We start from the raw sequence: 288358 nt of genomic DNA on the forward strand, positions 1-288358 counted from the left end.
AACTCAAAGTAACAAAGTAACTAAAAGTAACTAAAAGTAACTAAAAGTAACAAAGTAACAAAAAGTAACAAAGTAACAAAAGTAACAATACAACTAGTGCAAAGTAACGCGATAAACGTAACAAAGTAACGATAGCAAAGTAACGCAGGCGGAAGTAACGTAGCAACGCAAACGCACGCAACGTAACGTAACGTGTATCGCAACGTAACGCAACGCAACGCAACTAACGTATAGTAACGTAACGTAGCAACGTAACGTAAAGTAATTGTTTTATTTTTCCTCTTTATAGATGTTTTTTCATTATAAATTCATTATTAATCTTTCCTCCTCCTCTTTTATAACGTGCGAACGAAAGTAACGTAAAGCAACGTAGTAACGTAAAGTAACGTAAAGTAACGTAACGTGCATGTAATGTTTTCGTTTGTAACGTAAGCAGCGTAACGTAACGTAACGCAACGCAACGTAACGTAACGTAACGTAACGTAACGTAAAGTAACGTAAAGTAACGTAAAGTAACGTAAAGTAGATAGATAGATAAATAGAGATCGATGTAATTTTATTGATCCCAAATTGGGAAATGATTGTGTTACAGCAGCATGTCCAGGGCGTTGCAAATAGAGTGAAGAACAAGAGACACAATGGATTCTTTGATGCTACAACGTGATATGATAATAATCTAAACATCTAAAGTGTTTAAAACATTAGTATAGACCTGTATGGCTATAATGACTTAGTTTAATCTTTACCTGTGAACAATTACAACATAGAAAGTATTATCAGCAGCAAAAGTTTATTTTGTATTTGTGTATTTTTGGTTTTCCAATGCTTGAATATCAAGCCTCATGTCCACATTTGAAACAAGTTATCACAAAAACCACAAATCAAAATCGTTTCAATATTTTGTTCATTTCCCTTGTGACAGCATTGGTTCATAAATAAGTGATTTAACTCCGACCTTGTTCATTTGCACCTCAGTGAAAGGATGGATTTTTAAAGTGACAGGATTTTTAATGACCTTCAAATCTACATCGTCATCATTATTACATTAGAGAGACAGTGGGAGATGATATCGAGCTTGTGTGGTGCTTTCTGTTTGAGTGTGTAAGCAGCTGGGGTCGTGCACGTCAACCAAGAAATCAAACACTTTCTTGTTTCCAAACTTTGATGTCATTACACTTCTCCCTCCAATTAGTATGGAGCTACAACAGTACCAAACACGGCATCCCATCTGTTTGCATAGCCTGTTTGTGTTTGATCAGTGTGCGATCGTGCGAGTGCATATGAGGGAGGACGGGGGACACATTGTGTATTTTGGAACAAGGTGTCGCAAATTCCTCATTTATAGGAATCTGGAGCATCTGATTCACTGCATTGTTCTCCAAATCTCCAGAGAGGATTCTACATCCTTTGTGTGTGCGATGACAGCTGATTAAGTTTGTCCTTTGTCGGCCTCCTGACAGCCTGATATTAAACAAATGAGCCACGGTTCACACTTTAAACAAATGAAAGGACAAATCAGGCGGACTCCAGTCTCAACATCTCATATGGCGTCTTTCTGTGTTGAGAAATTTGACTGCGCTATAATTATTAATCCTCTTAACGAGCTGAATGTAAAGTGGAGCCCAGAGGAGCCCGGCCGCGGCCTTATCTTTGACAAACGGCTGAGCATCCTAATTGCACTGACAGATCTGACAGGATAAATTTATACCACTAACGTGACTCACAGAGAGCACAGAGACAAGCTGGAGTGTCAGTTCTACTTTAACTATTTATTTCTGTACCGTAGCCTATATATCTTTTATTATATCACAGTCTTATAATTACAACTGAAAACCACTGCATCAAAATTGAACATTTTGAGTCATATTCATCCCTGATCTCATGTGCAATGAGTTATTTAAAGTTATTTTGACAAAGCGTTAGTGTAGTGTCATATACTAGGGTTGGGCAGTGAAGGAAAAAGTATTCAGTAGTTTACTTGAGCAAAATTAGTAGAAATACTCAGTTACACGTAAAAGTCCTGCATTCAAATTTGTCCTTAAATCAAAGTACCAAAATATGAGCATCAAAATATACTTAAAGTACCAAAAGTGAAAGTACTCATCACACAGAAAGGCCCATTTTGGACCATTTCAGTATTAAAATACCCCCATCAGGAAGCTATGCTTTCTCCTCTGTCTGTTTTCATTTAGTTAAAACTACACAACGGATTTCCATGAAACTTGGTGGAAGTATGGGACATTAGCCAAAAAAGAATTGGGCGCAGATGGAAAAAAAGGATGGATCCAGGAATTACATTGCATTTTTTGACATTTTCACCAATTTCGCAGGGAATAATTAAATTAAAAGACCAGATATGTTTAAGGGACTGATATCTATGAGTGTTGGCAATTTGGTGCAGATCCCAATAAAAATCTAGTGGTTTCTGTGTGGGGCAGGATTTTTTAAGCCACTGCACAATAATACATTTCTCTGCAGATCCAAACAAAGGTTTAACATTGTGAGGTAAGAACCTTGATGGAGGTATGTGCTCCATTCTAGATATTTATGAAGTAATGTGTGTACTTCCCCTTCAATGTTGCATCTGATAAAGATGAAGTACATTTTAACAACTTTATGTACAGCTGGATATCTTAATCTATGCCATATTCTACTTCTTAATTGACTTTGAATTATTAATCCATAAGTGCAAAGTAACCGAAGCTGTCCTGTAAATGTGGTGGAGCAGAAAGAACACTGATTAAAAAAGTGCTTGTAATTTTGAACATAGGATATGCACTTTATTTTGTGAAAGTTTTAAGCTTAAACTTAAACTTGCTGTAACACTGGGTCATAAATAATCACATATTTGAAAACTGTAAATGAAAAAATAGTATCAAATTAGACAGTTATATATATATAAAAAGAACACTAGGTCAAAACCATTTGTACCAGATAAATTGTACTGCTATACGAACCCCACACTACATGGATTTTGTGTTTGTGTTCATTTAATGACTGAAAATCACAGTATGCACTGGGCAGCATATTGAGGGATTGTGTAACAGGAGTGTAATATCCTTGTTGATGTAGATAACAAGACGTGATAATAGGATTAGGAGGAAATTATACCTCTGGTCTATAAAGATCCCGAGTCTGAGCACATGTTGGGTGACAGCAGCCGGCCTGATTAAAGTGACAGATGTGGGTGCAGACATCTTCCCAACAACCCTCATTAAAATATAACAACAAACATTAGAAGTCCCCTGCATGAATATGACCCCCCCAGTAAATCACACACAGCTGCTTGTGGTGATTAGCTGAGGGTGTCACAACCGTTTACGACAGTTTGGGGCCGATTTCATCACGGTAGCTTGTTTCTATGCCGTCCACAGATCGGCTGCAGACAAGGTGAAAACAAGGAGGGAGTCGATCTCTCATGTTTGCATTAAAGGGCGAAATGAGTGCACATGATTCAACCTCATCCACAGAGCACAGACGGCGAAACTTCTGGATCTGTTAACAACAATTAACTGGTGGAAATCTTTGTGAATTCAGATTTACTTGGATGAGATTTCCAGTTTGTCTACTCTCCTCCCACCTGCTTTGCCCCTGGAGCCTTATCAGGATGCAACAAGCATCTTGCACTGGCAGGCAGCTCTCCTGTATCCTGACCCAGCCTGTAATCTTCTGACTCGCAGGCTGTCACCCAGACAAAGACACAAATGCCAGCAGGAAATGAACAGCATCAACTTTTATTATTTTGATTAATTTGTCTTCTTGGCAGGTACAACAGAAAATAATGAAAACCGTTCTTGTTTCTAACATTCAAAAAAGGGGAAAGAAGAAAGTCTTGGATCAGATGTCGGAGCTGGTTCCAGGGAGCTTTAACGCTTGTATATTAATGTGTGGTAACCAGCTGAGGTTTCTCCTCTGAATAATAAAAAATGAATGCACACTCACATTTGATGAACAATGTTGATGTTTGGTTTCCCACTCACAGACACCATGAAAAAATGATAAGGCAAAAGTAAACTCCTCCTCACAGAACAACCCTTAATGTCTGGAAGCTGCGGAGTCACGTGCAGCTGACTGAGGAGCGAACAGGATCTCCGGGGCCGACCGTGTGTAAGGGCGAATAACTGGGCTCTAATATTACCAGATTCATGCATCACCACGCTGCTTCTTTTAAATAGAAGCATAGCACTTGGCAGCACCACATGTACAGCAGCATACACGATAAGTAGAATATGCGGCTACTGGTTGATTGACAATCTTGATAAAATTTGTATCGGCTGTGTGGGACATTTTGTATCCATCCCTGTGTCGTACAGCCGCTGAAAGTATAATTACAGTTCAAGAGCACGGGGCTCCCAAAATGTCAATGTTGTTGCTTGCAGCTGTTAAATTGCAGCAAAAATGAACGGCTGCAGCAGATAAGCAATATCTAGTTATTACCAGCCTCCTGCCCTCAAACCCCTCCACGTAATGCTGATTCAATTCCAAGAAATCGCTGTATGAAGCAAAACACTCGATAACATGTTGATTGGAGGAACCAGAGATAGCGACACGTCTCGGATGAAGTGTGGAATCCTCAGACAAATTTTCTGAGCGCTACTCATGATTAGTAATGAACATTTTACACAGTATGTGAAGTTGAAAAATACATTGCTTTGCCAAAAAAAGACAAACGAAGGCTTCAGAGAAGAAAATTCACAGATGAGATGATATTCACATTTTATTTATGCTGCGATAACTAAATGGACCAGTCTTTTACCTGGAGGATGAAGACAGGATCATCAGGCAATACTGAGTATGTTTTATATGAAAGAAAGAAACAACCGAAAAACTGTTGGATCAATACGATATTAATAATATGACAATATATCAAGAAGAATAGTACATTTTCTTTTACATCACCTCTACATACTGGCGGTATTGTGCTTTGATAAGACTTTTGCAACTAGAATACAGATACAGAAATAAAATTTAAAACCCCCACAAAAGAAGAACTAAAAAACGACGTCACCTCATCCAGGAGTCGAGATAAGAAGAAATGAAGTCGAACGAAAACGCTTTAACTCATCTGGCACATGTGAAAACGGAAATAAAATAAAACGGATGACAAATTAAATTTAAATTGCAGCTCATCCAGTTGCAAAATAGAGTCTCGCTGTACCTGCTTGGGTACTGATGTTGGCACACACACACACACACACACACACACACACACACACACACACACACACACACGACTCACGCACACGGAAACATACATGGGATGTATCATCTGTCTATCATTGAGGCAAACTTGGTAATTATATGTATGTTCAAAATAAAAAAAGAAATTAAAAAACATGCACTGGACGAATACAAGCATGCATTTACATGATGAGACCTGAAATCTTCACCAGTACAGGTTTTAAATGGTAGATGATGCAAACTCTACCACTACCACTGCCGCCACGACCCCCCCTGAAAGTATCCCCCGCCCCACACCCCCGACTACACTCACTGGGAACAAAGATACATTCGCAAACAAACTACACAAAGTCCAGCTGTTGTTTCATGGAGAGCACTGCAACGGTTACAGATGTTGCTACATGTACAGTGGAGTAAGCAGTATGGGTGTGTGTCCCACCAGCAGGCCAGTGTCGTGTGAAACAGTTGTGTTCTGCTGTGTTTATATATAAAGGCATGGGGGCTCTTTTTTCTGATAATGGTGAGATAACTGTACATTTTCCCTTATTCATTTTTTTTTTTTTACACTTTTTTTGTCTTTTGAAAGAGAGAGGTCCGTGTTGGCAAGGTTCCTCCATGAGCATCCTTTGCGGCAGTATTCCAGAGGAAAACACAGAGACAGAAGAGTTAACTGACAGATTTATATTTGGGATATCCTCTCCACTTTGCCTCAGGTGAAAGTTTCTTCGCCGTTTTGGATTTGTCCTCCGTTTCGAAGAAAAACAAAGTGCCTCTGTTCGACTTCGTATCAGTTCCTCGCACTTCCCCCGTGTTGGATAGTTCTTGTTGTGTGGTTGGCTTTGGTTGCATAACACGCACTTTGATGCTCCACCTCGGGGTCTGCTCAGCAAGTGAAGTCTTCAAAGTTACCCTGGGCCGGGTGATGAGGTAGCATGTTGCCAGGATACGTTGATGGTGTACGCAGGTTCTCGCAAGGAGCCTGACAACGAGAGAGAACGCACAGAGGTAAGATGGAGGAGAGAGGCGGATGAAGAAGAAGAAGTGATGAGCAGAGGAGGAAGCGGTGAGATAAAGGGAAGGAAAAAGCGCAGCGGAGGTGGCATCACATCCAGAACAAATTGGAGAAAACCTTAGTCATAAAAACACATGACATGAGCAACAAGCAGGGCCAGGAGGCAAGAGGAAACTAATTCATGACAACTGCACAGAAAAATAATGAAAAAATAACCAAGTAAAGTCATGAGAGCAGCTCAGATTAGCAGCTCCTCCCTCCCTGTTTCTGTGCTCGGGCTCTGACTTATAATTAAAGTGATCTAGCTGCATTTACACTGGGAAATAAGTGAGCTGTCACACCTTCTAAGGCTCTAATTCCAGACTGTCCCTGCTGCTCCTGTCCCCCAGCTTTGATTAAATTCAAGCCACTTTCCGCTCTCCTACTTCTCTCTCGCTCTCTCTTTCTCTCTCTCTCTCTCTCACTCTCAATTTTCGCTCCCTCACATCCCAATCTCTCCATTTTCGTGTCTCTCAAGTCTTTTCCTCCCCCCCCGAATTCCTCCGTCTCTATCCCTGGACTCTTTCGTTTGCTTCTCCCTTCCCTCCATCACCACCTCCTTCACTCCGGCTGCAGTCTAGACCAGTGAGGACAAAGGGGAGAGTGTGCCCCTGTCAAAGCCAGTGAGACACAGTGAAAGTACTTAGCAGCTGCCTACTGACATGGCGTTTCACATCATCCAGGCTCAGCACAGCTCCCCTGTCATTGTTGTTGTGGCCTTTGTGTTTCTTCTTCACGCAGCGGCACATCTTATACTTGATCACCTGAAAATAGGCAAGCACACACATCACTGACCTTCTGGGATCAAAACACATTATTACCTCAGTTACCTTAGTTGGTTTGTATGTTTGTTTCTAAGCAAGATTAGGAATAACAGCTTTCCACGAAACTTGGTGGAAGGATGTGATATGCGTCATGGAAGAACCTGAAAAAACCTGGATTAGGGGGCAGCTCCGGGAATTAATTTTCATATATAATAATAATCATAATCATAATTTCACAAACTTCCCAGTGAATAATTAATGGTTACAAAAATATATTGTCAAATTTTGGACTTTGGTTGGTGCAGCTTGACTGAATTTAAGGGGACCATTGGGCCTCGGCAGAGGTATGTGTCTACTGAGTGTTATTCCAGTTTGTTTATCCGTCTGGCAGCAGGATTATGCAAAAACCGCTATCTGAGACATTTTGTGTACGGGTGGGGAATGACCCAAGAAAGAATTTCAGAGCATATCTGAATAAACTTGCGGAGCCAGGCTTTTTTCCCAACTTTCTTTACCATGGTAAGACTGGGCATTAGCCTTGGCGGAGACTCAAATGAGATCAATTTTATGCGTCTATAAACATGTTTCTCCATCGATCCTGCACATGAGCTAGTGCTGCCTCTCATCCTGTCCACCTCCAGCAGCTTAAATCAAGGACTAACAGACTCTGGAAGAAGAGAGAGTAAAGAAGAACCACACAGCCCAGGGTAACCCTAACGAGAACAGACAGAGACATCCTGACTAATCTAAAACATAATACAGCAAAAATGTTAATGTATTCAGCGTTGCTGCAGCTAAGATGTGAGTACGTCACAGAGATGAGGTGCAGGCTTGTGAAGGACGGAGTTAGTCATGCGCACAAAAACACGTACTGGTGTGAAAAAAACTGTCAGTCCAATACTGGACAGTACAAAATGAAACAAACAGTGTCTGCTCCCATCATGCTAAGTGACGAAGATATACAGTACGTCCAGCTCCAGCTGTTGTGTAACAACATTGACTGTACCACAGATTTTCATTTTTAATCAAAGTAAAAGGCTCCAGATAATGCGAGAGGTTTTTCTAAAATGAGATATTCTACCTCATATAGATAGTCGAAGAGTTCAAGGATGGTGAGGATGCTGGCTCCGATGAAAAGACCCATCTGACCTCCAATGTCCCCTGGAAAGATAAATCAAAAATCACAAATAGTAAATTAATAAATGACCAATGGTGGAGTGAGTACACAAAAGTACAAATAAATAGACAAAAATGTAATCAAGTTAAAAGTACCATATAACTTTTCAACTTGAGACTGAAATAAGTAAGTGTTTGCGTTTAAATATAACTAGTGCTGCTGTAGGAGGCGGGGTCTAAGCTACTTGCCCACTGATTGGATCAGTGAACTAATTTCCCTCTCGTTATTTATAACTTATAAATATATATAAAAAAACTATCTGAACATATAATGCAATGCACTGTCAATATGTAGTGGAGTAGAAAGTTCAGATATTTGCTGATAAACGTGGTGGAGTAACATTGAAAAGTTCATGAAAAATGTACTTAGGCTTTAAAATGAAAAGCCACAATGATGACACAAGTCTTTGTGTTACTGTCACTTTGATCAAACACATCTGCCATGTTGCACACTGAGAACTATACATGACACCTGACAGTTCCTTACCCAGAAGACCGGCCAATTCATAGGCTTTCTTTTGTTCAATGGTCTCGTAGTTCAGTGCTTCAAAGTAGATATCCAGCACCAGAATGTTATCACTGCAAACAGAGCGGGAAACACACAGTCATAAGTCACATTATCAAATATCTCTTCTCATCAGAGATTTAAAGGAGAAGACGACGACTTCCTGCTGATAGCAGAGCGGACGCATCAAGTGTAGCAAATAACCTGCTGCAATTTCCCAAAGGTGGGCCTGGTCACTGAGGAATACAAGGGAAATGATGAGAGCTGTTTGAGTCTGTACCATGTTAAAGTTTCAAACTTGTGACTTCAGCAGAAAGAAAAAAGGGACGGGATTAGTGTAAAGGCCCAGGGCACGGCAGTCGGTTATTTTGACTCCTGAATATCCTCTCTGAGTCTGACTCCACACCCCCCTGGAGTTGAGATCAAAACCTCGTATTGACTTTGTACTTTCCTTTTTGTGCTTGGGGGCGCTGGTTTACTATATTTAAGTCAAGTTGATCATTATTAACTGTCAGTCTCAAAAGAAATGAGATGGAGATGTACTTTGACAACATTGACATGCAAGGTACACTTTTATATTCAGCTGTTTATTGATTATCGTTTTTGTATTTCAAGTCCCTCTAACTTTCTAAAACTACTTACTTTAATTTATTATTTCATCAGTTTATTCACACTTTTTAACTATTACACAATTATTACACTTGTTTATTATTTTACATGTGCTTCATATTTTCTTGCTTTAAGCTGTTTCAACTGTTCATTACTTTTCGCTGTAGCTCAGCTATTTATTCACATCTTGAAAAAAAAAAATTTGAATTATTTATCGACTGTATTTTAAGCATTCATCCAGTACTTTATGCAAATTGTTGAGATATACACACTCAACCAGTCACGACTCAGTTGCAGCTGTCAATCATGACTTTTCCAGACGTTTTGACTGCATCAAATGAAGAATGTGAACCAAACTTACAGGAAAACGAGCACTTGAACATATATCAGAGTGATGAGAACTACCGAACTGACAAGAAACCATCTTTGAGAAAAAAATATCCAACGTGTACTTTGACTTTATATTTTGGTCCCATCCATTAACATGGAGGAGGCTGGGTTTATGACCTATAGTGCAGCCAGCCACTAGGGGACGTAAAGACGATTTGACTTCACTTTTTGGGAGCGGTCATGTCATCCATCTTTTTATATAGTCTATGGTTTAGACTTGTCACTTAAAGCTCCTTAAATGTTTCCATGTACCTCAATGGGAACAAACAGTTACCCCCTGTGGTACAAGTGGTCCTGGTTCTAAGTGTGTGTTGTTGTCACTGATTATTCTGAAGTGTTTTCTTATGATTCATACAGGCGCGTCTATGTGAGGTGTCATCTCACAGTTTGCTGTCAGCTGTTCGTACTGTGAGTGAATAACCTGTAATACATCTGATCAGAGCTACTATCCACAGCCCATAATGCTGTGTGGCTGTGTGTCCCGTGGGGAAAGACGGTTCACTGCCACAGACGTCAGTTTCACACCAGTAAACACTCGCTCGGAAATACAGCCAATCCAAAAAAATTTGACTAGATGAACTCACATCTGTGCTCAGGGAAAAACCTTCAGAAGGGAGAAGGGGAAGGTTTGTGCATCGCTCTCAATATTCGTGTAGGAAAAAAAGTGATTCAACTGTTATTGTGTCGTCTCCTTATTTCCCTGAACTACTTTGAGCTTTTCAGTAGATTTGGCAAAGACACACTCAGTACTTGGCTGATTAAGTTAATCTTTGACTGGAAGCTGTATTTTCTATTTCCTTATCTCAGTGAGAAAAAGGCAGGTTTGAGTTGAGCGGGTGATCTGGTTACAGCAGTTACTGTGCAGCCTTCGAGCCGACACACTCGAGATCAATCAAATAGAAAATGTAACTTGGCTTTGTGAACTTTTTTCCTTCTTGTTTATGCTGGTGACTGACATAGATGACACGACCTTGTGTATTGAGAGAATTACAATGCGGCTTTAAAGCTGTTTGTGCGATAAAGAGGTTTAATCCGATTAAAACGATGGTAAACATCAGGTTTTAGCCTTAGTGCATCATCATCGAGACCAGGAGCACATCTGAGAATTACCAGCACTGTGTGGCTAAACAGGGATACAGTGAGAAACCCATTAGTGAGGAGAGGGGACTAACGGCAGAAGCATAAACCTGCATTATCAACTACGGGTTTTTCATTCCTAGAAATTCTCTTGAAATCATTTCACTGCTGTTACACAATTTTCTACAATCAAGCCTGGAAACAACATGAAAAGAAGTCCATTATTTCTTATCTCCACCAAGGAGGTGCTGTTTTCCCTCCTGCTGTTTTCCCCACTACAGAGTGGATTTCCACAAAAAGGTGGAAGGATGGAGCATGTCACAAGAAAACCTATTAAATGTTGGCACAGATTTCTTTAAAATTGTGAGATCTGGTGTTTTTCAACATTATCACCGACTCTCCAGGCAATAATACATGAATCTCAATGAAAACATTCAGAGGCATATTTAGGGGACTGATATCTATGAGTGTGTGGATTGTGGTGCGGCTTGATTGGTTGCAATGGGACAGTTGGGCCTTGGCAGAGGTGTACGCTCTATGGAGAGCCATTCTAGTTCATTATGTGATGATTTAAGGGCTTCACCATTCATAAAATGTCATTAATTTAATATAAATTCTTCTCGATGGATGATTATCAAATACTTGAGATTTGTTTTAGGAGGTGAGGATATTTTTTTGAGGCAGACTTTCTGTCTTTTAAGTAAATGTGTGAACATGTCTGGAGAATTCACTTCAAAATCCTGCTGTTGGTTTATGAAGCACTGAATGGTTTGGGGCCAAAAATACACTTCTGATCTCCTGCTACGTTATGAACCATCCAGGCCCCTCAGGTCGTCTGCAACACGTCTGCCTTCTGTACCCAGAGTCAAAACTAAACATAAAGAAGCAGCTCCAGCTTTTATGCTCCACACATAGGGAACTGCAGGTCTGCCGCACTTCTTAGTTCTTTTAAATCAATGCCAACGACTCTGTTGTTTTCCACTAAAATCAAATAAATAATCATCTTTTACACTGCACAGTTACTCTCACTCTTTTATTTCTTATGTCATTTATTCTATTCTATATGTAACTCTTTAAAATTTATTTTTAAAAGCATCTTTTTTTGTATTGTCTTGTGTTGCTTTTACAATTTGACATGATGCCTTTGATATTTTATGTAAAGCAATTTGAATTGCCTCGTTAAAATGTGCCATACAAATAAACTTGGCTTTTTGAATTCTTTTGAAATACAGAGTAAGAAACAATAAAGGAAAACATAAGGAGACAAAGGAAGCTGGTAGAAAGTTGGCACAAAATATAAAGCAGGGCTGCGTAATGAGGCTGAAGGGAAATTTGTTTTATACACTCGGTACAACTTGCTAAAACTGAGTCAGCCTGGTACAACAATCCTGCAGTAAATCCGAACTTCAGGACAGGCATCATGTTCAGTTCATTTTGAAACTGTTTCATCAGGGCGATGAATCACCTGCATGATTGTTGTGATGACTGGAGCTGGTTGCAGGCATTTCTATTACTGTGTCCAGTGAGGGGAGGTGATATAACAGATCTCATCTCCGTATAATGCAACAAACTCAACAGCACCACAAGCCACATCCTCTAAAACTGCCATAGGTCTGAGTCATCCCCTCTATAAAACAGTTTCAATAAAAATTGAACATTAGAGGAGGGATTCATTTCTGATGCGTTGTATTAGTTCTGGCCAAGTATACACAATAAATTTAGCAAATGTATGAAAAGTCACATGAAAATAATCGAATTGCTGTAAAATACAATGAGTTTTCCTTCTACTGTTGCACAATAATTTATTTGGACACATTTTATGAAACAAAAACTGCAGTGAAATTCCATGAATGGTAATAATGAATTCCTGATCAAATATATAACACTGATAGACATTTATTTTTCTGCTTCTGTTCTTTAGCAGCCAGCAATTCTAGACTGGTTGTACCGAACAGCACCGAGATGAGAACGTGTAAAAGGGAATAAAAAGTGAAGTGTAATAAAAAAAAAAATAGGACAGACAAAGGACAAATAAGACATTAAATCGGTGACTTACGCTATGTACTGCTCTGTCTTGTTGAATTTCTTGGCAAGATACTTGGCCGAGGCTTTGCTGGGTATCTTGACAAAGGACATCTCTTTACCGAAGCGCGTCAAGTTGCACGGCGTCTCGCACACGCAGTAGTCATTATCCCTCTCGACAAGAAAGTCTGGAAAAAACGAAGTGGACAGGGAGGGAGAGAGAAACAGAGGGATTGAAAGAGAGCAGCCATAGGGGCCGATAGATTTGTTGTCACCCCAGGATGACAAACAAAATGCCAGCAGAGCGAGAGGCATCAAAGAAAACTTGTGAAAGGAGTTGAGACCCAAGAGACTCTTATAAGAAAAAAGAAAGAAGACAGGCGGCGACAGAGGAGGAAGGACAGCAGAACCAGCAGCAGCAGCAGCAGCAGCAGCAGCCACAGGCCAGCGTCATGAGATTACAATTCAATAAAAGAAAAAGAAAACAGGCAACACACATGAAAAACCTGAAATGTATCAGCTGATGGAGAGACAGGGGAGGGTGAGAAGCCTGGCACTGAGAGTCTCAGTGCCAGGCCAGACGGGGACTATTTGAGAACGGCTGCCATCGGGCTGAACACGTTATAGCATCTGTTATCAACCTGGATCAGAGGCTCCGAGCAATGGGGCATAGGCAACACAATGAACAGTGTATACGCACACACAGCACAGACACACACACACAGACACACGGAGCATGCTGGGTTATCTCCTTACCCAAGGCGGGATCTGCACACTCTTTGTACTGCTCCGGGGTGCAGTACGGGGCATCTCCTGAGGACAGGCAGAAGAGACACAGCGTTCACAGTCCGAACAAAAAGAGGCAGCGAGGGAAAGAAGATGCACCAACGACAAGGAGATCTGTGCTTATAATTTATTCTGCACACGATGTCATTACTCTCCTTATCATGATTGGATGTTACATCCTTGATCTCATCTAGTAATTGATCTAACTTTTTTTTTTTTTGTACTTTCGCTGCCTCTCATTAGTGTCCATCACCCTCTCCGTCTCTCTGAGCCGTCCCTCTCCCTTCTATCAGGAAAACACGGGGGGGAAAGACATGTCCTGGATGTTGAGTAAATGAGTTTCCCTCTGCACTGATTCTCTGCGTTTTGGTTCTTCCTGACACGGAGATAGGAGAGATGAATGGGAGCGGAGCACAATCTACACTGGATTTTAACTGTATTAATCAACTGCACAATCATTGTAAGGCAGCAGCTAATCCTGATTATCACACTGGCAGATTGTCTGGCTCCCTTCATGCAACACGCTGCTCAAAGTGACCCTGATTGAGGATAGAGACATTAACACTTATTGGACAGGAGAGTGAAGGTTAACGGAGGCTAGATCCAAATGTTTCCTCTGAGCCGAAGCCCTTTTCAATTTGCCATCTCAGATACCACACAGTGATTAAATGCAGAGGGTCGACAGCATCACTGCACAAACACAAAGCGAAAATAGGGGAGTTTCTCGATTCGCTGGAGTGTGAAAGTATCTGATTATCTGCAGTCGCTGACAAAAAGCTTAAGAGTTGTTCAAACGACAGGACTTCCGGCCACAGCTGCAGACACTGTGGATCTTCTTCAACAAATACAGAGATATCCAGTGATGAGATGCTTCCTCTGGGGCCTACCGGGCATGTGGACCATCCTGCAGTTGCAGTTCTCCACCAGGTATCGCGTCTCGCAGTCGATGCGACAGGCTGTGATGCTGTAACTGCTGAAGAAGTCAGAGTCCATCGCTGAGGCCTTGCAGTCGCCCCACGGCGGAGGCAGGTACGTCAGCTGAGAGAGAGAGACAGAAGCAAAACCACTTTAATTATAAAACACACCTGATCTGTGCCCTGTTAAAGCTTTCTGTCAATATGAATATAAACTTGTTGCTCTGCGTATTACACATTTACTGTATTTGGTACAGAGAGTGAATCTCATTCTTCCTCCATGGTAAATACATGTGTGCAGTGGTGCTTATTGTGGGAGCCTCTCTCCTACGCTTCTCCTATTCCTAGTCTCACTCGGTGCTGTCATTGTGCAGCCCACTCTTCATGCAGGAACTGAATCAGCTGTGTAGTAGAGCTGTGATGTTCTCAGAGTTTCATTCTAAACAGATTCACTTCAGGGCAAAGCGTTGTGCCATGTTCCTTGTGTTTTAAAGATGGACGACATGGCGCCTCCCAAAAGGTGATGCCAAAACATCTCGATTGCCCCCAGGATGCTAACGGCAAGACATAAATCCTGCCTCCTCCATCTATGGGACATGGACCAATTTAAAAGGTCAAAATGCAAATACATTATTCTCAAAGATGGTTTCTGTCATTTCAGGTAGTTCTTATTACACCAATGTTATTGTGCAACCACTAGGCCACTATACAGTTTTGAATTGTTTAGAACTTATATTAGATATATTCATGTTCTTTCATGTTTCAGCAGGCTGCATTTTGCAATTTGAATATCATTTTACAATATTAGCTATTAATCATTCATTAACATTTCAGCCATCTTACAGGAAAAAAAACGAAAGGGCAAAATTTGCTGCATGATATGAATTAGGAAGCTATAAAATAGCCCGTGTGTTTTTATCTCATCAGTCCAAACAGTGCATCACTGAGTGCTCACACAGCAATAAATTAAAGGCCACTGTTGTCATTTAGAAAACTGCGTTTTACAATTTGTTCTGAAGTGCAGGAGGCAGCCATGTGTGTCAAATACTGGATTTGGTTACTAATAATCCACGGCGATGTTCAACACGCACATACAGTATTCATACACATGCAGAGGTACGGTACAGCGCACTAAAGAAAACCAGATATCTCCAACTCCAATCTAATCCGGAGACTTTAATGATTTCACTGCTGTTTTCCACATGAAGGACGTTTGCCAATGTCAAATAAAACATAAAAGCCATCAGTGCTCGGTAAAATGTGCTAATCGATAGTTACGTATTTATTCAGCTCATCACAGGGATTGGACCAACTGGTGGAACTATATGACTTGATAATGGCTCTCTCGCACTCAGAGGTCCCTATTTCCATTCCTCCGCATTCTCTAAAGCCCCACTCAGCCGGCCTAAACCACCAAGTGGCAACATTACTTCCACCCTGATTAAACTTCTGCAAAAGCTTAATTCTGTCTGCACAAAAAGCGAATCTGGCATGAGAGATTTAATGACATTTTAGTGTGCGGTTAGCTGTTTAATGACCATGAAGACTAAAACAAATCATGGAAAGATTGCGACCTGAAGTCCCCCCTACATTAACGGAGCGAGGGAGCGCAAAAATGAAAGGGTAAAAGGTGGGAAGGAGAAAGTCAGCATGACTCAGTGGACAGCAGCACGGGAGGACGGAGAGGAGCTGGGTGAGGAAACATTTTGAAGTTGTTGCTTAATATGTTAATTGGGAGGAAGCACTACAGGACTGCTGAAGCACAGAATGGAATAAATGTGACCGAGCTGCATTAGATTAATGAAGAGCGAGCCTGCCAGCCAATGAAATAAATAAATAAATAAATAGGGAGGAAGAGAAGAGGAGCGAGAGAGGTGGAGAATCATATTAAAAAGAGAGTAACAGTATTACAGGAATTGTAATGAATGTCGGAGACGGAAAAAGCAAAAGGAGCCTGTGAGATAGAGAGAAAAACAAAGAGGGACAGTCTCCTACAGAGGCGACATTGGCAGCATGCAAAGTCCTGCTGCAGCGCGTCGACACTGGAACACACTCACTAGTGGTGTGGACGTGGAAGGACTGAGATCTCGCCCAAATTCAGCCCTTTTCTCTCCTCCATTCATTTTGCATGGTTTTGTAGCATATTACGAGTCATAGCATAAGATTTGTCTGGCTGCATGATCGCCACCATGCCCTGCAGGATTATTCACATTTCAGAAGAATAACCGACACACATTTTTGTGGGACAGAGTTCTACAAACTGACAGGGGAAAGTTTCTTAGTGTTGTTAAGGCCCCAGGTGTTTAACTCAGTAGACTGCACATGGGCCCAAGGTCCCCAAGGGGCCCCACAAACACAGTTTCTCTCGCTGTGGGATTGGTGGTGTAACACTGGAGGCTCAGCATTCGATTTTCAGCAATCAAAATAGTCTTTTCAACCTCCATCACATTAAAAAAAATAATAGCAGCTGTCGCTCCAACTGCCAGGTTATTGATGAGCCTCGGGCAGACTTTTTTCCTTCGAGGAGAAAGAAACACAGGATTGATTCAGCCTCTCTTCTGTGAAAGTGGAGTTGCGTTTGTCCTTGAAATCACAGCATTGTGCTGATAGTGCAGTGCTTACAATGTGGGGAGGCTCGCTCCAACTCCCTGGGGTCCAACAGAGGCCGTGAGTGGGTCCAGTGACAAGTGTGTAACTGTGATCTGTGGTGAGGTCACTGACGCACATACGGTGAATCACACTCGTGAAAATCACTATGTTCAAGAAAAAGTATCAATACAAGATTCAAAATCTTAGTAAATCTTTTATAGTAAAATTTATTTAAAATATGATGAGAATAATAAGTCTTTTTGTTAAACTTCCAGGAAAATGTCTCATGTTAGAGATAAATGACGTCATTAGTTTAATACTGATGCAATAATGTGTAAATGGTATTTTATTCTTGTAGCTGGTTGAATATTTTAGTCCAGTGCTTTGGCCCCCTCCAATCAGAAGATGTGTGTGAGGGGTCGTGACATGATTAATGGGTTAGGAAAGAGGAAAAGAGAAAACTCTGAAAAACCTGTCTGTATTCATTTTTTGTATTGAATTTGTTTGTATTTTATGTTTTTCTTTAGTCTTTGCTCTTTTGTGAAATATTACACTAAACTTTAATCCACTTTGGACCTTGAAAAGTAGTTTAAATAAATCTCACAGACTTCTGAACTGTGAAAGAGGGACACAATCACTGCTTTTCTGTGCGCAAGCCGAAAAAGTTGTAAGCAGTTGATTCAGTCTTGCACAGAACATTTTTCTTTTTATATAAAATCTTAGATTAAAAAGTGATTTGTTAATACGTGTGTATAGAACCATATTTTCCTAGGAAATGTGGTAGAGTGGAAGTATAAAATAACATTACATGTAAATTATTAAAGTAGATGTGCAAGTACAAGTGGCTGTTTACTGATTGGAAATGTTTGTAAGAGAGAAAAATAAATTTCTCAATGAACTGAGCTGTGTTGCTCTTATAAAGGCATCACAGTATTTCACATTTACTCCAGGTTACGTCCGTGTGTGAAGCAGGAAAACTAATAACAGTCAGCTACCAGAAGTTAGAATCTGAGCAGAGCAGGGAGTTGTGTGATAATGTTTTCATTCTTTTTAGCACCAGCCACCTTTTCACACTACAGAGAGTCATTAAAGTCAATATTCTCTTCAAACATCACTTAGTGGAGCTTTAAATAAATGAGAAATGAGTAATATTTGCCTTGACACTGGTAAAAGAGAGAGAGAGTTTCTGATAAGCCTGCAAAACTGAACAGCTGGGGCCGTCTGTTTAAAATTTCAAAAGACAGAGATACCAAGTGGCTCAGAAAAAGTCCAGTAAAGCTCTCAGTGTGTCTGCTGGGAGTGACAGGGGGAGACGCGAGCAGAGCCATCAGGCGCCTCAGAGCTCAGCAGGGAGATCCTCCAGATGGTTGTGGATCAAGGGGAATGAGCAGCAGAGAGTGAGTGCTACTGGGACTCCGGCCAGGGCTTGATCATCGCTGGAAGGGTCACCTGGCTCATGCAGGATGTTGAAAGCTCCAAAATACCCTCAATGATTCCAGGATACATCATCGATTATTACGGTCACTGTCCCAGGTGACGTACTTTACGACTACACTGTAAAACATGTTGGCAAGGTGATTTTTTTCAAATTTTGAGAGTGTCCATGTACAAATAAGCTGCTTTCAAACATGCCCTGAAGTGTGAAATATTCCAGAGGGGCATGGATGTGAGAGTGAAAATGTCCGAGTCAGTTGCTCTGGATATTCTCTGGAACGAGTGAGCTTATGTGAGAATACAGCAGGGAAATTCCCAGAAAATTCCCAGCAAGCGAGTGAGCGTAAAACTGGAATAATATAAATATCACAACACGTTGAAGACACGTAGTTGGAGATAAGGGTCGATGCCTGTGGCGATGTGCTGTGAACAAAAACTGTGATTTCCTGCCTCCTGATGCTCTACTCAGGCGCCACCCCCCGTTTGAATGTTGCGGAAAGTTTCCTGTCGTTATGAACGTGTCTGACCTTGAGATTCTTCTGTGAATTCTTCATACGTGAAAGGCAAAGTCTGGAAAATGTCCGGACCCAATCTTTATGGAGTTCATGTCTGAAAAGCTTTGACTTTGACACTGAAACATGTTTGCTTATTGAAAGGTTTTCTAAAGTAGACTATATAAAAAAAAAAGCTGAGCTAAGACAACTTAACAGAAAATAAATCCTAATTGGTAAAACCCATGCTGACACACCTCCACTGTGAGGATTAGAAAATGGGTGACTTTCTAAATGGCACACTCTAATGATTGTCAGAACTCTGCTCAAAGCCATAAGAAAACTTGGCTGAAGAAAATGTAACATCATTTTCCTCCCATTGATATGTCAATGACACACAACATTATTTTTGGATCATTTAACACATCAGAATTTAATGCTAAATTTGAAAACCTGCTACCCTCCATTAAGCCAGACATTTAGGACTTTGGTTTTAATGTCAGTGTTCAGTCCTGTTTTTATGAACGACTTTCATCATTCTCTGAAATCTTTTAATCATTACATTTAAATCACGCCACGCTCCAGCATACATTTGGGCCCCCAAACTCTGTAACAGCCTTTCAGCTGAAATCGACCTTGTTACATCAATGCACCAAAAAGCTTTAGAAATGAAGATTTTCATTATTAAAGCTGAAGGGGAAATTATTGTATTTATAATCATAATTTATCTTTGAATTGCCAAACGTTAGATTGACTCATGTTAAGTTGCAGTTTCTTGCTGACAACCTGTGCAGACATATAATATTGTACTTTCTTTATTTCTTTTCTTTTCTGCCGCCCCCCCAAGACGTACCCGTTGTTCTTGACAGGATACAAAGGTCTGAAACCCGGGTGCTACTCCGAAGCCCAGCTGGTCGATGAACGGCGGCTCTTCCTGGGTGTGGATCTGAACTTTGATCCCGGCTTCGAACGACGTCTCGTCTGTTGACAAGAAAAGGTCAGGACATTTACAACAGGGATGACGATTTGTATGCACACATTGTCAAGATAAAAACAAAGTCTAAAAAAACAATGACCTATGAGAACTTTTGAAAATGCATTTAGCTGTAGCCTTAGTTCTAAAGAACCGCTAACAGGGGCTCTTTGCTTTTTCATTACTTAAACCAATGAACTTGCAGAGTTGACAAACACAATGAGGTGTTTCAGGAGTTAACGTGAGCTGGTGGTCCATAAAGGAGACGGACTTCCTTTAATATGCGCCCCAGAGGAGTCTTATTTACTGCAAGGGGAAACAAGAGTGAATGGATAAATTAATAAATAAATGATGATGACGATAAAAGGAAAATCAATACAGCTGACAGCTCCCTTCGCTGCAGCATTCCGCTGTATAGATTTCAAATGACGCAGATGGGCCTCTCTGATACTGACATCGGGGGGAACATCACAATGACATGGTGGCTCAAACCTGTACTTGCTCAAACATATTTCTATCACAGTTGCAGTTACCCGGCTGTGCTTGTTGTGCCGATGGCGGGCAGGATTCAGAAGATTCAGTCCCTCTGAGCACTGCCTCAGGGATAAAGTGGGATGCCTGTTTCCTGCTGCCTTTCCTCCCCGGTTGTCACTTGGTGTCGTCTTCCAAGCGCCAGGCTTTCTCACTATTTTCAATTAAAGGGCTCAGGGATGCGGCTGGAATTTAGCAATTGCTCACATCGCTCCTGTGAGACTGGAAACAGAGACGTTCTCAGACGCTGCCAAGACAAATGCTGAAGGCTCGGAGCAGCACATATACAGTGCATAAGTAGCAACCCGGCTTTCGCTCTTGGTCATGGCCATCTGTCATCCCTATACAATTGCGATAATGAAATTTGGCCAGAATCTCGGAATGAAATGGAAACTCGATCATACTCGACGCTGTTCGAGCACGTTCAGGCGCCTCCGAGTTATTTCATTGTCTGTGCTTTGTTGTGAAATAATTCCAGGTATGCAACAATTACACAGAAATTTGCTTGGCAGAGAAGTCAATATAACCAGCAGTGGTTTTAACAAGCAAATTATAACCTTGTCACAGCCGCCAACGCACACGTTTTCTTGGATCTCACTTTCATTGCAGCCTGCTGTGCTCGCCTGTGATTTTCTGATCCTTACTGAGGCAGGACAGGGGGGGGGGGATCTGTGGTTATCTTGAGCCAACATGCCTGGCAGTATTGTTCCTGTGTGGAGTCTGTGTGTTCTCTCTGCCTGGGTTTCCTCTGGGCGAAACCGTTTCCACCCACAGTCCAAACACGAGCAGGTCAGGAGAGGCACAAACTCTAAACTGCCCGTAGGTGTGAATGTGGGTGTCTATATATTGATGGACACTTTCACTCTCCGGCGTACTGTCCCTCATGTAACCTGCCTCTCACCTGATGTTTGCTGTGATAAACTCCTGCCCTTTGCAACATTGAAGAGGAAAGGTAGCTGTAAAAAATGGATTGATGCAATATTCAGGATTTTGTTTTTAACTGGTAACCATTAGATTAGACCTGATGGTGACAGTATGTACCCAAACACTTTCAACACGTGCTTATGACTATTATCAGCTGTTGGATCTGTTTCTTTTTTAAACAGTATTTCATCCTCCCAATACCAAGGTTCTTTTTTATCTGTAAAATCAGATTAAAAAAAACTTTTCTTGAATGCATCCAAAGTTTTTCCACCATATGGGCTCTACCATACCCCCACTTCATCTCTTGCAAACAAATCATTACTGATCCTTCAGCGCGGGAATGTCTCCAAAGCCACCAGATTTAAAATACAGAGATTTACTCGGCACTGATACTTCACTGTGTGAACTTGTTGGCAAAGGCTTGAATGTAATTTATATGTAAGAGTACTCCAGCTTTAAACCTTGTTTCCACTCATTTGTATGCACAGGAAGAATTTATCAATTTCTTATGCTTAAAATTCTGTATAATTAGAACCACTTCTGACCAGATGTACTGACAAACCTCCAGCAATACACAGGTATAATATATGAAAACTGATTGATAAAGTACACATAAACACAGAACTCTTACCCGTGTAACAATAGATAAACTGTAGCTGTTGTTCCTGAGGACATTTTAGTTGTTATTTAGAAAACAAAATAATCAATGTTTCAGAATAAAACTCTGCCTTATATGCCTCTATTATGTCTGGATTCTCTTACATGCATAACTTAGCATCTGTGGAGAACATGATGTAAAGAATGTGTTTAAATTTACAAATCAGTGTTCAGGATTAACAATTAATTGCTATCAAAAGAGTAGAATTGTGTCAGTTGATGCTATGTGTGAAGCAAATCATGTGGAAATCAACTTTTATTTTTGGACAAGCCAGTTTGACTTGGCATCATTTTTATTTATGATTCTGGTGATCTCAGGTTCTCACGTGTAAAACGTTAACGGAGATGTTGGACATTGTACCGTCGATACACTAACAACAACATGAGCTTTTCCAAAGGCAAAATTTCACATTTTGCAACACTTGCAACATCTCATGCGGCGTGACCGCATTTGCTCAGAATAATTAACTGTATGGTAACAAAGTAATGCTATAAATAGTAGACATATTTTAAAACACAAAGCAACAAAAACAATACCAGTAACAATGCAGAAAAACACACAAGGTGAGACTCAGGTCCATAAATCTTTTGGAGGTGCAGCTCTTTCTCATGTGCTGCTTTAGTCCATAACATGTAACTCTCCATTAAGGCTAACAGGTTGATTGGCATTCTGAGTGTGATTATGTAAATGCATGTGCACAAGGAGATGGATGTAGAACATGTAAAATTCATCAATGTTCAATGTGTGAAGATGTGCATGTACGTGTTTGATAAATACCTAATTTCTTTTTTCTTACAGACACAGACATGTGCACTTAGAACTTTTTTTTATGTGTGCTTTGATAAATGAGGCCCCAGATGTTTGTCTGGCACATTAGGCACTGCGGGGCATTCAGCCAGATTAAAAAACAGGTGCTAAATGCTGTTGTAATGGGATTAATCAGGGCCAATCTGTCTCATTTCGGAATTAATGGCAAAAGCATTCAGTCTTTAGAAAAACTGAATACGATACTAAAGGAATCGGTGGGTTGATATTTTTTCCAGAGATCCACCACAACAACAACAATTTAGTTGAAGGAAAAGGGCACTCTGTGAAGAGCGTTCCTCTGTCAAGGCCAAACAATCCTACAGAGAAAGGCAGTAATCTGATCATCTGCACCAAACTCATAGGTCTCATCATCTTGATGTCGGATTTGTTTTAAAAAAAAATCAAAACCCATTTATGATTTACTGAGATGAAATGTCCTATCTCACAAGGTTAGAATAGAACAGTTTAGAAAATACTTTATTGTCTACCTTTGTCGAGGCCGAAATTTGTCTTTGCTTACATGTGCAAAAATTGTAATGTGGAAAACTGTGGGTCTGCCCTTTAACCAGATCAACACTTAATGGGTTCCTCTCTGGCTCGTGCACCATTCCTCCACCAAGTTTGGTTCAAATTGGTTCAAGACTTTTTACATAATCTTGCTGAACAATACAGAAACAGACACAATTGAAAACATAACCTTGGTGGTGAAGGTACAAATGAAAACTACGTGACAAAATCACTGTATTATAGTGATGGGATTTTTAGTTTTCCACCATATCTGCTCTTATAAAAGCCTTTCAACATTAAATAATCTTACACAACCAACATTAAAAGTTATTAAATCATTTAGACTTGGAGTAGATGCAGCTTCATATTTAAATATTACATTCAGATCACAGCCTTCTGCTTTGTGCTTTGTGTGCAGTGTTTCCGTGACCACACTGAACTCTTTACATTTATTTCTCAGAGTGAATTAAATATTGATACAAAAACACAGCAGCGGGCGCGGCAGCATTAAAAATCTGACGTTCAGGGTCTCCTGGAGCAGCACCGAGGAGACTCCACTGTGTTGATGAGGGGTTGACCCCGAATGGATGAGGCTCCAGACTGCATTGATCTTATATTGGGCATATGGTTCTCTGCTTGTTTGATTCATGTGCCCTTTAAACCTAGCAGACAAGTGACACAATTAAATTCCAATGAAATTAAATTCTCCTCAACAATGTCGATATGTCTTTAAACGGTTTAGTCAATATTATCCATGGACACAGTGAGAGGATCTCAAATGATCCGACCATCTATTCATCAGGATCATCTCTCATTATTAAGGACAATGTTTCACAGAAGTGTCTCATCCATATGTTTAGTTAAATTACTTCTTGTTCCCCGTTTTATTTTAAAATTCACATCAGGTCTCTTCACTTCTGATCCTCCGGTGTCTCCTGTGCGTCTGATACCCACACCTTCCCTAATATGTCACACCTGTGTCTCATTGTCTCTCCTCCTTTTAGAATTGAGGGCACGGTCACAAATATGTGAATGCGAAGCGAATATCGAAGGTCAAAGTTCACCAAAGTTGAACTCCACGCGAAGCCATGCTGCAATTTGCTTTTGCAAAGAAAGCAAATGTTTTATTCACCTCCTCGCTCGCACAGATTGAAAGTGAACCAAGAGGCAAAGGTTTGCCGCTGTTACATTCCCGTAGGTGTGACCGTGCCCTAAGTCTTGCGGTGTCCTAATTCAGGGGCCAACTCCTTCGAGGACTCTGTCTGCGCCTCCTTCGTGGTTCGCATTGACCATAAAGGCTGAGCCAAAATAAGATTGTCTGGTTGACAGAGGAGTTCCTGGATCGGCATCAACAGCTTGTTCTCGCCCTAAATGCTGTCGTCTTGCAATGGAGCTGTAGTTGGACACAATGAGAACGTTTTGATGTCCCTTGGTTTTTTGAACATAGGTACCGGTAGCTGTTTGTTTGAGTTGAAGCCTGATACTCAAGCATCACTCGTCTCATTTCCATTACCTCTTTGAAAAATACTTTGTCACTAAAGCACAATTAATCCTGGGACAGGTTGACCCAAGGAGGATCCACCCAATGGAGCCTTTGTTTCTCATGGATGGAAGGACACATTTGACGGTGCATTTGTCGGAGCCTTCAAAGTAAGAAAGCCTAGTCTCGTCGGCTGTGACGCAATCTGTCATCAATTGCAGCCGCCGAAGGATGCAACCCCTCAATTGAGACACAGTATCTGTGTGTTCCTCCTGTGTTTGCCAGTTCATCTTGTCAACTTAGAGTACATCGTCCCACATTCAGTTCCTACGTGTATGACCATTATCTTTGAGAGTGTAAATTTTGGCACTTTTGATTCTGTTGGCCTAATTCCTGTGAACTGAGCTCTCTGCATTAAAGACAGTGTTTTTTTTTCATCCTGAACCTGCTTCTGCGTCTGACTAATGTGAAAAATTCAGGTGCATAGTAAGTGTAAATTTAGGACAGATCTTATTTAGCCGTAAGTATGCATATGTTCACTGCAGTGAAATGGATTTATGGTTTTACAATTACATCAAAAGGGACTTGCAGTGAGTACAGTATAGCTGAGTCAGGCCTCCATATGAGGGATAAGAGGGAAATCACTTCTTCCCCCTGAGACTTCTCAAAGCACCGACACTGAAAATAAGTTGCTCGTTTGGTATTAAACTGATTTAAAATTCTCTTTATAACTCAACTCCTTATAGGCAAACATACACATCATGTGGTTTTAGCTGCAGTCTTTAGAACACGGGATGTTTCATATGAAGTATCCTCCAGGTGAGCTTACCAGTCTCTCCCCACACGGGCAAGTATTCATCCTGCTGGATATCCAGCATCAGCTCCAGGCCATTTCCCATCCCTCCCTTCATCGTCACCATCAAGGGTCGTCCATCTTGGCCTGAGTTAAAGGTGTAGCATTTTCCGTAGCGTGTGAAAATCTGAAAAACACAGAATAAACAAGGATTTTAGTGAGTTGACACAAGAGAAAAGTAAAAGGTAGGGCGCATCTCGACCTATAACTCTCATCCCTGACCCTGGAGTGAAATCTCATTTTCCAGCTATACATATTTAATCCTTGAGTAGTGCAGATAAAGGGGGTGCTGAGTGGGAGATTGTTTCAGAAGCAAATAAAAAGCACACGCAGTAGCCCCCACCCATCGTCACAAACCTCAGAGGACTTACACTGTTAAGATGCTGTTGATATACAGTACGGAGCTCTCCCCACTCTCGGTGCTGTGTGATACACTGTGTGCTTGAGTGAGCTTGACACGACTTTTATTCCGAACTGGGATATCCTCTGCCTGAGCAATCTCACACACAACAACAATGACAGCTGGCATCAAAACAAATCTCCCAAAAACTTACTGCGGTTTCTTTTCTATTTCAAACACAGACTGTTGATGTTTTAAAGAGAGGTAATGACTCGTGTTTCATAACTATGGATCATTATCGGAGCTGAAACTATTATTAAATGAATCAATTATGCACTTGACAGATAATTAAACATCTTTAATCATTAAATAAATAAATATTAAAAAACATTCATTGGTTCCTGCTGCTTAAACATCAGCTTTTTTAAACGCCTGTTTTAAACAAAAATACATAGTGTAGTTTTTGTGGATAAATCATTAAAACCATAAGCAGGTTAATTGAAGACAAAAACAATCTTTGTTTGCAGCGCTAATCATCATCAAATCTTAACCTGCAGCTAACGATTATTATTGCTTTTGATAAATTTGCTGATTATTTTCACAAGCGACTATGTGGTTCACAAAAACTGTAAGAACCGTTTACATAGTGTTTACAAAAATCATGTTTTATCCACCCAACAGTCCAATAATACAAAACATATTCAGTTTGATATAGTAGAAAACTTAATAAAACAGCAAATATTCACTTTTACAAATCAGGAACCAGTGAATCTTTGGCATTGGTGCTTGAAATCCACTTAACTGCTTCAGCTTTAATCAAATCATCATCTGGCTTCGTCTTTACCAAATGTATTCAAAGCATCCGATTGAATTAGCTCAACATGCTCCAGTTCCACTTTTATCTCTGCGACACACGGCCACCGATGCAAACAGGAAGGCACACATTGTATAACAGGATGTGCTGGAGGGATGCTGAGGAGCGCAGCAGGGATCTGCGACCTATTGGCAAAGACATGATTGCCAGTGAACTAATGGATGTGTAATCAAATCATCAGACATTAGGGGATGGAAAAGCATGGGCGGGATCCAAAATAAAACATTCCCCTACTCCCGCTTGTCTGGCTGCACAATTGCGAGCCCCGTATCACAACAACCTAGCTCCCAATCAACTCACCATTAACCTTCAACGTTCTGACATAAATAAGACAAAATGGTAAAAAGAAACAAAAAAAGGGGTTTGTGTAGAATGAATAAGTCTCATACTTCCACTCTTTGTCTGTATTCACAACATACATAGGAGACAAGGCTCCGGTGTAACATGGCAGTAAAAATAACCACATTACGACACAAATGGCTTGTTTTTCTGCTGAGGCGGCCTAAAACAGGTGGCAGCTTCCTATCATGTGAATGTGCTGTGTGAGGATCTTGGGAACACACAGGGAGGCGTTTATTACACAGGCTGACTTATGAATCAGACGTTAGCCGTGCGTGACAAATTACTCAGATGTCACAGACGGCAGATGCACGGAGCGGAGAGAAAAAATTGCAGCCATGTCTCACAATAAAAAAGTTAGGATTACGTGATACCTGGACAGTGAAATGTGTGGGGGGAGAATGAAGCATGAGCCACGATAGATTGCCTCCCATGGCGCGGTTATATAGGAGCTTTTAAGACGCAAAGTGGCGAAATGTAATAAAAAGCGGTCTGATAGTCGACACAATATGAGATGTGACCTTTCAAGTGCGTAAGTGGAAAAACTGAGTCAAAAGCAGCGGCTGCAACACCCGCCTATGTGCGGTGACTCCAGAGCAGACTCCAAACATCAATAAAATGGCCCTGAAATCCATCTTAGTCGCAGAGTCGTCTCTCGCCAAAATCAGATCACTGTATATCATTGCTCTTTGGAATATAAACGCAGGGAAATCTTATGAAATCAGAGCGGCACTTGCATCCGCAACTTAGGGAAAAGCCTGCAGGAAGGAAATGTCTACTGCTTTTTAAGTCTCAGACTGGATTTTTCCCCCCCATTAAATCCTGCAACAGCCAAACAAGCCATGTTTTATTTAAAAATCTACAACTAATTAACTTGTACGGACGATTTCTTTTAAAGGTTTTACCCATTTACAGCTCACAAAGACAGAATCTCCAAGAGACAAGTTAGAACATTTAGAGAAAGAGGCAGCGTGGATCACACTGAGAAGAGAAAAAGCATTTGGCGGATCAAGACAACCGTGATAAGATCGTTTGTGAGTGTGTGTTTATCTCTGTGCATGTCCCCAAGTGTGCATACACATACAACAATGTGAAAAAGCATGCATGAATATGGGTGAGTGTGTGTGTGTCTGTGTGTACAGTTTTTGCATGGAGGTGTACGGCCACCCCTGCTTGCCATCTGCGTGTATGTGTTGATAATGTGGTGACTGACTGCAGGAGGCTTGTATAGTCAGAGTTGCTGTGGTAACCAGGGGATTGTGCTGGCTGCATCGAGTGAAGAGCAGCGGTGGGTGCCGGTGGTGACCTTGGGGAGTCAGGATCTTCACTGTGTTCTGAGGCTCTGAGGTTAACGTTTACTCTCAACATGCTTCTTCTTGTCTTTCTATCAAGCGGTCTCTCTTATCCTGTGTTGCTGACAGTGTTTTACAGTGCTGTGCATTATTTTGGTAAAGAGAAACCTTTTACCTGAAGCAGAAAGCCCATTATCACCAAACACAAAACCGTTCCTTGGATAATATTTCAAGAAAAACTAATTAATTCTCGGCAGCATAAGTGCAGTTTATAATTGCTCTACACCGTGATGGTAAACATTAGTAATCTGTTGCTGTTAACCTTTTAGTTCAAGTACATTAAGCATTAAGGGTGAACAAATATTTGCGTTTCTTAAGCAGCTTTTCCCGAGTGAGTAAATCCCATATTAAGGTTGGTTCTTGCGCCGCTGAACACTGAGCCCTTCACATTGCATCAAAAAAAGAGAGGCATGATATCTCTGTAAGTTGTAAACACAGAAGTTAAATATTGAAATCGCCCCGACCTGTGTGAGGAACGCTGAGAGAGACATCACCCTGTGTCCTTCTAGCAGGGTGTGGAAATGTCACTGTCTCTCTCTTTCGATAAAAAATTCACAGACAGACAGGCCGAGGCTGTTGAGATGGCCCTTGGCTATCCTCACATGACAATGTGACGAGGATGCACAAGCTGTTCCCTAAAGTTCCCCCGAAGAACCACTTTTTCTCCTCTCCATTGATTTCGAGATTGGTTCTGAGCACCGAGGTGCAATGTGTTATGACAGTTACAAAAACACCACCTATGAGAGATTGTCGGGGTCCAGCGTGGCAGTGAATCAACTCAGATTTGTTGATATTGTCACTGTGGTATAAAGGCCATTAACTAGTGTTCGAAAAATGAAAGAATACACAAAAACTCTGCATCCACACTGTGCTACATCTATGGGAAGGGAACATAGAATGTATGTAAAGATGAACAGTTCGTCTCCACATCCTCCCACTATACAGAAATTAAGCATCCCAGATATGAATGACACCATATTGTTGGGGGGTATTAGTTCCACATTTGGAACCAAAGTTTGTGCCGTAGCGATCAGGGGATGGAGCCACCGTGGCGAGGTCCCGTCCATACACACGCTTAACCAATCACGAGTCAGTCTGTGCTGTCCATCCAGACCTTATTTTTATAGTATCCAATAACTAACAAAACCAAAGTTACTAGAACAATGAACCCTTCAGTGTTATAAGAACTACCTGTAATCACAGAAACCATCTAATTTATTTGATGTGTTCTCTATAATTTTTTATAGCTTAGTCCATGTCCCATCCACTAACAGGGAGGAGGCTGGGTTTATGAATTACCTTAGAAATTGAATATATTCCATGGGGTTATTTCGTCAAACCTCTAATAACGTTTCTGAAATGCCTCTATAGTTATCAGGGAGCAGGTCTGAGCTAAATGTGCATGTAGAGAGAAAGCGAGAGAGACACGGGACTCACACCTGTTGAATAAAATGTGTGTGTCTGCTCTGCCTTGTGGACTAATGAAGCTGCAGTTGGCAGATAGAGAGGTGGTGGAGTTTTGCCAGACAGAGTAGAACGTGCAAACTTCTACTCTGCAAAGTCTAGAGGAAGCTGTGTCTGAACTGAGAGTCTGGTGAGAGCAGATAAAGAGCAAAGCACAAGAACTGTTGGGGCGGATGTGGATCAGGAGGTAGAGTGGATCCAAACTTAGTGGGAAAGGTTGATGGTCCAATCCAGGGCTCCTCGAGTCTACATGTTGACGTGTCCTTGGGATAGACACATGATTGAGTGATAGAGAAGTGCTACATATATATAATCACTGTATGAATGTGACTCACTGTAAAGAGCTTCAAATGTGTGTTAAAACTTAAGAGTTATGGAAATGCAGTCCACTTACATCTTAAGTATTACGTATAGCATGAGGCATTTTCTCTCAAAGTATTTATGCACTAAATTTACAATAAAAATAAAAAAGCATCCACTACATTGATATTTCAGACAGGAAATAAAAAGAGAAAAATGGATCTCCATTTAGATTCCCCGGTAAGATTCAAACTGTCAGTCAATCGGGAACATGGGAGGGACAGAGGCTGGCTGTGTTCTCGGGTCGATTTCGTTACTGAAATCAATGTTCAAAATCTGCGAGTGAGGACCGAATGAAGCATGTGTGTTGTTCGAGCACAGATAAAGAAGGATTGAGCAGCTGCATGGAGGGAAGGATGGATTGATGAGGCCGAGGGGGGGGGGACCAAATTTACGATTTCCATGAGAGACCCCGGCAACATGGGGGGGTTCCTGCACAAAAGTCAATAGATCCCGAAGCCCATTGTACGTGGACAGGTTCGCCTTCCTATTCCACACCTTACTTCTCAAGTGTGACTGATTCTATTGGCCTGACTCATGCCGACAGCTCATCTTGCTCACCCAGAGGCCAAGCATCGATTATCTATGCACTAACATATCCCCCAAACTCAGAGCTTGGCTCAATGTTTATCTCCGAAACAGGTTGCTTCTGCTTGGTCACCCTTTAAAATGCTCTACAACAACAACACGGAGTGTTCCCAAAGATGCTGGTGAGAAGAAATGTGTTTGTCTGTGATAACTTGCCTTGTGGTTCCAGACGTGTTGCATTTAAATCTGTGTGTACAAGAGAGGCAGATTCTTTGATGCATTATTTGAGGATATGTTTTGATGCCATAGAGGCCGAGAGTTTCAGATACAAATAAGAAATAACACTCGGTCACATCTGCTGCTGGAAAAAAAAAAGAACTACAACCAAAAAATATCTAACTATTTCAAACAATACAAGAAATTCTACTTAACTGAAAATTGAATTGGTTAAAGAGGCGGGAGAGAGGGACAACGGTTTTCCTATTTTTCTCCAGTCAACAGTGAAGAGCAATCAATGGGGCAGCAGTTTACCAGCGAGCCCGGCCCTAACTGCTCTTCATCCCAGTGTCAGGGAGCATTTTAAAGCGTTGCTAAATTAATCAAAAGTCTTCATTAGGGCCAGATTGGTCTCTTGTGAGCACAGGATTGTACACACATTGATCCGGAGGTAATGGACGACAGACTAGAGACCAGTTCAGACCGTATGGGGGGGAAGCAGAAACCTGCTGGGTTTTTAAATGGTCTCCAATAAAATGAGTCAACTTTTGATATTAGTTGATGTTGAACCCGGACGTTCTACAGTGTCTGTGGGTGAATAACGAGACTAAAAGAGAGCTGGATTAAATGTGAACAAGCAAATATTACATCAAGTGTTGTCAACTCAGGGGATTTAGGGAAAACCACAGGAATATTAGAGCAAGTATGGAGCTATATTGTCAGCAGAAATACAATTATGTAAAACAAATCACTCAGTGCTCAGCATGAGACTACGCAGGAATGTAATTGTTGCATTTACATGGCCGCAGCTTAAGAGCTATGAGAGAGTTAATTGAACTAGTGAGGCACATAACCAAGCAACAGTGCAGAGATGTGTGCACAGCCTGCTGATTGCACGGCTTCAAAGCAAATTAATTACACAGCCACTTGATATCTATCCACGCGACGCATAAAAGATACTGACAGGCAATTACAACCAGTTCACCTTGCGACTCAGCCTCATGCAAAAGCTGCATCCACCTCTGAAAGCTGCATCAACCTGTTGGGAGGGGGTGGGGGCGCATGAAAAAGGCAAAAGCAGCAGAACTTTGGCGACACACTCACGGTGCTGAAATTACGCGGCCCGCACATCTCTCCCTGGTACCGACAGTACAGCAGCATCTCCTCCAGCTGGTGTCCCAGTCGGTCCAGCAGCTGCCGCATGGACGGCTGGGACTCCCGGGGCGGGGGGAGAAAGTGGTTGAAGTCCAAAATCCGAGACAGCGGGGACCAGGACGGCTCATCTGGCGCCGCGCTCCCTCCGTCGTGGCCCCTCAGAGGAGTGAGCGCCTCCCTCGCAGCGGGGGACACCTGCCAGTTCCTCCCCAGGAGCCCCAGCCACCTCCCCGCGCTGAATATGTCCGTCTTCTTCATGCGCCGCGGCAGCAGCAGGTTCTGGTTGCAGATTGTGACCGCGGGGAAGACGAGGCGCTTGGCGTACACCATGTGCGCCTTGGTGTACACGGGCGAGGAGAGCAGGTAGCGCACTCTGTTCGAGGACCAGGTGAAGAGCAGAGCCAGGGCGGCGAGGAACGCCAGCAGCCACGCGACCCTCCGGGGGTAGGAGCCGCTGAGGAAGATGTGCCTCAAGCCGTGCAGGGTGGTGTGTTTCAGGAAGAGCTTCCCGGCTTCGGCGAGGGAGCCCGGTCTCGGTTTCGATCCAGACGCGTCACACTGGCACATTTTGGAGGGACGCAGGTGCGCGCTTCCAACATTGGGTCCCGCCGTGTGTGGCACACAGTGGCTGTGCCGAGACTCGCCCGTGCGCTCTCAGATGGCTGCTGCTCGTGTGCGTGTGGCTGCGAGAGGAGCGCACGCAGCTCTGCTCGGTGCTCTCGGGCTCTGAGCAGCAGCTTGTGGCGGTGATGGGGGAGTAGTCAGTCGCACAGCGCTCCCCGAGCTCGTCCTGCGGGGAAGCGAAGTTCTTCTCAATGATTTAGTGCGCCACTGTGCACCAAATTCAGTCCAGGGGATTATATCTTCTAAATTGCCAAAGATGTGGAGGAAATGCCCCAGAGACTGTGGATTTAGTGAAAATCCCAGAGTCATATTGTAATTACATGTTTCTCCTGTCTGCTCCCCCATCCCACACAATTCATTCTCACTTTCAATTTCAGCCTCCCCTTCCTCCTCCTCCTCACACACACATAATCCCTCCTGGCTCCTAATAACACACACAGGTTGGAGCAACTATCCCTTTTAGGACTTTGCATTGACTTCATTGCGGACAGCCTGTAACCAAAACCTTATCCCCAACCTTAACCCTGACCAATTCATGACTAACCCTAACCTGAACCTAACCACAATTCACATCTCACCTCTAACCTTAATCAGGACAGCAGAAATGAAGGTTTGAGACACCATTTGGTGCCCATGAGGTCAACTGGTCCTGGCAAGGTCAGTGTTTATGCTGAAAAAGGCCATAAAGAGGCACCAACACACACACACACGAACCATAATCCCTAATGTTTGCACAGAACTTTGCATTGATTTCCATTCATTGTGGACAGATTAACCAAAACTTTATCCCTTACCATGATTCACATTTTACCAACCTCAACCAGGACCTCAGAAATGATTTTTGCCCACACACACACACACACACACACACACACACACACACACACACACACACACACACACACACACACACACACACACACACACACACACACACACACACACACACACACACACACACACACAGACAAAGAGACAGACTCACACGCACAGAATGGATGCTGATGCTTCAAGATAATTTATACACACACACACACACTGCATTATCCTATAGAAAGTTGTACTGTATAGAGACTGCAGTCTCTTTCATTACTCTTCCACCAGTTGAATTTTAAATGTTTAAGATTAAAAGTTTAAAAAAAGAAGAAAAGATTCACATCCATGGGGATTCTCAGGATAATCCTGACTGTCAACTTTCTGATGCGTTTCACAGTAAGATGTGAAACTTTATGGGGAAAACAAAAAAGGTCAAGGTGTCTCTGGGAAACTGATGCAAATCACGTGGAGAGTCTTTCAAGCCTCTCCTGAATTCCTGAAGAGCCTAACTCAAATTTAATGGGGGTTTCGACCCTGCAGTGTCCCAGTTTGGCTGCGAGGAGGGAGACCTGTGTGTGGCGAGCAACAGAGGCTTGAATGCACCAAGCGTTTTATAAACACCATCTTTCTCTCTTGGGGTGTAGGTTAAGTGGAGGTTCATGCTTGGTTGGTCATCATCACTTTTTGTTCACAGTAAAAGCTGTTTCTCATGCAGGCCTGACTCTCACCCTCCGTCCTACATTTTGGGGACAGTGTGTATTAATGTGTGTCTGGGAACAAGGTGCCATCACTACAAAGAAGTCTGAATTTAATCGAAGGAAAAACTGAGCAAACTGTTGGTAGTTATCCATCCTTGCACAACTCATAAAGGTCCAGGGTCAACACGTAATGCACGTTAAACCGTAACGCCTTCCTTTTGCCTTCCTCTTTTGTTTGGCTATCAGGGGGCCGGGCTACTGGCCGACCAGGCAAACAGGGCAACTGCTACAGACCTGAGGCTTAGCAGCAACTTCAGTCCATTCCAATGTAACCACTGCAATTAGTTGATTGGTTTGTGTGGTGAAGTAAATATTTTTTAACCACTTTCTGGTGAATGGTGACCGAGAAGTCTCTTAAGTGCATTAAAGCAAAAGACGAATCCAAAAGCCCCAACCTGCAGAAGCCACAACGAGACTGCACAAGCCCCACAACAGAAACCGAAACACAACCACAACGAAAGAGAGCGACAAGGTATGTTTACAGTCTTTAAGAAGCTCCTGTTTCTGAATCTTCATCATTTCAATTTTATGTTATGTTGTTTATTTCTAAAATCATACCCATAAGACCAGGTAGTAGAGCAGCATAGACAAACTCTCCACATTTCCCAGCTCGTGTAAAGTCAGTTTTGGCCCCATGGCCCCTGGCAGATTAAACAAGCCATGCCGGGAGGTTGGTTAAAAACCCATCAGATTACTCTGCCCCGTCAGAGGACTTCGTGATATGCAGTGTTTTCTCATCTCAGCAATTAACCTGGTCTGCACAATGTTATCATATTAAATAAATTGATAGAAAAATACAACCTGCAATGTTGTACGAGGATGTCCGATGCCAACACTTTTCCAGCTCTTGCCTTGTACAGTGTCTGTGCATGGTATGATGAAGTTCGGTATAATTAAGCCACTACATTGCAGTGAGGTGAACTCTAATTGCAGGTCAGTGAAAGGGCGCAAACTCCAGCCTTCTGCATTAAAGGTAAACGTGCTGCACATGAATCAACCAGCCTGATTCTCACATCTTTGATTTTCTGCCTTGCTACACAAAGGGCTCGCTTCATCCTGCATTCACGGGAATACTGAGCTGCAGACTCGATTTTAACCGACTGCAGTCTACTTGATAGCACATAAAGATAGTACATGACACAAATTTGAACACAACAAGGAATAGAAGATGACATCAGACGGGTTCACACAGGACACCGCCTGCTTACTTAGACTTTTCGTTCTCATTCCCTCCACGGCAGTATACTGTAGCACATACCATTATGTCCCTTCTGAGGACAATCGAGTCATTTACTCGGGTGATTACTCATGTTTTAACAGGTGAGGGTGTCATGGGGAATGGCTGCTCTTGGGCCCATGATGACGGTTGAGTGAGATCCCACCGTCGCATATACAAGGCTTGTACCAGTATATGCTTGATTCAGTGCAGTTGGATGTCATGCATAGAGAGCTAACACGTCTGTGAACAGGCGAGTACGAAAATGAGGGGACAAGACAAACCAACATGAATGAAAATCCAACGCAAAACAATGACTGAATTCTAAGCGTTAACGTTGTGGTGTGAACATAGATTATTTGTAATTTATGTCTGAAAATACTGCGGGTGGTGCATTAGAATTCACCTGAGATGGAGCCTGACACTTCTGGCATTCAACAGCATTTGTTTCAACACCGTCTCCCCGGCCAACTCATCAAGACAGAGAGAGGAGAGGAGAGGAGAGGAGAGGCTCTGTGGGACGAGCTAATCCGTCTGGATGAAGGGATAATGATGCACCCGCTTGACAGGGAAACACAATCCCACAGCAACTTTAACAACAACAGAATAACAAATGCACGCTGATGTGAAACTGCAGTTTAAGAGTTTCACTAATGTTCCCATTATGGAAGCAAACAGGAGTATTTGTTATGGGTTCAAGCTTTAGTCTATTAATAACTAAGAATCGGAGACGTAAATAAATATCCTGTTTGATTGACTAGATCATAAAATACATCATGAATCAACAGTGGACTGGAATGGCGATCAGTAGATTACATACCTCTGCCAACGCCCAACACTCCCCTTAAACCCAATCGAGCCTTATAGCTAAGCCAAGGAAACAACACTAAACTACCACATTTAAATCCACTACATCCTGCTTTTTATTTGGATACACACCAAAATTGCACCTTCATAGATATAAGTCCCCAAATATGTCTGATTTCCATGAATTATTTGGATCGGTGAAAATAGCGGTGTCTCCACTCAGGGGCCACATCCCTCAGAGGCTGCATCTGAAGACAGATTGTGTCATTGTCCCATTTCAAAGGCTCCTTCAAATGCGGTCGGCAAATGCGTCCGTGGATCCTTCTCGGTTCAACCGATCCCAGGATTAATTGTGCCTTGATGACAAACCGCTTTTCAGAGCCAGCAAGCGATGAGACTTCAGATGCTTAAATATAATGCTTCAACTCACTCGAACAGCAAACACATGTTAGGAAAAACCATGGGGCATTAAAACTTTCTCGTCGTGTCAAACTACAGCTCTATTGCTAATCAAAAGCAGTACGAGTGGGACAAGCTAGTCACGGCGATCACAGAAATCCTTTGTAGAGCAGTCTGTCTCCTTCGCGGTCTACACGGCCCCTTAAGGAGGCGGTCTTCATCCTCTGAAGGAGGTGGTCCCTCAATTGGGACACAGCTATCGTCTCGCGATCCCGTTATGTTAAAGAAAGTCCTAAAAAATTTCTGCTCCTTTCCCGTGATTTAATGAGTTGTTTATTGGCCCTTGACCCATCCTCCCACCAGGTTTCGTGCAAATCCATTCAGTTGTTTTTACATAATCCTGCTAACAAAAAAAACAACCAACAAACAAATAGGGTGAAAACACAACCTCCTTAGTCGAGGTATTACAGGGAAATTAAAACATAAATCCCATAAAAAAGCAGTTTTCTTCTTTCTCAATGTAGACATTGGCTTAAAAAACCCACTGACTTTCCAAAGTTTATATTCCCACAGCAGAACTTTTGAATGTATAAAAGTACATCACCTTTCTCTCCAAAGCACAAGTTCAGGCAGCCTAGGACTGTTACTTTAAATGGAATTACAGTGCGACATTCTAATAATCACAGACAGTTCAATCACCATTTTGTGAGTGTGAATCTGTCTCTTGCCAAGTAATTTCAATGACGTTATTGAGACAAATCTGAGAACCGCTGAATGGTGCGTTGATGGGGACTTTGGTTAACACCCTGACGGCGTGCGGTGTAAATTTATGGACACGTTTTTGAAGTCAGACCTGTCAGCCGCGCCACAGTCAAACAAAAAGGGACGCAATTACGGAAAACATTCTCAGTTCACAAATGTCAGTATCTGTTGGAAACTGAAGTCATGAATTTCCATCGCAGGCTATTAAACACTACAGTGTATTAGTTGCTTGATCGCTGGGAGCTAATGTGAATGGGAGTAATCACTAGATGGCTGTTTTTTCAGCTTTGACAGTTCCTCCAAATGAGAAAAGGACCTCAATTTCAATCAGGTGTGACGAACGAAGCATTTAAAGGTTAAAGGATAAATGAAAATGGCAGCGACAAGCACAGAAATTGAATAGCTGCCACTTTACGTCATATCATATCTTGTCATTTTAGCGAGCTAGCCAGGCTACCTTTTTGCAGGCAGTGTGTGCCATGCTCGGGGCAGAATTACATGCAGTAGTTTTCCTTAAAACCACCACAATTAGTATTCAAACCGGGGGCAGATATTTGAAATTTTTTTCCCATCTTTAATATATTTATATAAAACAATGAAAGACATCTTTGTCTCTTTTATTACTAGCGTTTTTTGTTTGCTTTATATATTTATTTCCTTAGAATTTCTTTCTTTCTCTGTTTTACACTTTCCCCAAGGTCTTCATGCAGAAATGCCTATACTTGAATAGATGTGCTGAGAATAATACAGCCTATAATACATTGCTGTGTGTTTACAGTACAGGCACTGCAGACTTATATAGGGGCTTTAAGTTTATTTTGATAAATCTGCATGTTGATGAATCTGTAGATATTTGGAAGAGAAAGTGTCTGTGGGCTAAGTGTCTGTGGGCTCTCACTTACCCCACAATCCTCTGATTGGGAGTCTGGGGAACTGGGAATCAGAATTAGAAATACTTTATTGATCCCTGAGGGGAAATTGGGTTTCATTACAGTTGCAAAACAAAAATAGAAATTTATAAAAAGGAAACATTACAATAAAAATATAAAAAATGAATGTAAAAAGAAGAAATATGTGCATTTTGTGAACTGTACTACAATGTGTATACTATCATACAGTATATACAACAGTAAGGTGGTTACTGCAGATAGATTGTAATAAATGATGGTGCACAGAGGGAAACAATCTGCAGTTGTGATCACAGCATGATGTAATACAGCTCTTTAAAATGCAAATGTGGTACATTCAAATGTGCTGTTATCCATCGATCTATCTAATCTTAATTAAAAAAAATAATTGATATATAAACTACATTGAGCCTGTGGATTGCAATTATTGCGATCACAAATCAATGAAAATGTATTAATTCTTAATTTGAATAGGGAGGGAAAGAAGCAACATTAATATCCTCTCTGAAATGTGGAGGCTGAGGAGAAAATGAGCCTCTGAGGTCCACGTTGCTCTGTTTGTCTGGCTGCCTGCTCGGATGCTGGAAGGCATGTTTGCGAGAGCTCGGGGTGTCGAGGTGCTCGGCAGTTAATCAAACTGTCATTCTGGGTCCACACTGGGGTGGTGCTGGCCACCCTGGACCTTGACATGAGTAGAGTCAAAATACATGCCACCAGGCAAACAACGCTGCCCAGCTCCCCTCCCGACCTCTCTCCTCCCCACTATGTCTTAAATCTACTTGGCTGTACAAACTCTAGCGCTATCATTACTTCTCTACACTCACTGTTTACCCTCAGTACTTACAGTACAAACCCCCAGTGTGTTTGTCAGGGTATGAACACAAAGCACTTTCCCTCCTTCTGCCGTTCTCTGCTGTGTGTCTTTACATTATATGTCAACCTTCCTCGCACACACCATTGTTCTTTACTGTGCTTCTCTCTTTCCCCCTCTCTCTGTGATCTCCATATTCTCTCTGGCTCTTCTGGTTACTGCAGTCTCTTCTCTGTCTCCCGCTGGGGGATGAGAGCAGGCAAAGAGAACGCAAGAGAGGGAGGGAGGGAGGGAGGGAGGTGGGGAAGGATGGAGCAAAGGAAGAGAAATGGGGAGGAGGCATGGAGAGCAGCAGTGGCAGTCATGGTCCTGTAGCTGCGGGGGCTGACAGAGGAGCAGGTGGTGATTTACAGAGACAATTTTGAGGATAATTGTGTACATGATCTGCTATAAAGGGACAAATGTCACAAAAGCCACTTTTCCTGCAGCCTCTCAATCTCTGGGGCTATAAGAATGAATTAAATAACTTGTCAAGTAAGTGCTACTCTACTGTAAGAACAGTGTGAGATGAGAGTCAGTGGTAGTAGCTCAAGAGCTGCTCTGCAAGCCTGTGAACCCAGAGCTTCAGGCTGACACTGAAACAAAGCTAAATGTTGAAGAACGTCATCAGAAACACTCTGCTCTGTGCTTGGTTTTTAAAGTAATATAATTTGATTTAACGCAGCATAATAAGTGTCGTGAACGAGTAGAACCTGCTTAAATGCTGCTACGTACACATCATCCATCCATCTATTATCTATACTGCTTTTCCTTTCAGGGTTGTGTGGGAGCTGGAGCCAATCCCAGCTGCCAGTGATGGAGACGCAGGGTACACCCTGGTCGCCAGTCCCTGTCAGGTCTGGTAGAGACAAACAACCATTCACGCTCACATTTACACCTACAGACAATTTAGAGACTCCAAAGAAGCTAAGCTGCATGTCTTTGAAGAGAAAACCCAGACAGACACAGGGAGAACATCCCCACAGTTGTGAGGCGACAGTGCTAACGACTGCACCGCAGTGCCAACCTGAACACAACATAGTTAATTATAGGGTTCATGCTGTGAATGAGTAATGTCTGTTGGAAAGTTATCTCTGCTTTTTGTGTGATTGGCAGCGTCATACTGGAAACTATTGTGAAACTAGTGAAACTACTAGATAAAGGGCTAATCCACCAATTTCACACATATGCAGGGGTGCATCTAGGGGCAGGGCGAGGGGGGCACTGGCCCCAGCTGAAATCTGATTTTTTTTGCTAATTAATTTCTTGTCAGGCTCCTGATTTGATGGTAGTGCAATTGTCTTTTTTTGGAATACTCCATAAATAGTTCAATACCATGAACATCAATTATGTTTAGTAATCCTGTACAAATTCTTATTTTAAAACCATCTCTGTTCCACAAAATCTCATTGCTTGTTTCTTTCACGACACGTATTCAAGTGTCAAGAGAGATAAATGCAGCTTTTTTCAGAGGCTTCTCCATGTAGACAAGAGGGAAACAAACTGGCAACCAAAACATTTCCGGCATCAATATGGTCCGATTTAAAACCACCAAATAAAAACATTTAAACTCCTTTGGGCCTTTAAAAGCCCACGTTGTCCCATTTAGCAGTGATTGTACATTTAAGCAGCCTTTTTAGGCACTGTGTGAAGTCTGTGAGCTGTAAAGTAGCATGTAAAGCGCCGCCTTGGGAAGCGTTTTACTGCATTGAAAACACTTAAAAAACGAATATAGTGACGGTGTGCACAAGTCAGCCTCAGACCAGATGGTTAAACACTGTGAATAGCTGGTGTGTGCGAACAATGCGCAGGATACCAAGCTCGGATGGTTTCCAAAATCTCCCTTTTTCAGGTTGTGAAAGGATCGACTGTGGCAGCACCCCCATGAATGGCCACCTGTGGTACATCAATGCACTTATCTGAAAATGGATTCAGGAGTCTTACTGTATAACTATTGTGGATGGATGGAGCAGGTTTATATTTACAGCCCCAGGGGCAGTCAGAGTATCCTTCTACCCGCACAGGGAAACACAGGATGACACAACTAATTCATCTCGGCAGCATCATGACAGCTGGGCTGGAGAGAGTTTGGGAAAGGGGAAATGGTTGTGATGAATGACTTTCAGAGTGCGGCTCCTGGCTATAGCAAACAGTCACCCATTCCCCGCAGGCCCGATGCCTCCTATTTGCCGCTCAGAGAGAAATGAATGAATGGGCCTTTGTGAAATAAATGGTCCCTTTCTGCCTGACATTTACAAATGAATCATTCTTGTAAAACCAAATCCTTCCATTTGTTTTATTATTTGTGGAGGTGTGTGTTTGCTGCGCTGGAGCTCAGAACTGCAGGGTTGTCAAAAAGTGCACACATAGCGGTGGGGTTTTAAGAAATGTATTAATAGTTCAACATTTTGGAAATCATGTGCTTTCAAAATGCGACGGAGAGGAAAAGATTGATCAATCGTGTCAGGCACGGGTCTGGAGTCATGATATTTTAACCAGGAGTGGGTGCGGTGACAGCATGTAGCAGGTTTGACACCAGTGACTCATTGCCAACCAGCGCTGTAGCTGCAGATGATGCACAGAAGTGTTGGGCAGACAAATAAACTGTCGTGTGACAAGTCATCGCTTCTCTACATAAAAATCACAAAAATTTGACTTTGGATTAAACAAACAACATATCATGCGTTAATTTATGAGCTTTAAGGGTTTGATATACTTCTTGTTACTCAACTATATTCTCAAATACTGATATATGGGTAATAAGCTAAAAGGGGTCCATATTAAGTTGGACTGCATCAATCTTCCTTATATCACTCTTGGAAATAAAAGCAAATTTGTATTCTTTCCAAAATGTCACACTATTACTTTAATTCCTTAAATAACTTGGCAAGGAAGACAATAATATTAAAATCCTTAACCTTTTAAATGTTCCTACATATTTTACTGATTCTTACCACAGACACGTATACCTTCATCACACATGCACACTTCCCTCTCTTCATGATAATATATATCCTTAAATATATATACCTTTTTTTTTTTTTTAAAGGAATACATGCTCGAGTACCACCTGCCCTCTCCCTGAGAGGCAAGTTGAATCATAAACGTCTTACCCTTTCAAAATATTACACCGAGTTGGCTTTTGATGTTTAATTCTGTATAAGTACGATCAAGAACCTCTCAAGCGGTGATCCTCCACGGATATCCTGCCACGTCCTATTAATTTCAGCCCCTGCCCAGCTTAAGATCAGTTTATAATCACAGGGCTTATCAGATGCTATTAACCAGCATATTCTGACAGATGAAAAACAAAGAAACAAAACACCTCATCGATTTCTTGCCTGGACGCATTGCTTATATTCCAGCTCCGTCGCCGCAATTTGTGTACGTCCAAATTCTGTGTCTGTTCTCCTTGTCAGGGGGATGTCAGACAAGCAGGGGAAGCAGGGCTAACGAAGGAGGGTCGATAGAAGTCCAACTGGCTGACAAGTCTGTGGGAAAACTCACACAGCGCGCACACACACACACTGTGGAAGATCAGACTGCCAGAAAAGATGAAACAGTCCAAACCCAGTTGGGTTGCACCTAAATGGATCTTTCATTTTGATTTCATTTCAGTCTGCACTGTGACGGTTCCTCTGGAGATACATGTACTGAGAGAAATATGATGGCTGATGGCCCCCATGAGTGTGTGTACCTTATATCTGCAGGTGTGTGTTTGTGTGCAAAGTAGGCTGCTAATTGCCGGCATGATTTATTTGCTTTTGTCCCCCTAATAACTCCAGGTCCGAGGCTGACTGAACAGGGAGGTGGAGGTTGGAATTAAAAAAGACACACCTCCCTGCTGATGAATATATTTCTTTCACTCGATCTCAATCTTGGTGTTAAGATTTACATCAGTTGTGTTTCACTGTGTGTGGTGCTGAATAACACATTTCAGCCCTTTCTCCAGCTTTGCCCAAAGGTGCCAGCAGCCGACCTGCCGTGATTGACTCTCAGTTCCTGGGATGAAACAAAGACCAATCAATCAATAGACCTCCCGCTAACATGAGCTCAGTGCAGGTGTGTTAACAACTTTGAGCTCATTTACATTTCAGGTACTTTGCCACAGAGGTTAACCGGGGTTAATCTGGCTACATCCATACTAATACATTTTAAAACAGTGTTTTAAAACTCTCTGTCAACGTGGATAAATGTGTGAGGTAAAGTGTCCTGCTGATTCAATGTGCTTCCTAATGGAGTCCCGTTGACCACAACAGATGTAGTCACCTATGAAACCCTGGAGAGGGGAGGCAGAAAATACCATTTTGTCCATAAACACCAATCGCCTTTAGGCATCCACCTGCACACGAAGCACACACACATCCCAACGTGGGGACACACAGAGACAGAGACACTAAAGAAGACAGTGGAAAAGAGAAACACGGAGCCATTCTCTGAAGCTGAAGATACCTTTTCTCCCTACGGCTCCTCTGACATCCTTTCTGTCATTTGGAGCCAGACGTCTCTTTTTTTCCCAGCTCTGATATGAAGGACAACCCTGTAGGAAGCCATTAAAGACCTCTCATCAGCCTAATGAACTACTTGTAGGTGGCTATTGGCTCTGTTCAGGACACTTGTCATATGTCTTATTCATATATAATTGCTCCGGCAAAATTGCAGTGTCCCTCATTTACACATCATTGTGTCATTAATCTTAGTTGACGAGTAAAGTGAAAGGTCTGTCCTTCCATTTATGCCACTTTAATGATCAACTATCATTTGTGTTATGAAGTGTTGGCTCATGCTGGAGAGAGGTATATCCGTCCAATTTAAATGAGGCCGTCTTTATGTCCTAACGGATTCGTTCTAACAGGCTGCTGCTGTACAGAGGTTTAATTAAAACGGGTGGGATCTGAGGCGAGTCAAACAGACAGATAAAAAGAGAAGAGAAGGTGGAGAATGAACGAGGGGATGAGTTTCTGTCAAGGCCGTCCGTGGCCACAGTAAACAAACCTCAGCTCGTGTTGGAATTTGTAATATTTCTTCTTTTTTTTTAATCCCCACAACACACAAATAGAGTTTAATCCCTCGGGGAATGGTTCTTTTAAAAAATGCAACTGCTGGCAGCAATTCTGCACAACGCTTTAAAGCTGCAGTAAGCAAAAATCTGGAATAAGCAAAAATAAAAAAATAAACTCTTCTCCTGCAACTCTCCCCCCTCTGTTCTAAGCCCCTTCCACACAGCGTGGCCAGATGCGCACGCTACACATGCACACGCAACACACAAGCTTGACCAGAAGTAGCTGGAGCCAGGAGTTTGTCAAGTCATCTGGGTTTTTTATATCTTCAAAGATTACCTTCAACGCCATGGTCGAAACTCCACTGAGACCTCAGACATCTTCACAAGCCTCTATTTGTGTTGTGTAAACTATTAGCAACATTCAACACAGCCACTCATCATCTGATTTCATGGTAAATCAACCAACACAACCTAGTCAACCACTTAACACAGAACCACGAGGAGGTGCAGAGGTCTAGTTTCATCTCAGACCGTTTAAAATAAAACTTGCTGAAAGGTTATTATGGATTTTCTTTTACAGCCTAACAGTCGCTGCAACTCAGAGATCCTGATGTCCTACTTAGTGGGAGTCAAATGATTCTATAAAAGATGGGATTACGTTTATTTGTTATAAACAAAAAGATAAAAGAAACTGCATTCAGCACATCAGAGCCAGAGGCTCCATGAAAGCCAGTTTATGCTCAAAAATACATTGTGAAACACTGCCCCCTTGTGACCACTTTCTGATATAAGTGCATGTCAGCAAAAGTGGAATAACATGTTGAAAAGCCTTGAAATCAAAGTAGAGCTTTGATGAATATCAGAGTTTTCACTGACAGATCATCAGACTTTTTGTAATGAGAAGTTAGAAGAGAAATATTAGATCAAATGGAAGTTACTGTAAATATAAAATTTAAAATCTAGTTGAGCCTCAGCCCACAGACTTGCAGTAAATGTAATAGTGATAAGCTATAGCTGTGCTTAAAAGAGGGCACCTCCGAACCTGTGATCTGAGAATAATGGCCAAGCAGATGAGGTAAGTCACAGACAGCGATCTGCATTTCAGTGTCACCATAAATATTTGATGGTCTTGTGCTGTCACCTCTCAGAGGGGAGGGGCACTGCGTTAAGGGCCACTTTCTGACTGAGCCCATACTTTTTCTTAATCAAACTCATTTCCATAACCTGAAATTTTAAATCCCTCATCTCATTTCACTGTGTTCATTAAGAGGTCAGGGGCAAAGAACTAAAACGACACTTGCATACACTACGTGCACTGAAGAGGCAGTTTGTTATGCACAGATGCATTTATATCCACTTATTAAGTGTGTTGTTGTGCCACCTGCATTTTAAACAAAGTAATGAAACAGTGAGAATTGAACATCCATCAGGCTGCATGAAAGCACTTCACTTGTACAAAGACGGATCAAATACATCACAAAATGATTCCACATTACAGAGAGACGCAAAAAATCAATTTCCATTTGAAGAAGTGACAGTTTAATTAGCCTAACTGCACAAGGTGTAGAGCAACTGTTGCACCACGAGCGGCAAGAGCAGCCTGAGTTCAGCACGCACTCAGTGTCAGCGGCGCAATATTCATTTAATCTATATTCTTTGTGATGTTATAATTTATTTAACCGTTACATCGTGATTTACCATGCTGTTCTTTTAAAGACAATTTGTGGACATCTAATTTATCATGGCAAATGCTCGAGGATAATTACATTACAGTTTCCCCGATACGATCTCTGCCCAAAGGCAGCTTAAAAGAAATGCTGAACCGTAACAAGCATTCACAGCAGATGGTGAGGCGAGCTCTGGCATTTAATTTGTCCTTTCTGTGAAAATAAAATATTCCCTCTCTGTCGGGTCTGGGTATCTGTCCGTTAGAGCCTGAGCCTGGGGTGCACGGATGGATGCTCTTGACAAGACAGGAGAAGGGCGTAACCGGAGCCACTGGCTGGTTCTGTTGACAATGCTGAGCTGGGGAGAAAGGGAAGCTGAATCTAATGGGCTGTGGCTCGAGCAGGAAGCAAGGGTTTCGATCACTTCTCTGAGGGAGGCTCACATTCTGCTCCGAGACAGAAATGCTGCAACCCGAACCGCCTCTTTTCAGGGCGTTAGCCGAGCTTCACTACTGATCCAGCCCTGAGCAAGACAGACAGACACACACACACTCATGCTCACACACACACACACACACACACACACACACACACACACACACACACACACACACACACACACACACACACACACACACACACACACACACACACACACACACACACACACACACACACACACACACACACACACACACACACACACACACAGACTAACATACTTTCAACCACCAGACTAAGATGTTGGACAGAGAAACGGAGAGGGAAGAGCGATGGACAGAAGACCCTGGAGACAGAGAGAGACAGAAACCAATCAATCAACACACTTTATTCCCCCCCCCCTGAGTACACCAGCAGTGAAGGCTGCAGGAACATTAGTGGCTCTTTAGTAGATAAAATAAACAGGCTCCAGCAGGAGTTCAAGGTTCTCCACACTGGGACCTGTGGCGTTGCAAATTGCCACATTACACAAAATAAATACACTCTATTGATTTTCTTCATAGGAAAATGACAGCGGTAATCCATAATGCATGCTATGGGGTGAAGTTAGGCTGCTGTATAGATATAATCAAGCCTTTCCTAAAGGCCATAAGGGTTTAGCGAGCCTGTTAGCATTAATGCTGGTCTCTCTTTTTTCCTGTATGTGATTTGCAAATGTCATATTGTGGCACCACGTTCTAGTGCAGGATTTAAAAGCTGTAATCATTTATTGATTCTTTATTGATCACTGATAAAATGTTAATTACATTTTGGGGTTTCAACTCCTCCCTAAGGGATTTTTTGATCACTGGAAAAGGCTTCAGTTCATCTAGACTAAAATCAACTTATAAACTGCTGAACAACATTTACAACTTTAGACTTATTGTAATATTATCCACTATTAACACTGAGTTCCATAAGCTGCTGCCTGCAAAAATTAATGTATCTAGTACATTTGTAAGGAGACCAATACAGTTAATGTGAAATGTTGGTCAGGGTTAGAGCTGTCCATTATATTAATGGCTGTTGGGCAATGTCTCTGTATCTTAACCTGAGCAAAGACAACACAGATATAAAGGTTGACGCTGCATTTAGTCAAAGCGTACATTTTTGCAGTGTTGGGGTAAGTCACAGCAGCTCAGGTTAAGCTAATATGATTTAGATACAGGGACAGGTCAAGCCACTGAGTTTACTCTTTGCGTGGGTGAGAGCAGGGGGTAAAGAATACATTAGATTAGAGAGAGAATAGTGTTGCCTGTCATGGGGCCCAGCACACTTATGACAATAAACAGCCTGATACTGTCATGACCAGTGATTGGTTGAAGACTATTAGGTTGCAGTTGTTTGCAGTTAAAAAGGCTGGTAAACCACTAACAAGAGGTCTTGAGTTTCTCAGTTTCTAGTGAGTCATTAGTCAAGTTAGTCAGTCAACTGCAATGATAGATGTTGATGAGACAAAGTTTTCAGGAGTCATCAGGGTGTGTGTATCTGAATGTATCATGGACTTTATAAAGATGGACGATGCTGCCATCTTGTGCTGACGTTATTTGTTGCCAGAGTCTGCGCAGTAGTGGAGCCACGGTATTAAGGTCCGACCGGTGAATGTGGTAAACCAGAGAAACCATCTTCGAGAAAAATGTGTTCTTTGACTTTTTAGTTTGGTCCATGTCCTATCCACTAACATGGAGGAGGCAGGGTTCATGGCCTCTCCTGCAGGCAGCCACCAGGGGTTCAATCGAGATGCTTTGGCTTCACTTTTGGGGAGCTGTCATGTCGCCCGTCTTTATATAGTCTATGGTCTACATATAGGCACTGCCATACACATTCTGTGTGTTGCATTGCATCTGGTACAGGTAGAAAAAAAAAAGACTGGATTTCTAAATGTTCAAAGATATCCTTCATCTTTGATCCTGACACGTACGTGGCATGTGTATGTATATATATATATATATATATATATATATCAGCATACTTTTGCATTATCAATGTGCCTGTTGAGCTACCAGTTATCTACACACACAAAATCACCAACCAAGTGTCTTAGAGGGAAAGCTTTCTTAAATAGCTGCTTATCAAACCTGTACTGAACAACGTTAAGAACATTTTAACGTTGCTATGGAGACAAATTACACAAACAGGGAGAAAACCTTGACTCATTAGAGCTGCATGAAGGTGCATGAGCTGAAGGAATAATCATGATTATTTTAGAGGGAGGCTGCCTGTCATACAGAAGGATTCAAGTGAAATTGTCAACAGAGGTATTATTAGATAATAGATTATTTCCTAAGTACTCATTAGCAAAAATTACCAAAAAGGAAACGAGTCTCATCGTCTTTTTGAGATCAAAATTTAATAATCCACAACTTCATCAAATGTTCATGTTGATAGTTAGAGTCTTTCAGAAATGACGCGGAAGAGGTTTTGGAAAGGCTTCATTGCGGTTTGTTCTGTTATCAGTTATCTCAGATATAGTTTCCCCTGCAACTCTAAATGGACAAGCCGTATAGATAATGAATGGATGAATGGGTAGAGAGTATATAAGAGTGGTATCCAGTAGAGCACATACTATTCCTCCACCAAGGTCCAACAGTCTCCTTAAGAAACCACATGTACATCTCCTAGTTCTGGATCTTTATTTGGATCACACGTAGATAACAAGAATCACCAAGATCCATTGGTTATTCTCTGGGTAATTGGTGGAAATGTCATAACAATGTAACTGACTTCTTTCTTTGCTCAAGTCCTATCCTCCCACTAAAGTTTTATGTAAATTTGTTCAGTAGTTTTTGCATAATCCTTCTTAGAACCAAGAAGAATCAGCCAACCAACAAACCAACCAATCAGCCAACCAACCAACCAACCAACCAACCAACCAACCAACCAACCAACCAACCAACCAACCAACCAGCCAATCAGCCAACCAACCAATCAACCAACCAACCAACCAACCAACCAACCAACCAACCAACCAACCAACCAACCAACCAACCAATCAGCCAACCAACCAACCAACCAACCAACCAACCAACCAACCAACCAACCAACCAACCAACCAGCCAATCAGCCAAATAAACAAATGAAAAAAGGTTGAAAACATTCATAAATGCGCCCTTACACAGGTATAATATATTTGATACTAATGCAGTTATACAGTAAATGTAACCTGTTTGTATCTTTCTGATCACACCTGATAACATGTTTACTAAATGTGGGGGGTGTAAGAAACTGTAAAAGACAGTTTAATGATATATTCGAAACTTTGTACTTTTTATAAAAACTACTTATCGTGGGAAGTTTGGATCAATGATACTTGGTGCAACAACAGATGTTCTACTCATTTTCATCCAGAGCCTGTCACAGCTTCATGATAATGTGATCCAAGAAGCATCCCCAGTTAATTCAAACTAAGACGTTATGAAAGCAAGAATGAGTTTTAAACTGCACCAAGGCGGCAATATCTGTCACTGAACACAGTCTGCTCACTGCCTCCCCACGTGCTAATAAAATGGCAGACTGCACTGCAGTCACAGCACTTTGTCTAAAAAGGGATATCAACAGAGGATGACAGCTGGTCCTATTTCACCTCAAGGACATTGTCCGTACACCCAACTCTTTTTCATTTATGATACTGATTGTCAGTCCTGGACATATTTCAGGTTTTTGCCTGGAAAAGATAATGAAACCTGACTAAAAATATGTAAAGTAAGATCTATAGTGAGCTGTCAAACCTAAAGTTAACCCTCTTTTTTTGCCGAGGATAAATCATGCTGGCTGTTTGCGTCAACATGCAGGATAGCCTCACAGTGAAGGTACATTTGTAAAGTTTCCAAAGACAAAAAGAGCTCTGTGAGGCGACACTACTTTCAACCTTCATAAAGTTAGTTTTGTTGTTTTCTACTTCACCTTCTTCACTGCGGCAATAATTCAGTTTTACTGCAGAATCATTAATTTTCTTTTTGCTTGCACGCACTGTACCACGCAAATAAAGAGACTGACTTTAATTATTCGTACCTTTGTGGAACCATCTGCTGTGGCTGATAAAGCTTATTCACACGTCTCATTTACTTTTCCAGGTTTCACCTCCACATTTTCACCATCCAGGACCTTCATTTCACATCCACACTCTTGTTTACCCTAAACTCAGAGTGTGTGTGCTGGTTGACAAGATGCAGCCCTCCACTGCTCTCAACTTCTAAAGATCCCAACCTCATAATGTCAGAGCTGCTTTCATTCCGTGCTGATGCTTTGAAACTTCCTGATGAAAATCACCCATTGAGACAGATCTTCAGTGTTTTATGTCATGTCACTTTGCTCGTCTCTGTATTTTTATCTTTCCTGTGACATGTAAGCACGTCAGTTTAAGACACATATATATGTCTAATGCATAACAAAGCCTCAATAACAGAAAAGACAACAATAGATCAAAGTTAAGATAATAAAATATGTATAAGCAACACAAAAATGTTAGTAAAACCATACTCGTAGCTATGATTATTTTCATTTTTGATTCACTTGCAATTTATTTTCCTAATTTTTAAAATCACATCTTATCTATCTAATCAAAGATCTCTATTCAATACTAATTGATAATAATAAAATTGACATATTTAAATTCTGTGTTTTATCAAGACCAATGTTCCAAAACCCCCAAATTAATAAGAAAATAAGAAAACAAGTCACATTTAGAAAATCAATACAATTTTCAGCAATTTTGCTAAAAATAACTTTAATGAATAATTTATATTCTTTTATATAATAATCCAAAAAGTTTGCTTATTATATGTGTATAAGTTCAGTTTTAAACTTCACAGTGGCAGTAATTTCTGTTGTTGACTAAAGCCTCGGTGCCTCTCTCATGCAAACTGGCACAGAGCACTGCAGTCACAGCACTTTGTCTAGAAAAGCATATCAACAGAGGACGACAGCTGGTCCTATTTCACCTCAAGGACATTGTCCACACACCCAACTCTATTCCATAAATGATACTGATTGTCAGACCTGGGCATATTTCAGAAAAGATAATGAAACCTGAATAAAAATAAGTAAAGTAAGATTTATAGTGAGCTGTCCAAGCAAAACTGTTCTCTCTTCCCAACAAATGATGAATATTGTTTTTGTTGATGACCAAAATATTTATTTGGCCGTTGGTTTAACAACTTCCTTCACTGATAGTCAAATAAGTAATGATAAAATCATGATACAAATAAACGGTACATTAACACAACAACACAAAATCCTGATGAGATCAGCTCTAAAATTAGATTAATGTGTCATGTACTTGCTTTTACACGCTGATATAATTGCGGCTCATGTAACGCTAGTACATCCATTAGCAGTCCGCACATACCTATCTGTAACTGTGCAAAGGTCAAGCAAATCAATAGGCCAATAGCTGGATATTGTCAACACTACTTGGTAATTCCGTGTTCCTCCCGAGTGCTCTCTGGTGTGCATGGGGCAGCAGTTACACAACCAAAAATTTCCAAATAACAGGAAATGTGTGACTTGCATCAGGCTGCAGTTAGATTTGATCTGAGCAACACGACGACTTCTCCAGTGCCTGTTTAATTCAATAAAAACAGCTGTATGCCAAGTATACCAATTAAGTAATGGAACCTGATTTTATTATGTCTACTCCTTTGTTATTTACAATGGCGTTTCATTAAAGCAGATACGCTGACTTGGAAAATTCACTTTTATTTATAGCAATGACTCAGGATTGTAAGTAACTGTATAACTGCAAATTAACGCTTTCTTCAGGATCAGTGATTTTCTACAAAATTCCCTTCTCTTTTCACAGTTTCAACTTGATTGTAGATTTTCCAGGATGTTGTCATTTTATTACAATGAAATCCCGCAGGTGATCGCCCTTGTTGAAATCAAGCAGCCGCCCTGTCTTCATTTTTTGGGCCACATTCCAATTTTAGATCCCAAAAAGAAATATAACTGACGGAACAAAACCATCAATTCTACCAGACACATTTAAGACACCTGCTGTAAATTAAGTGTCCAACTAAAACTATGTAGGTTCCCAGAAATAGTAAATATTTCAAACTATCTGGTACGCATTTCTTACCTCTTTGAAGTTCTCAGGACCACACTCTAAACCTCTGAAGTTACACTCCAGCAGAATGTCCTCTATGCGGTGACGAGTGCGGGTGTAGAATTCATCCATGCTGAAGCGAGAGCCCGGCAGACGATCGGGCTCCACGGCAAGTGGAAACCCGGGGGCCATACCTTCCTCGAAGCCCAGCAGAGGTCCCATGAAAATCAAGTCACTGAAGCTCATCTGAGACTTTCGCACAAAGTTGTAGTTACATAGGGTGACCGCCGGAAAGGTCATGTTCTTGGCAAATTGTTCATCCAGCATGGTGATGTGATCGTATGAGAGGTAGTATATGATCCTGTCGGCCACCTGGAACAAGAACGCAGACAGCGCCACGGTGAAGACCGTCGCCCACAAACCCTGACGAATCCCAAACTTCTTGTCTTCCACGAACACATGGTTGGCGCCGTGGAGCGAGCAACCGCTGCAGAAAGTGGCCAGGTCATCCACCTCCCCGACTTCGTCCTCTTCTTCATTGTAATCACCCACCTGACTATCCAAGTAGTCCTGCGTGTCCCTGTCACCGTAACCCTTCTTCACGCGCTTGTAGTGGTCATCAAATGGGTCTTTGCCATATCCTCTGCTGGGCTCGTCGTCCGCAGCAAAGGAGATGGTGCACATGATTCGGACCGGCATGGTGGCAGGATGAATAAATTATAATGCATAGAAATATTAAAGCAATAAGTCTGGTCCTTAAAGAGTCCAACGTCTTCAAAGGAATTAAGTTATTCAAGAACAGAAGTGGTGACGCAAGACCATCAGTTGAAATAATCCTGGAAGTCACCAACCAAACACCACTGGAAATGTCAGGAAAGTAGGAATTCTGCTTCAAAGTAGGCTGACTCGAAGTGTGTCAATCAAAATACAGACCGGATCAAACACACTGTCCTAGCTGACGTCAAAACATCATGTGAAGTAAAGAACACAAGATGAAGCTCAAACCACACACACACCGCTCACCGACACTCACATCTACTCTGAGTTGAACTGAGTTGCCTTGCCTGGGGTTTGTCCTTGTGTCTCTGGGGCAGATCCATCCCTTAGTGCAAATTCACAAAGAGAGAAGACGAGGGGAGTAGAAGAAGAAGATGAGGAAGAAGAAGAGAAGGAGTAGGAGGGGGGTGAAAGAGGAGGAGAGCAAAGAAGGTGAGGCCATGGGGAGTATAGGAAACAGAATACTCCCGCAGGGCCCAGCCACAGGTCACCGTGCCGGGGCAGTTTCACCATTTACAGGAAAAAAAACACAAGGTTTCACATGGTGGAGGAGAGAAAATGAAAGAGAAAAGCAGCCGGTGTACAGTAGCAAAAGCTCTTGCATAGGCTGTTTATTTCTGCTGATTTGACTGTGCGGCGTGACCTCACTTCAGAAAGAAAATGAACTCAGCACAGTTGTGTAATTGAATGCAAATAATACTTAGCCGTTACTGAAATCACCTCAGACGAGCAACCGAAAACGATTCTGCCCCTGGAATATGTCAGAACACTTTATATGCTTTACAAGATCTGATCTGACGATGTGTGATTTTAGGGAAATCAAAGCGAGCCAGTGATTTCTTGTCTTGTAATAAGTAAAGTGAGGGGAACAGACCAGGGAGGAAAATCAAGGAATCTAATCTAATTCCTCTAATTAACAACAGATCACTTTCGAATTACAAACCCTCTGCTTTACTGAAAATACATATGAACAAGTAGGACAGAGAGAGAGAGAGAGAGAGAGAGAGAGAGAGAGAGAGAGAGAGAGAGAGAGAGAGAGAGAGAGAGACAAAAACATCATCTTAAATTGATCCTCTCGTTATTGACTAGGGAGATAAATGCAGATTCCCAGAGGTGGTGTTGGTTGTGATATGAAAAGGAAATGTAAGAGACCGATCCATCCGCATTGATCCACCTCCATTAGACTGCTGAGATTATTTTCAGAAAGACGATGGTGCCAGAGAAGGAAACCTTAGACGCAGTTTGGGGGGGGGGGGGCATGAAAGCATTCTTTACAATAAAAACCTACAGCTAATGATACCACAGATACCTCAGAGGAGCAGCCACATTAAACCTGTAAAACCAATGGAAAGCACATTACACAAACCGATCCATCGTGTTGAGCTTTTAAAATCATAACAACCCGCCGGCGTGTTTTCATCAGGCGGAAACCGACATGAACTGAGAGGGTGAGAATGGCAGCAGACTTGGTCAATATGTGTTTAGCTACAGTTTTGAAGCTTGAAGAGAGCAAACAAAAGCACAGAGGCCTCGACCTTGATCTGGCTGAGTCGTGGAGCCTGCTAAACAGCGCCTGGTGGTAGCCGCTGGTTTTTGAATATGTACGGCTGTAGTGATTACTAGATAGCCTCTGGCATTCAGCCTGACCTAACAAGAAGGTCACAGCGCTCCCTCAGCTGCAGCGTCTGGACCTTCTGAGAGGTGCCACCGCATGAATATTCACACACGCTAACATCCCAGATGTGGCACAAGATGGCTGCTTGTGAAACTGCTGCAGGGGAAATTATACTGTGCGAAGGCGTTCACTGACCCCCTGAATGAAATCTGATGATTGAGGTTCACGTCCGTTCTGCCAAAATATCTTAATTACGTTGTCAGGGCAGATTTATTGATGCGTACAGGGTGGCAATAAATCTCTGCTTTGTTTTGACTTCTATGTTCCTCTCAAAGAAATAAATCCAGAACCAAACATGACTGTCTTGCTCAATTCTACCCCATTTAACTATGTTTATTCACCCCGGCCTGTCATTACTCATTGCTCTCACATCATGCTCTGCCTCAGTGTGCATGTTGATGTCCACCAGGGGGCAGCAGCAGCACATTTAATTCTCCTCTCTTTGGGGCTGAAACTGTTATGACAAGGCATCTGAGGAGCTGACAGGCATCAGTGTGAAGGTAAAATGTGATGACAACAGCACTTTCTGCTTGTGTTTTGTATGTCTCACTATGTATTTTTTGTTAATATTGTCACGTATTCTGAGCAAGATCATGTCTCTTTTTTAATCATGATGTTTGAAGTTCATATCAAAAGGAGCTTCCTGTGTCAAACACCAAATTAAACTTGATGAAAGTTTTCAACTACATAAAAAAGGTTAACAAAGCTACAGATTTCATTGAAACAGCCATTGGATTCATCCACTGACAAAATACAGCTTTGGGCTTTTAAATCAACAGCAAATTGTCCCTAAAAACACATTTCATCTTGACAGGAATTAAACAGCAACACCACTTTCGTGTTGGACCATTAACCCGCCCTGATTCACATCCAGCTGGAGACCATCTTCATCTCCTTATCCCCTCATTTCCTGTCAACTCTGTCAACCCTCTAAAAAAAAGCATATAAATCAGAGAAGTAATGTACTGGTACTTTCAGCCTTCGGGGGAAATCATTTGTTTCAACACACGACCCCTGAGCCAACTTACAACACAGAAAACAATACAAAAACAACAACAACAAAATTATGAGAACGTTTAGAGGGTTCATTTTCACATTAGGTCAAAAGGTGGCAGTGTTGTGATGCGAGTGTCCTCGGTCACAGCTAAAGTATGTAACCCCTCGGGCCGGGATTCCAACAGGGCCGCGCATCTTGCCATGGTCAGAGTGAGAAGAGCGCAGGCCAGATGAGAGGGGAGGTTTAACGCTCTCTTTCAAGTCCTCCTCACCAGCTCCGCTTTCAGCTAGGATCGACCTGGCGTTGCCATGGATACATCCTGGCCGTCAGCAACAGAGGATGCACAAAGCCCATTACTCAGAACATGCATATAGTCACACATGCACATGGGCGCGCACACGCACGCACGCACGCACACACACACGGACAGAGAGACAGACTCACACGCACAGAATGGATGCTGATGCTTCAAGATAATTTATGTGACATATCTGTCCTGTGCTTCTATCACACACACACACACACACACACACACACACACACACACACACACACACACACACACACACACACACACACACACACACACACACACACACACACACACACACACACACACACACACACACACACACACTGAATGGACACGTGATGCTTTTCAGATAATATCTGTGAACCTCATAAATCTTCTTTCAATCAGAATTTGAATTGAGGCGAGAAGGAGAATCAAGATGACAAAATAAAGATATTACAAAAGGAAAAGACTTGACGCACAGAGCCAACGACATTTCTCCCTCAAAGGCAGTTTTCAATCAATAGCCTAGCATTCATATCCTTATTGCAGGATTCAGTGAATTCGGCCTGCACATGAAATACAATGAGCGAATAAACAAGAAAACGAGCTCAGTCCATTCCCAGAAGATGCTGTGGTAGAATGAGGAATGGGCCAAAGGCAATGATGCCGTTCTCCAAAACACAATATTCCGTCTTAATCTTTCAACATGGGGATATCTGATACACACAGCTTCATACGCTGAAGCTCCCCTGATAGGAGGAAACAATATGGAGATAAACAATGGCCTATGTTTTAAGTGAGCTGTTGTGGCCCAACAGCACATTTCTCATTTAAAGTAGAGCAAAGGTGACTGAGCCCACGATTCAGATGATAATTCGTAGATTTTCGTAGATTTTCTTTTCAGCTACCATCAACTCTTTCCTGTCTTGGGTTTCCTGCACAGTATCCTTAACTGATATTTACCCTGCATGAAAGATGATGTTAATGACTCCAGATGGTATATACTAGGTTGGCTAACACATCTATATAGTGCCTTGTGAGCTCCCTCTCACATGAAGCAAAGCTCACATTCAGAAATCAATATAAACTCTGCATATTCCTCTGTGTGTGTCAACTTCCCCTCTGATGCATGCTGAGAATGAACGTTGACCCGGTGCTGCTATTCAAGTGCCTCGACTGGGAATCATCGTCTTTCGTGTCTGACTTGAATCTTCCTCATTGAGAATAATCATCTCCAGCACATTCTCCAAGATCTCTGCCCTTCAGGAAACCAGTTCTATATTTAAAATACACAGAGTTAGACATGTGTGGCTGGTAAAAGATGACAAGTTGAATCATGTTTTTGGAACAGAGGTTTTTCAAGCGTGTCAGGAGGCTCTTGACGCTGGTAGTCAAACCTCTGGTTATATATATCTATATCTATATCTATATAAAGAAGCGATCATTGGATTGAGCCCAAACAAACAATTGTTCATGATAGATATTTGAGCCTTGTTATATATTTTGGTTCCTCATGTTGACTAAAAAGCTGCAGCTTACCTGTCTATAGGAAAAGCTTCCTTGCTTAACAGCGTTTCACATCTCTTGATATCAGGAAGAGGAAAGCAGTGAATTTCTACACCTTATTTTCCCATTCCCCCTTTCCCAAATTAATCATTAATCCGTGGTGCACTGTAAGACTAAAACCCAGATATGCAAGGTTTGTTTATGTCTGCTCTGCTGTCTTTTAAAACTAAGTTTTCCCCAGATTGTGAATATAGGTAGATGCAGCTATCAAAAACAAAACAAAAGGTAAAAAAAAACACCAAAGCACAAAGCGAGAGGTTTAAAGTATATACTGCAGCTGTACTCGAAAGAAATATGAGGAAAACACAGTGGCAGCAGAGCACTTCCTTTAAACCTGACCTTGACTGATAGCAGACTCGGGGACAATGATAAAATGACACTCACTGTAGCAGATTCGCTGATAGGTTCACAGTCGAGCGGGTGAACCGGTAAGCTATCATCAGAGGAATCTGTCTACTATATGATCTGGTTGTGCATCAGGACATCGTCATGTCTGGCTGGGAACCATCCTCACCAGCATGTATCCAGGCTAAGGTAAGTGTGATATCAGTAAAAAATTACGCAATATACTGTGAGGCTGACCCGGGTGCCTCAAAGCTTTGAGCCGTTGCCTTGGTAATCCGCATCCAAATAAGTATTCTATAATTATATATGTTATTACTGAAGAACTTTATATCGTTTTTTCTTTCGACCACTCAAAGCACTTTACAGTACAAGTCGCCTTCACCCAATCACATGTACAAACAGGGCATCTATACACAGCACTTCAGCACAGCACCATTCATTCAACAAAGTAACATGGAGGAGGTTGATTTTTGTCCTTTTGTCCATTTATTATGATTCACTCAGGGCTTTGTCAACTCAGCTAACTTAAGTTGCACATCATAAAACAGACCTTGCCCAGAACTGTTGTTCCGCTCCACTCCACTCCATCAAAGACCAAAATGCCGGAAAATAATCTCGAGGACCAAACAAAAATGAGGTGCCCCTGCTCAGAATTACTCACAGACTGATCATGGTCAGCAGTAAATTCAATGTCAAACACAATCTGGCTGGTTCATTTGTAAAAGCCAACAGCCTTCAAGGTAGAAAACCGCTCCCTGAAGCAGCTGGTTTGTGTCACTGCCTGTTTAACAGTGCAAAGCAGATCTTGGTGTGGACACCCGCTGACTCTACCATCTCAAGCCTTCAAAGAAAGGACCTCTTTCTTTCTCCTGCACACTGCAGCGACGTGGCTGCAGATGACAGGAAAACAGACGGGGGCTGCTCAGTGGACGGTGAACAGTTTTAAGAGGGACTTCATTGTGATGCAGACTGAAGTCGAAGACGCTGGCAAATATTTGCTCGTATGAGAGCGAGCTACAGGAGGCGGCGGCTGGCGTTATAGCAAGCATGAACATCAACTGAAATCAATGGAGATATCATGCGTCTACTTTTGAAATCAATGGACTCCATGGAAACACCAGTGTGTTCGGTCAGAGTCAGAAACCTGTCCTTTTTTTCTCTGGCTGTGACCGACGTGTTGAATGTGAGCAGTCGGGTCACGGGGCCACGACAGCCGCTCTTTGATTGGCTGTCTGTCCTGCTGTATAACAAGGCGGCACTGGCTCCCCTCTGAATGTAATTATCATTTAGTCCAACCTATTACCTCCATGGTGAGGTCCTCTCTGTCTCCTGTCGTCCTCTGCACACATTCCAAATCAGCCTTTTCTCCTTCAGTCTGTTTGATCCACTGTGACTTTATCACTCTCTCTCTCTTTCTCTCCCTCCTGCTTCTACCTAACCACCCCTGCTCTCTCTCTCTCTCTCTCTCCCCTAAGAGGAATACTAGCTGGGCATGCAGGCTGTCTTTTAATACAAGAGCCGAGAGGGACACAGCTATCAAGCTGAATGGTTTAAATATGTCACTCGGTGGCATTTTCATAAAGCCAATTTATCAGGGCAGGCCCAGAGTCACACAGCTTGGGGATCTCGCCACTAATATCAGTGATTACCGAGTCTGCTTTCAGGACCTCCATCTGCATTATTTCATACATATAAATGCGCAGCTAACTCCTTCTGTATGGAGGCATGTATTCAGTCTAAACCCCTTAAGTAGACAATAAGGATTATTTTTGCAGGTTTTACCAGCCATATTGCATGTTTATTGTAATACATGGAATTTTCTGACTCAAAAAGGGTTTTGACTGTGTCTTGTCTGACATTAATTCAAATAACACAGAGGAATCGCGGTACATATTGTGCCTTTTATATGTATTTTAAAAGCCTTTTGAAAGTGTTGTTACTGTATATATTCTACCAGAAATTAGTCTGCATAACTTTTATTTCATGCTAAAGATATATCATTAATTTTGCACTGCTCTAAAATAAGACTCAGTCTACTCGAAACTCAGCGTGAGTTGTGACTCAACGTTCTTTGCGTGCGTACTCTTGGTCTTCCTCAGGCTTGTCGTGCTTTTTTCTTCAAAGTTTTAATCCTGTGACACCAACACCCCCAGTTTTTCTTTATAAAAACAATAAATTATGGAAATCTACTGGCCTAACTTTGTCACACATGGATTTAAAGTTTTAATTTACTTTATTGCCACAGTTTGCAGTCGTGTAACCTGAGACAAGAACATTTAATCTTGAGCTGCTTTCAGGCATGCACTGAAATCCGGAGGTTCGCCGCAGTTTCTCCGGAGGAGGTGTGCGTGCGTGTTTTCGGACTTTCCCAGCCAGGCCCCCGAGTATAAAGGCAGCAGAAAGTCTGTAGAAGTCCATGTGAAAACAGATTCAAGGCTAGCGATTGAGGGGGTTGATGGCACTTCTAATATATATATATATATATTGCGACATACGCAAAAATGAAAAAAACACTAAGATATGAAGAGACTTGATGAATGGAGCAGTGTCGATGTAATGTTAACAAAGTCACGTGATCTCCGCAACAGAATTAATATGCAACATCCTGCCTGTGCCACCACCCCTCACCTGAATCCTGTGGAGTTTGTTGTTGTTGTGAATGCGTCTAAACAGAAAGTAAAAGGAAAACTGCGCCCAGACCCAATTCTCCGGAGTTCCTCAGCAGGATTTGTCTGAACACGGCGTATGACTCCAGGAGGTTAGCCCCCTCTGTCCAATGCAACTCTATGAGAGGGACAGACTGCTGTATAAATTGATGAGTTAATCTCTCTCATTACCAGAGGTGAAGCAAAGGGAGTCGACTGATAGATACAGTGCAGATGGTACTTTGCACAGTCTGTCACTACTAACCAGCTGGCTAACTAATTGCATGTGGGGAGATTATCTATATATTTTTTTATAATATCATCAACATCAGTTTTTCCCATGAACAATTTGTATAACTTGCTTTGTATTTCCCCAGATTATTTTTGGGGTGAATTCCCCAACCTTAAAGTTCCACTTGCACCTGTGGCATTTCTTGTTGTAAATGAGTTAAACATGAATGTAATTTCAAGTAGACAGTATTACCTTCTGACAAATGGTTACAGAGCTCGGGCAATAATGTCCACTGTTGTACTGATCATGCCATGATGAGTCAGAGCTTGGCAGGCACCAACTCATGTCGGCACTCTAATCAGTTATGAACTAGAACACACATTGCTGCTTTACCCGAGGCCAGAGCGCTAACAAGGCCCATCAGAGCAGAGTTGTATACACACATGTCAAGGCCCAGCTGGGAGCGAGTACGTGCACATGTTGTAAAAGCATAGTCAGCACCAATCTGAGTTTATTTTTTTTCCCTGTCCCTTTGTCCTTCAGTCACTCATACGTACACACAGTCAAACACATGCTGACAGCCGCTCCATCACTGCTACAAAATGTGCAGGACCCTTTCAAGTGCTAAACAAACATTCTCTACGGTCCCGCCGCCATTCCTTGACACATGATGGACACTCAGCTGAGCCAGATTCAATGGTCTCATCACGGCCAATCACGAATGGATATCTGAGCGAAAGCACCTGGTGCATCTCCGTTCCCACTTTATCGGCGGGAGTAGGAGAGAAGGAGAGAAGGAGGAAGGAGGTCTGAAGAGGGGGTGGTTAAAAAAAAAAAAAGACAACAGAGAGCAGAAAGGGTGCCAGAGAGGGAGGGTGGGAGCCAGATGCCAGAGCTTGGGTCTATTTGTCATGTCAGATAATATGACAAGCGCTCCAAGGGGGAGTTTATAACTAGATTATTGAGAGTACCTCAATTTATTTGCAGGACTAAGAGAGCAAGCACTCACAGGACTGCGCCGCCCTCATCACTTTTTAAAACAAGATTAGATTTTTGCTCATTTGCTAACCACATTACATTGTATCATCAAGTAAACCCAAAAATTTATCAAAGAAGTGGATAAATTAGCTTATTGCGGGGAAGGATCTCTGACAGCTCCTGATTTTTCCAATTTCACTAAGAGGGTTGCTCAACAGCCTGTAGCCCCGGAGGCTTTAATAATGCATGCTCCCACCTGGCCATCCATCCATCCATTCATCCATCCATCGACGTGATCAATCATCAGTCTGCTACATTTACACACTCACCGCTTCCATGACCACGTTTACTGTGGTTAACAAATGCCGCCACGTCTGAAATTCCCATCCGGGGCAAATTAATTTCCATCCCACAGTGGAGCAGAGGTTCAAGTGGGTGGAAGGTTTCAGTCACACTTCAGTCAGCAAAAACCCGGTGTTCAATAAGCTCGTAATGATTCTGTCATCATGTGACCGTTTGCTCCTTGTGTAGTGTAACCTCCAGGGGTCAGCTTAGGAAAAAGAAAGTGTAGAAAACAAATGTGGGTGCACAATTCACATTCAACAAAAACTTCAAAGTGACCAATGACGTCAAGAAAACAACAGTAAAGGAGATATATGAACTCAAGGAAAGCTGTTATTTTCTTTGAATTATAAGAACGTAGGGAAAGGTCATTTCAAAAGTCTGTTCTTAAAGGGACTTTGTTCTATTGTCGAGGAATCTGTTAACAGAATAATGAGTTCTGTTGTTGTGAGCACATACCGCACTATCTTAAAAGAAATGGGAAAACGTATTCAAGGCATGTTTTTTTGCTGCTGTGTCATATCCAAGCTGTGAACAAAACTTTCCTTTATTAAGTTCCTGAGAATGTCCTGAGAATTAATGCGATGTTTAACACTGTACATTTACCTCCTCAGCCTCTAATGAGTTATAGATGGTGAAAAGATTAGAGAGCCATCAGCTAGTGAAGATTAGGATCCGGACAGGCCCTGACAGCAGCTCGCTATATGAGATTTACCATTTCTTCATCCCAAATAAGGGCCTGACTGCTGATGAGAAGGGGGCAAAATCAATATGCCCTCCCCATTCCCATGCTCAGCTGGAGCACGAGGCACTAAAAGAGGGTCAATGATTTAGAGCATCTCTCGCCCAAAGAAATTAATAAACATGAGGCTGCAGGCTTGTGTTGTGGCATGTATGCCGTACACATCAGAGGAGGTGAGAGTGATGGGGGAAAGTTAATTCAGCCTCCGAAGACGGCCGGCACAGAGAGACACAAGGTCACTTCTATTTCGTGGTGGTAGATGAGACGGTTCTGACCCTCATCTTTTTTAATTCTTTCTCACTCGGCATCTTATCCTTGGAAAAAGTTGCAAAAAATAATTATTCAACTGCATAAAACCATTAGTTTTTGCTTGGTTTATAACTCAGATGTATTTTAACATGCAACTTTCCGCTTCATATGTGTAAATTAACTTGTTTGCGGCATCTTGAGGCACACAGCATGAAGATGATGCAAAAAAATAAATAAAATAGACATGTATTTTCAGGGGAAAGAGGGAACACAATTGAGACTGTGTATTAGAAATATAGCGGCGCTTGATGAGTAAACCCACACGGCGTCGACATCAAAAAGAGCCAGTGATTAAACTATGTCCCAAGGAGGAGCAGTGACAGCATCAAGTAGTTTGCTATTATACCACCATGGCCAATTTACAAGCCAGATGATATTTGCATCAGAGGCAGTGAAAACTCCTCAGTGAAAACACAGCTTAGGGAAGCAAAGCATCTTCTGTTATCAGACTGATAAGGACAGTACTACTCGCATCTTGCTTATTTTATTTGAATTTTTTTTGCTAGTTTTCCTTGCGCCTGTAAGCTCCTTATATGTTTCTTTCCCACTAAATATTAGATGTAGAGAGCCCAAAACCGGTCGTATGGCCACACTTTATTTCACTGATTAAGGGCTTAGGTAGGTTTGGGTTTACCCTACCATGGTTTAGTTTAATAAAACTAGTCTTTAGTACTTTTCTGCACGATGTTTCTTATGCAAGGGAATGAACTGACTGCCCTCATCGGTTTTTGAAGTTACTTTGAGACACTGTACTTAAGGGAATGAAATGCTGCCAATAAGGGATGGCACCAGTCCTCTTTGAAAAATGCTGCGAGCAGCTACCTGGCTGGATGATTTAAATTCAAAGAGAAAAAAAGAGTCCATACTGTACAGAGAGTCCTGGTTCATTAGGGTTCTGTGCTGAGAAAGCTGGTTATTATAGAGAGGAGCTGGATGATAAATAAAGTCACCGAAATGAAAACCGAGCTTGTTTCTGTCAGGCAGCGCAAAGCTGACGCTAACCAGGAATTTCCAAGAGAATGACTGTGGGAAGCTACTTTGATGTCATTGACGAGGATCCAGTAATGAGGAGGTTGACTTTGGTCTCACTGGTCCCCCCCTTTCCTCTCTGTGCATCAAATGACTGAATGTCAGAAGGGTGATAACGCAGGTCTGTCCATTAGTTGCTACTGGTCGTCTGCACGTTTTCCCGACCAAACACCAACTGCCACTGTTTGAGCTGGTGGGTCACATTAGCCTCACGCTCAGGGCTAAATACCTTCACCAGCTGGACGAGTCTGTGCAGCGAAAGTAAATAAGACGTCATCTGCCCTGACACATAAAACCCACACAACTGTACTTGACCCAGCTCTTGAGCCAGGCACTTAACCCTGAGCTGCCCCAGTTGAGTCAGGAATGCATTTTTATCATGTGTGAACGTGAGTGCACTGAAAACGTTGTGCATGCTTATCTGGAATTCATGAATCAATGACTCTCTGCTACTAGTCCTCACATACTATGGCTGCAACTCAGGATAATTTTTCTTATCAAGTGATCTACTGATTATTTTTTCAATTAATCCATGAATTCAGTTTGGTTGCTCGACAAAAGTCATTATATATTGTAAATTACAATTATAATTTCTCCCAGAACAATAGATAAGCCTGGTCAGCGATCTGAAATTAACACTTATGGAAAACAAAGAAACAAAGTAAATCCACACATTTGGCATTTTTGCTTACAAAACACTTAAATTACCTTTTATTTGTATTTCATGCTAAAAACCTGATTCATCAGCGCTGCAGTGACAGTATCACTCTTGCATATTTCATCATTTCGGATGCTTGACTGGGTTTAGCTTCAGCAATGAAGACAATAGAAGATATATATGGACGTAAAGGGGTGAAAAACAGCACACTTGATTTTAGTTAAGAAGCACTGCCTGCATTTAAGACTAGAAAGACCCTGCACTGAAATGAAATGCGTGAAGGAAAGTTGGAGAAGCACAAAGGCTAAGAAAACGGATGGTGATGTTATTATAGCTGCTCTCTGCTTCTTTTGACTTCTGTGTCTGTTTAACTGGAATCAGATATGGGTCACATCCTGGAATAGGTACAATCATTCATCCACAGGATAGAAAACAACAACAAAAACATGAGCAGCAATTCAGAAATAAAAATCCACAGTGTGAATAGAGCCTCAGTAAAACATTGCAGGAGTGTCAGTGTTTATTACAAATGAGAACAAATTGCATCATTGTTCTCAGATGATAAGAACAATGGTCTTTGCTGGTTATTGTTAAAGGGACAAAATAAAACAACAGACACCTCAAAGGCTAAAACTTCTTTGTGCCTTAAAGTGGTGTCGTGAGAGGGAGTGAAGGGCTGTGATTAAACAGGAACAAAGTAATTGATATTCCTTGCAGGACCCCAGGGCTCTGCCAAAAGAGAGACGCGGGAAGACAGAGAAGAGGGGGAAAAGCGGAAATGTATTACTCAACGTCAGTAATGACCATAAACATATAAATCACGGGGAACTGAGGCTGTTACTGGGAAAATGAATCAGGCACTCCTACGAGGGGGGAAGGTTGAAGGGAGGTGCATGAGGGATGACGGAAGGGATGGAGGAGCAGGAGACGCGAGGAAATGGGGGGAAACTCGCAGGCTTAAACAACACTGCACTGCAGGGTGTCGACTGGTGTTATATCACCTCTCCATTACAATTACTGACAAGGCTCTGCAGAGGATTTCTTTTGATAACCAATACTTGAGTCGTGATATATTAAACCCTGACTTCATTTTTCCGATGACGCGCTAAAATACAGCCATATACGGATCCTTTAATTGCCTTAGTGACATTGCAGGACACATTTAAAAGAGAGTCAATACTAGTCGACCCATCTGAGAGGAGGGAGACTAACCTTGTATGTCATTATCACATAGGAAGGACCAGCTGGGACGGTTCAGCCCAGTGATGTCAATGGAGCCAATCAGGTGACCAGCAGCAAATCGATCGTGATTAGCTGGCTTAAAAAAGATCGATGGAGCTAATAACCAGTGTGACTTTGTCTGGATCCACATGAGAAAAGAAGGACATGTACACGAGGGGCACGGCTCGAACACATCACCTCTGCTGTCCCGTCAGTGTTTCATTAAACACTTTTTGAATATGCTAACTACAGTTAACGATTGTAATGAACGATTATTCATTCAACTGCCGATTCGTTTATCAATTAGTTGATTCATCATTTTGTCTTTACATTGTTAGAGAATATTAACACTGTTCCCCCACAGATAATGACGATTTGTTGTTGCCCTACATTTAATGATGACAACGATGGACTAATCTTCTGATTATCCTCTTAATTAATCAATTAAAACTATAAAAATAATATAATAATCCCAACAGCCATATTAAAATCTATTTTCCAAAACACAACAGAATTCAATTTACTATCAAGGGAGATAAATCCTTATATTCTACATAATGGAGTATCAACTTTTTTGATATTATTGCTTGAATTTCTTTTTTTGATAATTCACTGATCATCATTTCTGTTCCCTGATTCTAATTTGTATTGGTTCGACAGCATCATGATCAGGGAAGGTTTCGGTTCCATGGAAAACAATTTAATTTGCTCGCTTGTCCATCTTCAGTGTGTGTTACTAGTTTTATTATTTCTGCAAATGTAGGTGAATGGTGAGAAGTTTATTTTATCCATGAAAGTTGTACATACAAAAGCCAGACTTGTCTATTGCTTGGCCGATTACAGAGCAGCTGATATGAGTCAGTATATCTGTGTCCATGTTATGGAAGTCACTACGAAAACTTATATTTTACAGAATAAACAATGCAGGGAATAATGTTTACAACTGTAAAATATCAATCCTAGGTTACATTTGTTTGTCATATGGGTTTGATAATGACATCTTAATAATCATTGCTATTTTTCTTCTTATCAGTTTGAATATCTGCCCGACTGCAGTAAAAGATAACAGCATGAGGCAAATTAGATATAAACCATATCTGCGAGAATGCAATGAAACGTCGCTGGCAGCCTCGGAGCTTACACTGCAGGCGCCCAAACACAACCTTAACACTGATGCCACATCTTGATAGGTATGTTACTACAAGCAGCAAATATGTAGCTTAGTGGAGAGACTCAGTGATCTTTGGCTTCTCCTTGGAGGGTAAACCCTGAGGGGAAAAAACTGCCATGGACAGAAAATACCAACTGAAAAAAAAGAGAAATCTGCTTCAGGCTTAAAGGAGTCATTGGTTGCTGACAGCTGAAGTGACAAGGAACAGGAAACAGACATGTGGAGGAAGCACCTTTTTCAGACGTGTTAGCAAAAGACAGTTTGTAAATAAACAGAGGAAAACAGTGAGTATCTTAAATAGGTAACATGACTACGTGAGTGTGTCAGGTTTGAGTGTAGGATCTCACTCAAGTTCAGGGCTGAATACAGGCGCTCCTGAATTATCTATAGACTTCTTAAAGGGATAGTTCACACAAAAATGAACATTCACTCTTAATCTACTCAGCACTATAGAGATGGAGGGGTGGGTGAGAAGAGAGTGAGACTCAAAAATTTGAATTCATTCCCTACCCTCAAGCTGTTCTTAAGATATCAAGGTCATAAACATTAACATACTTTGTGAGGACTGTGATCTTGACCTTTGAAATTTGGCTACAAAAATCTAAAGATTAAATACAAGTGTCCAAATTAATGTTTGTGCCAAATGTGAAAGTATTCCTTGATGGCATTCTAGAGATACTATTTTCACCTTTGCTTTGTGAGGTCACCTTGACCTTTGGTCTTTCCCCCAAAATCTGATCAGATCATTCTTTAGTCCAATTGAGTTTTGTAACAAATTTGATGAAATTCCCTCAAGGCATTCTCCAGATATAGCGTCACGAGAATGGGGACGGTCTGACTGTCTGTCGCCGGCACGGAGGCATAAAAATCAGGTATGGGGTCTGAAATCTATGAGTGTGTGTAATTAGTGCAGCTTGATGTAATTTAAGGGGATTGTTGGGCCTTGGCGGAGCTACTGACTGTTTTTTCATGTGCTTCTCAGAAGATCCCATTTATTATCCCAATTATCAAAGATAAAACAACAAAACTGACCTAAAACGAGAGGCTTGACATATATTTTCTTTGTGTTTATGGATCAACACACTGGACTCCCTGATTCATTATTTTTGTGTAATCACAACCACAAAGTAATAGCTGCAAATTGTTGCATCATATAGTTTAACAGCAGATGTTTCCTGATGTAAGTATAGATACTCTCCCTGAGTCGCTGGCCACTTTCACTGAGTTGTTGCTGTGGATTAAAAGCTTCAAATGAAGAGTAGCCTCATGTGGTTTAATGAGCTGCAGTTTTAACTCTGTGTGCTTTTGTTTAACTTAGAGTTATCGAACCTGGATTGTGTCTTTCACAACACAGTCACATAGAAGGACAAACATCACAGAGAAATATTATTAAAAATGTTAACGTTTTCTCTAGATTAAGCAGTGACAATCGGATGAGGGCATTCAGGGGAAAGACCCAGAGAGAGTAGCAATGACGCACAGAGAGAATATACTGTTTATATTTAAGATGTTTACTGAACAGTAATGACTATAAAATCTTTAGTGTTCATTCTTGACCTTGATTTTAATCCTGAGGCAACACTTAAGACTTGTTTTTGTGTTTCACACTCACCTAATTCGATTGTCTCGGCTTTATCTCACAATTTTTTCCTGTTAAGTCACATACCTCCGCCAGAGGCTACTATTCTTAATGTACCAAAAAAAGTAGACACAGATATTACACCTGTGTGTGTGTCAGTATTACTGCAACAATTATCTCTAAAAATGATCCAGTCGACAGATTCTAACTTTATAAACAACATCATCTCACTGCCACAGGGCACAGGGCAAAACTGAAGTAAAACATTGCAGACATGATAGTAAAAAACACGACCGTTTTTCACAACACTGACACCATCATTTTATGTGGCCTTGATGTATTGGATTTGACAGCAAATCAGGATTGAGCTGTAAGTGTATTTTTTCCCACCATGCCTTCGACAGATTTCAGGCAGAGTGCAGCTCTTTCTTGAGGAAATCTTTTGAAGAAACGCTCCTGGAGGAAATCTCTCATTCTTTCATTTTCATCCTCTTGTGGGCTTTTTTCTCCTTTGTGCGCCATATTTTTCTTATTTAAGCATTTGTTCATTCGCTCCCCCTTTCTTCCGCTTCCAACATCTTCCTATTTCACCTAGAACACAAGCTTTTCTTCTACAAAACTGTTTCTTCTCGCTCATTTTTCTTCTCCCTCCACCCCTTTCCTCTGTCTTACCCTACACTCCTACCTCTATTTTTGAACCACACCTCCGGGATGTAGCTGTCCAATCTGATTGAGAACTGGTCTTTCACCACTGTTTTTTCTCACAGAGATCGTGATTAGATCAGGTTGTTTTTTTTCCTTCCATCTCTTGCAGTTGTTGTTTTTAATAGAGAGACCCCTGTGGCTAAACTTCCTCATTAGCCGGCCTGTGGAGTAGCACAGCAGACCTATACCTGCAACAATACGTCTCCATTTAGCCCTCTCCCCGCCCGCAGGCCTTACAGCTCACCAATCACTCTTTCTTGCCTCGCTAAACACAGGTACGGATACACATCTATATTTGGTTGCACTAGCTCACAAAATGTATATACACACTGGTGTATAGATGTATATATACTAGTGCAGTGCCCATTTTAAACACGCCTGTCTGGAATAGTCTGTTTGCTTGGCCTGTGTTAAAGCTCTGGAGCGTCAGTCCTCCTCAAACAGTTCAACAATAGTCTGTCACTTTGTTATTGTTTGCATGTTGGATATTGTGTGCAGAGCTTTTTATAAACAGTCTATGGTGCAGAGTGAAGGTAGAAAACTTTGCATTTATTCTACCTGGTTTATCTGCAATGGAGATTTGAGTGTTTATCATAAAATGAAACAGATTTTGCTCTATTATTGTTAACATGTGTCCATTTGATTGATTTATTTTACTGCAGATTTTTTTTTTACATTGCAAGTCGGCTATTTCCGAAGTCTGCACAATCAATATAACCTTTAGAGCCTAGTTCACAACTTTTCAAAATAAAAGCTCTGTAATTCTGCTCAATATAAAGCATCACGGCACCAATAAAACGACCATTGTGCTTTTACTTGAAAGACAAATTGCCAAACAGGAAGGGATTCTATGAATGTTGCTGCCATGACAGAGATCCACACCTAAGACACCCCTGAATGTCTTTGTCCGTCCAATATGTTGGAATAAAAATTATAAAATTCTGCACGAAGCACTGGCCTTTAACAATACACATGTGAAGGCGATTAGATGAACTGTTTGTGAGATATGCATTCCACATACAGACAGACAGACAGACAGTTGTGGAATTAGTGGGTAGATTCCATACATTAAGCAGCTGCTGGGGTCCAACAATCTCTGAATATATATGAAGTTGAAATTCTGAGCATGACTGAACTGCAACTTTTCCCGCAGGTAGCAGAAAACTAATCCAGACATCCATACACCAACACCGCTCCCAGATAGTGACACGAGTGGGATAGTGATCAAATATGAGGATGCACGTTCAACAATATGCCTGACGGTTCACCTGGGAAGAAGATAAATTGAATCCATGTTCACACAGCGAGCAGCATGATCGACAAGTCAAAAGAAAAAGAAGAAAAAAAGCTCCTATCGTCTAAAGCTGCGTGACCAAGGTAACTCGTGACCGAGTGAACTGCTGACAAGCTTGTTAGCTGAGACACGTCTACCACAGACAAACTACTCAGAGCCACCCACTTCATTGCTGCAATTAAGTTTTTAAAGAGCAGCAGAAAGCACAAAATGGGCATTAAGTTGATTGGAGGCAATCAAAGCTGCCCGGCTCTCTACAACATTTATTTGGCAGTCTAATTTAAGAAAAGAGAAGTTACACTCAGAAGGCAAGTCTGCCCATTATTAAGGAAAATGTAATCTTTGAGATCAAAGCTTAAAACTAAACTATGGAGGGCTTTTGTTCATCTGATTTATCTGGAAAAACGTAAGTAAAAATCAAAACCTTTTCACATGTATGGTATGATTTGGCGCTACACAAATAAAATTGAATTGAATAAATATATGGTAGATATAACTTGGTGGAAATCACAATAAGAGGCATAAATGTATAATATAATGATATAATATAATATATGGATAATGCGCAAGAGGAGTTAATTCCGATAATTTAACATTGCAATAGTGCAAACAGGCGAGACTAATCTAAACATTATGTTATGATATTTTACTCTGAGCCCTAACTTGATTGTCACTCACTCAGCTGGATCACCAATGAGCAGCACCTCTCCACCATCCTAAACCTCAACACATTTCAGAGTTACAAATCATGTTTTATTAATTTCTGGGAATTCCCAATTGAGTTTCTACTCTGTCGTGCATTAACCTTATTATGCAGCTAATGAATTAAAAATCCACTTGTAAATGAAGCTCTGGAGCAGCACGCTGGAATGAATCACTGACTCGTTCCCACCTTTGCATCGCTGTAATGATGGCTGTTATATTAGCGTGAGACAGATTCTCCAGAGCGCGTTAGAAGGGTATGGAAATGAGCCTCTGTGCTACTTTACTCACTCAGTCTTTGATGTGCGATATCACAAACAGGTCTGATCGTGTTGTATTGTAACTGGCACACAAAGGGAGAATGGAGGGGAGGGGGGCGAGGGAGGAATATTTCTGATGAAGTCTCGCTTGGGTTGCTGAGCACAGTGTTACCTATCTGATGTGTGTTATGCGCTTGTGTTTCCTTCATGCCTTCTCAGGAGGGAGAGACTCGTCGCATTTGAGTGCTCAGTGGGTGCAAAACCCCACCTCTGAAACTGAAATTAATGACATTCAAGAAGAGGACAGTTCAGAGACGACATTAACATCCGTCCTAAGAGATTCGAACACAATGGTCAGCTCTAGTTTGGTCTTCTGTGACCACTTGATCAGATCTTACTTCCTTCAATATTTTTCACACACTATTTCAGTTCGCTAAGACCAAATGATGTTGTTTTTACCCAGTCTGAGTTGTGTCAGACGTGTCCGTTATCAATGTGTTTGTGTCACGAGTGAGAAATAGAGAGAGTGGAGTTAATAGGTGCTGCGAACACCTCTACGAGACATTAAGAGTCATTTTAGGGTGATCAGCGTTTAAACTGTGGTGATGCCCTTGACAAATCAACACATGGGTGCTCTGAGGCGTAGAAATACTTGTATCAGAGGACATCAGTTGAGTAGTGGGTTCTTTATATGTGACCCAGAATGCATTTCTGTTCAAAAAGCTAAAAGAACGGCCACATGTGTCCCAGACCACCTATAATGTGTCTGAGTGATCGATTCTCAAGACACATTGACGACACGTTCGGGTGAATCCCACCTGCACTTAGTATGGTCCACTGCAGGAAGGATGTTAACAGGTCTGACCCGGGATCTATACGACGTTAACCAGCCTTCGAACCAGAGCACATTGGAAGTGCTGGATTGGATCAATAGCTTCATCTCCTCATGAGCACTGGTTTCCAGTTGGACGCCTGCTTTTTTTTAGTCCAATTTGCCACATCAGTGACAGGTTTCGGTAGAAATGCTGTGTGATTGTGAAATAATTAGCTGTTCAGCGAGGGCCATTTAAACAGCAAAGAGTGATGCCCCCCCCTGGCCTGCCTGGCTGGCTGGTGTACCACCCCACTCATCCTGAGTTTACTTTGCATGTCCTCATTGACTAAATGCTCACAGCCACTGCTGAGGAGTATGTCACATTTTGGGGAAAAAAATAAATAAATAAACGCTGATCCGGCACATGCCCTTGGTAACAAAACCTCCTGGTGAGATAGCATCAGAGAGAGAGAACAAGGGAGGGAGGGAAAGAGACGGGAAGAAGGAGGTCAGAGAGAAATACAGATTAACTGTATAAATAAATGTATGTAAAGTAGTTAGATAACTATGTTGTTAGTTCTTAATACTCTTCTTTTTCTGTTCAGTCAAACAACACAGGCACTTAACTTGGAAAGTATTAACTTTCATTTCACATAAATGTCTTGTGTCTGTGAATATTTGCAGACAGAAATTACAACCTCAGGAGTATTCCTGTGAGACGGAGGAAGGCTCAAATCCTTTTGCTTGTATAAGCTTCTCTAAAACCCCAAACCTCCTATTTGGGAAGCTGCATTCTATGCGTGAAAATGGCTTAGAGTCCTGTCAGGCTCATAGGTTATGCAAACCACAGCAGAGAATTATCTCTGCGAGCACAGTGAGTGGAAATTCATTACCTTGACCGGTGTCTCTCTTAGCAGCTTCTTCACAACTCAATTTGACAACACAATGGTGAGAATATGCTGTGATTTATATAAGATGCCTCACATGGGAGCAGAGGTGGCTGCGAGGGAACGTCTTGGTTACTGACTTCACGTGGAGTATACGCTGCAGACTTTCAATGTTATGTGACATCACAGAAACAAAAGATGAGCCGAAGCCCCCAGAGTGTCCCCTCTGAGGGCCGTGTTCAATTAATGTACAATTGGTGAATGGGAAAACACAATTTTCTCTCCGTTATGGGGCTTCAATTTACACAAATAGACAGTGAATTACCTCATATAGTGGAAAGAATACAGTAAGGGTCACCACTGACTCACTCATTGACATACACGGCAGCCTATTAACCAGATAGTGTTTATACTAATTTACACACATATTTGTCGAACAACAGAGAAAAATGTCAGTGACAACACCTGTATTTTCTTCCTGTGTGGAGACATAAACGTCAAACGGCTTATTCTTGTTTATTACAGGGTGCTGAGGTCTCAAAAAACATTCTGTCTTTTAAGAATACATGTGTTTACTGCCTTGACTGAAACAAATTAAACTAAAATGATATAGCTTTTTAGATATTGACATTTTTAATCATTTGAAATATTTAGGGGCTGCAACTATTTTATTATATAGCCAACACAACTTGTTTTGAGGCAAATCTGACATTTTCAGCTGCTTTTATCAGATTGTGTTTGTGATTCTGCACAAGCAGCTTTTATTTTCCCAGAGAACCCTAAAAGTGCAGCTGTGAATCTCTCCAATTCACTTAGATATGAGCCTGGTCTTGTTAGCCTTAAATAAACCCCTGGGGTTTTGCCAAGAAGGCTGCAGCCTTGCCCATGAGGACATTGGCAAATACATTTTTTTAGCATTGTGCTTGTACAACTATACAAGTTGTACCTCGCATAAAAGTAAATATACTGTAAATAACTAAGTACAGGGAGTGTCCTCCCTAGGGGAAGGACGGCATTATTTCAGATGGTGCCTAAAAAGGCCCATATTTATGCTACTATGTCAAAAACAAAGTGAGGACAAGATAAAAGAGCACCAGGCTCAGTGAGTTGCTCTGACATGGAATAAAAGGAAGCCAGCAGGAGGAGGAGCAGAGATGGCGGTTGATTCTGTGGGCGGCTTGTGTTGCACAGAGATACAGAGGGAGCGACAGACAGACTCAGACGGAGGCTGACAACAGCTCCTGCATACGTTGCTTTATCTCTCCATCACAGTGTGTTGCTGATAAAAACACGCTGCTCTGACTTTCCTCTTTGTACAGAATCAAAGGGCAGTCACACACACTGTTGTACAGATGGAAGAAAACGGTGCGGTTATCGTTAATTAATAAAATTCGCAAAAATATCAAAGCGTAACCTGTGTATTTGGCAAGCTACAGTTATTGCAATCGATTCCTACAGTGTAGCTTATGTCAAACATAAGACGAAAAGATTTTGCATTTGTCAGATCTCACTGTTCTTTAATGGGTTCTTGGCACCTGAACCTATTGCATAATGAGGGAACACAAGAGACTTCTTTCCTTTCACACTTGGCAGAGGTAATAGTTTGAAGCGGAATGGAAAGGTCAAAATGTACTTTCGAGTGCACCTGAAGGGTAAGTAATATGCGTTTGTGTGCAGAGGAGAAAAGCAGGTGTAGATGAAAGAAGTATAAGGCAACATCACAAAAATCAGGAATAAAAAAAACTAAACAACCCAGATAATTACAGGGAGGTATAGGTCATATCACTGCATGGGGCGGGCAAGTGTGCGGGTGTGTGTGCACGTGTGTGCATGTGTGTTCGCACGTGTATAATAGGCTACCTTCTGACACAAATTTCAGACTTGTTAATTGGGGACAGTTGGTCATGTCCCCACTTGGGAAAAGCAAATGCTTGGGTGGTCAAGTTCAGGGGCAACGTGAGACAATCAGTGGAGGCTGCATTTGAAGAGCAACTACATCACAGTGGCACAACTAAATGGTCCCATTAGAGCCTCGTTCAAAGCGATTGACAAATGCAACAAAAGCAGCCAACATGTGGATCTCTCTCGGCCAGCCTATCTCAAGGATTCACTGCATGCCAGTGGTGAAGCTGAAGAGCTACGTACGCAGCCGGCCAAGTAAAAGTCAAGTGCAACAGCTCAAATTAGCTAATGATACAATGGAAAGAGCAGGAGCCGGTGACGCAAAAATATATCCTCCATAGACCAGAATGTCTCATTTTGGTTTGGCCTTCGTAGACCAAGTCCCCTAAAGACTGCAGACCCTGACTTGAGACTTTGTGTAAGTGTGTATACAGTGTGTCTGTACAATTTGCAGAGCACTGCAGAGAAGATTAATGAAATGGAACAGTTGCAGCATCCAGCCATGCAGCAGAAGACCACCTCCGGTCTGGCCAATGACTGAGCCCCGTCTCCCAATCAGCCATGATCGAAGGCCGCTGTGGCAGATATGCTGCTAAAGGTCATGGCACTCATCAAGTGCCCACTGCCTCCCAGTTTGATGGAGTGCAGTCTAAAGATCAGATGTCTGGCTGTTAGGCCAGCTGTTCAACTCTATTTATTGCGCTGAAAATGCTACCTGAAAGACGCAAAGATTGGTGTGAGCTGTTTACTGTTATTCAGTGAGGCAATGAAAGCAAAGATTTATCTCATGAGAGATTGAAGTTGTTCCTAAAAACTGCTCCGCTGAGGAGAAATGTGTTGTATGTGTTGATCTTTTGTCTGTGGGTAGAAAGGTGCAGTTGTTAAGCTACTGTGCTGCTACCACGACGATTGGTAAATAATAGCTTCGAGTCGTAGTGGCCAGTAGGTGATGTTTAGGTAGACTGAACACCAATTCATTTCATTTTTAATCTATGAGAAAAAAAAGCTTCATAGGGAGGGAGAAAAAAGGAGCGGAGGAGGAGGAGAGAGGCACAGAGAAGCAAATGCCAACAGGTCAGTAGTGGACAGCCCGGGGCTGAGAGCCACAGACGCAGAGCTCATTAAAAACAGACAGACTTTTCTGAGCAGGAGGACAATATGGACCGAGAGAAACCCAATGGCACTTATCTTTTCTGTGAGGAAGAAGGATAGTAAGGGAAACAGACAAAACAACAACAGAGAAAAGAAGACAAATGGGGAATGTGGAGCGGAGACATGGAGGCACAAGGAAACACAGTAGGGTGGATAAACTGCAATTTCCTTGCTCTCAAGAAGAGTAAGGATGAAGGAAGGAAGGAGATGTCTTAGAAAAGAGGGAGAAATTGTCCTTTGAAAATGTGAATCGGTGTGACCACAAGTCAGAGTGTCAGTGTTTCTCTGTCTAGATTCCCTCTCAGTAGTCAACTACACCAGAAAACTGAAATTCTGTCGCCCCTCCTTCCCCTCGCCGCATTGAAAAAAGTTATTTTTGTGTTTGCTCCTGAGAGAAATAACATTAAAAGCTTCTATCATGACATACTTTATAAAAGCTACAAAAATCAAACCCAAAATCAAACACAAACATGAATCTGTCACTACATATTCGTGAAAATAAAGCTAAACTTTTTGACTTTTTTGTGAATTTTTCTGTTAGCCGATACATTTTGTATTTTTCTATGCATCTTCTCTCCACATCCTCTCAAATAGTTCTCAACACGTCTGGAGGTGCAGGTGCATCTTCTCAGCACCTTCGCCGTGAGCAGTCTGTCAGGCCTGCAGATATGTTGAAGGTTAAGATGGTGATTAGAGTGGGAGATGACTCCTTGCCCTTTGGTCCTCTGTCTTTGTATTGATCGCTACACCTTTTGAGGTCCCAATTGTATAAATGAGCAGTCTTTGCTCACTTACACATGGTTATCTGAACACACGTGCACACACACACAAAATGTGCAAATCCACATCCCAGGGGTCTCCTTAGTTCTCTTGTGACGTCTGTGTGAAGCTCAGCTCCTAAATATAGAAGATGAAATAACTGAATGTCATTGCTTTCCCAGCAGACCATCAGTCTAATTGTGTGTTTTCTCCTCTGTCATTTATTATTGTGCTGGTGCGGCTTAACTGCTCCTAATGAGAATCAGGAAAAATATTGCTTTTATCTCACATGAGGCCGTGTGGGAAAGTTTCTCAATAGTGACAACTCCTTAGATAATGAGATAAGCATGTGAGACATAATTACAGTGAAAGACAGGACACAGTCAGAGTCCTCTGATACTCACTGTTAACTGTCATGAAATACACTGTGATAACATATCCAGAAAAAAATAAGCGCAAGAGTGACGATGCATACCCTCCGTAAACGTTGTGTATACTATAACGTTATGTATACAATATAGACACTGTACATAGTACTGTATTTGTCCTGCTTAACCCATAATGATATGAAAATGATAATGGTTTATTGTAGAGCTGTGTGGAGTGCTCTTAACCTAACCGCACTGTTATCCTCTCTCTCTCTCTGTCAGACTGACCATCGGCAGCACCAGGAGAAATCCCACCCATAACCTATTAAAATATCCATAAAGTCAAACCATTAACCCAAACCATCCTTGGCAGGCAGCAAGAATTTGAAGAACATGAAGAACTTGACATAAACCCGCTTTTGGTACATTTAAGGGACAAACATACAGTTCAGTGTCATCGTCCCCATGCTCCCTGGCTGTGAATAACAACAGGAGAGAGTAAATGAGATTTTTCTATGTAATGTTTTATACATACAGTATGTTCAGCTCATTTCTGATTTTCAACAATGACAACTATGTTAATGTTGCTTGAAATGCACATTAAATGAGCCAATGCAAACAGCCAATTAGCCAGGCTGGTTTGAGTATTTCTGAAATTGCTGATCTCCTACAATTCTCAAACACACCCGTGTTGAGTTTACTCAGAAATTGTAGTGAGTGGCTGTTCGGTGTTGTTCGTGAAAGGGTTAAAGAGAATGTCCATGTTTAAGCTGACAGAAAGGCTACGGCAACTCAGATAACCACCCTTTTACAACTTTGGTGAATAGAAAAACATCTCTGAAAAAACCCGGTTTTGTGTCAAGTTTTTGACATTTTGATGGACAGGCTACATCATTACAGCAATCCTGTCAGCCAAGAGCAGAACTCTGGACTGCAGGGGGAACAGTCTCACAAATACTAACTTGAAAAACATGGTGTAGGATATTTCTGAGTAGAACACTACAAACCTAAATGTTCCTGAAAGATACCTTCAAATGTTTCACCGTCACTTTAACACTATTTCCTTTACCACAGTTGTAAATTAGTTACGAGGCCATTTACTGCTCTGACCAGATACCACAGAAGATTGGTGTCCACATCAAAAGACAATCTAAACCCTCTTGGAGGAGGTGGAAGATGGGACCAGATTAACAAGTTGCAGCTAATGGCCCTGCAGGGCTGTGTTTGAGATTGCATTGGTCACTGTAGCAGCGGGGGGGCTGCTGTTTGTTAACTTGTGGCAAGTGTTTCAACACTAGAACATTCTTTCCACATGAATGAAAATTACAATTGGAAGAATATCAAGATCTAGACTGTCATGCTTATTTATATTTGCAATTTGCTTGTCATTTGCTCAAATTCTGTAAATTGCATGCCTGTTAATCTCATGTGTCAATGATTGTATATTAATTAGCTTTTTTTATACCTCATTACAAGATCCTATGAGATTGTTTCCATTGACCAAAGATGAAAGGCATTCCGTTTATGTCATATTTCCCACAATTAGGCAAATTGTCCCAAGTAGCCTGATCGGATGAATCTCAATTATTTCTGAGGCAAGAAGATGGTTGTCAACAGCATAAATCCATCGTTTGAATGCCACACACAATCTGAGTGCTGTTGCTGACCATGTGCATCCCCTAACGGCCACAATTTACCATCTTCCAAAGGCTGCTACAGGCATGATACACCTTTTTGCAATGTGAAAGTCATCTCAAACTGGTTTCACAAACATGACGATAAGTTCTAAGCACTTCAGTGGTTTCCCCAGTCCCCACATCTGAATCCAATAGAAAACCTTTGGGATGTGGTAGAACGGAAGATTGGCAACAGGAAATGTGCGGCTGACAAATACGCATCAAATAATTATGTGATGCAATCTTGTCAACATGCAAGGAAAGTTTACAACGTCTTGTAAAACTCACAACGCAAAGAATCAAGGCTATTTTGAGATGAAAAGGAGGAACTATACGCAATATTAGTACGTTTCTTTCCTAAGAAACTGTTCAGGGATTGAGTACTTGAAATCACACATCAGTGGTGCGTAAACACTATGAAAGCGTTAATCTGTCCAATCCACACCTACTGGACACCAGAGCTGACAAAACCACCTGTCCTCTCTGTAGCACAGCTCCTGAGATTCAGCTGCAGACAAACTGTCCTCATGTGAGATTTCAGGATAACTAAATTCCGTGGTAATCTCTTTAAACCACTTTGTGTTTCTCCTTTATTCAACACAAAGACACCGTGATACCAGAGCAGGTTGCACAGCAATGGATACAAAGGAAATTTTACTTATTCTTACAAATAGATATAAGTCAAAAGTCTCGGGTTGACCCAATAGCTGTATGCCTTCCCTTCTCCCACATTCATCACACATCTCCAAGAAAAAGTAGTAGTGTAAGCAAGACTTCTTAAAACTTGACTTAAGATGATGTCCTCCAGGGCTTGCATTTATAGTATAGTATGAAACACGGCCTTTATCAGACAAACACTGACAACATGCTTTTAGTGGGTAAGATATGTTAAATTAAGTTCAGTTACAAGCTTGTGTCAGGCTGAAAGATGATGGTAATTGGAAATTTTCCGCAGGCCATCACAGAGATGACACGTCCATGTAATCTCATAACATCATACATGTCCTTCAAAAATCCACACTATTACTCCCTTCAGAAATACACAGTAATGCAATGTGACCACATCATTGAGGGGGATTGTAATGCAACTCATTCCACAGGCTACTAGACCGTTTCAATCTGGGAAATGTTAGTTCATTCCATGTCAGCTGGAAGCAATTATTAATGGTGTGGTGGTGCCATTACATGAACTAATGTACATGACGCTTTCAGTAGAGACGAGCTTTCTGATCCTCAAATTAAACCACCAAGTACTTTTACCATGAGGAAATGTATCCATCAACTGTACATTAGCACATTAACTTCTTCCCTCATCACCATCCTCTTGACTTCGGATGAACATGCAACACATATGTGGCATCAGCTGTGTTAATATGACAATTTTGTTAATTCAGTGAATCAATCTATCTAACATTCCAGAAATCTCTGTTTGTATGAAGGGCTCGCATATCTCGGCTTCACACTAAGGTGGTGTGTGTATTGTTAAGGGCCCAAGGAAGTGCAGGGTTGAATTTGGTGCGATTACGACACACCTTACATTCAATGATAATAAACTTTGAATAAACCAGCGCTCTGCAGCGGTCGCTTGAACTTAAATGACGTAGATCACAACAGCAGCTTGTTCACTAAAACGGCTACAACAACAGTTTGGCGTTCTGCGTACTATAGTTTTATATTTTATAATTTATATAATAATCTTGATTAGTTTCCTCGATGTAATTTGTGAATTTATCAATGCCCCATGTGACAGAAGGGAGCCGTGAATCACTACACTCATTTATTGGCCTTACACTGCAGTTTGAGCTGAATTAGAAAAACTCAGATTTGCTATGGTTTCATTATGAGAATGCCAAATAGAAGAGAAGGTATTTGTAGATTAATCGTTGAATCTATGGACAGACAATTAACAAGCAGCTTTTACAATAATGTGTTAATGATTGATGTCATTTTTCAAGCAACAAAACTAAACATTCATTATAGATATTTAAATAGGTTGATGCAGTGCAATACCGATATAAGACTCACAATCCAGATGACTCCTTCAGATAGAAGCTAAACAGTTTGTAGTCCTGTAAAGTTCTAATGCCCTGACCCACCGTTGAGCTGATATTAGAACTAGGCACAGAAGAATAAAAAGGTGTTACCAATACATCCATACTGCCGAGATAGCCTATTAAGCTCAAATGTGTCCGTAATTACAACACTCAGTGATGTGTGTTATTTCTGCTACGAGTATGGACACAGAAAATGAGCTGCTGGGTGGTGAGAAGAGGTCAGGGGGCGTAACCACAGTGTATCTGCCTGAGACACATAATCACACCTTTACTGTTCTTGTTGTGCTGGAGGTGATAAAGCAATATTATGACAAGCAAAAATCCTGCCATCCTTCAAGATGTCATTTTGCTGCAGTGACATAAAAAGTATTCAAGGTGTGTGTACAGCGCAAACCCAAATAAACGCACTTGTTGTGTGTGAAGGACACTTAAACAGTGCTTTTGAGCTTGCTTTGAAGTTGCTCATTAAAGAGGGGAAAAAAATCTATGTGCTTTCCACTGATGGATTTAGCTGTTTTTGTAGTTTTAAAGCATCGCCGGCTCCTAAAACAGGAGACAAAGCACCTTTAGGTTGATGCTATCGAGGATTTAGGAGCGCCTACAGTTTCCTTCCCTTCTCCATTTTCACCTTGAATATTATAATTAGTTCTGTGACTTTAATCTTTACAGCAAACTTCGATTCATGCAAAGTACGTGCTTTTCAATAAATCTCCAAACCATTTAACAAAATTAATGCAGTCACTGTGAGCCAACAGCGCTATACATTTTCTTAAGAGTGGAAAAAAAACATATAAATTAAGGCAATGAAAGGCCTTACTAATTAAATTTATCTTAAGGTAAGCTGGTGCAACAAATCAACAAATCAAATAGCATTACTCAATAGCTATTAAATTTAAATTAAGTTTTGCTCTCAATCTTATTCGTGCATGGTATCGGCACCTGTGGATTCAGTTCTGCAAACTGCATCTCTTTAATTTTCAATTATCTAAAAAAACAGAGTGTCTCATTCATCAGTGTACGTGACACTATTAATTATAACCGAGCTATGTGAGGAATGACAAACTGTGATGTCCATTGAGTAGTTGGACGGTTTTGAATTCAGATGCATATAATTAGTGTAGTCCATTGTTTGAACTGTAAATCATCACACTGATCCAGCAGAGACGTTTGCATTATAAAGACAATGCACACTGCCATGTATTTGTATAGATAACCTGTAATTCAAAACCTATGCAAAGAAAACACGGGATTTTTATATAATATGTTAAAGGAGTTATTAAGCATGATGATGAATCATGTATATCTGTACAAAATTTGTCCTGCACCAATGAATGTGAGGCTGTGTAGCTGATTCTATTCTATCACGGTACTTTGGTACAGATTTAATATGCATTGTGAATTTAATATAATATATAATATAAATAATATAATTTATTATATATAATTAAGCTAAAGGACATTATAATAACTTAAGTAACCAAACTACAGAACAAATTGAAATTTCATTGTGATTGCATAAGAAAAGTCAGGGGATCACTATTGTCGTTAGGATTATTAACATCACCATTAATAAGTGGCGTCACACAAATATTAACAGTAATATCAATCAAAACATTTTAAACTCAATACTCTAACTAATATAATACAAATGTAGATAATGACCTACTTTTGTAGAGTTATTCAAAAAACATACTCTAGCCCCGTGAAAGAAAAATATCATAGGTTTCTACTGTAGTAACAAAGTGATGAAACAAAGGTTCTTGTACCCCCATCATCAAAAAGCACACCCAGTAGGATAAGACCTCCTGATGAGACTTTTTTAAAGATAAAACAAAGCTGAGCTGAGAGTCTGTGAGTGTGGTGAGTAATCTGGTGCCTGTCTCCCTGGTGCAACTCCAGGGTGGATGACAGACATTGTTTTAGTGTACATGTGATGTGCTACATTGTCAGTCATACCCACAACACTGGCACCTGCAGTACACCTTCACTGAAGATGGCAATTATTGAAAACATGGGAGTGGGCAGCCAGCTGCCGTCTGTATCCACGGAACATGATAGAGAAAAGGCGATTACACAGCCCTGAATATCAAAAAAATGTTCTCTAGGGAATTTTATTATGAAATACAAAGGCATAGCATCTTTAGAGAATGAGCCTCTTTTTAGAGAGGATTTGAGATCGTATTATTGGAGAGATACTGTCAAAGCAGGAAGATTTATCACAAGTACACTCTTGTATGAAGTTTATACACCATGCAAACTGTGAAGAAAGAGCCTTCTCTTTGCTTTAAATGGGAATTCAAGTACTTCTTGTTGAGCAAGACATATGTAATGTTGCCAGACTCAACAACAATATGCGCCTTTTAATTCGTGGAAGATAAAATAACTTTTATTGGACATTAAATGGACTATCGCCCCATAAGATAACATCGTGGCTGCTGGCGGAGGCGATCTACGGCTCCCATTCTAAACATTTCCCCATTCATTTACGCATCCACATTTACAGGCATAGGGCCCAGGTTGAAAAACACAGGGGGTCCCCTTCATAACTCAGTACTCATAATCACATGTATTATATTATATACAAAATATATATAATTCACACATACCAAGCACACACACACAAACAAACACGCACACATAAAATACATAAGAAGTTTGTCGCAATTGTTCAGTTGTTGCGCCAGCGGAATGTAACTTTGATTGGAAGTCTGACCAGGAATCCACAGTGAAAGAGAGACGTGAGCAGGGTGTAAGTGCTGTTGAAATGTTAAGTCTGTTCACTACAAATCGACTCTGACCTTCACTGGACGTTTCTAATCAGAACCAGCTGTCTGTCTGTCTGTCAGGAGCACAGAGGAGCGGTGAGGAAAGTGGCTGGACAAACTGTCTCCACTAGGCTGACAGAAGCTGATCAATCATATATAAATATATATATATATATCCCATTAAACACATAAATATTAAGAGCTTTGTGTGATTTAAAAAGCTGTCTAGAATGATCCACTAAGTGTGCCAGAGGGGAAAGAACGACTGTAGGCGTAAAGAAATAGTTGATGGTCTCAGGGTGAAGGGTGAGTGACATGAGTACAAACTGCGAAATGTATTTAGGAGTTTATATGTTTATATGTACGATTAATACGAAATTCAGCCCAAGCATTGTCTATTTTCTATTTCGACAAAGGGATTGTTAACACAACAATGACAATTAAAAGTTAATCACGCTGTGCCAATGTTGTATGAAAACCCCCCCCCAGGAAATTACCATGTTTTAGTTTTTTAATGTTTTTAATTGAATGACCATTTATTGATTGCTTGTGTTATACTTTGATGGGTATACCGCAGAATACTGAATGTGCATGTCAGTGTCATTATAAATGCAGCAAACAATGTGTAAATATTAAAGACAAACAGAACATACAATGTGATCACACCAGTCGAGACGCCCATCAACAACAACAACATGACATTCTGACCCACGGTGAGTAGTCAGTAGTCATTTTTATTACACGAGTACTCTGAGAGTTCACCATAAGAACTATGTCTGTATCTTGATCTCAATTACACCCTTGTAAAGTTTCATGACTTTATCTTGCACTGTTGTAACTCTGTTGTGTCTATAAAATCCGTCCACTGACACATAAACACACAAACTTCTTTAAAGCAGCTCTGTGGTCACTCCCCGCTACGGTCGAAGACTTCAGGACCACGTTTGGTCACGATGATACACCGACAATAACAGCAGCCACTCTGTCACAGCCGGTAACCGCGGTACAGCGTGTAAAGATGGAGCCAGGTCATTCCTCTATGCCATGCACTCAGACACTGTCAATGAAGTGTCTGAACTCAGGGTGATCTACTAGCCAGTGCCCACGTCCATCAGTATGAGTGCAGTATGAGTGATATATGTGGGCTAAGCAGGGTCATCCAGGGTGGAGGGGTCAGAGAACAACATGTCAGAGCACGACCATAACAGCAGGACTCTCTGACTGATTGGTTGCCTGACAGCACCTACTGCACTAAGCACTGATATAAAAATCACAGTAACTGCGGTGTGGAGTGACAGGGAGTAATGGGAGGCTCTGGTTTCAATACAGATATTCAGACAGTACTTGTTTTTACAAACTATATAAATATCCCTCTTTATTTGCCCCAACACCTCAATTGCTTCAACATATTGTCTACAAACATGGCATATTATTTTTTCTTTGAAGCAAACTATCATCTTTCCTGAGAGGAGGGTGGGTGCAGCCTGAATATTCCATCTAATAGACAAACCTCATTTGGCCTCCAACAGTACAAATAATGGGTTTATTTCTCAAATGTAGATTGCAAACCTCGCAGATTCACTTCAAAAACTGAAAGAAAAGAGAAAACAAGCAGCCCTGGTTCCTCTTACTAATTACTTTATAACAAAATGCCCAAATCCACCATATGAATAACTTCTGTATCTTCTTTTAAAATTGTTCTTATCTTCTAGAATCGTTTTGAATCCCTGTGTTAAATAGTTGGCTGCACAGAGCTTGTTGGTATAATGAGTACAGCAGCTACAGACATCAACTCTGGGAATATACTTATGCCTTAATTATGATAGCGGGGACCAGATAACAAATTTGTGCATTTCATGTATGTTAGTGGAATAATTGTTTTTGCAATGAGGCAGGGACGGAATGAAACAGGGCAGTGGTTTAGTGGTTAGCACTATTGCCTTCCAGTTCAGAATCCCAGTTCAGCCTGGGTCTGTCTGTGTTGAGTCTGTATGGGATTTCTGTATGGGATTTCTCTTGGAACTAGGGTATCCTCCTACAGTCCAAATACAAGCAGAATGGGGTTAGATTAACTGTCTCTAACTGTGGTTGTTAATGTTTTGTTGTATGTTGGCCCTGAGATGGACTGGTGACCTGTCCAGGGTGTACCCCTGCCTCTTGCCCAATGTCAGCAGGGATTGGCTCCAGCTCCACCTGCGACCCTCGATGGGTGAATGGATTTTTGGAATGGCCTCATTTCAGAGGAGCCAAATGAATGCACATTTAAAACCACCATCATGATCTTTTAACTTGAATGTGTGGTTTGTACACTCTGTGCATAGGTTTTAATGCATTCTATCTCTTTTATCCTTTGCTATTCTTTAGTCTTTGCTATTTTCTCTCAATTTCACCTTCCTATGAAGCAATTTGTACGACTGTTCTGAAAAGTGACAGATGTTAAGATTTTTTTACACTCATGTAATATTTACCAAGATCCACACATTCACATTCACTTCTACTCATGGCTTGTAAATATCTCCACGGAGCAAAACATAGAGCTAACTGCCTTGCTTGGGGATTAGAATGCCTTAATCCTTCATTTGTCCTGCCCTGAACTTCTTGCAGTCCAGACGTTCAAAGCAGCTACTCTAACGTCTAAAAGCAGAGAATCTCCTTTTGGATTCATAAAACTCACTAAATGCGATGGTGGTTTATCAATACGATGAAAGATATTGCATGCAAATGTGGGCAGATGCTAAACATCAGCTATTAAATACAAAAGAGAGTATATGAATCTCTGTATGTGATTGAATAAAAACAGGTTGCTGATCATGGTTCAGGAGCTTGGTGACTCTTCACCTGGGCTCAGCAGCCGGACTTTTACAAATGTGCCGTTGTATCATTATCGAGGTAGCAGGAGACCCATTATTGTTGATCTCCAGCTGCCCTTTTCACAAACAAATAAAGATCATCCGTCCCACTCGACGACTCCATTTCATAAGGTCAACCTGTCCTTAGGTCTGAAAGGTGTGCCACTTCACATTAATATAATCTAAATTCAAACGTGAGTGGTCAACATAATCATCAATTAGAATATCAATTAGTATATCTGAACACCACAGCAGCTGGAACTGTGTGAGTAGAAAATATTAAAACTGACGATCAGAGGGTATTCGAAACATATCTCTGTTCTAATTACCTCAGCTAAGAAGGATATGTCTTTATGTGTCAGACATTACGCATGAGACATGGGTCGGGGAAGAACACAATATATCTTGGTGCAATTCTGGAGTAGATCCAGTAATTACTTTTAAATCACGTTCCCTAACAAAAGAGGGCATTTCGACTTCCTTGGGGTCTCAGGACATATAATGTTTGACTGTTGATGTTAAAATTTGACATATTTATGGCGTTTAGATCGATGAGGTTGTACAACTTTGTGCAGACAATCAGACTATTTCCTTTTTCTATTATAAGAGCTAGACAGACATATGGAGAAGTGTTTGGCCTTGTTGGAGGTATGCATTCTCTGGTTCCAGTTCTAGAACTAACGTTTTTTGCCATTTCATTCCTATGACAATAATACAAGGGTGTTTAAACGAATGCACACAATTACATACAGATTATTCTTGAACATCAGTACATTTTTTGTTGAATTAGGCCTCCTACCCCCAGTGACACAGCCTGTGTCCCTGGGGGTATTTGTCAAGATACTCAACATGTCTGGATTCCAATAAATATGAACTATTGAGCTTATAAATGAAAAAAGCCAGGAAAAACGTTATGTATACTACTGGCCTTTTATTAACTTGTGTCCTAACATTACCTTTTTTGTCAGTCTCCATTCACATTGTAAACAGAAAAAAGGTGCAGATAAAGATTTTTTCTCTATTTAAATTGCAGCTCTAGCTCAGAGTCCAATTAGGTTATCTCTGCTGAAGACATTGGGTCAGGATTAGACATTTTATCAGGGGACAGGGGAGACAGGTGGTGGAGCGGTTACCTCCTCTGATTATGTCGTGCCTGAACTGGGTGTTTCACGGCCGGGGGACAGATGTGACGGTAAATCCGAAATTCAATATTTCTTTAATTTTGAATTACCAGTGCGATTCAAGAAGTACACACTTTCATAAACACACTCTTTATTTTTTTTACCCCACTCATAGCAGGGTCAGATCCAATCAGAGGCAGACTACGGGCGGGTCATCGCGGACTGCTGGTGGGGAAAACAAATAAAGCTACACACATACGCACACGTAGACAGACCTGCTAAATGTCAGGCGCACCGGTGCAGCCACAGAAAATATTTAGTCCCATTTGCAACCAAGACGGTCACACTCTGAAGCTGGGGACACCAATTTCACTTTTAGTAGTGAAGTTTTTATGAGCAAGTGGAAAAAGAACAAGTGAACAAGTTGCAAAATATTATTTTCAACTTGGGGGGGGACACACTTACTGTGGGTTGTGCTAACTTTGCTCCACAAAGTGTGAAGTCTGGCATAAAATCATACATAACAACACAGCCTTTTTAAAATCTCTCAAATAAATCTACCTGCCCAAAGATTATATGAAGTGCTTGCAAAATTGAAATACAACAATAAGCCCTTATCCCTGAACCTAGGTGGTTATCTGGATGCAGTAAAACAAATATTCAACAGAAGAGTTTAAAAGTTTATTATCATTATTCCACATTTTAGGTCTCTGTTTTGTTGAATTCCATTTCAATCTCATTTTTAAAAAAAACTGCTTCCTTCCATCACCTGTTCATTTGTCTGGTTCTTCCCTCCCAGCAAGATCAGAGCAGTGCCAGAAGCTGTGGGTCTGCCACCATCTGCCACAAACAGGCTGGCAGGACTAAGAGCACTTTGCTTGAATGTGAATGTGTGTGTGTGTGTGTGTGTGTGTGTGTGTGTGTGTGTGTGTGTGTGTGTGTGTGTGTGTGTGTGTGTGTGTGTGTGTGTGTGTGTGTGTGTGTGTGTGTGTGTGTGTGTGTGTGTCTGTGTTGGTGTGTACGGCCACCGCTGCTGTGAGTAATGAAACGGACAGAAAGTGTTGCTTGAGTATCTTGCTTGTATTTGTGTAATATATGCATTCCTGCTGGCATTGGAAAAGGGATGTCGGAAGATGCAACAGTGCATTAAGTGTATGTGTGTGTGCGCGTGTGCGTGTGTGTGAAGGGGGAGGGAACCGAAGAAGAGGCAGGGAGTGTGATGATGCTACTGCTGTGGCAGATTGATGGGAAAACCAGTGGAGCATCCCTGCCTCTGCACAGGGTAAACAATGATGAGAAAGCAACTAATGAAGGCCTGTGTGTGTGTGTTTGTGTGTCTAATGCATCACATACATTTAGGTCCATGTGTGACAACATGTATGAGTGTGTCAGTGTTGGGGGGGGGGGGATGGTAAATCAAGAGGAAGCACCAGAATCATCTTTATCACCATCTGTCGCTAGGTGTTTATTTCCTTGCATTTACATTACCTGTAACGTTATCTAATCCATAATCCATTATTCTGCATCTGCCAAAGTTTCATGATCAACCATGATTCACCAACAAATGTAGAAATATCATGGACAATGGGAAAAATAATCCTTTAAGAAAATTAAGAGTCAATTGAAAAACTGATGAGCCAGAAAGTAAAGTCATTAAAAGAGACTTGAAGAGGGATTAAAGACTTCACATCTAATACAGCCATTCAGCGGCAGTTCCCTTGTTATATATGGAATATGGCGAATATCAATCTATTGGTAAAAACCATGTTCAACATGCATCTAAAAATGTAAAATAAATATTTTCTAAATGATTTCACTAAATTCAAAGTTCACAGTTGAGCTGTGCCGGTATGACAGTATGAAATCATGGCTGATATTATAAACATGTTGCTACCTGACAAAATCCCTTTGAGTTAAAGTCAATGGCTGTGCTGTGAATTCAGCAACATTTACTTGTACAATAGTGTTGTAGTGATCTCCCAGAGCCCATCATGTAATTTATCCCGGTATTGAAAAATGCAAACAAACAGATGCATGCGTGTCTCTTATACTCGACTGTCAGTGACAAACACACGCAGAGTAGACGGCAGAGAGAATAAGATTGATGATCTCCATCACCAAAAGAGGAAATCAGCAGTAGATTACTTTACATATTCCAAAAATGGTCATTGACACATAGTGGGTCCCAAAACAGGGAACACTTCCAACATGTTCATCCATGTTAAAGAGCATCATCCCTCCGTGCAGGCCTCCACGTGTGCCCCACTCGTAACTTTAATACACAGTGAAAACACATTATAAAGGTGAACCATGAAACAAGCTATCTGAAACATTTTTCCACATCATGGATACTGGCTGCATCTCTGTTGTCTCTTCAGTCAGTAAAGTCTGACTTACAGACGCACACACTGCCCCTGATCTGACCCCATAAAGAAACACACACACACAAACAAACACAAACAAACACACACACACACGACGCACGCCGCACATACGCGCACGCGCGCCGCGCGCACGCCGCGCACGCACGCACGCACGCACGCACGCACGCACGCACGCACGCACGCACGCAACGTTACCGGCTCAGGGGGCTGACACAAGTGGCTGTGTGTTTAAATGAAAGGTTCAGACTGGATGGGTCTGGCTGTACTGTCACAAACTTGCATTGAATTTGCAAGTATTTTTAATAATCGTTTGTTAATCGCACTTGTGATGGCATTTCCTACTATTTTTTAACAAAACAAATAATCAATCAATTAATAGAGAAAATAATCAGATGATTAATCCATAATAAAAATAATCTTTATTGCAGTTGGATATAAAATACTAAATATAATAGTCTCAGGGGACATTTTTCTGCCTAGAGTGATTTAAATCTATTTTATTTTAATACATACATACATGCATACATGCTTTCAATTAACATTTGCAAGTACAATGTGGTATTAGTACTTTTACGTAAGCATGTGATTATTTAATACACCCCTGCTGCTTACATGCAAACGAACAGTATCAGTGCAATGATAATCATAATATTAAGTGTGAAAAACTGTCAAACTACAACTGAAATCTTACGTGAAACTATCAAACCTTGTGAACTTGCCGGGCTGCTGTACAATAATCACTGAGAGGCCAGGTTGACAGTTCGTTCATGTCTGTGCCAGTTGTCGTGCAGTGGATTGAATGAGATGCATTAGGGCAATTTATTTTGAAACATTAATGACCGAAACACTCGGCCAATGGTGTAACTTTGTCCCTGAGTCAGTCAATCTGTCGGTAACACGAAAGCTGAAGGAGACTTAATGGACCTGCATGTGTTTACGCTGGGCACATTTCCTTACCTCTACCTATTTTCCACCACAGAACGATGGCTAACAAGTCTCTAAACACTGGGAAGCCAACAAATAAATTCAGTAGAAATCTCGACGAATGGGCGGCCTGAAGGCTAAGGGAATGTGTATCGCGCTCTATGCTCAATGGCCTGCTCGGATCCCACTAGACTGAATCAAACTTAGAAATAAATTGCATTGAGGAGGCAATCTGAAGAGGGAGCTATCCAGTGCCACCCTTCCTCTCCTCTGCTCCTCTGTCACTCAGACAGTCATTGCTACTCCGAACATGTCTCAGCCCCTTCTTCCAAAGCTGTTGCTACCACTGCCTTTTTCAAGGCAAATGTCATTTTGAAGACACTTGATCCTCACAGCTGCCACTCACTCATTTGAGGACATTTATATGTGGAGATGAGCCAAATGTCCCTCCACCACGGCCATTCTGTATTATTCATGGTGGCATTTCAATTAAATCAAATTCACTGAGTGACGGTGGATGAGGGGATGAGTGGTGTAACATGGATAGAGAGACTCATAAATACAGCGTGATGGCTTTAAGTGATGTTCAGCCTCACAGAGAGTAGAAGTCAGTGTTTTCAGGTGAAAGACAAAATAAAATGGAGCACCTCTTCCACCACTTGTCATGTATTTATGTACGACACTCTCACACATACCAACACGTGCATTAACATATGAAACCTTCCTTCTGAGGCTTTTATTCTTTGTACGTGAGCAGGCAAACAGCCCATGTGAAAACAGTTGACAGATATTTTCAAACATTAACTTTCAAAGAGTTTGGTAAAGTAAAAAAAAAGTGTTGTTTTTGTCTCTTTGATGAAAAGACTTTGCTTTCTGAAACTGCTTGTTTCCTTTAAATGTGAGGTTAACTTTGATCACATTTTATCACATCCATCCCCGAATAATCTGGATTTGTTTGAGTGGTTAGACTTGTTACAAATCATCTGAAAATCAGGTAGAGTACAGGCCTGGGGATCACTGTCCTCTGAGCACCATCAATGTCTGTACAAATTGTTATATTAACCCTTCAACAATATTTCTATCTACCATATTTCTGACCCAAATCATACAACAACCATATAATATATAAAAATACACATAAATATATACATTAAAATGGACATAGACTCCAGCCAATACAGAAGTACCTTAAACACTCCCTTATAGACTTGATTTATCAATCAATCAATCAATCAAATTTTATTTGTATAGCCCATATTCACAAATCACAATTTGTCTCATAGGGCTTTAACAAGGTATGATTTATAACATCAGTAAAGCATTTCCAAAGAAGTCTATATGTATATTTGCCATTTTCAAATCGTTTTCAATATGACATGTACGTTTTGTCACCAGCAGCGATAGCAAGTGAGGCTGAATCCAGAACCTCCATCTCCAGCCTCTGTTCTGCACCAATGTTGACTTTTGATTGTTATCTGTTGTATGCTACATTGTTACTCACTCATTTCTCTGGGCTGCCTCCCGGATCTCTGTTGCACTGTTGCCATAGCGCCAACGCTGTGAGCTGCTAAAGGATGATGAGAGAGAGGCTGTGTTCACACAGGAGACAAACATGGTTGCTCCATCTTATGGGAGAGCTGAAACCTTCATTCACAGCTCATAGTGACAACTGACCTCAACATTTAACGTCACCATGTGTTTAACCATGGTTTTTCAATGATGGCTGATTCTCTAGCTGGGGAAATTGAGATGTCATTGTCCAGGGGCACATCTCCTTCTATACATGATGATTGCAGGTTTTTATGAGACAACTTAAAATATAACTAGTCTTACATTAAATACGTGCAAAGTGAACTCATCCTTGTAACCACTTATTGTTAACTGTTGTAGTCGTGCACACCCTCAGAAGCTGCAGAAAGCCAAAGACAGCTTTAGAAAAAGCACTGAAATCATCCAACGTCAATCACCCTAATTTCTACACTGACTTTCTCTTCATGGGATTTAGACTGTCATAGACATCTTTTTTAAAACCCTTGTCACCTTCCATTGTAACCCACTTCTTTCAGTGCTTGTTAATACACGGCAACAGGATCTTCTCTACAATTATTACGTATGGAAAGTAAGTGGGAATGTTTTCTTTAAATTAGGTTTACAAGTCATCTTATACTTAAGGACCAGACATTTATGTGGTCATTCATTACAGCTATTCTATTCTTTTTGAATGAACAGTAAATGCTTAACTTTTGTATTTTACACCCACGAGGTGTAATTGTGGGTTACTCGTAGCCTTAATCGAGTTGGTCAGCCATGAAAGTGTTATTAACCTGCAGTTGTATCTGGAGGATGGTGTAACATGTTCTGCTGCAACAAAGAAAATAAATGAATTATGGGTAAAGATGAGTTCATTGCGTCTCTGGATGTCTCAACTGCAGAAATGAAACTGGGGGAACATCTGTCAAACAGCCCAGATTTATGTGTGTCACAGATGAAGAGATGGGGGAGCTGGGCTAATGAAGCGTTGACTCTTATGTTATGAACACGCATGCATTATTCTTCTTTGAGCACCAGGTGCACATAGAGGGCAGGTTTGCCTGTCTCCTGTCTGATGAGAAATGTATGCTTGTTTCCAGAGTGAATACACAGCAAAAGCATATGCCTCATTCTGTCTGGCTGTAGAGGATGGTAAAATCTTTACAGATGTTATGAGAGAGAGTTATAGCAGGAAAAAGAGCAGTGTGGATATCTCTATAACTAAGCCCTACAATAAAGCAACAGCACAAAACAGAGATCTTTTATTTTAAGGTTACATTGTCTCCAGTGGGAGAAATTTGTTTTGGATTACGGAGCGCCGCTGCATCAAACCAGACGTTGAGTAAATATGTTAAATAAAGGCATAACATTTTCTTGAGATAAAACATTTTATTATGAGAAGTGTAAGTAATGTTTAGATCATACCGGCAGGACAAATAAGACTTTGACGAGCTACTACAGTCTGAGAAGTTAATGGGAAACACTGGTTATGTTGTCACATTCACAGCTTAGGAAAAGCTTGTGGTTTGGTTTAATACAGAAAAAGTGACTCGAGACACAATGTGTTCATTTACAATGGAGCACTTTGTTACCAAAAAACTAACCTAAGATCAGGATGTGAAGTCTCTGGTGTGACAGTTATTTGCCCAGACTTCCTACTAGTGACTCTGCCTTTTATAAAATGATCACTTCATTAAAAGTTGCCTTTCAATATAATGTAGCTAGCGGATATTTTTCTAACCACAAAATAATTAGGAATACAATTTATTAAATTAATCATTTAACAATTAAATAAATCAAAAACAAGTTCTTTGAGGATGCAACTTCCGAGACAGGGCTGTGCAATCTCACACTTTTATTGAAATCAGAGGTTTGTGTAGGAGACACAAAGAAACCTTTGTTTCCACCTTATTCTTCTCAAAATATATATGCAGTCAAAGGCCAAACAATTTGTATGTGCTTGCAAGACTAATCACGAATGCCGAGGTTGTAGACATTCACATAAACAGTTTTAGGTCTTGTTTACCTGAAAGCCATCAAAAGCCCAGTAGGTGTGCTCATTGGTCTATCATGTTCCTGAGGTCATGACAGACTCCTGGAGGGATGTTTGTGAGTTGTAAAAGGTCACAAACACAGCCAGAAAGTGTAAGAGCAGTATGCCTGTAACAGCAGCTCAATGCCACGCTCAATAGAGCGTGCAAAACACACACATTCACAATTTATACCACACCACTCTGTGATTCAGGTCGGTGTCTGTTCAAGTGGTGACTGCAGACGGAGAGCGGTGGCTGCATCGGAGCCGAAGTGGTGATTTTTTAAACTTAATACATTTTATTGACAAATGGATTTAAAACAAAGTTTCTAAAATCCCATAAAAATGCTGAATGTCAGAGCCAATATTATGAATCGGTCAACCTTAGTCTGTAAAGGCAGTGGTGAATGATGGTCTCAGCAGAATAGGTGTCACTGGCCTCTGTCACTGTTCATCACGCTGGCCAACAGCAGTGATTGTACGAAGAAACTCGGAACAAAATGGGCAGACTCAATCTTCACCTTGCTTACTACAACTACAGCAAATGTTTATTTATTTTCAAGGTACTTTTTATGTGAACATACAGAATTTGTCTACACACATATAGATATTTTCTTAAGATTAACTATGTCTAATGCTATCTCTAAATCATACCATAATAAACTTTACTTATTTAACTTTGGTAGAGGAATTAGGAAAAGATAAAGCTGAGGGATAAAAACGTGGCAACAGGTTATCTTTATCCACAGTACCGCACAGTGAACTGCAGCACTGTCTGTGAATATTTAACCTCTTGGATCAGGACTACATGTATGATGAATTAGAACGAAGACTGAGCCAACGAGGAGACTCGGAGGAACTCACAAACAGTGTCAGACTGGAGGGTCTGCGTCACTGGGAGAGGAGCTCAGCAGACTGAACTGGTTTAATCTAATTAAACATCAAACTGCAGTGTCTGTGAAATGGAATTTGTTTTGCAGCCAGAACCCTCATATTTATTTGTACTGTGTGCTGCTTCTTTCCATGCGGTCTCCACAGTATATAAACACACTTTATCAAATGTGTACTTTGAATCCCTCTTTTTTAGCAGGGTGTGTTTATAGATGCCATTTGAATACATAGCACATGTCTCAAGTGAGATAAAAAGATAAACCACATGTTAGTCCATTATAAAACTCCATTTTGTTACTCAACTCAATTACCTTGGCCATAAAATAAACTAAACGTCAAAGACACCTGAAATTAACACCTTCTACACCTACTTAAACATCAGATTATCTTGTTACCAGAAACAGGAGATTATCATTTGGCCAGTGACCCATTCACCAAGCACATCTATTAAAATGTGCGTGTTTTATAAATGCTCCCAAAGATGCTAGAAGGCTCGTCCTCACCTTGCCCTCTTCTGCACATGCAACACCACACATGCATGCATTTTATTGTTAGTTGAACGTCACATAATTAACACTGAGCACAGACCTCGGGGGTTGCCATGAAACCACTTTAAATTGGGTGAATCGCACCTTAGAGGCAACACCCTCAATTAAAATGCTAGATTCATAATAATATTATTATGGAACAATGCAATCGAGAGTGAGAGGAGAGAAAAACAAACACTAGGAAAAAACAAAACAAAACACAAATTCGTCTGCCAAGAAAAGTCTATGAAGCGCAGCCAGAAGGGATGTTGCTCCCAAAAACCTGTCTTCCTCCCTTGAGTCCTCTCTTCCAACATAATGAGGTGCCCAGTGAACACTGCCTCCAAACCGAGCATTCTGGGAAATACGCCCACACAGAGGGGGGGCTCATAGGTCAATTCACTTACAGAGCAGAACCACCCTGAGCGGATCCAGCAGAGGTGAGCGAGAGACACATGGATGCATGTCTTTAAATGACTGCCTGCAGGGGGACACGCAACCAAAAACAAGCCAAGCTGAGCAAGTGGAACACGCAGAGAACAGATGGGCAGGGGGAACCCAGGCTGAATAATATTTCAAGTGCATCGATGCTCGCTCACACACATGCACGCACGACGCGCCGCACCAGCGCACGCACGCACGCACGCACGCACGCCCGCACATACACAGTCATGGAGCTAGGGGGTGTCAAATAATTCAGCTCTATTACGTCAACCGCCTCACAAGCCCTTATTTAAGACGTATCTGAACAAACGCCACCAATTAACATTGTCAAATGGAGACAGGAGTTAGATAAGTGCGGCAAAGTTATCATGCTGGCAGTGGCCTTTTCATATAGATGTCACATTCACATGAGATGACAGGGCTTCTGCGTTCCACCTGACTTAAGTGCAACACCTACCAGTTCATATACTATATGAACACACTATACATTACAGTTTGATAGGCGTATCGGTATGTGCTGTAAGTGGAGAACATACAAACACCTACATGCCATGAAGAGTGTGTAAATGAGCCACATTTTCTACCGATTACGCTCATAAGGTGTTGCTGGCCGGTGACAGCTCTGTGAGATCCCCCCCCCCCTGCAGAGCCTCCAGTCACCAATCATCAGCCCCTGGTGCCAGAAACGGTGTCGTAACGTGATAATGTGGCTTCATACATTCAGCTGTGATTCCTGTGGCAAACCCGAGCGACGGGATCCGCTGGGACAAATTTAGAGGCATGAAATGACTACATCAAAGCCTCCTGCAGTTTAATGCGACTTGCGCTTCGCTTGCAACACGTAACTACACACACGTCTTGAGATCTATAAAACTGTAAGGTGTCGTGTGTTGATCCCGGGAGTACACATATAAATGTACATGCATAGCTTATCCCTATAGCAGCTATATGTGAAGCAGGCGCTGCGTTATGTTCAACACCTCATACAGAGCTTTCACCACTCTTATCTATATGTATAAATGCTGCAGACCTCAGAGTTCATCTCACCCAACTTCTAGGAACAAAGAGCACTAACTAAGACAAGTGCTGGATCATGTTAAATTAGCCAATCGAAGCTTTCTCTGGTGAGGATCCTCAGTTAGTTTGTTCCCTCTTTCATCCCCTGTTACTATCCGGTCTCCTTTTAATTCCACACCGCACCTCTGTGCCGATCCATTCTTCAACTTTACTCCACTACCTGATCCTTGCCCAACTCCTCCCCCTCCACTCCCCTAACCTCCCCTTCCCGTCTCTCCTCTTAAGTTCTCCACAGAGAACAGATCATTCATTACTTTGGCAGGAAACAACCTACCAGGGCCCTCATTTAATCAAACTAGCAGAGGGATTCTCACTCACACACACTTAAGCCGGTTTACGAAACTAATTCTGGACGATGCCTGCAGAATGGGGTCCGTAGGAGGCTGGCCGGAGAAACTCCAGAGAAAGTCCAGAGCCTTTCACTCGGACATTTGCTCTAGAAGTTTACAGACACTCCACGTACACACACGCCAGAAAATCAGCAGGACTTAGTTCATCTAAATCACATTGCTCTCAATTAAAACTTCTTTCCCATGTTTGGCTTGTACAAATGCTTCTTGTGATTAAAATATCTGACCATTCCACTGTTACAAAGTCAGACTGAGAACACGGCTGACAAAGGGCTCTCAATATTTATAAGACCATAAATGTATGACAGTGCTTTCTCTGCTGAAATGTCAGTTTGGGCTCGGCTTAAACAGAGTTTCATGGTATTCAAAATGGCACAAGACATAGTGGGTCCTTAATCAAATGTTACAGAAAAGCAATTCTCTCCAAGGTGACCTGCGTTGCTTTGCACCATGTCACAGTAATGAGCATTTTAAAGCCAAAGCAGAGACAGGTAACCCTCATTCTTCTCTTCAGCTCTGCATCACTGACACATTTGCCTCAGTCTCCAAAGGAAAAAAAGGCAACAAACAAATACGGCGCCCATTAGGTATCCCACCAACACCCAATTCAAGTGTAAGATGTATCTGTGTGAAATAGGAAAAGCATAAAATCTCAATTTACAAGTTTTCTCTTCCCGTTCGGGAAAAGTACCAAAACTCATTGTGGAACGAGCCGGAGGTTGTTTACGGAGTAAACACAGACACACAGTGAATCTGCTGTCATGAAGAATAATAGTCATTAGTTAGCCAAGAAATAACCTAATCACACTGAGCTGCCTTCAAGCCTGTTTTGATGAATACAACACCAACGCTTAACTGCGGTGGCGACGCCATTGCAATAATCATTGCGGGGCTCTTTCCCTGATAGCAGACAAACATGACGTGGAATCTTTCAGATCCATTTGTCTTTTCTCTCTCTCTCTTGCTCACTGCTGAATCCTTATTGAATAAATGTTAAGGCGACCTAGGCAGAGATGACACATTGCAGTCTACAAAGCAGGCCCTTAATTGAAGCCTATTTATCACTTAGGATAGCTGTGCTGCCGATGAGGGGGTGAATAGGAGAGCTCGAGGGAAGTGAAGCACCTAACGGAGGCAAGGGCAGAATAAGAATGAAACAGAAATTAATCCTTTATTATTATTCTGTGATCACTAGCCCAAAGTTTAATAATATTAATTCATTAATTAGGAAACATTTTAATATAAATTATGTAGTTTGTAATATGATTATTTTGCATAATAATGCATTTAAAATAAAGGTGGGAGGAAGATGATGGAATGTGTGCCTTCATTTTTTTGCTTTTCATTTTCCAATATTCTGAGTTTTATTTATAAAACTTGCTATTCTTATTTTTTCATTAATGAGAATACATTTTAACAAAACTAATATATTTGTGTATAATATGATTATTTTATGTGATACTTCCGTTTTTTTTCTTTTTCTTTCCCAATGCTCTATTTTCTTTTCAGATAAAACTTGGTCAGATGCCCAGCAGATATCTAAAATACTGAGACCAATTTGTTGTTTACTATTCCAGCGGCGGACTGAATCTTTTGGCAAATGGGTGCTACCGTACCATGCATGAGTGGATGCAGTATGTTATGCTAATGTTTGTTTGTATTTCACGTGTTTGCAGTAGCAGAGGAAGCATCTGCATCATGTGTGCAGACTTATGGTTGAGTTGTCATGTGTCTGTATGTATGCATGAATGTATGCTGCTGGAGTACGCCTCATGACATGGGCCTGGAGTGTTATTAATCAGGCTGGACAGGTAGCACATCAATCACCGCTTTCCGTGACATGGACATACAGACATACTCACGCACACACACATACACATACACACACACACACTTAGAAAGACACACATACTGACACTGCAGGCACACTGGGAGACTGAGGCACTATATCTCAGGCGTATTTCCCAACACCTCCCTGTAGGTTTCTAAGAACGGAACAAAAACGCAGACAGACAGCCTCAGGGCCGACCAGCCCAGGCAGTGAGTGACTGCCTGTGCAGACATCATCTTCAGTCCACATGTTACATGTTGTCAGCAGAAGATACAAACTCAGTCTTGCTCCTTGTTTATTTATTTTATATTTAGGTTGAAATAGAAACTTTGCAACTTTCCAGAGTCTCAGTTTTTTCCCACTTCTGTGTCCACTTCAGTGCATTTTTTCAAACAAAACCTTCAAAAACAGGTCACAAATATAGAGTTTGAATTTATTTTAAAAAGGCTGAGTAATGCTGTAAAACAAAAAGAGAAAACTACATTTGCTGGGGACACTTTTCAGCAAATAAGCGTTTGGGGATTACTTACAACATCAGGAAAGTGTACGTGGAAATTAAAACTCCACCAATTCACACCATAGACTGTACATAAAGTTTGACTACACGTCTCCATTCCCTCCCACTAGTTAAAAATGAAGCCAAAATCTCTCTGTTACGCTGTCATCTTGTGCATTTGAAGGCAGAGCTTTGGCTTCATTTTTTGGGAGCAGGCATTTTGTTTATATATATATAGTCGATGGTTCATATATATATAGTCGATGGTTCATACTATATTCACAATGATAAAGGAAATTGTCACCTGGTTCTACAATGTTGCTCACTGATGTGTTTTTAGTTTTTGGACACCGGTGGCACTCTGTAGCACAAATTAATAAAATACATCATGAATTGGCTAAACAAAAAATTCTTAACAAATTAAGTGTTGGCTTTTGAAATGTCTCCACTGCTTGTTTTCAAATGATCTAAAAAAAACAGGCCCTCAGTTAGCACAGTTTCACAAGCATGAGGAATGATGTTCAAGGGGAGCCACTGTGCTGTGTGTTGTTACTCTGTGTGTGAATGTTTAAGACGGAGAATGAAAGGAGGCAGAGAGACGGATAACTGCTGAGTGTGTTGTCACCCGGCCTTGTTTGTATGTGTGTGTGAGACAGAGATAGAAAGACAGTGAAAAGAAGACAAAGGGAGAGGAGGGGAAAGATATACGTTGGGGGAAATCAGGAAGACACCGACAAACAGCCCAGAGACGGCCCATCACAGAGGCATATGGACGTGGTGGAGATAATACCCAGCAGTGAGCCACCACACAGCCAGTACACTGTGGCTGCAGGCAGGCAGGCCAGCTCTGAGCTGCCAGTGAAAGGAGCCATTGGACTTCATGTGTTGTTTATGTAGATGTTTCACAGCATTTGTGGCAAGACAATACAGTGGGGCTTCAGTAAATCCCTGGCAGAGCAGACAGCAGTGGGAACAGGGAGCTAATGGCTGTTGGGTTCGTTGTGTTGTCTCTTTATCAGATATGTTCACTGGTTTAGGAGGCGGTGGCAGCTCACACATGAGAGATGGGGGTTTCTGAGTTAAAGCTTTATGCAAAACAAATAAATTCTAAATATCTTAATCCACATTTTGTTATTTTTGCTGCTTTTTTGTTTAGTGTTGCTGAAAAGCATGTGTGCGATTCTAAATGCTCAGCAGTGCATTGTATACACATTGCATTGTACTTTGCATAGGCAGAGTGCCACAATAGTGTTGGGCACTGAACTCTGTACTTTTTAAGGGTGGTACAACTGAGTAACGATTTTACACAAATGTGTAGGACATAAAGTTACAGCTGATATGTCAGGAAGTTTGATGTGTGAAGCTCATGACAGGAGTGATTAGAAGATAGTGCTATATTGCTGTGCTGTGGTCACTCAGGTGTTCACACACACTCATCAATTGTAAACATCATACTTGACTGACACCTTCGAGACTCTCCTGTTATTTAAGTCTTTCCTGTCAGGAGAAGACAGCTTATACCTTTCTCATTCTTTCTGTTGCATGGATTTTTTGAAGTTTTAGGTAGTTCCTATTATAGACTCACCCATTTCAACCCGAGGTCCAATCAGCCAAAGTAACTCAAATACGTGTGTGGGCGTGCAGGGCCTTGAAAGTCCAAATTTGCTGGGCTCCTCTGAGAGTCAATAAAGACCCTCCTTGGAGGTTTGCTCAAGCAGAGCCACTGGCATCTTGACACATTACTCCACCACTAACAGAGTCTAGGGACAAGATTGGTGTTTCACAATAACCCAGTAGTGGATTGTCGATAGACTCACTGCGGGGTAACAGGGAACTGGCATTATATTCCAGAAGTGCAATTTCTTGTAAGGTGCTTTCCTTTTCCAACTCGCGGAACTACAAACATCTCCAGTTTTACTTTTTACACAGTGACACAATGTAAACACATGCTAACAATGCGGTGACCAAAATGCTGGATCAGTATGTAAGTCACAAGGAATAGTGTTAATATTGTTATGAAATTGTGACAACACAACTCTACAAATTGGGATACAATATACATGGTGTATCCCAAATGTAAATCAGAAAAATAAGTTGAATAAATGTATTTGTATGTATGTATTGTCCAGTATTTTTCTGCATGATGCAGACACACACATTGAGAGCAGACCCAGAATTGGCTTATGAATAGAGGTGAACCAATGGCAGAGCCTATGGGTGGCCAGAGCAGGACCATCCTACCTTCACAGTGGTGAGTCAGCACTTTAACATTGGTACTGAACTTCAGAGTCATGGCGAGCTGGTCAAGACGAGAAAGAAAGCGGAGTAGAGATGCACTGATTTATGAGCCAAACATGGAAATCAGCCAATATTCGCCCTAGTTGCCAAGGGCCTTTCACAACTGAGATAACATTCACAGATGGCAGTGGCTGATGTTTATATGTAATTTTGCATCAGTTTTGCACTTAATAAATTTTGTGTTGGTTATTTGCAGCCTCTCGTCTACCTAGCTCCAGAAATAAGTACTATAATCTTAGATAACAGCCACTGGTAATCATTTGAAAGAAGGTTATACTAAAGGCTGTTTCATATATTAGTGTATAATTCAAAGATTATGTGATAAAGGCCTGACACAATTTGAAACAGTTCAGCTATTTTACAACAATTTTCTTGCTTCCCTGTTTCGAAAAAGAAATATCAAAAACAAAGCACACAAACAGACAAATAGTGCTATTGATATAAGCCATCAAAACAAAGACTTTCACAATCAGGTCATTACAAGAGCAGAGATTTAAAAAAACATCACCACAGTCCAATTCAGTCCAATTCAGTGCCCTGATGATGCCGGCATCATCAGGGCACTGATGTTAATCTTTCATCAGAACTCAGACCATAGACTTTATATAGAGATGGAGGATGCATCTCCACGTCCTCCCACTGTACAAAATAAAGCCAAAATATCCCTGAAAACAAGTGTTCGACCAATCACAAGTCAATCTCAGCCTTCAATCATTTTTCACCTTGTTTTTATAGTATTTTTCACCTTGTTTTTATAGCATTAAATAACTAATTAAAACCAAACTTTATATTTTTTAAAGTGTTCTTTTAATTGGTCCCATCCACGAACACGGATGAGGCAGGGTTTTATGACATATACTGCATCCAGCCACCAGGGGACGATCAGGTCACTTTTACTTTACTTTTGGGGAGCTGTCATGTCGTCAATCTTTAAATAGCGTCTATGACTCAGACCTTCCTTTTCACAGCGGACACTGTGACTCGCCATATCGGGAAAAGGAGAGGGGGATCTAATAACGTTATTGATGGATCTATTCCAGTAAACACTGGGACACAACACAGAAATTAGCGATGCTAGTTACAAGTCAAACTGCCTGCTGCAAGTCTGCTCAATTCTGCTTTTGGCTCAAGCTGAGATTTTAGGGCTCCAGTTTGAGAACCATTGTCGTAATGAATGACATTTGTGATTAGATAAAAGATTAATTTCCAGAAGACTCTTGCAAAGCTTGTGCTGAGCCCAGTGCAAGAAGATGTGAAGTAATTACATTACAAACTACATATTGTCTCTAGAACTGAATCAATCAAATTATATCAGGTGTGATGGCAGCACTGACTTCCATTGTCTCTCTCATGGCGTAAAATATGCTTGTTTGATTTGGGCTAGAAGAGAGAGAGGAAAGGCAACATGAAAGGATATTGAAGTGGATGAACAGATGTAACTATAAGCACCATTCAATGTTTATGTGCTTAGTGTAGCTGTTTTTTTTTAAAACACGTGGCGTTCCTTGGCATCTGGTGCAAACATATTCAGTTCACGCTGCACAGATAAGCAAGTACACACATACATACAAAAGACACGCACACACTTTTACTTGGAGAGACAGTATGAGACACCCACAAGCACAGATAAACAAACACTGGAGCGTAAAACACGACAGGGGTCACATCCAAACAAGATACCGTGTATTGATACTAAAACACACACGCACACACACGCACACACACACACACACGGAGGAGATGTCCTTCATGTAGGACCTCAGCAGGTGGAACGCCCCTTGATGTCTGCCACCCAGTGCCTCTGCAGTATTCTGTCTGGTCCCAGCCCATCTGATTTCCTCTGTCTGCCCCTGTGTCTGTCTTCCTACTTTCTTGTCTGATTACTTCCAACCATCTTTCCCTCTCACCATCTCTCTCTCCTTCTCTCTCTGTCTAAACATGTCTGTGCACCCGTCTCCACAGAATCAGCAACTGGAAGGTGATGTATTTACACAACACGCTACATTAAGGTAGAAACGGTAGGATTTCATACAGGACAGCAGATTGACAGTGTGTGTGCCGTCCTATCCATCTGTTCATTCCTCTTTTCTGTCGCCATGCTTGCCTCCCAACCTTCCTCTCTGCAGTCATTATTTGTTTCTTTGCCAGGCCATATACCTTTCCTTCTTTCTTGTATCCCTGTCTGCCTCTCCTCCCGTCTCCCTGTCCAAATAGCTGTCATTTCTGTCTGTCTCTCGGGTTTTTTCCCTCCCATGCTGACCCCAGCTGTTTATAAGGCCATTAGTCCTTCAACCTGTTCTCTTGTCATCTGCCTCATCATCAGACTTAAAAGCTCCTGCAGTGCTGAGAGAAACACACAGACGCTGAAACACAAACAGAGTCTGGGGGTGAGGCGGCGTCTTTGTCTCTGTTCACATTCAAAGACTCTGGAACTACAGTGGGACAAGCTTGCTGGCTTGAGTGATGGCTCTAAACTTATATGCAGTTCTAGAGTCATATTCAGTTGCTGCTGTTATCAACGCTACAAACCCAGATTGTTCCTGCCTGACTCTTGGCTGCCCGATAAACTGCCTGCAATTCTTTAGTTTGAAAAAAAAACAGAGCAACAAAATGTTTCCTGCCTCGTACACACACTGATAACAGAGACAATGATCATGGAAATCACGGAGGACACAGAATCAAAAGCTTTTTCAAAATGATAAAACTGGTTGTAGTTTTTGAGGAGATTATCCATCGATCGTAAATGATAAACAGTGTTTCTCATGATTGCAAAAAGTAGCTTGAATAAAAAATGCAGTCAGCAGGCAATGCTGGACACAAATGCTGCTGTATTGAGCTGAATTTGATCTAGTTGTAAACATGCTCGTGTTGGCCAGTGAGCCTAATGAGCCAAAACAGCTGATCATAGAAGGTTTCATGCCTCTGTGTGTTACTTTAATATTTGTTATAGTTTTAACAGAAAGCTCATTTTGAGATAAAAACAACTCTCCTTTGTGATTGTAATAATAGTTGTTGTATCCCAGAAATCACTCATGATATATTATTTTTTGTGAAATTAGACAAACACAAGCTCATACTTTGTGTTGCGTAGATGTACACAAGGTTTTCTTTTATTGGTGACTAAAACTAGACCAACAAATTAGGAAGTAAAGTAAAGGAAAACTTAAAAACAACCTTAAATCCTACAGTCCTTTAGTTTCATAGTTCCTTTTTAATATTAATAATATAAGTATGAAATTGACAAAAAATGATCAAAATTCACATGTTGATTATAAGAAAAAAAAACGGAAAAAAAACACCACAGCCGGCCTCCAATTATAACCAAAGAACTGTGGGGAAAAAATATGAGAAACAACATTTTTTTCAGATTTTGTATTTTATATTTAATATACTTCCATCTGTCATTATTCAGGAAAATTACAAATGCATTTACAACACTGATGCATTAATTGGTAATACATGGAAGAATACAAGTTTAACCTAAACCTTTCAAATTGCTGCGTAATGCATTTTGGTTTAAATCAATTAAACATAATATCAAAGAGTTAAATTTAACACAAAGACAAAGTGGATTAAATTAATTGGTGATATTTACAAACACTTGATCTGCCATATGTAGTGTTAGGCCAGAATACCCTTATAATTTTCTTTCATCCTTCCCTTGTCATTTCATTTCACCACTGCCTCCTTCCCTGTCCACCTAATCTCTTCTCCTTCACTTCCATCTCTCTGTGCTGTAGTTCACCTCAGCTCTTTTCTGTGACAGTGAATGAGAGATGGGGGTCAGCGTGTTGATGCTGGTGTCAGTTAAATCTTATCGACTCACCGCAGCTTTGAAAACAGAAGTCGCAGCGGAACACCTGTAATATTCCATCTGCACTCGTTCCAAGACAGCATTTGAAAACCACACATCTAAGAAGGTGAAAGATCAGCTCAGAGTTGACGTCCGTCTCTTAATAGCAGGGACATTTCCTCTTTCTCTGTCTCTCTTGTGATCTCTCATGTGGGGATAATTGTGATTGATACATCTATTGTGCAGAACAAATTCTGTCAGTTTAATACATATCCAAGAAATGTGGGTGAAATATGAAAGAAAAGTTGCTGAGCACATCAGATAATAGCAACTTGATTTTAAATTTGTATGTGATTCATGTAACATTTAAAAAGTGGGACACCTCAGTGTGGAAATTTCTTCCCCTAACCCTAACCCTGAAAACAATGTAACACCCACTATTCCAGCAACCCTATTCAACAGCCATAATTAAAACATCATGTTACTTTTGAAACATTACTTCCCAGCCTCCAGCAGCTCATACTGGTAGGTTTTGTACAACATTTGTAATAATACTAAATGGTACAACAAAAAAACAGCTGGCTAAGGAGATACATCATTCAGATTTTCTTTCAACCAAAGAACAAAAAAATTATCTTAGCAAGAGGAAACAACAGTGCTCTTACTTTTTAGACAAACTCTCACCACAGATTACCTTTACTTCCTAAGTAGCTCTCACAAACAGTATGTCTCCTCTGTGTAAGAGTGCGCACCATCTGACAAGCAGCTTTGGTATTGCAGTGACACAAACATTTGAAAACTGAAATTACTGCATGTTGTGCAAATAGGTTGAGGCTTCCAGTGGTGGTGTAATGGTGTGGAGAATATTTTCTTGTTGCACATCGGGCCATTCCAAATGAGCATCATTTAAATGCCACAGCCTACTTGAGGTGACAAAGCTGCCATCGCGCCAGCATAGACCAGAATCTTTATGCAGTTTCCAGCAATGTGTTGAATCTGTGCCACAAAGAATTTAGCTTTTCTTCCTGTTAAAACTATAATGAATGATAAAAAGAATGATGTAATCAGGTATTGATACATCATATTATTGTGACACATGCTTGCTCAAGTTATTATCGCCTCCTGTCATCATGAAACCACTTCCCTGACCTCTCCTTGTCCAGGTATGTTGCCTGTTGCTCAGTGTCTTCGAGGTTTCATTTTCACTGTCCAGTGTTTCTGATGCTGCATTCGCACCTGTAGCTCGGAGCATTTGGTCCAGGAACAAATCTCCCACATGTGACTATTAGTTGTAAACCCCCGTTTCCCAAAAGCGTATTAAGGCTTAATATCGTATAATCCATTTTACAAGCCTTCTCAAGGAACCATCATAACTGGAGACACTCTTAAAATATGACTGTAGATTAATGAGCATCTCCAATACACTCATCATAATTGAAGAGTCTTGGGGTGGGGGGAGGGCACATGGGAAGGGAGTTATGTAGGATGTATTTCAAATGTTGACTCTGTGAATTATCCATGTAAAATTCCAATAAACAGAAGTTGAAAAAAAAAATAATAATAATAATTGAAGAGTCTCTTAAGAAGCTATGGAAAGAAAAATATTGTTCTTGATGATTTTTAAGCACATATTCATATCATGAAAATAGATGCTCATTTGAAAGTGACGTTTGATCAGAGATAAGAAAATTAGAAAATGAAAACAAAAAAAATGTATTTGCACAATTAATCTGCCAGTTTCTGTTGTATCATTCTCCTCGTCCTCTTCCACACCGGCCAAAACAAACCAAACCAAACTGTGAAGCAAATAGTTTAGGTCTGATCAACAACAACTAAACCTCTTAACCATGTCATTGAGTTGCCATCACATGATGCTGATTAGACATTTGCCTTAATGAGCAGGTGTAATTAAGTAGCTACTGATTGTAAATGAATGATCAAATGGCTCAGACTTGAGTCCTTCTTGTGCTCAGATCTGCTTCAGTGTGCACATGAAACTTCTGCTCTCAGATTTCTGCGCTCCCGATTTTTATGAAATGACCCTGTGAATATTTCCCAGCCAATAGAATGCCAGGTTTGAGATAGACCAATAAAATCTGCCTCATTGCAGGAGCACTTGTTTATCCTCTTACAGCGTCCATTACGAGCTGTTTAACCGCTTTGAGCAGGGGCCGAGCAAATTTACACACGAGCAGGGGCTGTAAGAGAGAAGGACGACCACACTCTTAAAAATGAGGATAGGAAAGAAACTCCATGCAGGATCCCATTAATAGTACCTGAAAAGTTTGGATATCCCACGGATTTTATGTATTTTTGGATATTCAAAACAAATGTAATGATATTTGGAAAAGGTTTTTTTTTGAATATGTGATATCACATTTATATAATGTAACAGCCGGACAGATATGGGAGTATTTTATTGTAAAAATATATTACAGATATCCACATATCCAAAAATTGAATTATGCATATGTGGAACTCAAAGTCCAATACACATGAATTGCGAAAGTAATATAATTTGTCCTGGGAAGAATGATCACATAAAAAAAAGGCAATTGTAGGCAAGGAGAATTGTGGACATCTGATATGTTCTTTTTGACGAGGAAGAATTAAATTCCAAGTAAACCTAATACACATTAAAATAGAATTTTTATATATCCTGGGTTTTTCCTGCATTGAGAATTGCGAGTCGGTCGCCTCCATCAAATTTCGTCCCGCCTCCGCCTCTGGACCAAATTCTAGTACAGTGGAAACTGCTCATAGTGATCACGTTTGTCCCGGGCAATATTTATTATAAGCGGTTGATTAATAACGAATTGCATAGCTTCTGTAGGATAGTGCTGGAACTTGAGGGAAAGGTAATGGCGCCCCTAAAAATAACTTTTTTACAGTTCAAAGTTGTATGAAAAGACACAAAATGAACACTGTGAGCAGATAATTTTTTCATGTATATCTTTATTACCGTTCTCACCAGGGAGATTATAGTTTTGATAAGAGGAGCAATGCTGTAATGGATACCTCACAGCCCTGTTCCCATGGGAACACTTTTGTGCACATGGAGTAGGAATGGTCTCTCGCGAGGATGATTTTCCGCTAGCGGTTGCTCTTCTGTGCACTTGTATCACGTGCACGCCTGCATGTGGTGTTAATGTGCGCTGGTTTTGAGACTGATTAAAGTCATAGTCCCAGTGTCACAGCTCCTTGGAGAGAGAGAAGCTGAATCATTTCAAATAGTCCCACAGCTGCTCTGGTCCTGCTGGTATGACAGTGATACATTGTAATGGCCATTCTTTGCAGCCATTACCCTTTTATCATGTCTGTACCCTAGCTGGACACCCTTTATCAAAATACTCCCTTGTTCTCTCTTTTAAACATTCCCACTCCTTCTTTCTTTTCCTCTCCGCCTACCCTCCCTCCTCTCTTTGGGACATCTCTCCAGAGACATGTGACAGACTGTAATGGAATTTTTCTATCGTCAATCTACGGGGGAGTGATGCATGGCTCCAATTTCCCCCCCGCTGGAGCCACCTGAGTGGGCGGTTGAATGACTGTTGGGTCCAGGGATGGTGCTGGATGGCCTTGAGACCCGAGAGGTTAGAGAGGGAGAAGAAGTTGGATAGAGGAAAGGAAGCTGATTGGAGGAGGAGAAAGATTGAAAGAGCAAAACGTTTACTCACACTTTGTTTTCCTCTGGCTTCACGAAACTTGGTGTTCAGTCCACCAGGCAGAAAAAATGCCCAAGTTTAACAGAATGGGGGCAGATGGGCTGAGACTAATGCTGAAGTGGACACAGAACTCAACATAAAAAATAAAAAAGAACTTCAGGAATCTGGAAATCTTTAACCTTCGTAAGAACTGATGTTTGCCCTAGATTATCTGGTGGTGTACGGGGTCACAGAGTCGTCCTTAAACCTCCTGAACTGCCTGCAGTATAATCTGTGCCACCCCGATAATTATCAAACGTTCCGAGCTGATCTACAACAGCCAACTAGTGACACAGACAGACCAGAATTGTTTCTACTTGTGTTTGTTAACGTTAGAGCAAGTTGTCACCATTTTGTTTACATCTGCTTCCCAAGGAGGTCACATTAGGTGAGTGGGCTGCTGCCACTGGAGCATTAATCATAATATTATCCTGCAGTGTGTGATGTACCATTACTTTCCAATTTGTAATGTGGGCTTGTTTAAGATTATAGAGAAGAGTATCTGAAGATGATCCTTCTGTTATTGAGGCAAAATTGTTTTGTAAAACTCCTGGGAGAGGTCGACTGAGGAGCGAGAATGTAAAGTAAATAAAGACTATGCTGAATGTGGATTTGTTTTACCACTTTACTAACAGAGATCCTTTGTTAGTGTCATTGCGACACTCTTTGTACTGAGAACAACAGTTAACACTCAAGCCAGTGCTCACCAGAGATCATAACAAAGTGAGTCACTTCTGAAGGCCATATTTTGATAGCAACAATATTTCCACATGGTTTATATCTTTTTCTCTTATCCTCTCATCAGGGGGCCTTAACCGGTCAAGTATGTTTCAACATCTAGCTTTTGCCATTGGGACACCATGACCGGTTTCAAAAGACCCATCTGTACAAGGCAACATCTGGATGGCTATTAAGGACACAAAGAAGGATTAAGGATTGAGAAGAAAGCTAAACAGGAAGACTTTGTTGGTTCTAGGTTTGGGGAGAGATAGATGAGGTGTAGTTTTTCATGAACAGAGAGTGCCTGAGGAGGAGAGACACACAGAGCAGCAGGATAGAGAGAGGATCTGAGAGGAGAGAAGGCGTAACGAGCCCAAGGAAAACAAGGTGGAAATTATTCATGAATTAAACTGACACAAATTTAACTGGGACTTTCAGGATTTCAAATAACCTATACATTATGTATAGGGATGTTGGAAAGACACCTCCCAGGACGGGGAAGGCCGCTCAACACACCAAGCACAAATTGAAATTAAACTCCCTGCAGTAAGACATAGTGGACTCTAATGCAAACTATCCAAGCTGAAGCAACATCCTCTGTTGTGGAAAGGGTCTACATTACATTCGGTGGGAAGACGTCCTTTTTGATTTTCTCAGCATCCATTTATTATACATGAGGTTAAGTGAGGTAGTCTGTCTGCAGATTGCCAGACATTCAAGGGGAAAGTAAAATGGACACGTAATACAGATAACTTTGTCTGAGTAGTTGGAAAAAATAAAGCAGGCAGCAGTTCCTCTAAAACCATTTCTTCAAATATATTAGGTTTTGCTTTATTTCACTCTCCTCTGATGTCTCTTGTCCTTGTTAACGTTTCTCTCCAGGCCAGAGTGTGCTCTGCAAGTCTTCTGCATGCTAACAAGAGCACGGGGGGAAGAGATGATAAAAACAGTTAGAAGTGCTCTTATTTAATCTGCATGAGTCTGAATGGTCTTAAAGATAGAGAACACTGACAAGAGCAGTGTCTCATGTCTGGGGATCCCAGCAAGTTACTTAAATGACAAAATATTTTCTTTGTAAAACCTTCGAAAGCATAACCCCTTTCTGTTCTGGCAATTCTGAAATTAGTGCTTTGCTCGGTCATCAAGAAAGCTACATAAATACAGACCATTTACCATCTTTGGAGGAGTCAGCATTTAAAAGAACAGCTCACAGCAGCAGGTTGTCCCAAACAGAGATGCTAACTTCACTGCATTTCTTCCTCAGAATGACAACCTCATCAGGACGTGCATACAGTCTGTTGAATTCTGCAGAGGGAGGTCATTGTACCAAGCTTGGAAATCGTCATTGCTTTGCAGCTCAAGGAATTCTTGTTGCATGTGATCAGGCTCATACGCTGGTTTACCATTTAACAGCTTATCAAATATATTCACTTCCTTTTGTTTAATATTCATCTATCACACAAAATGCATTAGCAAGTTTTGCAAGCACACTAACATACTCAAATATTTGTAGTAGGAAAATGCACAAGGTTTGCACACAATGCATAATTTTACCTCTATGCAGTGGCACCAAGTCAGCCTTCAAATTCTCATTCTGAAGAAGGTTTCAGCTTCTTAACTAGTAGCTCATAACAAAACATGCGTACTCTACATTTCTTCTGTCACAATGTGGAAAAAGGTTCCCTACCCCTGGGTTAAATGTTGGGTAATATAATTAATAAAAATTTGAATTATGCTAATATTGTCTTAAAAATCACAATTTCCTCCATCTCTTTCACTATTCATCTTTACTAATAGACACAAGTTAAAGGAAAGGCAGAAAAATGTATTCTATTCCTTTACTTTTTCCCATCTTGTGTATTGTAATGTCTGTCCACATCACAAGTTGCAGAAGTAAAGGAGAACCTGTTGGAGACCACCCAGCTCTTGCATATTTTATTCAAGCAAACATCCTCACTCTGTTTACATGTTTACTCTGCCCTCTGCAGTCTGCCATAGAAAGCAAGCGCTCATTTACATAGAAATATCAAAAATCCAGAATGCTGGACCGCTGACATGTATTTCTACACATCCAAACCCTCACAGAGACCTACACCAACCAAACACCCAAATAGTGAGAGCCACAAAGTGTTAGTCTGCATTTGCAGAAGGTGAGAAACAATCTCCTGGGTTATTGAGCGTGAAATAAATTGAGAAGAGAGTCATCACATCTTTTTTTTTTGTGGGTTTGTAATAAAGGCAAAACTATCTTGAAAATTAGTGGGACTTGATTAATATATTTTTCAAAAATATATATATATTTCCATAATGGGAGTTTTAGAATTTTATCAGTGGGGTAGCAATTACTTTTTCCTCCTCCTCAAGCTGAAAACACTTCTGGCTGCAAAATGTAAAATATGTCATTCATGTAAAAAACTAAAACAATGTAATTTTTGAAATTGATCATTTTACAGGCTACGTCCACACAGTTGGACTTTTGGAAATGCTGCTGGCCCCGATTCAGTTTGAAAACTCCACGGTTGCGTTTTGGCCTGGACTGGCAGAAACCAAGACATTTGGAAACTATAACACAGACACCTACATTCACTTCCTGATTTGGTCTTATTGATCAATCAACTACCATTGGTGAATGCAAAGCGTTGCTAACATTTACTTTTACAAAAAAGCAAAGAAATCCCTTGTCTTACTTTTCGCCATTGGTGTCTCTTGTTGTATTTTCTGCAACAAAGCATCAAACTGCAGAGTAAACAATCTGCTTTCTGTTTTCAGCGGTACACACATGACCACCATACGTGATGTTTTTTCAGGTGTATAAATATAGACGGTGACTACTTCTATTATTGAGCTAAAACATTCGTCTGGATGGAGTTTGTTCTAAAATGAAAAGCTATTACTGTGATGACCTGCACCACATGCCTGCATGTATACATATGCACACACACTTAGTGGCCATCTGGCCGATTGGTAGTTCAGCTTTTTTCCATCACTCTTTCAAGTTTTAATAAGATAACTTTCATCAATTTCCCAGCCCACATTATTTATTTATTTTTGCCTTGTATATTTAATTTCAGCCATCGGGACACTCGTTCAGTCTGTCAAGTGAGACGGATTGAGGAGAGAAAGAGAGAAAGAGAGAGAGAGAGAGAGAGAGAGAGAGAGAGAGAGAGAGAGAGAGAGAGAGACGGTGGGGGGGGGGTGGGCGTGATCCTTGTCCGGTGCAATCTTCTGCACTTTAATGAAGTCCAATCTGTGAACACACTGTGGTCCCGTGCCCTAAGGCGATCATGGCCTGTCTGCCACACAGGGAGACACATAATAAGCGAATAGCTCCACTGCCGGATGGATTGAGAGAGAGCCTGAATTCTTTGAGACGTTCCAACTGTACAGACATGAAAGAGAGAGACGACTTGTTTCAAATTCTTTTGTGTGATCAAACACAGTTTGTCTTTAAAGGTGAGAAGTGTCTCTGAGCCAAACAGGAACGAAGCCAGGTAGTTAATCACATTCTCAAGGTTTGTCTGCTGTAGTTGAATGATTTCATTTTATGTAACATAAAACTATATGCAGAACATCGACGCCCCTCAGTAAAGGGCCACTGCATCGCTTGTGTCGTCATCACTCCAGCTGCTGCTGCCAGAGCCTGTCACATGAAACAAGTTCATCTCAGGCTACTCCATCTTTGAAATATCAGTGTATGTAATTTGTAGTGCTCACACATGGATTATAAATGATGCTGTTTTTGGCGGCAGGGGATGGATTTCATCACATACAGCATATATAAATATTCAAGCCAGAATTCAAAAAAACCAAGACCATCATTCACTCATCGACGTATTGACATCACTTTCAAGCTTGTGCGGCTCATAACTTTTTTTCTTTTTAATAACCCCCAACTGACAGTGTTGACTCCACTGGAGCTTTAAAAGGTCCTTCCCCCATGTCTACAACCTTATATAATAACCTTTAATTAAAGCCACATTCCTTCATTTTTCTTCTCTTTCTTGTCATACAAAACATACAGTATATTTTAGCACTATTAACCAAAAGCAGGCCTCTGTTTTTAATGTGTCACTTCCTTTTGATATGCGATTGGACTTTGTAAGTTTTCACCATAAGGATTGGTATAAAAAAATTAAAAAAAGGTCTGCACTGATTAATATATTCTGTGTGTAACATGTTCATAAATACTAACGGCACTGGAAAGAGTCGAATAGTCTTGGAAAGAGTCGTCTTTCCAAATACTGAAAGTCAACTGATGACCTATGGCTGCAAATACAAGGAGCAATGAGTCAGGTGACGTTTTAAAGGACTTAGTTGATTCATGAGAAAACATCTTTTTAACTTGAACGTGCTCAGAAACAATTTTATGGGATAATTAGTTTGATTCTTTAAACCTTGAAAGGGCTGCGCTCTTCTCAAACCCTCCAGTGCTTTATAAAAAGATGTATTCAGCATTTACTGTACGTCAAAAAAAAAAAAAATATTTATATTTTATTATATTACAAATGTGTAAAAAAGTCACTGTCTCCTTCACTGATACAACTGCATTATAAAGGTGCTTTTCTAGCCTTAACAAACACTCGGAGCACTACTAGTAACACACACCATATATACTCAACACATGTCGGACACACACTGATGGCATCACACTTTGACATGTGCACTGGAGGATCTGGGGATTGAACCACCACGCTTCCAATTATTTAACAACCTTATGATTGGTGGACAACTCACTCTAAATCCTGAGCCAAGGCTGCCCCCCAAAAAGTACGATGTAGTAATGAGATCTTGTGATGAGGTCATGTGACCTTTCTTGTTGTGTGCTCCCACATTTAATTTAATTCTACTTAAGGTACTGATTTCCACAAGTCTCCTGAGGACATGCCACAGATTTAGTGCAGTGAGGTGCGTGGAGCGATAGTAGCACAGGAACAGCCGTAACAGATTTTCTACTCAAGGAAAAGTGAGAGTCACACCCTTTAACTAAGATCACAACATATCATGCATTTTGAATGTGTTATGAACTACTGAGAATTCTGTCATCTGAGGTATTACTGATACAAGAGTCCCAAGGAAAGAAGATCAAGGAAATTCTGTCACCGTCTCCTCCCAGACTTCTGTCAGGAACTGAAGTTTCACTGGGAAGCTAAAGCTTTTGAGAGATGTCATTTCACAGTAAAGAAAATAAATTTTTTAGAGATAGCTGTTCTCACTGTTAGATCCATTTCCCAGTTACACTTTAAACGGATTTTGGGGATTGGGAAATTGATAAATACTGAGAAGACAGTCCACGTTTGTCACTGGACAGAAAACTGATCTACACTCTTGTTTTATGTCCTTTACTTTTTAAAATGAACCTCAAAGAAAATTATTGATCCCTTGTTTTATATATTATATATTATAGTAACATGTTTTCAATACAATTCACAACAAATAATGCTGACAGCTTATATAGATTTCACAAGACAACCACGATGTCTGTCCTCTCATCGAAAACACAGCACTGTCCATATTTGCCCTCAGTTGAAGAGGGGTGGTCAATATTTGCTGTGCATTGATAGGTTCTAAATTAAGAATAAATTAGCATTTGTGTACACATAAGTAGGTTTGCACTGAAGCAGCAATGTCTGTGTGCACAAATGATCTGTACTTGTCAAGATAAAAAGTCCTCAGCAGCACATACAGTGGGAGGTGTGTGTGTGTGTGTGTGTGTGTGATGGTGTACAAGAGGAGTGTTTGTATCTGAATGATTGTTTAAAAAAAAAAGACATCTTCTGGTTAGAATGGTGATGTGATCTTAACATAGTCTTTTGGGGTATATTTGGTGAAGTACAAAGACAAAGCGAGACAGATTCTCACACACACACACACACACACACACACACACACACACACACACACACACACACACACACACACACACACACACACACACACACACACACACACACACACACACACACACACACACACAATCTGGAAAAATGCCTACTATCAGTATCATGCATAGTGTGTTTTCCAAAATGTAGAGAGTAGACTTAGACGTAATCATGTTTTTTTCAGCTTAAATCCTTTGAATCTCTGCGACTGAACTCTTTTAAATCAATACATATTTGTCAAATTACCATTTGAAAAATTCAAAACAACAAAAGTGTCTTTAATGTTAAACAAAATATCACTCTGAAGATGGACAAATCCAAACATTGCTCTGTTGCTTGTCCCCATTGACTGTTTTTATCACTACTGAGTTAAAAGTGAGAGCTTAAGATAACATTAAAAGATTTAATGTCAGGTTGGATATTAAGGGGAATGATGACAACGGAGGGAGAGCAGCAGGGTGGTGAGGAGAAGAGCTGTGAGACTGGCAGAAGCATCAGCTCCCTGGCATTTCTCTGGTGTGCTGTCTGTGGGGGCCTTAAAAGCAAGGAGGATAAAGAGGAAATAAAGTAACAAACTTCCTTGCGGGTTAGGGTTAGGGAAGTTTGTTACTTTATTTCCAAATACCGAATTACCTTTACCAAAAGTCATCTATCTATGTACAACATTGTGAGCCACAATCAACTGAAAAAAATATTGCAACTACAATTCAGGCTTAGCCCGGAGAAGGGTATTGCTTTCACCCCTGTCTGTGTGTGTACAAAATAACAAATAATTCTCACCAAACTTTGTGAGGATATTTCTTGAAAAGGTGTCTACAAATGATAAACTTTTAAAGATGATCTTTGTGGGGCGGGGGCACATGCACACAGCACACTCTTAAAAAGCAGGGCAGTGTTGAGCTGAGGTTTCATTGCCTGCTGAGAACTGTATCCCACACAGGGAAAGTGGTATCTGCCAAGTTTATCTTGATTCCTTCCTGGCTGCAGAGGACAGTAAAACTTTATGGATGTTTTAACAGTGAAGCAACAGTGCAAAAACACTAAGAAATCTTTTATGTTATTTAAGAAACTTTAATATCATTATGAAACTGTGGTGAGTCAAATATACATAGTGTATATATTGTATGGTTGCCTATAAACAATGTGTGTACAGGATATGCCCAGGTCCTGCCAATGCTTTTCATTCAATATGTTGCTGAACAGTTTTTTTAATTCCTGGTTTGAAAATAATTGTCGGGCAATTTTTACATTATCAAAAATATCTAAGCCTAGTTAAAAGGTATCTTTCCTATTCCCTGTATCATTATACTGTATACAGCAGTTTCTCAAATACCATTAAACCGTTGTCCAAAGCACTATCAACCAACCTTTTAGGAGGGTGAAAAGAAGATTGACAAACTGCTCAAAATAAGCTGCACAAGATGGACTGATGCATGTTGTTTGAGTGACACATGACACAGGGCTCTCATCACTTGTCTTTAAATGTATGTGAAGGGATACTTGAGTAACTGATGACAAGATGTTATTTTCCCCTTTTGTTTCAAAAGGTAAAACAGAGATTTACTGGAAACGTCTAATAAAAGAAAGTGCTAGTAAAAAACAGAAGTGACGACGAGAGCCTGAGACCATTTTCACATTTAAACTTTCAATCCAGAAGCCTCATTTCAAACCTGCCTTTTGACATTTTCAATGATGAAACTACTGAGGTTATTGCACTTCAATACACCAACAGAGACCTAATATGACACTCCAAAGCCCTCACTTTGAAAAACTTTGTGATATTCATCCAATCTCAGTGAGTAGGAGTGTGTGGGATGGATGCAGTCTCTCATGATGACCTCTGAGAGTATACTGGCACGACCCTCAGAGGGCAAATACCAAATGGTCTGGCTGCAGGCGAGCCTCTATAGGTCCACGTCCTGCAAAGCCCATTTCAAGCTGCCTCTACACGCTGCTCCCTTCCCCTGCCACTGCTGTTCACTCTAACACAGAGACAGAAGGGTTTCTGCCCTGAAGATATGGCCTGGTTGTCAAATAGCAGAGAACGATCCAATGTTGTTTTTCTTATTGCCAGTTTTACCATTTTAAGTGGTTGGGTTGATGTGTCTGGCCGTACTCCAGAACTCCAATGCAAAGCACAGACATGGTCCAAGCCACAAGTGACTCTTAATGCTGATCCCTGTCCTATGCTGTTGCGTTAGTGGTGTTTCTCTGTGTAGGGTGGGGATATGACAGCGGCTGAAAGCTGATGTGGGGGGACATCCACGGCACCCCCCCAGGGCTCAGACCGCAGCTTTATCTTTGCCTAAGGCGGCGCGGTCCAGCCGAGAGGATGTACCCGGACAGCCAAATGAAATAAATCACTAGATATTGGCTTTACAGAAATGGCCGGGGATGGGCCTGTCTGAAAAGGTCAGTGGTGCAAATGCTGTGGCCGGAGGGGAGCTAACACATATCAGAGGTCTACACAGCTTGTCCTCCTACAACTTAGAATACCTAGGTATCAAAAGGCCATGGCTGCATCACACTTTACTAGCATGGCATGATACGAGTATCTGTTTGAGTTAGTGTATGTAAAAAAGATGAATGGGCATCTGTGTGTATGTGGGACTGCAGCGTGGGTGTAAACTAACAGTTTGCGACAGGAGTTACACCAGATTTGTTCAGAAACATGCACCAAGCCACACATCAGCATGTTCTCGCTGTCATTGTAATTAAAGGTACTGACAAATATGTGACAAAGGGAACAAAGACAATATAACAGCACCACCTCAGAGACACGGTGATGCAAAAAAGGGTAAAGGTTCAGTTTAGTTCAGTCTGCAGGAAGAAATCACAAATCCAGGGTAAAACCAGATCAAGTAGCTTAGTCCTTTCTCAAATCTGTGCTTTTCCCAGGGGGTCACAACTTTTCTTCAGCCTCAGCTAGGTTCAACAATTAGGAGTAGGTTTAACTTATCCTTCAGGCCAAAGTACCAACTCTTTACACCCCACCAGTGGTAGCTGCAGGCGAATTGGCAAAGCTACTTCGGAATACCTCGAAAGAAACCGACCAGAGAGCAAGGAACGGTCTGTGATGTTTTACACAGCGGAAAATAAAACAAAGAATGCAAAGTGTGTAAAAGTGAAAGAACGAAATGGCTTCTTTCTCCCTTTATTCATTCCTTCCACCAATGTCAGGCTGACCAGAGACGATGGGATACAGGTTTTGAATCAGTTATACAACCTCAAAGAAGCAACAGTCAGGAGGAAGAAGATCCAGAAGAGATTGGATAGGATAGGAGAGGAGAGGGGAAAAAAAGGTATCAGAGGTGAGCAGGAAACAACCGAGGAAAGGAAGATGACCTCGGACCTTGCAACGCTCTGCTTCGCATCTCAATCATGCTACTACATGAATATCAAAGCAGAGCTCTTGATGGACAACCCGGGTTAAACAAGAGAGAGAGATGGAGGCAGATCTCTGAGGTAATGATGAGGCAGGAGAGACAGAAAATAAGTGCAGATGCATCTTTTTTCGAAGATCAAGGGGAAGGGAGATGAGCAACCTTCTGCCTGCTTCACCACATCCATATAAATGTGTATAATGATGCTAGTGAGAACAGGCATATACAAATAAACTTTTTGATCTACTGCATGTTCAGTTTTATGATGTCTCCTTAGCAGTAAATGAGTGAATGGGATACATGTTGCCCTGTTTAACATGGATCCAAAGACGATGGTTGGATCCCGGTTCCAACTGCTTTTTTCTGTTATCGGGAAGAAACAAAAAAAAAAGACTGGGTATACTTTAAATTTTTCGCACAGACCGTCGTTTTCAGCAATGACAAATACGCACGCACACTTAGGAGGAGCTTGCTAATACCACAACAATGTTTGCTGGTGGGCAGCTCGGTTGGATTAATTAAGATCACTGCCTTGCTCTGAGGCATCACAGCGGTAGTTGATCAGTAAATGGAGTGTGTTCTCTCGCATCTCCTGCTAGGCATTTCACAGTCGGACAAAAAATCTCACCAGTGACCACAAGCTTATTATCCTCACCTCTTGGCTACTGCTACCTCATTAAAAAATCCCCATTGAAACAAACAGATTCCTCCTTGGGGAATCTTATTGGCCTGGCTCATCTAAAGTTAAATATCAGTGACTGAAAGTGGGAACGCATATAGAGGGATAAAAATCCACTTACAAAAGTAATAACAGCATTAAATTAGTGATGGCATGAGAGAGATGTCATTTCAGTTCACCTTTCTCCACTTAGCCATCCTTGCATGACCCATCATCCCTTTAATGGTAAAAACCAGCCTCTTCATTCTCTTTTCTGAAAGAAAAGGATGAATAAAAAGGGGAGCAGAGGGCCAGTAAATATTCTCATAAATGAGATTTGATTTTGCCCTCCCTTCCCTCATTCTTCTCTGTTAATTAACATTAACTTCCTCGCCCTTTTCTTCCTGTTCCTATCGCACAGTCTCAACTCCGTCTGGCCCATGTGACACAAAAGGACACTATAAAAAGTCCACAGTGTTCGCACCAGTGCACTCAAAGATCATATCTGGCGGCACCATAAAGAAAGGCACCAGCACCAGGCTGTCGCTCTCGTAGCACCACAGCCCAATGCAATTATCAGTCAGCGGTGATAATAGAACTCATGGGGAGGTGTAATGGCTTTTAGATTTGCACCTCATCATCATCATCATCCCAGCCAGGGCTACAGGAAAGCCAACTGCATTACCATAAACCACTGTATGTATATATGTACACACAGTATATGTATTCCCTTCTACAAGAATATATAATGTTCTCCTCTTTGGCAATTTTTTGATCCAGTCTTAGCTTTTTTGACACAGTTGCACTGCAATAAATAGAAAGGTTGCTACTTACTGTGTTGCACCCAACACACAGACACACACAAACACACAAACTGACAGATAATCTCTCTCCTTCATTCTAAACCATGCACAGTGGCTACACTGATATAATCATCCAGTCGGAATACGTAGGCTTTAGTGTGGTTTGTTGATAAATGCCGAAAACATGGAAAACAAATTGCATTGTACGCGAGATGCAGTGGGACACAAATCTGAACTTGGAGCAGAGTACAGAATTTAGGCATCCTCACAAAAGGCTTATTGTTTGGCCTGTGTTCATTATTTGTTTATTTGCAACATACTGCATTAAACTGTAATGAGGAAAACGAAGGAAAAACCATTTGTCAATTATAATCTCTCTGAAGAAAACAGGGAGCATGATTTTTTTTTTTTCCTCTAGTTCCTTTCAGTTTTACCTTATGATGGAAATTATACAGACAAATCATAAACCACAACCAAATGATGCTGTCATGCTTATTTATAATCAGTCCACAAATCAAAACAGGTTAATAACATATTTGAAGCATCACACATACCCATTCACAAAAACAAACATCTAGTACAGACATCAATATAAATAGTGATCATCCAAATGTGTATAAACACACACAATGCATTTGGCCTACTAAAGAATGGCACTTAAATTACCTCCACCCAGGCCCAACAGTCCTTAAATTCAATCAAGTTGCACCAAATTACACACAGAGATCAGACGCTTTAATATTCCGGATTTTTCATAAAAATCCATAAATTATTACCTCAGAAATCAGTGAAAAACGTTTTTTAAAAAGGCCCTATCTCGCAGGCAATCTTCCGCCAAGATTTGATGGATTCTTCCTTGGTCCATACCCCATCCATTTACCATATTTCAAGAAAATCTGTTCAATTGTTTTTGAGTAATCCTGCTGAAAGACAGACAAATGGACAAACAGCAATGCTTTCCTCCTTTGTGGAGAAGATAAAAGCAGCAAAAGAAAGAGCAGTTAGTAGATAGTACAACCTGAACCTGAAAAGATGCTTCCTCTCAGGTAATGCAGGGGTGAGAGACAAAAACATGCATGCAGACAAGAGAGGCAAATAAATAAAAGACAGGAAATGAATGAAGGCAGGAAAGAAATATATAAAGAAGCTGCATGGGCACAACTAATGGTGAATTAACATCATAATGCAATAATGATTTTAAAAGAAGATTGTTGTAGCTAAGAGTTGTTCATAGCTAAAGAGGAGTACTAGTGAGTACTAGTATTTATTAGTACTAGTGATATTATGTATAGGAGCTCTCAGAGATGAATTAGGAGTAGTCAAATTAGTAGCAGTCGCAAAGGTAGTACAGAGAGTAATATGCAGTATTGAGGTATGTTCAGACTGAATGAGAGATAAGTTGTTGTAGATTTGACCTAGAAAACATTGACAAAAAAGTACTTGCAGGCAAAGTAGATTCCACTTCATGATTGTAAATGAAACCTTGACTTTGACATTTTCAAGCTAAATGTAGAGTTGGAAATGTCTCAAAATATATAGGTTTCAAAAAGCTGAAACGAAGAATGTAGGTATGTTTGAAAATATAAGGTTTCATTTTACAGACATCTACAAAGGTGGAAAGTTAACAATTGAAAGTGAATTTCTCTAATCAATCAACAATTTCTATTTTTCCTTTCTTGGTTTAGCAGCTGCTGCTCAGACACGTAAAGACCAAACCTGCATGACCTCTTGTTTCATGACCTAAAACACAGACGTGTCTCTGCAGCCTATCGTTGCTCCTAAGGGCCAGAATCGGCTTTGACAGAATAATATGTTCATTTTTCTTTAAGTGTGACTGAACATTTTCATTACATTGCGAAACATTAGGAGTCCCAACACCCTGAAGGAAACCAGCAACAGATTCGTTTTTTTTTCTATATAATGATGTCAACTGACCCTGAGGTGGTCTGGGCTTACATATAGTCATAATGGACCGTTTGTGGCTTAATGTAATATGAGTCAATAGATGACAACCAACTCGTTCACTGCCCCCCTCTTCTTTGAAGAAATTGTAATATATTCCCCATCCGGCAGGTTCATGTAAGGCCTTGATTCACTTCATAAAGTCTGCCCTTAATTCTGAGAGCATGTAGGATCTGCTGCTGCACGACCAGCAAATATCTGAGCAGACTAAGCTGCTGGTCGTATCTCAGCTGCAGAGGCTGGATTCTAATTACAGGAATGAGGGGTAAACCAGGTCCTGGGTGGCTAATGATGCAAGGCTTTTGGCTCGAGAAGCAGCGAAGGAACAGGCACTGAGGCTAAGTCGGATGGGTTGGCTGTAAATTTATGCATATGCAACTGTTTGTGGGTTTAAAGGAGCTGATGAATGGATACATAAGGCGTTTCTGCATTATTTGCGTATTTATTTTGTTTTGGGGGTTAAATCAAGATTATGGTCACATTTTTTAGCATGTGTGACCTATTTCAGGAGCTCACTTCAAATTGTGTATTCATTATTCAATCACAATTGTTAGATATTATCATTATTACTAACGTAGTGCCCGTTCTAAACATGCCTGTTTGGAAAAGGCTGTTTGCCTGGCCTGTGGTAATGCTTCTGAAATATTCCTTGCCATTAGTGAGTCCTCCTCAAACTGTTCAATATAAAGTTACTTTTTTATTGTTTGTGTGCTCGACAATGTGTGCAGAGACAGTCTATGGTGCAGAATTAAGTTTGTGTTAACCCTACCTGGGTTATCTGCAATGAACATTTTATAATAAATGCATTTTCATAAAATGAAACTGAATTTGCTTCATTGTTGTTCACATGTACGATTTACTTGACTGGTGTTAGTTTTTCATATCACATGTTACTATTTCCGAGGTCTGTTAAGCAACCTCTTCTGACTGAAGTTCACAACTTTTCAAAATAAAAGCTGTGTAATTCAGCTTGACATAAAGCATTACAGCAACAAAATGAAGGTTGTGTTCTACTTTGAAGACAATTTGCCAGAGTGCTGGTCGTCTATCTATTCACATTTTTATTGATAACGTCTAACGTGTCCAAATTGCACTAAACTAGGTACAGCACTTCCCTAGGCCATTAACAATACACATGCCAAGTATGAAGTCAATAAGACGGATGGTTTGCAAGATACATGCTCCACATTCAGACAGAGAGACAGACAGACGTTTGTGGAATTAGGTAGATTATTAAATACATCACACTGAATATGCCATATTGCTACTTCCTTTGTGAATACAGGCATACACAAATACAATCACACACATCTCTAATGTGTCTGGCCGTCAAGCTGTTTGCACTGACCTATTGGGAAGCCTATTTCCCTCACTAAGTGAGAGACAATAGCATGTAAACCACACCAAGAAGACCATTATTAGGATGGATTACTGCCTTCTTCAGCCCCAGAAACTTCATTACCTGCTCACACGATGTGATTAACAACAACAGTGGAAGAGGATTCGATGAAATGTAATACAAGAGACACATTTTCAAAGCTCCAACTTCCCATCCATATACCCACTCATCAGCTTCCAACGTTCAATACACTGGAAGGAGAAACATGACATAGGCCCCATTCCAGTTGAAGTGTTAGTCAACCACTAAATGCTCCATTCTATTTCAACAACCTTGTTTTGCTTCGACCGGATTAGCTGTTTAATTGCCTATTATGGTGTCTTTGCAGAGAAGGGGAGACTCATATTACCCCCATGGGTGTTGGCTGAAGTGCTATGTGTACGTTTGGTGTGAGAATGCTAGATCACAGTTTCACTGCCTCACGCTCAATAGCTGCAGCAGACACTGGGATATTCATGACACCCATGTGTACCATGCCGCGTGACAAACGCCTACCTCGGTCAGGACACAAGTCAGAGTCTGTGGTCTTTGCTGTCAGGGTGCAACAGAGAGAGGAAATCTGACGTCCCCGTCACTGTGTCACCAACAGCTGTCAATGTTGAGCTGAGGATTATGGATAATAGACATTGTTTTTTTTCTTGTTTATTATCTCAAACGCAATGAGCAAGCAAGACGAAGGTTAAGATTTATTTATGAGACTTTTCTACTCTTCAGTCTCTGTGTTTTAAAAGCTAAATTGGTGAACACAGCTAAAATATTAACGTGGAAAACTATCTGCTTGTATTAATTTAGTGTTGGAGCACGAATAAGGTAACACAATTCAATTAAGTTTGCATATCATCTGCAGCCAAAGAGGGAATATTAAATCACATTTCCCTCCGCTGTCTGACACATCCATTCATTTTACCCACTTAGTTTCAGAGGCCCGCCAGCATTGCTTATTGCTCACAAAGTATTACTACATTTTGTGTAATAGTGCAACTCTGTAATACACAGAAGTTTATTTTAAAAGCACAAAAAGTGATAACATTATGCCAAATATGCTCTGTGCCTCATAACAACAAATGCCACAATTTACATTATTTTGGAGGAAAAAGTCATGCTTTGTTCATATGAAAAGAAAATCCTTTAATATGAATAAATCTGGAAACTGTTGAATGGCCACACAATGTTTGTATTGCATCTGCAAAGAAAAAACATTTGTTTTCCCTAATATCAGCTCGTGAAAACTGAAATATGAATAACATTTACTTGTTAGGCCTGTGCAAACTGAAAGCTCTTTATTTCTGAGCAGTCACTGCATCACATCTCACTCTTTAATTCAGCCTTGGGTTTTAAAAGCCGATATCTCTATCTGTGGCAACCCACCGTGGTTTCTCCTATTGGTTTTGCCATCTTACCACTTTGCCATTAAACTACATCTGTTTTCACTTGTCTGTCTTCTTGGCCTGTGTCTTTTCACTGGAACACCAGCTTCTTGCAACTGAGTTTCTGCTTAATCTTTGTTTTCCTGCCTGTAGACAATGATCATGCTGCTTAGCCAGTGTTAATCAGTTTTCATTACACTCTCTCTTCAGAGCATGATCAGTATATGTTTGTTCTTCATTAAATGCAATGAGAATACCTGCGCAGATTTTCTGAAGTCTAAGACGGTTGATGTTCTAGTAACAGCCTTTAAAAATCATCAATCGCATAGTGTACATGAAACTGTGTTTGCTTTCTGTAGATCTGAGAATAGACCAGTTCATGCATCAAGTTTTAGTGAATGAATTCATGTTTGAAATAAATCTTTCATGTACATAGATACTCAAGTGAGACGGATGAAGTATGCAAATTGCTCCCTCACAGTAAACATTTGTCAGGTATTACATATTCATAATTATAAATTGATTGCCAATGCTGTGCAACGTAAAAGGCTAAATTGACTCCTTGCATGTCTGGTATACTTATTATTGAGTGAGCTACTTGGAGCTTTTGGAAATTCTAAACACTTTAGAGAAAACATTGATTTCAGTAATGTTTGAATTTCCTTAACGACACTGCTCCGAGTCACAGAGGTGATTATATACAGACAGAATCATCATGGTGGAAAGTGCCTATGAGCATTTACTTTACAGATGCATTTCAAAAAGCCTCTACCCAAGTAATTTATATATATTTGTGTTGGAAATCTGTCTGTTCTTGCAATATGAACTTATCAGGTCATGTAAGGATCCTGAGAGGGTGTTTGTCTGGTCCCATATTAAAATGGGCTTGAAAAACAAGCACGTAATTTGAGATAAACTGCAGGGTGGTCGGCATTAAATTGGCTCACTTGGGATTAGAAACCGGAGTCTGTGGAGTGTTGACCCTCCACTAAGCTATTTGATCATAAACTCAAAGAAATTAAGTTCTCAGGGCCGTAAAGTCTTCGCAATTGTCTAGGATACAAAAAATAGTTCATAACATAAAACTTTCCTGTGTATCTCAAAAAACCTATATTCAAATATCCTCAGCTTTCATAAAAATCAAACTGCACCACTGTAAAAAAGATATAAATATAAAAGATTTCATTTCCATTTGAATCCCTACTTGAGGCAAAAAAAATATGCACTTTAAAATAGACTGCGGGTGATGACATCCTGCCATCATTGATTACATTCCTAATACAAATGACAAAACCTTTTCATCATATTATTTTCCTCCTCTCCCTCTGCACTTATAGGCTTACCAGTATTTTACTGGTGGCCAGCGATCACGTTTTGGATTCAGTGTCTTCCTCAAGGTTATTTCAGCTCTAGATGTTGAGGATTGTTTCACATTTATTTTCTCAAACCAAATTTTCCCAGCGAGTTAATAAGACAATCTTTCACTTACTAGCTCGCTTCTCTAAGCTTCATTCTATCGCCCTGTGGTTGTATCACAGCTGTGGAAAAGACAGGACATCCAACAGGAAGAAGGTTTAGTGGTTTATAAATATATATATATATTCAGCAGATTGTCTGTGAGATGAGAAAGATTCCGTTTTCCCCGGCCATGATGACCAATGGGACAATGACGCATAGTGGCTGGTGAATGGGTGCCCTTGAAACATACATGTATCGTATCATGGTCAATGATTTTTTGGGTTTCCTAACGGCACAGAAGAGTGTATCCACAAGCACGCAATGAGCTCATATGTAGGTTTATACTGTCCATGAATTAATGGCCACTCAGACACAGACTGAGAAGAGAGAATAGCTCCTCTGTGCATGCTGGATTATGTCAGTTCTGTACTTTTAGCAAGAGAAACATAATATGCACATGTCATGCTTGTGGTCAACCTATGCAATATTGATGGGAGGGAAAAGGAGGAGGGAATAATATCAGGACTAATACCAGGAAATGAAGCCTATTCCCAGAGACAGGCAAGGGCAGGTTAATGACAAAGTGGACCCACCACGCGCTGCCATTTGCAATGTTTGCCATTGTCCCTCTCTGCCTCACGGCTCGCCGCCTCATTACCCAAACGGTTCATTAAGACCTGTTTAACTGAAAAATGATGCCTTTTTGGTATCCCACATTTTATTATATGACACCAATGGGCGAGCAGATCCACTCGGACCAAAAGACAGGCAGTAATTGTAATGCGAGTCCAAACTGTGACGGTGCATAGTAATGGCTGTTTACTGCCGCTCTCTTCACTCCTGATAAATGCGAGAGGTCTCCTCTCTCTCTAGAAAATCTGAGGCGCACTTCAGTGCACTGACCTATGGCACTCCTGCTGAAAGCTTTGGGGATATGCATACATGTAATCATGCATATGAGCACACACAAATTGTAAATTCACACACCCGCATTATTATCTACTCGAGCATGCAGCACACTCAGGGTATAGCATAAATATATCAATGTGATGCGTTTGATGGTGGAATGACAATTCTTGATAACGACCACAGATAGTTTTTTTTTAGGCATAGTATTTGCATACTAATACCAACCTCAGACTAGTGTTTCTAGCACCAACACCAAAATGACCTGAAGCTTATCTAGATATAAAACAATATATGATCATACGGACGAAATTATGTAATTACATCACAATGAAGTTCAAAAATGACATCATACAGAGACATAGTCTACAGCCTGTTTCATTGTTGCTTTCAGACATGCACTGAACTCCGGAGAACCTCCGGCTCATTCTCCGGAGGGGCTGTATGTGAGAACACAAATGTCCAAGTGAGAGCCTCTGGACAATGTACACACATTCTCCGACTGGTACCAAGTCAGAAGAAAGTCCAAATGAGCTTCTGTGAGAACACAGCTAGAGATCCTCCGCAGGATTCACCACGAGTGAGTGAGCAAGTTTCTAACACTCGCAGAAATGAAAAAACAAAAACAATACAAATATCTTAGGATGAAAAAGGTGGTGCCTGGGGTATATGCATTTGTTTATGTGTGTATTTGTCTCTTTGATACCAAGAGTTTCAGTACAGATATACATGTACTGATACATAGTGGATTATAAATTCATTCCTGGACATCGTCATGAAGTAGACACACATGATGATGGGAAAACCAGCACATGCCCATCTCTTCGACACACTGACCCTCCTACCTTCAGTCAGCTGAACATAATCTGCAGGATGAAGTCATGCACAGCAGTGTTAAGTGGAAGCTTTTTATTTCTCTGGCACATGAAGTGACTCTCGGCTCCCCGACTAAACCAGGCTTTGAACTGGAAAACTAAGCTTGGCTACATTTTGTGTCTCAGGGAAAAGACACTGCGACACCCAGACATGACAGGAGCAGGACTATCAAAAAATTATTCGAAACGCAGGTCCCTCTCTTAGCACCAACCATTATCCTCTTATAGCCTGTTGGACAAAGTGATTATTCGAGCTGTGACTCTGTGCAGTGCCTTGAACCCAAAAAACAGAGGCTTTAGTGTCCATCTGGTAAAGGTTAAGTGTTGAAGCTAATGTCAGAGGACAGGCTGGTTTTGAGGACCTCAGGCTGATAAATATCTAGGAAATGTTGCATAAACAAGGAGACAAGTAAATTCTTCTCGTGAAATCTGTAATTTCCAGTGATTTAACCTTCATCATTAAATCGAAAAAAAAGCCTGTTATCTTATAACAACCAATCATTTCCCCAAGAGGAACCCTGCTGCTTTCTAACTAACACACGCAGACTTTTAATTTCCAACCGTCAATAGAAATGTGGGTGAATTTATCCCAATTGTTTGTAATAATCTGAAACATGTTTTATGACAACCAATATCTGGTTTTGCAGAAGTGAAACTGATTTTATTCTCATGATAAGACATCAAAAAGAACCATTTTGTGAAGGAGGTGTACAGGTACATGCACAACAACATAAAAACTGGCAAAAAGTGTCCTTTCATTAAAGTGGCATTATCTGGCCAAATACTTAAAGTTAAGCTTTAATACATAACCAGAAAAAAGGAAGATTTTCTTTAGTGTACACCAATTGTAAGACTTGTATTAAATCACCTCCTGCTCTTTCAGTCAGTCACAGAAGTGAAAGAATAAGTTCCTTGGAAAATGAATGTTTAATAAAAGCCAGAGCACGGCTGGTTGACATGACCCAGGTGACTGAAATGAAGCACAAGGCTTTCAGCGATTAAACAAATACCTTTGAGGGTAGAACGACAAAGGGTCAGTGGAAAATGTGCTGTCACAGTTGTTAGGCTTTTTGTAATTACCAAGACACAGTACGAAATAAACTGTCAACAGAATTTGTGACTAAGCCAAGAGAAACAGTTCCCAAGGTTGCATGAGTGGAGTAAGACACTTGTCAGATTCTGTCTCTGCTGTATAGGTAATGGATCTGGTTATTGTAACTCTACTTCAACCTCCCCCCCCCCTTCCATAAACAATAATCTCAGTACTCATCTGCCCAGCTGTTTGCTCTTCGGGTACTAAAAGCAGGAACGTAAACTCTGTGACAAAATAACTGTGCAGCCACAGTATTTTAGCTGGGTCCACTCGGCTGTCATCCCCCCCCATCTACTGATTTGTAACCCAGGCTTGGCACATTCATTTTCACTGTCAGTCTGGAATTAGGACAAAATTACTTTCCCATATTATATAAAAAAATGCTGCGGTGGCCAGAGCTGCAGAATAACATAAATGGTTTTCCGTTGCCTATATGACAGCGGCATGAGGCGGCCTGGCTCAGGAGGCAGAGCGATCGACTAGTAATCAGAAGGTACCCGGTTCCCCTCCGGCTCTTTCAGAGACTGCCCAAGTGTCCATGAGTAAGACATGAACATCCAGCTGCACCAAATGCTGAATGTGTGTATATGAATGAATCATAAATTGTAAAGCGCTTGGGAGTGGTTGACAGACGAGAAGAACAGTGTCGAGAGTAAAAGACAATGTCTGGAAAAATAAACAATATAATGTTTAAGAGTAAACATAAATTACAAACAGATGCATATACGACACACTTGCATGAACTCAATCACTAGGAAACAGCTGGAGAAGCAAAACTGCTCCACTCTAGTAAATTACAACTGAAAAAATTTGCAACTTTTCTGCTTAAATGTTCCTCAAGTGTAGAAGAGATAAAAAAGAACATGAAGTAGATTTTTGGGAGGTTTAACCGACAAAGTTGCAGGTCAGCATCTTACTGTATAGCAGAAGCTCTAAGAGCTGGATATTTTATATTTGGAGCTTTATACTGAGGGTGACCTGTTTCCATGCACACGTGCATACACACACCCAGCCACCTACACACATATTTAATACTGAAGAAAGCCATAAATTAGATGGACTGCATGAATATGCTGCCTGCACCTTTCTGCGGTCTGCATACACTGAACTGGGCTGGTGCAAACTGTACACTCAGCAATCTGTACGTGATTTCTGATGCTTTCAAACTCCATCACCAACCCCTACTGCTGGTTTAAAAAAAAGAAAGAAAAGAAAAACCCATCGCAAGGGAATGGTGGGATAAAGAGCCTGAGAACTGAGGAAGCTTGACATGAAAAGATAATGACTGACAGTTGTCTTAAGCGAAGAGGAGGAGGTTAGGAAAGAAAGTAGGATACAGCACCAGGGTTACGGCAGTTAAAAGTTACTTTTTTATTTAAGGAATTGCCAAATGTGGTTAATTAAACATTAAAAAGTGACATTCATACGGTGTACAAATGAGGCTGAGAAAAAAAAAAAAAAGAATCTCTTGGGATCCTGCAGGCGGAGGATAAATATTGAAACCCTGCTGGAAGGTATGCAGATTTGTTCTCGTGAACGTTTGATCTACTACTACATGCCCATGTCCAGATACTAATCACTGGAGACCTGAGTCAGTATCTTCACACAGGACACCTTGAACTTGAGAACAGTTTTCTTTGACCCTCAAGTGCTCAACAGTGTTACTCTAGGGCTAAAGATATTGATGTTTGCATGGACAACCAGATACACTCGGAGCGTAATTGTTCACATACTTGCGGTGTGTACTCTGCGAGATTTGTACTGTGCATATAATGTTGTAGAAGATTTCTCGTGAAGAATACACAGAGGCTGAATCGCAGTGCAAAGGGGTCTTTTTATTTCAACATCTGCACCAGTAATTTTTGTCCCTCGATCTGAGTCTTGTTGCCAGTGCTGACGTGTGCATGTGCATGTTCTCCTGGAAGTCTCTACCCAAAGTGTATGTGAAGTGCGTCTCATCCTCACATTGTGTGTGTGTTTGTTTGCTTCCTGATGCTCCAACATGTTCTTATATGGAGTGTGTTCTTAGGTATGTTGTTTTGGTTGGATAACGATACAAGTGGGAGTTGGTTGTCCCCATACTGCAGCCAACATTGTTCATTCAGAGGTCCAGGTGACCGCAATATAATCCCCCCCTTTGGGGTCCCTAGACACCAAACTATCTGTTAGCAAATCATATCACAACAACAAAATTTCACTCAACAATTCAAATATTTGGTAAGGCCCACAAATCAATGATGCTGTGACCAAGGTGAGTATCTGCCTCTGCACTGCCCCTACTGTTCATGTGCATATTGCATCTTTTTTGATGCACAAGTACGAGCGCAACAGATTGCACCAAACAGATGTAGGATACACGAGGCAGCCATGATGCCTATGATTGGTTATAAGCAAATACATCTCCTAGTAGTAGTAAAACCTGAGAGGTCCACTGTGTTGAGTTGCAGTCTAGACCTCTGCAGAATATTAGGATGTCATGGTGAAGTGTCATCATTTTATCCCAAGGGACACGTGTATGAAATTGTGTCAAATATCATTCTGTTCACGAGAATGTGATGGATGGATGAACAGATGGATGAGTGGATGGAACTCATAATGCTGAAAACACAATGCCTCTAGTCACAACTGTCACCGCTGCAGAGGCATAAAAACAGAAAGCAACACAAGCTGCTATGAAGAATTGTCTCAAAAATCTATTTCTACAAACAAAAGTCCATGTTTGGTCACCAAAACAATTTGAGAATTTCTGAATCTGTTCTTCCCCTGAGATGACTGAGATGCCAATATTCCCAATGCCCTATTTTCACTGTCAGGCACAGCCACAGCACTATAATTGTGTTGCAGGATCCAACAAACACATAAACTAAAAAACAGACAGGTGACTGGGGTAACAAATGCTATAGACAATGGATGAGCTGTTGCCTGAGTGAGTAAACAGAAGACAGGGACACACGGAGGTTGATTCAGTCTTGAGTGACAAGTCCCTTTTTTCATCAGGAAGGAATCTCAAGCATATTTTATTAATCCAGTTGACAACTGTTGACTGATGAGTGACTAACGGGGGCTGCTAAGACGTGCTGCAAACACATCAGAGCCACATCATCGTATCACTTCACAGCGAGAGAATCTGATGTATTCAGCAATAAACATCAAAACACCACAAGATAAAAACTTATCAGAAGAGGAATGCTTTGTTGCGACTCTATAGCATATTGCTATATGGTCTTCCCTTTCACCTGTTCTTGAAAAACTATGTCTGGTTATCCCTCCGCTAACAAACCCATTAAATCTCAATTTCTGCCCGTTTTCAGAAGCGCCAGGCGCATCCTGTCACCAAGGTGCCAAAAGCGAGTCCGTGGGTATAACTGCAATCCACACATCACTAATGCACATGTTGATGCATTCAGGAAAAAATATTTGTTATGAAGTAAATGGTTTGTTTTTCAATCGTGCAACAAAAACACAATTAACGATTCGTTAGTGTTTTATATGTAGAAGCACCACTGACTCAAAAACCTCTCTAGTCAAATGAAAGTCGATGCAGTGTTTTTAAAAGAACTGGATTTACCCAAGAGACGAGGAAAAGTAAAAAATAACCAAGGCAGTGACTGGGAAGATGAACAAGCTGCATCCCAAGGGGAGCTGGTAGTGTTACAAATCCACCAACTATTCCCAGACGCTGGAGCGCATGATGACAGTATCTGTACCCTGTCGTCTGTGAAATAATAAAACACCTCTTTGACATGTCTGTCGCTTGCCTTCCCAAGTGTCATATTTAATGTTACTGTTGAGACAAAAGCTACATCGTGCAACCATGGGAAACAGAACATAGGTGTACTCTCATTCATCAATCAGCTGATATAATTGTAAGGATCAACTTTAAATACCTAAACCATTAATCATGATTTCCAGTGATTTCTTTTTTAATATATGCAAAAGGTTTTCATGAACCGGAGGGAGGAGTAAAATTTACAGAAAGTAATGTACCGAGGCAAATGTAACAGGTTTCCTCCAAATTAATACTTAACTACTAAAAAAAAGGAAAAAGGAAAAATTCAACCCTGCTAGTATGACTCTGGGTGGTAATTAGCTGACTAATGCAGCAGTGTGCCACCTGCCAGTGCTGTGTGAATAATCACTCCGACTGTCTGCACAATCTGAACCATACATCCGCTGTTTGCAGTCAAGTGTTGCGAACTGAGAGAGAGCTGAGAGCTTTACACACTGTGCATGCAGGGAGGACCTCAGCACACGGAGCCCAGAATACCCTGCTTCTCATTCAGCTGGTGCGCTGCAGCTCTCCCTCAGTGTCTATCAATCCCCACCTCCTTCCTCCTGTTACCACTCGAAGCGCAGCACCACCAACCCAGAGCCAAACAGAGACTCCCCCCGCTGGCACACACTGACATTCTTATTTCAGGACAGTTTTCCTGCCCCATCCACTTTCTATTCCTCTCCCTCCCCCAAAAGCCCTACGCAGCCATCCTTTGCTTCTGATCTCAACCAAAGTGTTTATAATTGATTCTTTAAGGGATAAGTTCCCTCCCTTTCTTCCCCTACCCCCTTTATTGCACAGCTCCCTCACCCAACTCATTATTAAAAATCATTTTTATAAGGGTGGGAGCAGTGACAAGGTCACATGGAATAAATGGATTCTCTGATCTCCCCCTGAATGTGACTAAATTAGCCTTGATCCACGTTTCCCTCCTATTCTCACCTTTTGTCCAACCTGCACCTCACACACCAGAAAACTACTTTGTCAAAATCGTCTTTCTCTACTTTGCAATTAAAAATACAAAAAAGAGGTGAAAGTTGCCTTTCTGTGTATTTGTAAAAGGGGTCAGGGGACAAACTGCAGTCAGGCCTTTTAAAAGCACTGTGACAGAAAATTACGCCTCTTATGATTCCCTGCATTCCTTGTCACAGAACCAGCGAAAACTAGGCTATGGAGCAGGATGGGCTGCTGTCAAATCGCTCAGTGTGGTGTTTGCTCTTGTATTGTCAATTTCTACTTTAAAAACCATACATTAATATACTGTGCGCCAAAATCACCAATGTCAGACAGAGAGCAAATACAATTATAAAGCCACACCGTGTTAATTTAATGTTGTGTAATTCTAAATGTTGTTTACATACATAAATGATATAAAAATCAATGTATGTCACAAACATCTTTCCCTTCTAAAAACTACTGTTATCACAATATGTTAAAACTTATTCATAACTGATTAAACATTTGGCAAGTTTTATATAGAGTACACACCTCCGGCTCAATAGATCCCTTGAATTCAATCAAACTGCAGCAAATTGCACACTAAGAATCAGCCCCCTCTTTTTCATCAAGATCAGAGGAATTACTCCCCGAGTTATCAGTGAAAATGTCACAAAAAAATGTGCAATATTACAGAAAGTGATAAAAAAAACATAACGAAATTGAATGGGTCCCTCCCTGATCCATTCCACCTCATTCCACCAAATTTTGTGAAAATCCATAGAGTAATTTTTGTGCAATCTTGCTTACAAACAAAGAAGCCAACCCCAAAAACAAACTGATGTGCAATACTGCCATTCCAAGTAATAGTAGAAAAGATAAGAAGACACATGGATTACACATGGGCAATGAATGAAGAACATCTGGTTTAGCTTTCCAGTTTAAAAAAACAACAAAACATTAAACAGAACACAAGGTGGTTGTTCATGAGAAAATATATATTTTTTCCCGCACACCTAAAATGGCTTTGGTGTCAATTTTTCAATCAGCATTTTGATTGGCTGAAAAAATGTTTTCAATGGGCCCCCTACATAATGTGTATTTCCTAAAGATTAAATTCCTAGTTTGAATTGCAAAATGATGAGACTGAAAGACAAGTTGGTGTCAGGGAGAGCCACTGGCCTCGTTACACTCTGAGAGAAGGAATTATTTTCATTAGGGATGCATCCATTACTCAGCAACAACCTAATTGATCCATGTCTTTAAGAGTCCTACAGTAATAGCAAATTGATTGATTTATCCTCAAGAGAGAAAGCTGTGGGAACTGTCCGGCCAAAGAGAAGGGCAGAATCATCGGCTCTGAGCTGATGGATGAGACGTGAATAGCAATGACTAAAAAAGGGTGGAACAAAGGTGAGGTGTGTCAAAAACAGCTGATGAGGAATGGGAGATTACAGCAGGGTTGAACTTTTAGAATCACAAATGGCAGGTGCTCCACTCAGCCTCAACAGTCATCACAATTCAAAAGTCAGTATAATCAAATTGCATTACATTGGGGTTTTTTTTATGCTTATGAAATCAGAAGTGAAGCTGCCACAGCTCAAAGTCTAAACCATTAAACTTACACCGCCGCTAAGCAATGAAACACAGTCCCTGAAAACACAAAGGGAAAAAAAAACACCCATGCTACTCATCTGAGGGATCACTTTACATGAGCAGGGAGGAGGAATGATTGCATTCATTAAGAAGTAACGATTGTGAAGGGAGCGTTATGTTCAAGAAAGACTTCAAAATCGGCATTGATTACAACGGGGCTTGTGAAAAGTGATCCATGAGCAGGTGTCTCTTAAAAGCTTTCTCTATTGATCTCATCTCATTACCGACACTTATCTGTAACACCGAGGGTGGACTCTGGTGGTCAAGGTACAGCTCAAATGGAGACAATAGCTCAATAGAATGATCAGTGATTATGTAAGAGTCTGGGTAGCAGAAGGTGGAGGGAGGTGGTGATGGGGGCGAGTCACAGATTTGACAGGGAATTTAAATGGCAGGACTGGAACTACTGAAAGGCTATGAAAACATCCAGATAAACCTAAACCATGAGACTATAAACAAAAGAAAAAAGAATTTAACCTAAAATCCATGAGTAATAATTAATAGAAAACAGTATTACTTAATCACTTAAGCCATCTTTAAAACGTTTTTCACTTATCTGCATGACAGGCTAACATTGATGAAGGTCACATTATAGTTTAATGCTGATAAAGTTAAAAAAGTATATGAAAGGAGATATAGAGATGTAGTTGTAGGAGATAAGAACAGGTCTTGTTATAATTTCAATGTTGTTCAAAGACAATTGTGTCTCAGTTCAATTAAGCTTGAAAGTCTTAAAATGTCAAGTTAATAAATTTTAACAAAACCTATAAATTAGCACTTTGATACACACATAAAAATTAATGATCTAAGGACGTCCTCACGTCTCCGAAGTGAGCTCGCCTCTCGCAGAGAGAAACTGAGATCATTTCTATATATCACTATGATCTACATGGTTTAGAATATTATTATTTTCTTTTGTGTAAAGGGTTAGAACCATAGACTGTGTATAGGACACGTCTCCACATCTTAAATATCTTAAATTTCCCGTAATATGCACAGTAGCAATCATGATGTGAAGCCTTGGTATCACAGCTGTCCATCATGACCTTTCACCCCATTTTTATAGCCTCATCATCTTATTCAAACCAAACTTGGGCAGCTGAATAGCTACAGTCTTCTGCAGCGGTCGCTAGTTAGATTCCCACTTGAAGCCCTTTACTGTGTGTCTATCCTCTCTCTCCCCCTTTCACACTTACTCTATCCTATCAAAAAAGGCAAACCCCTGGGGAGCAATACAAATTATTTAGCCTCACTTTGAGTGATCTGTCATGTCGTCTTTATACACAGGTTTCCCTTTTTAACTCAAATATAGGAGTGGATAGGAGGAACCTGTTGAGCGGCCATGCTTCTTTGTGGCACTGGCCAGCTGGAAACGGGAGATACAGCCACTCTGCAGCGTCTGAGAGTAAATGGGCGCAAACCTGTGTCTCCTGATAGTACTTCTACTGCTGCTGCTGCTGTGGCAGGTACTGTTCTGTGTTTTTGTATTTCTGTGCTGTACTTGACCATTATGTTCAGTTTCATCTCAAGGACTTTGTTGTTACCTGGGCCTCATTCTTTCTGCTCCTCCTCCTCCCCCTCCTCCTTCTTTCTGGTTCTTATTTTCTCTCTCATGTCCTAGCTTTCCCCTCTCTCTCTCTCTTTTTCCCTGACGTTCTCTGCTAACCCCCTCGCCTTCAGCGTTGAGTCTTGCAAAGTCTGTCAGAGTTTTCCCTGGCGATTGAAATCAGACGTGGGTGTCTTGAAGTGCTCAAGTTGGAATAGCTTAAACACTGTGACATCAATCACCTATCAACATGTTATCTGCAGATAATCGCTTAAGGATACAGTGAGAAGGACTAAAGTGTGTACTCAATAACATTATCTACATGTGTGATTTATCCATGTGTCAGTATGTCAGCGTTTCTTTAAAAGGTCTTTGTATTTGACTCACTTTTTGTATAGTCTCCTGCAGCTTTGAATCAGGAGTAGAAGGCCATTAATTTTGGGCAAAAATGTCTTCCCTGCTGTTCTTTAATATCAGCCAAGCCTTCTGCATTGCTAATTAGTCTTTCAGAGGAGAACGACGAGGCAGGGACACAATGAGTGGAACTGAGGGTGTCTAGAGATAGAGGGTGTTAAGTAATTCTTAATGCTTCAAGAAGCAATGACTGGAAATTGGTTATATAGTACTGCGTGTCATTGCGTACTTGGACCAGTGACGTTTAACTGATAGAGACAGAGACTGTACCTCTGATTGGATAATGGCCGACTCAATACCTGCATGTGAACCTGAAAACAGTGTGAAATCAGTTCTGACTCAGTCGAAACTGTCAAGTATCAGAAACCATACATCCATCAGAAGATTACATGGAATTACATACCTCTCACTTTCCCATCTGAGACGACCTCTATTCAGCGTTTCTATAGCTGCGGCCTGACTCCTATTTAGCACAGATAAAACATTGCATTGCAACTGGAAGCCTGGATGCCATATGTAGAGAGACCATTTGTTTCTGGCTATCTTCCACAGGCAGGGAGCAGCTAGTGAGGCACGGTGGAGATGCCAGGGGTAAACAAGCAGAAGCTGCCGACAGTGTTAATCACAGTTTTACTGCTTCCATGCTCTGGGGTTCGGAGGCAGAGGGTGGAGGGAGTGTTCATCGTCCTTTCTTTATTCTTTTGCTATCACACTGAAGATTCTTTCCACCCCATTAGTACTCTCTGCTGAGCTGTTCCATCCAGGTCCACAACTGTATTAATACAGTAGAGCCCTGCGACGCACCATCTGCCATAAGCACAACTAACTACAGTAAATGTGGACACATCAGCACATTACAGGAGCCGTACCAAGTGGGCCGTGTTGCAGCCCACTCCTGTACTACATGGTTTTACGGTATACAGGGCGGAAATCCTCAGAGCATGAGATATTCTACCTCTAAGGGCCACTGAAGGACAGAGTAAGGAGTGAGACAGAGGGAGAGAGAGATTTACACTCGTCTTCAGGCACATTTTCTGCCTACAGACATTAACGTTATTTATCAAATTGGTGCACTGGTCTGGAGGAGCACTTTGCTTTGTCATGTGAAGAGCACCTTTATTGTTATGAGTAAAAGCAGGAGGCCTGATTTTTAAAGTTAGCTAAGCACTCTGCTACACTTTAAAAAGCTCAGAGAGTTTGTGAGGGTCAGTTCTGTAAAAAGAGTCCATTATAAGAATCTCCAGTTTATCTCCAAGACGGCTGTGACAGGTTTGACTTTACAAGTGACAGCAAGGTGAGCACGACACTAAATGGTGTTCACAGGAGCTGCACTGAATCCATTCAGAAGCAAAAAGTTCTACTTTCTCAAGAAAAAGCATGCGGTTAAATACTAAGAATTTTTTTTCCAGTCAAGGACCCCTACAAAAGACAATATTCTGAGGATCCTCATTTGTGTATGTCCCTGGGAGAAATTTGACAGTTATTTTTTTAACATTTCCACTTATGTAAAGAGAATCTTCCTCAATAGATATTAGACATTAACATGTAAAGTTAGAGTTTGGTAAAGTTTCAGGTTAGAGTTGGATAGTTATCGATTATGTTTAGGGTTAATGCAAGTCTCCAGAAAAATAAAGTCTATGTAAGGTCCAGTTGTGGAGCTGTGACAGTGTGTGTGTGTGTGTGCGCGTGTGCGTGCGTGTGTGTGTGTGTGTGCGTTTGTGTGTGTAGAGCTGGGCTGTAAATCAAAAAGCTGGATGGTGTTTTATTACTTGACTATTTTGGTACATACATCTACCTGCCAGTGGGGCGGTTCGTCTTCTGAGATTTACTTCCCAAACGGACAATCTGCCCACATCTGGCACTTGACAGGTGTTAATTTCGGACCCTGACTGTATCGCACATTAAATATATGGTTTAGAGTCAATGTACTTATCAACTCCATTTCCAGCCGTAGTAAGAAGCCGCTGTCAGACAAAAAGCCCTGATAAAAACACTGTGCACTCCTTGTCCACCACCCAAAAAAAAACAGACTTCCAAATGTCTAACAAATAAACAAAATATTTGCAAGTAAAGTAATGATCGTTTTTGTTAATTTCTTTGTATCAGCAAAATACACATTACAATAGAAATGAGTGTATTGTGCAGTCATCATTTTTATCATTGGAAGCAAAAATCCCCGCTATTATTATACAGACATGAAATAAAATCTAAAACCAAACTGATGACAGCCATAAGATGACTATCAGGACAAGGTACGCTCCATGCACTTCAGGCAGCTTAGGGGTTGTTACTGCAGCTGTATCTGATAAATCTGTATACTGTACAGCAGATATAAAAGGTCACACAGGTTCCAGGTAATAAAACAAAAGAAAAGAAAAAAACAACAGTCGCACCAAATCTCCCAGAGCAACAGATTTTTTAAACTTCTTACTCATAAAGCAAGTGTTATGGTACTGACCCAGGGTTCAGCAAAAGAGCAAGTTTCAATCTTTCATGAGAGGATTGCTCAGCCTTTCAGAGACTAAACTATCACACTAGGGCCAGCACAACATCAGGCTTGCACATAGTACAATGATATACTCTCAAAGTGACTCCACCACAGTGGAACACAACGGTTCTCAGTCCTTCTGGATCTGGACTGATGGGGTCCACAGATTGAATTGAAAATAAAATCCGTCCATACAATTCAATATCATCTATATCTTGACCTGTCATTTCCCGAAAAGCAATGATTGCTCAACAATGCTCAAAATTATATAGACGTCATAATAAACTCTATCAGCGCTGACCTTGAAATACAAACGCGCTCAGCTCACCCTGGCGTTGGCAGGCCTCAGCTGGCACTGCAGAGGACATTTAACTGTTGACATTCCAGACTCACCACTTTGAAGTCTTCAGCACTGCACTCCATGCCCCGGTAGTAGCAGGAAAGCAGCATCTCCTTGATGTCGTGGCCCGTTCGGTCGTAGAATTCACGCATGTTGAAGGGCCGGGGCTTATAGTTGTCAAAATCGGCCATTTCCTTCAGGACTTGCATGACATTTTCTTCCACCATGTGTGGGTCCCGGATCTCATACCTGGACAAGAATGTTATGGAATTACTTAATGTGAACATGACGAAGCACCTTCATAAACACACAAGTATATGCACTAATCCTATAAATCACCTGGACCTTTTCTCAAAGAATATCCAAATATGAGCTTATCTCCTTTGTCTTATCTCCTATCTCTTTTTTTAGCTTCTCTCTTCCTGTATGAGATACAAAAAAACTGTTTTTGAAAGGGCTTACTCCAGATATGAATAGCAAGAAACACATCAAACAAGTACATATCAAAAAGGTAAAACTAATTTCCACTGCAATTCTCAACAGTCTCCAATCACCATCTTCAAACAGATACAGAGTCGAGGAATAACCAGAGACAGGAGAGCATAGAACACTGAAACACCTGAAAATACAGTACATTACATGACCATTCACAGATGGCAGACATGCTGGTGTAAACAGGAAGCAGGTTGTCTACTCTGAAAGGAACATGAGTGTAAGGACACCATATTTGAGTGGTACTTGGAGCATTATGCATCGATGGAGGAAAGCATCGGAAAGGAGCACACACAGAAAAAGGATGAAATTACAAAAAGGTGCGTTACAACTCAGGGAGAATATGTCATGACTGAAGGTCCCAATCAGCCAGCAAACTGCGTCAGCATTTCCATTTTCTGTCCATGTAGTCTAAAACACTAAGGCTAAGTTTTCAAACTAAAATGTGTCATGCAGCATTTACAAAAGTCTCTGTTTTAGGGACTAGTTGGGACGCCAGGTGTGTTGCCTTTTAAAACTTAAATGGATTAGTGGGGATTCAGCCTTAGCTGTAGGTCAAGACCCTGTAAAAATGCTAATTTAAAGAGTTTGGCAGGGAGATGAGCCATTTTGGCAGGTCAATGGAGATTCAACCATAGATATGACAGCTCCCCAAAAGTGGAGCCAAATCATCTGGATCTCCCCCTGGTGGCTGGCTGCAGAATGATTCACAAACCCAACCTCCTCCATATTAGCAGATGGGATATGGAGCAAAATATAAAAATCCAAGTGAACAGCAGACTAGTTCTTCACTCACTAATGTTGGTTCATATTTCCTGTACGTTTGGTTTTAGCTGTTTGATTTCATGCAAAAAAAAAAAAATGGGTGAAACAACATGATAGACAGCTGAGACTGACTCGCAATTGGTTGAGCACGTGTAGCACATGACCCCGATACCGCAGCTTTACTCCACAATCACTACTGCGCAGACATCTGGCTCCAAATGATGCCAGAAGCACGAGATGGCCACACCTTCATCCAGAATATGTTTTACTTTGTTTTTGTACAAGTCATCCATCTTTATATACAGTCTATGAGATTAACATGTAAAAAATTATTAGATAAGCAGCAAAAAGAGCATATTTATAATATTCTGACAAAAACCAACACATGTTGTCTGAAAGTGGCAGCCTAGCTGCGGTGTGCCAGCCACAACGGGCACTGCTGAGTGGGAGAAAATAGCTCATTACTTAGAGAAGGGGGAATATTTCTTTTCACACAATCATGTTAATCAATCTGCCAAATAATTAGGATTAATTGTGGTGGCAGTACATTTTCACGTCGTAAGCATAACAATGCTCATAATGCTGTAATTCATGCTGAGGATTCTGCACACTCTGGCAAAGCCTACATAAAGTTCAAATCAAACAAAACGCTTCATCTAGCATCTGCTGCAAAATGTAATGAGGTGTATCATGTAGGGAAGCATATACAGACACACTTGAATTTCTCCTGTTCTGTGTCTCTTCACTCCAAAACACATGACAAAGTTGAATTAATTTTGTGTGTATAGACACACACCAAACTAAAACTCAATCACCACACTCACAGAAGGAAAACATTGGGGGGGGGAAATCATTTATGACATGCCTCTGCTGACAACCACCATCATCCTCCAGCACCTGCCCACAGTCACTCCCAGATACAAATTAACCTCAATTAACTAGTGTGGCCCCGCTCGGAGAAAGGACAGCTCATTGATGACCCCCGCTGAGCAATGGGCCATCAGTGGTACACGCATCCAAATTATGTACCGCCAAGATTAAGCATTACTGACAGACACTTACGAGAACAATTTGTTAGGACACACGGAGTCTATCAGAGTGAACAGCACAGAAAACGCGTGTTTAATGGTTTTGGGAATTAAGCAACACAGAGGTCAGTCTGTCTGTTACTTCTGAAGTGGGGTGTAGCTTTTGATATGAAGTCATGAATTTGTGTGGGATGCCTGAGAGCAGCAGCCATCTTATAATGGGGTTCATGTATTGTGCTATTGCAATAATTATGGACAGCTCAATTTACATTCGCAAACATGAATAAATCTGGCCCAAGCTGAGGAAAACCAGAATTAGAATTGAAAACCATGAGAGACAACGGCATACCCCTCTCCTCTGACAATAAATCTGTGGATGCTTACAGCAGAGTTATTTCTCGTGGATATCGGTACTATTTCAAATGGTAATTGGTGGTAAATCTTCACAGATTTTTTTAATTACACAAGGTCAAGCTTTTGTCAGTGCTCATGAGCAAGATTTTGTCCCTTGATGATGGGAATAATGTAAGTTGATCCATGAATAAAATATGAAATACTAGATTCATTATTTTGTGAGAACTGCCTTCATATTCAACTGGCGACGAGTTCTCAACTCATGTTCCGACCAAATTACAAGAAATGTAATATGTTCTGCAGCTGCAGTGTTGTTTACCTGCTACAAACAGAATGAAATAAAAAATATTCACCACGTGAGACTCAATGTTCTGTCATTTGAAATGAAGACGGTTTCTCGCTGCTGTGCTCATAACACAGACGTGAGAGGTGAATCTGTCATGGTTTTTCTTAAGCAGTGCTGTTATAGAGAAGATTCAGAGTATTGTTCTTAACAAGTGTTGAATTGAATGTCACGCAATATCCCCGTCAAATTAAGCATAAAAAATAAACCAGAACCATTTAAACAATTTTTTAAGATAGCGTTTGTCACCCGCTAATTCCAAACATATTTTATCAAATAACTAATCAAAGATTCAACTATCACTCCCACTAAACAGTAACATCAGTGATTAAGTGTTTTATTTTACATTTTTATTAGGAAAAACAGCCAACATCCCTTTACTCATCTTTTCAAAGCAATGTAAGAAGAATTAGCATAAACAACACAAGCTATATGGCATAAAAGAAACCACTTTGCTCATGGATTGAATATACGATAAATTAAAGAATCTGGCTGTTGTTGAAATTTTATCAAGGCAAATTAAGGTTGTGTGGGGTTAATGGGTAATGGATGTGTGCAGTGAGGGTGTCGCCTGCAGCCCGGCTCACTGTGGTTGCTCCTTCTTGTTCCATTACTTCCTACAAAGATTTGAACTGATCTGCTGTCAAATAAATGATGAAAATGGCCGTTGTCTTCGATGAAGTTTTGATTAACATTAGCAGTAAGCGCCAAGCTGACAAACACATGGCATTTCCTGTGACTACTTCATAACAAAAGTTGACTTGTGTTTTGTTTTAGTTAAATGCTTTTAATGTGAAGCTGCAGCAGTAGGGATTATTTGTTTTAGCAGTGATTTCAGAACAAACCAACTATTGTCTGACAGCAATTTAGTATTCAGCATTCATATACAGATATCTGCTCATCGAGATTACATTAGCAGAACACATTATTATTTCCAGGAACGTCACCACAGAAATACAGCTCATAAAACTGCAAATTAATATAAACACTGCAGGGCTCATTCACCATTGTCTTACCCCAATACGGACATTTATTGAAAATTTTATATTTGCCGGTATCAAACCAGCTATTACTAGCTGCTGTTTGGAAGTGACACGAATGGTAATGACTGAAAACACACAGCTCTGTAAATGACAGGTCAGATTAAATCACGGAAAAAGATGTGTGATGTTTGATGGCAAAAGAAAAATCTCAGCTCGAAACTACTTCTCGCCCACACAGGCACTGCATCACGATACTGTCATGCTTAAGTCTAATAAGAAGATACGGCCTGATGTTGTATATACTGAACTTAATTGAATTTTATCCTGAGCCTGTGTCTTATAGGCAACACAAAGCTGCCAGGAGAGCACTTAAGACGCTGTGCTCAGATCCCCGAGTCAGGAGGCTTTAGTTGAAGCGCATACAATCACAATAATATGGGTAGATTTTTAATATTGCCCTGCCACTGCTCCCTAAAGCAATCACAGCAAACTCGCTACATAGGGGTGGGGGAGGCTAAATTGGATTACGGGCCACAACCACTTTAATTTTCTTGTGGTGACTAAAACGAATGAAGGAACATCTGCATCACTTCGCGCCTAATGAGAGGAGCGAGGGTGCAAGAGCAACTGCTGATTGAACTTTGATGGTGAAAATGTTGTCATAAAACTGTACTTTGTCAAAACTTTACTTACTCACTTATACATGTTTATATAATCAAAAAAACAATATTCCTCCACTGGAAATTGTATTAAGATGTGTTAACATCTCAAGGCAGTGTGACACAACAATGAACACATCTTGATATAATATCAGGTAATTATCCACTAAGCACTAATTGAAGTCATACGCTAACGAGGACTGTATTGTTTGTGCAGTGTCCTTGAAAATGCAATAACTGGAATGATTCCTGGTGGCAGAGTTTTGACAATCACATCTTAATGGCAATGCAGCACACACTGCCATTCTGGACAAGATCATAGAAATGCAATCAAGTGCCACTGAGAGGTAGGGTGAACCCAAGGACACAAGTATATTATACTGATGAGCAACTGCATAAACAAACAAAAGAAGCAAAATACACTTATCACTCGTGTTGGGTATCGTTTGGGTTTTGTCCCGGTGCTAAATCTATTCTTAAAAAATGGTACCGGTGCTTAAACGATGCTTTTTTCTTTAAAAAAACGCTCAAGATAAGAATGGCTTTTGTATTTCTAAGGCAAATCAGACATTGAAATTTAACATATTATCTATTAACTGTTTACAGTACACTTAACTTAAATATAAAACTACAAATATGTTATCAATTTACTCCTGGCTGCAGGGGCCATGGATGCCCACACTGCCTGCTGATTGGCTTGCTATGGGTTCACACAAACCACACTTGTGACCATTGAGCTATAGGCATTTTGTTGACTAGAGTTTGAGGTAGCTACTAGCTAACTGTACGTGCTACCAGAGCCATATACAGAGTGTGTTGCAACCACAATGTATTGTTAACTGGGCACATGAGGTTTATATCATCTGTAAGCAGGGCGACTATTTCAGTACATTGCTGAGGCACCGAAATGAGGCACCTACAGTGTATCTCTGAGAGGTGATTCGGTCCAGTAGGAACCAGTGCCCAATTGGCAGTGATTTTCAGTACTAAAGAACTCACATTTGATCTGTTAAAAACCTTAATAAATACTAAATTGCCTACTTATGTCTGTCCATTGGTAATCCTCTCTCTGGAACACAATTACTACAAAAGACAAGATGAATAAAAATGAGCCCACATCCGAAAAATCCGCTTTAGAGGCATCACTCTGCTTTTCTGTTATCTGCATAATGATCTGGCTTCCCTCCATCCTCTCCCCAGCACTTTTGTCTTTACACCAGTCAAATCCTGGTTAGGAGCTGTGATCTTGCTGAGGCAGATAACACAGTCAAAGTTATCGAGTGTCACATTTTGTGGCACTTCACACACTGCTTATGTGACTTTTCAGCATGTTTGCAAGCTCAGGAAACATGTTAAAGCTTGAGAACTGTGCAAGCACAGGACTCGCTTCTCTGACTTTCATGAGCTGATTCAACGCTTTTTTGGCAGCATGCACTACATCACCAACACCTACTTCCAAAGTGACCTCTCTTTTATTAATTATCATATAATTGCCATTGCAACACAATACAAATAAAACTGAGCAATTTACTCGTAATTTTCCGCACTACCAAGTGTGACTCCAACCGGCAAAAACAATAAGAAAAAAGGGATCTGTTTTTTTTTTGGATTGCTTTTTCTTTTTGCATGGAGACTGCGGGAGTGGAGTTAAGGTGAAGTTACTCACAGTTCAGCTATGAATTTCATAGTATCTAAGACAGCCTGGCATCAGTGATACCGCTGCTTCCTCCTGACAAAGTGATGTACGCCGTCTCACAGTGGCATAGCACTTTGTTTTTCTTCTACCGTTTTCTAACAAAGGCAACAGCACGCTGCCTGATATCTAGAAGTTTGCCACTAAAGTGTTTTCCACCCAATCAATGTTTAATTTAAAAGAGGAAACCCTGAGAACTTCTTTATCTACAAGTTAGATTCAAGTTCTTCTGTTATTACTCTAAAGTCCTTATCACACAGTATCTTTTCTACCTCTGGACTGTGAGAGACTGACCTACCAACAAAGCTGGCTTTGTAATAATTTAAGAAAATATCACGTACTGAACCGATCTGTAGAGGAAGTAGAGGGGTGTGTGGCTCGTGTAAGGAAAGAAAGGGGGCTAGGAACAGTGAGCCAGAGTGTTAATCAGCGGCACAACTCTGTAGCTTAACAAACAGCACTAATTACACAGGGATAAAGACTTGTTCATCACAAGCTTACGAGACACAAGTTAATTGCCTCTGTAGTCCCCTCCCTCCATCAGAAGCCAGCTCGCTCCAAAGTCACTTGGAGCAAGTGCCACTGCTTTCATTTTTTCTGTGTCCTCCCTCTTCAATATTCACTGCTCTTGCCCTTATGCTTTTCACATCTCACTTCATCCGGGATATCTGGCTGGACCTGCACTAGTAAATTCAGCATGTAGATATTTTAATGGTTTGCCATTACAACAGTCTGTGCAAACACAGAGAAATGAATCCACGTAGGATGTAGGGACACTGGTTGAAATCTACACCATAAAGCTCTCGAACTGCAGCCCCGAGCAATGGAATCCATTTCTTTCCTGTAAGGTTATCACCTGTAATATGGATGCATATATAGAGGTCACGGAGCAGCAATATTCAGTATGAAAATGGGAAAATTGAATTTATGTCATTCTAGCATGTAGCACACTCCAGCTGTGCCTTAGGCTGCAGAGCTGTGTGGATCAATATGATAAAAATACACTGAATAATGTGTTGAAAACGGTTTTTAGACGCATTTATGTGTTGGAGCTTTTATTTCTACATAAGGGCAGTGAGCAGTGTTTGTGTGTGTGTGTGTGAGTGAATTTCACACGGCTTTAGCTGCGAGTATGGAGTGGAGGACGGTCATCTGTACTGCGCTGCTAAACGTGATCAGAATAAGCTGGGTGGCTTAGGAAAAGAAAAAGTGAGGAAATTTTAAAGTCAGAAGTTTGAATATCGACGGCAGTGAGCTTGTCACGGCTGCCGAAAAAGACTGAATGATCAAAGCACAGCAGAAAACAAGGAGCGTAAAGGGAGGGGATGGCAGCTGTGAATCACACACGTCTCTCTGCACTTTGTCGGCAGGGGATTTAAAAATCTACTCATCTACTTATCCAATATTGAGGTATGCGTATCACATGGACTGTAAAATGATGAAGCAAAGAAATGCACCGGCGGCCTTTTCTTCGTCATCATTTTATAACCACTTAGAAATAGCTCCTCCATTATCAGTTACCTGTGGGATTCACATGATCTGTGATAAAAATGTGTTCCTGCTCACTCTTTCAAATTAAAAACTGTATCAACATATTTCAAATAATTGATGTTAGGGGGTACATTTCATGTTGTTAGATAGGGTTTCATACACACAGCAGATTACATGTGCAATGTGGATTTCAGCAGACAGGATCTGTAATGTCACCACATTATTAAATCATCAGTTCTAATGCTGCCTTCCACACTCTCAGAAAACACCCTTCAACCCCTTCTCACCTCAGGCTAATGTCAAGTCCAAGTTCACATTCACACAGACCCGTGAAAGATTCAACATGTTTTTTCAATCATGTCCGAACATCTCTCAGCGGTCTGCAGCAACAACCTGTGACACAGGTGCAAAAACACTTCCTGGCACTTCCATGTGACATTTAGGATTTCACCTGAGACTTTTCAGACATTACAGTGCATCTATAAAGTTGCATTTCCACCAAGCTTAAAGCCAAAGTTCAACATTCACTAGTACCTCAGAGATTTAAACTGCTGGGCCTTACAAATAAAGCATCAACACTGTTTACTACAGCTAAAGAGGGAGTTTCAGGGAATTAGTCATCTATTGGTCTTCAGCTTTGGGATAACTGCAGAAGAATGTACCCAAATTAAATATGTACCGCTTCACCCAAACGTTTCGGTCTTATCGCGGTCGCCTGGTATTGTGCATTGGACACGATCAAATCCCGAATCAACAACTGCTAAATCCTCACAGATGGGTTTTCCCTGAGGAGAAATCTTATCATCCAAGCAGGCACTGTGTGTCTGTTTGTGTGTGTGTGTGTGTGTGTGTGTGTGTGTGTGTGTGTGTGTGTGTGTGTGTGTGTGCTGAATATGAGTTTGTTTTATCGTGCATGTTGGAAGAAAGTGGCTGTTAAAAGGTGGCTGGGTAATTCCATGGCAGGAAATCAAAGATGAGGAGTTATCTGTGGAAGACATGCATACACCAACAGGTAGAGCTGCTCCATGTGGCAGCTCTGAACGCACAGTGTGAAGCACAATGGGGAAGTGAACACACACACACACACACACACACACACACACACACCTGCCGTTGAGCAAGGCAAGGAGCTCCCCGGCGTGGTACAGGTCGTTGCGGGTCACCCGGTTGAAGCGGAAGGAGTTGAGGTTGCAGAAGGTGACCGAGGGGAACACCATCATCGGGGCCGCCACCTCGTCCAGCTTGGTGACGTGTGGGTACTGGAAGTAGAACTGCACGCGGTCCACGCACACCAGCACCAGCACGCTCAGGGAGCCCAGGAAGAACAAGATCCACAGGCTGCGCTTGATGCACATCCGCTCGTAGGTGAACATGTGCGAGATGCCGTGCAGCGTGGACCTGCTGGCGAAAACTTCTATGGGAGCCGGTCGCTTGTAGTCCATGTCCTCCGAGTCCGCTTTGAGATCCATGATGATGAGTTTGGGTGAATTCAGGGGGATGGCGGGTGGCTGGGTGGCTGGGGAAGGGGTTTGCAGAAGGAGCCTTTATAGATAAGCAGATGCTTTACTAATGGTAAAGGATGTTAGTGTCTGCAAGTTCACGCCCTGCGACGCATGTATTTCTCATGCAGCCCGTGTGAGATGTTGCGTCACTGGCAGCCTTTTACGCATTTTACGCCAGATCTCCTCAAAACACCTCCAGCGTACACAAAAACACACAAAAAGTGAAGGTGGGGGGAAAAAGCATGTGCGGTACCTCGGCTGAGGAGGGAGGGGAGGAGGAGGAGGAAGAGGAGGAGGAGGAGGGGGTCACACTTCCACGATGAATTATCCCGGTGTGGAGCGCGCACGGACAGATGTCCTCTCCTCGCACACTTTCCCCGTAATACCACAGAGTTGATGTTGGGTTTCACGCAGAAAAAACACCGGGCAGGTCTGTGCGACAATAAAAAAAATAATAGTAATAATAAAAGATCAGGCTGTGCAGGGAGAGAACATGACGGATCACCGCGGCGAGGAAGAACAAGACAATCTGATTCACAGAGGCAGCGGAGCGGCGGTGCGATGCTCCCTGTGTGCGGCGTGGAGGAGGCTGCTGCTGCTGCTGCTGCTGGATACACGGCTTCCCCCGCTCATCGTCGACCCCCAACACGTGTGCACAATGACAAACACCCGCTGGTTCCTCGCCTCCTTTTAGCGGTTTAATCGCTGCCGACGTCCCGCGTTGTCCACAGCTGCATCACAGAGGAGCTCGCTCCGTCACAGACCCGCTGCTGCCGCCGCCGCCTCGGTGCGCCTCCGCTCGCCTGCCCGCATCCATCCCCTCCTCAGGGCTGCTGCCTCCACAACAATGCGGGGATAATTGGCCGGTTTCGTCCCTCAGTGCCGGTTGGTTTCTCCTCCAGTGCGAGTGTTGTGGGGAGAAATCAAACAATGGCTAATGTGGGATCAAATCCTGGCTCCACAGAGAAGCCTCGGCGCTCTGGATTCAGGGGGAAGCCACCTCGCGGTTTGCCCGGATCAATTAAATTCGCCCCCGGACAGGAGAGAGCACGGATAGGACGACGTGTGTTCTCCACCGGGTGACGAAGTCCAGCGTCGGTGTCACTCCGACAAGTCTCAGCCTCCACCCAGGAGACATATTGTACTAAAACACACAGTTACATATATATAAATACACAATATGTCTGTTAACTCACCCCCTGCTCCTCTGGTCCAGCTAGCTAAGATGTTTAAAAACTAGCTAGCAGCTAGTTTTTTACTTTCTGCCGGTGAAAGTTACTATATTTATTTATTTTGTAAAGTAAATAGTGGACAAAACGTCGCCTGTAGTCACGTAAACGAGAAGCACAATGCGTTAATCTACCTGGTTTTTAACGTTAAATTCTCTTTACATTTTAAGAAAATGGCGACTTTCGTACGTTAACTTAATCAGTGATAGGTCAGTAGAGTAGCTCAAGTATGGAAGCCCCTAGGGACAAAAATAAAGAGTGCATTTTGAAAGACAATTGATAAAAACTATAACAGGATAACTTGACCAACTTTAGTTCTGTCAGGGGTTCTTTGTTTTGTATTATAAACTTTTATCCATTTGTAATTCAAAAATTCTTTGTTGCCTTTAGTACCATTGCTTTTTTTTTTTATGTTCCTCTGAGCTCTGGGCGGATGGATTGTACGGGATCGATACTTTGATACTCACAAGCTACTCATTTGGTATTGATTCCATTTAAAAAATATCAATAAGTATAAAACATGGGTGGCTGCATCACTTCCAAACGTTTTCAGTCGTTGGAAGTTTTGTGACAAAACAGATGTAACATGTTAAGTTGGCTTGTGTCACATGATCGTGGAAGCCAATGAGACACGAGAACTGAGCAGGTGCTTTTTCCGTATATAATTCCCAAATTAATTGTTATCTTTATCTCCATTGCTTTTTTATGATGGTGTCCAAGCTAGCTGATATGGATAAAAAACTAGCTAGCACAAAGTATTACTTTCTACCGGTGAAAGTTACTATGTTTATTTTGTAAAGTAAATCGGCAACCAAACGTTGCCTGTATTATGTACAGGAGAAGCACAGTGCGTTAATCTATCTGGGTTATAATTGTTAAATTCACCCTAGTTCTGAGAGAATTTACAAGAGGAAGTGGAATTGGTTTTGAATTGTTCAGCATTAATAAAAAAAAAAAGGAATATTCTCCACCATGCAGAGCTTTGGCAAAGTTGTTTTCGCATTTCAGTGCATTTCTGAAGCTGATCATCATCTACAAACCAGAGGCATTTTGGCAGCTGGTGGTGGAAGCACATATGGCACACAGGGACTCTAGTTTAATTTTAAAAAAGAAATCCAAAGAAACCCATTATTTATGATTTCATATCGAGTGTCAATGCATGCATACACACTATTTTACACAGACTCACACAAATCCCCAAACAAATCTATTTTCTCCCTTGACCAATTCTATGTCGCTGACTGAGTGGAACATCCAAGTATGTCAGAGTGAGTGAGTAAGCCAAACATAGGCAATAAGGCAGATGTGTCGCAAGAGTGCCAGTGCCAAATCTGTCATAGAAACCATATTGCCAAGATGCGAGGGGAGCTCACCCATGAAATTGTTCATAATGCGTCCATAATTGCGATTTGCCATAGTATTGACTGTGACAACGTGGCAGTCGTCTATAAAGCCTGCATCTCATATTGATCAGCAAGCAGTGCGAGGAAGATGAGCCACGCTCTGATCTAGTCAGGTGATGTGAATTCTGGGTAGAAGCGGTGACACACATGGGTTTGATATTACAATAGATATTGAATTACTGAGGTGAACTTTGATAGCAGGTGCTGGGTTGTTCATTTAGCCAAATTTAGGTTTTATGATAGTTGTCTATGCCACGGTGATGATGGAGTTGCTTACTGAGATGATACTTCTGTCCACTTGCATTAGTTTGAAGACTGATGTTGTAACGCTCCTCAGAGGAACCTGGATGAAGAGGCCTGTCTGACGGTCATCGCTTTATGCTGCTTTCTTTACAGGCTGTTCAGCTCTGTTTCAGCGTTCCTGCTCATGAATATATTTCCATCCACTGGCACCATGAAAGTGGCTCTTTATTTTTTTACAAAGGACATCTTGAAAGCTCAGAAGTTGAAAAGAAATATTAGATTTTCCATGAAAGGAGGAAGACCTGATTATACTAACAGATTATCAAGTAAGAGGTAGGGTAAAAATGTGTGGGTCTTGTACAGATAGGCAAGATGAACTTTACAAAAAACAACTGTAGTCCTCCACCTCCTGACCCACAAATGATTCAGCTGTTTACTACACCATCGAGAACCATTTGGACTAGATTAAAACATTACTTTTCATGACAGGAGTAGCAGCAGCAAATCCCTCTTAAATGCGGGTCCTGTCCTGTCTCATGATTTCAGCTGCCTGTCTTTCCTTTTTCTTGTGGTTTCAGATTGATATTTAACTTTCTGGAAGAACAGCCTGTCTTTCCTGAAAGTCTCTCTCCTTCGTATTTTATCACAGCATTTTAACATGATCAATTTGTGAGGCTTTGCTGCAAAAAGTCAAATACAGAATTGGAAAGAGCCATGACTCCCAAATTGGTTGTATGGTCTTATATATAGTTACAGACAAAAACTAAATCTTATTTTTGTTACACTGATCATATAAAACGGTTATTTAAATCGATACTTGTTGTAAATACAGGAGTAATTATTGTTAGTCATAGGGAAGACCAAATGCATTTTTTTTAAACCAAGCCTTTAAATGCATGACATAAGAGTTAGAAGGGACGGGGGTGGTCTCACAAAGTGCCACTGTGAACAAGCAGGAACAAAATACAATAATGGCAGCTATTCCTTTTTGTATGGTTCCTCAAAGACATATAAATATAAAAAACAGATGTTCCCGTCTGTGTGCTCCCTCAAAGATGATGATTCCTTTTTCTTGGGGTTATTTGCTTTTATCCTCCATGTCTACTGCTGTAAACAACAATGTCAACAGCCTCTGTCATGATTGGTCAGTGCACGTGTTTATGTACTTGTGATGGCAGCCAAAAGGAGGTCTTGTTCCAGTGTGGCAGCTTTTGCAACAGGCCATTTTCCAAACTCCTGTGATTATTCATCAACATCTACCATTAGGCATGTTTTCTTCACTTTTCAAAACTCCAAAATATCCAAAAGCAAAAGCCTGTTCAGTGGCTGTTCATAATATAAAATCAAAAATCTGTTTTACTACAACAGAAAACCCTGTTCAATCCTAGAACTGTCAACTTGCTATAGATGCTGGATTTTTTTTAGCAAAAGCATCGGTTAGTCCCCATCCTCTCAGCCTTTTCCCTTGTCAAAGTGAAAAATATTGCATTAAAATATGAGCGCAATGAAGAATAAACCTTATCTATGTGTTGCCCTGTAATTCTGTTTTGTTGTTTTCTGTTTTGTCCTCATGTCGCTTTTCCCATCTGTTTCCCACTGAGTTACTGCTAGCTTAATTCATTAGCGAGCTGCAGCCTACAGCTGATAATATCTGACTGTGGCTGTCTGCCTTTCAGCCGATGAAACCGAGTCATCAGATAGAAATGAAAAAATCTTCTTTTCCCACTGAAAACCTGCTGAAACCGAAGAACAACCGTTTAAAAAATGATCCTAACGCTGGCTCAGAACTGAGTTGTAAATCTGCTGTTGGTATCTTTGCAAGCACACTGCAGTACGTGCTAGCGTGATAGCCGGGGCGTTCACTGAAAGGAATGGGGCTAAGCTAAGGGTCGATTATTAGCTTCTCACACCTTATTAGCTAACTGCTAAATAATGCAATCTGTGTCAATACTGATCTGCATATTGTAAAGTTTATTACATAGTGTAGGGTAGAGCCCTCACATGGAAAACGGATTCATGCTGGCACATGGGAAACAAGAGGTTTGTCTCCATAACAGTTTGTGAGGTCAAGTCTCCTTTAATATTTCATTGGGATTACACGATTGGCGAGAGTAAATCTCTCCTCTCCTCTCTTGTGTCCTCTCTGCTCACTCCACGCTGACTGGCTTTTACTTTGGCCAAGGCTACGTGGTGTGCCAACCCGCTCACAGGGAGCTGGCAGGGGATAGGAACACACTCTGGGGTCCCATTGACAAGTCTTTTTAGTTATCGTCAGGCAAGCGGGACACAGACGGAGCAAGAGGCTCTTGACCCCGATGATTTAAGTCCTTTTCAAGCCCACACCCAGAACCTGCTTCCAAGCAACTGTTGTCCCGGCACTGGTCCAGGGCATGACATCATCAAAAGGGTGACAGACAAGGCCTTCACAGACAGATGGTCGTTAGATCTAATAATGAGTATCTGCAGGTCCCAGCCCAGACAAATGGGTACTATCCTACTGGGCAATCATCATTATCAGTCAAGGACGCCTTTATTGAAAGCAGGGGAAAGCCTTGATATTCCTGTTGAGCTCTTTGTGATGCAGTTCAACAAGGTACCGTCTCCGTAAAGTGATGTTATACTTAGTCGTATGCAACTTTCACAGGGTGTTTCTCTACTTCCTCGGCTCTGTAACGTGTTATTCGGCTCCTACTTTCCCATTTAGAGAGAGTGGTCTCAGACTTTTGGTCCCCGCAGTATCTGTTTCAAGAGCAAATCATGTCAGGCTGCTAACGCTCAGCAGAAAGTTTACAACCCTCCACGCATCTGTGTTTTCATGTAGGCAATTGCCAAGTCAGACTCTTGAGGGAATTGCCTGCAGAACTAATTCACAAGCCAAATGATCGAGTGATGGTTGCGTAGGTAGGAAATCACCTTATAATCTAATACTTGACGTGCATTCATTCAGTCACTAAGTCTATACTACTCTTTTAAAGGAATTGCCATTACATCTAGACTCACTTTGATATCAGTGTGTGGTTGGCACAGATGAAGAACATGGTGGAAAGCAATTTGTGGATGTGGAGGTCTAGTGTCATCTTACCACCGCCACTCCTGCACCTGTTAGAGTGGTTGATTGGGTCTGAACATGGGTTATTTATCTGTGTCTCCAGTTCAATACAGCATCGGGTCTCTCTGCAGCAAGATTGATCCTGCGCCCGTGGAGGAAAAGTTTTGGAATCATCATTCACAAACTTTGTGTGCTCTCAGCCTCGGGCTCGATCCAAGATGAGTGTCTGGAGATATTTGGAGAGCTGGTAAATCGAGACCTTTACATTTATTTTACATTTACTGTGTTGACATTTTAACAAATGGAGGCGCCGGGCAAAAGCGATGAAATGCTTAATGTGATGTTGCATACGTTTTGGCTCGCAGGCATGATCCTCTTTCACCGTGGCCACATTTAAGTTTTTCATTTTAGAAGGTATAACCCAATTGTCGCACCACTTCTTTATAATCTTTATGAGCAAAAGAAGCTGCTCAGAATAGCTGCTAATTGCATATTTGCTGACGACTTGATTCATTACCGCTACACAAATTTGAATGATTGGCTATTGTCCGCAGCTGAAGCCCCATTAAGGGACAGCACGGAAAACGCCACCTAAGTCTTGTGCGCACCAACCTCTGCTCTCCCGAGGAGTGGAAAAGATCATTTGAATTAGCCGTAAGGAGGAATTAATCCTAATGACTTCTATTCATTAACAGCTAATTAAATATTCACATGCATGCCTCACTCGAGCCCCCCACTCCCCCTCTTTGTCTTGGTCTCTTATTTCATTGGTGGTCCGCTGCACAGTACGCCGTTCTACTTGAGAGAGGATGGCAGTAAAGTAAATTGCATTGTGCTACTGCATGTATGAGATACAGGCTCAGCAAAGTGGGCACCTAGTCTTTAATATGCCATGAAAGAAATAATTTTTCATTGACGAGATAATTGAAAATCAAATCACCAGCAATTATGTTTTACTGCTGACCATGAAAACTGCTTATGCACTTATTCTGAAAAAATGTTGGTTAAAATTAAGAACACAGAGTTTTCAAGTCCTGTTTTAAAAATGTTCACATGTGTAATGCTAATAAACCTTTGAATTAAAATAATGAGATGTGAGAGCGACTTATGGAAATTTCTTGATAAAGACATTCCGAGATTCCCTTTTTATGATTTATAAAGCAGCTGGATGGTCACATGGGCTCCAATCAATAGCTTTAACTCACATTGCTACCCCTGTAAGACAGAATTAATTTAACAGAGGCGAGAGAACCCCTCCACTTTTATCACAAATAAATCAGCATGAATTTTCAGTGAATCCACATGAAATATCTGTGTGAGCCAGTCAGAGGAAGAGGGAGAGGAACACTTACTTCTAAAAAAAACGTATCTGCCATTTCAGTGAATATATGGTCCATTTATCTTTAGGTTAGTTGTGTTGCAACAAGTTAGAGAGCACGCCATTCTGTCTAATTACACCTTAAGGCCCTCGTCATGGCAACAGCTGGCTTTATATCATACTATAAATCCAAATCTTTTAAAATGCAACACTCAGGAAATGAAACTAGCAGATGAGTTTTTATTTGATTCCATATAACGATGATCATGTTTAACATCCACCGCTTCTTTGGATAATGTGCATCATATAACAAGAACATGAACACTGTGGCCATCCATTCACTCACATTTCTAACTTCATTTCCTTTGACTCTTCAAAATTATTGCGGTGCAAGTTCGTTTTCTAACTCCCGTTCATGAAGGCAGGCACCAGTTATGCATGACTGTAACATCGCCTCAACCCAGTGAAGCTCCGAGATCGCATTCTCGCAAAAAGTGACAGAACCCACAGCAGATTTTTCAAATTAGAGGTTTGCCTCATGTCTGATCTGTGTTGTTAAAGTCAGATCATGTTCAGACATCATCAAACAACCCAGTGTCACCAGCCCATCACTCATCATCCATCACTGTAACACAGACGCTACCTTTGATTGTCTAAATGGATCCTATAATTCAAACAGCGACACATGAGTCTGCAAATGAACAAGTGACTGTTTTCACAGCTCACTTATTCAAAGTGACTGATGGCCTCTCTGTGAAATTGTGCTAATTGTCATATACTGTAGACAGACAATTTTCTCCCGTGTGTAATTACGTTGACAGTCAGTGAAAGATATCAATGTGCAGCGCAATGAAAAACAGGCAGTTGTATGAGGCTGTTTTGATTAGATGTCAATGTAACACTGATACCAATATGGACACTTATTCATCCACCTCATCAAAATATTTTACATTTTTGCTCACAAATTTCATACCAGAGCTTATTTCTTCTCATGTGATGATACTTAACATTTTTTCGAGGCGGGAATTCCCAGTTAATGAGTGAATATCAGATTTTAAAAGCCGCCTAATGACCTAACCACTGCCACATACAGAGCGACAAGGATGAGGCAACATGGAAAGCCAGTCTTTATTCACCTTTCCAGCTCCCTCCATCACCCAGTGAGGGAGGCTCAGAGCGGTAGCCTCCTTTTCCACTCCACTAGAGCTTATCACTGCTGCAGCCGAGGGCCAGGACCCGGCAGCATGGCGGCAGCTGAGCCCGGGGGCATGACGGGGGAACAGGGGAGAGGGAGCAGGCGTGCAGCAACACAGGTGAAAGCCGCAGTAGCATCACGCTGGAGGACAGAGATGGATGAACAGTACTCCACAGGATCAATCAGGCACTCACAGCCACAGCAGATCATCTTTCTCCAGGAGCAGGTTACTGCTGCTGCACCACTTCGTCCCTGCCCCCCATAAACCACATCGCCCCCACCGCCTATATGGTACCTTTTCACCATATATATATATATATATATAAAGAGAGGCAGGGTGAAAGGAGAGAGGGAGGAAACGTGAGAGGGAAAGTTAGCCGGTGGAGGTTCCTCAGGGATAGGGGGTGTGTGAGAGAAGGGTTGGGAGGAGGGTGTGTAGGAGGACGTATTGATTGTTTTCACTGTGATATAATTGCAATTAAAGGTTGCAAACAGCCCAGTGGATCAGTTTCTCTGCTGTCACCAGGCAGGACACATGGCAGCTTTGATGCATCCCTTCACACCTCCTCAGGTAGCAGGGGAAAGTGCTAATGCTGTGAGTCCCTGTGGAGTTTGTGTGGATTAGTGCCATGGTGCGCAGTTATTTAGCGCTGCAACTCCACACACAGTAAAGACTTTTATTGACATAATAACACCAAAGCCCCGAAGAGAAGGTAAAAAGAAGGAGCAGTGTTTTAGTTGGTATAGGTCAAGGAGAGAGACAAATTTCTGCATTTGAGATCAACAGCCCAAAAAATAAAAAGCTCCATGAGAACCAGATGACTCTGTGATAGTTTCCCTTCTGTCGAACTCCGGTCACAGAAAAAATATTGTCAAATGATAACTCTGAGTAAATCAAGGTTGTACTTAGACGAATGGCAGGAAGTGCAATTGCAAAAATAGTTTTTTTCATGTATAAATATAAATCAAATTATTAAATGTCTGCACTGCTTACAGCGGCAATATTTTCAAATTTAATAACCGATTTTGATTTGAAATGGCTCATTGTTATTGGTATAAACCAGAGAATTTGTGTTTCAGGTCATTCTATATACAATACATGTATAAACATATGTATTTATATATATTGGTTTTATTATTACATTTATGCTCACATGCCTCTGCATTGTTTTTAACTTTTTAAATCAAATGCATTGTGCAATATGTTTTTATTCTGCACTGTTTGCGCTGTTTACCTCCTTCATCCAAGTGCCTTGACATATTTTCTCCCCCAAGGAGGTTATGTTCTCACCCCTGTCCCTTTGTATGTTTGTTTGTTAGCTAGCAGGACTACATAGAAACTACTAGATGGATTACCAGGAAGAATTCAGTGCGGGCCAGGGAAGAACCTCTTGACTTTTGGTGTGGATCCGGATCAGGAGGCAGATCCAGGAGTTTATTTGCACTTTCTTTACCATTGTGAGTTTCACAGATAATAATTCCTTGATCATGATGAAAGAAACCAGGCATGTTTAGAGGACTGAATTTAAATGTGGTTTCTTAAGGGGACTGTTGGGCCTTGGCGGAGGTCTACGCTCTAATGCAATCCACGTATATAGTAGATTGAGGAAATCATACTCATCATGTTTATTTATCTTTTTTTCTATCACTGCTGGTCATTGAGAGTCACCAAAAGTAATTCTGTTGCATGCCTACAATGATGTGTCTTATGTCTGTTTGACTGTGTATGTCTGACCCCATATGGTCCTTGTATAATGTGTCACTGTCAATTACAGCTTGTTCTGTTGCTCACAAATGGTGAAAAACGTTGTTTAATACTGCTTTAAAGGCACGGGTGTACAAATACAATGAAGGAATACAAGGCAAATATTTACCGACTGTCCTCGTGCTCAACAGCAGAGCAGCTTTCTTCCTCATATGATGGGTATCTGCAAATATCTCCATTTTTCTCACGCACCTCCCAAAGCATTCCCCTCATTTTCTGTTTTACTCACCGTGCCTCAGAAAAAGTCATGGATCTCAAATGTAAACATCTCCACACACCAGCACTAATTACAGAGGATGCCAGAATGAATGAATGTATATCGGCATCAGTGTTAGATTTCTCTCTGACACAGTGTGATCTGCTCAAATAGTGTCACATTGACATAATCAACAGTTACCCGGAGATAACCCTCCCTGACTTCCTATCTCATACCCAATCAGTGCATCCCATTAATTTTTTTTTTTTTTAATCTCAATTTCCTGCCTGCGTATGTGAGCCATCTTTATGGGAACTAAATCGACTGTTCATTAACGAGAGGAAGCTGTATCAAGAACAAACATCTTTAATTAACACAACCCCAGCACTTCCTGTCTTTGATCTCCCCGTTTGAATCAGGCCTCTGCAGGAGAAGGTTGGGGAGGTGGAGGGCTGCGCGAGGAGTTCGGAGGGGACGAGGACGCGCTGTGTGAAAATAGTGAAAATGTGAAGCCCCTGTTGATCAGGAAGTCTGGCTGCATAAGAACCTTTTTTTTCTCCTGTGTGTCAGGGGGCCAGCTCAATTACCAGCCAGCCAAGCTATCTTAATAAGTGCCCGATAAGGCAATAATCCCAAATCCGTACAGTTTTAATGACTTTCTGCCTAATTAAAGACTATTTTATAAAAGAGGGACATATCACAGGCCTTCCCATTGTCCAGACACCTATTGTTTGAATCAGCATGACCAGTTAAGTACGCATAAATGGATTAAATATACATGAATATTTATATTTTACTCAGCTACGTACAGTCATCATCAAGTAATTCATCTGTAATTTCATCGTTCAGTGTCAGAGAGGTCAGAGAAATCTTCTTGAAGTCAGTTCTCACACTGGATTGAAATCTCACCAGTTGAGAACGCAGATTTTGACTTTGTCTTCAAATGTTTCCACTTATCTCATTTAAATGCGACACAGAAATCTGCATCAGATTTATGAGACTTTACGAGAAGTGCAGATCCTGTATGTGACCGAATTGAGATTCTGTGTTCGTGTTAGTCTTTAGCCCCCTCTAGTGTTGAGCTGTAACACTGTCCTGTGTTTCATCAATGCACAAATAATTTATTTTCTGACTGGTCCAAAACTAATAATAAATAAAAAAAAGGAACATTATTTCATAAAAACGTCAAAATATTTATAACCTAATGATATGAAATTACTTATACATAATAACATTTATAATATTCTGTGTTTGAAACTGCTGCACTAGTTTCCTTTTTGGCATTTTTAGATTCAGACAAATAATGTCTTTTGTCAATAGACTCAAATATATATATGTATATATAATTAGTTAATGACAAATTCCCCAGCTCCTGTCTTTATTTACTCAGTACTTCAGTGACGTCATTAATGTTGTTTTTAACCTTTCTTGTGACTCGTGGGTCCTTAACACTGACAGAGAATAAGCATCTACTCTGGTAAACCAGATGATGTCACAAGTCACAAGAAGAAGGTGTATCCCTGTAAAGCTGAAGGAAAAGATTATTATTATATATTATAGCGTGTGCTATGCTTCTTCATGTCTCATTCAGGTCGAGTCTATTGTCATGTAAATAACCATAAAAACTTGCACTGAATTTCATCAGAATATTAATTTCCACGCACATACACAGTCTGCACTGAAAGGTCATTTTGGAAACTGTGGGTTTCATTGTGATGTTTGTCACTTGGTTACACAGTCATTCAGTCAGTGTGTTTTTTTTCCTATAAATAATCCCCTGAAATAATGTGGTGGATTTTCATAAACAAAGATATGTTTATAAAACCCTTCTTAGACCTTTGAGTCACTCGGACTCGTGGTATTCAGATAGACGTATATGTCTATGTGTCATTCTTCATTCAGGAGCTTTTCCCACTGGTCAAAGCAGGAGGTGTGTGGTAAGCAACTGAGATAACACTGTGTGAGATACAACACAGGTGCATACTTGGCTTTGTCACAGGGGAAAGAACTTCGACGGTTTCTCGCACCAGCTGAAGGTCGACTTGACGTATAAAAGAAGGAGAGCGACGTTCCTCAGCTGCAGAAACATTCAGGCACATTTGCAGACATGCTCAGGTTTCTGGTGTTGACGAGTCTCGCAGCCCTGGGTAAGAAAGTGACATCACACACACTGCGATATGTTTCCATTCATTTTTCATCTGTCTCTGCCTCAGTCGCTCTTTTCTCCTGTCATCCAGTCACTCATCCGTTTAAGTTGAGTCAACACACAAGAGTTGTAGATGCTCTGCTCTACCAGTTCATCCAGGCCTCCTTAATTTCTTCTTTCTCTTGTCGGTGGAAAGTAAACAACATTGTGAGGTTTGTAGGAAACCACATATAAATCACACCAATGTTTTTATTTGTATTTTTCTTTGAGCAGTGCTGGCCGATCTCCAGCCCCAGCCCAGGTATCTGGAGGACGGCTTGGAAAGAGTGGTGGGAGGTGAGGTGGCCAGACCCAACTCCTGGCCCTGGCAGGTAAACTACTGGAACACAAAGTCAAGAGCTGCTTCCATGTTTAAACGCAGATTCATGAATTACCCACTGTCATCCACACACGGCTGCTGAAGGTCTGCTTCTTCCACTTTCAGATCTCTCTTCAGTACAAATCTGGAAGCGGATACCGCCACACATGTGGAGGAACCCTGATTGAGAGAGGCTGGGTTATGACTGCTGCTCACTGTGTGGACAGGTAACATATGATGATAAACCAGACTTACTATTCTTCAGTTGTACACGTTTTAAATGTCATTATTTAGCTTTTTTGTTTAAAATGCATTGCTTCAGATTAAGACCCAGCTATGATGTATTTCCGTGTCACCAGCACGAGAGCACTTCTCACATTCTCATTTATAACTGTCTCGCACCAGACCGGAGTCATTTAATTGATTAGAAAGTCAAGTTACACAAACATAGATATCAGTTAATGGTGTTTTGTGGTCTTTAATTTATTCTGTAATTAAATTCATGAGGCTCTAACTGTCATTTAAGTAAAAAATGTATCTAATCAATACAAACAAATATTTATAATAATATATAATAGTATAAGAATTTCTCTGTGTTTTTATTTTGTTTTATTACAGCCAGAGGACGTGGCGTGTTGTTATCGGTGAACATGACCTTTACAGCGACAGTGGCAGAGAGCAGATCATGGATGTCGTCCAAGTTTACATCCATCCCGGATGGGACAGCAGCAGCGTCGGTAACGGGTGAGGATTGTGTTTTTTTTCAGCTGGAAAAAGACTCAATATGCTTTTGTTCATTTTAAAAGAGAAATGTGTTACTTTAAAAGCAGTCCTGACCTTGTTGAAACAATTTTTGAAACGAATCAATTTCTTAAAACATGTTTGTGCAATCGCATATGTTTGAAACTGGGACACTTGATATTGGGACACAAACATCACCTCCAGAAAGTATTGGTCTAACCAGGAGACAAATTGTCCTCCCTGGTTACAAACTTGTGATTGGTTCCTCCTGTTTGGTCCATTGCCCTGCAGACTTAGGCCTTCACAAGCTTTACATGCTGATGTGAGGACATATTTATTTGACCCTCAGGTGGGACATTGCTCTCCTGCGTATCTCCGCTGACGCCACCCTGAACTCCTACGTCCAGCTGGGCTCGCTGCCTCCCATGGGCCAGATCCTGCCTCACAACAACCTCTGCTACGTCACCGGATGGGGACTCACCTCCAGTGAGTTGACTGCATGATCCCTCTGGACAGCTGTCGGTTTCGATGGGTGCATTCTTACCATACAGCTCAACTTAACTTATCTTTCCCATGTCGCCGCGTCCAGCTGGTGGTAGCATATCTGCGCAGCTGAAACAGGCCTATCTTCCTCTGGTCGACCACAAGACCTGCTCCAGCAGCAGCTGGTGGGGCAGCACTCTCAAGACCACCATGGTGTGTGGTGGTGGAGCTGCTGAGTCTGGATGCAATGTGAGTCCACTCCTCTGAGATAGAGAAAAAAATCGAAACCATAAACTAAATTTTTTGTAGGAAGGTAATTCCCAATAAGACAAGACAACTTTGTGTTATTTTTATTTGTATACACTGAATCTTTATATATAATCAATTCATCCTCATTACTGTCAGGGTGACTCTGGTGGTCCTCTGAACTGCCTGGTTAATGGGAAATACTACGTCCATGGTATTGCCAGCTTTGTGTCCAGCAGTGGATGCAATACTCCCAGGAAGCCCACCGTCTTCACCCGCGTGTCCGCCTACATCGACTGGATGGACTCGGTCAGTATGACTGATTTGTACAAAGCGATGTAATATCCATTTAAGTAGCTTGTTATTTTATGGCGTTTTATCGTTTAAGATGTCTGATCTCTTCTCCTCTCTTCCAGATCCTGGTGTAAACAAGAGTCCTCCATGCTGCAGGACACAGAGCACGTGTAACCCTGTTTTCATCTTCTGTGTCTTTGCACTTGTTTCGACTTGTTTTGCAAAAAATAAACTCGTTTTAAATTGTTTGTGCTGAGAAGACTCTTTTTTTTTTATCAGTACATTTATGCAACCACAGCTGTGCCACGGCGACACGCTGTCACACACTATCACAAACTGTGATAAAGTCTGAGACCGACGACAGGTGCTTTTCTGAGCTCAGCCGAGGGGCCGCATCAAATGAAGGTCAGATCAGGATATAAAAGAATCAGACTTGCCATTAGAAACACACCGGCCTCGCAGAGATGCTCGTGTTCCTGCTGTTCACCGCTCTAACAGCCCCAGGTGAGGCAAGGCCGCAAAGAAAACACGATACAGATGAAAACATCTTTTTTGTCTTTGAGGATAATAATAAACACAAGGTGATATTTCCGGTGATGATATAATGAGTTTCCCCGTGTGTCTCAGTGCTGTGTGAGTCAGAGCTTGGGTCTAACTTCGCAGAGAGCAGCGCTGCAGGAAGAGTTGTGGGAGGTGAGGAGGTGCCCTCTTACAACTCGTGGCCCTGGCAGGTACAGTATCACACAGAATCACACACTCAAGCAGAACGTTGACTATTAAATTGTATAGGTGCAAGATCCAGTTCTTCAATAAGATATACAAAGTAGACAGGAGATGAAACCACATTCTCTTTAATCTTCATAAGAAAGTTAAACAAATGTGTTCTTTACAGAGGAGTGGGGTCGTACACATCCTGTGAGCTGGATTCATTGCTTCTTTGAATATGAAGCTACGTCCTGCATTCAGTTAGCCTCACACACTGTTGGAAGACAGGACAGATCCCCAAAAGTGAAGCCAAATCCTTTGGATCACTCCCTGGTGGCTGAGTGCAGTTCAGATTATAAACAACCCGCCTTCTCCTTGTTAGTGGATGGGACATGGACCACATTAAGTGGCTTTTATGTTGTTTTTATCAGAGTGAATGGTAATTTTTTCAGTAGTTATTTGATGCTGCAAAACAGGAATGGACCGTCATGATTGAAAGCTGAGATTTACTTGTGATTGGTGGAGTGTTTATGTTGGTGGGACCCTGGTAGTGCGGCTCCGCTCCTTGGTCACCACTGTGCAGACTCCACTGTCCACATACTATGCACCATATTACGTTTTTAAACACAGTTACGACATAATAGTGTAACTAGTGAGCTTCTAGCACAGTTAAAATATAGAAAGTTAAAAATAACTTTCATGAAACCTTAATACATAAGATAAAGTACGGCTTCTAATTTAGCAAAAATGTACTTATATAAAATCCATCGGCTTGATAAACTATATAATTTAACATTTGTTTAGATCTAACTGGAGCGTGTCGTCTTCATAAAGATATTGTGAGACTGAAAATAACTGATACGAGAAATGGTCTTCAATCTCCATTTGACTTTGTCTTGATGAGAATATTTTGCGAGTCCTGCTCCAGGTTTCTCTCCAGTTCTACTCGGATGGAAAGTATCACCATTTCTGTGGAGGAACTCTGATCCGTAAAAAATGGGTCATGACGGCTGCTCACTGTGTGTACAGGTAACACACACAATGCCGTCAACCTTCCATTATTCTAATTTGATACGTGATTTTTTTTTTTTCCTATTATGTTTCAATGTGGAAACAAAAGTACTAATCTCTGCTGTGACAGTTCCGGCTCTGTGCGCGCGTTCATGGGTGATCTTATCCTGGACATTAGTCACTCGATGGAGCAAGTCAGGGATGTCATGGGTGTTTATATCCATCCGGACTGGAACAATGAGAGCATCTCCTCAGGGTGAGAACATTTGTTAATCTACTCCATTATCTGCCATTATAGACTAAACACTTTGGGTAGAAACCTCCGATATCATTTAAAGCAACACTATGTAACTTTTACTGAGAAACAGCGCCCTCTGCAGCCACATGTGGTGAATCATTATGTTGGGCTGAGCGATTAGGTTTTTTAACATTTACGTTGAGTGGAGCTCTGACTGCCTAGTCCCACTCACTGAACTGACACAACTGGACGGTGGATATTACCCATGATCCCCGGCTTCCTGATCCAGAAGAGCTGCCTCTGTAATGAATAAACCAAACTCTGTTTAGCATTCTTCTTTTCTTTTTGTTTCTTCACTGAATATTGGAGATAAACGCTGGGTTTTAATGACTTCTGACTCTTTTTTAACTGATTTACTCTTCAGCATTACTATTTAACTTGCTGGGCCTGATTCTTAAGAATTGAATGATGTTATAATATTTTCTGTTTGATTAGTTTATTTCTTTAAAAGTCACTCACTAATTTCTGGTCAGGATGTTTCTGGTGATGTTTGTGGAAAATATGACCACAGTTTACAGTGACTATAAGACATACATGGAATAGAAGAATTGAAGTAAAGCAAATAGTCACATTTCTTTTAACCTTTAGTAACGACATCGCCGTGTTGCGGCTGTCCTGGGACGTCTCCCTGACCTCGTACGTGAAGCCGGTCGCTCTGCCTTCTTCCGCTGAGATGCTGCCTGACAACAGCCACTGCTACATCACCGGATACGGACGCATCTCCAGTGAGTCACAAGCAGCTTCTCACATTGATTGTTCAGACTGTAAACCAGGAAGCAACTCAGTATCTGACACTGACTCCTCTGTGCACCCTCAGCTGATGGGAGCATGTCCAACAGGATGAGATACGCCATACTTCCCATTGTTGACCACCAGACATGCACCAGCGCTGGTTGGTGGGGCAGCACCATCAAGACCACCATGATCTGTGCTGGAGGAGGTGCTCAGTCGGCGTGCAATGTGAGTCTGCTTGTATGAAACTATTTAGTACACGGATCAAAAAATAGAAACCAAGCAAACCCAGGGTTATACCTGTTAAATATTAATCCATTATCTCACCAGCCGAGAAAACCCACTCAAACAAAAAAACACTGTTTTTCACATGAGCCCCACCTGATAACACACCTGTTCAAACAGGTGTTACTCATAATCAGCAGAAGTTTCCCCACTATGATTCCTATGTATAAAATGTCATGCGACCCCTACAAAGATAATCAGCGTTGAACATTGTGTCTTTAATAACTCTTGTGCAGACTGTATGTAATGTCTGTGTGTCTTCTTTGTGTTGTTGTTCCTGTATAGGGAGACTTCGGTGGCCCTCTTAGCTGCAGCCTTAACAACATTTGGTATGTCCACGGTGTCGCCAGCTTCGTGTCGGGTTTGGGATGCAACGCTCCCCAGAAGCCCACGGTCTTCACCCGTGTTTCTGCCTACGTGACGTGGATGAATTCGGTCAGTGATGAAAATAAAAACAAAAGGGTAAAAACTTGAGAAAAAAGCTAAAGGATACAAACTCTTTTACTTTAATCACCTAATGCACTTTGCAGCGTGCTCCCCTAACTACCACAGATTGGCAGGTTAAATAATTAGCATTAAGAAGCAGTTGACTGAATGTTTGCTTTTCTTTCTCCATGCAGGTCATGAACAATCCTGAAAATGAAGGTTGAGCCTCATCCGGGACTTTGCCCGTTTAAACCTTCCACCAATAAAACAGTTTCAAGATCAATATCTTTGTCTCCATCTTCAGATTTTTGTGTGAAAATGAGAAGTGCTGATGAAATTTCACATGTTGACACTCGTAATCATATGATGTCTACACACCGTCATCCACATTTATCCTGTTCTTATTCATGTAAACCCAGCAAATCTGATCCCCTATCTTACTCTAAAACTTCTGAGTCAACGTTTTCTCGCTCAGAACATCAAGTTCCGTCTGTGACAGAAACAGGACGAGTACACTGACGAGCAGCCGCTGCAGCAGCAACACGACCATGTGTTTTTCACATGATGCAAATAAATCTGTATCTGTGTGCCGAGAGCCAGCGGCCCTGAGTAAATGCTGACATTTCTTCTGCAGCATTTTGCCTGTAGTTTTGAAATTCAAGTTTTATTCAGTTTTTGCTCCGATCACCATCTTCTCTGTTTGGTGTTTAATAAATCGAAGGTTTGCGTTGCCCTTTGTGCTGCCTCTGTGGTGCTTTTGTGACATTTTAGAAGGAAGAGGCTGCGCTGAGGAAGCTGCCAGAGGGAACAGTCAATGCATGATAAGTGTCTGTCTACAGTGGGAACCAGACTATAATCCGAAAAACACACACACAGACTATTTTCCGTTTTCCATTTCTCACACCCTTTTATGTGAAATCTGGTCAATGATAGAAAACATGAAGAACTAATTTTATAGAAACACAGAGTATCCTCCATAAACAAGGTGTAAGCAGGGCCTAGGGGGCTCTGTCCTTTATGTGAAGGTACTGGAATATATCCGCTCTGAGCTATGCTTTTATTATCATAGGATTACTGTTATGTATGTTTCTAGCAAGAGATTTTAAAGCTCTAATAAAGACATTTCACACCTCCATGACACAGCTCTGCATATAAGGTTACAGGTGGCTGTGGCTCAGAAGGTTCAGCAGGTCATCCACTAACCAGAGGGTTCGATTCCCAGGCTCATCATCATTACATCTAATCAAAAAAACTTTTTTTTTAAATTTAATATGAATAAAAAAGATCACTTCTCTCACTTGTACAAGTTTACATACATAAAGCAATTGTGCAGAACTTAAATTTAACGGAAATGTTTTGTTTTGTGTGTGTGTGTATGTGCATTTGTGTTTGTGTATTATTCATGTTGTGGTGACCTTAGGGTTTACACAGTCACATTATAGGTACTTGTCTTCGATATGGGACAAAAAGAAAGTCCCCATCAGGTAAATTATTAGATATGAAGGTAGATAAATGTTATAAAAGGTTATATTTAGCTTTGGGTAAAGGTTATATTTGGGTTTGGGTTTAGGTTAAGGTTAGGGAATTGAAATGATCAGAAAGAAATGCTTGATGAAATAGACGGATATGTCAGATATAGATTCAGTATGTTTCACTGTGAGGCAGCAGCAGTTTGTGGCTCACATGCACAGTAATCCTCTCCTGCTGTGGACTGGGTACAGACGAGCAGATAACAGAGTTCAGATCTCGTGCAGCACGTCAGTGATGAGCTGTCTGTAGTGTTGCTCTGCAGCTCCAGGATGTGTGGTTGGTATTTGCACTGTGAACATATACTGTATGTTGATTATGTCTATTTCCTGGAGCCTCCATTAAACCGGTAGCTTAAAGGATAAAGCTCAAAATTGTTCCTTTCTCTTTAAAGGAAGATATTAAATTTCAAAATTCACATTGTCGGCCTATATACTTGAGTAAAAACTCAATCTGTCTCAGTGTGTTGCCTAATTTACCCAAACAACCATGTCCATTACAATACCAAGCCACATGCTGCAGCAGCTCTTAACTGTACGGAACACACACTGAGTTATATCAGATCCAAAGGGCATCATGAATACTTAACAACACCTTTACGTGTAATACTGCATCGCAGCCTTGGGCTTGTTAAGCTTTTTAAACAATCATAATAAAACAATGAATCTTTATTAATCAACACAGGTAATTTGCACCAGGCCAGGATACACAATTCATTGGTTTGTGCTGTTGTGAGCCTCTTTCTACCTTTGACAAATCCTGTTTCCCTTAAAGCAGCAAACAGTGACGTGAGGGTCTGAGGACAGAGGGGGACATGTGCTGCACATATAGATAAGTCCCTCGGGGCAAACATTGGGCTGTATATACATACATATGACATGAGTGGATGATAATCTGTTACCTGTGGAAAAAAAATGGATCCATAGCTGAGTCAGCTGTTCCATAAATGAATCCACTGTAGTGATAACGGTGAGACAGACACAGGTGGACACACACACACACACACACACACACACACACACACACACACACACACACACACACACACACACACACACACACACACACACACACACACACACACACACATACACACATGGGGTATAAAAGAGTAGTGGACAGCAGTCTCCAGCACAGGAAGTTTCAGAAGACCGCAGACATGCTCAGGTTTCTTGTGTTGATCTCTTTCGCAGCCCTCGGTAAACGGCGTCTGATTCCTCTCCTCTTTTCACATTCTGCACACGCTCGAACGCTTCCTGTCTGACTGTTCTGTCGCCTGTGTTTCCCTCAGTGCTGGCCCAGCTGGAGCCCGAGCCCAGGTATCTGGAGGAGGACAGTGTGGAGGAGAGAGTTGTGGGAGGTGAAGTGGCCAGACCCAACACCTGGCCCTGGCAGGTACGGTGTAGCTTTGTTTGACTGGACAGCAGTGGAGGGACAAGGGCTCAGATCATTTAATGCGAAAATACTCTGGACATTTTTACGTTGGTATTTAGCTTTGAAATCGATGTTATTTCCACATCGGTGCTGGTTTGGTATCATTTTGACTCACCTCACTGTGGAGGGAGAGGTTGGATATCTTGGTGCCAAGAATGAGTGACCGGATTAAGATTCATTATAAGAGCAATTATATTTTCCTCACAACTCACTTTAATTTCAGGTTCCTGCAGTATTTTGTTTTAGGCTGATTGGAGACATAGCTTTTTTTTTATAGCACTAAAGCACTAAGGTGATTGGTTATAGATCATATGTGCATCGTCTTATATAAGCTGAACTGAAATGTTTAATATGTAAAACCAAAGAGACAAAATAATAAGTAAAATAAAGGACGTGAAGAGAAAGTCCTTTGTTGTGGCTGTAATTTCTCTCTGTTGTGGTTTTGTCAGATCTCTCTTCAGTATAAATCTGGCTCCAACTTCCACCACACGTGTGGAGGAACCCTGGTCAGGAGAGGATGGGTCATGACCGCAGCTCACTGTGTCGACCGGTGGGTGATTCACACATCACAGACGAACTGCTGGTTCTAAATCTTATAAGAAATATGGATGAAGTAACAGGAGACATGTTCTAAAAGCTGAACATTTGCATTAACATATTTCATTATATTTCCCAATGGTGTCAATGCAGAGCTAAGACATCTAGATTTAAATTTGACTGGTTTTCAATGTGTGTCAGGTTATTAGAGATAATCCACTGGCTGACAGTGTAGGAATGAAAACTTTCTGTTGTTTCTATCTCCACAGCTCCAGGACTTGGCGCGTTGTTCTTGGAGAACACAACTTAAACTCCCACGAAAGCAGAGAACAGTACATGAGCGTGAGCCGCGTCTACGTCCACCCCAACTGGAACTCCAACAGCGTTGCTGGAGGGTGAGCGATGATCACGAGTCATGGTCTGACCCACTTCTGCACAGAAAAACAGCAAATACTGATACATGTGGTATATCACACGTTATAAAAGTGGAATCTAGATATATCTGTCAACATGTAAAAGCCAGGAAAAATTTCAAAAGGCTGTTTTCTAACATGGTGTTTCATATAACAGCCGCAGTATCTGGATATTTCAATTTGTGTGTTTTTCTTAAAATGACCATATTTATTTCGTTTTGACCATATGAGGACATGTTTCTTTTGACCCTCAGGTGGGACATTGCTCTCCTGCGTCTGTCCTCTGATGCTTCCCTGAACAACAACGTCCAGCTGGCCGCCCTCCCCCCCAGTGGTCAGGTCCTGCCCCACAACAACCCCTGCTACATCACTGGATGGGGACGCACCCAGAGTGAGTGGGACATCACCATACAGTACATGATGAATTAATCTGTTCGGTGTTTACATCCAGCAACAAAGCTGACATATGTTTTTGTGTCGTCCTCAGCCGGAGGTCAGCTCTCTGCTCAGCTCAAACAGGCGTCCCTGCCTGTTGTCGACCACAAGACCTGCTCCAGCTACGGATGGTGGGGCAGCACGGTGAAGAGCTCCATGGTGTGTGCTGGTGGCGGCAGAGACTCTGGATGCCAGGTGAGTGAGGGCCGTGCAATCCATTTTCACTGTATGGGACAGTAAACCTGGAGCCTGCCGTCTTTTTCAGGGTAACACCTTTTAAAATGGCCATAATGTAGCTTTTTAATTAATTATTTTCTATATTTCAATAAATAAAAAAGAGAAATTATATAAACAAGTGGAAAAAAACTGAAGAAAGTATTATTTATAGTGTTAAGCCCCTTCTTTTAAATTACCCTATCCTTATTGTCCTTGTGGAAAAACAGATGCTGAGGATATTTACCAGCTTATTAAGCATTTATTAATAGATTAATAACATTTATAACTGCATTATTATCAATTAGAAAAGATCAACACTGGACAAAGTATCTTTTAACAGCCAAATGTCTTTTCATTAGTCTGTATAACAGATTGATTCACTGATCTACAGTCGTTAGTAACTTATAAACCTTAATTAAAATTTGGCTCTAATTTCAGCAGGTTAGAGTCAGATTTTTAACCCAGTTCCTCCGGAGCTTCTTCTATGATTAAGATGGCAGGAGTGATGTTTCGTGCAAGCAGACTGGGAGAAACACTGAAAAAGAACTTGTCAAAATTCCGTTCTACTCCACCAGGAAAAGTAAAATTGAATGTCAGAGCTGAGGCCTGACCCCTTCTTGTCAAGGAAGATACTTTGCAGGACACATGAGGGATTACTTGCTGCATCAGCGGGGCCATAAGTCACTCACAGAGATCCAGACTATAATGCTTGAGCTGCACAAAAAGCTCATGTTGTGCACAAACTTGCTCAAGGCTGTCCGAGATTAAAAGAGGCTGTGTGAAGCAAGTGGGAACATGTTGCTCTTTGAAAAACTGCAGTTCTTCAACGTGCAGAAATAAAGACGTCCATTACGAACTGTCTGTGGCTCTTGTGTTATCTCTGAATCCAGGGCGACTCCGGTGGCCCCCTGAACTGCAGCGTCAACGGCCGGTGGGTTGTCCACGGTGTGACCAGCTTTGTGTCCTCCTCCGGCTGCAACGCTACCAAGAAGCCCACCGTCTTCACCCGCGCCTCCGCCTACATCAGCTGGATGAACAGCGTCAGTATTTAACACAACCACAGAGAAAATGAAAGAAAAACAATCACGACATTTGCATTATTGCGAGTTATACATGAAGTGATGATGGCTTTTGATGGATCACGCTATAGCCTTGTGCAGAAATTGCAGGATAATCACAATCTGCTCTCTACATCCATTCATTTTGTAGAAACTACACCTATTTGTTCAGTATTTTGTTCAGCTCCTTGAGGATAATCACGTAATGATTCATTTATCCTCACTTTGCCAGATCATGGGTTGAGAAGAAGGACAGTCTCCATGGAGACGGGAGAAGACTCGGGATTCGTCTCCTCTTCTGTGCGACTCCATCACAATAAAATGTCATTTTCACTGTAGCGATTTGTTTGTGTTGTATTTTGTGTAAAACACATTGATCATTTTAAGATTTAAAAAAAAGCATGAGTGGAGGTGGAGCGTGTTTTAGGTTAATGAGAATAAAACACTGTAGATCTATTCCAGATTTGATAAATTACATTTTATATGGGCTAATTTGTGAGGGGTGAAGTTTGGCTGCTAAATGGATTGTAAAAGTTACACTGACACATACAGGGATTGTTAAATACTGTTTTTAGTGGGAAAAAAAGGCAAAAAATATGTCACACTATTGTAAATGTGAACATAAAGACCAATTAAAAGACAAAACGTAATTTGATTATGCGCAAGGAAAGAAACTCTTTAGAATCCTCCCGTCGCGTAAACAACAACAAACTAATGGGCCGGGTTTCACTGCACACAGGTGATATATACAAGCAATAATCGGAGTCAATTCAATTACACCAAATTAAATCAAATCATTGTGATTTAGAATATTAATGACATTAATATTTCAGACACGCTTACAGCACGCAAACACATATCTTCAATTTTACCTTGGAGTGTCATCAATTAAATTCAATGCCTCTTTAGTGACAAATAGATCTATTCTTACATGTTTTAAATATTTTTAAAAAATGGGGAGAATCACCTTGAGGAAAATGCAGTTTTCTCAGTGAATCCACCTTCATCAGTCACTGAGCTGTCAGAAAGATGAAGTGGTTATCAGAGGAAAAACAAATAGCTGCTTCACAGTGGCCTCGACTGTGGTGGATAATCGTGAGATGGAAAACATCTGCATGAACGACCTGTATGACTTACTACAGCAGCACGAGGCCTACACTGACATATATATATATATATATATATATATACATCTATATATCTATATATATAGATATATACTGAGTTTATGAAGAGAGGCTGACTCATCTGCAAGCTGCGACATGTACGAACCAGTGCTGCTGCTGCTGCTGCTGACAGCTCTGTCAACTGAGAGGAGGAAAGTTAAAGTCACTGCTCAAGTTCTGCCCAGCGGGATCAGAGGTCGTTTATCCAGGAGACGCCATGAAAAATGTGATAAATAGATAAGTCAACTGTGAGGAGGAAAGTTAACGTCACTGCACATCCAAGTTCTGCTCGGGGGGGTCGGAGGTTTATCCAGGAGAGAGAGAGCGAGAGAGAGAGAGAGAGAGAGAGAGAGAGAGAGAGACAAAAGGACAAAAAGAAAGATGGATGAATGGATATACAGATTTTATTTTATTTTTCCACAAACATCTATAATAAAAAACAGACCGAAATAATGTATTTAGTGTTTGACAGGATTATTACTGACACATTATAATTTGGATATAAAATGTTTAAAGTCAAGTAGTTTATTCTCTGTGCTGACAAACATGAGTTTTGCTCCACTAACATGAGTAATCTATTACCACGGTAACATGAGTAATCTATTACCACGGTAACTTCAGTTACCACGGTAACTTCAGCTACAATAACATCACAAGGATACTCCTCATAAATGTAGTATTTGCTTAATATGGACATGGATGCAGTTAGCTACTAAGATTATTAAACACTTAACTATATATTTTTTTACCTCAAATTATGGAAGTTTACTTTTTTAGCTGGTTCCCATCTCCCGTCCAGACGGTACAATCTGATACCTCAGCCAGAGTCTCACTGTTTTACCCACAACTTCCACAAGATAGTGATTGAGAGTAAATGGTTGTTGTTGTCCAATGTCTTAGAGTAAATGGAGAATATTTGCCTAAACAGTAAACTGCCACATAATCAATAAAGCCAAGGCAGCAGATTTTCCTTTTTGTTGTGTCATTTAAACTGCACGACAACATTAGTCCCATATAATTCAGGGCAGGCCTTTCATCTGCAGGAGTCAAATCCAAATAGCAGAATAAATCTGTATTTGAAAATATTTAGTCAGTGTGTGTTTTCTCATTATCTGGTGGAGGTTCGTCTGCTCGGCTGAAGCAGGACTTCCTGCCTGCTGCTGCAGAGGAGGAAGGTACCGCCAGGACAAAGTGTCGAGGTGGCAGCAGGTCAGGTCTGTCTGATATAATGTCTGTCCTGTTTATTAATGTTCCCGTCCTGCAGGGATGTTCAGTGTAATGGATGCTGTGGCTTCACCGGTTGAGATTACATACATTTGTTCGGTGAGGGTAGAGGGCCATCTGCTGGATGAAAGCGGTACATGTGTATTTTGCATGCAACAGCTATCTTCACCTATATATTGGCTACAGGGCATTTAAAGGAACAGTCTGTCAAAATGTAATGACTTTAAATAAAAAATAATAAACACAGAAACTCAGTTAAAAATGTTCTGGCCATGACTCCTCATGTTTTATTCACTGTAGCCACGGCTGAATATCTCTTATTCCTGTATTTTACAGTTTCATATAAACATATGCAAACACACTTGCGATAGCGGCATATAAAACAGTCCAGCTCCGCACCCCCTGCTGCTTCTTCCTCATGTAGTCAGGTGATCTAGTGGATGCTGCTTAATATTTAAAATCACTGCCTGCACGGTGCCTTGACTAACCTCATGAAATCAAAAGAAAGTTAAACTACAGGTGGCAGATGAAATATTATCTAATAAAAACATGTTTAATGCATGTGTTCAATATCAACATATTCTACAACACAAATTATCTTTGGTGATGTCAGGTTAAGATGTGTATAAATATTAAAACTCTAATAATACTCTATAATAAAAAACTCTATAATAATTCATCTGTGTATCAGGGGTCCAGCACACGTATTTACAGCTCAACAACAAAACATATACAATGAACCTCCCGTAAGTTTTACTGGGATCATGTAGAATCCAGTTTGCAACATCGTCAAATAAGAGAATAAAAACAGAAACAGTAAAAAGTGCTGTCGGTATAAGTTATAAAAAGCACAACAGTTTTTTTCCCCTTTTAATCAAATGAACGAATTCTGTTGCTGCTGTAAACTCCAGTTTGCATAGTTAATTCACAGAGATGGAATAGATCGGGACAGGGCGATCAATATTTCTCTCTCAATGCTACAAATATCTATAAACAGGTGTCACGACGGCCCTGACCCCATCACCCCATCACACCATGCCCTCGATGGTGCCCAGCTTCGGCGAAGGCTCGGCCCCAGTGTGCTGCGTTCGCTGCTGATAGTCCTTCAGCAGCTTCACGGCGTCGTCGTGTCCGAACTGCATGGCGTCGTCGACCGGCAGGTTCCCCCACCTGCACGGCGAGAGGTGACGGTCGTGATGAAGAGGGAAGTCAGCCGATAGATTATGGAGCAAAGTTTTCACACAATGGTAAAGAGAATTCAAGATCGAAGGTTCACTCGGAGAAGATATTATTTAATTAAACCTTATAGGCAATCTGTTAAATCTCTATTTTTATGGCTTGCTGTTAAGATATATCTATTTTATAATCTGTCAAATCTTCCAGAAATCGCTGTCTATCTGTATGTGGCTCACATCTCGTTCATCTCATTCACTACACATACTTGACCTGTGTATTGTCAAGGCCTTGAATTTGGTTTGATATGGACACATGAAGCGTTCAATACCAATAATCTTTGAATAAACAGGTGAACAGCGGTTTGTGCAGCAGCCGTGGCTTCAGGGTTCTGTGGAGTGAATCCTGCAGCAGATCTTTTCTCGCCCTGACTCAATATCTACAGGTCACTTTAACAGTTTCAGAAAGAAAACTGCACCACAGGAGATCGATAGGAAATAACATGCCTCTAAATACTGTCTGCAAAATAAGGGACTGCAAGAAACAGAACTAGGGGTTAAAATATTTGATCATGATTAAATAAGGAGCTTTGAAGAGGATGAATGCAAAAGGACACAAAGACGTAAGAGATGCTGATCTCACCTGTCCTTTACAAACGGATTCACTTTACAGGTTTCAGTCAGAAACATCACAGCGTCGATGTGGCCTGAGAACAAACAGGAGATATAACAGTTTCTCATCAGGGGCAAACAAACACAGACGACACAAACGCTGGTGTCAAAAAGCAATGGAACAGCAGAGCCGGCGAGATATTCACGATTTATAAGAAAATCGAACAATGTGACGAATTGTGGGAGAGGAAAAATATGTCAGACAGACAAATAAAGATGTTAAAAATACAAAAACATCCTCCTGCTCTCACCATCCGACTCAGAGTCAGATTTAGGTATATTATTCCTTTTTTTTTTGCTAATGATCTAAACAAATGACTTGCTCACACGTCAGTTTCTGAAAAAGAATGTGACTGAAGAAGACGCTGCAGCGGAGCATTCAATCTGCACCGAGAAGGAATTCAAACCACAACAGGACATAATCGTCCATATGGCGCAGCAGTGCAAGTGTAAGTGAGTTGATTAATTAGTGGTCTTGTGTTATGTCAGCCAGAGGAACTGAACCTCTGCAGTTAATCATGAAAACAAATGGAGCGAGAACTCATTGCAATGGTGAGCGTCAAAACAAATATCTCAACAAGTGTAACTCTGCGTCGCTCACAGATAAACTTGTTTTCCAGATGACACACGGAGATAAAAATAAAGTTAAAGAGAGTCTGAGTTATACATTGTGGTTCTTGTTTTGTAACAACGACAGCAAATTATAATTATCTCTAGAAATAAATTAGTGTGACTAATGTGCTCATGTGTTGCTGTGACAACCGCTCCTCATTAAGAGCGAAGCTGTAATCTGTAGCTGAACAGGTAGAACGCAGCCAGGTGGTCAAAGTGTCTCAGGAGAGCCTCAGTTTAGCATTTTAACACAGTCCACCTCCCACGATCAATGACTGTTACTGAAACATTACTAACATCAGTGTTGATTAGGGCCTGATTGATTATGAGTAGGCTGATTTGAGCCTTTTTGAGAAATATCAGGTTTGGCATTTATGGTTACCAATATTTTTCATAATTTGTATTTTCTTGATTCAAGCTAAAATTATTTGGTCGCATTTGTCTCTTCCTTTTATTCATAATAAAGTTTATGGATAAACTTGAATAGATCAAGCCTCCTTCTTTGTCATGAGGCTCTGAACACCCACACACGAGATTTCACTTATTCTTCTCAGGCTGAGGTTTGGTGCAGATGCACTGAAACAATAATTCATGAATTCCTCCATGAATGACAGAGATAAAGGCGTAACTCCTCCCACATTCCAAAAAGAAGTGTCCACAGAAGAAGTCTGATCAGATAGATAGAATAAGTGAAACCACATGTGCAGTTTAAAAGATAAATATAACAACATATTTTGAAGCGTTATCATCGGTTTTATATTATTTTTCATATTTTAATGTTGTGCCAGAATCTTTATTTCCGGTTACAGACATTTTTTGTATAGTTCATCTGTGGAGCCGGCGTGGCTCTTTCATTAAACTAAAAGTGAAGAAGCACAGATGTCACAGAACATGTGGGTCTCACCCTCTGCTGCAGCCACATGTAGAGCTGTTCGAGAGTCATAGTCTTTTAGATCCATGTCCATGGACGAGAGAGCAAACCTGAAGTAGATAAAAGAACAGTTCATAAATATTTTTTTATATAGATATGCACATTTTAGCATATATTAGCTTTGTTTTTATATTTGAGCTAATCTAAGACAAACCAGATAGAGATGAATACAGAAATTAGCATTTACATGTTAAATACAAAAATATTCTTTACATTAAAATATCTCTGTGCAACATTTGTATATGCGACAGCACAAGCTCATTTATCTTATAAGACACAGGTGATGAACTGAACCTTCTCAGGGCCGACACGTCTCCACTGTAGGCAGCGAACATCAAGTTGAAAACAGACTTGTTCTGTAAACACACAGGAGAAACATAAAGAAAGCACTTATACATATTTTTAATCTAAAAATCAACAAACCCGATGAAGCAGCTCACCCTGTCGTCCCCGTCCGCCCTGCGAGGATCCTGCTTCTTCACAAAGTGCCTCAGGTTGTCGTAGTTGTGGAAATTAAAAAGCGACACGAGCTCCTGAGGGAGAGATACAGTTTTTATTGAGTTTAAGAGGAAAATGCTTCAGGAGATTTCTTGTGTTTTAATACAAGAAAATGTGATGAAAACCACCAGTTCAACTGAAGAGACAACTGAACATTTCCACCTATAATGTCACAGAATATTCGACTATCTCAATGTTCTTTCATTTGGTAAGAATTGTTTTCCTTCTTTCTTGTGGGCCATCAATAAAAACACATTTTGTGCTGCACTTTCTTGTGTTGTATATATTTATACTTTTTAAAATTGCACTTTAAAATTCATCTCAGCCTGACATCCCTCTCACTCACAGCAGTGAACGTCTCGCTTCAGCTCAAATTGGCCGTTAAAGAAAAAGGGAAAACACATTGCATGACACAGGCAGAATGATTTGATGCTATAATCCCATAGAACATGTGATGTATCGACACATCTACTTCTTTACAAGAAACAGTCTGAACCAAGAGAATCTACAGGCGGAGTGTGTGTCTCGCTCTTGCCTGACAGAAGTTTATTCCCCGGACGCTGTTGCCCACTCTGTCCAGTGGAGGAGACCAACACATCACTCCCATCACGTTGGGAATCACCAGCAGGATCGCACCAGACACGCCCGACTTGGCCGGTAAGCCCACCTGAGGGATGGGAACATAGTATTTCCTTCAGTGTGATAATGGCATTGATTTGTGTGAGAGGGTTACTGGTGGTGTGGCACCTCCTCGTGTTACTCACGTGAAACGCCATCTGTCCAGAGAAGTCATACATGCCACACGAGTGCATGAGACTCAGAGTATTCCTCACAGCCTCGGCACTCAGGACATGCTTTCCTGTGATCGGACAAATTCCCCCGTTGGCCAGAGTGGCAGCCATGACACTCGCCGATTCACACGTCACCTCGATGGAGCAGAGCTGAGGACAGAAACAGTTTATGGTGGAAATGTTTTTCATTTAAACTAAGAATTGTTAAATGAAATGTTCCATTCATGACATTTACCTGGAAGTAGAAATCTAGGGCATCGATCATATCAGCTCCTGGTGGAAAACACTGTTGAATTAAATATAATCACCATGATTATTAGACTAATAGAAAAACATTGTACTATACTACCAGAAAATCAAGAATATCTACACGAGTTTATAAAGCTCTGTCTTATTCTGGCACCTTCAACAACACAGCTCCCAGGGTCAAAAGGTCACACATAACTGCACTAAGTGGAAAAGGTGTTGATGCATGGAGGGGTTGTATATGCAATATACATATGGAGAAGCTGCACAGACAGAGTTTAGTTGACCTCAAAGGTTTGGATGAGCAAACTGATGATGGCAACAACAATGGATGAAATATTGAGTTTTGATATTTAACTGTCAACATAAAAAAAATAACATTTTAGAAAAGATATTGTTGTATTTTATTGTTACAGATAATTGGGCTTAAAAATCAAAAGAAAAAATCTGAAAAGAAATATAATATAGCAATTTGCAAAGTGATCAGGAAAAAAAATACATATTTTGAAAATATATTTCACCACACAACAATAATCAATATCTAGCTTTTCAAAAATATCACCTTATTGTATTGCCATTGAATATTTACATGCATTTAATTGATCAATGACTTAAATGCTCAAAAATGATTTAAATAATCATTTAATCAATAATAAAGTGTGTTGCTGCAGCCTTATTTCACAAATCGACTGTAAAGGAACCTGAAAAAAGATGCAGCAGTAGAGAAACTAATAATTCATAATCCCACCTATTTTAACGCAGCAAGAAAACGTCCTGTGACTGACCTTCTTCTCTTTCATGTAATATCCGATGGCAAAATTTCTGTTGCCCGTTTCCTTTTCTGACTGGAACCTGAGAGAGACGAGCAGAAGGGGTCGATACTGAAACATCAATAATGCAATGGGGCAGCGGACAGGCAATCTGCCAAGGCACGGAATCGGAACTTAGGTGTGTTAAACCAAGATATTTAAACAATACAATATCTCTAAATGATTGACAGTGCACTCACGTGGCGTTGCTGAATCCAACGTATTCTTGGCCGGCCATCTTCTTCACAAACTCCATAACCTAAGCAAATAGAAGGGTTTTATGTGCACGGCTGCATCTGTGAGCGCAGTAAAATAATCATGCCACAGTTTGAAATTCATGGTTTTAACAAAGAGGAAAGTTACTCACATAGTCAAACTTGTCGGCCTTATTTGAACAAGGCTGAAAACAAAGTGAGAGCCGCGTGTTTATATAGAAATATCGTGATTGACACATTCATTCATAAACAATGCATGTGACTTCAGCTCGGCTAATTACGCACTGTGAAACAGTACATGAATGCATCAGTGATTGCACAACTCAACATCCGTTTATCAGCTGGCGCAGTGAGAGTGGAAACAGGAGGAGATTATAAAACAGAGTCCAGGTAACAAGCTAAAAAAAAAAGAAGATGATTCTAATCCCAGTTTTTCTGGTTTGAATCTGTAACACAAAACTCGAACGTGCCAAATATTCCATATGATTCCATGAGGACACTTTGAAGTTGTATTTGTAACTTGCTACTGCTGCTGAATGACATTTCCCGCCCCAGGCTTTGTCGTTAATGATCATCATCATCACAACAACGGACTCACTCAGGAACCTGCCGGCTCTAAACCAGGACACGCACATTACAGGGATAAACAGGGTCATTTAAAATAAAACACGAGAAGGAGAAAGGTGTAGGAAATGTTTTCTTTAAATTAAACTATAAAAGAGAACAAAAAAAAGAAAAGTATTGACGATCAGTGTATGTTGCTGATGCAACAATCTGTAAAATGCATTCTTCAAAAATATTATATCCAACTTTTTGAAATTTTGAAAATATAAAACCATTTTTTCAATATCTGCAACTCCAAGTTGACACAGTTATGTTTTTGTGTCGGTGACTTTTACTGGAGGGAGAGTGATTTACTGCGCTGATTCAACTCTCACACAGCGGCCTGCACATGTCTGCGTGTTTACCTTGATAAGAGAGCTGATCACTATGGCTCCGGCGTTCACCATCGGGTTGTGGGGCTTATCTGCAGGAGAGGACGACAAGATAAGGTTCAGTGTTGATGAGGAGTTCGGTGGAAAATGGGAGTTTTCTTTCCATGAATCAAGTCAAGTTCATTGGGATTTTCTGCTACTTCAACGTATGATATCAGACAACACAGGGTTGGCTATGAACTAAATACAGAACAATTCATTCTATCATGAAGGGACCTGATGTGTGTTGTGTTATGTTATGTATGTTGTCTTGTGTGTGTATGAAGCATGTTCTGAACAAACTGAGGTACAGACCAAACAACACATTAAAAGGAATTGAAGGTCAGTAGCAGTCTGTTGTTTTAAATGTGATTCAGTAGCATTGTGAACAAGCCGTAGATGTGGGAAACACAAACAAGCTAAATACAATACAATACAATTCACGCTTTTCTCATGATTGAATTATTTGTCAATTAAAAAAAAAAGAGATTAAGACCATAAACTCAAACTTGAGAAAATCTTTCCTGACGTTATAAATAATTTCAATAGAAAGTAACTTATTTTAGCGACCAGGAGTCGCCCTCTGCTGGTCATTGAAGAGAATACAAGTTTCAGGCTTTTCTGCATAGGCTTATTTTCCAGACCCAGAGTATATGTCCATTTTTCCATTAGGTCTGTGATGTAACCGCACAGTGAAGAGGCCTCACACACCTTCATCATCAAGTGAGAGCATGTTGAACTTGAGTCCACTGGGCTCCATGCCCACATATTGGTGAACCTTCTCCGTTCCCGCCTGGTGGACGGCGATGGCGTACTGCAGGGGCTTCACACAGGACTGCAGGCAGAACGGCTGCTTGGTGTCACCCACTGAGTGTCTGGAGGAAAATGAATAAAGAGGCCAGTGACACCACAGTCACAACAGCACGTCAGTCAGCAGCAGCACTGGGCAGTTTGAGGATCAGGTGTCTTGTTAATGGACATTTCATTGGTACTATAGAAAAGGGGAGAGTACTACTCAAAAACTGTAATGATTGAAATTTTAAATAATGAATTTATAGACTTATAACAATATCATAATTTAGATCCATTTAGTAGCTGTGAGCTTTCGACCACATCGTTTCTCAGCATCATTCAAATCAATATCAACTTTTGAGGCAGCCAGACTTTAAACTTAAATATAATTCAATGGCGAAAGGAAAACCTCCACCTGCAAAGGAAGATTGTTTTATAGGATCCACAGCTCTTGATCTTAGACTGAATGAACCTCTTGGTGAGATTATTTTGTCAAGTATGAGTCTGTAGCTCCTACCTCTGGCCGTCCACTGTGCACAAAGACACGCCCCAGAGTTCTGGGCTGAATTTGGCGAGCTGGGGGATGTAGTCTGCAACCTAGGATGTACAAGGGAAACACTAACAGTCAGATCACACAATTTAAGATTCAGAAACAAGTGTCAGAAGTAAAGGCTCGACAGGAGAGAAGATGTTAGTAGAAAATTATTTTGTAGAAGTGGGACACAGTCGGGATTCTTACAGTTTGCATTTTCTGCCAAAGGCCCCTCAATAGCAAAATAAACAGATTCTACATTAACATTTCAATGTCTGAGAAACAAACAAACTACAGATGCAGCACACACCTTCCCATCAGTTTGATGTCCTACTCTGTTGTAGATTTCATTTATTTTCCGTGCGAATGTATCAAACTCGGGGATGATGAATTTCTTCCTGAAGGCCTGGATCAGCAGGACGATGTTTCCACCAGCACATCTGACAGAATAACAGAGCAGGGGTGAGTTAAAGGTCCAGTGTGTAAGATTTAGGTGAAAGGGATCAGAAATTGAATATAAAATAATCCTAGTGATGTTTTCACTAGTGTGTTTCATCTAAATTGTACGATTTGTTGTTTTCTTTACACTAGAATGGGCCCTTTATATTTAAATACTTTATATTTACATCGGGAGCGGGTTCCCTCTACGGAGGCCGCCATGGTTTTTTTTACAGTAGCCCAGACTTGACAAACTAAACACCTTTGAGTATTTATGACAACTGAAGGCTATCACAGGTTCTCTGTCATGTTTGGAAGGAGAGGGTGAGGTGAGGGGGTATTCAGCTGCAACATGCAACTTCACCACTAGATGTCACTAAATTATACTTACAGTACCTTTAACCAAAAACACAGACATGCCAACTGACCCAAGATGTGAGCTTTACAGCCAGTTTCTCAGGACTTCAGATGAATAAATAGAAAATAACATTGCTGTGATTAACTCAGTCCTGTGGCTGCTGCAGAGACTTTAAAGTTGCAATAACATGGTTTATAATAGTATATGTTTTTGTGTGTGTGTGGTCTTGATTTTACTCATGTTGTGTGGACCTAAATATGTTCTCACAGTGACCTTCTGGAGACACGTATTCCAAATGTAAAGTTTAAGGTGAGAACACGTTAGGATGAGGTTAGCTTAAGGTTATGTTTACAGTACGGTTAGCATTGGGTAGGAAGTTGTTATTGTTGAGTTTTACAGTAAGTCTCCAGGAAATGAATGTAAGTCAATGTAATATCCTCGTTCTCTGTGGGAGTGCAGAGCAGCTAAGAGAGATCGGTCTGAGCAACATGCTTTCATCAGCATGATGGTAAATACACCACAGGGTTCCTACAGGATAATCAACTTAAATAGTATTATACATATCTGTGCATATCATAGCTTTTACTGTCATGCTAAATGACCTTTTTTGCTGTGTTATTATATAATCTATATGAAAGCAAATATCTGATAGATTACATATCCTAGAAATAATAAACAATTTCAAATATCACCCTATTTTCTCGACCTAATTATATAAAACAGTGAGAAATATTTCCTGACCTTCACATTGTGGGTGGATAAGGTTTAAAATTAGTATCATGCACTTTCTGTCTGAACTAATAAAATGACAACAGAATCAAATCAATACGTTTCAGACACTGAGCATTGAAATCGTCACATGAGCATCAAGTGCTGCATTTGACTACATCACATCATACATGTGTTCTCAGTCTTTAGTTGTTCTAACTTCCTCCACATATTCAATCCTGCATTTAAAATAGACATGAATCACTTCTTATCCGTGAGGTAAAGTCGGGGAGGACAAAGGAAATAAATCAACAAAAAAAAAAAAGGGACCAGGGGGAGAAATCAGCGGAGAGACAATCACGCAGCAAGTCACATACAACAAATCCTTCATTACAATGGATTGTTGTGAGAAGGTCAAACTAAATATAGTTTGGTGTCATGACTTCACTGGGTTGTGGAATGGAAAACAAAACACCATGAGACAGTTGGCGGCGAGATGGAGGCAGAGCTCTAAGAAACAGGAAATAAAGCGAGAGGAATCTATGGTGATATTTCCCGTCAGCTCTGTGACTGAATCCGCTGCGTTCAGACACCGTTTCTCATTAAAGATGCGCCGTGTGTTCCTGTGTTTGACTTGTTTATCTGCTGTGTTTTCAGTCCATCACTTTGTGTGAAAATGGGAAATCAATTCTTATTTTCTCCACAAAGGAAGAAAAGAAATAAACCCACAGCCCATGATGGGTTACTGAGGAACAGCATATTTAATCTGTGGGAGACGACTTCCCACCTCTTGTAGTGAAGGTACAGTTTACTCAAGACATAACCCCCCCCAGAACAGACATTAAAGTGTGATCTATATCCAGACAGGTTATATGTTTCCACCTTGTATTTTTGAGATACATTTCAGACCGGATCTGTCTCATGTGAGCTAAAGTGATGTCGACACATTGTAGGGATTGTGTTTACACTTTCCTAAAATCAGAAAACAATGCGAGGCAGGCTACTTCCAAAATCCCAGTCAGATCATGATGCATTTACACCAATCATTGCACCAGATGAGGTGTCCAGATATAGAAGGTAATTTAGTAGCTTGTGAACAAGGTCAGTGGAAACTATAAAGTCTCTGCAGCAGCCAAAGGACTTAATCACAGCACTGTAATTTCTATTCATTGATTTCTATTTAATCTCACATCTTGGGTCAGTGGGCACGTCTGTGTTTTTGGTTAAAGGTACAGTGCGTAGAATTTAGTGACATCTAGTGGTGAAGTTGCATGTTGCAGCTGAACACCCCTCAACTCACCCTCCCCTTCCAAACATGACAGAGAACCTGTAGCCTTCAGTTGTCATAAAAACTCAAAAAGGTGTTAAGTTTGTCCATTCTGGGCTACTGTAAAAAAGACGGCGGCTTCCACTGTGTGTGTTTGACAGGAGCTATAGAGATTATTCCAATCTGCTGCCGTCTCACCTGTGGAAAAGTTTTCTGTCCATCATGGCCTCACCAGCAGAGTCATTCACGGCCTGTCGGAGCTTCTCCATGCAGTCCTTTAGACGAGGGTCGGACGGATGGAGGCCAGTTTTCCTCAGGGCCTGCGAACAGAGATGGAAACCACAGATACAGTAGAAGTTTTGTATATTAAACATTGACTATATAAAAAGATGGACGACATGACCACCTGGTGGCTGCCTGCAGTAAAGGTCCTCCATGTTGGCAGATGGGGCATGGGCCAAACTAAAAAGTCAAAGTCCAGAGATGGTTTATGTCACATTAAGTGGCTCTTATCACATGTGTTTGTTCAAGTGTTTATTCTTCCAGTACGTTTGGTTTTAACTTGTTATTTATTGCTACAAAAACTTGGTGAAATGTCATAATGACCAGCTGAGACTGAGACGAACTCTGGCTCCAAAATATGTCACCAGTGCAAGATAGCGGCGCCCGTATAGCAAACATTTTGGCTTAATTTTATTCGTACAGTTGGACGAAGTGGAGAAAAACAAGCAGCGGACAAACAGGATGTTTTCAGCTACTCACTGAGGTAAAGTACGAGATGGGAACTTGCTCTTTTCCCTCTGTGATGGCGTAGAAAAGCATGTCGTCCACTCCGGAGCTGAGAGGCTGTGACTGCACATCCCTGGTAAAGAGAAAAGGAACCTCGTAAAAGAAGAATTCAAGCTGTTTTGGGTGTTTGCATACAAAAAAAGTTGTTAGCGTTATCTAAAGTTCTTTCAAATTGTGTGACATAGCTTTGTGCAAAATAAACCAAAAAACAACCGGTCTAGTTGTAAGTTGACAGCATTGCACAACACTCTCGTGTGGAAATAAAGGTTGATTCACTGAGTTGTTGGAAACAAATCAATTAACTTATTCTTCTTCAGTTATTTGTCCTGAGCAGGAAAGATAAGAGAAACCTTTGTGGACCTGAGGGGATCCGTGGAGAAGTGTCTGAATATTTCCTGAGTGTAAACCTTGTTGTCTTTCAGCAGAGTGGAGGTGTGGAGCTCCACAGCATCAGGCAGGTGATCAGCTCTTCACCAAACACTCACACTTTGACATGGTGATCCATGTGAGCAGCTGAGGATCTGGAGCTCAGGCAACATGCTGCTGCCTGGATGTTGAATGTCTTCCTCGCCGCTTCTGGGTTCCTCAGGAGCTGTACGGAGTTAGAGAGCAGACGCAGCGGCCTCACACACAACATGATGCGGCTGATCCGCAGCCACAGTCCCGGTGACACAGCAGATGAAGGAGACAGTTAGTTTTAAAGCAGGTTTTTTTAATCTGCGACTCAGGTCACTGACTCGGTGCGGTTCTGCTGCCTTCACGTGCGGTCGGGAATTTAAACTTTCCACAAGACTGTCCACGTGAAAGTGACGCAATGAATCTAGAGATTGTGTAGTTGAATCATCGTGATTACATTTCCATGATGTTCAACACTTTATATGCGCCTCACGCTTTAGATCCTGACTGACCTGAATATTGAAATGTTTTAAAAGTTACTTTTTTAGCGAGGACGGATTAGATTGAACATTTATATTTAGTGTTTCAAATTTATATTTAGATTCAACATTTGACACTTCAATTTAACATTTATATTTGACATTTATATTTACTATATAGATTTAATATCAAGGGCTCATTGTGTATATGAACTCACAATATGTCATTAGGTGAGTTGTTTGAAAATAAAAACATAATTTTACGATGTGCACTTGAAAGCAGCAGTGAGGGGTTGGGGGTTGGGGGTTGGGGGTGTGAGTGGGGGTGTAGTGTGTGACAGCTGCAGCACCTCATGTTGCAGCTGTCACTTGACTGACAGCTACAACAGCAAACCAGAGGAGAGCACACAGGTGTCCCGCCCACTCAGCAATTAGTCAGCCAATTTCAAAACTTGAAAATAACTTCCAGAAAAGTTTTCAATATATGTAAAACGATAATTGATCAATTATGGTGATGCTTCCCCTCTTGTGGTGGCTATTGGATTTTCCCTCTATGTGTTTCTGTAATAACAAAGTGATCATTTGTTTTGAGAAACACTTTTTCTAAACAGTAAATTTAAGTTATTTTGGCCTCAAACACAAAAAGAAACACAAATAATTGACAGAATATTCATTCAGCAAATTTGATTGTACAATTGCATTACTTTCTTTTTTATTGTCTAAAAGTGTCAAGCATATGTTGCACACAAAGGCATTTACAGGTAGATATATTTATATATATATATAATTCATCAAAGTGACACGATTGAAATGAAACCAAAAGGCTGATAACTGTGAATAGATTTCTTTTTTTTGAAGTCATGATGAGTCACACGCTCTTTGCAGGACGCGGCAGCACCAGCTTCAGTCCAATATCAACAACCCAGGAAGGCATGTAAGAGAGGGGGATCCACAGAAGCTTGGCATCCCAGCCTGCGCTGTATCTGGTGCGGGGGTGAGCCGAAGTCAGAGCGTGCTCCATGCAGCTGGTCACCTTAGTGAGGTCAGAGTCGCAGATAGCATTCATGATCAGACGCTGGACCTTGATGTCTGACAAGAAGAAGCACATAAACAGAACTAATCATTTATTAGTTATGTGCTTTGTCCTCAGTGAGATGATTTATTGACTGTAAAGGGACTTTGGGGCATTGGCAGATTTATGTGTTGTGCTGAGTGCTAATGTAGGTCAATATGAAGTGCTACAGTCCACTGAAATACTATCCGATGGCCTGGTGTGTACTTACACTTATCCAGGTACTTGTCTCCGTAGCTGGCTTGTACTTCAGGGCTGAGCTGGTTCCACAAGCGATGCAGCTCCCTCTCGAGGGGGTCGAGGCTCGTCACCGCCGTCTTGAAGAACCCCGGCTCGATGATGCACACATTGATTCCAAAGTAGTTTATATCCCTCCTGGGTACAGTAAAGATCATGTAGATTGACATGTACGTATATGTGTCCATATTCTATAAATAAAAGACAAACAATTACCATGAAATGACAATTTATAAATGATTTTGGAAACAAATAACGGTTATTAATAAATTTACTCCTGCCTTAAAGGTCAGTTAAAAGTCATTGATATGAATAATGTTTGGGTTGCCGGACTATGTTTCATATTATTTGGTAGTAAAGCTGTCAAAAATATCAATAATACACAAATAATAGTTTGGCTTTTATAGCATTTGGTTTTGGTGTTATTTAGATTTCAACATTTAAATTTCCTTTTCATTTCTATAACTTTTTTGGTTCAACTCATGTGTGGTCTTCCCTTCGTTGTTCAGCCTTGAGCCGGGTTATGACACTTTTACATGACTGAAAATGTTTACAGTGTGCACTCCAAATTTCATGTAGAATAAAGAGCCTGCCTTGTATAACTTCTCCTCCTAATGATCTGAATATACTGGAGGCCGTTTTAAACGACAGGAAAAGACACAAAACACTTCCTCTGTGTTCAACAGAACTCTGCCGTATTCAGAGAGTTGCAGTGAGCTTCTATCAGTCGATCAGGTCGTAACTCTTACCTGAGGCAGTCGGAGAAAGACTCCACTGCAAACTTGGAGATGCAGTATCCTCCACCGTTTGCGGCCACTCTGCCCAGCACTGATGCTACATTTACGATGCGGCCACGAGCCTTTTTAATGAGGGGCAGGAAAGTCGTGGTCATGCCGATCACTCCGTTCATGTTCACTTTCAACGTGCTGTGATAATCCTCCACTTTCATCCACTCTGAAGGGCCCATTGGCAGTGAGCGTCCAGCGTTGTTCACGATACCCCACAGTCCTACAAAGGGGAATTGAGGACAAAGAAGGGGAAGATGATATTTTACTTTAGTTGTGCCTTTAATTAAGAGTTATCTCTTATTAAAGCAAAGCTTCTCTCACCCTTATCCCCAACCTCCTTCTTGGTAAACTCCATGGCTTTCTGGATGCTGTCCTGATTGGACACATCCAGGAGGACAGTCTTCAGACAGGGGCCCGCCAGCCTCCTCAGATCATCAGCTCCCTTCTCCGTGAGACAGCCGGCCAGCACTTGGAAACCTTTGCGATCGAGCTTCTTACACAGCAGGTTTCCAAACCCGGAGTCGCAGCCGCTCACAAAGACGTACTTGTCCGTGATCTCCTCGATCTCCAGGTTGTCTCTGTACAGCCACACAAGAATCCACACCAATGCAAAGGTGGTGCACACGTACAACCAAGCATTTTCCCTGAAAGAGAGGAGATCATGTGGATTTAGAAAATATCTAAATATATTAAATGTGTCCAAATTATTGCCCAAAATGACCCGTTGGTATTTCTTACCCTAAAAGGTCATAGATGAACTGTGTATCCATGCTGCTTCCAGGACTAGAAGAGGGGTTTTGGTCACCTGGAGGACTCGGTGCCTACTGAAAAAACATGTTGAGCAAAAGTTACTGGGTAGCGACACGGCCAACTTCCAAATCTCCTTTTCAGGGACTTGTATAGAATGAGGTAATACTCATAAGAAAATTCCAAGCATTCCCATATTCAAATCCCTACTCGATTTCATAATAATGTAGTTGTTTTTTTTTAAAGTATGAGGTTTGTTGATCCTTTTTGATAACTATGGAGAACAATGCACTTGTTCACTGAGGGCCTTAGGTAAGTGTAATACAGAACTGCTTTGGGCACATGAGAAATCTTTGGATAAGACTCTTATGGAGGAAAGAGAGGCATCTGTGAGAGAACAGGGGGGTGCATTGTTTTGAAGCATAACTGTAAGGCCCGTGACTGAGCTGCCTAAGCTGCTCACTGCAGAAAACCAATTACTTTTCAGGCTTATTAATTAGAATAACAGAATAAAATACATACAGGGTTCAAAATAACCATTATATTAAAATTGGCTGCAGATTTAAATAAGGTGCTGTGTCCATGCTGTTGCTGTTCGGTTAAAAAATTAATGATCCTGTAAAATTACAGCTCAGGTTAAGAATATTCAATTTAGTTTCACAACACTAGGAAACATGTATCAATAAAAAAGTACCAAATTACTAATTATAACAATCACTGTACTTTGATTAGATATAACAAACCTTAAATTAAAAACTGAATTACTCTTTGCTGTAAGCTACACATTTAGATCCCACTATGATAAATTGTGACCATCACCATTAGAGATCCATGTTATGAAGAAAAAAAACTGAGCCACAACATACATGACAGAAAAAATACTCATTGGTAATTCAGTAATCAAACTGATATTTCTAAAAAAGTGTATTATCTTACCTTTTGTATTTTTCAAGAAGTGATGGAAGTTACCCGTCCTCGTCCCTTTCCCTTTCTGGTGTTTCTTCTGTCCAAACTCAGAGGCTGGTCAGAGAGAGGCTTTATCCCTCTGGTTTATCCCTTAAGACAAGTCCGCAATTGGTAATCCCCAATCCACAATGTGTGTGTGTGTGTGTGTGTTTAAGAAAAAAAGTGTTTGGACTTCCAGAGAGACTTTCGTGTACAATATGCAAACTTGAATATCAAAGAATTTATTGGACATATTCCAACTTCTCACAGAGCATTAACTACTTTAAAAAATCTCTCTCGAATAGTTGAGAAGAAATCTTGCCAAAACTTTCAGAGCCTGATTTTTCCTCTCCAAGTACATGCAGGCATAACATACTTTATGTTTGTGATTATCCTACGTTGTGTATACCCTGAAAAATGTGTATAATCTCATTGGCTCATTGAATTCAGTGACCCAGTATATTAGTTTACAAGCCTTAACAATAAATGCTGTATACTATGTAAGAGCTTACGGTTCAGAGTGTGGACTGTAAACATTGTACTGTACTGCGTATTGTAGCTTATCAATACATTAGGCCAATAAAACCAAGCTGCAATAATGATAAGTGTTTTTGCTTCATAATTACAGCTTCTACAAAACTGTAACTTGTTGCTTTAGATATTTTTACACTGAGACTATGAACAAGCCTCGTATTTCTATAACATATGACGTGGTAAGGCTTATGTTTCCTGTTCTCTATCCTGGTGCAGTGAATTGAAAGTGTAATTAGTTACAGAACATGCAATTATGTAAATGGGCTTCATGATATAACTTTCTCTCGCAGGTCACACATTCCTTGAATTGAATCAGCAGAGCCAGGCAAATATTTAACCAGTTATTGTGTTTATAGACTCACAAGTATGGTTGTTGCAAAGCTCTGTGCACAATATAAATGACACTGTCACTCTGCTTTCATCTTCCACTTCTGTAAGAGCCGTAACTAAACCGTCCTCCAAATTCTCACACTCATTATCTGATCTGGCCTCCCACTGTTTTTTTTGTTTAGTTAGCATTTAATTAAATGTGGTTCTGTACATATTGACAGGAGAATCCTTTTCCAGATTAAACTAACGTCTTACAAATCAGGTTCTTCATGTAAACTTTTCTGTCCTTATCTGTAAAAACTCTTTGTGAAGCCTCATGTATAAACACTTTTTGTGCTATAGATAATAAATTTAGTTTCATTGAAAGAAAAGAAATGCCAACATCATTCTCAACTTTTATTAAAAATAAAATGTTCCATCACCAAATGGTAACTAAACGTTAAGCAGTCATCAATATACACAGACATCAAATAAATAAAAATAGACATATTTAAGGTATCAGGTGCTGAAACAAGGCCCATTTAAAAAATGCTTTGTGGAGATACAACAGACCGTAGACTGTATATAAATATGGACGAAGTGACAGCTCCCCAAATTGAAGACAAATCACCTTGATCGCCCCCTGGTGGCTGGCTGCATTATAATAAACCCAACCTCCTCCATATCCTGCCAATTTAACTAGTTCTTATCACACTGATGTATGTTCAAGTGTTCATGTTTCAAATAAGCTCAATTTTGATTTGTCATTTGATGCTATATAAACAAAGTGACATGATTGACAGCTGACACTGACTCATGATTGGTCAAGAGATCAATACGATGATCTCTACTGAAGAGACTCTAGCTCCAAATGATTTTAAAAGCACAAGATGGCGGCACCTGTATCTGTAATATTTTAGATTCACTTTTTTTACAATTGGAAAAAGTGGAGACGCGTCGTCCATCATTATTTACAGTCTATGCTCCATACAATGAAACAGTTGGCGATGCAGGGCCCCTTGAACCTTTCACTAAAAGAATATACTAAGTTGTTACATGCGAAACCTTTACAATTCCATAATGTTCAAGTTTTTTCCACACAATTACCCATTTCCTGTTATTCGTCAAGTGAAGTCACAGATTCAAGACCTATTTCATTTTACTCTCTGATCTTTGAACTCCAGCATCACTGTGTGGTCGCCCTGGTTAATACTGTAGCTCCCACTGAAGCAGTGATGCTCTGCACAAAGTAATCCTCAGCATTAGCTCAATCAGAGAGAGTGCATATGAGCAGAGTCCCTGCTGCTGGCATCTCTGTGACAGGGCTCAGGTGGATTTCTGTTTCATCCCAGTGTTTCCCATGTAGTTTATGAGGAAGCAGACTGAAGCGGACCCTTGTGCACGTACTCCAGAGCTGTGGCAATGGTCCTCATGTCCATCTCAATACTCCGCGCCCAGTTCTCCACATCACCAATTTCCTGTTCAAAAGAAGAGGACAACGGTGGACACTTTTTTCCATTTACCAGTCTAACACATCATCAGGAGCAGCAACAGACAAGTCTTTAACAACTCCAAGCTTAAATGTATCAATTTGAGGATGACATGAGCTGGAAAACAGCAGAGGAAGCAACTCATTGATGAATTTTACCACCTGTCGAATCCACTCAGATCTCAGTGTCAAGGCCCTTTCATTAAAAATGTACCTGCTTTTAGCTAAGATGATAAAGCATTGTATATAAAAATGCTAATTTAACAAGGTGCACCCAGGGATAAGACAGTAAATATGGTTAAATCTGAAGTATGTGATATATTTTTTTATATTAAAGCTGAATCATAGAATTTCTTATAGCGTGACAGGGTCATACTTAATGTTGCTATTTGATATGTGGAATGTGGGTCCAGATATCCTTTAGAGAATCCAACTCTATTTATTAGGAACACAGGCACCTCAGGAGATGATTCGACTGCCAAACTTACATGCTTATAAAAAGTGATATTGTTAAAACTCTTAAGTATATATTTGCACATTAGGTGGCAGAAACTCCTTTTTTTTAGATGAGCAAGGAACAAATTACAACTAAGGCTTTATCTAATTTTGCTGCCTACCTTGACCAGGACTCCATGGCAGAAGAGCCATTATATCTCAATGGGACCTTCCCGGTTCAATAAAGTATACATAAGATACAGAGCTTATATACTATATAAATACATTCCTGAAAAGGTGTATCCTACCTTAAGGGCCTGATTGAAGCCCTCCACCATACTGATCCACTGAGCAGTCTGTTTGGAGAACTGGCCCGCCTGCACTTGGAGAGTCTTCACCTCATGGTCCAGCTTACGTTGGTTTACGTATGCCTGAGCAACCCTACAGTAAAACAGAGAGGCAGTACAGTTAATACATTAACATATAGAATTGTGTTTTATATATATACTGTGGCATGTGAGAATGAAATTGTACTAAATACGCAGAAGCCATTAATTTGTCCACTTATCCTCTGATATTCGGCAATATTCAAATAAGTCTTAATCTTTTCAAGTCACTAAAGGATTTTGGTCATAATCTTTCTCACAGAGGAGCGACACAACAATGGTCTCTGCGTTAGACTCTGGTTCTTTAAGCTGATTGTCTTGGTTTAATCACAACTTTCACAATCTCAATGTAGTATTTGTGGTTTTCTCACTCACTGGAACAATTTCACACTGCCAGGAATAGATTGCTTTATTTTATCGGTTCAGAAAGAGGTGGTGGGGGTGGGGCACCCTGGATGGGTCAGCTTGACTGAAATCTGTAAGTGAACCAGGCAAAAATAATTCTTTAGTACAAACTCAATGTACTTGGTTCAGAAGCTGGAGTGCAGTACTCAACCACTGCCAATGAATAAAAAATTAAGTGATGGCTTCTGTTGTGTTGTGTTATGTTGTGACAGCAAATGGGTACTGAGTAACTGGAGTGTGACTACGTATCCCATCCTAACATGTCCATAACCTCAGCTCATCATCATCTATCATCTTCATCACTACTAGCAGGACTGGCTATGTGTGAGGTACCATGCACAGCACTGCGGTCATGTGGTCGGTCTATTTGTGGTCTTAGGGTACAGGGCCGAAGACAAACGGTGAAAGTTTAATGAGATTTATTATGGACGATTGATTTGATTCCCACACTAGACATTAACAAGTATAATGAAATGGATTATTAAAAATATGTTTTTTATGAAAATGAAAGGCAAAGTTGGCACATTTTTTTATTATGGCACTCATAACTTGCTCATTTGGAATATTATTTTGAGGGGTGACACAGATATTTCACCTCACTCTTGTTCATTGTGACCTTCACTGTCTATATGTCAAGTTTCAGAAGATTTTACTCTATAATTTGTGAGAAATCCACTTTCAAAGTACAGCTTGCTCGGGTCTTTCACAAACCTCGGACCACATGACCGCAGTACCACAGCAGAGCATCCATTACAATGTCCCTACCCGACGTTGAGGTGGTCCACCATGGCCTCCGTCAGGCTGGTGGCTGCAGAAATGGCTTCACGCCTTCGTCTTTCTGTGCAAGGAAACAAAAAAACAAGTCGTCAACACAGACACAGAGACGACCGAGGGCTTTGTTTTTAGCCTCGTTAGCATCGGAGCTAACAGGAAGCAGCCTCTCACCCTGCTGCTCCTTCCGCTCATTCTGCTTGGCCTGGTGCTCCTTCAGCAGTCGAGACAACATCCTCAGCGGCCGTGGAAATGGTTTCAGAACAGTTTAACTCTTGAATTGAACAGAATAACACGACATTTAAAACCCGGGACTGAGTCTGGATGCTAAACAGCTGACCGATGTCACGAGACCGCCCGAGAGGATGTCACATGTGGGCGTGTCCAGAGATGGCGGCGTGCGTCATCATCTGTGTAATCTCGTCATAGTTGTGTTATTTACAAACACGATGAAACAGCGTTAGAATCAGACCGACAATACGACTTTAGTGAAACTGAGCGACATTTATTTTATTATTTAATCGTAAAAGTTTATCCTGTGGTGACGTATGTATCTGTTCCAACGTCATACCGTTTGAGCCTTCAAAATAAAAGTGGGAACAAGTGACAATAATGCCCTTCAATCTTACTGACCCTTTATAATACTAATACTACCAATAATACCGCTTATAATGCAAATAATCTATGACTAGTAATATATGGTAATTCATCTACTGGTACCTCTAACACTAAGACTAATACTGCTACTAAGAAAATATCAAATAATAATAATAATACATTTTATTTATATTGCACATTTCAAAACGCAGTTAAGGTGCCTCAAATAAATAACTGAATAAAAACAACCGTTGTGTCATAAAAAATGACTAAATCTAGGTCTGTAACCGGTGATAACTCTACATAGAGATACGCTCATTATTAGCATTTCTGTTTTATCGATGGTTGTTATTGTTGGGACCTTAAACTATCTGTTAAAAATTGTGAGTAATAATTCCAGAAGATCAAACCAATAAATAGTTCAAATTTCAAAGCTAATGTTCAGTTTAATGCATCGTCTTAAAGCATTGCATTCCTTTGTTTTGAAACGCCGCACCGGAAAGAGCAGGTCCTGTGCTAGCTAACGGAACACGACTCCGCGCTGATGATGGCAGGCGGCTCCCTGTCAACAGTCTAGTTATCGCTGAAACGAAAAGTGTCGGTGTCTCCCCGTCGTCTTCTCACACCAGGTACGAACTGCCACGTCGGTCACTTTCGCGAGAAATGTACGATTTCCTCCGGCGGACGGTGGGAGCTAATGAGTTAGCGGGCTGCTGTTAGCATTAGTAACGTCACTTGATGCTAAAGCTCACGGTCGGCCGAGCGAAGTTGCTCCAGGTGGCGGAACTTCACACTTTCTGTTCGAAATACACACTTCAAAACATCCCCATTATCCTTATAGTGAATAATACAACAACAATGTCCCGGTGGAACGTGGTGTTTGAAGTTGTCTTGACGACTAATCTCCTGTTCGGCTAACCCCGCTGCTAACGCGCACAGCTACATGTTGTATGAGCAGCTGCCTTTCACGTTGCAGGTAGCAGCGGGGGGAACATGTCGCCTCTTCAACTTTCTGTTGATTGTCTGAGTCTTTCCACATAATCTGTCTTTACGGGTGTCAACCCACCCGGCCTGCCCGCAGCAGTGGAGCTAACCCATCTACTTGTTCCGCTCCACAAAGGCAGGTTTAGTGAGGCTTATAGTGGCTGAGTTACGGAAGGGATTTCCTGTTATGGAAGGTACTCGGTGGTTTCTTGACGTAGTTTGGACACAAATCACTACTTGAGGACGCAGTGTTTGTCTGAACGATGACATTTCACATCTCCATGTAGCAGACACGGCAACAGAGGTGTCACATTCACAGCGAGTGATTCTAGAGCAAGATAAGGCCAGTGAATCAAGTTATGCTGCCTTTTAGTGGAAGATGTGTCAAAAATATGTGCAAAATAAGTTAATTAAATTCATCCACTACAGCAAATTCATCTGAAATATTATTGTGGATTAATAATTTAAGGCTGTAGAAACACTAATTCACTGTAAAGGCAACTACAGCCCTTTTGTTTTTGTTGGATTTACTTTTTAATCCATAGTTGCCATTGTAGGTAAAGCCAGGCTATTATGGTTTCCACAGTTTACCTGAGCAGCCTACATGCCCGCTCACTCTTCAAACAGTTCACCTGCATGAAGTGTCCTATGTTAACATTTGCTGTCCCTGGTTGCAGTTGTCGCAGGTGCAGCCGAACAAGGCTGCAGTGTTATGGATGAACCATGAAGGCCCAACTGCAAGTCACGGGTAAGTTGTTGTTGTTATTGTAAGAATTGTAAAATTGTCTCGCAACAAGAATTAGGAAACAAGTGTGACAAAGTGATAAAGTTGCAGTGGTGAGGGTCGTTTGATTTTTGTTTTGGAAACTTGCAGGTTGCGGTTAGTGTTGGGGCAAAGGTAGATGTGTGGGTTGCATGCGAGTCACAGATCAGTCACTAACTGTGGAGAGGGCTGTCTGTCTGACTGTCTCGAGTTGTGTAGTGTAGGGGAGTGTCTGTGTGGGGCCTGTATGAGTGCGTCACTGGGATGTGTAGCAACAATTATCAATATCGCCTGCACCCACCTTTCATTCCGCTTGTGTGTTTGCCTTAGAGAGCGGATGATTTGTTGTTACTTCCTGTTGAGAACGGTTTGTGTGTTAACAACAAGCGAAACAAAAGCAGCTACGGACATGATCTTTTGGACTGAATGTCAGACAAACTTCCCTACAACAGCTTTCTTGGCAGCTAATCATTGCCCTTTGATAGTCGCTGCCAAAGTTGGTTCAGATTTTGTAGTTAAAAGCAGGTTCAGAGATCTGTCACTGACTGTTGTTGTGTTCAGTGGGGGTCACAGGAAGTAGGGATTTGTATATACTTATACATTAATGGATTTAGCTGGTTGGAGGATCTTTTTAATGCTACATATACAACAGTCCTTCAATAAATCCTAACTTCATAAAGAGTAAAATGTTCAGTTTTAATAAATGCGGCTGTTTTCTTTCTAGTGCTTTCAGCCAGGCTGAAGGAAAACAAAAAGAACTGGTTCGGCCCCAGTCCGTATGTTGAGGTAGCTGTGGACGGCCAGTCAAAGAAGACAGAGAAGTGCAACAACACGCACAGTCCCAAATGGAAGCAGGCTCTCACAGTGTAAGTAAGACTCTCGTCATTTGGAGCAGAAGCAGCTCAACAAATGGCTCATAGACCATAATAGAAATGTTAATGATTAAAACTAAATTAAATGACCAATATCGGATCTATCTTCATTAAAATAGCAATTGAGTCTACACAGTTCTAATTCTGCTTTGCAAGTAAAATATCGCACAATAATTTATTAAGTGTTTAGTAAATCACTTCACTATCTTCATGTCTGTTGTTCCTACCTGAGAGCTCAAAAGTGCTGAAATGGTTCTACTGAAAACATATTCCATTGCAGTGATTACTAATTCAAATATATAGAATAAGTTTTAGCCCTTTACTGTGGCCCTCACTCAGTTTGTAATACAAAAGATAATACCACAACCATCACTGATGGATTTCCTCAAAGCTAACTATTTGACAACGAGCAGTTGTGCAGATCATCCTTAATCTTGTTCTCGGCTCATCTTCTCATCTTTTCTACAGAATTGTGACTCCGGTCAGCAAACTGATCTTTCGTGTTTGGAGCCACCAGACACTGAAGGCTGATATCCTGCTGGGGATGGCCACACTGGAAATCCTTGAGACCCTCAGGAGTAATGAACTGAAATGTGAGTTCACACTACTTTCTATGGGCTGTTCTAATTGTAACTTCCTTTTTTGTCTTTCTGAAAATCAATCAAATATATTTATAACTTTTCACTAACCTTTACACTTTTTGACATTAGACAACTAGGATCTTATTCTGCTGTCTGGATATATTGTGCTTTGTTTGTAGTTACTAGAATGAGAAATATTGCTGAAGAAGTGGAATATGGCATTATTAGTTCCAGGCTCAGGGGGAGGTTGATTCCCACAGAACATTATGAGGTCATCAGGAAAGAGCTCCCACTGCAGGCTTATATATTTCAGGATAATAACAAAGTAATATCCCTTGTAATCTCACTTTCAATATTTGTTTTGTGCGTCCATGTCTATCAGCAGCATGTTATATTTGGCAGACGTTGTGCACATTTAGGACATGAGTGCATATCTGCTGGTATTTGTTATGGGAATGCTTTATTGGGCTTTGATAAGCATAACAACCTTAACTGAGATAGAGGCCTCACCTAAGTTAATGACCTCCTCTTTGCTCCGAGTGTGTTTATAACTAGATACAATGGCTCCCCTTCAGACCTGGTCAGCACCCACAAACATGTGACATAAGTCTTGTCCATATTGGCCCCATTGCCTCATGTGATTAAAGTGCTTTGAGCTGAGAGATACTGCCATCTTTAAAGTCCCATACTCCCCGAGGGCTGAAAATAGTGTCAGGAGGAAGTGCATGAATACATGGGACATTGTGTCTACTTCAGGGCAACTCTAGCAAGTGTTTTTGTTTTGTTTCTTCTGTTACTGAGTGATGAGTTCATGTGTTCAACATGTCGTCCCCATCCCAGTGTGTGAGGTGGTGCAGACACTGCAGCTGAGCTCCGACAGGGACCCCAAGGATGTCGTAGGTGACCTGTCGGTCTGTCTGGACGGCATGCAGGTGGATCCTGAAACCTTGGCCCAAGCAGAGACAGAACATGGTAAGAAAACACCAGACACATACAGAGGTAAACACAACAAGAAACACGAGGTTGACCACAGTTACAATCCAAAATCATTTAATTTATAAGTCTACTGCAAGATTCTTCCTTTTTCATTCGTAATCACTTTCACAGTCATCAACTTCTGCTGAAATGCAAACCGAGACATTTCATTCTGACACTGATGACGAAATTACTTAATAGGCAACTGTTGATCCTATTTAATGGCTGAATGTAAATCTTCTGAGTTTGGTGGCGTGCTGTGGAGCTTTCTGTTGTGGGCAGATGGGCATGGTTGCTATAGTTATAGTTAGTGATAGTTTTTCTAGTTATATTGCCATTTAGAAGACCTCTTGTCATGCCGTCTTTGCTTGTGCACACTGAACCAAACAAGAAGGCATGTTGCCGTCCCAGTGAGTGAGTTTAGATGACATACTTGTGCTACATAATCAGAGGTGCGATATGTAACATTGTTTACATACATTTCAGTTGCTTTCTTTTTCTATGTCATTCTAGCTGCTGTTCAAAATGGAACTGCGAAACAAAATGGAGACACTGGAAACAGGTACAATAGACTTTTAATTCTAGACTCATACATGCTTGTTTGTGCATATCATCGGTTCAGGGGTTTGGTAATACAAAAGCCTATGAGTCATGAATCTCATTTTACTTTTGGTTAAAAAAACATACTCTGCCTGTAGAGTGACGTAAGTGGTAATATTTGCATTTTGATCTCCAGGTCAAGCAGAGACACGTCTCCCTCCAGTGACTCTGAGGACTGGGTAATAGTACCAAATGGTCATGCTGTCAATGGAACTGCTTCTCCACCGCGGTCACCAGGGGGCTCCACTGGCTCGCGTCCTCCCAGACCAAACCGTCCTCCTCCTCCAACGCCTCGCAGACCTGCAGCCTCACCAAGTAGGATTCGCATGAGATATCAAAGTGACATTAGAGACTTTCCAATTTATTGCCTCATTCATTGAACATTCTAGTTATACAACATACCATTCTTTTCACATTCTCACATACTCTGGATCCTCTTTTGTATACAGAAGCAGCGTGTGTTAATCCTGCAATCAGAGAAGAAGCTAATTAATTCATACACTTACTCGTTCTCTCCTCTGCCCTTGACCCTGCTCCTCTCCACAGCCTCTTCTAGCAGTTCCTCCCCTAGCGAGCTGAGTGAAGCCCCAGCCTCTGATGGCTCCTCTCAGGTGTCTGCCAGTGGAGGTTCAGATCAGCAGGATGACTCGGGGGCAGCGACTGCAACTTCCCCACCAACAGCATCTGGTCCCAAACCAGAGGCCACAGCGCCAGCTGCTGTGGCTGCTGCAACTCCAAGAGTCACACCCATCAGCAACGGCCCCTTGGCACCAGGGTAAAGAGACACTTGCTTCACTGTTTTTCAAAATTAATAGGTAGGGCTGTTCAATATGACCAAGACCTCATCCTGATATAGATGATTTCAAGATAACAATGCAGATCATGACATGGCACATTTTCTGTGAAATCCTCTATCAATGTTATGATTTGATGCTTTTGCAGAAGCTACATTGGCTGCCACTTTCCATATTGTATGTCAAAGACAACAGTCTCTTGTAATGTCGGAGTCTGGGTTTGTTTTGAACACTTGACTGTACTTCTCTTATCAGTAGACACTCTCTATGGTTTGACATGATTCTTGCGTATTTGGTAAAAGAGGTTAGTGGTGTTAGTGTGTTGTGGGGACCAGCAAAGTATGGTTTATTGATCTGTGGACCAGCAAAGTATGGTTTAATGATCTGTCATCCTTTTCACACCATAACCACATCCAAGTGACAGAAGTAGCCACACCTTTAGGTATTTGTCCCTCTCCTGTTCAGAATTAGCCAGTTCTGAGTGATATTCACACTCCTCCATGTTTGTTTGTGTTGAGTTGATGCAAATTCCCTCCCTGCATCTGTGTCAAGTCGAGAACATAAAGTCTCAACCAAATGATAAAAAATAAAACCTTAAATGGTGAGATTTGCGAAACACAATTAAATAGAGCATGATAGGAAACGACATGTCCTATTTTCCTTTTCAGTTATAGAATATATTTTTTTGCTGTTGGTCTCCTTTCTAAACCTGTTTATTCCGATTTGGATTTGCTCTCTGTTTTGTTTGAATCGTGGAGGTGGGAGCAAAGGGTGGATCAAAACGGTCGGATGTACTATGTGGATCACATTGAGAAAAGGACAACCTGGGAGAGACCTGACCCGCTGCCTTCAGGGTACAACTTATCTTTGATACCATCAATACTAATGTGATTGTTGCTGTTTTAGTGTGCAGTCATATTATAATGAAAAAATCGACAGACATTTTTTACATTTCTTAACATTAGAATTAGTGTCTGTGATGTAGTCGCAGTTCTTGAACAGATTGTGTTTCTGTATCAGGTTGGTGCATTTGCCATTTGGCCAACATTCTCAACACTGACCTTTTCCTGTAGGTGGGAGCGCAGGGTGGACCCGATGGGAAGAGTGTACTACGTCGACCACATAACCAGAACCACTACGTGGCAACGTCCCACACAGGAGTCAGTGCGTAACTATGAGGAGTGGCAGCACCAGCGCAGCCAGCTGCAGGGAGCCATGCAGCAGTTTAACCAGAGGTTCATTTATGGGGTGAGAGGAATCACAATCTTAGTCAATATCTTTGTTGTTCATGAAACACAGTTCGAAGATTTGTAACATTTGTTCACGTTTTTTTACAAAATAAAACTACAGCCCTCTTGAGGGTATCATAGATTAGGAGCAACTGCCTCATACAAATTGGTAAATGCAGTTGTTTCGTTTCGTCTTAATCAACATGTGTCACATTTTCTTTCTTGTTCAGCTCCAAGACCAGTTGGCAACTACAGCCAATAAAGAGTTTGACCCACTGGGACCTCTGCCACATGGTTGGGGTAAATATCACTGAGTCTTAGACATTTAGGTGTTGTCACTGAAATGTAAAAAAGGGATGTTTTAGTAGATATGTTTTAAAGTAAATGAATACTGCCGAAAATATGTCGTTCTTTTTTTTTTTTACGTCAGAAAAGAGAACAGACACCAATGGCAGAGTGTATTTTGTTCATCATCCAACTCGTATGACACAGTGGGAGGACCCCAGGAGGCAAGGGTGAGCGTGTGTGTTTTTAATGTGTGTGTGCATCTTGACAATGACATTCTTTGTCATACTGATGCAATATTATTCTACCATTTAAGTGGTGTGTAATATTGTCAATGAGGATAACTACCTAAACTGTACTTTTGCCTTATTGCCTGTGAGAGGCGCTATTCTGTCACCAACTTGGTGTCTGTATTCATGATGCAGCTCAGCTCAGAGAATCTGTTTTAGCTGGTCCAGGGTTCTGAGTGATAGATATTGCATCTACTCTTCAAATTGATTAGTCGAAGTAGAAGAACTTATTAATGTTACAGTTATTGTTCGACCATGAGAATTTGGCCGGATGAGAACATATCAACCAACCAGGTGAACGGGAGACTAAAGACCTGTTAACAATGTCCAGTAGTTGGGCACAAACACGTTCAAGTAATTTAGAAGTTATGATGATACAAAATGTTAAAGGTTGAAGATAACAACAAGCGTTTTCAACATAAATTACTGCTTTTAAACATGGTGTTAATGATTTATTGCAGGATAATTGCTCTAAACTGTTCCAATGAATGTTTACAATGAATCATTAGTAAACTGGTACAAAGGAGGAAGTTAATGGTGCAAATAGTAAAGAGCATCTGACTAAACACTGTTTACTTGACCAGTTAATGAGTGTTACGTAATATAAAGTTGCTTTTATATATCTTAAGGGTATCTTTTTTTTAAATCTTTCTTAGTTTATATTCTTTCAAATAAGATGTAAATCTGAGGATTACATTTTCTGTATTCTGTTTTCAAATGGAAATGAATAAAGATTTTTTGGGGATTTAAGTATTAGTAAAAGATTTTGAATTATATTGAATGAAATATATATTGACAAACCCCAAGGTATTTGTTTTAAGGAACATATAATGTATATATTGCAAACTATTATTCCAATGTGAAGATATTGATGGTCTTACTAACTTGTGTAGTATTTGGCTTGTTTACTAGGACACTTTTATATATATTCAGTTCCCCAGAGTCACTTGTAATGTCACACAGTTGGTTTTATGTATATTCCCTCTTGTATTGTTCAGGCTGCTGAATGATAAACCTCTGCCAGAGGCTTGGGAGATGAGGTTCACTGTGGATGGCATTCCGTACTTTGTGGACCACAACAGACGAACCACAACCTACATTGATCCTCGCACAGGGAAATCTTCACTGTAAGTTATCTGGTGTAAACTGGCTCACAGCGGTTTTCTCTGTGTATTTTTATTTAAATAAGCTTGAGCCCTATAGTCATTAGAACTATGTATTTGATATATTCACCATGGTCTGCATTACCCAGGGTAAATAATTAAACGACAGTAGATGAAGATTTTTATTAGTGCATGTTTAAATACATTTAAATCAGATCAGTGTAATGTCAGCTGATCCTCATGATGATCATTTGTGGTCAGTGTTAACCTGAAAAACCCTAGGAAGAGGCCAATGTGCATCAACCCTATACAGCACATTATTTAAATGTATTTTGTTTATCTGATGAGTTTCCCTCTGATCTTTTCCACAGTGAGAATGGGCCACAGATAACCTATGTCAGGGACTTTAAAGCCAAAGTGCAATACTTCAGGTTCTGGTGTCAGGTACGTGCAACACTGGTGCTTACATCCTTCATCTCTCATGATAAAGTTGTTGGTTCTCAAAATAACTTTATACAACTTACTTTCATTTAAAAAATGTTGCCAACTTACCTTAAAAGAATAGCTTCAAATCTTTTCAATGATATGCTTACTGCAATAAGGAGAACGGTGCCTCTTTCATATCCACTGTGCACCCTGAATGACTGTTGTTGTGATACACAACTGTGATGCTGAGCTGTTGATCAGTTTAAAAAAAGACTAGAAGTTACTAGAAACTAGCATTCATGTCCGATTTTCAGCAAAGAAACTTTTTTTTAAATGAATTTTTTACAGCGACAGCACTTCTGGTTTGGGAATATCCACCGTTTAGCCACTAGCTTTTAGTGGCTGCAGAGGTCGCTGTTGCTCAGCAAAATTTACAGCGTTGTTTACTATGATATATATGTACTGATATGATAATGTACATAACTAGTTTGCTGGTGCACAAAGTATACACGTTATCTAAAATGTAAGTATTTATATACAAAATGTAAGTGATATAATATATATTTAATGTTTTCATTCCCTTTTAGCAAATGTCAATGGCTCAGCACATCAAGATTACCGTCAGCAGGAAAACCTTGTTTGAGGATTCCTTTCAACAGGTGATGATCTGAACTCACCGTCCCCTCACTCTGTTTTTCTATTGAACATCACGGCCCTGTCAGCTCCTGGTGTGGAACTGTCTTAATCCTCTATCTGCATTCACAGATCATGAGCTTCCACCCTCAAGATCTGAGGCGGAGACTGTGGATCATTTTCCCCGGGGAGGAGGGCTTGGACTATGGTGGTGTGGCAAGGTTAGTTCCACTGAATTTTCTCTTGAGTTCCATTTGATTGTGTGACTCATTAGGTGTGCTTTGTCTTCATTTGTGACATTTTGGATGCCACCCTTACCTTACAAAACACTTAAGCTGTTGTAATCACAGCGTAACATCTTGTGATGGTTTCTATCCTGATCTGCAAGATTTGCAAACCACCTCACCCAAACTTCTTTTTGTCCTCTGCGGTTCTATTTTTTTCAGGGAATGGTTTTTCTTGCTGTCTCATGAGGTACTGAACCCCATGTACTGTTTGTTTGAGTATGCTGGCAAGGACAACTACTGTCTGCAGATCAACCCGGCCTCTTACATCAACCCTGATCACCTGAAGTACTTCAAGTTCATAGGACGCTTCATTGCCATGGTAAATGCACTATTTGTCAACATACTCCCGTGCACATTAATATTTAGACACAAGGTGATAATGAAATACATCTCATCACTCCTTCGTTTTCCTTTTCAGGCCTTGTTCCACGGGAAGTTCATCGACACAGGCTTCTCTCTGCCCTTCTACAAGCGAATCCTGAACAAACCCCTTGCTCTCAAAGATCTTGAGTCCATAGATCCAGAGTTTTACAACTCCCTCATATGGATCAAGTAGGTCTGGGGAAGCAAACTGTAATGTGCAAGTTAGTGGGGGGGTAGCTCAAGGCCATGTGCATGATGGGTAGGGCTTAAGTTCAGGCTAAACTGGCTTGTTGGTGATCTGCTGTGATGTAGCCTAGTTTATACCTTTTATATTTAATGTACACATCAAGATATATTACATTTTTAACTTGTTAATACTGATGACAACTCTCTGGCCTGCAGGGATAATAACATAGAGGAGTGTGGTCTGGAGATGTTCTTCTCAGTCGACAAGGAGATCCTGGGGGAGGTGACCACCCATGAGCTGAAACCAGATGGAGGGAACGTCCAAGTAACAGAGGAAAACAAGGAGGAATACATCAGGTACGGCTCCGTCCTTCTGCTGTCACCCACCATCTGTCTCCATCCTGCTCAATTACATTCACTTTGTCTAGTGCAGTCACAGTTCTTCTTCACTCTGTGTGAGTTTATTGTGTTGATCTTCATATCTTTGTCTTCAGGTTGGTGGCAGAGTGGCGGCTGTCCAGAGGTGTGGAGGAGCAGACTCAGGCGTTCTTTGAGGGCTTCAATGAAGTCCTGCCCCAACAATATCTTCAGTACTTTGATGCTAAAGAATTAGAGGTACTATTCTATCCAACCTTTATTAAAACTGGAAACTATTTGGGATGCTTGTATCCTTTGAAAAAACACTTGATTACATCCAATAAAGATGTTGCTTCCCTCTTGCCTGTAGGTGATGCTGTGTGGAATGCAGGAGATCGACCTGGTGGACTGGCAGCGAAGCACAATCTACCGGCATTATGCCCGAAGCAGCAAGCAGATTCTCTGGTTCTGGCAGGTTGGTACATATGTCCTGTTGCACAGACTCAGACTGCAATGTTCAAGTCAAACTGTAAGATCCGTTTCTATTACAGATTTATCCCTTCTCATAAAAGTAGTTTGGGGATTTCTTAACAGCCATAACTATCTTCAGTGGCTCCAAAAATGTACAAACATTTTGATAAAATAAAGAAAGAACATGGCAATGTCGGAGTATTATTGATTCATTGAAGTGTGTCATCCAGAATTTGTTAAGTGCTACTAACATCGAATAATCTGTTATCAGTTTGTGAAGGAGATGGACAATGAAAAGAGGATGAGACTGCTGCAGTTTGTCACAGGAACCTGCCGCCTTCCTGTTGGTGGCTTCGCTGACCTGTTGGGTAACTAAAATATACACACACACACACACTTACACACAAACTTACACACAGATGGTACAGTATGTTATTTAATTGTCTTTATGATTATTAATTTATACAGGAAGCAACGGTCCCCAAAAGTTCTGCATTGAGAAAGTGGGCAAAGACAACTGGCTTCCACGAAGCCACACATGGTGAGACCTGCGTCTGCTGCCGCACACGTCCTTCTACTTCTAGTGTTTGGTGAAATACCTAATCCAAACCGGCCTGATGACCAAACCCTCTTAGTCATTTCTCATTCACCTCACTCTCAACCCTTCCTTTATTGTTGATCTTTAATTAGGTTTTTGAATTGTATAATAGCATGTAAGAATGCAGTTTTGTATCCCAATTTAGAATGTTTGTTTAGTGAATGTTTTTATGAAGCATCATACATAATTAATGCAGCACTTTCAGCAGGTTTAGTAACCAGGTAATTTTATTGTGGCAACATTGAACAGGGAGGAAAGTCAAAGCCTTTTTTGATCATCAGATATTGTATGTTTTAAACCAATTATAAGGGTAATAATCTTTGATATGTAAAATATGATCTTTGTTTAAAATTTTTAATAAAATTCATCATCGCATTTTTTCATATTGATTGTCATTACATTGTTTTTGTTTTATGATTAGAGGTTACAAATTGAATCCAAGATAAAGTTTCTCTCTCATTTCTCCATGTAGCTTTAATCGTCTGGACCTCCCTCCTTACAAGAGCTACGAGCAGATGAAGGAGAAACTCATGTTCGCCATAGAAGAGACTGAAGGCTTTGGGCAGGAGTGATGCAATAAGAGAAGGAGCTGCAGGAAGGGCTGGAGGAGCCATTTCAGACGAGAGCACTCTCCAACAGATTCTGCCTGCAGCCAGGAGCTGCTAATAACTGGTAGATGGATGTAACAAGTTTTTTATTTACGTCCACATCGCCATATGCAGCCACAGCTGATTCTGAGCTGTTTAGTGAGACAGTTTCACTTGAGTTTGCATCACACAAGACCTAAAGTGAATCCTTCTCACCCTGTTTCACTTCTCACGCATCAGTTGCTCCCTAATCCAGATGATCTTACTCATCCCTGTTCAGCCCATCATCAGGCGATGGAAGAGAAGAGAGACGCCTTTCTCACTCTGTCATGTCTGCACTCGCTGCGCATTACGCAAGTGCAGTTTCTACATGTGCTACCCGTGAATCTCTGCAGTAGTAACTTCTTAGCAGCCGCCTTTTCGGGGTCTATGCAGAACGAAACATTTCAGAGCAAAGAACCATACTTGTGTGTTTTGACTTGAAATAAAAAGCTTCATATCTCAAAGCGACGCAAAGGGCACATATATGGTTTTGGATCTGTCAGACTCTGTTTTAATTTTTCCTTTTCCAAAGGATGGACGGATGATTTTTCTCCACATGATTGGACTGACCCATAGCACATGTGAAATTTCTTTTAACAACTTTTATAATTATAATCATGCTAACTGTAATAATTATTTTACAGGTTTAATTTGTTAACTTAATGATAATGAGATCAAACTTTGAACATAGCTAAGCAGTAAGACCATTGTGATTGTTCTTAAGAAAGGTTGTATTTTTTATGTGCAATAGTTTTGTAGAAAACGTTTGCCAGTTATAGAGCCAAAAAGTGATTTGTTTCATCATTTTAATAACAATATTGAAGTTAAATTCCCAACATGAAATATGGTGAAACTACTACGGATGTGATTTGCTTTGATGAACTTTGCCTTCCCTAAATCTGTGCTGTGTATTATTACATCAGCCTGTTTGACCATAATAGAAACTCCCTTTATGAGTGCGGAAGTCTCTTGATAGTTACGAGCTGGCACTGATGATGTGGGAGCATTTGGACAAATAAATAACGACATGTGCCCACGGACTGGTAGCCAATTCTCTGGTAGTTATCCTGAACTAAGCATCATAGATCACTGATTTAAGACACAGAAACTTGTACTCGTGAAGGGACTAAAGCAGTTTTTGTAAATATCCTTGCATATAGTTGACACAAGCAGCGGACCCCCTTGAGTTGCAAGCTTAAACTGATCAGTAGGATTTGAATTAATATAATAGTAATTATCCCTAGTTTTATAGGGTGTGAGGTATTAAGATTTGTACAGAGATAGATCATTTCATGTCTTTTTCCAAAAATAGCTCCACTAATGTCAAACAACAAAGTTTTCTTTTAGTTTCAGGAGTTTGATTTTGATCGAACATCTATGGAATCGATCCACCAAAGTTTTTTTTTTTTCATTAATTTTATGTAAACCATTTGACTTGTAAGTGTAAGTCATCAACAGTTATTTACATCCTCTGAATTATAACATATTTAATATCGGTTGTATTTTACCCACTAAGTTTCTGTTATTTTTTAAAATACTGATTTGTCCTTTTAGGCACTTTTAAATAATCGGGTATTAAAATTCCTAGACCTGCTTCATCACTGTGGATTTGAAAGATTTTCTTACCAGGCCTATCACAATAATGGATTCGTATTCATACACGATATTAACTTGTGTCCCTACTGTGTATTCATGGGTCTTGTTGGGTAATATGAACGGAGCCAAATTAATGAATTGTAATGTGATATTTTTTTAAACGCTAGTAAACTGCTCTGTATTGTGTATAGGTGGCGTGGTGCATCCTTACATGATGAAATTTCTATATGTATCCCACATCTCTGAAAATTCATTAATACAATTTGAATTTCAGCAGCGTTCCCTTCAGTTTCCAGCTAAATGCAAAAGGCTTTTTTTTTTCTTTTTTTTTTCATACCATTTCTTTTCATGAGGCTGATACAAAATATGCTGGTTGTTCTTTTACTGATTTAATCTCCATCATTGATCTGACAGGTGTACTGACCCTCAGGAAATACCAGTTTTGGCTTAATAGTTAATTGCGTCAGATGAGTCGCATCACACCGCCTGGATTCGTTCACTGGCGATGATTCAATATACAAACACACCTACAAACTCCGTGTGTAGCTACCAGTGCCCCGGCTTGTAAAGAGATTATTATCTTATAAATAATTGTGATTTAAAATGTTGAACCTGTTGACAGATTACAACTAGTGACGTAGCACCTTGACTTTCAAAACTGGCTGAATTAACCACTTCACTGTTTTTAATCACTGCTGTGTTTGTCACCATTTGGCAGTTAAATGTATAGAAATATGCAAAATGGTGTTTTTAGTTGTGACGATTACCTTGTAAATCATGTTGATAGTTTTTCTTTTTTTTTTTTTAAGCTGAAGCTTTGTTTGGATAAGTGAAGGTCAGTGGTGGAATACTATTTATTTGGAGAATGGGTTTCATGTGACAATGAACTGGATTGATTGAGGAAAAAAACTGTAATAAAATGATATTAACACTGGGCTCCTGTAGGTGAGTTGTCATGTCTACTAATTATTTCAAAGTTTATTATATTACATGCAATTAAATACTTTTGTTTGAATATTTCTTCAAATAAACATAAGGCAACAGCTTTTTTTCATATTGTTCTGTTGCAACATGAAAAAATATGCTTTCCCAGCATTTGGAAAAAGGAAATAACAACAATACTGTGCACCTGCCTGTTGGTCTCCCTGAAAGAATAAATACAACTTTATGTATAAACCCTTAATTAGTCCACTTGTACTGAGATTTACGTGAGCCTCTCCAGTTGGGACCACCACAAATTATCAAAGTAAAAACCCTTCCTCAGACATTAACCGTCTCTTCGTCCCATTCTATTCATATAGAATATTTTCACTCTGAAAACTTTCCCAAAGTGAACTCAAAGATGCCTATGTATGCTTAATAAATCTTTTTAAATTATGACTTGTGATTTCTAATGATTTTGTGTCGAAATATACAGGGCACTAATAACTTAATTTGTTTAGCACTTATCTAAACAAAGTGCTTGACAAAATACATGGGAATAAAAAACAAATGAATAAAAGGTAAGCAGATGTTAGGGAAATATTGAATACAATTTTAGGTGCCAAATCATAACATGTACAGGTCCAGATCTTAAAAATGATAGAGAAACCAACAGTTCCCACAATGAGCAGCACTTTGGCCCCTGTGGAGAGAAAAAAACTCCACTAGTGGAAGAAACCTCCAGCAAACTGTTCAGAGGGAATTATTTATTAATTTTACATTTCTTCAACAACAATATTCAATACTTTGCACATCAAAATGTTTCTTATAAGCAGAAATCATATTATAGAATGTAATGCAAATATTATAGAAACAACTCCAACCCAACCAGATGCAACATAGAATAAACGTGATCATGTAACATAATACTGTTAACTAAAATTTCATTTATATAGATATAAGTAATACAAATACATTTACTTTTGATATCCTAAATATATTTAACTGATTCTGTATTTGAACTTCAATACACTTTGCTTTGTGGTGTTAATACATTCACTTTAAATAGAGGATGTGAAGACATTTTACAGTCTTCAAACATGCAGGATCAGTAGCAGCTGTACACAACTTGGGAGTGTTTCTATTTCAGACAAATGACTAAACAACATGTTGATATCTTAAATAAGACATAAGACACCTTTTCTTTTCTGAAACGTCTGCTCAGACTCTCGTAACCTGTTTCTAATCTCCCGTACATTTCTCTGATGTGTGTCACAAAATGTGTCTGCACGCTCTCTCTTGGTCTCACATGTATATATTCACACATTATGTAATATGCAATAAGTGAATGACTAATGGATTAATGAAGGTTTGCTCTATAGCTGCACCACACAAACAAACATTAAGTAGAAATACCTCATGGAAATATTCCACCTGTATTTTATCAGTAAAGACAGAATAATTTTCCAAAACTTGGCCTGTTAGAAATTACATTATTCCTCAAACCATTTAAACTGTGTTCCCACTTTTTCAGAAAAAGTAAAAGTGTTGTGTTTTGATAAATGTGGCGTGATTTAAAAATATTTTGTCTTGTGAAATGTGTTTTTTCTAAATGTGTTTTGTGAAATTGTATTTTTTTAAATGTCTTTTATGAACTGTGTCTTATTTTGTGAAATACAGTTTTCTGAAATTGATTTTGACCTTGAGGGCCACCGTACCCCAACCTGACATGACTAACGTAAAAAAGATTCGATACGATTTTTTTTCTTCTAATAACATAAAGCAATTTTTAACTTTGTTTAAAATCTGGTTTTGTTTTTAGCTGGATTTACTCCGTAGGAACCTTCGACGCGGTGCAGCACCACGGACAACATTCTCTGTGACACGCCGCTTGTGTGCCACACCGTGTCCTGTCCGTCAGAAACGATGGCGGCTGCCGGTTCTGACCTGGTGAGAACTCTGCTGTTCACCGTCAACAATCTGCTGCAGCAGGAGAAACACAAAGCGGCTCTGGCTGTGTTGAAAGGGTTCCGGAACGGGGTCGTGTGAGTGAACACGTTATAAACAACAATAAGCTCAGTTCGATAGAAAGTTACATTAAAACTCTGTGGTGTGTCTGTGGACCAATCAGCTGCGAGCTAACAGGGAACATTAGCAGCTCCAGGGAACAGGTAGTGGACTCGGCTCTTCATGTGAGTTTGGTAACTTCATGTAAATGTGTGTGTTTCTCAGGTATGGAGCTAAGATCCGAGCCCCTCACGCCCTGGTGATGACATTTCTCTTCAGAAGTGGCAGGTATGATTTACTATGTTTGTATATTACAGTCTCTTATCAACACAACATGACTCTGATCAATGTGATCAATGTGATCAATGCCCTAAATTTCCCTTATGATCATTAAAGTATCTGTATTGTCTTTTATTGCTATTTATTTTACCTCCTTAATATTTATTCTTTATTTATTTTCATTCTGCACATATCTTTCCTGTCTTTACAATATATCAGTTTAATTACATTCTTATTTTTCTACATTTCCCACACTTATGTATTGCATGTTACTTATTATATGTATATTCTTATCTTATCTTGATGTCCTTCGCTGACCACTCTTTGTTTGTTGGCCTGTATCGTATTGGATGTTGTGTGTGTGATCGTGAACGGGTTAAGCTGCAAAGCTGCAAAGCTGCAAAGCTGCCGTCCTTGTGATCAGTAAAGTTGTCTGAATCTGAATCTATGTATATCTGCTCTTTGCCGTCCATAGTTTGAAGGACAAGCTCAAAGCCATCCTGAAGGCCACCTACACCCATTCCCGTAACCTGGCGTGCTTCGTGTTCACATATAAAGGACTTCAGACCCTGCAGCAGAGGATCCAGGGGAAGAGTTTACAGTCCCACTCCTTTCTGGCTGCGTGTGTCGGCGGTTGGTTGGTGTTTGGCAATAACAACAGCATCAATAGCCAGGTTTGAGAGGCCTCCAGAAAAAAAAACCTGTTCCTACAGAATCTTTACAAACCAAAGTCTGTAACTGACTTATTCAATGTTTTCGCTTCCCTTCCGGCCTCAGATCAACATGTACCTGCTGTCCAGGATCTTGTTCGCCCTGTCTCGTCTGGCCGTAGAGAAAGGAATCGTCCCGCAGCCCAAACACGACCCTTTCCCGCTCTTCGCCACGCTGGTGTGGGGCATCGTCCTGTGGCTGTTTGAGTATCACCCGCACACCCTCCAGCCCTCGCTGCAGTCCTCCATGAACTACCTCTACCACGACAGCAACGTGTGGCATGACATCACAGACTTCCTCGTTTATAATAAACCAAGGACAGCGGCTTAAAAATGAAATTAGGTTTTTTTATTTTTGAATATGAAGAAGCTCGCTGCAGAACAGTATAAACCACTGTGCCATAAATAAATACAGGAAATTAGGAGCTAAGGAAATTCCTTCATAAATCGGAAGGAAACACGAGTTAAAAATTCATAATAGTAAGTGTGCAAGAAATGATTGAGGTGAGTAAAAACTACAAATGGAAAAGTAGAATATTAAAATGAAAACAATCCACATAATAAACATAGATTAAAAGTATATACCTGTAAACGAATCAGTAACATTTTATCAAAAGCCAAATTGAAAAGTTTATAGATAAGTCTAATCAGTAGATAGGACCACGACTTTTAAGAGCTTTTTAATAAGTAAGCGATCTTTTAATCAGCTCGGAAATAAACTGGGCCAGTAGCAGTATAATAGATGTACTGTGTTTTTCTCATTCTGCTCTGAGTCAACTCACTCAAGCTGCTGTGGTTTGGAAGCAGTTGTAGTTGAGATATATTTTTCTTGGTGAGACCAGAACGCATCACAGTCCTGCAAGTATTGAAGATGTGCAGTAATGTTTCCGTATTGACTGACAGTCCTTCAGATGATGAATAACATTCTCATGTGTCATTACTAGTACTTACTAATATCCCAGTGATATTGAATGTTGCCTTCTTTCAATTATTCATTGATTATTGTTTTGTATCATTGTGAGTTTTATGATTCGCCAACCTATTTATTTGCTTGTGTTATTGTTCATGATTTGTTTTTTAGCCAAATGTGGAGCTGAAGCACGTCCGCACATTTACATGTCACTGATATCAGGCAAAACCAGCTTTACGTGTCAATGTCTGTGTCCGAAGCGTTTTCCCCTGCGGCTGTTTGGTTGATTGTCTCAGTTTATTTTTGACAAGTAGCCTAGATCCATAAATACAGCTGCTGCAGAATGAAAGGTAAAAGATGTTTAATGCAATATGTTGTGAAATATTTAGTTATTATATATTATATAATATTGACAATATCATTATCAACCGATTTGGTTAAATGACAACAGAAATTACGCAATACGCAATAAAAAAACCCTGAAAACTATTGTCTGTTTATCTTTATACAGAAGCTATTCAAGTTTAGCACTGAGCGTCCTTTTCTGCAGAGTGTGCAGCTTGTTAGGACGACTGCCTGAAATTTTGCAGTTGAGCACATGACTCACAATTTGTGTGTTTGCTTTGTTGCGTGTCCTTCACTCTGCTGGAATGTTTGTTCAGACGTCAAGCTCCTCCCTGCTGCACCTCCACCAGAAATACTGGATATTTTTCTTATACTTAATCAAATGTTTATGTTAGTTTCAAAGGGGAAGGTGTGTCATCCAATGCTCAACGAGGGCAGTCACATGTCTTCAGTTTACTTCTCTGTTCAAAGGGTTTATCGTCACCTGCAATTTCAACTATGTGAATTGATTGAACTGTCACTTACTTTCAAAAAATGTCCCATAATGAAGTCCAAGTATAAACAAAGGTCGTTCCATCCGTCCATACAGGGTCTACACAGATACAAATTTGCTTCATGTATAATGTTTTTGATTGCGAGTGGGTACATTAAATTAATACTTTTACTGTGGTAATTTTACATGAATAAAACATGGCAGGCATGACTTTTACTTTGTGGTTTGTTAAAGAATGCAGGTACTATTTCAGCAAGTGGTCACTGTAATTAAAATGAGCTAAAAGTGTGAATCTCTAAAACTGCTTCTAAAATGTGTTACCCCATTTATTTTGTTCTAGCCCCAAGGGAAACTAGTGTCAGATTAAAAGGCCTAATGTAACTGAAACATGGAGGTCGACTTGTGTTCAGGAAACAATTACCTCTCTAAAATGTGTCTTAATATCTTTAATTGAACATCTGAAAACCTGGAGAGACGCAGCAGAGACGGCTTCAGCAGCTCCAAGTCCCTGGTGGTGCGAAGAGGAGCCCCGTTCAGAGTCAGCTGCAGCTGGGGGGGGTCGACCATTCAACCCCAAGTCTCTGAGGGTCAAAGTTATGCTGGGTAGTCTAGATTAAGATTTAGTTCAGATTGGAGCTGGTGCAAATCATCAATTGTCAAGTCACCACCAAGGTCATACGGCTTCATTATCTAGAAACAACACATGTCTTCATGAAATTGACAATCCATCCAATAGTTTATGAGATATTTCAGTCTTTATTAAAGTGGTGGTCTGACCGGCTGCTAGATCCTAAAAATCCTAAAATTATCCATAGAGCAAATTGAAACTTTATTTATTATAACTGTAGATTTGTCTTATATTTCTTTAAATCTTATCTATTCAAGTTCTTGTTATAAATTATATTTACCTCATATGATATGAAGACACCAGATAGAAACCGGAAGATGGAGCAGGCAACAGCTCCTGTCGTGACAATGACTCAATATTCATTCATACAAAATGCGACTCCCACATAATACTGTACATACCAGGCATTATCAACAGGTGACTGAACGGCATTTAACACTTAACTGAGGTGGCAAGTCAATAAATGGAAACAAAGGAACTCCTACACACACTGCTCTGGGGCAGAAGTCACGGTGTCTAAGTTTCAAGGGCAGTCGCTGCTGATTAAAGAGTGTGTGTGTGTGTGTGTGTGCGTGTGTGTGCGTGTGTGTGTGTGCATAGAGAGAGAGAGAGAGGGAGAGACCGAAAGGTTGAGCCCACAAGATTGTGCAAGTCTATATTTCTGTTCTATGAAAATAATTCTCAAGTGGTGCATCAATTTTCATCATCTTAACAATTAAGTGTAATTGGGAGCGATGACGTTTTGCCTGATGGTCTCGATCCATATTTGTAAAACACAAACATTAAACATCTGTTTGTATAAAATCTACTGTAGATTTTGAGCTTCGGTCATTGTGTGACATGTGGCTACTGTAATCTGACTCGAGCTCGTTCACCGCTCATGACACAGACAAGTCCAGCCAACGAATGTAATCCACTCCAGATCCCTGATCTTCCATTGAACTTGTTTGGGTGTAATTACTCACAGGAGGTCTGACTTTCTCCTGAAACTGTGCAGTTCCAGAGAAATCTACAAGGAGGAGTCAACATATGCTCTGAGAAAGTAAGTGGCCCTACCCAGTGAAGGGATGTAAAATATTTTATGTCAATTTATAGACAATAAGCAGTATGTATAATTGAACTATTATTAAACACTGAAATTAATCAATGGGATATGTTCTCATCCATTCAAAATAATGACGGATAAATAAATAACACATATTACTGTTTCAAGTTACAGCAGAAACCCTTTGACCCCTGTGGCACTTTCACACTGAATTTCGCAACAGCTCGTTAAAAACGTCAAAATCCTGTCAAACTGGGCAGGTCTGATTACTCACGACCAAGGACGTCCTTACGCATGAATCTGAACATCTGATGTGGCGCTTGTTTTGATCGGCATGGCTCCAGGGCCTTGGTTACAAATGCCAGGGGTGGGGCAAAGGCTTAAAAAGCTGTGGACGGCAACTCAAAGGACACACACACTTAACCACTGCTCCGAAAGAGACAGGCAAATGGAAGGTGAGATTCGACTCTCTTTTCCTCTTACCATTTTCCTCTTTTATTATTCAACTTATCCAACTTTTTTTATTCATTCTAGTTATCTGTGATAGAGAGAGGTTTTTAGGTGTTTGTGCCATTTGACTGGTAAATGCATTTTTCTGGAGCAATTTCACCAATCGTCTTTCTTGATTTGCAGACTTTGTGATCAAAGATGTCGACCTGGAAAAATCAGAAAACCTGGAGAGACACAGGACAGACGGCTTCAGCAGCGCCAAGTCCCTGGTGGTGCGAAGAGGAGCCCCGTTCAGAATCAGTCTGCGGCTGGAAGGCCGACCCTTCAACCCCAAGACCGACTCTCTGAGGATCAAAATCATGCTGGGTAAACTAAATCTAAATTTAACTAGGATTGGATTACGGCTCTGTAGGTGTCTGAACTCATTAAATCTTCCTCTCTTTTCTCCTTCAGGCCGCCTGTATGTGATAATGCCGGTCACTTTCTCCAATAAGGTTTCCTCCTCCCAGTGGAAAGCTTACATCGAACAGGACAACCTGGACCCTCAGAGTCCCTCCATCTTCATCTCCTCTCCTGCCTCGGCCTCAGTCGGACTCTACGGATTCCAGCTGGGTCTGTTCTCTCAGGGCAGCCAACAGGCGCGCACCTACGGCAAATTCATCCTGCTCTGCAATCCCTGGTGCCCTGGTAAGTGAAGACATGAGAAAGTATTTTGGATGGGTAGTTGTTGAAATCCCAATCTCCCTAACCCTAACCCTCCTATGTATTTTAAACTGCTGATTTAAAAGCCATAACCACCACCAGGCTATTTTTTTTGTAACAATGCCACAAACCATCAGCCACATTAAGAAAAGCAAAACAGCAAAGTGTTGCAGAGTCATTAGTGCAGCAGCAGTGATCGAACAAAACCAGAAATGTTTTTATAGGTATAGTTTAGTGCTGCACTGTGCAACTCGTTCAGTGATTCTAACCTGAGAGAAAAGGATTAATCACAGGAAAAGAATAACGATTTAAAATATGAAAACACTACGATGAGCTGAATGTCTTGTTTATTTCCTGCAGAAGACACAGTGTACATTCCCTTTGAGGACCAGAAAGAGGAATATGTCCAGAATGACTCTGGGCTGCTGTTTATGGGGACGACTATGAACGTTGTGTCGAGACCGTGGTCATTTGATCAGGTATGGAAATATGATCTTTTCAACAGATTTTCTTTTGTGTGGAAAAAACTCCTAGCATTCTTTACTAATGATAACCCAGCGGCGTATTATTGAATAACAAATGCCTATGAATATTACTTAATTTTTTTTAGTCCCGGTTGAATTAAACTCCATCAGAATATAAGTGGGAAGAATAGAATAGACATTTTAGGTAACAATAAAATCACAAATCTTGACTTTTATCAACAACGATACAAAAACATCCCTGAGGACAAAAAGTTGTGTGAATTGTGTGAATGAAGAAATATTGAATCACATTTTCTTCTTTATTGCTCTTAATGTGACGATAGTAAATTAAATGAAAACGTTCTGGTGGACGGATGATGACAGAATGTAATGTTTGTTTAATTTTAATGCTTAAAAGTTTGCTGCCTTTGTTTCTAAACCTTGGAAAAAGGTTTATTTGTTCAGTGTTGTTATTGATGCTGCTGCTGTGGTCTCTGGTTTCTGGTTTCTTTCTTTCCAATCAGTTATTTGTCTTTCTCTCAATAATAATGTCTTGTAAACCTGTTTGAAGCAATTTGTATGTCAAAGTGAATTTAATCCAATGATTAACCCATCTCTCCTCCTCCCTGTAAAGTACGAGCCCGGGGTTCTGGAGGCGTGTCTGAATCTGCTGCAAGTCAGTCCCCAGCACCAGAACAGCAGGAGAGTGGACTATCTGAAGAGAAACAACCCCGTGTACATCAGCCGGGTGGTGTCTGCCATGGTGAGGGACAAACTAAAATCTCCTCCTCCTCCTCCTGCTCCTCCTGCTCTGTGCTTGATCAGTGTTATTATTCACTTTGCGTGACAACATGAGAAATCTCTGCTGCTTATTAAAAACAAGTTATTGCCTGAGGTGGGACAGTGTTCGCCAGATTTTTGTTAAGATGAACACGAAGCTCTTGATGATTAGATGTCACACGCAGAGATGCTGTAATTAAACAGTCAGTCCGAGGTGTGATTAAACTGCACTTGTCGCCCAGACTTGCTTTATGATCTCATGGGAACGGGAAAGTGCACGGACAGGGAATGACACGTGTCTTCTCTATCCATGTTCAGATCAACTGTGAAGACGACCGCGGAGTCCTGAAAGGAAACTGGTCCGGGGACTTCAAAGATGGAGTGAACCCCTCCGTGTGGACTGGGAGCGGGGACATCCTGAGGCAGTGGGCCCAGTCCAGCTACAGCCCCGTCAAGTACGGGCAGTGCTGGGTGTTTGCAGCCGTCATGTGCACAGGTAAATTACATCATCGAGAATGTACAAACGCTTGAAATGAAAACATCTGTCACGTCTGATGTCTTGCTGGGTCATCATTTTCCATTGCGCGTTGCCAGATACCGTCATCCGTGTGTAAACGTGTGTGTTCCCGTTTCTGATTACGTCTTTCAGTCATGAGAGTTCTTGGCATTCCTTGTCGCGTGGTGACGAACTTCAACTCCGCTCACGACACCAACGGCAACCTGGCGATCGAGGAGTACTACAGCGAGAAGGGGGAGAAGCTGAAACACAGCAAAGACAGCATATGGTCAGTGAAAAATAATAATACAAAATACAAATAACAACAATAATAATAACAATTCAATGCTCAGTGATATATTCTTTTTTTCCTTCGTTGACAGGAACTTCCACGTCTGGGTGGAGTGCTGGATGACTCGCAAGGACATTGGAGTTGAAATGGATGGTTGGCAGGTTCTGGACCCGACTCCTCAGAACAGGAGTGGAGGTGTGTGAGAAACATTCTTGATCATATAACATGAAATCACACCACTGACCTTCTTCTTAGCATTGCCTCAACCTTCTTGTTTACCCCCCGTTTCTCCCTTCACCCCCAGGAGTGTTCTGCTGCGGCCCATCTCCAGTCAAAGCGATCAAGGACCGGCGCATGGACCTGCTCTACGACATCCCCTTCGTCTGCGCTGAGGTGAACGCCGACGTCCACACCATCATAGTGAGCCAGGGCCGGGTGCTGAGCTTCAACAAAGACACGGAGAGAGTGGGATCCCTCATCTGCACCAAAGCTGTTGGGTTCCCCAGAGTCCAGAGAATCACAGGAGACTACAAATACATCAAAAGTAAGATCCAGACACTTTTTTATATGCTCCCCAGCTGATTTAGAGAAGTGGCCTCATGTTCACTCCAAGCCATAAATTCCACTCTGCTCACATTATCTGTTCATCTTTACGAAACAGGCCCGACCTCAACAATCTCGTCCAGAAGCTCCACGACATCAGACGACTCAACATTGAGCAGAGGTACGTTTACATTTTCAATTTGTTTGAATGTTAATCAGAGTTATCAGTTGTTCAAACACGCGTGGTCTCACCCTCTGGATTTCTTCGCATTTATTCCACAGGCTCGTCCATAGGAGTGTTCGTCTCCCTGAACCTGGACAAAGCTCCGGTTGCCGGAGAGCCGATCGGCTTCACCGTGAAAGTCATGAACAAACAGCGCGTCGCCAAGACCATGGCGGTGCATCTCAACGCTCAGGCCAAAGAATACAACCACAGCCCCTCAGACACCTTCTGGCAAATGCAGGGCCTCATGCAGCTGGCACCCATGGAAGGTAGATCTACTTTTCACTCGACTATAAACTCAGAGTTTCAATTCTGAAGCATTATCGTGCTTTTCAGAATTTATTATAAAATTGATAAGCGCCCGTTCTTTGGAATGGGCTGTTCTCTTGGCCTGAGTTAACGCTCCGGAGCTACTTTAGAATGATTCCTCCTTATTAGTGAGTTCTCATCAAACAGTTCAACAACACACTCTCACTTTTATTCTTTATGTGCTGGACGTTGAGTCAGAGCTTTTTATAAAGAGATGGTGCAGAGTGAAGTTAGAAAACTTTGCGTTCATCCTACCTGGTTTATTTGCAGTGAAGAAGACATGTTCAAACTCGGCACTGCACTTTCTTGCCCAGTTTATAATAGACGTGCTGAGTATGAAGTCGCTAAGATGAACAGTTCACAAGATATACGTCCCACAGACGTTTGTGGAATTAGTAGATGATGAATTTCACTCACTCACCCTCTCCGCTCTCTCTTTGCAGTCAAGATTCTGACGCAGCAGATCCTCCCGGCCCAGTACGAGGACGTGGTGGGGGACAACCTCATCAACCTGGCAGTGGTCCTGGAGGACAGGGCCAGTCACAAGCGGGTTCTGGCCACAGAGGAGTTCAACATCTCCAGCCCACAGCTCAACATACAGGTACTTTGAGGAGATTTAGATTTTTTTGCTCACCAGTAATTTAGATGTCAAATTCACTTCTGTTCAGGGATTAAGAGAATAACACCAGATCTTTATTTCTCTTTCACAAGTTCCATAATGATTTTCAGCAAAAACCTTGCTAAGTAAAATTATAATGTTCATTCAAAATGCATCTAGAACATTTATGTGATGGTGCAGGAGCAGAACAAAATGCGCATTTTGGGTTAAAACATTTCAAACCTGAAAAATTCTGTTTACGACAACCTTATTATATATCTTCAATTAAGAAGCATATCTAGAATTTACGTGATATTTTCTTACTTTAAAGTGATTTAAGGGTTAGTTTAAGGGGATTCTCAAGCTTCACTAAAACATATGTGTCCAACAGATCACAGATGAAGACTCCATCGTGCCGAACAAGGAGCACACGGCTGTGGTGACCTTCACTAACCCATTTTCTCACATGGTGAGCGGAGTATTCACCATCGCCGGGGCCGGGCTCGTCCAGGGCAAGATTCACTTCAGGTAAGAATGATGACAACTGGTTTGTGTGTGTTGAATGTTTACCGTTGTAGACACACATCACAAGTAGCTCCAAAAAACAAACAGGAGTGTCACTGTGCAGAACATGGCAGGACAGGGTGTCCTTGTTGATGGAATGTGGGCGTGTTGTGTCCTTCTGCTTATGTGTTTGTTCAGTGTTCAGGCAGGCATGGCCAAAAGGTTTCTCACTGCTTAATCCAAATCCAGGCCTATAATTATTTACAGGCAGTGACGTGGAATTTAAAGCTGTTTGATGTCAAGTTTTATGAGGTGTGAAAATATAACCTGACAGTTAGCTACAATGTGCGTATAAAGTTTAATGATGGGAAAATGAGCTTAACTTGGCTGTCACCATGTGAAGTGGTTCAATGAAGTCAAGTCCAACCAGGTGAAAACAAATCAGTGAGCAAAGGAGCCAGTTTGGGCAGTTCCACAGTAAAAGTAGTTAATGTTTCATCTTCTGTTTCTTCCTACAGGATGCTGCCGGTGCGTCCAGGAGGAAGAGTGGAGGAACACATCAAATTCATGCCCAGCATGGTGGGAACAAGGATGCTGCAGGCGAACCTGGCGCTGATCAACATCAACTGCACCATCAGGGGCTTCAAGATGGTCTCTGTCAACAGAGCTTAGATCAAATTCTGTGTTTGGGCAAAAAAAAGTTTTTTTGCCTCAGAAACATCTTATCTAGTTTGTAACAAACAAAACACATCTTGCTGCCATCCTCATGCTTTTGTGTTGCTGTGTATATAATATAAATGTTATTTATATTAATGATTTTGATATTTATTTATTTTTGTGTTTGAGCCACGACAATCAACACTGCTAGTTGAAAATCCACTTCTTTACTTGAAATTGAAAAAAAATCTGCAACATGTGAGTTTTAATGTAATATTGTACTTTTTTACCAAAATAAAATAAAATGAATGTGTTTAAATACATGATGTGTGAAATGTTTTGTGTAGAAACCAAATCTATCAATGTTGATTACTATTATTGTAGTTCTTTTTATGCCCTGAAGAGGGAGACCTTTACTCAGAAAAGAAAAAGTTCATTTAGGGTCAGTGCCCGTTTTTTAAATCCTTTGACAGTTGCATATAATGTAAATCATGAGTTTTAATCATTCACTCATTTATTTGTCTTATGTTTTATTTGTCTTTATATTGAGTGAATTCAAATGAAACTCAACTCGCCATTCCCCCACAGTACAATTAATTTATCTTTATTAATCTATTTTTCACTCTGTCAAAACAAATCGACAATAAAGCTTTATATACAGATCATAGCTAAGCTGACAGGCAGTGTAATCGGCACATGCACAACCATACCAGTTCATCTATATTACAAACAGGTTATTGGGAAATTAAACAGGGACAGAAAAGAAGAATTAAAACATGAAAAACATGTACAACCCAGAAAAGGAAGGATTTGAGCCTATGATACAGCATCTTCAAGACAACGTCCAAACATTTTTTTACAAGAGCAGATTTTTGGTCTTTGAAGGGGAAAGTTTTCCATGTAAAGCTCCCAAACGATATAAACCAATTGAACCAATAATAAATAGCTCACATTTTAATGATAAAACACAGACTATTTTCAATAGCCTCTAACTATGAGGAGAATGTTACGTGATGTTTATCTACCTGACGTGAATAAAAACGATTCTAAAATAAGAGTGGATGTAAAATCTATCCCACGATTTTAAAATAGCGTTGGCCGAGTCACAACAAATATAAAAAGACACAGACAGTCTAACTCCATTCTGAACTTTTCATCCGTGCAGACATACTCACTGTGTTTTCATTAAAAAAGGAAGTAAGAGTTAGTTTTCAGTGCATTCTTTGTTGCCATAAACTTGACATGAACTGAATTATAAAAAAAACCTTTTCCTGGGGTTGGTTATGAAGCTTTGGTCCCTTTTTGTTTTTGTTTTTTACACTTGTCTTTTGGTCCAGTTCTTTTGGCTTCATGTTTATGAGTCGGAGATAAACTGCAGCCTCGCTTTAAGATCCTCACAGCTCCTCAGGCTGTGAAACTGTCCGCCTGGTTGCTCACTCCAAATAGCAAATACTGACTCTGAATCAGTCTCCGGGGGCACATTCACCCCCCGCCTGCTGCACTCAGGTACTCAGGAGTGTTTCATGTTTCGGATCGAAAAAAGAGTGGAGTGTGATAAATGGCGCCCTCTAGAGGTAGTCCAGCTCCAGTGCATGGCTCAGAGCTTCCAGATCGGGCCGACAGGACACCCTCCAGAACGGCATGTTCTTCTGAGAAAACAAAAAATGAAATCCAACTTAAGTTCAGGTTTAATTGAGGCAGATTATACTTTCAGTAACGCTCCAGATGCTGTGCAGATGTGAAATTCAGACTGGGGTTTGGAGTAGTATACGACAAAGTATATGTGGATAACATGTCGTAAAAAGTCAAACGATGAGTTGTGGCTCATTTTTCAGCAGTATCACTGAATATATAATAATATAAAAGTGAGTTGTACCTTCTTGGCCACAGCCTCTTCTTCGGCTCCATCTCCTATCACCACGTACACTGCTCTCCGCCCGAATCTCTGAGAGATGCGCTCGAAGCAGCTCTCCTTGCCTTTGACACGAGGGGGAAATCAGAGGTTGTTACATTTAGAGAAACAGTCTAACGGAAGTTGGAGGTTGTTCGTATTCTTTATCATCTGCGTTTGTGTTTCTCACCTGTTTTGGTGGCGCTGTATATATTCTCTATGGGGAAGGCTGATCCCAGTCCGTACAGCAGCACCTTGGACAGAGCTGGGATGAGTTGGGTGGTCGTCACCAACACGTTCACACAGTTCGGCCTGAAACACACACATTTATAATATGGTTAAGTTTAAGACCAGTGGTGTAAAGTACATTTACTCAAGCTTTACACTGCACTTTAATGTTCTGATGTGTGTGTACTTTACTTTAGTATTTTCATGTAGTACAAATGTGTTCTTCTATTTCACTGTATTTCAGTGGGACAATTTCGACTTCTTAACTCCCACTATATTTACTTGACAACTATCTTCTAGCTTCTAATATGATGCAATATTATAGATCAAATGACCCAACATCATTAAGTAGTTCAAATTACCTTCACATTAAACTGCTACAATATTTTTTATTATTTCACATTTGTTTATTTGACAGCGACATGTTGTACTTCTTATCTTAAACAACACATGGAACAGCAACAACTCAGATTTATGTGACTCTTCAAGGATATACGGATATGAACGGCTATAATTATATTAAGAAATATATCAAATGGAGCTATAAATCAAATGTAAATCAATGTATTGATGTATGAACTGACCTGGAGTTGATGAGCGCCAGAGCTTTGAGCGCCTGAGTCAGCCACAGGTCAGTCAGGACCTCCATCTCTCGCCTCAGCTGCAGCCACTCCTCTCGCTTGGGGCTGCCCAGCAAACCTGAGAGACACAAGTCGGACCGTCAGGGAACGATCTGAACCCCCTCACAGCTCCAGCACATAAAACTGAACCCAAAGACACGGCTTTCTTTCGAAAGCGGGACTTTCTGCAGTCCCTGGACGGACGACTCTCTCGCACTAAACCCTGCAGCCAAAACCTCAGACACATGCTTTCCAGCAGAGTTAGAGCAGCCAGAAGTAATCAGCAGAGTCAGTGCAAACTGCACAACAGCTGACTCATCATCCTGGTTGACAAACAAACATGTCTGGTTCCTGTCAGCGCGTCTTCACCACATCGTGATTCAGTTTGTTTAATAGGTCATACATGGGTAAATAAATATTTTTCTTAGAAAGATTTTCATTTTTGGAAGGAGCAGGTGTTTATCGTTATATCCTCGCTGTGTTTTTGATCTTCAGCAATTGTTTGGTTAGTGAAATACAGCACGAGATGCACTTTTGTGAAGAAGGTCTACATTCTGCATCAAAAACAAGTAACTCCCAGTCACAGAACTTTGGTTTGAATCCTCACTTTGTTCAGTTCTTGACATTATCTGGTCTTTTTTAACCCAAGTTGGCCATTGGAGAAGTTGACCTAGTCCAAACATCTTCACATACAAGATAACAGCAATTCCTTTAAACCTCAGTGTTACGTGTAAATAAGACGTCAGCTTACCACCAACATTATTCTTGTACGTGTTGTAGATCTCCTTGACTCTGCGGTATCGGAAAGCCAGTTTCCTCATCCAGTCCACCCCTCCGTGGACCCCTGACCCCAGGCACAGAGAGCCGGCCCCCGCTGGGCTCTGGAAGCCGTCCGACCCGAAGTTGTAAGTGCTGCGGGATCGCAATACAGGAAACAGTCAGGATGTAGATCATCAAGACAGAAACACGCTGTATTTTTTTCCTGAGCATCTTATAATGTGGCTATCGTCAGTGTTTTGAAGGCCGCGCTCCCAGAAGTGGTACAACTACATAAATTTTCATGCTCTAGGAATTGATTCAAAGTATTCAGGCTATGAACAAGAAGGCGGTGGTTAAACCATTCATCAAACTTAGGGAGGCGTGCCAGTGCAACCGCAAAAAATGTCAGGGACAAGAAATGCTTTAAAATTGAATGCAGCAATGAATGAAGCTTTGTCAGTAAGAAATCATGAAGTATATACATCCTGCGTGGGTAAATACAAAAAAAACTTTGAGATGAAAAAGGCCAACTTCAGTAAAATAAACTGGAGAAAAGTGCTTTGGTGCAGTCTGGCACGTTGTCAGATCACTCCTAAAAGTGCTTCAACAAGTTTAATGCAATAAAACGTCTGGACGGAGCGAGACAGAGGGAATTATAAACAGATATTCTGATGAGGAATGAAAGCGTTGGATAATCCTGCGACATATTATATGGCTGTGGATGTTGGGAAAATAAAAGACATGCACATGCTTGCATGCATGAACACACACAGACACACACACTCCTCGTCTCATCTCCCTGCTACTTCTTGTTTCTCTTCCTCCCGTGCACTAAAGCCTAGAGGGCAAGTCTGGTTCACAAGCCACAGTCGAACCGCCAGAGCGGCTCAGCAGGACCTTTAAGTACAGTTACACAGCAGAAGCTTTACCTTAGGTCCTGTCCGTTGTCATCTGATGCCACGTCATCAATATGAACCTGGTCACATTCCTGGGAAATGAAAAGGAGAGCGGATATGTCAGGAGATCCATTTCAGAGTTGAGCTCTGCACAGACAGGTCTCTCCTCTTTAGGGGAGCCTCTGAGAGTGATAGCAGCTACAAAAAAAAAAAAAAAAAAGCTCAAATAAAAGTCTGGGAGGGAGGAAATAAGGTGTCGGGACCTGAGACAGGGAGGCGCCACAGGCACAGGACAGTCAATACAGTGAAAAGAGGGTAACCACCTAGGAAATTAAAGTAAATCTACATTTTTTTAATAGTGAATCCAACAAAAAAAAACATCCCCTGAAGAAAGGCTCATTGTCTTTGACGAGCGCAGTGGCGTGCACGCTGTCTTCTCTGTTGGACACTAATGAAATCAACCAAACCACTGGGATTAAAAAACCACACTGGAGTTTAAACATGCGGCTGCAGCCAAAAACACTTCAAGCAACACGCAGTTAAATCAGAAACTTGACCACGCTTATTAATATTGGATACGTTGGACGAAACAAAAACAAGAAGCATAAAAAGCTGACAGAAAGTGTCTCTTAAAAAAGATCTCTCTTATTTCTCTCTCTTCTAGGTTGTGCAGCTACAAGCCTCTAAATCCAACAACCTTCTGTCTTCACATGAACATACACACACAGAGAGAAACACACACACACGTATGTGCAGAGACAGAGTCCTGGTACATCTCGGTGTTGTGAGGCAGTGACCCGGGACAGACAGGATCTCCTATCACCTTTCAGTCTTTCTTTCCTGAGCCAGACAGAGACGCTACCTCATCTTCCCCCATCTACACCTCTCCCCCCCACTCAGGTGCCAGTCGCCCTGCACAGATGCTACTACTGACCCAGCAATGCAAATACAATAGAACACACAAATATGAACAACCTTAACTTGAACTTTAACCTTTGAGGAACACAGCAGGAGACTCCCTGGGTCAGATGCATTTCCTGAAAACAACAGGAAAGTATCTGGAGCATTTAGGTGAGGGGCGGAGCCTGGGTGGAGCAGCGGGAGGCGGAAATCATGTGTTTTTCTTTACAACACATCGACACCGGCGTCGGCCCTCGTCACCAAAAGCTCTCAAATCTTTCAGTCGTTACAAGTCGACCTCTCCGTCTTTTAGATTTGTGGAACCTCTTTCTCATCCTTAGAGTTTTAAATTTTTTCAGTTTTGTTTCCATCGCATGTTAGAAACGTCATCAAACGCGCCAACAAGCTAACATTTTTCGCACATTTCCCTGCTTTATTCTCACATGGGCTCACTCGGACATTTTACTTGGGGGCTGGCAGGAAAAGTTCCAGAGCAACTGACTATTATAATTTCAGGAAAATGTTCAGTGCACGTCTGAAAGCAGCTTTTATCTGATCATTCGTTCTCAATCATTTTCTATTTGGATTGCTAATGTCAAACAATCAGGCAGTCACCGATTACAATCACGTGAACTCCTGCCCGCTGCTACTGCTTCCAGAGCGACAAGATAATTGTACCTCAGCACTCAGCAGCAGTTGTCAGTCGACCGTTGCTTTGTTCTGAGCCCTGACAACAAAGGAGGGGATAAAAACCAGGTTTGCAAATGGCTCTGTTGGCTCCTTACCCTCCGCTCGAATGCTCCTCCTCCCACTTGACTAATTTTCCTCTCGGATAGTCAGACACACACCTATAATTACAGCACAAAGTGTACTTTCTCTCTCTCCCTGGCCAGCCCTTCGCTAATCTCTTTTCTTCATTGTCAGTGTAAGGCTGAGGAATGCAGGATGAAAAACATGTGCACGGTTCGGTCGCTAGCAGGCGGTAAAATCCTTTCATTTCTCCTCAGAGGTCGCCCCGAATACTCTGCTGGGTTTTCAGGCGGCAGGTTCAGTCTGACTGTGAGAGAGCGGGGACGCCAGCAGCGAACAACACCTCCTTTTACTGTTCTTGCTGGAGCGTCACTTCAGGAAGGGAAATTGTTTGGAAAATGCTGCAGTAAGTGTTAGAGCAGGATGGACGTTTATGCAATGACAGCTTCGGTGCTTCGTGCCAGGCAGAAAAAAAAACTGCAAATGTCAAAAGCTCTCGCTGGGATATTACAGGGAAGGTTTACTGGTCAGTAGTGGTGATGCCGTCACTGCTGCTATTTTCCAAATTACAGTGAAGAAATGCAATGTAAATAACATCAACATAATTGAATAAAAACAAGTGGGCAGTGAAGAAACTGTGAAAAGGTTTTAGTAATATTAAAAGGAAACAGAATCTTGGAGAGTAGTCAACGGAACGAAATATCGTCCAATTTAATTCTAACAACATTTTCAAAACTCACCTCCAGATCGTTGAAGAAGAGTCTGGAGTCGGCCAGATTGAAGATCATCTCCTCCATCCACAGACCGAGAGACACGGCCTTGGACGAGTCCTGATGCAAACACACACAGAAGCACACACACACCTTAACATTAATGACTTTACACACAAATTGCGCCGAGGCTTAAAGGCTTTGCTGTGTATTTGTTATATATGTATATACGGGGAGCATAGTGGAAACAACTTCCCCCTCAGACACAGTTATGATCTGTGTCAAATACACTTTTCAATGAGTGAAAACTGGTTTGACCTAGTTAACGAAAATTACATAAGAACAACAGCTTCTCTGTCACTTCAGGGGCCGCACCTATGACAGTGAATTCATAAATAATTACACCCAGCTGAGATTGATGGTTTTGGTATTGAGAGAATAATCAGTTAAATCACATTTGACATTATGAGTCTTGTCACTATTCTCGCCCTGTCAGAGCAGCTGCCGGGCTCGTCCTTGGAACTCTCTTCCTTTTCACCGGGATTGACACAAAACAGGTTTGAAGGAGAGGCAAGTGTGAACAGGCGATTCATCATATGTGTCAGTCAAACTCAGCCGATTCTTATCTTTACTATCGCTCCTGACTCGGGCCTCGCTCATGCCTCCGCATCAACGTGCGTCCTGGGTGATCCGATCACGAGTGGGTCAGCTCACACCTGGTGTTAGAATGTGTCCTGAGTGACAGTTTCTGATCAGATCCATTGCCCCCGCCCGCCCGCCCTCTGTGTATGTGTAGGCCAAACAAACACAAATATCACTTCAGTTTGCAAAGGCCAGATTCATTGTTGTTTTTAACCGGTGGGAGGCAGCAATGCACTGGAAACTTAGAAGAAGAATGAGGAAATAGAAACATTACAGTTGGGTCTATTCCTTGGCGCGTTGCAGGTAAACCAAACCACACAAGATGTTTCGTTATAACATTTTTAGATGTCATTGCATGAGCTCGCTTCCTCCATCTAAGTCTTATCTTTTTACCAATGAGTGCATACTTCTTCTAACGCTAACACTTAAATTGTGGGTGTCAGTGGCTCAGGGCACATTGGGACACTCAGGACACATTTCTTGTAAGCATGCAAACAAAATACAGCTGAGCATGATGGGAATGCCATTAGTTGTCCTAATATATGATCATGAATAAAAAAAATATTGGTCAAATAAAGTTTTGACGTGATGATGGTGCAGGAAACAGAATCACCAAATCTAGTTCTACAGCTAAAATGATGAGAATAAAAGATGAATCTGTCTATTGATCAACAGAAGATGAATTGACAAGTATTTCTGCAACTGATATTTAATTAATTGCGTTTGAGTCCTTTTACGAGCAAAAGACCAAACATTTGGCAGAGATGCAGATTGATTAATGCTGAAAATGTTGCAGACGTATTTATCCCCAATTATCCTCCGGGCACAATGAAAGTCTGAACCAAATGTATCCATCAATTTTTCTGATAGTTCTGTCAGATAGTTTGCAGACAGGCTGACACCAGCCCTGGGGCCACGCCACTAATGAGTTACACAGCTCCACCGACTTTCTACCGAGAGTAATTAAATTAAATCTAAGGAAATTGATGGCAATCAATAGCTTCCTCTGATGAGGGGGAAAAAAAGAAGCAAACTGTGATTTATTTATATATATATCATTGTTTAAGGACGGTCACATGATTCTTAAAAATGGCTTCCTCTGCTCTATTTGCCCGACAAATATGCAGGAGCTTATTACAGATTTCATCGTTATTAAAGGAAAAAGAGCAGGTAAATGATATATCGTTCTTTTTCTTGATGTTTTCCATTTTTCTCTTTCTATCGACACCTCACACCACCAGGTCTCTCTGCTCGTTTCCTCTCGAGTGGAAAGGTAGAGCAAATACCTGGGTGTAGCATTGCACCAACTTCAGTTCTGTTTCCCAATAAGAAAATAATAAACCATCACCCGGATAAACGCGTAAATCATGATGGGCAGAAAAACATACAGCTTGGGCGCGCTGTTGTTCACGAACACAAAAGAAGGTGTGTGTGTGCGCACGTCTGCTCGCCACATTGTCTGGTTGACAGCGTTGGCTCGTCTCTGGCAGCGAGACGGGAGGAACACAGAGGTGTCAGCCAAAGGTGAACATCAGACGAGTTGCCAAGCAGAGCTGTCTCCTGGCTCCTCTGAGGTTTAGAAACGGGCTTGATGACACATGGAGGGTAAATGGTGAAAATGACTAAACACCCCCTTGCCGCCTCCCCTCTTAAACAAAAGGGTGCAAAGAGAAAAGGGTAACTGGGGACTAAGGGCGGCAAAAGTTCAATAGGAGGAGTAAGGAGAAAAGGACGAGGGGCAGGATTGCAAAACACTGTCCAGAAAAGGAAGAGATGAATGCAAAGGATCAAGAGGGAGGAGTTAAAGGCTTAACAGAGGTTTGTTCTGCTTATCTAATAATTGAAATAATTATCCTTAATCGCCTTCCTGCAGAGACAAACAAATCCCCGTCTGCTAATCTGAGACAAGAATTTACGAAAAAAAAAAACAACTCCCGATTCATTCAGTTCCCACCTTCACTGTCAGGCAGGGGACGGGTGATATGAAAGACAGGCCTCCGGAGGGAAATTCACACACTACATGACGGAGGGGGCTGCTGTAAGATGGATGAGATAATGGAGGAGCGGCTCCTCGCGTGGATCTCCACCGCTCACCTCTGGCTCAGCGTGCTGGTGAAAACAACTTTCTTTCAACGCATGCATTTGTCTTTCCTGCTTTAACGCTGCAGGGCCCCGGACCTGCCTTCACGTATATACGCATCGAAAACATTTGTTTATGATGAGAGTTTAATAGGCTCATGGGAAGAGTCTGGGTGTCAAACGCAGGTTCTCAGAGCGGAGACAGTTCATGCCAGAAAAAAATGTAGAATGGTTGTCAGAGGCCGCACATTTAAGAGGAAGAGAAGAAAATAAAGCCCTGTAAGCCGCCCTGACGCTTTGGATTGTTAATCTGTTTTTCTGCTGTCACTCATTCAACTCTTCTGCTGCATGTCTGAGTTTTGATGTCAGAGTCCGTCCAACCGAGCTTCCCCTGGATCCAGCAGCGGGGCGTTTTGGGTGGTGGGAGGAATCAGGAATTTTTGGCACATGAGTCACATTTCAACACATCCACTCTCTTTTGCTCTCTATCTCTCTCTCGCTGGCTCTTCCTCCCCTCTTTTATTCCCCCTCTTCACCCCACTCTCTCCGTGGCAGAGAAAGAAAAGAAAAAGAAACAACGGCATGCACGCACGCATCGGAGACGCTGCTCTCAAACTCCCATCAGCCTTGTGTCAACCCGCAGGGGGACCGTGAGAATTCAAAACACAGATCCGCGGCCAACAACAAGAAACGCACCACTGTCCGCCCCTTGTCAGCTGCCGGTCTGTTATGTAAAGATCCCGCTGGGTGTCAATCACGCCGCAGGATGCTGGGGTAGCTAAACAACCTCGGTGCAGTATGAAAAGAAACAAGAGGGCAGAAAGGCAAAACAGCCAGCGTGTGAAAATGCTCAGGGACGAGAGCCAAAGATTGTGGACTCAAACCCTCGACTGTTACTCAAATAAGCAACTGAAACAAAGGGTGAGTTGACTGGAGAGTTTGTTGCGGTGAGGACGTTGTGCCAAACTGTACCTGACTACCTGCTGCCTAGTCAACTGTAATGAAAGTGTGATGAGCCGCAGCGTGCACGTCTTACAGTGAGCGACAAAGGGAGCGGTTGAATTTGCCGTACCTTGCCAAATCGTGAGGAGAAGGTTCCCGTGAGGAGCGAATGGAAAATGATGATGGTTTCATCCAGGTCCCAGATAAACACCCGCTGCAGTGAAATAACAGATATGTAATGTTAACCTCATGAAAGTCCGTGTGTCTCTGAGAGCGAGCGAGAGAGAGAAAGATAAATAGTGCAGAGAAATACTGATAATTCTCGACACTGTGAGCGTGTGTTTACCTCAATGTCAGAGTCCAGCGGCGGAGCGGGGTCACTCGCTCTTTTCCTGCCTCTCAACTTCCCATCGGACCCCCGCCGTGCCGCGACCCCCTCCTCTTTACCTGGTGTGGGGGGACTGGGCGGTGGGTGGTACTCTGCTGAGAAACACACCCACACAATGAAGCTGCTGATTCGTCTTTTTAAAAGATTTTTTTTTTCTCCCAAATTCATACATATATTCACAAATCAGAGTCTGAGATATTTTAGAATCTCATATTTTTCTTGGAAAAAAATATGTCTCTCTACGGTCCCTGAACTTTGTTGAAGAAAATAAGACTTAAGAGTTAATTAGTTATTAGTTAGTAAACTTACAAAATTATTTAAAAAATGCTATTTAGAAATACACTACACGGCTTTGGCTCAGGAGGTAGAGCGGGTCGTGCACTAACCAGAAGTTTGTTGGTTTGATCCCTGGCTGCATAAATGTGTGTGGCAAAACTATATTATACAACACTTTGAGTGGTCATTAGGACTAGAAAAGCTCTATACTTTAATAAATACAGACCATGTAGACAATTAACTTTTAATCTTACAATCAAGTAAATACTTTAAAGTACTTGTCGATTCTCATTAAACAGATTGCAAATCTTTTGTCAGTCCAATCTTCTCCTCAAGTTCAGCAAACTAATTTCACCTGAGGGTCGATTGCCAGTCTGTTCCTTCCTCTTGAGCAACTTTACAGACTGCTCCACATGCTTATCAAAGAAATGCTTGAGATTTTTTTCAAAACTGTAGCTGTTTCTTTACAGATGAGTCAGAACACACTCACGTTAAACTCCAAGAAAACAAAAAAAAACAATTGCCCTATTGTCCTGACACCGTTTACCAGGTGTGCTGCAGTAAATCGGAACAGAAAATCGAATTACTATCACAAAATGAGAGAAAAACGGTGAAAAATACAAAAAGGACACGTGGTCGACTTCCCCCTTACCTGTATGTGACTCTGGGCTGTGATTGGGCAGCATGACCGGGTGTTCTGGATGCTGATAGGCTAATGGAGCCGTGATGGCAGCAGGGCTGATGTTGCTGCCGGTTAGGTAGGGGCTGTTGTAGTGATGCGAGTTGTAATACGGAGAGTACTGACCCTGGCTGTAGCTCGAGTACGCTGAGAACTCCTGTCAACACAGAAACAAGCACATCACAAACAAATCTAAATATACACAAAAAAAAGTATATAACGGGTATTAGAGAAATGACAGCAGCTAAATTAAGACGTTAGTTATCGGGGATTTCTACACATCTTGGCACTAAACAATGGCTGAGGTTGAATTACACACCTGCTGGGTTGGGTTGAATGGGGTTGTACTGGAGATTGCATGGGAGCCTTGAAAAATTCCAGATGAAATTCCACCACCTGAGAAATGACGAGTAGAACAAACTATCAGATGATAATCAATCATGCAGCATAAAAAAAACTATCACAATCAGTTAAGTGGTGGGCGATTAGACTCCTGATGTGATTTTACAGCATCTGATATGATATTTGAAACTGAACGGTGGACGTAATGAGCAGTAAAACTTTGACTCGGTGACAGTTCAGTGCTGCGGGAGCTGGAGTGAGGTATATCAGTTAGTATTTATCATATATGCACCATTCACACGAGGTCTCGGGTGACGCCAACGACTCATCTACAATTATCCCAAACCACGTCCAGTCAATTAATCTCCTCTTGGACGAGTGACAATTATGTTTGATACAAAAATACATGTGGGAAAATCCTATTTCTGCTGCTGCTGCTGCGGCTGTGGTGGGAGTCTTCTTCGCTTCTACTCAAGCTAAGGCAGGAATGTCTTCCTCCGAGCAATTTTCCACCCAAAGTAAAACACTGTCTCACTCCGGCATCCTCCTGTCAAGTCTGTCCGCTCTGTTTGTTTGGCTGATTAATTACTTCTTCTTCACCTCCACCCACGGCACAGGACAACATTTATAATTTTCATTCCACTGCTTGTGTGTTTGCCTGTCGGCTGAATATCTCAAAAAAGTGTCTCTCTTTTTTTTTTAGAATCACTTGCAGAAGGAAAAACTGATGGACTTTTGACACTGATTGCAAAAGAGTGTGTTAATTGTGTTTGTGCAAAAAGGACGTCATTCTTTACAGGATACAGGATTATTAAACTTTGACAGCTCTTAAGGCAGACGTTGGTTACACCGTTCATTAATCAATAGAAAAGCATGGGGAAAATTGAGTGCCTTGGGTTTTGAATATTCGTTAGAAAGAACAAAGACACAATGATTAATAACACATGGTGGTGTTGAAACAAGCCCGTTTACAGCGGCTCTATGAGGCTTTACCATAGTCTGTCTATGAAGATGGACGACACGTGTCCACTTCCTCCTACTACGCAGGAATGCAGCTAAAATATCATGGATACGAACGCCACCATTTAGAGCCAGAGTCTAAAACGGTCGCCATTGTTGTGACTGTGGTGCTGAGGTACCTGTTAAAACACAATTACATGCAGATGTAACACAATGGCCTTTTGTTGACAAGCTTGACATAAGCTGACGGATGATTGTGTGCACTGCAATTAGATTATATGTAATCAAACAGAAAACAGATCAGATAACATTCGCAAAGAATTGTTTGGTTTCCAACTGTAGTGTTTATTTAATGGGGTGGGTTTTGCTACCTGATGAATTAAGATGTGTGGCAGAGAGGCCGTTTCAGTAATTAGAGGCGATGGTTTGAAAGTTGAGCTGCTGTTCTTTTCCATAATGGACCTATCCTGTTTGACTTCTAACCGTTGCTCCTCTCTGAGTCTCTTCTTCTCTGATGAGCGGAACTCTTTTCAATGATTCGTTTTCATTCCATCAATTCTTCCCCCCCCCCCATTCCTTCCTCTTCTCTCCACAGTGCATGACAAACCCAGAGTAATGGCTGAATGGAAGAACCACAGTGAAACCTCCAACAAAACAACATAACAGTCTTCAAAGTGACTGAAGGAAAAATACAGGAGGTCTCTGGAGTAAACACAGAAAGGCTCCCATAGTCCCCATTTGGTTTCTGTTGTACACATAGTATTTTGATGGCTTTTTGTATGATGTGTGTGTGTGTGTGTGTGTGTGTGTGTGTGTGTGTGTGTGTGTGTGTGTGTGTGTGTGTGTGTGTGTGTGTGTGTGTGTGTGTATGTGTCCTTGAGTATTGTGTACAGTATAATGGATGACATGGAAACATTCTGAAATCCTACAAACATTTGGTTGTCGTGGCAGTTTATTACCGTTTGAAGTTTGCAGTTAATGATTTATGCATAAAAATATTCAAACAAATTTGTTTTGTTTGGGAACATTGTCCTTCAAACTCTGACTGCACGCCGTTCAACAATGTTTGTTGGTTCAACGGTCGGGCTCTCGCGCAGCACAGTCATCGAAGGCTCTGTCGTTTGCGAGAGGTTTCATCAAAAGTGTGTTTACAAGAATATTTACATTCCTGTGTAATGTCTGACATCTGAATATTCTCTTAAAGAGGGAGAGATATGGAAAACTGGAATCTGGGAGGGTGGAAATCTGATAGTGTAACCCTTTAAATTCATGGTCTGAATCGGGATTATACAGCATACCACTAAAAATCAGCAATACTGAAGAGTAATGCCTCTGTTATGATAAAGGATGATTCCAGTTTTATAGCCTGGGCCTCACTTCCATAACTTTTACTTTAACTTTGGCCCTCAGTGTAATAGACAACGATAAAAAGATCTTGAGCGTGAAAGTATCAGTGAAGTCCGACAGGGTAAGCAAGAGTTTTGCTTGATTATCTTATTGATTAGGACCTAAAAACAAAGTTAGGTACATTGTATGTTAGTAATAATCTGTCAATACACAATAAATATGTGGTAAATACAGCAAATCAATGTTTGACTGCTCGGTCAGTCTATAGATTGTGATGGATGTTTATAACGTATAAGTTTCCGGTTGTAGATGTTTGCTTTCATCTCTGATCCAAGTTAGTGTAGATAACCTCGGGTTTGAACTATTATCAAACCACTTGTGTTTCTTGGTTCACAAGAGCTGACTTCCCATTTCTCAGCAATTAGCTGGATGGGTACAAATTTATCATAACTTGCATTAATTAGTGTAAAATTAATTGCTGGCGAACAATTAAAAGGTGACAGAGTCAATCTGCAACTATTTGGATTATTGATTAATCGCTAATTATGTCAAAACTTCTCTGTGAATGTTTGCTTGTTCTGCACTGTAAAAAAACATTCTGCCACTTCTTTTCCCCATTAGGAAACAGAATACTTTAAGTTTACATAACCCAGCTGGCATCTCGATCACATGTCACACAAGAGAGCTAATTAAATCAAATGGAATGATCGGAGTCGCCTCAAGAATTTAATAACATGCCAGAAAACATACCACCTTAAAATCAGCTTTTGAGCGGCAGAGTGATTTCAATTATTTTATCTACCAAGCTAATGCCAACTAGCAAAAGCCGCAAATGATTGTGATGCATTTGCAAAGAAAGAACTTGGACAGCTGCATTACCAGTGAAACGAAAGCTTGCTTAGCTACGTTTTCATAACATCGGACAATTCGATGAGCTTGTTCTCTGCCTGCGCTGCAACTTCTCAGAATGGATGTTTCAAGCATGGCTTCATTTGCTCAACTGGTGTTTGTTTCTCTCTGTTTCACAGAAGAATGCTTGGGGTGTAGATTTCAGCGACACAGTGATTCCCCCGCAAGCTACCAAAAAACACGACAAACCCCAACGTTGCTTGATGCCAATAATTACAACTTAATACATCCACGGTATCGTCTAATACTACTTAGGAGGATTCTTGGTTCACAGCCAAATGTATTTCAACAGGATGAGACTACTCATAAAGTCAGTGTAACATGTGATCTTGCAGTCGGCCATGGTTGTGTAATGTATTTTAACTTTCCACTGTAGGAACAATAGCAAAGAAACCTTAAAAACAAGCCACAATTTAACAGTACGCTTGCTCATGTAGGTGCACATTGGTCATTACATCTCTCAACAAAACAAACCTAAAAAATTTGGAAAACACTTTCTTCAAAGTGTAAGTAGATTATATGTAAATGCACATTTTACATTCAATGATAATATCAAATCCTAGTAATTTTTTAAACCTTGGATTTACAGAATGTAGCAACATCAGTGAAATTCAAAGTACCATCCACGCATCATGTTTACAGTTTCTTTTTACCGTTTTGTCTCTATTTGACTCACAGTGCAAAACAGGGTCTTGCTGCTCACCCCTCCCTAAAATGCACCTTAACCCCTGCCCTCTCACACACAAGGTCAATTTTACGCTGCTTTCAAAGCCATAAAGTCGCACTGAGCGAGTCATGCTCTGGGCGCCGGGCGACTGAGGAATGTGCACAGACAGACACACACACACACACACAGACACACACACACAGACACACCAAAGCATACCACCACTTCTTACATTTAAGAAGTTGTTGTTTGGCAAAGACCCATGCACCCATCTTTTGTTTTTCTACATTATTCTGTTTTTCTTTCTTCCACCCCCAACATTTCTTTTCCCTTCTTTCTATCTGTTTTCCTACTCTCTCTCTTTTCTTTTTTTTCCTCTAAAAGACACAAGTGCTCGCATGCTGTGTTGTTGGTCTGAGCGGAGAAAGGGGGCCTGACCCCGAGAAAAGAGGAGGGGTGGGGAGACTTTTGACGCCAGGAGTCCAGACCGCAGCTAATGGAGAACAGGTGTGGCGGAGGGAAGGGGAGAAAGATGACGAGAAGAGAGGAGAGGAGAGGAAAGAGGAGGAGGGCTAAAAAAAAGAGTGCAAGAGTTGGGGGGATAAGGAAGGATGCTCCTGCCAGTAATCTCAACGATAGCGAAAGGTCTGCGTGCCGGTTTGTGTGTGATAGTGTGCTCTTATATTCAGTGTATACAGAGTTTCAGACTGACCGTGTGTGTGTGAGTAGCTGTAGAGACTCGGACTGGGAGTCGTGCTGCTGAAGTTTGAGTAGCCCAACAGTCCTGTAGTCTGTCCTGGAGAGTGACTCAGACCGTCCTCTGTTTTAATGTCTGGAGAGAAAGCAGAACATTCACTGTATATTCAACCGTATCAACACACACACGCTACAGACGACAGAGGAGACGTATCGGTCAATAACTGATTTAGTGCAAAATTTGATTGACTACTGTCCCTGGGGCTTTTGATCGGTTAGCTGATAAAAACAAGTTATGCATTTGACTGTACGTGCATCTGTAGATTTGTCTAATACATGGAAATTATTTACTTACAACATCAACACCATTTCCTCATATATCACAACAAGCTTTTTGCAATTGCAAATTAAATGTGTGCTCATCTCATGTTTACTACTTTACGAGAAAGATGACACCCAGTGTGGGTGTCATCTTTCTCGTTTCCTTGAGTTATACTGTATGTAGTCATGTTGTCATAATGTTTTTTACCTACACTAAAGAGCTTATGTTATCACCCCTGTCCGTTTGTTTGTTTGTATATTACCATGAAACCTGGTGGAACGATTGTGACACAGATCTGGACAAACGGTCTGATCCAATAACCTTTTAAATCACTTTCTTTAACATTTAGTTTCTTAGGGAATAATGAATTGATCTTGCTGTATTTATTAAACTATTATTTCTGAGTTTGTGCTATTTGTTGCGGATCTAAATAAAAATCTGGATCTAGCTCATTTAAATGTGGTTACAAGGGGGCGATGGGCTTCATTCAGCTGCTGTACTGTAAAAAAAATAGGCCTTCAAACCAACGTGTAGCTCAGATAACATGGATTCAGTTGGAAATCTATAATTTATAAATTCTTTAATAGTTTTATAACTATGTCTAAATGATGGTGATGTGGTTGCTGCAGAATTTAAGGGAACAGTTGGGCGCTGGTGGAGGTTTGTCCTCTACCGGGTGACATTCATATCGTGTTTGTTTATGAGCAAAACAGCTGAGTCATTCTAACTTGCAGAATCGAAATACCTGTTTGGAACATTACCAACATTTCTTTAGCTTCCTTAGAGAGGATTTCTCTCGATGCTTGTACTCACTGTAAGACGGCATGCTGTAGCCCTGCGTGTGGTGAGTGTAAGGTGCGTATGGTCCTGCAGGCTGGAGCGCAGGGCTGTACTGGGTCTGTCCATAAGCAGCCATGACACTTGGTCCTGAAGCAAGAAGAAACAATGAGGAAATGGATCGTGACAAGTTCTTCTTCTCTTTCTCTGTTACAACACAACCACAACATGTGTCACGGTTTGAGGTGATTGTGGGGAAGTTCACACTCAGCTGTCAGAGACATGGAAATATAGTGACAGGATCTCTTTGTTTTAACAAGTAAAGGAATGAATGCAGCAAACAGGAAAAAAAAGGGAAGTGCTGGGCTGAATCAGAATAGACAGTTTGAAATTTAAATAATTCTAAATAACGACAACAAAATCAGTTGGACGTCTGTCACAGTTCTCTTTTCAAACAGACTTGAATATGTTATTATTTAACATTTTGATTATGATAGAGAGAGAGAGAGAGAGAGAGAGAGAGAGAGAGAGAGACAGATAGAGAGACAGATAGATAGAGTGATGGAGAGAGAGATAGATAGATAGATATAAATAAATAAATAAATTAGGCAATCAACAGAAATAAAATCTTAATTTCATTAACAAACGTTGAAAACTCACCTGAAGTAGACGTGATGAGTTTGAAATAGACGATAAGAAGCTCTGTGAATGAGGCACTGTTGGAAAATTCAAAGTGAAAACAAATTAATAAATGAAACACAAGAAACAAATGAAACACAATCTACAGCTTCAAGAAAAAAAAAATTGTAAAATGTCACAGAGAGACATGGTTGTCAATTTGAATCGTGAATGCATAAAATAAATTGTTCAAGTTTGAATACTTTCACACATTTAATCTACAGTTTGTTTTGCTCCGTCCTTGTGACCAGAGGTTGTTCTGTTATTCTGCAGCCGGCTTTCATAGCACTTCACTGTTCTCTTCTTCTCTCACCTGCCTCTGTAGAAAGAGCTTGATCCTCTTTATCCTGTCCCGCTGCTGTTCGTCAGGTTCCTCTCAAGCCGTCAACTCTCCTGTGGAAACAATAGCAAAAAACACATCAGGATACAGGTGTGCAGGGGAGTGACACATGGCGACGCGCCTCAGGCCCCCGTTTGCAGCAGGACGACGAGAGGAGAGTTTTTTCTCGGTGCGCGCAGGTTCGAGAGGTGAGTAGGTTTCGAGAAAAAGAACCAGAGAACAAGATACATGTGGTATCGGTGAGAAGAGCGGTGGTCTGACAGTCAGATGAGTTAAAGAAACCTGACAGGTGACATTGTTTCTTGGGAAAATGTTACTAAATGCTCCGCTGCACCTCTGCTGACTCATTCTGTTCATGTGGCTTCTTAGAAGAAATAAACCAGGAAAAACACCCAGAGCTAGGCTGCGGTCCAAATTCTAAATAATAGCAGAGTGTGAGTTAGTCATGATCCTCCATTCAGCACAATGTCTCGCGTACGTTCTGATGATACGAAGAGACAATAGAGCTTTGTAAGACAACAGAGACTCAGATAGGGTGACACAGTAAGACAGAGGGAAATATGCAATACACTTTCCAATGGGGTTGTATTGTACTTCTGTGACTCAATGAGCAGGACTGCTGTGAGGAATTATCACTGTTTTTTTTTTTGCATTGATGAGCTGAACACATTTATTTATTAGGTATTAAATACACTGAATTAATCAAAGTCATTTAGATATTTTATCTATATATATACTTTTTTATTTGAATTTCTAACTATTGAGTATATCATGTATATTATTCACTATTGCGCTGTAAAATACTTATTGTGTACTACTGCCCAAAACCATTACCACAAGTATATGAGTAGACTGGAGGTCAAAAGGTCAATGTTACATGAATTAGTCAAAGCAAGTAGCTGAACGAGGTCAGTGTGTCCGTCTGTAGAGTTTAAATCCCATTCACACAAGGTGGTGGTCAATGTGAGCTGTGGGTGACCGAAGCTGTACTGAGGAAAACATCAAAATGAGCACAAAGAAATGTGTTTCCCCAGCATGGTGACAAAGAACAGCGTAAAGGGCACCCAGCACGGACGTTAAACCATAACCAGCATCTTTAGGGTGAACTGGAGTGTTTACCCGGAATCAGGCCTCATCGTCCAACATCCAAACCGACCTCATGCTGACTGAAGAGGGAGCATGTCGGGAGCAAATCGCTGCAGTCAGGCTCCAAAATCTACTGGTTATTGTTCGGTTATAGCAGCACATGAACACATATAGGCATATTTCTGCAGTGTCTGCATGTACAATGTGTTGTAGAGAATTAAAAAAGGAGGCTAAACTATCTTGTTTCAGCAACATCACCACAACTTTTTGTTTATTTGTGCAAAACAGGCCGAGCTATATTCCATTAATTTCATTTCTGTCTCTCTCCCTCCTTCTGTCTCCGTCTCTTTCGCCTCTGGGCCATTCCAGTCCAGCAGAGCCGCAGCTAACGGCCTGACCTCTGACCTCTCTGACAACACTACGACAGAGACAGATGACAGTCATGAATTATAGGGGCAGCGGGGTTTTTTACAGCAGCAGAGAGGGATCAAGGTGAGAAGGGGGGGAAGTAAAGCTGAAAAAGAGACAGAAACATGTGAGCAAAAGCTTCACTGTCAGTGGTATTAAAAGCTTTGAGTGGAATCACAGTAACGTTTGCGCCGCTCTCATGTTATTAACGACTTGGACAGAGCAAGAAAACACATCTCGTGTTGTGTCAGCTCCACTGATGACGCTGCCCTCCTGGCTTTTAAAACAGCCACGACGGCGTGCGCTGTTTTCTGAGTAAATAAGTGCTTTTCTACAGTGAAGCAGCCGCAAAGACTTTGGGACCAAAGATCCACCTGCGCGCCAGTGTTATGGACCGTTTGATAAACATAAATAAAACAGACTGTAAATCTGTCACTAATGAGGTGATTTACTGTTTGTCAATAATAGCCTATAAGATAATGACAAAAAAACAAGGTACCAATGGCCTTATTATATTCTAATTGTGTCTAATTTTATTTATTTTACAACTTTCTGTAACTGATTGACTCAATAGGTCCAAAAGTCCCCTGATGAAACCCCATTTAGATTCACTAGATCCAGAATTTTATTTGGGATCTGCACCAAATAACACACACTGTAAATAGTCTTTTTAGAATTATTCTCTGAGAAATCAATGAAAATGTTGAAAAACACCCTATTTCGCAATATTAAATAAAAATAAATAAATAAATAAATAAATAAATAAATAAATAAATAAATAAATAAATATATACAAATCCCGGATCCGCGCCTGATCCGGATCTGCACCAAAATTTCAATTCCCTGACCGATACCACATCCTTCCATGAGGTTTCATGGTAATCCGTCCAGTTGTTTTTGTGTAATCATGCTTTGAAACAAACCAACCAACCAACAACCAAATGGACAAGGGTGAAGACATAGGTAATTATAACAAACCACCAAAGTAGGCACCAAATCATGACTTTCAATCTAAAACACGTGTTCATGTGTTTTCTGCTTTTCTGCTAAGCTTTTTTTTCCACTTCAGAAATGACCCTTAAACCTGTTTGAGTCTGATCAGGGTCCTGATCCGTCCTCCATCACAGACTGTGCAGCTCAGGAGAGTAACACTGATCCAACGTTACACAGGAAAAATAAGGAAAGTGCTCGTGTGCTTCCCTGCAGGGATCAAAAATGAAAGCCTGTTCAGAGTCCTCTTGACTTTAGCTGCATCCCTGCAACAGTCCTTAATGCACGCACATGCATGTACGCACAAACATGAAATCTGTGTGCGACACAAAGGCACTTCCTGGTTCAGGGTGAGGCCTGGGAGGAGGGCGCACAAGGCCATGGGAACGGCAGGACACCGGAGGGAAGACCAGCGGAGCTCAGCAGAGAAGTGGAGGGCTGAGGGCTGAAACTGAAGCTAAAACAAACCCGGCAGGGCCACAGGAGGCCACAGGGCCACAAGGCCAGTCCCACCAGCTTCACCTGGGTCCCAGGGTTCTGCTAGACCACTGCTTCTTTCACGGGTATCGAATTCTAGCCTTTGTGCTGACGGATTACATCACAGGATGGTGTGTTGTGCTTTAAGTTGACATGTCATTTGATACAGTTACAGGAATACACGGGCTTTATGCACATTAACATGTTCAACTAGGCCGTTGAGTGACGAGAAGATGACAGACACGTTGATCCATCGATCCACCCTATGTGTCAACGGAGGAGAATGTCATGCTCACAACAAGGTTGCTCGAAAACAACTAAAGATCTAAAACAATGTAGATTGACTCTCCGCCATGGAGGTTATGTTTTCACCCCTATCCGTTGGTTTGGATTTGCACAGAACCTGATGCATGGGTGTCACAGGGACCAAGGAAGAACCCATTCAATTTTGTTGTGGATCAGGACAAAAGTGCAGGTCCAGGATTTCTTTTATTTTGTATTATTTGCTAAACATTACGAAATATGGCATTCTTTGACATTTTCCATGGATTTCCCACAGAATAATTCGTGGACATATTTAGGCGACTAATATCTACAAGTGTGTGCAATTTGTTGCAGGGAATCTTTGGGCCAAAAATAGTATAGAGTATACACAGCTTTTTTTTTTTTTTGACCTGTGTAAACTGCTAAATTGCCCCCTTGCCAGTGGAGGTGTTTGCCCAGAGTTTCATGTTCAACGTCACGACTGCGGCGAAAACTGAGGCCGCTCCCTGTCGACCTGCTGTCTTTCCAAATTAGTGCAGTCACCAAGGTGTCTCGTTTCCGTCAGAGCCGATAAAAAACCTGTTTCCACTGAAGAGTTTCATTCGACCTGGGAGTGAACACCAACTGTATCCATTCATATTGCAGAAAAAAATCAGGTGTTGGTGGGTTTTGACCAGTGGAACAAGGCCAAGAGGCTTCACTGTAGTCTTTAAACGCAGCAGCAGTAAACAAAACTGTCTCTAGTCAAGTGTTAATATACATTTTACAAAAAAAAAGGTTTCTTAATCTAATTAACTGTCAAAAACTACATTAATTTCAGCTTATTGACCCCTTAACGCCATAGCATCCACATGCAAAATTATAAGTGACAAGTGAACTGAAGAAGTTGTGGATAATGCAAATGCGATGGAAGGTGCCATTAGATTTACCGTTGAAGTAAAGTTTATACTGAATAAATATGATAAGAAAACAAATGTGTGTGATCCGTTGCTACATTTCCTGTGAAGGGTGTGGGCTGTTTTATCTTATTTACATTAATCAAACATTTAAATATAATGCCACGTGTCTGGTGTGTGTGTGTGTGTGGGTGTGTGTGTTGGGATAGACAGTTGTTTGCAGTGTCAATATATGTGCTGTGTCAGTGTTGTTTTTTTTAAAGACTGGGTACGAAAGGCCAGAGTATGGTGACACAGCACTGTGCCCCCCATCATTTGACCTTTATGGTTCTCGATCAGCGTAGTGACGAGGTGACTCTCGGCTCTGTAATGGTGCCATATGGGACCCCACCTGGAGCCCCGCGTTCGGACAGTCTGCCTAAGTGCCTGGGGGGGGGGATGTGGGAGCTTGATTCATCTCTACACAAAAAACCCTCACTCTCTCTCTCTCTCTCTGTCTCTCAGTGGCTGATAAAAGACACAGAACAAGGGCCCAGTATTTTAGTTTTTGTGTGACACTATCAGGCTTTTTCGTGGTTGGGATCAGTGCCATCTGGCAGCTTCTGCCCTTTTCAGGCACCTTTGACACACGGCTGACAGTTCAACACGACAGACTGCAGAGAAAAGATAGTAAATCATCCAGCATCTTATCTCTGTAATATAAGCTTTAGCGTCACAGTTCTTTTTTTTCTCCATCCAATTCCACATTCAGAAGTGAAAACAAAGCCAACACCTCCCAAGATCAACAGTTTTTATCTTCTGGTCTTTTTAAAATCTCAACAAAAACAGAGAAGCTGAGCTTTCGGATGCTTCAAACTCTGATAATCCTTCTAAACCAGATATGTACCGAACGAAATTTCTGCACCGATAAAGAAATCCATGACAAAATGCAACAAAATCAAAAAGAACAAGAAATGTTTCAGTTCTGCTCAGAGTCAAGGCTGTCTCTAAGAATTGTTTTCATTATTGAAAGTTATTTTCTTAAAGGATTAATTGGCCTAAAATATGATAGAAAATCGTGACAATGCCAACAATAATAATTTCCTATTATCCAGATGACATTTAAAATTTCTAGCTCTGTAAAAGTTACAAAACCCAAAGTTATTCCATCTTTGTCACACAAGACAGGAAAGAGCAGAAAATCCTCAAAACTCAGAAGCTGGGACCAGGTAATATTTGAATTTTTGTATAAAAAAGTTACTTATATGATTAATCGATTAAAAAAAAGATGATTTTGACTCAAACAAAGAGCTTCCAAAAACTCACAAATTGCCATCGCGTTTGCCACAATATTATATTATATTATATTATATTATACTAAGGTGTTAAGTGGTGAAAAAGAGAGAAATGTAGAAAATTAAACATTTTCAAAGAGCAAATTGAATTTTGCATTTTAGATGTGCAGAGTGGTGCTGGTGGTCTGTTAACAGATGTTCTGGGTTCATAACCCACCTTGACCTCAGCAACCAGAGAATTCATTAAGAAGCAAATGTATTCCAAGTGTGTGTGTGTGTGTGTGTGTGTGTGTGTGTGTGTGTGTGTGTGTGTGTGTGTGTGTGTGTGTGTGTGTGTGTGTGGGTGTGTGTGTCCAACGAGCACTTGCTTTTAAGCAAACTGAGCCCTTTACTCCACGGTGACTGCATGCAGAGTGATAATAAGAAGAGGAGATCCTGCAGAAGCTGTGGATACTCAGAATTATAATTACACTATGAATTTCAGCATCATCACTGCCAGTAATGAGATTGGAGCATGTGCAGACTATGAAGGAAACTCTCAGGATTCCAGCTGAATACTGAGTTTCTGTTTAGACTTCACACGCCAATAACAGACTGTTTCTGTTTACTCTGAGATGTCATCAGCAAAAATAATAAATAAGTAAGTAAATAAACATTAAAAAAAAAAGAGACTGATAATGTCGACAGCAACCTGTTTGGGTTTCGTCGACTCCACAATGCAACCCGGACATTTGCTGAGACACAGAAAAGCAAAAGCACAAGAGTAAGATGTTCCCAGGTTTCTGTCACCTGATTATTATCTGTGTGATCAGCACCCATTCCCAGATTATAACTCAACTCGGGTGTTTGCATCATCATGCGAAAAAAATTTAGGACGCTTGAGCAACCGGTTCAATGAGAGGGATCCCTGTATAGACACACACGCACACAAACACACACACACACACACACACACACACACACACACACACACACACACACACACACACACACACACACACACACACACACACACACACACACACACACACACACACACACACACACACACACACACACACACACACACACACACAGAGAGCAGCTTTGAAAGAAATAGGGGTCATTCTATGAGAGGCTCTAATTAATCTCTGGCAGCAGTGAACCTGTTGCCAACTCTCCTCTCTGTAACTTTAGACTCTGGCCTTTTCTTTCCACTTGACTAGCTCCTGCTACAAGTCTGCTTTAAAGCCAGAAGGGAGTCGCCCCCCCCATCCTCCCAGTAATCAAATGCTCTGTATTCAACAATGCCAGTGTCTTTATCTCTGTTTCTCCAGCACATGCTCCTCACTCCTTTTGTAAATGACTTCTCACAGAATTTTGAATTCCTTCTCCCTCTTTCTGATCCTTTTTTTTTTCTTTCTCTCATTCCTCCTCACTCGCCGTCACTGCCCCATACCCCGGCACTCTCACTCTCATAACAACCCCTAATCATTTTCCGCCGGTAATATTGCCAAATCCGAGAAGGACCACCTACCCCAGAGCCCAGACTCCTTCTCCCCCAGAACCAGTGCCCTGAGACGGGGGGTCAGAATGAGGGACAGCTGGCAGACCTCCCAGCAGCCCCCGAGGAGCGGGTGTGGGGTTGGAGGACTGGGCTGACCCCAGTCAGATGGTGGTCTGGCTCCCAGGTAAAAAACATCTGGTCCAGTGATGGGAGGGTGGTCGCACACAACACACACACACACACGTGCACACGTGCACACTCAAAACTGACACACGCCTGACTGCATGAGTGCTCCTGGCTTCTCTAATGAACACACACTCCCAGACCCGCTGCTTTATTAGTCATTAGGACAAAAAGGTTTGGCCCTCCATCAGTGTCCTCGGCAGACGATGGCGAGCGGCCGCCCTAGTTGCTAACAGCTGGCCAGGCCGAGCTCCCTGGTAGCTGAGGCTCGCAGGCGTTACAGGCGGACTGAGGTCCAATTACTTGTTTACCGGTAGATTTACTGTGTGTGTGTGTGTGAGTGAGAGAGAGAGAGAGAAAGTGAGGAAAAAGAGGAAGCAAGAGAGTGATTAACACCATTTAGCAACGATCAATGCAGATAACAGAAAAATGGAAAAATCCTGTTTATTTTAGTGAGGAAAACTGATCTAGAGAAAAAAATTCTGACACCTAAGAAAACACTCCCAGAGCCACTGGGACAATTATTAAAAAACTCTCTATTTCAGTGGAAAGTACCCAAACGGCTATAAAGCACGAAGGAATGAAATATGGTCACAGTGGCTACGCTGCGATGTGTGTGGCTCCACCATTCTCAGGACATGATAAGGAGAGCGGAGATAGCCACAGAGACAGCTGCTGTCTGCTGACACACACATCACCACGAGGCCTCCGCGGGCACTCGCTCCCGCTCGCTCTCTCTCTTTCTCCGGGGCTTAGGGGGTATTAAAAAAGGGAGGGAAGGGCGGGAGAGGGGAAGACATTTAGGGGGGAGAGAGTGATCACTTCTAAAGCCTAAAACTGTTTGAGAGGAAAGAAGATTAACCAATAGTGTCACAAGCAACTCTTTTGAGGTCTGATCTTTCATTTCACCAAACACAGTGACACGTATGTGAAGATGAAGAAGTCTCACAACACAACAGACACACACACACACACACACTTCTTCTGATATGGATGTATTGTTCCATTAATGACCAAGCCTCTGTCTCACACACACACATGTATTGTAAAACCTAAGGGTGGAAGATGCAAAGCAAATACTCAAAAAGGAAACGTTGGCTAAATTCACACTGGAAGAGAAAATGAGTCGAGGAGAGGAAGGGAAATTTGATTTTACTCAAATTAAATATCTTTCTTCTTTCGCCAACATCTCCTCTCTGTTGTTTCTACACCTTAAAATTAAATGAACACATAATTATCTGTTTTGCTTTGTTCAAAATAGTTGGGAGACAGCTGCACATGTGAGATATACATGAATGCTGCCTTAGTGTGGACATAGTTGCACATACAGATACACATTTTAAATTAAGTACGTTGATAGTGATACTACTATAAATCATAAGTAAATAAATGTATACACAAATAAACAAATATTCAGGCATTACTTTAAAGTAGCCTTTAGTGTTTTAATAAATTTATAGAGATTATTTAATGGTATTTTCAACAGCCCTTGAATTAATACTAACTACTAAAATTATTTAATGAATGAGTTTGTCATTGTCAAATTGAGCAAAAACTAATGTATAATGCTATTTATCATCTTCATCATCAAGTACAAAGAGTTGGAGCATTGTCCTGTAAATTTCTCTAAATTGTCAGATTACGATTATGTTCATTTAGATGGATTAACTCTGAATAAATACCTGAGCAAAGAAACGAAGACTGAGTATGAATGAATTCAATAAGGCTGCATCTAAAGGAAAAAGTCTAAAACTTTACTTTACCAGATGCAGAACATTTTCACTTCAGTGCAGCGAATCCATCTGTAACGTCTATACTGACACTGACTGGCTTTTATAGTTCTTATTTCTGGGATGATGTCTTCATCTCAGACTGACAGCGTGGATCGAAGATATTTTAAGATTATATGAGGCAACATGACAGGTCTGGTGTAACCTCGAGCTCAGGTCAGCAGGGTTGTTTGAATCCCAGAGAGAGCGAGAGAGAGGAGAGAGAGAGAAAGAGAGGGAGGAAGGGAGAGAGAAGAGGAGGAGAAAGGGAAGGAGAGGGAGAGAAATGCACGGAAGCCAGAAGACATCAAGATCCGTGGTGCGGCTGTGAAAGGAATATAATGAAATTGCTGCAGATAAAGTCAGGAAGAGCAGAACTTCCTATGAAAATATTTATCATTCCACAAACGTTTGGCTACAGAGGGGTTTGGAATTAATTTGTGTTTTCTTAAGAGGGGGTGCCTGGTGCTACAGGATGGGGAATTCTCCGCAGCTCGGGACTTTTTGGGCTGCTGCTTATTCACAATTTATTAGAGCTGGTAATAAGAACCATGAAGCCCGAGGAGAGGGCTATAGGGCTAAGAGAGAGAGAGAGAGAGAGAGAGAGAGGGTCTGGGCCTGCCGGGGGGAGAGGGAGTGTAGAAATGAGGCCTAATGTTATTAGGAGAAGAACCACAGTGTTAAATCAAACACACCCGAGCGCACACCTTCGGTATGTGGTCTGAGCACACCTCAAATCCCCCTGCATCGGACCCCTGCATGTTAGAATACTGCTTCATAAGGAGATTTAGAGAAATCTACGACCCGTCACATGACAGATAATTGACACTGACAAAGAGAAACATGCGTCCAGGTTATTTTAAAAATTCAGAAATAAGTGACTCTTTTGAGAACTGGTATAGGAAGCACATTTCTCTGCAGTTTCATTTTGCTTGTCCTGCAACAACAATGTGCAAAACTCAAATAAAAAAAACAGCTAGAGGAGCCTAAAATCAAAATTTTGTTTTTCAATACATTTTTATAAAACACACGTTCTAATTGATCCCCAGTTTTTATATATTTATTATTATTTGAATCCAACCAGATTATAATAATTGCGATAAAGTGCGACGTCACATTTCTTTGCTTCTCATTTGTTTATTTACATTTCTTTTAAAAGCCACGGAGCCACATGTTTGCTGCTCACACTGTGCAGCTGATAGAAACGTTTGAGGGCGATTTTAAACAGTTGGCAAAACACAGTGGGTACGTTTCTAGTCTGGAGCCATGAAGGGGTCCTTGAAAAATATGAATGCCGGCCTTTGAAAAATGCTTAGCGAGGCTCCCCCCTAATTTTAGTTAATGAGGGTCCCTGCCTGGCTGCTGGAGGGTGTGGGGGCGGTGGGTGTCAGTGATTTGGGTGTAATCTTCTGTACTTAGGCCCGAGCTGAAAGTGCTGCACGGATTCAAGCAGCACCAAGAACAACAAAGGAGCTCAATCAAAAGAGAAGGTGCCTCACACACACACACACACACACACACACACACACACACACACACACACACACACACACACACACACACACACACACACACACACACTTGTTTCCCCCTCCCACATCTATTCAAGGACTCACTCAGACACAAATACGAGATTTGTTGATGGACGAGTTGAGAGTTTTCTGTTTATGACTTTTATGAATGTCAAGGAGGAAGTGGAGCTGAAAAAAATACGTGATAGAATCCAGAGCTGACAGAAAATGTGAAACTACACAAAAAATATAAAAACAGGCCACAATTTACTTCTGTTACTTTAAATTATTTTTGTTGTGCATTTCAAGATGGGTCGCCTAGAGGCCTAAATAAAAGTTCACCAAGCATTTAATGTTTGCATCAGGCCTCTGAGGTCCTTTTACCTTTAAAATATTATCATAACAATATCTGCTTCTTGTTATTTACTCAGAAACTTACACATGACATGAAAATATATAAATGTATCCGTATATATCCAATATTATCAACATTATATTTGCATTATAGTACAACTGAGTGGAGGGAGCAGCTGGACTTTTAGACTGGAGGGGATTGTGGAATTAAATTGTCATTTTTATGCTTATTTTATCATAATCTTATAACTGTAATATACTCATCATAATCAAATTTACTAATGGAATTTTATAAACCCTTACAAGAGGGGCTGGGGGCTATAAGGGTCCATCGCCCTCATCTTAATACCATGATCTACATGTGAGCACAGAGGAAGCTGACATACATTTACAAGAGACATGTTCCAGGTTATTTGAATTAATTTGATGGTTTGACCAGAATAAACGAACAAGATGGGATCGAAAATCAAGGTGCAGGTGAAAGAGAAACCAGCTCCACCGCGGGAGAACAGAAGATTTCGCACTTACCATTATTCAGGGGGAAGATTACGCAGAAAAGAAAAATCCCAGTTCCAGTCGGAGCAGCTGCGTGTCCATGCCCAGAGGAGGCTCCGCGCACTTCTCACGACTGTCCCGCGAACCTCTGGCACGGAGAGCGGCGCTGCGGACCCTCAGCAGCCGGGCACAGGAGGAGGAAGAGGAGGAAGAAGAGGAGGAGGAAGAAGCGCAGGCTGTGTGTCAGGAGGCTCCGGGTGCTGACAGCTGACAGCTTTCTGCAAACACGCGCACACACACACACACTCTCTCACGCCGATCTCACTTCTGCAGCGTCAGGAGCGCGTTTGCTTTGCAGGCGGTGTGGAAGTGATGTTAACTCCACCAGCGAAGACGATTTCTGGTTCCTCCTCCTCCTCCTCCTCCTCCTCCTCCTCCTCCCACACAGCAGTGTGTGAGTGCATGTGTGTGTGTGTGTGTGTGTGTGTGTGTGTGTGCACCGCCCCTCCAAATCCTTATCTCTCATTTATTCCTCCTCCTCCTCCTCCTCCTCCTCTTCTCCTCTCTATCTGTGCGTAAAATCTTTGTTTGGTGGAGGGCTCTTCTCCACGTTTGTTGACACAACGACCCTCAGAACTATTCACTGAGACTGTGTGAAGCTGCAGACTCCCTGCCTGCTCTCCACACATGAGGATTTGTTAGTTTGTGGTAAATAACTCCAGGCTATTGGCTTATTTATCAAGTGGGTTTGTTATCTTTTACTGTCTTTGTGTGTGTGTGTGTGTGTGTGTGTGTGTGTGTGTGTGTGTGTGTGTGTGTGTGTGTGTGTGTGTGTCCCAATGACTTACAGGTACCATTTCTCTGTTTTACATTCCTATTTCATTCTAATGGATATAAACAGTTATTCTACATCAAATGAAGCTGCTAATATGACAATCTTGAAATACTCCATTGCACATCAACACCTTGCTTTCAATAATATATTATACTTAAGTAAAAGTACTTTAGCATTTTCAAAATAGGATAAGGTAAAAATCCTTAAGTATTCCCACTGGGGGAATTTATCATGCAGCAGCAAAGGAGATAGGGAATATATATATATATATATATGTAAACATGATATATACATGTGAACAGAATATATACAATGTGATAGGATTGCACATAAGATACTGAACATTGCACATACAAAAAATGAGTATAACCTGAGTGAGATATATTTGGTGTTTGTGGTCTACAGTGCTGGAAGTACAGTGCACAATATACTTAATATAAGTTTTAATGGTAAAATAACTAATTTGCATCATTATACACCTGAAGTAAATTGAAATAAATTCTTTGAGAATCTCAGCGTTGCAGATACAGGTTGTGTTGGATAGTTGGCTAATGAAGAAGCATTGACTGACATTTAAAATCCCAATCTGCAAAGTCTTTGCAGCTCGAATTTAAATTTTGTGAATTGAAAAGAAGTATACAATTAACATAACAGGCAAATAAACAATAAGTTCCTTAAAATCGTGAACCTATAAATCTTAATCAAATGTGTTTGGGTCAATTATTGTTATTAAATGTTCTCAAACTAGAAATGTAAACTAGCCTGCAGGTTAAGGGGGGGAGGCTTCATACTAATCTATATGTTGAATTAATAAAATATTACTTGTAACCTCAATTTATTCCACTATATCAGATCTTTTCTCTTATTTTGATTTACTCAGCTTAAAGATCCCAAATCTTCCACAGATAAACTAACATCTGGACATTTGTCTTCTGCAATAAAACCTTCCTCCACTTTCATTTAAATCATCCAACCCCCCTTTTCTACATTCATTATCATATTCTGATATTTAACCCTGTAGGCCTGCAGCATATCACCTGCTCATGGTGGTGTATGTGGGAAAAGTCAAAGATCTTTCAAGGTTACCAAAACAGGTCATGTGGGTTGAGTTTTAAAAACAACCGCTGAGCAGAAGAAAAGCAACATTTGTCAATTCTGTCTGCCGGAGCGCAACCATCATATTTTCCCCCCGAACGTTTCCCCGAAGGCACCACGCAGGTGTCTCGTCCTCTGCCTCTGTGTTTGTTTAATATAATGACAATATATATGTGTGAGTGTTTGTGTGTCTGCTTCATATGTGCCCGACTTTGTGCCATTGTCTCGTTGTGTATTCTGTAACATGAGGAAGAGTGTGTTGGAGCTGGGAGCCGTGGCCCAGGAGGAAACAGGTTCTCCTGAGCGGGGGACAACAGGATGCCCCGGCTGCCTCCGTCTCAACACCCGCAGACATGGATATGTGAGGGCACCTGGGGGAGATTCATGCTACTTCACATCTGGGCCGATGTCTGCATCGCTGACCTTTCCAAAATAAAAGAAAAGAACATCCTCCAGGGTGATATGGCTTTCAAACACACTGGATAACAACACGTGTCCTGTGTGAAAAAAGGTGTTGTTTTAAACAATGTGTCAGGACAAAAGAAAAAACAAGAGACAAGGAGATGGAGGAACTTTCTGCTGCTACATTAGATCTAATTAGTCCAGAAATCTCTGTCTGTCTGTATGTGGAGTAAATATCTCGAGAACCGTTCATATTATCGGCTTCATTCCTTAAGATCACTCTACGATGTGTTAGTGGCCCAAGGAAGTGCAGCGCTGAATTTGGTGCGATTTGGACACGTTGGTGCACTACACTGAAGAATAATAAACTTTGAATACAGCAACTGCGACCTGGACTCATCCACATAAGTAACGTGGATTAAGACAACAGCATGTTCACGACAACGGGCCTGTTCACCACAATGGGAATGAAAGCGAGTTCTTGGTTCTGCGTACTGAGTCAAGCTTCACAAAACTTTGAATAAACAGGTGAGCAGCTCTTTGTGCAGCAGCGGTGGCGAGGCTTCAGGGTTCTGTGGACTGAGTCCTGAAGTCGGTCTTCACTCGCAGCGGCTCAATGACTGCAGGTCACTTTTACAGTTTCATAACGAAAGCTGCAACCAGCATCACCACAGGACAAGAAAACAGCCCATTCCAAACAGACATGCTTAGAACATGGGGCACTACACTCGTATTCGTTAAATATCTACAAATCCCAACAAGCTACGGGCCTATTTGAGGAGAGTACATCTTCATTGCATGGGTACAACTAGTTGCTGGGATAAAAGCCTCCCTTTAATACAAAAAATCCATATTGTGTGCCTCAAATCACTGCCCTATTTCCCCAACTGTTCTTATCAGGAATATCTTCAGCTAGTAATTTCCTACTTGAACAGGAATTCTTTCCAAAATCCCCTAAAGAATGTGCCTGGACCTGTTGCTTTTGGCACTTGTCAGCTGTAAGAGTGATGGTGTCAGTAATAAGGAGGACAGGACATTTTGTAGTCGGGGGAAAATGATTTAGGGCCTTCAGTCGGTACACAGTGAGCGTGGCGTGATGCAACAGCCGAGCACGCTGCTTTACTGGGGCGACTGTCAGTGGACGGACTGGATTCTCTGGCTGAGTGATGACATTGATGAGCCTGGAGAGAAGCTTTGGAGTATTGGCCCGGAACACAGATCACTTCAACCCTGTCTTCGGTTTGCGGTTTGCTCATTAGTGATTTGTGTTTGATGACTGTGTTCAGGGTAGTCATTAAACATTGTCGTAGTGAGATGTTTACAGTGCAGTGAGAGGTAAGGCTGAGCAGGTCATGGAAGGTGATTTCTGGCTGTTGATGCCATAACTACACGTTTCCTTGTCAATGTTATCCAGGAAAATATTTTTTGTGGTCACACGGACGTCTGCTTTTTGCGCCTGTTCTTTTCTGGGAAAAATAATGGTTTTAAAAGTTGATCTGACCTAAGATTTGATTCGTCAATGCAGAGTGAAGACATCAGTGGAGTCAAAGAAAAAAATAAAAATATGAAAATACAACTTTCTCAACAGGTTAAAAAAAGGCTTTTCCTATGTATGTGAGGAGCTGAACTCAACTGCAGCTACACTTACATGGACAAAATCTTAATTCTCTGAAATATGATGAATCCGGGCAGAAAGATGAATATACTGCATAAATGTTAAAAATAGAGTGTGTTGTTTTTATTGGCTCTTTTAAAATGAACAGCTCTGATCCCATCAACGGAGTGAATTGCTATGTCATCGACCATATTTACTCAAATGTTTCCCCGTGTTGTTGATGAAAGGAAAATTGCACAATAACACACTGGAAACAAATTCCTGTGTTGTGACATTGCAACACTGAGGTAGAAAAATGACAGTGACTCTGGGAAGTACCGTGACCCAGACGCCATGAACTAGCGCCTCTGGTTCAAACAGCAGGCGGGCGGCCAGGCTCCTTTCTTCCACTGGAATGTGCGGTGGAGAAATAAAAGCTGCCATTGTCTCTCTCTTCCTCTGATGGCTTCGCTCGGCTGTCTGTGGATCCTCCTGCCAGCTGGCGGTGTCCTCTGACACAGTTACTGTCACAGTGTGTCATCGGCGTTCCTCCTGTCGTGAGACGGGAAAGTGGTGCTCCCGAGTTTGCTGCAGTACATTTTAATTATAGAGATGAAGAAGAAGAAGATGTCAGCTGGGCAGGGATCTGTCTTGAGCGGCTGATTGAGTGTTAAAGTTTAAATTTACGTTTACATTATTATCCCATGTTGATCGATTCTGAGAAACCCTGGAAGGGGAAGGTGAGAGAGGGAAGAGATCTGTAAGCACCACATCTGCGTTTAGATGAATCTCAGCCTGCAAAGCATAAAGTCCATTTTGACTCTCAATTCCAAATCTTCCTTCTGTGACTCTGACACATCCTCAACATCTGTTCTTTTGCTGATTTTAGGTCACATCTCCATCTTCCTCCTCCAATTTCATTTTATTTTTGTGCCAGTTACCTCCTCTACAGCCTGATTTTTCTTTTCTTTAAATAAATAAATAACTAGAAAGGGGCAGTCATTCACAAATTTTGACTATATGGAAAATGGTCTGTATTTACAAAGCACTTTTCTAGCCTTGATTACCACTCAAAACACATTATAGTGCAGTTTTTACATTCACAAAGTTCATCTGTGTGTAGCACTTTCTTCACACATCAATCACATGCTGCCAACACAGCTGTCAGGGGCAATTTGGGGTTCAGTGTGTTGCCCAAGTGTAGAGTGGAAGAGCCTGGAATCGAGCCACCGGCCCCCTGGTCAGTGGACGACCCGCTCTAACTCATGAGCCTACAAACACGAACAAATGGCAACGATCACATGTTAATAGTGGACTCTGTTTGCTGTCTGTTCCTGTCCACCCTATTTACACCAATACATTCTTTCTACAACACAGATGGGTGAAAAAACCCCGCCATCAAATGTCTTGGTAAAGTGTTGCACCACCGCAAAGAGTCAAACATCCTTCTTACAAAAGATATTCCCTCATTTGGAGTTTTGATGACAGAGGTGAAGAGACTCTAACCTGTTATCTCAAACTCTCTAGAGCCTCAGCATGACTCTTATTGTTTTGATTGTCATCTGTTCATCCAGTGAACCCTCAGGCTCCAACACCTCCAACTGTTATAATAATCATTTGTTCAATTTCTACCCATCTCTATGAGAATGTTATCTGACCATAGGTGCTCTCTGACTCTTTTATTCAGAGGACTATTCTCACCCCACTCTTCTACATTTATTTTCCCTTCCCTCTGTCTCTAATAAACACACCCAGCATCCCTCCTTTGCTCCCCACAGGGACCAGTGATGGAGCAGCCCTCCCTCCCAGTGAGACAGCCCTCACCCATGCTGGTTATGTGTTGTGAGTGTTATTTAACTGACCCTGGCCTCTAACCGAGCAGCCAAGAGGCCCCTCAGGAACACACGCAGGAAAAGGGAACACTTTTTTTTTTTTTTTTACTACGTGATATATTGCAGATCACAATTTGACGGAACAATCCAAAATGCTGATAGTTTACAATCAAAGTTTATTGCTTAAAAACGCAGGACAACTGGTTCTGATCCAGCTTCTTTTTCTTTAACATGTTAGAAACAATTTGCTTAATATTTGAGATGCAATTATGTTCTGACAACAGTTTTTTCACAGACCAAGTTTTGTAAATCATAAAACCACATTATTTAAAACTGATCATGTCCAACCGACCCCAACTCTGCAGGAATTTACCCACAAAGTTTACTGCTGCATACATGCATACATGTACTTCATACACATACAAATACATTGACACATACAAAAGTATGCATATACTCCCCCTGCACTGTGGCTCTGCACCCCTCTGCTGCTCTGCCCTCCCCAGTGCCCCCCATGTCTCAGGAATGTGGGAATGATTGCCTTAATTTTATAAAGCGCACGGCTTCCTTTGGTTCAATTTTCACCAACGCCATAAAAAAGAACCAGTTGTAAGGTCAGCAAGAAACCATCTGGTTTTGCCATTGCTGCGGCTTTAATGACCAGGTAATAAAAATTCAATTTGACAGAAATTACAACAGATGTTTGGGGCTGTGAGCCTCAGACAGAGTTGGTTCCACAGCGGGATGAAACTCCAGCCTGCAGGAGCTGCCCCGCCGGACTGATATACTGTATAAGATGACTAATGTTTGTGGAGCATGAGAAATAGTATTAGAAATGCTGATGTAAGTGTGCATATATGTGGAGGGCTCCCAGCATTAAATTCATCGTTTCTTAATGGTCACTGGACCTCGAAGCTGAGAATACTGGTTAAGTTTAGATCATGAAACATCGATGTCACAGTGCAGGAATGAAGCTCTGTTACAGCTTCTACAGAGGGTGGACACGTTTATATAAATACCTGCACAGTAAATACGATTCATTAAAACAGACCTGTGATAAATACTCCCTGTGACAGTGAGGCGATGATTCATCTCAGGTGATTTGTGACTCTGTGGTTTTATGATGTCGCTGTGTTGAAGCCTATTAGTGAGGTGTTCATTGTATTTTGTCCCTCCCTGTACAAACGCCACAGAATATGACCTGGAAAACCACCAGTGAATTAAACCTCATCTGTTGTCAACAGCTGAACTCAGGATTTTCTTTTTTGTTCCTTTGTTTTGTGATTGTAAGTTGCTGAGATTTGACTGCATTAATATAAACGTCACCTGGCTGGATGAGCACTATCCCCCCAGTAGCTGTCATTCAATCCCATTAAATATCTCTATTCATTCACTGAGTGGTTACGACTCATCCTCTGCAGCAGCCTCTGGCTTTCACCGATGATCCGTGAGAAAGTGTGTTTCGTCCGCGGACACCTTTCCCACCGAACCCAGGAACTGTAGCACACGGCATTAAATGTTTGAAGGAATGCCTGAGCGGATATGTGGAATTTAACATCCTCGGGGCAAGTCTCCATTTGACTCTTCTGTCTGTTTTCCCATGTATACAAACACAACAGTGGCTGTGTCAACCTGTGTGAAATTACTATTACATGCTGTGTGAACCCCGGGTCAACAAAATGTCACTTCCATCACTGACAATTGTTATCAGTGATAGAATAACACTTAACACCCTGACTCACAACTGTAAACTCCTGTCTGCCTAATGAAAACTCAACTGCAAACCTGAAACTCAGCTGGTGCTCAGATGACAATTGGCACTTGTTGTCACTCCTGCTGATTTATAATCCGCTCTTGTATGCAAATAATGCAAAACCTCAGACTGCCTCCCTCCCTCCCTCCCCTCGTGTGATGGACAATCTCCTGAGAAAATTCCACAGCCATTTTTTGCTTTTTTGAAACCTTCCACCCACACCCCATGCGCCGACACACAAAAACACACTTTCAACTCTTCCATTTCCTGCGCGCGGGCCCAGAGGTGAGACGGATACGTGCACACAGAGCGTTACGAGTTCCCACGGCCGAGCAGAAATCATTGGACTTCAGGATCCGTGCATGAAAGCGCAGGGAACTCGCTCGCACTGACAAAGACGAGGCGTGTTGAGAGTATTGTGTTTCTGCTCCGGCCATGTGACTTGAGGAATGGTGTGAAATAGTTTCGCAACAACACGGCCCTTTGTTGTGTTGACAATGACTGGGGGTTTTTTTTCTGCACATTTTTCTGACGAAGGTGTGAAATTGTAAGACGATGATATTTGTCCTCTGGATGTTTTTTTCCTTCAGGTAATGTTTTCTGCATTTTTTGGCATCAGAGACAAAACAAAGTAAATAAAATTGTTTGAAACAAAATGGTATTTACCACAGTTATTTGACACAGTCACTTTTCACCACGTGTCAATCATTTTGCTCTGCTGTTGTCTCCATGAGTGCTGACTCATTCACAAGCCTGTGTTGTGTCTGTTGACCCCGAGCTCTGACCTCAGTGTTTAAAGAAAAACATGGGGAAAACTTCCTCATTGAGATGAAATAAGAAACTGAACTTCTGCTTCACAGCATTGGAAGCAGTCAGAGAGATTTTGTTACAGATATTGTGGTTTGAAGTGGTGACAATCAAGCTATTCTGAATATATAAAATATCTATGGTTATTATTTGTGGTTGTTTAATGTGTGTTCATATCGATGTGGACTCAAAACATGGTCCAGTTTAAATTTTTTAAGTTTAGCATAACTTTTACATGTGCAGTGCTTTGAGTTAAGTGCTAACGTTAGCACCAAGTATATTTACTATCATCATATAGCATTCGAGCAAGCTAACATTCACCCTAACGTGTAGCTGAGGATGATGGGAAGGTGTTTGATGAAGGACTTGGGTCATGACTCAGAGTACAAATAAAAGTGTTGATCTCCTGTAGTCACATAGCCTGCAGTTCATCCTGAGGTGATCCATCCAACAGTTGTTGAGTCATATCCGTCAAAACAAACTTCAACCTCCTCGTGGCCTTGGAGGAAACGTCAAGGAACCTTCAGAAATGCACCTTTTGCATTTGTACATTCGAGATGTTGAGAAGTTTCACTGGATAAATCAAAACTTCGAGGTACTAGCGGAAAAGTCAGAATCAGAATTAGAATCTGGGTTTATTGCCAAGTAGGTTTACACATATAAGGAAATTGCTGTGGTGAGTTAAGTCCAAGCATTAATATAAAAATGTTAAAAAAAAACAGCATGCAATCTATAATATGAAAAAAGTATTGCAAAATATTATACATATATTATTAAAAAATATTTAAAGTCGGTGAGTCAGAGAGTGATTGGGATAAATCATCTGGGCACCAAGAATTCACTGCATGCAATAGTTGCCACTGCCCCTTACTGGTGATGTCAGGGGAAAGGTCTGTTGGGTTTATCAGAATCAGAATCAGAATCAGAATCAGAATCAGAATCAGAATCAGAAAGTATTTATTGCCAAGTAGGGTTACACCTACCTGGAATTTGCCTTGGTATATAGGTGCATACAATGAACATAAAACATAAAAACACAATAAGTACTACACATAAGAAAAAAACAATATATAAAATAAAAAGATATAAAAGATATAAAAGGTAAAGTAAAAAGTAAAATGCAAAATGCAAAACAGGAGTGCAATGTGAATGTGCAATATGCAATGTGCAATGTAATGTAATGTGTGTTAATGTAACACAGACTTGAGGCGTGGGGGCGGGATAAGAGTCCAAGTCAGGTGGGGAACCATAAACGTCTGCACAAAATGTAATGGTAATCATAAATACTTTTATTTCAGTCTGGACAAAAGTGGAAACTAAAGATCATCAAACTATGAAAGTAATTAAAAAAAACACACATTGGCCCAAGTAATGCTAACACTGGTATTTGTTGCGTGTGTAAGAATGTGTGATAATATCTTTAATATCTCAGTAAACGTATGTACAATGAGGTTCATTGTCTCCAAACAGGTATCTCACAAATATTACATTTCCTTGTGTGTTGTCTGTAATTGCACTTAACTCTTCTTACCCTAGGGCCGTTGCACGGAGCGTGAAAAGGTCCATGTCTCTGTTTGATCTCATCTAACTCATCACATCATCATAAATATAAATTATTGCAGAGTGCAATTACACAACCTGCTTAAAAAAGATTATATCCAAAAAACAGTACTAGGTGGCTGTCTTACATTGTTGTGTAACAACACAACTGAAGAGAGGAGGGGATTCCCTCACTTGTTATGCAAGCAAGCAATAAAACTCCTGTGACAGACATCACATGAACAGAGACTCTGCAGCTCCTCTTAATGCAAACACACTCCGGACATCTTAAAATACGTGTTCTTTGATATAGAACGGTTCCATACAGTGCAAAGGTTCATGACCTATCAACCACAGAGCGAACACTTTTATGTGGGTTTGTTATGATAATGATAAGATATAACATTTGACCTGGGTACTGCATGATGTCATCGCTGGATGTGCTGTGTTGGATTCCCATGGCTGGAAGGCTAAAGGAAACTAGAGTTCATTACATGACCTGTATGTGCATGTCTGTGTGATTTCTGCCTTTCTATTGGGAGGCGAGGAAAAGGTTTAATCACTGTCAGCAGAAGGAAGTGAGTTGTAGGGTAGAGAGAGTAATAAGATCGGGGTAGAGGGAAAGAAAGAATGAAAGAAGGTCGGAGAGAAAGAATGAAAAGGAAACACATTTTCAGATATAAAGTACAAAACAGCATTTGGTGCAATAAAATTCAGACACAGGACGGAGGAGAAAGGACAAAAATGGCCTTTTGATTCCCCTCATATAGGAAAACCATCATCATCAAGCTGAGGCTGCATCTCTTCTCATAAATCTTGACACACTTCACAAAGACAACAGAAAGCTGGAAACCACAAAGTTGAGAAAAAGAGAGAAAAAGGGAAACATCACAGACACAAAGAGTCAGAGCGTCTTTTTTTGAATGAAAAGGGAGAATTTCAAAAACTCTTTTGTGGCTTCCTGAGATACAGAATCCCCACCGCCTCGCAATCTGAAACAGATTTTTGTCTTAAGCCGTTTTCAGACATGAGGGTGGCGCGCTATGCGGGACATCATTTATTAATTTCACTGAGGCGATCAGATGTTTGTTTACATCACATCAACAGCGGTGTCTTATCTCTACAGCCTCTCGAATCTGGTTGTCTTTCCAAGCTGACATCTTCATCGGCGTCTTCCTCATATATATGGCTCCTCTTTTTAATCCTGGAGTTTTGGGCTCCAGATCAAAATTGAGAGTTCAGTGTTTGTCTGAATGCAGCTTCAGAAAGAAAGAGGAAAACCAGTGAGGTGATGTAGAAGAAGTTTCTTCCCCTCTCTGGGTCACAACAGCTGTTAGGTCACGAGAAGATAAAGCAAATAAAACTAACTTAAGATACTGTATGTGGTCACGAGACACGTTTATCCAACCCACCATCTTGAGGTGTCATGTAAACATATACTTAAGCTCTTTTCAGCTAAAGGCAAATATGACGCAGCTCCAGTTAATCCTAATGTTTGAATTGTCTTCACATCCCTTCAGAAATAGATCCATGGATAATGAAGTTTAGTTTAGCCGTATGTCTGACAAATAGGAAAACAGGAATTTTTAATGAGGATAATAAGCCGACTCTGTCTGAGTCAGACGCACCACAATACTTAATACCGAGAGCAAACAGCAAAGCCGACGTTCTTACTCAGGGTTATGGTTCATTTAATGTTTCAGCCGTTAAGTCTCTCGAAGCGGTTGGATAAACTCGTGCTTAATGTTTATTTAATAGGTGTTAACAGGAACAACGTCTTTAAAATCGATAATTAGGATAATTAGTGTTCATTCCAAACAGGACATGTTGTACGTTTTTCCGCTGTGTTGTTAATAATTTATTCCAAATGAAATGCAGGCGAGTGACCTACCCTTGACCTTTGACCTTTCACCCCTGCCACCCAGGGCTTACACAAAGTCACAGAATCGACTGCTGCAAATCAATGAAACCTGAGAGCCGCGCAGGAGGCTAATGGATGATTGTGGAGATTTGTTGCTAAAAGGTGAACGATATGAACTGTACTTTTTAAAAACTTCCCCCACAGAAATATTAACTGCTACTGTGAAAGCTGCTACGTGACAACACAATGCAAATAGAATAATAGATGAATAAGTATGATCGTCTAATCCCACCTAAGAAAAAATGTGCCCCCTGCCCTCAGACTCTTCAACAGCGGTGGAAACCACAGACTGTCCTGACCAGCCAGTAGTGTCTCGTCTCCTACACATGTCATCGTAAAAACTGCACAACAGCTGTTAGCAAAGATAACAGGGCCAGCAAACGCTTGTCATGGATTATCCCGTTCCACACTGGTAGCCCAAAGTTAATGTTGGTTGTTCTCTTCCATCAGGTTATAAGAGCTTGATGAAAAGTCGTGACCAATCAGCAAACGGTTGTGAGAATCTTCGCCATTGATTCCAAATGCCTCCGTTTCTGCACGTCCAGACTAAAACGCAGCCTCAGAGTATTCAAACTGAATCGGGGTCAGCAGCATAAAACTTCTCTGTTTTGTCAGCTCTATAAATATGTTATATATATGTATATATATTGTCGATTTCATTGGCACTACTTTACATTTACATATCTTATTGTTGTGTCTTGTTCTGTTAGAGATAGTTTTCTAAATTCTATTCTCTCTTTTACCTGTATTTATTCTGTACTTAGGCTGCTGCAATACCTGAATTCCACCCATGTTTATCAATAAAGGATTATGTTATCTTCACTCTAAGTGCCAAGATGTATCGGACACAACATTTTATTTTAAGATTATATATCTAGTACAGGAATATATGACTTTTCTTATTTTATGCCATAGTATTAAAGTTAATCTTTGAGGGTAAAATCGAAAGTTGAGATGGCTTAAAAAAAGAAAAAAGAAAAGATGTGAACTATTTCATCTTTCATGTCTCTGTAGTTCTTACGGCTCTCAAAGAGCTTCAGTGTATTGACCCTTCGGCTTACACTTCTTAGCTGAAGAATACTCCGTGGCACCTTTCCACCCTCATGAATGGAGGAACGGGGTCTCAGAGAACAAGGAAATGATGTGGGAGAAACTCGCAGATGAGAAGACGAGACACTTGCTTGACTCCCGGAGTTACCTGGCCCATCGGTGATCAGGATTGAAACTCCCTCGGGCTGGTTTTCTCTTTCTTTCTCACCTCATTGTAGAAGCAGAGAAGGGAGGGGTGAGAGAGAGAGAGAGAGAGAGAACACGGGAGAGGGAGGCCACAGGTGACCTTTTGGATTATCAGTTTGATGCCTGGGGCGATTGAGCGAGAGATAAAGAGGGAGGGAGGGGGAGGGAGAGAGGTGGGGAAGCGTTGGAGTAAAGGTGTGAAGGAAAAAGAAAAAAGAATTGATGTGTTCATTTCCTCTCTGGTCTGCTTGGTGGCTCCAGGCGGTGGATTTTCACCGTGGCCTCACCTTTTCGCACATTGTCTTGTCACTGCAAAGTGTGTGAAAACTCCGCCCAGGTGGAGCTGAAGACTGAGAGGGAGCGAGAGAGAGAGGTAGTTTCAGTGTTAACACCTTACTGCAGACCGGACACACAAGAAACTACTTAGCCATCAACAACAACACTTTGCTCAATGGAGCATTTAAATACTTCCTCATATTAGAGTAATAAGAGTTAGTGATTGGTTTTGTGCCATTAAACACCTGCTGTAGATGTTGATTTACAGATATATAGAAATCTACAAAACGCAGAATTTCTTAAAGTCACTACACATAGTACAATAATAATAATAAACTGTATTTGTATAGAATTTTCTTCATGTTACAAAGTGCTTTAAAATGACCAAATGATGACAATAAAACTATTGAAGTGTAATAATTATATTTCATGCCACTATAACTGCAAACAAAAGACACTTGATTCTCTTTATTCGTGACTATTTGTGTATCCACACACTTTGTAGTATCTATTTTTTGACTATTTGTATATCAATGCACTCTGTAGTATCTATAATATTTTTATTCTTATACTTCATCTATATGCACCTGTTCTTGTGATACTTTCTGTTCAAGAGATAGATGCAATTTATTTTTTGTCAAGTATCTATTTATGTGTATGTTTTACACACATTTGCCTTTTTCTTCTAGCTCTTTAAAAAAAAAATACTTTTACATTTTTGCCTTTATCATGTAAATTAGTTTGGTTTTGCACGACATTGTGATTCATTGAGAATAAAACATTAATTTGAATTTGACAGTTAAAAGTATATTTTAAGTAGATTGTAATAATTCTGGATTCAGATCAAGTCAGCAATATCAAAGTGACTTTTCATCAAGTATCAGTTAGAGCCCACACGTTTAACTACTCAGTTTTATGCCCCATTCTTCTTTAAAGGGTTTACAAATACAATATTTTAAACAAACGGCTGTCATCTATTCTTTTTAATGTAGAGATGAAGTGGACCCGTGTCTCACGCTCCCTCTGTGCACGTTGTGATCTGAGATCCTCTTTGTTTTGGTACCCTCTGTGTTTTTTTCCCTCCTCCCTCTTCTTCACTGTCTTTCCTTCTTTTGTTTTTGCACCAACGTTGCCTTGTGATCGTCGTGTTTTCTCCCCTTTTTCCCTTTTAAAGAGAAAACACGAGAGACGAGAACCCTTATTGGATCCATCCCTGTGCCGGGGACTGCGCCGCGAGTCCGCTGAGCGCCGAGGCCCCGACGTGTTTATGGTCATGTCTATGAGCAGTCGACAGGCGCTGGAACGCCACACACAACCACACCTAATTAGAACAAGACTGTTTGACTTACTGCATTACCCTGTTATTACTCAGGCTGGGTAGTGAAGGACGCAGGGCTTGGTTTTTAATAAGTCTGCACACAGCTGAGGGGGAAATTTCTTGGCGATCAAAGTCAGATGAGTGTTCACATTCATGGCCCTGGCACTGCTGCTGTTGTTGGACGGCCCGGGAAAAAAATGGTTAAAGTCTTGTTGTGTTAACAAGACGACACACACACATATACGTATTAATCCAGATGACGTATCAATTATTAACAACCCCATGTGTCCCTGCCCCAGAGATTCAATTAGCTTATCAATAATTCACATATCTGATCAGGAACAGATTCTGTATCGGCGGATTTTATTATCTGACAAGTAAAGAGGCTTTTAAAAGGCACCGCTCATTCTATTAAGGTAATCACTTTATTGATTAACAACCAGCATGATGGAGAGTAGAGGCCGACTGTCCTGGGACCATGACAAATGGATGCTGAGTGTTTTTCTTTTTAACATCGTGAGTGACCCTCCCCCCCCACATGGTTTTACATCTAGTCTTACCACTGTCGAGCTGTGGTGAAGAAGTAAAGCATGACTCAATGGTTAAAATTTACCCTATGTGGAAAAAAAACATTCTGGGCACATGAAAAGTTAAACTGCACGGTGGCCCCAACAAGAGGTCATGTAATTCTCAACAGGATAAATCTACAGCAAACGCAGAATCAGGAGTTTTTAACATTTAAAGTAGGTTTACACAGCTGAACGTCTTTATTTTTCATTGGAGCACAACATGTTCCCAACAGATCATTCGCTCAAAGTGTCACCGAGTTGTACTTCTGCAATCCGTCTCACTTTGTTATCTCCCTTTCATCGCTATTATTCCAATAAGTTTTTCATTCTGTGTTTTCACCGCTGTGATCCGCGCAGATCCACTCGCTCCCAGACCGAGACGCCGGTGAAACCTTTGTCCTCGTATAAGAAGCAACCACACTGTGATTCTGACAAGTCTGAACAGTTCCGAGAGCGATATATAGGCCCAGCAGCTGAAAAGCCAATATTACGCCTGACTCACTGGGCGCTGTGACAGAGCTTTGGAGGATACGCGTCTGTTTCGCTGCCCGAGCATCGTGATAATAGGACTTTCGGGATCCATAAAAAGCGATGGCTGCTGGGGTGTCTGCGTGTCTCAATGTGTGAATCATGTTTTCTGCTTCTGAACACGGCTTGAGCTCCGCTGCACGCTTTGAATTTGTGAGAAATGTTTCTGGTTGTCTCTGTCTTTATCACAGTCCTCAGATGTTGTGAGGGAGCTCGTGAACACGGGGCCCTATAGTTCATATGCTCTGGTCTGAATTATTGAAAAACTAGGGCCTGCGGTATATGTTAAATACTACCAGTGGTTTTTACATTGGATGTAGTCTATGTAAGAAATAGATAGTTGTGATGAGCAGACTACATCCAATGATTTAATGTGGTTAAATAACATTTTATTAAATCATGAAAAAATATAACGCCCCTCAGATGATTTTTGTTAAACAATGTAAAATTCATAAATACTAAATGTTACTTTAGGCCAAATTAGTTCCATTTGGTTTGTTTAAAAAGAAAAAACAACTGTTTAAGGAAATTACACGGAAAAACCACAAAATCCCACAATGAGTTACTTTTACTAATAAATAAGACTAAATGGCTGAAAATATTCAAAATATAATTATTTGTTAAATAAAAACCAGACTGTTTATTATAAGAAATGATTTATCTTGTATAAATAATGAAAGCTTGATTTGATTGGTGTGATTTACATATTCAGTTGGAACATATGAGTCAGAAAGTAGAGACGGACTAATACATTGTTGGTTTTCCTCTTTTCACAGGATTGTGGACCAGCCTTATTCTTAAAGTGGATGCCGAGCGTCCACAATACCTCTTTCATTGCTGCACTTTGACCTGATCTATCATATCTGACATGAGGTGCACATATAAATGTAAAACCCTGTGAGGAACACATCTCTCCTTATCGTGCAGCTCCTCAGTTCACGTCAAGTCTGAAGCTCCAAACAGCTGCTGCTACACTTTCTCTCGGTGATGAGAAACCTGAGCCGCGCTATTGATCAGACTTCCACTGCCAGGTTATTAGCCGACAGCCTGATGTCTCTACATTCACTTCATGACCCTCTCCTGAAAGACACAGGGAGTGTGATGAATGATAGACGACAATAAACCACTCAAGTATCCAGCGGTTCAGCATTTATACACTTGGAGGACGAATGTCTGTTTTAAATAGGTTCATGACAAATAATCCCTTTGACTCTCTTGCTGTTGTGCCCATTTCTTTCTTTTTCAGTAGGTATATTTAACCATTATTACATAACTGCCTACAGATAATTCACATCAAATTTTGCTCCTATAATGTAAAGTTGAGAAAGGCATTTTGAATGTTTAGGCTTGAGACAAACCAGGCCAACTTGGATCTATTATTTCATACTTTAATGATTATCTGGCTCGCTGTGCTCAACATAATTTTACTAGCCTGTCACTCCATCCTGTAGACATGGTTGTTAAACTTGGCCTAATCCTGCCTAAGGAAGAAAAAAAGAAAAGAAAGAGAAAGCCAGACCAGTGAGAGGACAGGCAGAGAGCGGGGGGGATGCTGAAGAAAAATATCTGAACGGCATTTTGCGAAAGCACCTCTTAAGTAAAGAAAGCATAGGAGTTGAGGAGAAACAGCTGTGTTCACTGAAGCCTGGCATCCTCAGGATGAAAACACAGGCCCTTAATAATAAAAATAATAAGCCTGCTGAGTTCCTAATAAAAGGACCCTGATGAGATAATTCAGTCAAGTGAGGGTCCGTCGCTGTGTTGCAGGCAGCCCCTGTCACCACGGCACATCAGCTCCACCGCCACAGAAGAAGAGGGCAGGGAAGGAGTTGGCAGGGACGCTGCTGGCTCCTTTCTCTGGTGCCACACACCAGCTTCACCACAGAAGAAGAAAGTTGGCAGGACACCCCGGTGTTACTCGATGGTGCCACACGTGGCTGTGGACGGTAACGTGTTAATGTTGGTTCAGAGCCAGCGGCTGGACTGAACACTTCGGCATTCATGTGTGGGTGTGTGTGGTTTGTGTGCATGTTTGTGTTCCTCTGGCCTAATGCAGAATGCCAGGGGAACCCCAAACCACCCTGAGTTTACCCCTCTCTCTCTCTCTCTCTCTCTCTCTCTCTCTCTCTCACCATTTCTGCCACCAGCAGGTTTCAGAGAACAGAAGCGCTCCGACAGCTCTGTCGTACTCGTCTGTGTGGTGTTAACAAGGCTCGTTTTATTCCTTCAAAGCTCAATGTGAAAACTTTATGACAGCTCTGCCAATAAATAGTTTGAGAGAGTCCAAAAAATGTTTTTTCTTATTCTGCGTTCGTGATTAAAAAGTGCAAAAGGTCTTATATCAACAGTAAATGTCACTGACTTTATTGTGAAAGGAAATGACTGGATTTTGGTGCTATTCAGGTGCGTTTGATTTGTCTTCTACCCTCTCCCTCCTCCCTGCCTCCTTGTTTTTCAGCCGCTGCTCGTCCCTTGAGGAGTGTTTTGCTGTGGCACGAGTGGCACGGAGCCAAGCTTGGCTCCATATCCACACTGATTTATGGGAACCAAGGGAGCAGGAATAAATGAGAGAGAAGCGTATAAGACCATAAATCAAGATCATCACAATAACTGTGCCATCATAAAACAGCAGCCAAAACCTTTGGTTGGGGCAAAGGTAGAAGATGACATGGAAATGAGAACTGTGAGAAAATGGAGAGAGAGATCAAAGGCCAGATATGGGCAGAAAGTTAATACTGCCATGTCTCGTCATGGCGTCAAGGGGTCGTCCAAAATTACCCTGCATGCCCTGCACACCTTTACGAGAATAGCAGCGGCTTCTTTCTGCCGTTTTTAGGGGAAATCAAGCCATGAAATGTTATTAATTCTAATGTTTGCCAATATTGTGATGCAACAGATGTAAGTTTTGTCAGTATTTGTTTTTCCCTGCATTTTAATGTTTCAGGTTTTCAGGTGAATTAAGGACAAATGTCCTCAGTCTTGAGATGACAGCTGCCACCTGACAAACAGAGTCACACACTCACTGTCACAAAAAAAATGAATAAAACACGAGCTCAGTGTGCAAATCCTCCCTGCCCTCATGTAGAGCTGGAACTGATATGGCAACAGTGGAGTTGAATGGCCAGTTCGGGCTCTGTCCCTGGGCTGTCAGCGTATTGTTGCTGTTGTTGAAGACAGTGCAGGGAGTTGGCCAAGGAGGAAGTGAAAACGGCATCTATTCACACAACCACACACATACTGTACATGTCAACCCTCACACAAACACATGCACATTATCCCCAGGTATCTGTGTCATGATGCCGTGGCCACCCGCCAGCTGGGGTGTGTGTGAGTTAATACTGTTTACTGTTCCTTAGGGCAACTTTAGTGAATGACAAAGATGCAAAGCTGCTTACGCACGAGGAAACACCCAGAGTCCGACATCACTCTACAGTGCACCACAATCACTACAGTCGTATATTAACATAGGAACGATGAGGTGTCCGTGGCATGTACACTACTTTGCATTGCAGCAAATTCTTATAGAAAGTTGATGATAAGTATGTGTCTCAAATTTCAATTTGCTGTTCATTACAGTAAACTGCAGAAGGTCCATTACATGGGGAGTAGTGACGAAGAGGATGAGGGAGGGTCCCACTGACAGGTCATTACATCTCGTCTCAGCTGGCCTTGGCCCCAGTGTAACACAATGCAATATAGAATTTTGCATTACTTGGTTAGTTAGAAACTTTATTCTTCAGGTACGCTTTGGAAATGTATCTTTGGCTTTTCCATAGTGTTAAAAACAAAATAAAACTAAAACATGAAGTGAGTGAGTTTTTCTTTTCAGCTAATCCTATGCTATTTCGAAGAATTCAAGCAAATATTATAAGGTTACACTAAGGTTAAAGGTTTGATTGATTTTACACTGACAGATCCTGAGTAACACTGGACAAATTCATAAAATTAGATAAATGATCATTGCAATTCATATGCAGCATACAATCATTTGATAGAGTCTAGACCTCTACAACCTTACACACAAATGCTCAGCGGGTTCATTGCTCAACCACACAAATCATTGTTTAGTTTTTTTCCTTTATGAACGATTTGCCTCGGGGCCGTACACATAGACATATACAATAATATCCTTCAGCTCAGTGGGCCTGAAAGCCTGACTACAATGTGTGATGTCAGTATTTGGAGAGCTTAGACTGGAAACCTGCCTTCCGTCCTCACCATCTTTGCTCCTTTATCCCCTTTTCCCCTCGCACGTATACGGTTCATATGTTGCTGATTACCCCCCGAGTCCTGGTCTGGACCCACGGCTTCCACCTTCTCCGCTCATATGGTTTGAAGTTGCATGTGTCCTTCGCTGGAAACCCCCGAACTGAATCCCATCCTAAAGCATGCAGCCACCAAATGCTTGTGCACAGGTATGTGATGTGTGATGTACTTTCGGACCCTCGACCCAAACAATCCCATGCAAATGTGTATGCAAAACATAAACACATATACCACTACACACCAAGTGCATGCCTACATCTTCCCCTGCCTTTCTTCTCTGGGGTCCTTTTGATTGACAGTGCCTACTCCTGCAAAGGATTATGTGGAAAACGGTGGGGTAGGGGCGGCCGGGGATTCTGGGGAGGGGTGATGGGGTTTGAGGCCACAGCGAGGGAGAGGGCTGAGGATTAGGCCCACTGAGCTTCATTAACCTGAATGTTTACACAAGCTGATCTCTCGCAATGAGACCCTTTTCCTTCCCACAAGTGTCCCCTTCAAGAATCCGCTTGCCCCTTCCTCCATCCCCTCGATGCCAGTGAAGCAGTGAAGCACCGTCCACGGCCTGCAAGTCAGGCATGAAGTCCAGCCTGATAGAACTATTGGACTGAGGGAAAGTGTTGAAGTAGCATTTAACAAACAGTATTAGAAAAATTGATTTCATATAGAAAAAGGCTGTTGTTGATGATTTTAAAATACTTAAATTCAAAAGAGAATCTTAGGAATAGTTTACAATACCTGGTTCTGATACGGTTTCCATACCGTTTTACGGAATGGAGGTTTCTGAAAATGTTATGGTTGTTACGCTATGCAGAAGAAAACAAAGTCTGGAAATGATAGAAATAGGCTGGAGGAAGCCAGTCTGCTTGTATTTTAAATGGCCCCCATCAGCCTGTTTCCTTCTGCAACACTGCCAACGCTGGTAATATACTGTACTCAACATACATTTTAATGGAAAGTGAAAATAACTCAAGGGCACATGTAACATATGGAGCTCTTCGACTCAATAATGTTGAGTTATAATGCAATGATGGAATAATATATTATGAAGCCATTATTCAGGATTGTATAAACATTTTCTAAATTATGATTATGTTGTAAATAAACTGAGGTAATAGCCTGGTGATTAATGTGATTAAGTTTGGAAAGAGTTAAATAATCTACATTAAATCTTTGCTTAATGTTTCTAAAATGAAGGCAGAAACTAAATTAGTATGTTTGGCCATTGTTTTCTTTTGCTACTGTAAAGAAAAGAAAGAAAAATAGACTTTCAGATTTTGTTGGATACCATCTGTGGTTTCCATAATGACGCTGAACATTTGACACTCTTGACAAAACTGCTCCTGTTTTTCGTGCAGCAGAATAAATCGCTGCTAATTCTGTGAGGTTTTACACCATCATGTAATGCACACGTACAAAAAGGGGCTAAAAAGCCTGTAAATTAGTGCCAATCACGACGCCGACTTCAAACACTTCCCCTCGTGCCTTTGTTGCTGCTCTCCAAGGACCCATTGAGCTGCCCGGAGTTGTGCCTGGACTCTAAGGACAACACTGGGGGCTATTTGCCTCTCAGATTAAAGAGGCCGAGCGAGATAGCCCCGGCTGAGAGCAGCAGCAGCAGGGGGACGAGCTCCAGAGGTTTCCCCCCCTAAAGAGCAGTTAGCAGTGAAGGACTGCCTGTATTGTTCAGCATCTCCGGGAAAGGGTGTTTTCCCTCGGCACTGAGGTGGAAAAGTAAATTAGCATTCACTCTTTGCCTGGCTCCGGCCCTGACAAACCGAGAATGGTGTGTCGACAGCCACAAGATTGTTCTCTTCAAAGATCTGTAACTGAAGCGACACGGCTCAAGCTTAAGTAAACAGAAGGGAGTCGAGAGCTCTTAGTGAGACGGGCAGGCTGTGGCATGCGTTTCAAAATCGCCATCACATCAAATGGGCAGGCGGATCGACTGGAAGTTATTCCGCAAGACGCACTTCACTGGCAGCATCAGCCATGTGGGTCTAATTCTTCACCTTGAATGATTGTGAACGCTGCGAAGGGTCAACGCAGGTCCACGCCTCCCTGACAAGATGCTGATTCTGGAGACAGCAAAAGGGGAAAAGGGAGGGAAAGCGGAGGGGGAGAGAAAGAGAGAGAGAGAGAGAGAGAGAGAGAAAAAGACAGAAAGACGGACAGGAGAGCCAACCGGAGAGCCAAATCACGACTGCCGAGGACCAGCCGTCTACACAATCTCAGACAGGAAAGGGAATGTGGGGGGAAGAGGAGGGGAGCGAGCGCTGGGAGAAAGGGGTGCAGTGAGGAAAAGAGAGAAATAGTTTTTGAGGAGACATCTGGCTTTGATTAAGTGGGGCAGTGCGGACAAGCCAGCCTTTGCCGCTTGTTTTGACTGGGCTGTTCAAGGGGAAGTTGATGTTGTTTGTTGAATAGCAAGTAGCCTGTTCATTGACAGATACAAGCCATCGACACAATGGCTGAGGGGAGATTAGGCTTTCTTTGGTCGTGCTGCTGTTCACCAAGTTGTGTATTTCCGTGCAAGTTATGGAAATTCGGGGTATGATTGCACGGGAGGCTGGAACATACGCAAAGCCTAAATTTTGCCAAATTTTTCTTCCTTTTTGGCCGCGCTCGGATGTAAAGATGGACACGAGCTTTATTTGGTAACGTCTTTCTTTTTCCAGTATCTCCGAGGCTGAAAAAAACCACAGGAATTCATGGGGTTGAGGTTGATGTAGACTAGAAACTAAACCAGGCTGAAAGAGATGAACCCATAGAAGAAAAGAATAGAATGGAACTGATGAGAATAAAACAAACATTGGAAAAAGAATAGATTATACTGCGCATGAATATACGTAGAGTACAATAGAATTATTGTGAAAAAAAAACGTATTTGATGGCTGTAAAACATTTACATTTTCAGAGGAAAATCTGTGGTGTCGGCCGTTTCAATCTGAAGACGAGAGTAAAAACCTGTCAAAGGCCCAAAGCTGGGATTCATACCTCCTCTCTGTCACTCTCCTGCAGACATATTGAGTGTGAGAGGAACCTCATGGCACAGCGTCCCGCACCGCTGAATATGAATAAACCATCAAGTGCAGAGACGCAAGCCAAGCCAAACTCAGCACAGAGGCATCACAGCAGCGCAGGGCAGGAGGCCCCGGAGCTCTTACTGGCAAGCAGAGACCGACTCCACCACCACCACCACCACCACCCCTCCCTCGCCGCAAACTCCTGTTCCCAAAGTCAATTGCCCATCAAAAAAAAAGAAGATAATGGCTTGAAAAAAACATGGTATCATCCTGCAGTGATTTTTTCCCCCGTCTGATTTCCAGCGAGAACATACACACACGCATTCCTGCAGGAGAGGGAGATACAGCGGGTCGGAGAGAAACGGGAATCCCAGGGAGCGCTGCTGAGGCCTGTGGGGTTTTGAAGAAGTTTAGTAGATGAAACTGGAGACCTCGACTCAGGCTGCTTGTTCTCCGAGGGCTCCGAGGTCGTGACGATGATTGGAAGTGATGTCTGTTTGGTAGCTCCTGCTTCTGCTTCAAGGGCGGCTGAATAAATGTCACAGGGGTTTGAACCCTGGTCCCTGGCACAGTTAGGCAAAATTAAACCCAAAAGTGTGTGAGGGACGGAAGAATGATTAAGAGTGGCATTTATTAGCCGAAGCTGTCTGAAGGGCAACCAGGTAAGATGGCTACGGTGCTTCGGATCAAGAGGGACTCGATGAAATTCTGGCAGTATTGGAATGTTTCAAAAAGATATTGATTAATAACAAAGAACACACAAGATTGTGTATTCTTGCTAAATGCTTCATCTATTTGGAGAAAAAACATCTGAGTATCCTTCATTATTTCAAATGAAAACAAAATATTAACAATTTGCAATCATAAGCCACATGATAGCTGTCACATTTTATGGATGTGTTAAATTTGCAAGTTAATAATAATAAATAAAACTTCATTATATATTATATAGCACTTATCTAAACAAGGTTACAAAGTGCTTTACAATTTGCATGGGAATAAAACAGCACAGACCAAAACAAGGCAAATCCAAAAGACAGATAAAGGAAAATATTAGAAATAAACAACATCAATTAAAACCAATTAAAACTCATGCATTTAAAGTATTTTCTCTAAAAATAAGTTTTAAGCAACAGGTAAAGTGAGAGCAAGTCTCATCTTTGGTTACTTGACTCAGGAACTACTCGCAAGTGTTGGTTGGAAGAAGTTAGATTACAGTTTGGGGCATAGGGAGTCAGTAGCTCTGTAATACAACAAGACCGTGCTGAAATTTAAAAGTTTTGAAAAGAATCTTAAAATCAGCCCTGAATTTAACAGGCAGCCAATGAAGGGGGGCAAGAATTGGAGAGAAATAGGCCCTTTGTGCTTGGTATTGGTTAAAATATCAGCGGCAGCATTCTGTAAGCTGAGACTCTGAGTATTGACTGTCATGTAAAGTATAGTGCATTGCAGTAGTGACAAGACAAAGGCAAGAATTCACTTTTCTGGGTCAGGAAAAAGACAGAACTCATCTAAATTTTCTAAGGTGAAATAATAAGAACTAATACGTTTATTATTCCTTATTATTTCACTGCCTCACCGCCTGGTAGGCAGCCGGGGCCAAATATAGTTTCTTCAGTCTTCAGTCTGAATTTAGAGGCAGAAAGTTATTGATTTGATGTTTCCACATCTTTCATAAATGACATATTTTAAAACAGTACCACACTTACTGGCATTTACTGTTTCTTATGTATATCAACCCTGACACTGGAGATGTTAACACCTAACGCAGTGGTCTAACTCGTTATCCGGGCTGTGTTTAATTGGCCTGGAGGTCTCAGACCTTTTCGCTATCACACCTCTGCAGCAGTGAAACATTATCCTCGGGACGAGAACGCTCCTGGGAAGTGGAGAACAGGAGCGGCTCAGGGATGTTCTCTCTGCTTACCAAACAGAAACTTAAGAGGGTCCGCTCCAAGGGTGAGGAGGAAGGTGTTAAACAAAGTATCCATGTCCTGCTTCTTCTTGCATATCTTCAGAACCCTCTGTTGTGTTTGTGGCTGAGCGCGACCTTGTGATCATGTGTGTTTAAGAAAGAGAGAGAGAGAGCGCACATATTCGGTAATGAGTGATCACAAAGCCGATAATGTGTCATACCAGATTTCCTGTCCTTAGAAAAATATGTCACACTGCCCATCATAGCCGGCACAATATAAAAGAGCTATCTTTTATTTTTATACCACGATGACTAATGGCAATCTTCTGTGAACACAATGGAGGAAGACGGGGCAAAGGGGCAAAAAAAACGCATGTTTTCTTTTTATTGTTATGTCGGGATGACTGGGAGGTCCCAAATTCCAATTTCCTACAGTTGTTATTAACAAGAGAAACACTTTGAGTTGTTCATTTTTCCGTCTAGATGTTTAACTTCACCCCATCTTTACAACATACAGTAGTTTTTAACTTTTACTTTTAAAAGACAACTGGACATTCGATTTGCTAATAGCAGTGAAACAGAGCTGTCCAGGATAATAACCGTATTCATTTTAAGAATGTGAAAATGTCAGAATAACACACTTTCTCTTTTTGTTACGACTTGAGGCGACAAAGACAGTTAGAATTTTTTCATTACACTTGTGTCCTTCACTGTCCACTTCGCCTGGATGATTAACCAATCAGCGTCGCAGGGCTGAAACAGGTGACTGCGGGTGAGACCTGTGGCTGTCTGTCATTATCTCATCAACCCGTCAGTCAAACGGAAGCACCGCCCTGGGGGGCAACATTTGCCAATAGGCACACAGGTGAACCCTTAAATCAGCTTTAATTGAGCTGCTGAGTAACAAGGCTGCTTGAAAGGTGTGGGAAAGACACGGTGGTGTCAGTGAACTTTATTAGACTCCGACAGACTCCCTGCCAAGTGCGGGGGCAGAGCTGGTGATAATAGTCTCCCTATCGTCACTGGTTCACTCGCACGAAGACAGGAAACAAACAATGGCTCTGTCATACAGCTCCTCGCCTGCATATGAACAAATGTGCAATTCATTTATCATATCATTAAATAAAATTATACCAAATGATAGATAGATAGATAGATAGATAGATAAATAGATACTTTATTTATCCCGAGGGAAATTTAGGCATCCAGTAGCACACAAAACAGTCAATCACAAGAGCATAAGAATAATAAAGGGTTAAAAAAAGGTCAGGAATAAGTAAACTGCAGTGTCTAGCCACCAGAACACTTCAAGGCTGTCACCGTAAAGAAGATAATGACAATACAAATGTTTTAAGTATAAGGTGATAACCGAGGCAGAGTATTCAAACCAAATATATATACACGTTTAAAGATAAATAACATGAAGCTATACAAAGTTGTGCATGAGTGCATTTTAAACTTTTCCACACTTAAATTGTCTTGTAGAGCAAATTAAGTAAAAGTCAATAGTTTTCTATTCCACTATTTGTGGACACCTTTCTCTCACTGTGTCGTATCTCAGAATACGTTGCACACATTTCTGTTTCATCCACCAGCAGCTTTTTCAAACAATATTTAAACCACGCTCACAACATGCGTCACTAACCAGTTGCTCTCACACAGGAGCCCAATCTCCTTTGCTCTCGCCTCTAACTCGTGGATACTTCTCTCAACTCAGCACTGCAAATTTATTGACAGCTTTTAAAAGATATTTACTGCCCCACTTCCTCTCCCAGCGGGCACCTAGCCTGTAATTTCCCTACCTGTTTATTAGATCATTTGTCAAAGCCTCCAGCTTTTCTTCTCTCCTCTTTTTTTCTTTTTGTCATCATCCCCTCCTTTGCACTTTCTGGAAGGAGTGTGCATGTCTGTGTGTGTGTGTGTGAGAGAGAGAGAGAGAATACACGGGGAGACACAGAGTGCAACGGGCCTCTGAGATTAACTCCTTCCATGCCTTCCTTTCCTTTTTAAAAGAGAATTTACAGCTGATTAGCCTCCACTGTAAAGACAGGCCCCAGTTCCCAGAAGGAACGCTGCTAAACATTTATGCAAGGCCAGACGCAAAGGGCCTTATTAAAAACATGTGTTCGTCCAAAGACCCCTCAGAGAGACATCTTTGGAGGCGACTGAATAAAAATGCTTGCAGACTCATTTCCAAGAGATCACAGAAGAAATGGGTGGTGTCCTAAAGTGGACACATGGAAAACACCAGAATTGACACAGAACATTGGTTCTCAGGGAAATTGCAAATGTGACACAGCAAAAGAAAATAGCTCGGGATCATTTGAAAACTGCTTTCAAACCAAAAAGGATTTTAGTCCACAGTAGTGTTTTGGTTCTGGGTTTTAATCCCCGTCCATACTAACGCATATCACATGTACACTGGGCATGCGCATGCCGGTGTAAACAGGAAGCATTTGGTTGTTTGTTGCAGAATTGTCACAGAATGGTTGAATAACAGCTCGTCTCCTTCGCATGTCAGCAGTTGTATCATTGTAAAAACTGCTCTTAGCAGAGATAAGAGCAACAATTATGCATTATACGTTCTATACTGGTGGCTGAGGCTAATGCCAGTCATGTGACAGGAGCCTGACAAATCAGCGAAGGTTACTTCATGACTCAAAAGGCCCAGTCAGCAAGCAGCAAGCGGTTAGTTTCCAAATATCGCCGTCTCTGCCTGTCCAGATCGACCTTTTAGAGTACAGCCGCATTGAGTTGATGCATTCTCAAACGCAATAATATTAAAGCTCTAATAAACTCTTTGATAATAAGCTTATTTGTTTTCTTGCAAAATCTAACATCGTATGATTGAAAAGCTGCGTATGTAGCTGGGTCCAGCAGCCCGTCGGCTTAGCTTAGCATGGCATTAATACCGAAAGCATGGGAAGCTGCAAACCTCCAAAGTTTAACAATGTCAACTGGTTTCTAAATAGACTTTTGGTTCACGTTCAAAGTGAGCGCTGAGCTCACCACGGCACAGCATCAGCCACCGTTTCCCCTCACGTCGGTGTAATGTGAGTGTGTGCGGGCAGGGGTGTGTGAGAGAGGGCATGAGATGGAGTGAGAGCGAAATAAAAAGGAGTGAGAGTGAGTTTTATTATTGCCGAGGACGTGTAGGGTGAGGCGGCGGCTGGCGCAAACACCCAGAACCTTTGCTACCGCTGCTGCCAGGCCTCAGCTGCTACGTGCGCTTGAATAGTCTCCACCACGTGCCCACATGAGTACTCAAGGCAGCCACAGGTATGTCCCCATCACCCGGGGCCACGCCGATCACAGCCAGGACGCTGTCAGAACCTTTCGGGGATCCCGTCAAGCTAATGAGATGTGACTGAGCCTGTGCTGCCAGCACACAACCAATTGTTCCATTCATATAGCCTCCACTGATGTATGGAGACTTTCCTTCCACAGTCACAGAAATCAAAGAGGAACCAATGATCCTATGTGAGTGTGTCCCATATTTGTCTGTTTATACAGACAGCGAATGTATACATGTGTATCTGAGCCATGCGTGCGTGCATGTATCCATTTATCTGTTTGTGGCTCTGTTGTCTGCAGAGTGTTGGGTCTGGTGTTGCCACAGTGGAAAAGATAATCAGAAGCTGGCTGATGGTAAAAATGTGTCCAGGTGTGTGTGTGTGTGTGTGTGTGTGTGTGTGTGTGTGTGTGTGTGTGTGTGTGTGTGTGTGTGTGTGTGTGTGTGTGTGTGTGTGTGTGTGTGTGTGTGTGTGTGTGTGTGTGTTTGTGTGTGCGTCTTGGCTCGGCTGATATCATGAGAAGGTCCCAGTGGTTTGTAGAGTTTATAAAACGTTGAGCTGTTCACTTCAGTGCAGCTGCCGGATTAAAACTGTCACATGGCAGCAGGCTGGTGCAACGAGGAAAACCGGTCCACTGTCATCTGCTGGAGGAATCATGGCAACATCGGGCATGTTTTTCTCCATCGATGCAGAGAGATACAGATAAAACCTGACTTTCTTCCTCCTGACTCATCAGCAGCACAGTTTCCAAATCCAAATGGAATCACCTAAAACAATAAATACTTAAAATTTTCGATTTTACTCTGATCATATAAGAAATTACAATAAAAAAAAGTTGAAATTCTGCTAAAGTTCCCTGTTTATGACCTAATGCCAGAATACATGGGGTATATTTTACAGTACAATCAAAGATCTGTATCGATATGTGGCAAAAGCTCAAGCAGGTTAATCCCACTCCAGGAGGATATAAAAATTGGCTATGTGCAGCGTTTCCAACTGACATCATTCTAGCTATGTGAGATTGAACATAAACAGAAAGAGGAATGAGAAAATAATTGTGGTCGATTTGTGTGTGTGGTAACCCGTTGCAGTGTTTGGATGTGGTGGGCTTTTTCCAGGGTTTTGGATTTCTCATTATACAGAAGGTCCATGAACTCGAATATGGCCTGATACACGGCGTAAGAGTTGACTGAGTACAGTGGGCTCTAAATTAAAATCTCTCATAACAGACTTTTTATTGAGGGGAAGTGTTGCGGTGGAAGATGAATTTATAATAAAATTCTTGATGTGTGGTTTATCCACCTCTATATTATACTATCTCTTTTGTGCTTCTGGGATTTGGGATTATAGTCATGTCACATAGTGAAATAAATTGATTCTATTGGATGATTAATGATTTCATAATTTAAAAAAAATGACAAGTTGGATAATTAATTAATTAATTGCTTACTGCTTCCAGTTGCTCAAATGTCACATATCATCATGTCAAGGTGATTCCTGAGGTTTCGGGAAAATTCAAGTGGACTTTTTCCACTATTTTCACTTGTTTAATAGAATGAAAAAATTATCTTTTAAGAAATAAATAATAATTGTCAATAAAATATTTATTAGATAATTAAACTGTCTCCCCTAGTGGTTTTACATTAGAAATCACAATAGCTCTTTAGCTCATAAAATGACATTATCCTAGTTAGCACAAATTATCAAATTCATATTATATAAATTAAGGTTTAAAGCTGAAAAACGAGATTCATCTCCTCTCCCTCCTCTTGATAAATCTGAGTAAATATCCCTGAACTCTGCTCCAAATAATTTCCGTCCAGCTCCGACAGGGACGAGGCAGATCCAGACTCCTCCTTCCTCGAGCTTTAGCTCGGTTGGCTGCAGAGGGTCCGGCTCTATCCACTACCGCCAGTGTAAACAAAGCAATTCCTCCCCAATTAGAGACGCTAAATGCATTGGACTCGGTGCTCTACCAGCGCTGGTTGGTGCAATTAATGCAGCCTTGGTCTCCACTGGCTGCTTCGGATGGCTGGGATGGTTAAGATGTATACAGTTTCAGTTCAAGGCCAGTCAGGGGAAGTCTGATTGGGCAGGTTGGACTCATCATGGAAGTATAAACATGAGGTTGGATGGGCGCTTGGTGGTTGGGGTTTTCTTTGGGTCAGCCGTGCTGAGCAGCACCACAGCGGGTGAGGAGGATATGAGTGTGTGTGGTGGGAGGGTCGGTCAGAGGGGGAGATCTGGGAGGAAACTCTTCAGATTCAACCGTTAAGAGAAGATGTGATCGGTTAAAATCAGGATCTACTGGCAGTGACACATTCTGGCTTTGGATTTGTCAGATCTGATAAACTAAATGAACTCGAAAGGCACTTAGCAGAGCACATACCTCCACCAAGCCCAACATTCCCCTTAAATCGAATCAAGCTGCAGCAGATTACACACACGCACAGGTATCAGTCCTTTAAATATGACATTTTTTTTCATCAAGATCCATGAATTATTCCCTGAGAGATCTGTGAAAACGTAAAAAAAATTAAAAAAACACCCGCTCATCTCACAATGTTCCAGATCCGCAACACGAATGAATGAGTTCTTTCCTGACACATACCGCATCCTTCCACAAAGTTTCATGGTAATCCATCCAGTAGTTTTGGATAATCTAGCTTTCAAACCAACCAACAAACAAACGGACCGGGGTGAAAACATAACCTCCTTGGTTGGAGTAAACCCATTTGTACACTGCTGCCTCATTTCCTAAGTGACAAACTATTTGAACAGATTGGGATGATAATCATTCAAAAAAATGACCATCTAGTTTGCGGTAATGTGCAATAATAATGATAATTTTTTGCGACCCGATCCCTATTGTCATTTTACTCTCATGCCAGGGCGTCTGTGTGTGTTCAGATAACTCACATCTTTCTCTATCACATGAAAACTGTGATGTCTGAACTCTTCGAGTAAAGGAGAAGAACTATGAACTTTTAGCCGTGCAGCTCCAGCATTAACAGACATTTATGGATTACCCTTGGAATTCCAAAATACTGTGGATTTATTCGTGCAATTTGTATCTTGGATTATAGCTGAAAGGAGTAAAAAAAAGCATGTTACCTCTCAGTAAGTTTTTTATGATCAGGTGCATCAGGTAAAAGCCATAGTGAACAAACTTTCACCCTAAAAATAACGACACTGTTCCCCAGAAAGCTCTAATTCTGAAGTTTTGAAAACAACAAAACTTGCAAGACGGAGACAGCGGACCATTGTTCTTGTCTCCTTTTGTCCAGTGGCCATTGTGCAGTGCACGTTCTTGAGGTGTTGGTTTCCACCATCAGCCCGGGGCCCTCCACTCTCTCCAAGATAGTTTGCTAACAGAGCTTTCACTCCAATGTCTCTAATGAAAATCCATACTAAACATTTAGCTCTGTGTGAGAAAGGGGGGAAATTCAATAAGACACAT

The 288358-nt window shown here is 41.1% G+C and overlaps 11 protein-coding genes across 18 annotated transcripts; 6 read left to right on the top strand and 5 right to left on the bottom strand.

Moving 5' to 3' along the window:
* Positions 1-4704: 4704 nt before the first annotated feature.
* asic1b (acid-sensing (proton-gated) ion channel 1b) lies at positions 4705-152910 on the bottom strand. Of its 3 annotated transcripts, XM_035153312.2 has the most exons (11): positions 151406-152910; positions 142544-142739; positions 25699-25849; positions 19843-19970; positions 14449-14599; positions 13532-13588; positions 12810-12963; positions 8660-8751; positions 8078-8157; positions 6895-6996; positions 4705-6160 (listed from the first exon to the last, which is right to left on the bottom strand). In XM_035153312.2, the coding sequence occupies exons 1-11, from the start codon at positions 151765-151767 to the stop codon at positions 6065-6067; spliced, it is 1569 nt and encodes a 522-aa protein (XP_035009203.1). In that variant the 5' UTR covers positions 151768-152910; the 3' UTR covers positions 4705-6064. The 3 variants fall into 3 exon arrangements, with proteins under 3 accessions (XP_035009203.1, XP_035009201.1, XP_047195310.1); XM_035153310.2 differs by lacking the exons at positions 142544-142739; positions 151406-152910 and adding an exon at positions 52716-53768; XM_047339354.1 differs by lacking the exons at positions 142544-142739; positions 151406-152910 and adding an exon at positions 32300-33306.
* Positions 152911-164205: 11295 nt separating this feature from the next.
* LOC118104854 (elastase-1) lies at positions 164206-166714 on the top strand. Its single transcript, XM_035152108.2, has 8 exons — positions 164206-164345; positions 164618-164715; positions 164829-164929; positions 165321-165446; positions 165793-165929; positions 166033-166175; positions 166332-166481; positions 166589-166714. The coding sequence occupies exons 1-8, from the start codon at positions 164306-164308 to the stop codon at positions 166598-166600; spliced, it is 807 nt and encodes a 268-aa protein (XP_035007999.1). The 5' UTR covers positions 164206-164305; the 3' UTR covers positions 166601-166714.
* A 216-nt stretch (positions 166715-166930) lies between these two features.
* On the top strand, positions 166931-170147 carry LOC118104644 (elastase-1-like). Its single transcript, XM_035151679.1, has 8 exons — positions 166931-166970; positions 167094-167197; positions 168100-168200; positions 168313-168438; positions 169069-169205; positions 169298-169440; positions 169783-169959; positions 170118-170147. The coding sequence occupies exons 1-8, from the start codon at positions 166931-166933 to the stop codon at positions 170145-170147; spliced, it is 858 nt and encodes a 285-aa protein (XP_035007570.1).
* A 2449-nt stretch (positions 170148-172596) lies between these two features.
* LOC118104742 (elastase-1) lies at positions 172597-175881 on the top strand. The gene is made up of 8 exons (XM_035151836.1): positions 172597-172649; positions 172742-172845; positions 173334-173434; positions 173691-173816; positions 174089-174225; positions 174322-174464; positions 175376-175525; positions 175776-175881. Exons 1-8 carry the CDS (start codon positions 172610-172612, stop codon positions 175785-175787), a joined length of 813 nt encoding a protein of 270 aa, XP_035007727.1. The 5' UTR covers positions 172597-172609; the 3' UTR covers positions 175788-175881.
* Positions 175882-178188: 2307 nt separating this feature from the next.
* On the bottom strand, positions 178189-190501 carry gls2b (glutaminase 2b (liver, mitochondrial)). Of its 3 annotated transcripts, none has more exons than XM_035151830.2 (18): positions 190223-190501; positions 189711-189810; positions 189147-189268; positions 186488-186617; positions 186163-186242; positions 185565-185728; positions 184848-184906; positions 184032-184064; positions 183865-183923; positions 183641-183707; positions 182845-182895; positions 182583-182759; positions 182354-182485; positions 181761-181853; positions 181615-181676; positions 181294-181370; positions 179749-179812; positions 178189-179103 (listed from the first exon to the last, which is right to left on the bottom strand). In XM_035151830.2, the coding sequence occupies exons 1-18, from the start codon at positions 190372-190374 to the stop codon at positions 178962-178964; spliced, it is 1764 nt and encodes a 587-aa protein (XP_035007721.1). In that variant the 5' UTR covers positions 190375-190501; the 3' UTR covers positions 178189-178961. The 3 variants fall into 3 exon arrangements, with proteins under 3 accessions (XP_035007721.1, XP_035007722.1, XP_035007723.1); XM_035151831.2 differs by having other exon boundaries at positions 190145-190286; XM_035151832.2 differs by lacking the exon at positions 190223-190501 and adding an exon at positions 190088-190217.
* Positions 190502-191386: 885 nt separating this feature from the next.
* rdh5 (retinol dehydrogenase 5 (11-cis/9-cis)) lies at positions 191387-194543 on the bottom strand. 2 transcript variants are annotated; one of them, XM_035151835.2, is made up of 6 exons: positions 194393-194543; positions 193448-193530; positions 193031-193353; positions 192671-192929; positions 191896-192059; positions 191387-191701 (listed from the first exon to the last, which is right to left on the bottom strand). In XM_035151835.2, the coding sequence occupies exons 2-6, from the start codon at positions 193477-193479 to the stop codon at positions 191481-191483; spliced, it is 999 nt and encodes a 332-aa protein (XP_035007726.2). In that variant the 5' UTR covers positions 193480-193530; positions 194393-194543; the 3' UTR covers positions 191387-191480. The 2 variants fall into 2 exon arrangements, with proteins under 2 accessions (XP_035007726.2, XP_035007724.2); XM_035151833.2 differs by having other exon boundaries at positions 193448-193533.
* Positions 194544-195648: 1105 nt separating this feature from the next.
* Positions 195649-199111, bottom strand: bloc1s1 (biogenesis of lysosomal organelles complex-1, subunit 1). Its single transcript, XM_035153040.2, has 4 exons — positions 198905-199111; positions 198725-198797; positions 197477-197609; positions 195649-196722 (listed from the first exon to the last, which is right to left on the bottom strand). Exons 1-4 carry the CDS (start codon positions 198963-198965, stop codon positions 196612-196614), a joined length of 378 nt encoding a protein of 125 aa, XP_035008931.1. The 5' UTR covers positions 198966-199111; the 3' UTR covers positions 195649-196611.
* A 705-nt stretch (positions 199112-199816) lies between these two features.
* itcha (itchy E3 ubiquitin protein ligase a) lies at positions 199817-214293 on the top strand. The gene is made up of 24 exons (XM_035152271.1): positions 199817-199956; positions 200989-201059; positions 201799-201940; positions 202415-202539; positions 203368-203499; positions 204016-204064; positions 204239-204417; positions 204649-204877; positions 205655-205750; positions 205970-206144; positions 206356-206425; positions 206556-206640; positions 207699-207827; positions 208175-208247; positions 208817-208888; positions 208995-209083; positions 209309-209468; positions 209568-209701; positions 209915-210055; positions 210193-210313; positions 210426-210530; positions 210798-210894; positions 210995-211067; positions 211597-214293. The coding sequence occupies exons 2-24, from the start codon at positions 201035-201037 to the stop codon at positions 211694-211696; spliced, it is 2601 nt and encodes an 866-aa protein (XP_035008162.1). The 5' UTR covers positions 199817-199956; positions 200989-201034; the 3' UTR covers positions 211697-214293.
* A 1867-nt stretch (positions 214294-216160) lies between these two features.
* On the top strand, positions 216161-218665 carry pxmp4 (peroxisomal membrane protein 4). Its single transcript, XM_035153327.1, has 4 exons — positions 216161-216315; positions 216503-216565; positions 217032-217230; positions 217334-218665. Exons 1-4 carry the CDS (start codon positions 216197-216199, stop codon positions 217595-217597), a joined length of 645 nt encoding a protein of 214 aa, XP_035009218.1. The 5' UTR covers positions 216161-216196; the 3' UTR covers positions 217598-218665.
* A 2399-nt stretch (positions 218666-221064) lies between these two features.
* On the top strand, positions 221065-227020 carry tgm5l (transglutaminase 5, like). The gene is made up of 14 exons (XM_035147878.2): positions 221065-221142; positions 221321-221503; positions 221591-221824; positions 222200-222318; positions 222938-223066; positions 223402-223579; positions 223733-223868; positions 223963-224066; positions 224176-224415; positions 224533-224595; positions 224697-224906; positions 225390-225547; positions 225936-226072; positions 226567-227020. Exons 1-14 carry the CDS (start codon positions 221136-221138, stop codon positions 226718-226720), a joined length of 2052 nt encoding a protein of 683 aa, XP_035003769.2. The 5' UTR covers positions 221065-221135; the 3' UTR covers positions 226721-227020.
* A 273-nt stretch (positions 227021-227293) lies between these two features.
* Positions 227294-257127, bottom strand: eya2 (EYA transcriptional coactivator and phosphatase 2). Of its 3 annotated transcripts, none has more exons than XM_035152468.2 (16): positions 256730-257127; positions 245477-245556; positions 245146-245201; positions 244522-244635; positions 243403-243522; positions 238785-238861; positions 238439-238622; positions 237469-237602; positions 237253-237336; positions 233490-233579; positions 231133-231191; positions 230196-230356; positions 229409-229523; positions 228787-228908; positions 228582-228682; positions 227294-228354 (listed from the first exon to the last, which is right to left on the bottom strand). In XM_035152468.2, the coding sequence occupies exons 4-16, from the start codon at positions 244622-244624 to the stop codon at positions 228274-228276; spliced, it is 1431 nt and encodes a 476-aa protein (XP_035008359.1). In that variant the 5' UTR covers positions 244625-244635; positions 245146-245201; positions 245477-245556; positions 256730-257127; the 3' UTR covers positions 227294-228273. The 3 variants fall into 3 exon arrangements, with proteins under 3 accessions (XP_035008359.1, XP_035008356.1, XP_035008357.1); XM_035152465.2 differs by having other exon boundaries at positions 237469-237605; XM_035152466.2 differs by lacking the exon at positions 256730-257127 and adding an exon at positions 254331-254479 and having other exon boundaries at positions 237469-237605.
* Positions 257128-288358: the final 31231 nt, after the last annotated feature.

This window comes from Hippoglossus stenolepis, chromosome 3 (genome assembly GCF_022539355.2).
Source record: "Hippoglossus stenolepis isolate QCI-W04-F060 chromosome 3, HSTE1.2, whole genome shotgun sequence".
Classification (NCBI taxonomy): domain Eukaryota; kingdom Metazoa; phylum Chordata; class Actinopteri; order Pleuronectiformes; family Pleuronectidae; genus Hippoglossus; species Hippoglossus stenolepis.

Excerpts from the sequence above, each read along its gene's own strand:
- LOC118104854 (XM_035152108.2), top strand. The coding sequence starts at position 164,306 with ATGCTCAGGTTTCTGGTGTTGACGAGTCTCGCAGCCCTGG. Across the intron at positions 164,716-164,828 it reads CCAACTCCTGGCCCTGGCAG|ATCTCTCTTCAGTACAAATC; the intron begins GTAAACTACTGG and ends TTCCACTTTCAG. Across the intron at positions 165,447-165,792 it reads AGCAGCAGCGTCGGTAACGG|GTGGGACATTGCTCTCCTGC; the intron begins GTGAGGATTGTG and ends TTTGACCCTCAG.
- pxmp4 (XM_035153327.1), top strand. The coding sequence starts at position 216,197 with ATGGCGGCTGCCGGTTCTGACCTGGTGAGAACTCTGCTGTTCACCGTC. Across the intron at positions 216,316-216,502 it reads GGGTTCCGGAACGGGGTCGT|GTATGGAGCTAAGATCCGAG; the intron begins GTGAGTGAACAC and ends TGTGTTTCTCAG. Across the intron at positions 216,566-217,031 it reads TTTCTCTTCAGAAGTGGCAG|TTTGAAGGACAAGCTCAAAG; the intron begins GTATGATTTACT and ends TGCCGTCCATAG.
- bloc1s1 (XM_035153040.2), bottom strand. The coding sequence starts at position 198,965 with ATGTTGTCTCGACTGCTGAAGGAGCACCAGGCCAAGCAGAATGAGCGG. Across the intron at positions 198,798-198,904 it reads TGAGCGGAAGGAGCAGCAGG|AAAGACGAAGGCGTGAAGCC; the intron begins GTGAGAGGCTGC and ends TTCCTTGCACAG. Across the intron at positions 197,610-198,724 it reads GTGGACCACCTCAACGTCGG|GGTTGCTCAGGCATACGTAA; the intron begins GTAGGGACATTG and ends GTTTTACTGTAG.
- gls2b (XM_035151830.2), bottom strand. The coding sequence starts at position 190,374 with ATGTTGTGTGTGAGGCCGCTGCGTCTGCTCTCTAACTCCGTACAGCTC. Across the intron at positions 184,907-185,564 it reads GCTCTCACTTGATGATGAAG|ATAAGCCCCACAACCCGATG; the intron begins GTGTGTGAGGCC and ends CCTCTCCTGCAG. Across the intron at positions 184,065-184,847 it reads TGATCAGCTCTCTTATCAAG|CCTTGTTCAAATAAGGCCGA; the intron begins GTAAACACGCAG and ends CTTTGTTTTCAG.
- tgm5l (XM_035147878.2), top strand. Across the intron at positions 224,416-224,532 it reads AGACTACAAATACATCAAAA|GCCCGACCTCAACAATCTCG; the intron begins GTAAGATCCAGA and ends TTTACGAAACAG. Across the intron at positions 225,548-225,935 it reads GCCCACAGCTCAACATACAG|ATCACAGATGAAGACTCCAT; the intron begins GTACTTTGAGGA and ends TGTGTCCAACAG.
- LOC118104742 (XM_035151836.1), top strand. The coding sequence starts at position 172,610 with ATGCTCAGGTTTCTTGTGTTGATCTCTTTCGCAGCCCTCG. Across the intron at positions 172,846-173,333 it reads CCAACACCTGGCCCTGGCAG|ATCTCTCTTCAGTATAAATC; the intron begins GTACGGTGTAGC and ends TGGTTTTGTCAG. Across the intron at positions 174,465-175,375 it reads GCAGAGACTCTGGATGCCAG|GGCGACTCCGGTGGCCCCCT; the intron begins GTGAGTGAGGGC and ends CTCTGAATCCAG.
- asic1b (XM_035153310.2), bottom strand. The coding sequence starts at position 53,381 with ATGCCGGTCCGAATCATGTGCACCATCTCCTTTGCTGCGGACGACGAG. Across the intron at positions 14,600-19,842 it reads TATCCTGTCAAGAACAACGG|CTGACGTACCTGCCTCCGCC; the intron begins GTACGTCTTGGG and ends TCTCTCTCTCAG. Across the intron at positions 6,997-8,077 it reads TCTTCGACTATCTATATGAG|GTGATCAAGTATAAGATGTG; the intron begins GTAGAATATCTC and ends GCCTATTTTCAG.
- LOC118104644 (XM_035151679.1), top strand. The coding sequence starts at position 166,931 with ATGCTCGTGTTCCTGCTGTTCACCGCTCTAACAGCCCCAG. Across the intron at positions 169,441-169,782 it reads GTGCTCAGTCGGCGTGCAAT|GGAGACTTCGGTGGCCCTCT; the intron begins GTGAGTCTGCTT and ends GTTCCTGTATAG. Across the intron at positions 169,960-170,117 it reads ATGAAAATAAAAACAAAAGG|GTCATGAACAATCCTGAAAA; the intron begins GTAAAAACTTGA and ends TTCTCCATGCAG.
- itcha (XM_035152271.1), top strand. The coding sequence starts at position 201,035 with ATGAAGGCCCAACTGCAAGTCACGG. Across the intron at positions 201,941-202,414 it reads TGGAAGCAGGCTCTCACAGT|AATTGTGACTCCGGTCAGCA; the intron begins GTAAGTAAGACT and ends TCTTTTCTACAG. Across the intron at positions 204,065-204,238 it reads AATGGAGACACTGGAAACAG|GTCAAGCAGAGACACGTCTC; the intron begins GTACAATAGACT and ends TTTGATCTCCAG.
- rdh5 (XM_035151835.2), bottom strand. The coding sequence starts at position 193,479 with ATGGATACACAGTTCATCTATGACCTTTTAGG. Across the intron at positions 193,354-193,447 it reads TTCATCTATGACCTTTTAGG|GGAAAATGCTTGGTTGTACG; the intron begins GTAAGAAATACC and ends CCTCTCTTTCAG. Across the intron at positions 192,060-192,670 it reads TCTTTCTCCGACTGCCTCAG|GAGGGATATAAACTACTTTG; the intron begins GTAAGAGTTACG and ends TACTGTACCCAG.
- eya2 (XM_035152465.2), bottom strand. The coding sequence starts at position 244,624 with ATGGCTGCTTATGGACAGACCCAGTACAGCCCTGCGCTCCAGCCTGCA. Across the intron at positions 238,623-238,784 it reads CATTCAACCCAACCCAGCAG|GAGTTCTCAGCGTACTCGAG; the intron begins GTGTGTAATTCA and ends CTGTGTTGACAG. Across the intron at positions 231,192-233,489 it reads TCTTCTTCAACGATCTGGAG|GAATGTGACCAGGTTCATAT; the intron begins GTGAGTTTTGAA and ends TTCATTTCCCAG.